Here is a 288,358-nt window from a genome sequence, read left to right on the forward strand (position 1 = left end):
GAAAGATAGCTTACAGGATCATGGCATAATGAGGGTCTGGAGGATGGGGATTTTCTACCCAAGGTGTTGCTTCATAAATTTGGTAAACAAGGATGATTTTAACTAATTTATTGACATTGCGGGTTGAACAACCTTCATACCCCTTTCTCTCTTATCACATTTATGATAGCTTTTTTTGCCTAAAATACATTATTCTACCCAATAAGTGCCCCTACCCCTTATTGAGGCTTCTAATGAAATGCAGAACAAAAATATTATTCTCACATAGCTAGCCATGTAAGATAGAGCTGTCCCATGAAAGACAGCTATGTAAGATAAATGTATCTTACATAGCTGTGACGTCACAATTGCCGAACAATCAGATGACGTCATATCAGCCAAAGTTGACGTCATTTTTCTTCTATTTCGATTGATTTGCCGGGATTTATTTACCATTTCATTTTTTTAATTTGCATTTAAAACCGTTTTACCTAAGATTTCTTGTTTATATTTATTAATATAAACCAAACTTTAATGAGCTCTTTGGCGTTATTTTTAAAATCGATCAATTATTAAGAAGTTAAGATTTTGTCACAAAATGGCTGCCTCACCTTTCGTGCAAGTAACTCGACAAGCAATGTGAGAAAATAACTCTTTCATATGTAAATTATGTAGGATAGAACTTTTCCACCCGCGGGTACAGAATTTTGGGTCAGAAACCTCGGCAAGCCTCGGTTCTGACCCGAAATTCTGTACCCTCGGGTGGAGTAGTTCTATCCTACATATGTACATATGAAAAAGTTATATAATATCTTTATAGTTTCTTTGATTTCCTTTTGCCAATTTATTTATTGCTTATTACGTGCAATTATTTTACAAAGGTTTGGTCAAAATTTGGTTCCATTAAGCACCCAATTTTATTATTATATTTGTTTTTCAATTTATTTTAAAGAGCTTATTGGGTCTTCTGCTCCTATGTTAGGCCTTTTCGTCAGCCATATATAATGATGTCGCGATAGACCAAAATTTTCTGTAATCATTACAACCTCATAAGGCTTTCACATCCAGACATTTTACTTTGTACATATTTATTACACTCGCCATGGCCAGTCAAATCTGTCAGAGAAATAAACATGTATGAAAATTTGTTCAAATGACATTTGACCTTAAATATGGAACAAATTCCTCTGCTTCCTGGATGCATGTTATTGATATGTATTATCGGGCCATTTGCATCAGTATTTTCCTGCAGTTTCTCCAGTAACCCAGAGGCTAGTAGCTATAGTATGATAGGGAAAATGGCTACAGGATTTGCTCAAATATCCAGGTGACAAACTGCATGGAAGTCGGTATTCCGTAATTGCTATTACAGAGTCGACTCCCTAATGAATAGGTATCGTTTGTGACGTCAATATTTTATGAGCGCAATTCATGTTGTTTTCTCCGAAAAGTAAGACGTTACACTCACAAAAGCATGATGTCACTATGAATACCTACCAGCAAGGGCAGATAACTCTGTAATATGCAAATACAGAATATTTTAGAGGAGTGAAGATGTTTCAATCAAAGTTTGTTTGAAGTTGATGACTTCCCCCTTTATGAAATACTGGTGTTTGTCAAACACTGTATAACTGGCTATTTTTAGATCGAAATTATTCATGGTTTGAACTAAAACGAATTTTTTTAAGATGCGTTTGAAATTTATCCACCGCCGATAGAGCATAAATGATATTCATCATTTGAACAATACTTGGTGTTAAATCGTGAATATATATGCCTAATTAACACAAAAATAATATAAAATAATTTATTTTGCCTTTGGTGCATGTGCAATCAGTACATCATTCTATATAGGATATAGTGCCACGGAATTTTTTCGGGATGCAATTAATTATTTTTGATATTTTTAACTTGAAGTAAAATTAGAAGCTCAAACTTTTCCATGGTTCTAATGGTGTAAAGTAAGTAACTTTTGTAACTGAAGAAAAATACTAAATCGTCTGCTCCTGTTTTTGATAGTGAAAAAATACCATTTGTCAGTGGTGGAGCATCTTTAAGGTCGCGTTTGAAATTGATGTCTGGTTTTTTAGGATTATATAATTCAACCATTTCTCAGTATTTTGTTGTTAAAATTTCCACGAGCATTGAAATGTTCCATGAAATCACAAAAAGTATCCCCTCAAAATAACTGGCTATATGGTAAGTAAAAAAATGAAAATAATTTTGTATCAAAAACTCAGAGATGTCAAGAAGAGCATTTGATTCATACGAAATGGGTCCACTGCATTTTATTAGACATTTGCAGTAAGACTTGTGAACAAATGTAGCCTTCATCCCATAACTAAGGCATCTACCTCCAATTTTGCAAGCCTGATTAGCATCACAAACTCCCTAGGACTATAATCAGCCAATCTGATTAAAATACAAATCCTTATAACCACTCCGTTCAATATAGGATCTGACAATATATCATATGGGGTCACGTTCGGATGACCTTTTACCACGTGTACTCCAGATCAAACACATTTTCTACACATTTCTACGTCAATTGATAACACTATTTCGTCCCAGGAAGCATATACATTTAGCATTGTTATGCACTTTGGGCGAGATGACTACGTGCACGAAAATAATTCGGACAGCTTTTTCAAACTAGTTCGTCCCCAGTCAAGATTCTGGCAGACTGGCAGTGCCAATTTGATTGGCCATTTCCAAAGGTCATCCTGACGTGACCCCTAATGGGATGTTGTCAGATCCTCATATCAAACATAGTGATAATAAGGATCTGTATTTTAATCAGATTGATAATCAGCAGTAAATTGATAAAGTCACATTACCGTACAGCTGATTATTTTCGTGGACCAAATCTTTCACGGTTTGATATATAATCAAGACAATGCCATTTTAATGGCTTCAAATTTTTGTGATATTGATCTAAGATACCATATATTTGTATATTATTCAACCATTTTTCAAAATTTTACATATAAAATTTTCTTGATCATAACATGTCCCATGAAATCGCGAAAAAACTAATACCCACTTCCATATCCGGCTATACGGTATTATAAATCATATTGGTCAGATAGTAACTCATTGTGAGGATCAACAACAAAAACAGATGTGAAGTCTGCCAGTGGCTTGTATTAAGATAATTATAATCCACAATATGCATGCATTCAGGTTCAGTTTTTCTCAGTCTTTAGACAAATATGGGTTGATTTCGGACAAGATTTCCAATACAATAACAGATACATAAATGTACATTGCAGTTCTGTTTTATAAAAAGCTGTGTAATAAAATGTTAACTCAGTCTCAACTTCAAATTAAAGAGTGCTAGTTGACAATTCAGTCATTGTGACACCAGCACAAAATAAGGTACCATATTACTGTAACGATAAGAAATAATTAAGCTACTCTTTGTTTTAGTTAATCTGTCATTAGTAAGTTTTCAATATTTCTTGATGTTAAGGAATTCCTTAACTAAAATTCTTAATAGGAAAGCATTACATAAGTTATGTAAATATCTGAAATAAGAATTTTAATGTAAGGAATGTTAACGATGGATCTTAGACTTATCTTAGACTTAGTTTGAGTATAGCCAATATATTCCATGTATATAATGTGTCACATTTGTAAATAAAGTTCAGTTGCCATGGTCCCAAGAACAGCCAGGTGCATCATGGTTAAAATTTCACCAATATTGGTTAATGGCCCACTACCTTTCCGGAGCAAAATTTAAAGCTGTCTTAAAAACATTAATAACATCAGAAAATACATGCCGGTGGCCTAAGATAAGGTCACAACACTAAACATATGCAAGATTTCCTGCGTAATATATGAAAACAGTGGAGAGTCAATTTGCTGTTTTGCCGTCTGGCGTAGTGATAGTCAACTACCGCGCGGTATTTAGGACGATGGCAGGAACATAAGACGACATGCGTTATGGAAATTAACATTTTATTTATTTAATTAAACTGTTCAGGAGGTGATGATAAATGTAGTATTAACGGTAAGTTAATAACTTTTGCAACTCTACAAAATTATCAATATCGTTTTACTTTCCCATTTTAAAAATTAAAAGCCGTTTCGGGAAGGTAGTGGGCCTTTAACTGTACATATATCAAACCATTGCCTTACTAAAGTGAGGATGAGGCACATATTAATGACTAAACTCCCTTAATCATTCTTAGACACAAAAGGCTATTGTTTTAGTAAATTGTACCCACATGTTAGCTGATTCACAAATCCATGGGGAAATAACTTAAGGCCTTCCAATATTATATTGTTCTGTTTAATTTCGTCAGTTTTAGATTTTAAATTTTTTGAATGACAACTTGATTATCTCCCCTGGACTGATATGGTAGATAATTTGCTTAATGCATCCTAACATACTCATTCACCCCTGAAATAGTATAATGGACTGGTCTAGTCTTTGATTTAGAAAAGTCTAATGTGTCTTCAGGGGTGAAACATAAATAGGAGAAATTCTAAAATGCTTTTTGAATACTTAAATATCTGGATTAACATTTTTATCGTCAGACTAATTTTACTACTAAATTGCACATGTCCATATCAATAATTGCAAACAGAGATAATACATGTAAAGAATAAATTTAAGAATGAATTGAAGCATAAGCAATAAATAACTTTATCAGGTTACACGGTGAATATTTTAATACATACAATCTATAATCATGTTCATATATAATCTAAAGTTGGTTTTGAATAATACTTAGTCATATTTTATTTGTTCTATATCAGCGAGACAATATATGAATTATCAGCTATGATAGAAAATACAGGTAGTGAAAACAAACATGGCAGATAATCGTTTAGCCATATAAAACAACTTCCCAATGCTCCTTATAAATGCAGGAAAGTAATGCACTAAACTCAATGAAAATGCACTTAATACATAAATTGAAGGGTTCAATGTCAAAAAGCAATGTTAATACGAAACATGTATTTATGGAAAGTATACAGCATATAAGCTCAGCAATTAAATCAGATCAATTCCAAACTATGTTTAGATTTCTATCTCTTGTGTTTATAAGGGAAATCTGAAATCTGTTCGCTTCTCATGAAGTATTATAGAAGTGTAAATAAGCATAGAAAAGAAAGGAAAGAGCTGCATTACATATAAAGATATAAATTAGATTTCTTGTTCTTACTGTGTTCATTAAGCCTTTTCATTTACTCATTTTTTTATTTTTTTTTTAATGTACAAAGATTACAATGCTATAGACAATACAATGAGGACCATGTTCACTATGTGAGGAGAGTTACATCCCTTTATTTAAAGTGTACCAGTAGCAATAATATTGACCATTTTTGCATTATTTTAGGCATGCTTGATTTTAAGATCTTGCAACTGATTCACTGAACACTATATTAAGTGTTGATATAGGTTCTTTCAGTATTCATTTGCATATTTGCAGAGTTATCTCCCTTGCAAGTATTCACATGTATATATTTCTAAAGTATATGACGTTACATTCACAAACTCATAACGTCGCAATGAATACCTTATTGCAGGTTGATAACTGTTTAATATGAAAATAAAGAATAGTATATTTTATTGGTTGATGTTCAGATCAATCTGAAACTTCACACCTTTAAAGTAGGGTAAGCAGCAATTTCTTTTTCACACTCGCAGAAAGAATTCTCATTAGAATATGAAAATTTAATTAAGTAACTTTGATTTGTAACAAAACAGCAAAATGTAAACCTGCTAAACAAATATAAATATATTTACCATAATCTACAAGTGGCACATTGTTCTGATTTTGTGTCATTAAAACAAAACAAAAATCTAAAGTAAAAAACCAACTTATACAAATATATTCTCTAATACAGGGGAAAACACAACATACTTGGCATAATTGTTTTTATAATAATTCAAATGTTCCTAAAAGGGGCATATACTACAAGTAAGTTTATTAATAAAATTTGACAGATTTTTTTAAACCAAAAGTCTCAGAGGACCTGTATTTCACACCTAAACATATTCCATCACAAAAGGAAAAGAAATATTGGTAAACAATCCTTTCACTTTTGTTCTGGACATAGAAACTGTTAATGTATATAATGCATATGTAATGTTTAAAATTCTGATTTGTTCAGTAATGAAAAGCCACATTTCATCAGCTAAACATCTGTTTTACAAGAAGTAATAGACTTTATGCTATAGTAGGCCATAACATTAAGTGTTTACCACCAGGTAATATATCTTACATTTAACTGAATTATTTGGTTTAGTGGTCATTAAAGAATTCATCTATTTTGAAGTATTCCAAATTTTAAACTGGAATAGTCCATTATAAAATTCTGAGTGTAAAGCCAGAAGCAAGGCTACTGGATTGTAAAATAAGGGACACATACCCGGTATGTGTTTTTCCATTAGGGTCATGTCTCAGGAATAGAAATGCATTCTGACCATCACCTCTTAAAACTACATAACTAGATTCAGTTGTCCTTGTCCCATTCACAAATGCATGAGCACTTTGCTTTTGAATTTTGATGAAATTCATGCATAGAATTAGTCTTTTCTCCATAGCTGAAGGAAAGAATTTCAGTAAAAGCATAAATACAGATGACAGGTCAGTCTGCAACATCTATAAATGGTTTTATATATTCCAGCGCATATGGGATACATAAATATACATGTACATTGATTATTGTAATTATAAAATCAAGCAAAATCAGTACAATTTTCAAGGCATAAAGTTTTTTTTCCTGTTGGTTTTATCTTAATTTGTGAAACATTGATCATGAGCATAGTTGTCTTAAAACAGACTTTATATCATATTGCTTTAAGTTGCATAAAAAATTATGAAATAATTTCACACATGCATAAGAGAATTGAATTCAGGAATTAATTGAACAAAAAGTTTGACAAACTATGCTTATTCTTTTCTAACCCATTCTTCCATGATCACATAATTTTAGTCTAGAACGGTTCATGGAATTTTGAGGTTGACCGAGTCTAAAGGATGTTTTGAGAATAAAAAAGTAAATGAATAGTTCCTTAATTATTAAATTCAAACAGTTGGAAAATATATATATTCATCTAACAGCTTTTTTTCTTTTCTTTTTTTCCCAATATACTAAGTACTGCAAAGTCAATGGTATGATTTTAGAAATTTTCATTAAATTCATCAAAGCATTATAGGCCATGACCCAAGCCTTTTTATAGATTCATCAACATGTAATTTTATTATAAATGCATCTGTAATCTTTGAAAAAAATTGAATCACTTTCAATTTCCCTATATGTCCATTCAAGCTACAAAACCCATTCATTTGTTATGATAAGAAAGTATACTATATTTATAGTATAACAAAAATGGCCAGGATATATACAGATGCCAGCCAACCATATATATATATAGTGACAATAACATTGTATTTATGTTCCATACTTTCAGACAGAAGACATAAAAACTATACACAAACAATTAGTTTACATCTATGAAAACATTATAGTGAAAATAACAAAAACAAAGAGACCCAACTTAGGCATCTATCATTAGTCTCGCCGGTAGTTCGATATTGGAAGACATAACATTTTATCAAAGTGATCTATTCCCCATGATGCTTAAGGCTTAAGATTTCAGGTTACGATAAATCTGACCCCTATGACCTTGAAGTTAAAGATTATTTATATATGTCTTAGCAAAATCAGAAGCCTGTCAGCAAGGTATACAGATATTCCATACCAACACTAATCTTTTGGTTTTGAAAAAAGTTGTAGGATGACAGACACTGTTAGCAAAAACTTACTTGGCATTGGTGCATGTACAGCATGTTAAAAGGATTAACGTGTAGCCGGTTATTTCCATAGGGCAACATTTTCGAAACGAGAAAATAAAAATTAAAGATGCTTCCCCGCCGACAGAGCATAAATGATACCCATCATTTGAGTAATAATTGGTGTTTAATTGTGTATATATATGTCTTATCAACACAAAAAGTAATTTAGAATAATTCATTTTGCATTCGATGCATGCGCAATCAGTACTGCATTCCATATAGGACATAGTACTACAGAATTTTTTCGGGATGCAATTAATTATTTTTTATATTTTTATCTTGAAGTCAAATTAGAAGCTCAAACTTTTCAAAAGTGGTAATGGTGTAAAGTAAGTAACTTTTGTAACTGACGAAAAATACTAAATCGTCTGCTCCTGTTTTTGATAGAGAAAAATTACCATTTGTCAGCGGTGGAACATCTTTAAGCAGTTCTAAAATTTTGCCATTTGGCTATATATAAAGGTAGACACAATGTTGATAAATTTTTCAATATTTGACAGATCAAAATTATCAAGACCATAATTATGTCATGCAAAATCAAGAAACGATCTTCCGCTGAAAATAATTCACTATACGATATAATGAACACATCAAATGAATACTGTAATAAAAGAAGGGAAATAACTCCCACTGGTGACAAAGGGAGATAATTCCCCAAAGCAAAATAAGGAAAAAAAAAAAATATTAAAATCTTCAAGCACTAAATTGGTGTTTATAACTTCCATGCCTGGAATGGTTGGATATTATTTGCAATTCATACACAAACCTATGAAATATGAAATTGTATACAAATGAACTTGGTATGTAGTTGCAGACTATGTTTTGTAAAATAGTGATGTTTCTACAATGTTTTCTACGACATGATATCTCTTCGCGGTGATCAAGTTATCATAAATTTCCTTCGTCCATCATTTTTCGTAAATTCACTACAATACTCTTCATATAATCATGGAATTTTCCTTCTGGCGCGAAAATCACATCCATCAACTTCTCATCACAAAACGACTGGAATACATGATCAACACGTCCCTTGGTCTTGTCAGTCGAGTGACGGTCTATCAGCGTCTGCAGAAGTTGTCGACACTCTTCAATACTCGACTTAAGAAATCCAGCATCGTATGTAAACTCTACTTCATGAAAACTTATAACTGTCATCGCTAATGAATGGAACTTTTTCTTGAACGATTCGGCCATAGCTAATTCGTCAGCATTGAATTGGTCATTTCTGTACAATATTCCAACTTTGACAACGATTTTGATCACACATTTCATCATTTTCTCTGCATCTTTTTTGCCAGAATATTCTTTGATGATTTTGTATGTGGCATCAAGCACTTTACCAGTGGTGTCGTCTATAAAGTGTTTTGCGATAGATTTACTCGACATTTTCCCGAGGAGTTTTTTCTGAATCTTGAGCCCCATCCCTCGGGAATCAAACCCTGCCCCAGGCTCCGCCACTGTAAAACACAAACAACATCATCATTATCAAGCTTTCAAACTTCAGCAATACAAAGTTAATTAAGTGAACTAATATCAATATTTCATTTTGTCAACTTTTCAGTACAATAATTTGATATTGAAGTAATAAACCAGTAAACGACAACAAAAAGAACCTATAAAAACATATGTCACAGTGACCTAGTTTTGGTAAATCTCGAAATATCTACATCATTTATGATTATACCTTAAAAACTTATGTAAGACTGGAAAAATTGTACAATGCTGTTGTACATCTAAATTTATGATGGATACAATAGTTAAGACATCAACTCATTAGTTATTTTAATAAATCTCTTGGTACATATTACATTGTTTTCTAATCCAGGGTCTTTTGTTATGTTAACATTCCTGGGAAACAATAATTAAAAATTTCCACAAAGTAAACATTCCATGTTACTCAGTATTACATGTACCAATAATTATCCTTCTATTACGAGAGTACCACAGGAAATGTAAGGATTTCATTAGCTTTAAGCCAGTAAATCACAAAATCAAGTATTTATGTCCGTAATGGACATAACGATGATAATTATCTGAGGATAAATATAGATTGATGAGGGGATGATGGGAGTTAAAGCGATATTCAGTCTAGTAGTGTAGTGAGCTGACTGGAGGGCATGTACTGTGAAATGGATGGGGGCCTTTCATGATAATGGCTCTAGAATGTGGTAATGCTAAATACCTGCTAAAATAGGCTTAATTCACAGACACAAAATCTTTCATATGTGAGGGGAAAATAACGAAATCTGATTGTAATTATAATAACATGATCTAAATTCAAAGTTCATTGGGTTTAATAATTTGACATCACAAAGCAAAATACCTGTACATTAATTAGGATTTGTAAACAAAATTATAATCCGATAACCTACTTTCATGCACATTAATAAACTTAGTAAAACTCGCTTCAACTTCAAATTCTTCTTATAAAAGCATACTGGTAACCGAAGTTAAGAAAAAAAATCTTATGTTAAAGAACATTTCTGAACTTTGGTAATGATTTAAACAGAGAATTAAGTTATGAAATTTCCATGAATCTTGACCAAGTGTTTCAGAACAATAAATGTTCCTTTGGCAAAACATGTCTAATAAAAATTTTGGTCAAAATATTTCCATGCAACTGAGAATTAAGTTTTAAAAATGAAACCATAAAGCAGTTTACATAATCAAAGAGCAATTACACTATATAACATAAACATAATTTTCTAAGTGTCCCGTTCTACACATTACACTATTATATACTGGAGTTACTTCCCTAGAAAATGTTTAATAAATGTTTTCCATATACTAGATAAATTATCAAAGTTTAATCATAATTTATTTAATCAAATAGGAACAAATTAATCAATAAACATGTAAAAAAGACTCAAAGATAAAACTAGTCATTTTCTTAAATCCAAGTATAGAAACTTCTCTCAACAGACATGAACAACATCCATGGCTATGTACACATGTATGAAAAGTACTACATGATATGGCAAAACAAAATATCTAAAAAAAAAAAAAAATTAAAAAAAGTTACTATCAACTTGACCAGAGTCACTCTGAGGCAATGTTTAACCAACTGTGATGTTGACATAAATGTCAATTTCAAATAACATACATCTGCCATTTTTTCAGTTTCAAAATATAGTATAAACAGTAAAGCTTGTACCTGTAGTGGAGATTTCAAATTGGATAAAATTGGCCTCAATGTCACCTTGACCTTTGTAACAAGATGAGAGTAAAACAAAACTAAAATGCTAATGAAAACAATATAAATTCAGTAGAAATCCATAATATGTCATTTTCACAGAATTACCATCAAATTCGTCTAGAGGAGTTGATCATCTTTTTAACTTTTTAAAGATGCTCCACCGCCGACAGAGCATAAATGATATACTTCATTTGAACAATAGTTGGTGTTTAATCTTGTATACATATGTCTAATTAACACAAAAAATAATATAAGATAATTTCTTTTGCCTTTGGTGCAAGCGCATTCAATACTTCATTCCATATAGGATATAGTGCCACGGAATTTTTTCGGGATGCAAATAATTATTTTTTATATTTTTAACTTGAAGTATATTTAGAACTTCAAACTTTTCAATGGTGGTATTGGTGTGAAGTAAGTAACTTTTGTAACTGAAGAAAAATATCAAATCTTCTGATCCCGTTTTTGATAGTGAAAAAAACAACATTTGTCAGCGGTGGAGCATCTTTAATTAAATGTTGGTATCAAAAAAGATGAAAAACAACAGTTAATTAAGGAAAAAAATAGATAAACATTAAAATTAGAATAAAAAAAATTGGTAAGTCTTATTGAAGTTTGTGTTAAAATGGCATGAAGTAAGGGCATTGGAAAACTATTGAAACTAGGAGTCTATGTTAACAATTGATCCATCGCTAAAAGAAATTATATTGTAAGAAATTAGCATTAATTTAAAAGAATGGATTGGAAACTTAAAAAGAAAATATAACAGCCAATTAAAAACAGCTATCACATAACTCTGACAGGGAAAAATTGACCTACAGAATACAATGATAACTGCAAGTTAATTGTCAAAAGAATACTTCGCACATGGTGACTATTTCATACCATTGTTTAAGAAATCTTTTCAAAGACAAACATGTCTGCAAGTGAAATGATTTCAGTAAAATCTTTATTTGTGCGAAATAACCCTTTGAGTGAGTTTTTAAGCCAAACCATATCACATACAGCTATCACAATCTATTGATATATATATACAAATAATAATGATAAATATGCATAAAATCTATTGGTTAAAGATGCTTCACCGCCGACATAGCATAAATGATATTCATCATTTGAACAATAATTGGTGTTTAATTGTGTATATATATGTCTAATTAACACAAAAAATAATATGAAATAATTTATTTTGCCTTTGGTGCATGCGCAATCAGTACTTCATTACATATAGGATATAGTGACACAGAATTTTTTCGGGATGCAATTAATTATTTTTCATATTTTTAACTTGAAGTAAAATTAGAAGCTGAAACTTTTTAATGGTGGTAATGGTGTAAAATAAGTAACTTTTGTAACTGAAGAAAAATACTAAATCGTCTGCTCCTGTTTTTGATAGTGAAAAAATAACATTTGTCAGCGGTGGAGCATCTTTAAATGTTACTAGCTACAAATGCATAATAATAAAATCAACGAGTACAACACATAAATAAAACAATACTGTTGTTTATGTGAGTATATGATATATAGAAAGTGAATACGTGGCTATATATGAGTAGCTGGCATAATGACACAAAAACACTAGCCCACCCTTAGTATTATCATCGAAATCGTCGTCACTAGGCAAAGGCATATTGCTACAAAAAAACAAAATCAAATGACATGTCAAAAATGTCAAAAGTTCACCTTATTCCTGAAAAAAATACCAAATACAAGGAAAAAGTACAAATATTTTTTCCAACCCTAGTGAAGAAAAAATGTATTTTAATTCCTTGCAAAGTAAAATGGGACTTATTCATGTACCACTTGATATCCCATGACTTTTGTGCGGTACTAATATCTCGAGTGGTGATGGATTATGTAAACCGCTGAAATGCCGTCAGCACAGGACATCCTCTTTTAGCATCATTCCATCACCAATAGAAACAATAATCCTGCACAAATGTTAACGGGTATATATCACATACAATTACGGTTACAACGGTTATATAAGATCCCCACATGAAGCTCTGAAAATATATTCAGTATATAATGGAAGGAATAAATTTCATAATCAGAATTATGATTCTATCAACAATACTATATTTACAATTACCTTAAGAATTGAAGTTACTTTAAGAATATTTTATTTTAAAACATAATGTCAAGACTTTTTAAGTTGAACTTCACAATAAATCTATTCAAGGTCAAAGAATAAACGTCACAAAAAAGAATTGGAAAGTCTTGTACAGAAAAATCAAATACTCTAACTCTAAGAAAGTATTTTTGCTGAATTACAATTATCGTAACTATTATATATATAAACGTATATAGATAGTCTGAAGAGCTCCTTTGAATGGGACGAAAGCGCTCTCTAGTTAGTCGTTATGGCTTTTATTTCTTATAGATTTCGTCCATAAGGATTTTTCTTTAAATTTATCATATATATATATAAATGTATATAATTCTAAATAAGGCAGGAACTAGCTGGTAAATATCATGGTCATATATATTTTACACATATAGTCTTTTGATAGGTTTAGCATGTTGTAAAGCAATATATATTTAGTTATACTGTACATATATACCATATTCACTGCTATTGTGCTCCTTTCAACTCCCGTATAAACATCCAAAGTCCTAATTCTACAGAAATCTTGGAATATCACTGAACTCTTATTCTACACTAGCTACATAATTCACTGATTCATGAATCATGAATATCAATATTCACAGGCAATATTCACAGGCAAGTGTTCTTGTGGAAATTTGAGGATCTTTAAATATGAATGCAAAAATAGCTAAATTATTCTGCCTTAAAAATCAATAACTTTGACACCTAGTGAACCATTTACAATGAGTATGGTATATCTGTAAATATTATACACACAATTTTTATTTCATCTTGAAATATGAATCATGTTGAATTCTGTTTGAAAATTCCAAACCAACATTATATGAGGATAAGGAAAGCATGTTTTTAAAGCTTGCTAATGATACAGATTAAGATATGTTCTGACATTACTTACTTTTGTGTCTGGGTCACCAGACCGTTTGTAGGATTGCTATGTTAAACCTGTCTGTCCTGTCTGTCACTCTGATGTTACCGGACAATTACATCTAAAACAGAAATGGAGAAAAGGTCAAACACATGTATGACACATCAAAGTGTGTGAGTTCTACAGAACGTGAAAGCTCATTCACATCAAAAGACCCAAAGAGGCTTGATTCCTCCATAAAATCTACATTCAACCAGATTTCAGTTTAAAGATTTTACAATTAACCGATTGTACATGTCTATAAGAAGAAGACAATTATTCCTTTAATCTTATTCTTCTATTGACCTACTTTTACACACAAAACTTTGATGGAATCTTTCCTTATAAGGTGGTAGGTAGATTGATGTTATAAAGTTGTAAAGAGAGTTTTTTCTATTTGTATGTCAAAGGTCAAAGTTTGGGTCAAGGTTAGATTCACCTTTGTTATCTTGCCCACTGCTTTATCTAGGTGACCTATGACTCAATTATGAGTGTCCTTTATGGAGATCCAGATACAGTCTAAAAAATTATTTCCCTTGGTCAATGAGTGATCAGTGCTTTCAACACATGAAACAACACCAATAGCAGCCAAAACCTTAGGAGAGTCTCTGGTGTAGGTCAAAAGGTCAATATGAAGGTCAGTAGTTCAAACATAAAGTAATGCAAGAGAAAGAGTCCAAACAAACCTTATGCTGATGGATTAAGGTAAACAATTACATCTTTAAGTCCCTTGAACTCCACCCCTCATCCCCCACCATCCCACCTTACTCCTCCACCCCCAACCCCCCAAACCCTACACCCTCCTTCGCAAACTAAACTCCACCAGAATTGCAGAAAACCATTTGCACAAAACTTGCTTTTAGTAAACAGCCAGGGTCATTTTAAGGACATAAATGCCAGGTGTTTGTTGGTGGAGGAAAGCCAGAGTACCCAAAGTAATATCACCAAACAGTAGTCTGAGTACCTGGCAGCTGCCCCACATAGGATTCAAACTCGCAACCCAGAGGTGGAGGGCAAGTAGTAATATGTTTGTACATCTACTTGGCCATTTCAGCCCCCTTTGAACAAAACAGTATAGCAGTACAGGCACAACTCTGAAAGAGCGGGTTGGTATTTACAAAGTGTCAAAGGATTTAAATCCGATATGAAAGCATCATAATCCTACTTTACATCAAAATGAATGTTAAAAGTGCGAGATAAGACAAGTGTTCAACAAATTATTATCGTCTTCGAGATAATTCCATAGTAAAAGTATATAGATTGGTTGGGAATAGCCTTTAAATACCATTAAACAACTGATAAGTATATCAAATGGGACATTTAAAATCCAGGCCTACTATATATAATGTAAACATATTATAAAAATACGAACTTAGTCTGGATGTAAACTTTAAATACATGATATACACACTACAGTTATATAAAATGCTTTACACCAGATACATAACCACAATACTCAAATGCTGTAATTTATTTCAATTTACATTATACTGATCTTACCAAAAGCATTTATCAGTAAGTGTATCGTAGAGAAGTCTTGTTAATAGGCCACATAAAAGAATATGCTTTAGTTATAAGATAATCATTATAGTCTAAGGACATGCCGTCAGCTTTTGATGAGGAAAAGCTGTAGAATCAGAAAAACCATGGACCATCAAGGCAACTGATCCTACTGAACCATGGTACTCAACCAATGTGGCCCATAGGTGGAGGGATTTCTGGTATATTATATCATTATGTCAGACACCTTCACCATTTTAATCATACAGATTGCTAGCTTACACATTTACACGACGGAAAACACTTTTGTATATCTACTGGTCTTTTTGTATGTGTCTGGTTTTTATACTTTTTCTATTTTCCTAATTTTTCTTCTCTACTGTAATCTTGACCATTATTCAGTATTCATAAATAATTTGGCATATTTACTCATTCACCCCTGAAATTTAATAATGGACTGGTCTAGTCTTTGATTTAGAAGAGTCTAAATGTATCTAAACGTGTTAAAAGGGTGAATGAGGTAAGAGTTTTCCTGATTCAATTAACTTAAATTACTCCACATTCAAAAAGTCAAAGCATCAATACCAGTTATTTTCACAAGAGCCAGTCAAGCTCAACATGGTCAGATTTTGTTTTTATTTTATGATTCATAAGAAACCAAATAAGGTCCAGGGTGCTAAAGAATCATGAAAGTGATATGGTATTAATGGGACCTTATTTAGATTAAATGCATAAAGTATACACAAATCAATTTGCAAAATAGATATAATAAAGAAACAATATCATATTCACTACATTTTGTTTTTACCTGGTTTGTATGCCAGTCATGTTATGAATACAGGTTCATTGTTTCTTTTCTGAAGGAATTTGAATATTTACCTCTAATTCCCCTATTGGGCCCCATCCCTCCTACCCCCAGGGGGTCAGAGCCAAAATTTACACAAGTTGTGTTCCCCTCCCCCCAAGGTTGTTTGTGGCCAAATTTGGTCACAATCCATGCAGAACTGTAAGACAAGTAGCGATTTATAGGATTTACCTCTATTTCCCCTATTGGGCCCCGCCCCTCCTGCCCCCGGGGGGGTGTCAGAGTCAAAATTTATACAAGTTCTTTCCCCTTCACCCAAGAATGTTTGTGGTCGAATTTGGTTACAATCCATGCGGAACTCTATGACTAGTTGCAATTTAAAGGAAATGTTGACGGATGGACGACAGACACCGTGCCATGACATAAGCTCACTGGCCCTTCGCTCCAGGTGAGCTTAAAATTTGAGGCTTTCAAAAAGGAACGGGCACTTATTGTTTCAAATTGATAGTCTTTCAGAAAGACTGCTAAAGATGTTAAATTTCTAATGAGTTGAATCACAAGGATGTTGACTGAGGGTCATATGATTCATCCTTTGAGTTGAGTAACAGTTTTTCGAGTCATGGTATCAAAGTTCTAATTTGACAGATTTATTGCTGTGTATATTAGATAAGCATCAATAGACTTTTACACCATGTTAAACCCCATCCCCTCTTTACAGTTTATAACCAAAAACCAGATCACAATGTTTGACAAATAACTCCTAAGTACATCATGTCGTTATAAATTTCTAATAGATAGTACATCAAAGATTAATTACCACTGTACTCATGATTTTTTTAAACTATTTTTGTCAATTAAGTAAGATTCTAAATTGATGGTCTCCTTTGAAAAAATATTAACGCGTCATCTTCAATCTTCATGAAATAAATAATTAAAAGATAAAGTAGAGGTGACTCATTAAATGGAGAATTTGTTTGTTGGATAGATGTCACTAAGCTCTGTGTTTGAAGTTTAACTTAATTTCACTTTTATAACTTAATTCACAGGGCAAAGCTCATTCACCCCTATAGACACATTTCGACTCTTCTAAATTACAGACTAGACCAGTCTATTACGAATTTTCAGGGGTGAATGAGTTCAACTTTTAAAAGATGAAGGGAAATTAATGACTTCCTTTGAGTATATAACGACAGATTTTCGAGATATTTTCCGAGTTACTTTTCCCTATAACGCACCAAAATGGCTAAATTGTGAATATAATGTAATACAAAATCAAATTCAAAACTCCTGGACATGCTATAACTTCATTGATTCAAACAAACCTAGCAAAAGACCATTTCATTATCATGTCACAAAAACTACTGCCGTCTTATAAATCAGTAAACAAAAACAATCGTGGAAGGAAACAAAAAGGCCCGTTTTTATGCTGCAGCTTATCAGTTGTATTGATTCTGTACGAATTCACTCTTTCATCTACTCCATAATCTCCCCAGATCAGTTTCTCTATGACCAAACTGGGGGAGCTATGCTCAACTATAAACTGTAGTTTTTTTTTACAACAATTGCAAAATAGATGATCAACTACTATCAATCTCTAGCTTTTACTGTCCCAGATGGTAGTATAACATTTGAGATCCGTTAATGGACAGAAAATGTTAAGTAATAACTAAATGAGAAATCCAAGTTTTTCCCCATTGCCTTATCAGTATCACACAAAACAATTATTATGATATATTTACACTTGCTAGGCTTGGTCACTATACGCTAATACTAGCCGATTTTGTTTACCATAACTGCATGGTAACATTGAACTTTGAACTTGCGTAAGGAAATGTGCGGTGCAACGTAAAAGGACTACTTTTTTTTAAAAAGAAACACATGGCTTTGTTTACATTTTGACGCAACATTACGTGTATATTGTTGTTTTTCATAGAATTTTGGAAAAATGTAAACAATATATACATGTTTTATATTTATATATGATTCAAACAATTTTTAAATTAACAATTGCATAAAGAAACGGAAAAATATCCCGACCGGGGGCGACGTGCTTTCATTTTTGTTAAAAATGATGGGTGTCAAATGTAAACATTACCTCTGTGCCTATGTTCGTCCTACGATCGAGCCTTTGGGGTGGACGGGTGTGTGAGACCCTCTGATAGAGGTCAGTTATAAACATATCCTCTTGTCTTTGTTCTTTGAGTATTTAATCATGTGTATTATAAAACATGCACCGCTAATAATCCACGTGTTGACAGTTCCGCGTCACCACAAATACATTGTATCCATCGAACACAAGTGAATTTGTTTCATCTATCGATGGCGATATGGATCTAAGCGTAGATTATATAATCACATGGCTCCCAATGATGTAATACCGTCAAGTCAGACGACATCTCAAACACATTGAGCTACTTGAAAATCGGTGTTTTGCCAACTTCGGCAAACTTAAGTGTGTAAGCGTGCGTCAGCTTCGCCTCGCTGCACAATAACGGTCACCGAGTTCACACATGTGGCCGTGTACAAATTCTTTATGTTATTACGCTATATATTAACTTTTAGCAAAATTGAATATATATTTAAAGTTCTGATCTGATTAAATAAAATTATCTCTGAAATTTACTTTGTTTGTCATGTTTATTTTACACTAAATTATTGAACTTTTTTGTCGTGGCGGATGAATAATTCTACCTTACGTGAAGCGTCACCATTCGCTGTTCAAATGAGTAAGCTCCTCCCACTTTTGACCGACTTTTATTGAATAATTACGTCACTTTCAAATGACGATTTTATTGCATAAAATATAAATAAAAAGTCGTGTGAGTGTAAATATAGGGATTGGATTTCGTTTTTATGTTAACCATGCTTGTATGGAGCAATTGCTCCATACAAGCATGGTTAACATAAAAACGAAATCCAATCCCTATGTATTATGATGGTCTGACTGTTACTGTATATATTATGATGTATTATGATGGTCTGACTGTTTTTGTATATAGTGCACAACATTGCTTCCTGAACCGCATACATAGAGTATATAGTTAGTATTGTATAATACATTAAAGGTTTCTTTTGGTGTGAGGCTTAGGAAAAGATGATGAGGAAATTAATTACCGGTAATAACAGTTGGTTTACTGTATTACATAGGCCTCAGAATTGTGAAACAGTCTTTAGTCAAAAATTCTCTAAAGTTTAGACTTAAGTCTCAGACTAAGACTCATTCTAAGTCGCGATGACGTTACATAAAGTTAGGTCAGTATATGTAATGATAGGCTTAGTCTAAGTCTAAGATTCCTTCATGATCTTTGAGATCTCTTTATAGGATACAGATCCTTTTGCAACAATAACTATAGTAAATCAAACTATACCTTTCACAGGCAGGAAGAACATTACAGTATAGTTGAACTCAAAATTAAAAATTTTCAGACTGCCTTACCTTTCAGTTATAAACGACAGTGACCAGCTAAGGAAATTAAATAATACCTTACTGTACTGAGAATTATAACGGAAATTTTACATTAATTCTTCTATTTAAACCTTTCAAATAAAGTAATTAATCACATCAGCATTAAAGCATATCAAAATGACCGTGACGTTTTTGTTGTTTTGTCATGGAGCAAAGTTGTATTGAATTAATTTTCTCTTTGATCTGTATATTAAAATCAATACTCTAGAAAAGAACAGTGGAGATCACGTTTTTCATTATAGGCCAAATTTCAACAATTTTTTTTATGAACCATATGTTTCCCCAATTTAATGCTAACAAAATTAAAGAAGTTATGTTCTATTTCAAACTGCGCCCACAACTTTCCACGTAATCAAATAAAATTCACATTTTTCTCATTCATGTTTATTACAACAGATGTTCAGCAAGAGGCCCATTGGACATGTATAGACCTTCTTAATCTTAGATCTCACAAAAATTGATCAGTTTATAGTGAAATCCACGAGCAGTATTCTGAAAGATTAAGAAATTCAAACTGCCCTTGGAAAGAGCATATTTATGAGAAAGATTTTTTAAAATGATAACTGGGTACAAATATGTCATTGAATTATGGATTAGGGTTTGAATTTGCAGACAGAGAATATAGGGTATTCAACAAAATAACCACCCAGGTTGTATAAAAATTGAAGCAAATAAGGGAGTGCTTAACCCTTTTACCACTGTGGGCCATAATGGAATCATCCAGATCAATTGATGGTAGAGTCTACTAAAGTTACATAGGGGTGAAAGATTTAATGGAAACAAATTTGAACAAGTATTTCATAAATTATTCTACAAATTAGTATGCCATAAATCAATTTGCAAAAGAAATCAGTAAGGAAAACAACACGGTTTTCTTATTTTCAGTTTGAATTTACTTCAAAGTAAGTGAAATTGAAGCCTAAGAAAAGGGGAGGGGCGCTTATAGGAATGAGAGCACTTATTTGGTCGAATACGGTAGATGTGGAACCAAGCTTGTTGGACCCTAGCTTGTATTTAATCACATAATACAAGAGGCCCAGAGGGCCTGTATCGCTCACCTGTTGTTTTTTTTTTAGTAATTATCACAAGACTCTGACAATTAGAAAAATAAGCAAAATTGACTTCCAAAGTTAAATTTTAAATCACAACCATACAATGATGCTATTGATACCATACAAATATGCTATCCAATACATAGGTTCAGAGACAAAGTAATTTATATGAAAGTAGTAGCCTAATTGACCTTTTTGACCTCGCATCTACATGTATTGCCGTCTAAGGCCCCGGGGTCAGCCCTATCATTTGTACAATTTCAAATCCCAACCCTATAAGGATGCTACCATTGCATTATAAGTGCTCTTCCATTCTTAGTTGCAGAGAAGAAGTCGTTTATATGGAAATAGCTAAATTAACCCCTTTTGACCCCACCCTTCAGGCCCCGGGGGGGGGGGGGGGGGGGGGGGGTCAGCCCAATCATTTGCAAAATTTTGAATCCAAACCCTATAAGGATGTAACCATTGCATTATGAGCGTAATCCCATGTTAAGTTGCAGAGAAAAAGTCATTTATATGGAAATTGACCCCTTTTGACCCCGCCCCTCAGGCCCCCGGGGTCAGCCCTATCATTTGCACAATTTGGAATCCCCAACCTATAAGAATGCTACCATTGCATTATGGGTGCTATACCATGCTTAGTTGCAGAGAAGAAGTCATTTATATGGAAATAGCCAAATTGACCCCTTTTGACCCCGCCCCTCAGGCCCCCAGGGGGTCAGCCCTATCATTTGCACAATTTGGAATCCGCACACTATATAAGGATGCTACCATTGTATTATGGGTGCTATACCATGCTTAGTTTCAGAGAAGAAGTCGTTTATATGGAAATAGCCTAATTGGCCCCTTTTGACCCCGACCCTCAAGCCCCCGGGGGGGGTCAGCCCTATCATTTGCACAAATTTGAATCCCCACCCTATCAGGATGCTACCATTGCATTATGGGTGCTATACCATGCTTAGTTTCAGAGAAGAAGTTGTTTATATGGAAATAGCCGAATTGGCCCCTTTTGACCCCGCCCCTCAGGCCCCCGGGAGGTCAGCCCCATCATTTGTACAATTTTGAATCCCCACCCTATAAGGATGCTACCATTGCATTATGGGTGCTATCCCATGCTTGGTTTCAGAGAAGAAGTCGTTTATATGGAAATAGCCAAATTGACCCCTTTTGACCCCGCCCCTCAGGCCCCCTGGGGGTCAGCCCCATCATTTGTACAATTTTGAATCCCAACCCTATAACGATACTACCATTGCATTATGAGTGCTATCTCTTGTAATGAGATAGCACTTTTCGGACCAGGTGAGCTAATAATTCATGAACTACCATATTTGACCCAATAAGTGCCCATGTCCCTATAAGCGCCCCTCCCCCTTTATGAGGCCTCAATTTCAATTGCCCATGCATAAATAAGGACCAAAATGACATTAAACGGTACAGATTTGCAATAATTTCGACTTATTAGCACCTTTTCATTTTTATCAATTTTTTTAAGCCCCCTAGGCCCTTATTGGGTCGAATACGGTATTATAGAAGCGTCTTCAATAATTTTTAAGCTTATGTGTATATATATTACACACCCAGCACTTGCAGTTGTTTTATTTTTCCTTCTCAGAGGACAGGAAACTTCTACTTGATTACAGAGAAAACTTATTTCTCAGACAAAACCCTTACAAATCTACTTCTCTCTAAACAGGATGCCACGTCTATACACTAATTTATCCGTTAAATACTGAAAAAATACCACAGTAGTGTCATATTGTGATATCATGTTCGTTAGAAAAGATTAATGAACCCATTCATGTTTTAGCCATTCTAATTGTTAAAACTTATCTGTACCTTAAGGAGCCTGTTTGGAAGTATTTTGTTGAAAATGCCAAAACTTTCCACTCAACAGTCGAATAATGATTTTGATTTTTGATTATGCTTTCGCTATAACAGCATTCTTTATAATCACATTGTTTGTTGCAATTTATTTTTATAAAAGATGTTTCTTCAATCCTCAGCAACTCTTGGAATGGCCAACAGAAACTCCACTTGTTGTACAGTTACATAACATTGGAGGTGAAATTGTCTAGCCAAAGAAATGACGCGATGTTACTCGACAGTTCCTGATCACGGGTGTCGTACCAGTTATTAAAGCCATGTACATGTTGCACTCGGGAGGTCTTCAATCCGAGTAGTGGACAACCAATACATTACAGCCACTCACACAGATGGATACAACGTTCTGAGGTAAAAAATAATCCTCTTCCAAATAGCAACGTCTGGTCATCCAATTCAGAAATTATGGATTCAGAAAATACTTTATATCCTTTCTCATACCGGCCTGTTTAGTCGTACCATACACTGGGGCAGTAGCAGTAGATGAGATCGGATGAGTGTCGAGGACACCAATTTATCATACAAAAGAAAGTGTACTGAGAATGTTCCGGTTAATGTAACAACTTCTATTGCAGACAGATAAACGTATTGTCTGCATTATTACACAAGATAAGGACTGGTAAATCTGGTATTGATTACAATTAATCTCCTGTGGCTCTTGTTAATAAACTCCAGGGATTATATTAGAATGACCAGTCTATAAATAGCTCTAGAGCTGTACAGGGTGACAATAGTGCTGTGACATCATGCACACCACCAAGTTAACATTGTATGTTTGTTCGTTTGATTTAGTTTTACAGCCCAAGGATAGCTAAAGTTCATTTAGGATCAAACTATTACCCCCTAGTTGACATGGGTAAAGTCCCATCTGATGTCACCATGGACAAAGTCCAACCTTATGTCACTATAGAAAAAGTCCCACCTCATGTCACCATAGATAAAATTACAGATGATGTCACCTGCATGGACAAAATCCAAAATCATGTCACCATGGACAAAGTAGTCCCACCTGATGTCACCATCGACAAAGTCCCAGATGATGTCATCATAGTCATCATAGACAAAGTAGTCCTAAATGATGTCATCATGGACATTGTCCAAAATCATGTCACCATGGACAAAGTCCAAAATCATGTCACCATGGACAAAGTAGTCCCACCTGATGTCACCATAGACAAAGTCCCATCTGATGTCACCATGGGTAAAGTCACAGTTGATGTCATCACAGACACAGTCACAGACGATGTCACCATGGAAAAAGTCACAGATGATGTCACAATGGACAAAGTCCAAAATCATGTCACCATGGACAAAGTCCAAAATCATGTCACCATGGACAAAGTAGTCCCACCTGATGTCACCATAGACAAAGTCCCATCTGATGTCACCATGGACAAAGTCACAGTTGATGTCATCACAGACACAGTCACAAACGATGTCACCATGGACAAAGTCACAGATGATATGTCACAATGGACACAGTCACAAACGATGTCACCATGGACAAAGTCACAGATGATATGTCACAATGGACAAAGTCCCACCTGATGTCACCTTGGACAAAGTCCAAAATGATGTCACCATCGACAAAGTCTTGACAACAAAGGTCAAGGTCATATTAAAAAGTTTGCTTAGATTTATTAAGTCACTTATGATATTTGCCCATTAATATTGAATTGATACAAAACATTATATCAAGCCTTAATCTACACATCCATGATCATTCCTAACTCCAACCCATCCCAAATATTTATGAAATTACGCAAATACAAATTTCCCATGGAAGCAACACATGTGTTTTGATGTAAAAATGCTGCAACAGTAATTCTTACTTTTGTGTCAAAAAGAGCCTTAAGAGTACAAAATAATGTAAAGAGTACCCTCATCAACAATAACCCATGCAGCTCCTTCAGTACAAGGGCCTATAACAGTGAGGCCTAATGTTGATCAGGGGATATACCCACATAATAAAAATACAATAGCAAATACTATGAAATCTAGAAATATATAATTCAAAACCAATTTTTACAAGATTAAATAACACTATTGAATTTTTTAAAATAGATTTGTGAGCTATGATCAATTAAAATTCCAAGCAATAGAATTATATCCCCTAACACTATTGAATTTTTTAAAATAGATTTGTGAGCTATGATCAATTAAAATTCCAAGCAATAGAATTATATCCCCTACCCCCTTCTGAATTTTTTAAAATAGATTTGTGAGCTATGATCAATTAAAATTCCAAGCAATAGAATTATATCCCCTAACACTATTGAATTTTTTAAAATAGATTTGTGAGCTATGATCAATTAAAACTCCAAGCAATAGAATTATATCCCCTAACACTATTGAATTTTTTAAAATAGATTTGTGAGCTATGATAAATTAAAATTCCAAGCAATAGAATTATATCCCCTACCCCCTTCTCCCCCCCCCCACCTTCCTCCCAAACAGTTAACATATTAATTTGGTCATCGGTATATAGATCCTATACCAATGAGCCCAAGCATTTTAAGTGATATCAAAAATGTTCTGGAAATAATCATAAATGTAATCAAAGCAGCTAACAATAATTATATATCAAACCTGTAACTTTATTCCATGTATATATATTATTTTATAATTAAAGTGTTTTAATTATTTGTGTCCACCGACAAAGTTTATACAAATTTTAAAACAACACTTACCGTGGCCAACATGCTTCATCCATCAACTTGTTAAATATCCTGCTTCAAGTACGAATAGGACAAATCTACTTTAAACCAATATTCTGTGTAAAATACTGTACTCCCTCAGTATACCAATTGTTCAATAATCAGCGAACATGTGAATTATCATCCAATTTTCCATTTACAATACTTTTATACCAATTATCCAGTGAAAATGTGCCTATAACATTGAGATAGACCCGTTATGTACCGCACCAGTCATCGCCTTCAGTCATCACTCCTACATTGGCTTATTTTCCCGCCACCACTACCATTAGTAACAGTAACATGGGTTTTCACAATCCATTATGTATTTACAGATGTCGACTATAGTCAAATGTAGTCTGAGCCATAATGATATCACCCTGCTACAGTATCTGTCACTACCATTGGATGGTTGGGTGGTGTAGTGGTTAAGCCACTCGCCTTTCACTTGCCGGCCGGGGTTCGATCGGCACGGACGTGAAAAGTTAGGGGTCACCTGCCCAATCACGTGGGTTTTCTCCGGGCACTCCAGTTTGCTCCCACACTAAGATCCCTCGCGCCCTTACATCTGGGCCATCGTGAGTGATTTACATAAGTTGTATAACTTGTTTCGTAATCGATGTAAAATAGATAAAGTTTATATTTTTACCATACATTACTTCTCACATAGAAGTTCAACAAGTCATTAAAATGGTCCACTCGACCTTCCTTTCTGGTATTTCAAAATTTATCTTTGTCACAACTGTGTCAGTCACTGAAGACCATTCGACAAGTCACCGTCCACCACTGAACTGATCCACCTAAATTGTTTTGTCTTCGATATTGCATCATCAAGTCTAACAAACAGTGTCAAAAAGTATCAGGGATCAACCTAGCTGTGATTTATTACTGTTTATGGCTAAATTTCCCCTCAAGGAATGAATTCCCCTCTGGCCTAAAATTCTCCTGAAGATTTAAAAATTCCCCATTTGAAGCTAAAAATGACCGTTTTTGTAACACAATTTCCCCCTGTGACTTTTTTTTCATTCATTTTAGACTTTTGTTTGCAAATTTCTTCATATTTATCATACAGCTACTGCATATTTTATGATTAACTAAAAATTTTCATTATTAAGCTTAAAATTTTGCTTTACTAAATCTAAAAATAAAATTAGTTGTTTTACAGTACTTTTTCGTCAAAATGAATATAATTTTGGACCAAAATAAGAAGATTCAAATTCCTCTATATTTCGCCAAACTTTTCCCTTATTTTGAAAAAGGGTAGTTTCCCCCAAAACCTAGATTGATCCCTGAGTATGTAAATATTACCAAAGATCTCATCTAGTTATAACATGCTTTACAGGATAATAATATAAAGTGGATAATGTATTTTTGTATTTACAGCATTTTTCCAAGATTTTATGGGTAATTGGCCTGCTTTCCCTTTAAAGAATCCTTATTATTACATATATGGACTGCAGACTTGGTAGAGATAAGGTTTTACTGACCTGCTCAGCTAGCATACAAATCATGAGTTAATATAGCCAATAATTCCCCTACAACTCTCGCCTTTTAAGATAAGCCATACCCATAAACAAACCTGCTTCCTTTTAATGAATGGCGGTTAAACTTGATGTATCTGTCTCTCATCTGGCCTAGAATATCATGTTTATTACAAACGTGTAAGTTTCCATCAAGTAAACCTATGATGTCAATATGTACGATTGGTTGATAGAATATCTTCTAGCAGAGTTTCATAAATCAGAGTTGTCTATCCTTGAAATTTATTTTAAGCTATTCGTAAATGTTTATTTGTTACAATTAAATGTATTTGATTTGAAAGAAATTAACCTATTTTTCTCATAATATATAATGGCACTTCTATGATAACAGAAGTAGACAACCCCATGGAAATAGCAAATTATTGTTTTTAAAAATCTGTAACATTCTTCTGTATGATTGTAAACAAAGTAAATTAATTACACAATCTCCCATATATTGAGGCAACATGATTACAACTTCATTTAAAATTAAATCCCTGTCAAAAATTCCAGATCCATAATACATCCTATCAGGAAGTTATGACATTCATCATTTTCATTTTTGTTGTGTGCCGTACTCACATGACCATCGCTGTTGATAGGACGTTAAAATAATCAAACAAAATATCGTTGTGTGCATTGAAATACAATTTCATGTATCGATTATTACAGCTCTTTTCACCGCATATTTTAATGAATGCATAACAGATGAGAAATCACAATATACCAGTAAAACACAATGTGTGTCACATTTTTTCATTTTTATATTATTTATGAAAAATTTCCATGTGTATTGCAAACATGGTCTAACAAAAATTATCCAGGTTCGTACCTTGTAATTATTCATAAACAGCTTTACAAATTGTGTAAACAGCAGTCACTACTATACATTTTCACCTCTAGATCTATAAGGCTTCTCTCCAATCAATTAATCATTGTTAATTTTAGCTGCGAAGTATATGATAAACAATTTTTAGAATTAGGCAATACAACAAAACATCACAGCCAGTCTGGTAATCAGAAATATTTTCAAAATCCTTGATTGTGTCTTTTCAATATTTTCATTCATCAATCAATTATTGACATTAAAGATGCTCCACCGCTGACAACTGGTATTTTTTCACTATCAAAAACAGAAGCAGACGATTTGGTATTTTTCTTCAGTTACAAAAGTTACTTACTTTACACCATTTCCACCATTAAAAAGTTTGAGCTTCTAATTTTGCTTAAAGTTTAAAATATCAAAAATAATTAATTGCATCCCGAAAAAATTCCCTGACACTATATCCTATATGGAATGAAGTACTGATTGAGCATGCACCAAAATCAAAACAAATTATTATATATTATTTTTTGTGTTAATTAGACATACATATTCACAATTAAACCCCAATTATTGTTCAAATGATGAGTATCATTTATGCTCTGTCGGCGGTGGAGCATCTTTAAGTTTGATTTCTTTCAGTCCTGATTATCTATGTCTGTCATTGCAATCATTATCATTATCATCGTCATCATTAATTTCCTATCTTCATCATCATCAAAAATATAAGCAATAAATCAATTCAAGGTCAATTTAATATATAGATGATCAAAAGACAATATCTTAGTTAGAGATTTGAGTAATTTCTGAGAAATAACTTGTCCTGTTTGCTGCTAACTCAGAGAATTACAATAAGGCAAGAATTTATGTAACTTTCGCAGCTTTACCAATGCCAAAAGATACGGTAGAATCAACAGCAGATTTTCACTTCAAAGAAACAGGCAGTAGATTGGTCTTAGACATGGTAGACTTCCATATTAACATGCAGGACACTATATACATTCCTTTCACCCTTTCATTTACAGTGGATCGAGTCATAAAAATCAACAACGCAAAAACTGAGAACATGTCCACACTTTGTACAGAGATTCATGATCTGGTTACAGGTACCCTCAAGGGTGATTTTCATCCCGAAAGAATGAATCCAGTCCTACAATAAGATCTATATTTGAAAATGATTTTTTTCCCCTCATGACTAGATGCAGTTTTATCACATCAAACATTTTATGCATGATAGCTAGACACCAATGCTATGTACTTACCATAAACGCCATGCTAGCCACCTAGAAAATGCACTTTCCAACACTTGCACTACTGTTTGCGAGCTGGGACATAACCATTCAGGCAGAAATACAGATAATTTTCACATTTGTTGCCATTAACGCACAAAACAACCAATCTTAAAGGGTGACAATTACTTAAAATCATTGACGCATTTGCGATATTAAACGTGGAGCGCCATTTGTAAGGTACAGATTGCGGTTTGATGTTCTACAGCGATTACATCCAGCTGGTACATACCTAGAACACTGGTAAGGATAGAATTAGTGGTGTATCCACATGTTACGTACATCAAGTGCCAGGTGTGACATGTACTTAGTATTAAATTATGTCTAAGTGTAATCTGAATAGCATTAACTGTACAGTTGTAAAATGAACCAAAGGTGAGAGACATTCCAAGGTATTAAAGGACAAGATTAATTACTCAAGGTAGTGGTTCACAATGTCACCTAAGAATCTGTCCTCATTGGCCCCCTCATCTCTGTTCAGAATAACAAAGCCCTCTTTAAACATCTCAATAACCCTGCTCTCAAATCATAACTCATAATCAATTCATCCTAGACCACCTATTGCTAATCAGGAAAACAAAGAAAATCCTCGGAAATTTTCCAATATCCTATCAATCAATTCTAACAATGACTGAGACTTTCTTGTCCAGTGCATGTATATGGGTCTCAAAAGGAGACAACAGGTAAAAAGGTAAGTGGTACAATGTCACAAATGGACATGTAATATAAATGTATCCAAAGAAAAAAGTCAGAGGAGTAGGGACCCAGTTTCACAAACTCTTCTTAACTTTAAGGAATTCCTTAACTTAAAATTCTCCACAGGTACCACATAAACTGCATTTAAGACAATAATTTACTGAAAAAGAAAAAGTCAGAAAAATTATTTCTTAAAAAGATCATTAACATTTGATTTCAAACAATATTGATTTAATTTGATAAATGTTTGCTAATTTTAACGATGAATCCAATTGTCAAATGCTCTGAACTTTATGAAGTGTTCCAAATCACATTGGTAAAATGATTTATTTCACTCTTAAGGGTTTAGACAATGGGCTAAAGACCTTGGACTGTAAAGTACATCTAAATACCAGCAGAATCTAACTGTTTTATAGCTTTCTTGTGATTAGTAACTTCAGGCAGAGTATTTAACCAATTTAGGTATGTCTTCATTGGTTATACTTTAAGTCGTATGTGCATGATCAAATTGTGCATTTTTTCCATTGCTATCATGATGACTTATTCCGAATTTGCATATTACAGAGTTATCTGCACGTGCAGGTAGGTATTGATTGTTACGTCATGTGTTTGCGAGCGTAATGTCATATGTTTCGGAGAAAACAACGTGAATTGCGCTCACAAAATAATGACGTAACAATCGATACCTACTCGCAAGGGAGCTAACTCTGTAATATGCAAAGACAGAATAAGCATATTAATTGTAGTAAAACCAGCATGTAACATCTAATATCACATAACTGGCCTATACAGCCATGTCATACGGCCATGTCATAAATAGCGTAAGACACATGTGTAATAACGCTATTATGACGTCACATGCAGTTTTTACGCCATAATCTACACATGAAGTCGCGTGATTGTCTCAGAAGACGTTACACATCCAAGCTGAGCCAGAAATCTACTGTTTTATATTGAGACGAAATTAACAGTTTCAATTATAATTGATTAATAAAAGTTATGAGATAAATAGAATCTTACACTCTTAACTATGTGACAAGAAATTTATCAAACTTGTAAAATACTTAAAGGCCCGTGGCATATCAAATTATTGAACTCGTTTCATAAATTTCATATGACATAGCCACTCCTGTAAGATCTTCTATATATCAAACCTTTTATCATCAAAAAGTCTTAATCATTTTAAAAGCATTTAGTAAGTGGTAATGCATGTGTTTTTCAATTTGCTCTGTTCCCCATGATTAGTGGTTTGTCCTTTTATTTGGAAAGTTCAAAATCATTTCTTTGTGCCCTTTTATAATAAGTAATTACCCCTTCACATTTTGGCTCCAGCAATTTGGACTGACAGAATATAGGGAGAGAATGGCTTTGGTAATGATTGAAGCCTGTATTATGTAATCCCATTTATTACATCTATGATTCATGAAATACTTTACAGAACAGGCACCTCTTCACAAGTCCCTACCCATTATGGGAAAACGGTGACCTCTGTTTTTACGTTTTTAATTCTTTCTGTAAAACAACTGTTCCATAATGATAGTTTTATGGTGTTCCTACCATTAGAATTCTAAAAGCACCAATTCATTCTTGCTCCAGTATGTCTGGATATGATTCTGCTCTTACACAAGACTTATTACAATAATATCACTAAATAAAACAATTGTTTTTGAAAGTCATGGGCACCTTCCCCATCCTAATCCCCTCATCCCTGTTCACAATAACAAACATTCAAAATTTTCATCCTCAGCCGCCTTCATTCCTATTCAGAATTACAAACATCCACAACGTTCATCCCTTACCCCTTCAACCCTATTAAGAATTACAAACATCCAAAATTTTCACCCTCAGCCCCTTCATCCCTATTCAGTTTTACAAACATCCAAAATTTTCACCCTCAGCCCCTTCATCCATGTTCAGAATTACAAACATCCAAAAATTTCATCCCCAATCCTTTCATCTGTGTTCAGAATAACAAACATCCCGAACTTTCACCCCCCAACTCCCTCATCCATGTTAAGAATAACACACATCTAAAATTCTCATCCCTAGCCCCCTCATCCCTTAAAAATTCAAAAATTTGTTTTTGGAAGTCATGGCCAAAGACGAAAGAAGTGTTGTAATCCAGGAAACCTAGCCGAACGAGAAAAGCAATATAGACAGGGAACTATAATGACAATAAACTAAATGTTTTTGAAAAAATCATGAAAGACTACTGCAGCCTGCTTATTCAAAACATTCTTGTAGTCATTCAAATATGCTTCATCATATCACTTGAATTCAACTAATTTATTGTATGCATAATTTTGGTAAAACATAAACTGGACATCCACCATTGACTGGCATCTACCGTAACTAAGCTATTTAAGAACATCAATAAGAATTTCTACAAAAGGGGATAACTTAGTATATCAATATTATGCTGATATTTACTGAATTTCATGAATTAAAATATACATCACATGCAACAGACATGTAAATTGTTTTTGGATGGCTACTATTTATAGACAGTAAATATGATAATGACAGGGATGAGCAGGTCCCTGTCATCACCCATTACCAGGAATGTTAAGGCACATGGGCTGATCATAGCCCTCGTGATAAACGTCATGTTGATTGGTAAATAACAAGTCGTTGATAGCTTAAGTATGTGCTAAATGGACAGTTGGCTCTCATGGTAAGGCACTGAACTAGTTAATGATGTAGTGCCTAAACGGGATACACATTAGGGTCAGAGGTCAAATAATCCTTATTTAGAGGTAAAAGAAACCCTGTCTTGTCGATGAACATTACCTAGCTACTACATATGGTGTAAGGAAGTAATCCCAACTGTGACTACACAAATAGATTGTCAAGTCATTAAGGCTGTCTGCCGATTTATAAAGACACACAAAAAACACATCTATTACAAAGGGAAATGCATAGTAGCACTATATAAAAGGACATATTTGCACTTCCATAAGTTTGAAACTGTCATATCTGTCAACTGAATTTATTTCTTGTCATAAAATCACTTATATCAAACAATCGGTCTTGCATGATGATCTCTGGTCCCCAATAGCTAATCTAATAAGGTCATCCTGATCTTTCTAGAGTTTCCAATATTGACCTTCTACGCTCAATTTGGTCCTTTGTGAGGTTCTTATACTGGTCCACCTAAATTGGTCCTTTGTGAGGTTCTTATACTGGTCCACCTGAATTGGTCCTTTGTGAGGTTCTTATACTGGTCCACCTAAATTGGTCCTTTGTGAGGTTCTTATACTGGTCCATCTAAATTGGTCCTTTGTGAGGTTCTTATACTGGTCCATCTAAATTGGTCCTTTGTAAGGCTCTTACATTGGATTGGTCCTTAATTTCCTTAGTGAGGTTCTTATACTGGTCCACCTGAATTGGTCCTTTGTGAGGTTCTTATACTGGTCCACCTAAATTGGTCCTTTGTGAGGTTCTTATACTGGTCCACCTAAATTGGTCCTGAGTGAGGTTCTTATACTGGTCCACCTAAATTGGTCCTGAGTGAGGTTCTTATACTGGTCCACCTAAATTGGTCCTGAGTGAGGTTCTTATACTGGTCCACCTAAATTGGTCTTTGTGAGGTTCTTATACTGGTCCACCTAAATTGGTCCTGAGTGAGGTTCTTATACTGGTCCACCTAAATTGGTCCTTTGTGAGGTTCTTATACTGGTCCACCTAAATTGGTCCTTTGTGAGGTTCTTATACTGGTCCACCTAAATTGGTCCTTTGTGAGGTTCTTATACTGGTCCACCTAAATTGGTCCTTTGTGAGGTTCTTATACTGGTGAGGTGTCTTATGCCAGGGTCCACCTAAATTGGTCCTTTGTGAGGTTCTTATACTGGTCCATCTAAATTGGTCCTTTTAAGCTTCTTTCTTTGGATTGGTCCTTAATTTCCTTAGTGAGGTTCTTATACTGGTCCACCTAAATTGGTCATTTGTGAGGTTCTTATACTGGTCCACCTAAATTGGTCCTTTGTGAGGTTCTTATACTGGTCCACCTAAATTGGTCCTTTGTGAGGTTCTTATACTGGTCCACCTGAATTGGTCCTTTGTGAGGTTCTTATACTGGTCCACCTAAATTGGTCCTTTGTAAGGCTTTACATTGGATTGGTCCTTAATTTCCTTAGTGAGGTTCTTATACTGGTCACCTAAATTGGTCCTAGTGAGGTTCTTATACTGGTCCACCTAAATGGTCCTGAGTGAGGTTCTTATTGGTCACTAAATTGGTCCTGAGTGAGGTTCTTATACTGGTCCACTAAATTGGTCCTGAGTGAGGTTCTTATACTGGTCCACCTAAATTGGTCCTGAGTGAGGTTCTTATACTGGTCCACCTAAATTGGTTCTGAGTGAGGTTCTTATACTGGTCCACCTAAATTGGTCCTGAGTGAGGTTCTTATACTGGTCCACCTAAATTGGTCCTGAGTGAGGTTCTTATACTGGTCCACCTAAATTGGTCCTGAGTGAGGTTCTTATACTGGTCCACCTAAATTGGTCCTGAGTGAGGTTCTTATACTGGTAAAATGTTCTGAACTTTGAAAGTTTGAATGATAATCCTTCTATGAACATGCATCTTTTATTGACTTTGAGACATTTGTTTAAAAGCTCTGCCATGAGGCTCAACCAATGGTCCTGTAAAGGTCTAATATTAAAATGACCTTTAGAAAGCTCAATTAAATATTAGGTCCTTTAAGAGAGGTTCTGATATAGCTTCTCAAGGTGCTAACATTTATTTCTTTGATAGCCAGATTGGTACTTGACAACAGATTCTTAAGGCTCCCCAGAGAAGAGCAAATTTTGAGCTTCGATCTGAAGGTTTCTACAAGGCTCTATAAAACGACGTTTGTTCACTGAGAAGTTTGTAAAACCTCTCACAAGAAACTCAATTACTGAGAGAATTCTATGAAGTCAATTTTCGGAAATTATGTTCAGGTCAATAACGTATGTTGTCTATTAAGACCAATGGTAACATCAAAATTTCAGAACATTTACCGTAATGCAATGAACAGGAGTTTGATCATATCTATGAGTTTGATCATATCTATCATACATGTCATTTGGCTATTACTGATCAGTAACCTCAAATTAAAGACATTTATTTATGACGACTAGAATTTAAGGACATTAACCACAATTGTGATGGGTAACCAATAGATTTGCCTATTAACAGACAGTATAGGGTCAAATCAATGTTACATAACCCCTGTTACAACCTGTTTCTCTCCCAGTCTACAGGATTCTATATCAATACAAGGATTTACTATAGACACAATCTATATATACACTAAACTGCTGCAAGATTTCAAGAAAGGGACAGTTATTTAAGAATTCTGAATCAATTATTTAGAAATAGAGAGTTGTAGAACTATAAAAGACAAAATAGAGATAGATGAAGGAAGGAAGATCGAGAGAAGAATGATGGGGATAAAAGAATAAGTAACTCGGCAATTATTCAGAGTAAAATATCAGAAGATATTTTAGACATTCTGGGTGCTAATCACAATAAATATGGTACCCCGAGTACACTAGTGAACCCCTGGCCTATGTAAACATCTTCGTCAGAAATACGCACAACTTTCAGAGAAAACAACTTTAACATTATCTACAAGAGCTATAGGGAATTCAACAGCACATACACTACTTAAACACTACAATGTCAACATACGTTATCCCCATTTTAGCCCATTACATTAAAGTCAATGAGATCAGAATTATTGACTCAGTCTTCTGATTCACTTGTAACTCGAGCCAAAACAACATCTCCATTTCAAAAAACTTTTAATCAAACAAGATTCTGCCTCAGGATCAATAACCTAATGTTAGGTTTCTGTCCCTCACCGTAATAGACACTCAAATATCCGCAGCTCTCGGTGAAACCTTACAACATCGTAAAACAGTCACGGTTTTTATCGTTACTGCACTTTAATCATTTTTTACTATCATCTTTGCTCTATATTTAAACTTCGCATTGATTTTAAACTCTAAAATCACATTTCACCAAAGAGTGTTGGCTTTCATCTTAATAAAAAAATATAATTTTTCAATCAGAGATCGATATTTTATCTGATATTGCCTATTTGCTATTTAATATTATCATTTATCTGTCTCATCAAGTATTTGTGTTTCATTTCATACACAGAAAATGAAATTTTCAAACTAGCTCATACTATTGAAATGATCAAGTATATTATACTTAAGATGACTATACTTCAGCTGTGTTTGCAATATTGTAAATATATATACATATATACAATACCCAGAAATCATTTCTAAATACATTTTATGTTTTATTCATAGCTATAGCTATTACACATTGTGTAAGATAAGAGAGAATGCCTTGTTGTTTTTCTATGTAGTTTCCTTTTCTTACAATGCGATGAAAAATTGTTTAGAATAAATACATAAATAATGGGTTTTTTTATGGATGTCAATGATGCATTGTGGTGAGCGAGAGCCTAATCTACATGCTGACATAACAACCCTGAAAACTACAGCATTTCTTTCCAGTTATCGTACAGAATGATGTAAATAAATCCTGATAAAGCTTAGTTGTTGATATTGAGACCATTGGTCAATATGTCCTGTAACTCGATTTTGCTTGGAGAATTTGAGCCATGTGGAGCTCCTGTAATTGTATCTTCTTGTGGCAATTTGATGAAATATGAATTACCATGTTCGACCGAATAAGCACCCATGTCCCTATAAGCGCCCTCCCCCTTTTTGAGGCCTCGATTTCAATTGTCAACGCATCAATAAAGACCAAAACTACAAAAAACTGTCTTGATTTGCAATAATTTCGTCTTATTAGCACCTTTTCATTTTTTCATTTTTTTAAACGCCATGGCGGTTATTGGGTCCAATAGGGTATTGTACAAACTAGGATACTGTGGTGACTTTTGATTGATTTCTTTTATTACTTATTCTTTTTTTCTTCTTTTATATTTCCTATATCTAGGGCTTTACAAAACTGAGCTATAGAATCGGTAACATCCTTTATACATTAAAATCATTAGATGTTACCAAGAAAACAATTACGATTCCTTTATATTGATATGTAGCCGTCTATTTTCACGAAGATAATTTTTTTTTTAATTTGTAATTACTATGTCGACAAATTTTATCAGTGAAATATTGAGAAACGGTTGAATCATTTATACCCTGAAAGTCTATATCCTTGAAAATTCAAATTCACCAAAATTTACGTTTTCTTGTTTTCAATTGCAATTGCGAAAGCTTTTGACTTGCGTAAAGAACCAGCTATTACAGTATTGAAACTTTGCCACCAGTTTTTTTCCCAGCTTTTTTCCTACAAACACACTTTCATATTTAAGTGCAACCCCTTGGTGCTGTACTTATGGTTCTAGCTTGATTCAGCAGAAATCAAATATTCACATATCTGCTGTAAATTTAATATATTTTATCATTTTGAACACTGATAAAACATTAAGAATTCCGTCAGTAAAAGTGTGAATAGAATATTCTTTATCAAAAGAATTCATTGCCTGTTTGTTACAGCCACAGCCTATCAGGGATAAAACGCCTATTATGATGATATCCGATGATAACATATTCTATCGTGATGATGTAAATGTTTACTTCACCATCCATCATTGCGCTGCACCGTGATTCCCCATGCCACTGAGATACCCCGTACCGCCCATGTTGTGTAACATCTCGTGTTTGTACTCCTAAGTTATCACTATCACCTGAAGAAATTATCAGATAAATCATGTTGCAGTTCCATGGACTTGACAGTCAGCCAACTGCATACCATAGCATATTTCTCACAGACTAATGCATCACCTGTGTTTACAAGTGAGAAACTCACCTGTATCAACAGGTAAAAACCATCATAATACTTCACTATCTAAATTCATAAACGATAAATCACCAATAAAGTTGATCCATTAGTACTTTGAAAATATAATATATAAACAAAACTTCAAACTATATATAAATAAATATACGTATTCGCTGTAATTAGTGCCATGGGCATTAAAATAATTGTTATAAAGGAGGCAGTTACTAATGAACCAAAATGTAAGTTGTTGACGAAAAAAGTCAGCCGTATTTAAATATTTCTGTACTCATGGTACATTACTCTGTTACAGTACACATGCCTTTTATCCTTTGGGATGAAGTATTATGTTGTGATTCACATGTAAAAGACTCCCAAGTTCATGTAATATGGGATGCAACACTGATTTTAGAGGCATCATATGTTGTAAATCCATGGAAAAGGAGTGCTTATATAACTTCATCTCTTCTCCAGAGAAGAGGAGGGCGCATGTAGGGGGAGGGACGCTAATTATGGCGTATAAGGTATGTAAAGTTTGCTTATGAATGGAAAGGTTACAAAATATCAAAACAACTAAAAACCATTTGTACAAAATAAATGTTCCTGTCTCCATATCAAATTGAAATAGGGTATGATGCAAATTTATGCAAATAACCTACCCAGCATACATATTAACAAATATTACCTACCTGTATGTAAAGTCCAGATATTGGAATCTGAACGCCAATTGAAGTAAAGATCAGTAAAGTCGAATTTCCTGGTAAAGTCTTCTTGGAATATCTACCAACCTTTTACCACTGACCAGGACACCCTCTGGTTAGACATTAACAGAGTATTGTTTCCACTACCTGTATATGTGTTGATTATGTTAACGAGGTAAATCACTTAACGAAGTACAGGTAGACCTACCTTAACTTCCTTCGTAAATACCACTTTGACAGACTGTTGGAGAAACAGGTGTCTAGTCGGAGCACCACAGTGTTAATATGCCCTGCCAGGTATCGCCCTAATCATCCCTGCGTTAAGCATATCTTTACACTAAACTTTTCTGTGCGATCGCTCAGGTAAGACGTCACCTTTTGTTAGTAAGCTATAGGTACATACAAACTGTTACAGAGCGTTTGAATCAGGGGTATATTCTTATTTACCTATCTATTGTAGATGGACAGTAACATATATACCACTTATAGTATAATGAAATACACGGGATGTGTATCACCCTTACAACAGTTGGCCCAGGTACAATAAACCGGTCCTACTATACCTATTATACACAAGCCTTAACACTTACATCATTAAATGCCTACTTTCTTGGCAAGGATTACTCTATATGGATCTTCATCCTCTAGCAGATGCACATGTATTGATAATACCTGTAAATTTCTGGCTCTTTATTTACGTCCAACTTTTAAAATTCCTATCATCCTTTTCCACTTTTAATCAAGATTTTGAGTGTTATTGTTTGTTTTTTTTGGCATTTTTCATGTGGGTGTTCCTTACAAATTGTTCTATCTGGTGGCTTACACTTTCAATTAAAACAATTAAAGTCTCCTATCAATGAACACAGCACAGACACAATAGTACAGACCAGTGCATTTCTCAGTTGAAGGGCGCAGAACTATATAAATACAAGGAGTAAATATCACCAAGAAAAATTTGATAATACATAAGTCTAATTGTAACAAATTACAAATTTTGGACAAATGAAATTCTGAGTTTCCTTCTACTCTAGGTATCACCACACCTATATATGCATCAGCTTCAATTTAAGATTATAACGAAGATATTCGAAGTGATCAGTTCTAAAAGATGATATTGATTATAAGAAACATGATGACTTCCTGGTAATTCTGTGTCTATAAAACATCACATGCACCAACTTCCTCATTAGCTACTCTAATCTATTTCTGTCCAGTGTAACAATTTCAACTTTGAGTGCAGGTTAATATGCGTGTAGCAAAACTCTGCTTATATATGACCTGGTCACTTCTCCCTAAGTTTATTACATTATGATAGGCATTATTTTCTGTAACAATTAATCCTCTTGTTTCTAACTTGGTACAGAGTAAATCTGATCACTGAACACTACTAAGTCATTAGCTGTTATAGTACTATTATCTCATCCATACCTCATGGTACATAGCTTCTAACTACTTATGTCAATAAAATAAAGGAAAGTAACATATTGTATACTCCCTTAATATGCAAACACTTCATTGTCTTTTTTCTCCTACTTAATTTTTCAAAGTTTGAATTCAATGATTAATCTTAATTGATTTAAATAATCTCTTTAATTCATCAATATTCCACCAGTCTTGGTGGATTAAATTCTCCTTCAGACATTCCAAATAATATTGAATTACCGTATCACATCCAATAAGCACTCTACCATTCCTCTAAGCGCCCCTCTTCTCCTTATTGGGGCCTAAATTTTACAGACCTCGAATCACATTCTGACTGAATTGATGAAAACCTTAATAATTTTATGAAAAGCTAATCCAAATTTACATTCTGACTGAATTGATGAAAACCTTAATAATTTTATGAAAAGCTAATCCAAATTTGGTTCTATTAAGCATTCCCTTTTTTTTCATTTTTATAAGCGTCAGGGTGCTTATTAACTGGAATAAATACGGTAAATCATGGTAAGGGGGAGGGGGTAGTTAAGTATTTTAGAATTCAGCTTGGGAAAGTTAAGGCAGGTTTCACACCCAAAAATCATTTACTAGAGATATATAAGTTTGTGGTATAACCTGATCCCCTTTATCGGAGACCCCACAACTTTTCAGCCAGTGGTATCAGTTACCATTTCACACTGGCACAAGCCTTCTAGATAATCTTGTCAGAGACCCAGCAATTCAAATAGTTTATTACTCAATAGACCCCTAATGTTGTTAAATCTGAAATTGGAGGAACTTCCTGTAATTCACTCCCACCATCGCCAGCACCAATCAACCAATGGTTGAAGGTCAAAACTATAAATATTTGTTTTAATCATGCAGTGTTTTTTAAGTTTCCCAAGATGATAGAATTTGATTTTTTAAAGTTTTTACATGGACCACATCTTAAACACTCAACACCAGTATCAAAACGTTTTATGATCAAGGTTTATTTTGCAGCAGTTATGATTTTCTGATCCTAAATATATAGGTATTTTCTGTGATTTGTTTATACATTTTCTAACTTTATACCTATCATCAAACCCTGTGGACAAGGCTATGGTATTACTTAACCATAAAAAATTATGGTTACCCATGGCACACCACCTCATGAGATCACGGTCAACAATGGTAAACCATGTTGTGTTACAGGAGGCTAACATGGTTTTTATCAAACCAATTGGTCAAACTTGGGCTAAAGTCATGGTCAGCCATGTTATGGTCAGTCATGGTCAACAGTCATAGTCAGCCATGTTATGGTCAGTCATGGTCAACAGTCATAGTCAGCCATGTTATTGTCAGTCATGGTCAACAGTCATATAGCCATGTTATGGTTAGTCATGGTCAATAGTCATAGTCAGCCATGTTATGGTCAGTCATGGTCAACAGTCATAGTCAGCCATGTTATGGTCAGTCATGGTCAACAGTCATAGTCAGCCATGTTATGGTCAGTCATGGTCAACAGTCATAGTCAGCCATGTTATGGTCAGTCATGGTCAACAGTCATATCAGCCATGTTATGGTTAGTCATGGTCAATAGTCATAGTCAGCCAGGTTATGGTCAGTCATGATCAATAGTCATTGTCAGCCATGTTATGGTCAGTCATGATCAAAAGTCATTGTCAGCCATGTTATCGTCAGTCATGGTCAACAGTCATAGTCAGCCATGTTATTGTCAGTCATGGTCAACAGTCAAAGTCAGCCATGTTATGGTCAGTCATGATCAACAGTCATTGTCAGCCATATAATGGTCAGTCATGATCAACAGTCATTGTCAGCCAGGTTATGGTCAATCATGATCAACAGTCATTGTCAGTCATGTTATGGTCAGATATGATCAATATACTATGGTTAATAAACATCATATCTACATTTTCTAAAATTGTCCATTATTGCCCCATAATGATACAAGCTGGTATATGTTTAGCCATGCTACTGTTTACGTATACAGCAGCAAATTCTGCAATATTTCATTTCATTTCAGAACATAAACAATGCAAAATACAAATTTAAAGTCCTTTTCTGTATGACAATGTCCTCTCTCGTTTGATTGACAGCTGGTGTACTGTTAAAAACATGTAATTAATAAAACAAATCTATATCTCATTTACAACCATATTAGGAATTTTCAAATTATTTGAAACATGCTTTTAAATATTTCATATTTCGAATATTGAAATTTTCATTAGTTTTTACATTTCGATATATTGATTAGCACAGACGGATATTAATTTATGATAACAATACTATGTATCAATCTTTTAATCTGTACACCTGTCAGTTTCACCTGTTGTAGCCCACGGTGACAGCTGGATGTTTACCCCAGTGCTGCCGACCACGACCGACAACCATACTACAAATGTAGATACCACCAGTTAATTTCCTATCCTTACCATACTGAAGAACTGTAAAATCATCCTGAATCTTCCTGTTAACTGTTTTCTATAGCTCAAAGCTTCCAAATTAATGACCCTCCACAGCCTGAGATATAGAGCAGAGGTAATTAATTAAAAATACTGTGTACGGCATGCCTATCTGAAATTTCCTTAAATTCCACAGCACTTGATTTGTGCATTCTTCCTCATTTATGTTTAATAAGGATATGGGGACAGCGTAAATGTATATACACTGCAACAGGTAGGACACGTGCCATCCAGAAAAATAAGAATAGTTCTTTGCTCGTTGATACAACATTAACAGAAAAGTCCAGACCATTTCTCAAAGATAGAAACACTCAAAACATTTGAGCTATTAGAACTTATTTTGTACTGAAATAGCTGAATACAAAGCTAAAATATTGCTGCATGGCGATAGCTACAACATTAATTGTCATCACAGATTTTGATATTTGACTAGAAGCCCACAGCGGTGATTAAAGGCTGATAATTATATCATTTACATTCCATTCACACACAATTGGAACTATACCTAACATTTTACTGATAAACTCTATTCCTGATAGCATTCCATTAACGTATCTTGTTTACATTTTATTTCTTCATGAACCAATCTAGTGAGCACATTCAGAAAATTCATAAAAAAAAAAAAATATTCATAATCATTCATTCAAGAAAGGAGAATTCAATTAAAGAGGCAATTAAGTGAACTATTTATGTTGAGAGAAAGCAAAGGTCATTTCACTAAATACTGGTGCACTTTCAGTTAATAATGAAAGATACCTTGTGTGTTTCAGATACAATATGCTATATAAAACATTGGATGATAGCCACTGGATGCCACGTTATGGATCATAATCTTACCTTAGTTGTTTGGACTAGATGAGTAAAAAATGTGGGAATATTATAACATTGTAGTTCCCATTTCAGTCCAGCACTAAACCTATGTCATTTTTCATATCCTGAATATTATAACATTGTAGTTCCCATTTCAGTCCAGCACTAAACCTATGTCATTTTTTATATCCTGAATATATAACATTGTAGTTCCCATTTCAGCCCAGCACTAAACCTATGTCATTTTTATATCCTCAGGTCCAGCACTAAACCTATGTCATTTTTTATATCCTGAATATTATAACATTGTAGTTCCCATTTCAGTCCAGCACTAAACCTATGTCATTTTTTATATCCTGAATATTATAACATTGTAGTTCCCATTTCAGACCAGCACTAAAGCTATGTCATTTTTTATCCCTGAATATTATATACATTGTAGTGCCCATTTCAGACCAGCACTAAACCTATGTCATTTTTTATATCCTGAATATTATAACATTGTAGTTCCCATTTCAGACCAGCACTAAACCTATGTCATTTTTTATATCCTGAATAATATAACATTGTAGTGCCCATTTCAGACCAGCACTAAACCTATGTCATTTTTTATATCCTGAATATTATAACATTGTAGTTCCCATTTCAGACCCAGCACTAAAACCTATGTCATTTTTTTATATCCTGAATATCATAACATGTGTTCCCATTTCAGACCAGCACTAAACCTATTCATTTTTTATATCCTGAATTATAACATTGTAGTGCCCATTTCAGACCCAGCACTAAACCTATGTCATTTTTTATATCCTGACATATTATAAGCACATTGTAATTCCCATTTCATTTCAGACCAGCACTAAACCTATGTCATTTTTATATCCTGAATATTATAACATTGTAATTCCCATTTCAGTCCAGCACTAAACCTATGTCATTTTTTATATCCTGAATATTATAACATTGTAGTTCCCATTTCAGTCCAGCACTAAACCTATGTCATTTTTTTATATCCTGAATATTATAACATTGTAGTGCCCATTTCAGACCAGCACTAAACCTATGTCATTTTTTATATCCTGAATATTATAACATTGTAGTTCCCATTTCAGTCCAGCACTAAACCTATGTCATTTTTTATATCCTGAATATTATAACATTGTAGTTCCCATTTCAGCCCAGCACTAAACCTATGTCATTTTTATATCCTGTTATTCGATATATATCAGCCTTGATATTGATTATATAATAGTGTATAACAGTTAGTTTGATATCACAATACCTTGGAAACCAAATAATATGTTAAGATCAGACCGTTATCCAGACAAAAGTACAATTATCTCACCATAACCTAGATATACTGAGTCAAACTATCATACACCATAAATAGTCTATGTTGGAAATATAAGGTCACATTTGGAGATATTTATAATCGTGAAAGGTGTGCTAATTACAGATTTTTTTTTTTAAATACTTGTTATCATATTACAACTGATGAGTTGTCACCAACTTTAGACCTGGTTGTTCTAAAGAAATAGATTGTTACAGTCATTGATTTTCTATGGTAGATGTTGACAAACTAGTATAGCAACACGACTTCATGTACATTGTTGTAAAAATGTAGTCCTTTACAGAAAAAATTTAAACTATGAAACTTCCTTGTATTGATATTGTAGATGATTTTGTTCTACAGTAATATTTCCCGTTCTTCACACAAGATCATCTAGATGCTGTACTTCCTAATTTTACAGCAGTTCTAAGACAAGGAGATCCTTTGTTCCATTCATTATATATATATATATCAACCGAGTCAAATTTAGTTTTCAAGCATTCTATCACCTTAAACTCTACATCAGGGCCCAGTTGTTCAAAAGGTGATTAAGCTAATTACAATTTAACAACAATTTTTAAGTCAAGATTTATGGTTTCTGGTTTTTTCTCAGATACTTCAACTTTTAACTTATAACTAAAAGCTGCCAAATTCGTAGCTGACCTTAACTGTTGATGAGAACAATAAACAAAATATATTACAATAAAGCATTCAAGATTTTAAAACTCGGAAACACAAGCGTTCACAAAAAATTTTCCATGGATAAAATTCACTCCCAAAGGAACATACGTACCGTTTCTATCATGCTTACCTGTAAGAAACCTATGTTAATGTTATCCATAGATATAAGCTTTGCAATCAAAGAATACATTCCCAATTCCAAGAACTAAATATCACAAGCGAGTACCCCAGACCTATCCCTCAAGGTTGTTTTAGCTGTACATCAATGCAAGAAAACTTCAATGTATTCCATTGCCAAAGTTTTCTGTGATTAAGGTTAATAGAAATCAGATCTTCGAAGTTTTATCTGTTGACAGCTAGATTATTGCAGTGAAAACATATTGCAGTTAGCATTCATTCACAGCATTAGATGTGTGGATTGGCACGTTTTCCCAAATATTGGTAGGTCTGCTGAAAACATTCATTTGCTTCCAGACAAAGCACTTTTATATGATTTTTATACATCAACGTCATTCTCACATTCTCTAATCTAGCTTCAATCTTTTAGGAAGCAAAAAATTGAGCCAATTTCAGTACAGAACTTATACGTGTTGACATAAATTGTAGCGTTGCTGTCAACACTTGTGAAAATCGTCTGTAACCCATCCACACATATCCAGGGTGACTTGTTTGAGTTGCTCGTTATTTTGTCACTAACATACATATGTCACAGGCAGACTTATAAACAGCACTTCAAGTGCAGCACAGACTGGGAGGTGTCTGTGGAAAAACCAGGCACAGATGTTACAAATGTAAAATGACCTTGAACTTAACTAGTCTATCTACTCCCAAACAGTCTTTCATATCGGTTTCTGAAATTTGTCTGATTTAAGGTATCTTGACAATTTATTACATGGTTTATTGTTGTTAATCTTCCAATTAACTGCCAAGGTCATTTAAAGACACACCAAGTTCAAATTCGGAGGTGTGGGAAAGTTGGCCAGAGTACCAGGAGAAAAACCAATGACATGTAGTATTTCTATCCAGTATATATAGTAACTAGCTGTCTCACATAGTTTTGACCTCACCACCCTGATGTGAAGGTCACTGGTAATATATATATATACCTGGACATCTAATTATAACTATTTGTACCCACATGGTTGCTCCTTTGATGGTTAAGTCTGATTTCAATCATAACAATATTGATTCTTTATTTCTACATTATTCCGATACCATAATTTGATTAGGAATATTTCTTAAAATTTGCATCTTTCAAAATTATCCAAAAACATACTGAAAGGTTAAATTTTGTTTTTGTCTATCATAGGTGAAAAGGTAGCTCATAGAGTGTGCATTCTGTCGTGATTAAGCTCTGAAAGTCGGACCTTTATCTTTATGAATATGCATAAAACTGCCATAAGCAATCCACAACTAGCCTAAAGAGGATACAAATTGCAGATTTACTCAACAGTTCCAGAGTTCAAACTGCCACTTTTGTTGAGATATTTTTGCTATTGTGAGAGATTTACAAGTACTTGTACATCCTTTGACAGGAAGTGACACACAGGAAGTACATATTACCATGACGATACAATGTCGTCAGTATATCTAAACAACTTTATAACTATCTCACTCTATCAACAGGTGTTTTATAATTTTCTGACATGTCATTTGTTGAATTTAAAAAATATTCATATTAATTTATTGATTATATTCAGTAATCATGACAGTAGTTGGCAACATCAAAATCCAGCATGTCTCAAAATCGTAAAAGATGATGTGGGAAGCTGTTTAAAATTTAGCCATACAATTTTGGGTCTAAAATTTCTGAATCATTTACAATTAAAATATATTTCATGAACATTAGTGTATAGAGTTTTAAACTGAGTCATTGGAAGATTTCTTTGTGAAAATGTTTTCTTCTCATGATCATACAAGGGTTTTAAAACAAGAATTGCTAGCACTGATTGACTAGTGTATCTGATGGATATGTACTACACACAGCAGGAAATTTAACCCTACAGTAAACCTGGAATGTTTCATTTCTTGTGTAACTCATCATAAGTTCACCATAACCATGACTATACTTACTGTGGATGGTGACCAATATGGAACAGGGTGAGTGGGGCAGCTAGGGTAGCATCATGTGTCACAGGATTGCCCATAATGGAGTAGGGCAATGAGGGTGGCATCATAAGAGTGACATAGAGTGATTCTAGGTGGTACAGATTGGTACAGAGTGGAGTAGGGTGGTGAAACTGCATGGGCATCATGGGTGATTAAGAGTGGCTCAGGGTGGTACACTGTGGTAGAATTTCTGTTCAGGTTAGTGAATGTAGCATAGGGTAATGAATGGGATGGTGCAGGGTGGCATAGTCAGTGGCAATGGGTGGCGAGGGGTGACGAGGGGTGGCGAGAGGTGGCGAGGCGAGAGGTGGCGAGGGGTGGCGCAAGGGCTGGCAATGGGGAGGTTGCCATGGGTGATGACAGGTGGTGGCAGATGGTAAGGAGTGGCACGAGGAATAGGTGGCCATTGGTGATGACGGGTGGTGGGTGGTGAGCGAGAGGTGGTGAGAAGTGGCGCGAGGAATAGGTGGCCATGGGTGATGACGGGTGATGACGGGTGGTGGGTGGTGAGCGAGAGGTGGTGAGAAGTGGCACGAGGAATAGATGGCCATGGGCGATTAGGACTGGAGGGCTAGTTACCAATGAGAGAATGTCAGACATCTTAACTACTTAGCTAATAGCCAATATGGAATACATGAAAACAACGAATCATATTTTGTCGAGTCATCATTCCATTCAATATAATTGTGAACTACTACCAATTATCTGCAAACCTACACTTTCACTTCTATAACAGCCATACTATAGTAAAATATCCAAACCCAAGGTAATCTACAGCTAATATATTACAAGAACAAACAAAAATAAGAAAATTGTATCCAACATATTGACTGTATGAGTCTGTCATTATTCATTGATGAATTGGCTTGTATGTATAATGTGACAATACAAGGACATCAATAACAAAGGCTAATCCAGCCTCTTTGTTACTATACAGAGAGAAAAAGACAGTGAATTTATCATAAATCTATGGGACACTAAAAAAAACCTTGTATAAATTGATATTACCCATTGATCTGTATAGAATAAATAAGGCTTGAGGTCTTATGTGTTTCTCTGGTCCATTAAATATACAAATAGATAGTCCTATACAAAGCCATTTAAAATCCACACTAGGCTTCACATGTATAGCTTTAATAGAAGGACAGGCAATATTGAAGAAATAAAAATATTACTGACAATAAAATAACACGATGTCTATCAGAAACCGACAAATCTGAGCAGACGTCACAAAATTTATTATGGGAACATTGCAGTTTTCACAACTATAGCTCAATTAATCTATGTAATACAATTACAGAAAATTTACTACATGTATTTGATGCAGTGTGTATATGAATTTTATCTAATTACCTAAAGGCCATGAGAATACTCTACATATCATCGCATGTACAGAAGTGAGAGAAAAGTTTATATCAACGACACCCATTGCATGTTATAATCAAAGTTTATTATATACAAACATTGAAATAATTGTATTAAATGAATGGAACATTATACATCTCCCTCACACATCTACCTGATACATTGGCAATTTTTGTTCTAGGTGCAGTCCATGGCTTCATGTGAGCTACAACTACTTCCCAGATGATTCGCTAACAACTTTATCATGTCCAATCACACAAAAAAATCAATCTTGATGAGCAAGAAACAAAATATCCAGGGTTTAAATGCTGATCTCAGACTACAACAAAAAGCTAAGATTTTGATTGGTTTATCGTCCTAGTAATTATGGGAGATAACTCTGTACTATGAAAAGACGAAATAGTCACTGTTAAGTACAAGAAACTCCTGTAAGTTTCCGAAACATTTTATGACTTAGACTTTAAAATTAGCTTAAGATCATTACATAAACAAAATTAACTTAAGATCATTATTACTTAAACAAAATTAGCTTAAGATCATTACTTAAACAAAATTAACTTAAGATCATTACTTAAACAAAATTAGCTTAAGATCATTACTTAAACAAAATTTAACAAAATAAGCTAAATCATTACATAAACTAAACTTAAGATCATTACATAAACAAAACTAGCGTAAGATCATTACATAAACAAAATTAGCTTAAGATCATTACATACACAAAATTAACTTAAGATCATTACATAAACAAAATTAACTTAAGATCATTACTTAAACAAAATTAACTTAAGATCATTACTTAAACAAAATAAGCTTAAGATCATTACTTAAACAAAATTAACTTAAGATCATTACTTAAACAAAATTAGCTTAAGATCATCTATTTGTATAATTAATAAATTACAATTAACTGTTTATCTGGCATTTGTTATATTACTGAGTGGTACTAAAACAATTACAAATCCTTGAGGGCCTTGTGACCAAAGGCTGAATAAATAATACCAGTCCAGTCACTGACCAGTGGTCTGTTACCAAGACCAGATATCTCACTTGGTGAAGCATAACGACAGATGAAACATGATGACTATATGTCATCCTGCACACTTCATGTCAGATGAACTAAAACCCCTGATCTATAGTTCAATAACCAAGCATCAGCTCAATTTATGTATTTCAAATTAATATTTAAGGAGGTCTGCCGGCGAGTCTGTAAAAGGACTTGATGTTTAACATCAATGTATCTTAAAAGCTGACTAAAGATTTACATAGATGTTTACAGTATAATTGATTAATTATATATGGTTCAGTGATCAATCATAAAACATATCAAAATTGTTTTGCTTGAACGATTTTGATTTAAAATAGACACATGGAACTTACCCACAAAAAGTGAAGTGTTATCATTCTAGGGTGTCGTTAAACTTGTACCTCACAATTTAGTTTCTTCATTTTGATATATGCATATATTGTACAATGATTGTACTCAGAATTTAACTTTGATCCAGACAGACAACCAATGATAGTGACAGGCATTTCTGTAGTAGTATATTAAGGGATGATATGAGAGCACTCCCCCAACATTGGACATGTGATAAACATTCACACCTGATTATATATATTGACACTGAGGTAGAGGATCACCCTGACTCACAGTAAACACTTACCTGTCAGTAACGTTCAATCATTAAAACCTCAATGTCGGTCTCATATCTGACCAAAACTTACACTAAAGGACCCTCGATTACACTCCACACAAATCATCTAGGAGGTCCACAATTTTATGTATATATGTTTTCACAATGCAAAAACCTTAATATGCGAGTATAAATGCAGCTCCATTTTCTTAATTCTATTAACATAAACCAATTTAAACATGACCTACTCAATAAACCACCATGGCATTGATTGTCAAAGGTTTCTTTCAATGGTAGAGCGATAAATTTGTGTCAAGTCTTGTGATTGTTTAGCTGCTGTATATCCAACAACTCTACTCATATGGAATTTCCTTTTTGTCTAAGTGTCTATAAATAGTATAAGGACTGGTTTGCCCTTGACTGTATAATGTGACTGAGACAGGGGTGTCCTGCTCGGTATCTTTGTTGGTGTACTTCGCTGAGATAGCACTACAAAGTTCACCTATCACAAGGAGACACAACAAGAAATATTCTACAATTTCAAAATAATAATCATAACATGATTGCACATATGGGAGGCTGTCCTGACATATTTATAGCTGTTCACAATACAAAACTGGCAAATTAAACAAGATAACTTATCAGCTGGCTTCCTCTTCATTATTCAGTTTTGTCTACCTCCTGTCTGGCAAATCAGTGATATGAACACTGCAGTGGCAAAAAAATTGAACTTACACTCAATTTTTTTTTTACATTTTATTGAAAGGTATAGTTCCAATATGTAAGTTCCAATACGTAATCTCAGTTTCCTAATAAAAGGCAACATGATACCCAGTACCTGGGGTGATTTATGTTCTTTGGAAAAAAACCAGAAAGCAGATTTCTCAACAAAAACTAAATATAATCAGATGTTACTGTGTTTCTTGACTTTTTACACTGTGTTAATCAGGAGGGTTCAGAACTCACAGCATTATATATAAACTGAGCGATGTCATCACTGGAAACACATGGCCCTGAACAGTTTGGTGAAGTACATTAAGAGGAAAAACTTCATGGATTTTGAATGACTCTCTAAGCATGATATGCTAAATACACATTCCCTAACATGTGGCGTCCATATGGAAGTGTGAAGTATTGCTCTTAATTCACTGATCAAATTTCTCCGTCGTAGAATTTAATACCGTCCACCATACCTTCAATATTACCAACACTCCTCAGAAAAGACGAAGTAAATTTTTCGCAATAAAATACATGGATTATAAACTCATTCACCCTTGGATATGCATTTGAACTCTACTAATTCAAAGTCAGGAACATTTCATTATATATTTCCAGGGGTGAATGATGTAAAGAGGTAGTAGGGGCAGGAGTGGGTGAGCACATTGTATGGGTTACCGATGCTCGTTCCATATATCCTAATGTTCCCTTCAGATTCTATATGGAGACAGCGACGCTTCTGGGTTGTGTTTTGGATTTGATATTTTTTAATGGAAGTTATAATCTATACATATTTAGATCTCAGAAATTTCAGTCATAATAATTTACAGAACTTGTTCTTATAAAAAACACCAAATTGGTTAAACACTAAATGACATAACACCGTTCGTTAAATTATCATCTAGATTTTAACCATCTCAAATCGTCAACTCTACCAAATGAATTAAATAAGACTCAATTCCTATGTTTAAACATTTGGTGTCACATTTTATTTGTTATATAAATGTTAGTAGAACTACCAGAAGTGTACTATTAGACTAATCCCTTTCGCCAGCCTACCAACCCCAGATAATTGGACCCACTTAAACCTGTTTAGTCATCTGGTTAGGGCCTGATATACATGTTAATACAACCCAGCCTGATGCGATGATGAGAGTCTATCCCCTAAAGCAACATGTATAAACTGAAACAGTATTGTTGTAAGCTACATCTTTCTTCTAAACATTCCTTTAAGTTTTCCTGGGGGAAATTTCTTCATTTTGACCATGAAGTTATAGATTTTTTTGTTGATAACTTTCCCCCACAGACTCTCTAGAGCTCCCTGGACTCTCTCCTATGTTTGTATTGAAAGATATCAATGTAAACTAAGTAAACATTTCTAAATCTCTTGTAGAAATGTAAACATACTGATGGTTAAATCTGATTATAACTCTTCATATTTTTTCACACACAAAATCTTTCAGAAGCTGAAAACTTCAAACTGAAAACAGATATTGTAGATACTACAAGCTATATATATTACTACACACTAATAGTGTTGGGATTTGCTATAAGTCTCCGATGGGCGTTTCAGTTTCCCACCGGAAACATTACATCCGACCTTGAAATGGAAATAAAAACAAAAAATATCACTTACCTATTAATGTTGGTCACATTCTACCACCTAAACAGCAAGAGGATTGAATCTCTGTGACTCTGGCAGTTAAATATATGTCCGTATGTACGTACACTATCGTATCCCACTTTCTCCAATATGAAGTCTTCCTTAAAGTATCCGTCGCTCCTTATATCTGGAAAGGAAGTAAAGTTCTATATCCAAACAGAAATCAAATCTCTGTCCTTTGTATTCATTAAATAAGGCTTAAATGTACGAGTGAGGACTGGGGCTTGTAGTATCGTGGCGGATCAAGTGTTACAGACTTCCTCTAGGATTGTATAGGAGACTGTTACCGGATATATGTATACATGTATACACAAATACTGGGGGAAAAAAGTGTACGATATACATATACTGTCTTATGTATATAGGGCAATGAAAACTGCCAACTGCAGCATTTTTAAATTTTTTAATTACGAAAAGTTTTAAATACAAAATACCTTGGAAAAGGTATTTATTTTATTTTCACTTTCAAAGCATACCAGTAACAAAGATAACACTGATATTCATATTACATAATGGCTTTTATTCCACTTCAATTTCAATTGGTTTCATGAGGCAAAGTCTACTTAAAGACACAGCTTTAGTTTTAAAGGGTGAGCTGTCGAAAAAGATTCCTGGTGGCTTTGGATCATTAACACCTACCAACACATTTGAACTCTTCTAAAACTAAAGCTGGAGGAGCTCATTATAAAATTTCAGGGGTGAAATTTAGTTAGGAGACAAGCCAACATACTGATAACTTCAACATTTCAATGTCAAAGGTCAAATCAATGGAAGATGTTTCAGTGACGTAGTTATGTAGGTTGGTGCTTTTTTCTCTGGGTACTCGAGCTTTATGCCAACATGTCATAGTGTTGAAAACTTGACAATAGGGTGGCAATTTAAGACTGAAGAAATTTAATTGGTCTTAAAAACTTGTGACTATAACAGTTTACATAGATACGAGTGGTGACACCTATGCTTACATTTTACACGTGGCATATCCTTACATAGGAGCAGACAGGCGGGGTTATTGACATGTCGAGTGTCACTTCAATGATGACACACAACTTTGAATGTTTAGAACAACATATTATCAAGGTCAATTATCAAAAATTTATGTAGTAGTTTAAAAAGGCTTGTAAAAGTAAATTTCATGATTATTGCTCTAAAAGTTACTCATAGTTATAAGTATATATAATAACGTTGATTAATTCTATATTTGTGTTAAATTATACAAATGTATTTTTCTAATAACTTAAATTTGACAGTTTCAGAATGCAATACATATTAAAAGGGGGAGGGGGTGTGTTGTGTTGTAGTTCTCTTAACTTCTGAAACCCTGGGTGTAAATAGAATGTACAACAAAACAAAACCAAAATTTGAATATCAATTTTAACAGAATTTCAAAGTCAATTTATTGCTCAAATGCTTTGAACTGATGTATTTTCATAATTAATCAAATTTCATAGAATATGAAGTAAATGTTTTAATAGTTTTTTTTGTTTTTTTTTGTATTTTAGATATTTTTACCAGACAATGCAGACCATCTCAAACACATGTTATACACATGATGTACTGTGAGTGAGTTAGATTTGAGACTCTGATGATGTTTATATCAATGACAGATTAAGTGAATGATGCTTTAATTAGGCTTCTTTATTTCATATAGTAAAAGGTTTTAATGAATTACATGTACTTTAATTAACTGACAATTAGTAACATGCACAGAATAAAGAAACCAAGTTTAAATATTATACACATCAGTTTCGATTTAAAAACAAATTTGAGCGAAGTGTACACGTTTTAAATCTTCCTTGGGTTAAAACACTAAGTCAGTTTTCCATGTATATGAGTCAGGATTAAACTCTCTCCTGCATTTGGTGCACCTCAGAAACATGTGGTTAGCCCATGCTTACAGTAATGTTGAATTTTCTCCAAGACTTGTAATAAAAAACAGGTGAAATTTATCATTAAGTTACAAATGTGAATATACTTTCTAAAATCAACTGTAATTCCTTCCACACCAAGTAAAAGTATTAAAGTATCAGTAATTAAATTAAGCTATATTTTTGTCTTGTGATAAACTTGCACATGTACCAGCCTATATCCTTGTGTGCCTAAGTAATATTTTTCAAATATTTTTTTTTCACTCTATACTTGTGTCCTGGACTTATTGTGGTTATAAATAATCATCTGATACATTGCTATATATATATTTAAACTTCCTTGATTTCTATCTTGCATCCTTGCCTACCAATGATATCCTTGCCTGTATCCTTGCATACCAACTTGGTAATAAAGAAAATTTGCCCTTTTAGGGCCCCATCTGTCAGCCCCTAGGGGTCGAGCCAGGCTCATTCATATAAGAAATGATTGTCTTTCCACAACGAAGTTTCATACCAAATATGGATGAAATCCATCCAAGGATGAAGGAGGAGTGGGATTTTAAAGCTAAAATTAAGAAAATATGCCCTTTTGGGGCCCCATCCCTCAGCCCCTAGAGGTCGGACCAGGCTCATTTATATATGTCCTTCCCCAATGATGTTTCACACCAGATATGGATGAAATCCATCCAAGGATGAAGAAGGAGTAGGATTTTAAAGCTGAAATTCAGAAAATTTTTCCTTTTGGGACCCCACCCCTCACCCTATAGGAGTCAGACCAGGCTCATTTATATAGAAAATAATTGTCTTTCCCCAATAATGTTTCATACCAGATATGGATGAAATCTATCCAAGGATGAAAGAGGAGTAGGATTTTAAAGCTAAAATTAAGAAAATTTGCCCTTTTGGGGCCCCGCCCCTCTACCCCTAGGGGTCTGACCTATCTCATTTATATAAAATATTATTGTCCTTCCCCAATGATGTTTCACACCAAATATGGATGTAATCCAATCAAGGGTTAAGGAGGAGTAGGCTTTTGTATAAATAGTCTTACACACGACGCATGGCGCACGGTGAGTCGGCAGACGGCGCACGATGACGGACAAAACATGATGACAAGATGACCTAAAAATCTTGCAAAATATTACTTACACCTTGGTATGCATTTTATTAGGCCAGTTTTATATCTCTTAACTACTAGGCACAGTATTAAAGATTAAATTCACAGCCAGATATTATTTGAAATACAAACAAATATTCTCAATGATGTTTCATACCAGATATGGATGAAATCCATCCAAGGATGAAGAAGGAGTAGGATTTTAAAGCTGAAATTCAGAAAATTTTTCCTTTTGGGACCCCACCCCTCACCCTATAGGAGTCAGACCAGGCTCATTTATATAGAAAATAATTGTCTTTCCCCAGTAATGTTTCATACCAGATATGGATGAAATCTATCCAAGGATGAAAGAGGAGTAGGATTTTAAAGCTAAAATTAAGAAAATTTGCCCTTTTGGGGCCCCGCCCCTCTACCCCTAGGGGTCTGACCTATCTCATTTATATAAAATATTATTGTCCTTCCCCAATGATGTTTCACACCAAATATGGATGTAATCCAATCAAGGGTTAAGGAGGAGTAGGCTTTTGTATAAATAGTCTTACACACGACGCATGGCGCACGGTGAGTCGGCAGACGGCGCACGATGACGGACAAAACATGATGACAAGATGACCTAAAAATCTTGCAAAATATTACTTACACCTTGGTATGCATTTTATTAGGCCAGTTTTATATCTCTTAACTACTAGGCACAGTATTAAAGATTAAATTCACAGCCAGATATTATTTGAAATACAAACAAATATTCTGTTTTTTTCAAAGGAAAATTGTACAGCAGTCCTACAGATTGTGAATTTGACGTCTTGTGAGCGGTAAAGTAGATATCATATGATTGTTATGTTTGTTCTGAGTAAAAATATACATGTACATGTATCTATAAGTATGCAATAATTGGAAACCTAAAAGCATAGACAATTTTGCCAAAGGGATTCACTGTCAGACATTTCACCACTAGTACAGAGATACAGACCATTTTGTACCTGGCCGTAAGCATGGTAGGCCCAGATATATTTCATTCTACATTGCTCAGAATATACACCAAAGAACTGTCACCACCAAAATCTATCTTTCAGTTGTGGTTGCACATTTCAGATTTCTTACTTTTCTTTTTCACAACCCTGAGATAATGTAGACTTACTATCTTCTGTTGTTACTAAATTTGTGTTTAGTTTTTCAAAACAAAATCACAAAGAATAACATTAGCGGATTTAAAAATTGAATTGAAATTCCTATCAATATAGATGATGTAGATATCAATTTGTTAAGATGAACTTTGGTGAATTTGCTTGGATCACGAAATTGACGAAAATAAATCAAACACACAATAAAGTTGGCTTCAAGTTGTGATGAAATTTTGTGTTTTAGGGAGCAAAATGATGCAGAGCAACTTCTGCAAAAATGAAAACAAATCGTATTCGACCCAATAAGCGCCCATGTCTCTATAAGCACCCCTCCGCCTTTTGATTCCTCAATTTCAATTGCCTGGGCGTAAATAAGACAAAAACTATAGAAACTATATAAGTTTGTACTTTGCTTTGCAATAATTTCATCTTACTAAGCATCTTTTCAATTTTTCAATATTTCAAATGCCCTGGGCGCTAATTGGGTCGAATACAGTAACACAGATATACAGTCATTTCTTTGGTAGCTGTCTGATGTTGATACAGAGCTTTGAACCAATCACACAATCTAAAGAATCAATTCATTTATAAAACTAGAAGACCTTTACCGTATTTCTTTTCCTTTAGCATAGTCTTAAATTGATTTTAAACTGCACAACCTAAAACTCCTCTTTTGGCACATTAATAGCTTTGGTAACCCAAACCATTAAGATGTGTTATTGCACTGCTTTCGCCCCCAGAGAAAACATCTGTTAATCCTAACCAACAAATACCCAAATATTTACGAGCAATGCACAATACACAACTACATCTGAAGTTTGATAAATGCAAAGACTTGTAATCACTAAAATCATTTTGCATCTGAAGAGAGAAATATCTGTTACTGCGTCTTGTGGTTTCCATGGTACTAGATTCCATTTCAAGTAGAACATTTTCAAGACATAGCCTCATTAAACAATCAAAAATAATATCTTTAATTCTATAGAATAATGCTATTAAATAGTTTGAACATTTTATGACGCAATAAATTATTATTGGCTGCCTCATTCAAGATGCTTGTCTTATATTGTCAGTCTCGTAATGACAAAGTTGTCTAATATTGTGCCAACATGACATGAAATGTTCCTAGAAAATCTGATTTTAAGAAGTGGCCCAGAGGACCTGTATCGCACACCTGGTTTTTTGTTAGTAATTATCACAAGACTCTGACAATTAAAAAAATAAGCAAAATTGACTTCCAAAGTTTAATTTTGAATCACAACCATACAATGATGCTATTGATACCATACAAATATGCTATCCAATAAATAGGTTCAGAGACAAAGTAATTTATATGAAAATAGTAGCCTAATTGACCTTTCTGACTTCGCATCTATTGCCGTCTAAGGCCCCGCGGGTCAGCCCTATCATTTGTACAATTTCAAATCCCAACCCTATAAGGATCCCAACCCTATAAGGATGCTACCATTGCATTATAAGTGCTCTTCCATTCTTAGTTGCAGAGAAGAAGTCGTTTATATAGAAATAGCTAAATTGACCCCTTTTGACCCCACCCTTCAGGCCCCCTGGAGGTCAGCCCCATCATTTGCAAAATTTTGAATCAAAACCCTATAAGAATGTAACCATTGCATTATGAGCGTAATCCAATGTTAAGTTGCAGAGAAAAAGTCATTTATATGGAAACTGACCACTTTTGACCCCGCCCCTCAGGCCCCCAGGGGTCAGCCCTATCATTTTCACAATTTGGAATCCCCACCCTATAAGGATGCTACCATTGCATTATGGGTGCTATACCATGCTTAGTTGCAGAGAAGAAGTCATTTATATGGAAATTGCCAAATTGACCTCTTTTGACCCCACCCCTCAGGCCCCCGGGGGGTCAGCCCTATCATTTGCACAATTTTGAATCCCCACCCTATAAGGATGCTACCATTGCATTATGGGTGCTATACCATGCTTAGTTTCAAAGAAGAAGACGTTTATATGGAAATAGCCAAATTGACCCTTTTGACCCCGTCCCTCAGGCCCCCAGGGGGTCAGCCCCATCATTTGTACAATTTTGAATCCCCACCCTATAACGATACTACCATTGCATTATGAGTGCTATCTCATGCTTAGTTTCAGAGAAGAAGTCGTTTATATGGAAATAGCCAAATTGACCCCTTTTGGCCCCGCCCCTCAGGCCCCCGGGGGGTCAGCCCCATCATTTGTACAATATTCAGTTAGTAGCCCATAAGCATGCTACCAGTCAAATTTTGTTGAAATCCGACCAGCGGTTATGGAGAAGAAGTCGACGGAACGCCAAGTGTAAATACCCAGAGGTATCATACCAGGCAGAACTAACCTTCATCCTAGAGGTTCTACCTCATTTACCCCTGAAATTTCATAATGGACTGTTCTAGTCCTTGATGTGGAAGAGTCTAAATGTGTCTTCAGGGGTAAATGGGTTAACCACATACCTATACCTCTACAACAAAGTGTTTCAATTAACTCAATATACACAATTTATTAATTTCATTCATCTATAATCAAAGACAGGTTATCCCCATAATTATAGAACAGTTATCTGCCCTTTGATGCCGTCATTATTAACAATGAAATGTTATCCTCCTCTTGAAGAGTGCTATAGGGGGAATGTTTTTTTGTATAAATTGTCCTGATGAAGAGACCCTGCCATAGGGTCAATCTGCTACACTAAATGGTAGCACTTGAGTATGTTGTGGTTATTGTTCCCAGTCCATCTTAACAACAAATTACAATTTTTGAAAATAAGGATTAGCAATGCAGGTATTTATTAAGGCAGAGGAAAATCAAGTTCACAAAGGAAAACATCATCATCCTTATGGTTTAGTACCTGGCAACCTGATGGATCCCTTGTATATTGAATTCTGATTATTTTACCATCAGGATTTATTTTACCATACAACATTGTAGTCAATTTATATAAATATAAAGAAAGTTTTAAAACCTAAATAATGTATTCCATGACACAGATAACGTGTGAAATGCACAAATTTGTCATCTCCTATAAGTACTGAGAACTTGTTTCCTTATAAACAAATACATCTGAGCATACACAGAAGTTTTCTTTCAGCACAAAAGATGATCATCACTTGAATATTGTATTTTGTTTTTAGCCGATAGAGCATGTATTTATTAATGACATGGTTCTATATAGAATACCACTGTAATGATATCTTCTACACCTGTACGTGATCAATGTACGTATTTAACAGAATTCAAATATAAAAATACATATACATTTACAAAAAGATATATACACCGATATCCATCGATAAAATTCCCCAGGGTTCTTTTGATGATGTATAATTAACTGTCGAGTTGGTGATGTTTAGGGCATACACATACCTAAAGGTAATATACCACTCAAAACAAAAGGATCATGAATTGATACCTCGCTCAGGTACCCCGAAACCATGACTACTTGACCACAATTTGAAATGGTTAATAAATAATTGACGTGTGAAACAAAGCCCTTGATTAATCTGAATGAGTTGGCTAACAGTAATTCCCAGGGTAATCAATAACACCAGACTGACCAAACGAGGTCAATATTGCCAATCTAACCTGAGGCTAAGGAGGTCAATACAAGTTTATTAACTTTTCATGACAACCAGAATTTCGGCACTTATATAATATGTAGGCTTCGTAGGAAAATTAAGTATACAGCTATTGTGTAACAAAGAAATCGATATGAATAATTTAACTTCATCAATTTGTTTCTAAAATTAGTTTATCTACATGAAATCCTGGTCAATTTTAGCAGCAATATGCCTCTCGGCTAACGAGGACTTAACATTAACTCAATCGGTTGTGTGTCAGACTAGTAATCCACAGGTCCCTTCTGTAATCGATCAACATATTTTCCGTTCCACAATATATATATATGGAGGAAAAGGTAGCAGCCAGACTAGGATTCAAACCCAGGACTCTCCAAACAGTAACCAAATGCTATACTGAATGAGCTACCTGATCACCGATGATTGACCAGTCCAATCCCACTGCACTCCTCCCTCCTTTTCAAACAAATGAGATCCTTATACCACAACATTGTGTATTTTAATTGGGCACCAATATTTTGTAACCCGAAAGGAGAAAATGTAGCAGCCAGACCAGGATTCAAACCTGATACTTCCAAACATTAGCCAAATGCTCTAACGACTGAGCTGTCTGGTAATCGATAATCAACCAACTAGTCCAATTCGCTACACTTATATTGCATATTGGTGTGTCACTTGGTAACTTATCATACGCTTGGGGAATTTTCCATGACTAGCATATATAAAATTAAAATATATTGTCTAAGAAACAATCATGTTTTAGAGGATCTTGCCTTATCTACAAACATCATTCTACCCAGATTCAGTACTTTCTTAAAACTTAATCAGGAGATTCAAGTAAATTTGTAAACAAATGGAGCGAAATTGAGATTATTGATCAAGTTGATCTGAGACACGATGTATGTAAGATTACTTTACATGTGTAATAGGATAAAACGTGCTAGAATCGTGTTTTTTAGGTCCAAAATTTAGGATCCCAGCGGAGCAGAGCCTAATCAGTTGTATCCAACATTGAAGGAAGCCTCTTGTAATTGTAAAATCGGGCAGACAATCTTTTAACTTTGTGTCGTACTTTAATCTCGACTTACACTATACGAAGTGTTAAGCGTTGTCTGCACAGTACAGAAAATTTTATTTAATCTCGAAAATTGAATGTCTCCGAAATCTAACTTAAACAAATCTCACACATCATGACAACATCGACTGCTGATTAGAAGTCATCAATTTGAATTCATTGTGTTAAAAGAAACTTCAATTAATTGGAATCAAATCATTTCAGTCTAATACCCAGTAATTAAATCTGTGGAAATTGTTTAAGGATATCTTGCTGATGAATTCAGTTTAAGTTTCCAAATGATTAATATTGTTTACATGTGGAAACATCAGAACACACAGGAAACATCAGAACACAAGCACGCCCCATACTCGCACACATATCTAACACATGGGGTTTATATCTTACTCAAGGTCAGCTAGCTAGAGCACACAAAATACAAAATGTCAATGTAGTATACATTTATTAGGGGAGTTTGATTGGCATATGGCTAAAGTCAATTCAAAACAGGAGAATTTTTTATATTTTGGACACCTTAACCACTCAGCCACCATAGCCCAGAGACATTTTAACTCATACACCCCTGAAATTTCATAATGAACTCTTCCAACCTTAGAAGTAAAAGAGTTCATTGTATATACAAGGGTGAAAGAGTTAAGGGCAAGTGATAATAAGTCATGTAGGGAGGGATTTTAAATTCCTCACAATAACCAAGGTTATATAAATCCTATTAATATAAGCTAATACTGGGGTGGTACATACATGTCAAATAACAATTAAGTCTAGAGAATAATACGCCAACTTAATTGGATAGTAGTAATCGCTGTGATATTTCTGTCCGTATTGGGTAATAGATTAAACCAAAAAACATTTCTTCTGGTACATTCAGGTACATTTCCACTGCGGGAGTAAAACTCTAGCTCCTCTAATCCTTTAAACCTCTTTTCCTGGAACTAAACGTACGGTATAATAACATCTTTTAAGAAGTCCCATTTGTCCATTAAAATACTAATCAACTCTATAGCTCAGCTGAGCATTTGGCTCACAGAGGCAAAAAAGAATTCCATAATGGTGTTTTACCAGATGGCTGCAGACCATAATCAGATGATTTGTGATCGGACTAACTAGGCCTCAATGGTTACGAAGTTCACCCACGAGGTGAACATTGTCCTAAGTATTAGGAACTAACGTTCAGGGTCCTAATTAGATCTTACTTTGTACATAGAGCTCACAAAAGCTCTCAGGGGGACACTAAAACAATGTGTTAAAGATTCCTTAGAGGTCAATTAATGCCAAAACATGGAAAGGACAACTAATCCTGTGGAATACATCTTTCTGTGTCTGTGTTTTTGTTTAAACAATACACATTTGTTATGGAGGGTGGTGTATTTATTGACCAAAACACATTTTTTTTGGGTGGAGGAGGGATGTCAGATGATATTATTCGATGCAAACAGAATACATGTAAATCAATTAATTGTGTAATATCAATTGATCAAGCTATGAAAATTGTAACAGATTGTTTTGTTCTCTATCAATTTTTTCTTAATTAAAGTTTGCAGTTAAAAATATAAATGTGTCTTAAACTAGATGTTTATGTTAAAATAAACACTGTTAACTTTTATTGCTTTTGTAAGTTACATAATTTCCAAAATATCTTCTTTTCATTTCTGATCATATTGCTTTATTCTCTTATTGGGTTCTCTCCCTTTTTCCATAATTAATCAATTCTGATTTAAACTCATTAGGATCATTAAGTTTTGATGACTGGATGCAAAATCAATTTCGAGGACTTAACGGCATCAGATAAATACGTATTGATTTCAGTTAACTTAACAAAACCTTCAATCATCATATCCTATTAACTTTTGTACATTTCAAAGAGACTTCGATTTATTGGACATTAATTTATACAAATGTTCTTTTTATGGTGCAAGCTCTATGGATCATCTGTTATTAAAGATCGTGTATTAACAAAGTCATTGGAGATTTGTTTCTTTTACTGTAATAAAAATAACAGCATGCTAATAACTATTAAGGAAGGAAATGAAAAGAAGGACATTAACGAGGGAAAACATTTCAAGGTCAGGCATTTCTATTGTCATGTTATTTCAATTACACAGTATAAGTTACAGATCCACAGAAATGAAAGGCCTTGAAAAGTGATTTTTTTTTTTTGTTAAAAAAAACAACAGAAGACAGTCACTTTTACCTCAATGTAATTTGCATAACCCTCCCCTCATAGAATCTATTTCTGAACATAAAACATCTTTTGTGGTCCTTTAACTCATGAATAAGAACCTCTGTTAACAAATGTTAACATAAAAAAATGAGAATCCTGAAAATACTTTCCTGCTCTCATCAACCATCATGAATTGAACAGAAGGAATTACAGAAATTAAAAGAATTTACTTGTGTAAAGTTTGGAGAACGCGTATTTCAAGGGTGAATAGAAATCGTAAGAATCAATCACAGCAAAAATATCTCAAGAACAGGTGCAGTAGAACAGTAAGGCTCTAAGATGTAAAATCACAATGATAAGTCACAAATAGAGGAAACAAAATAAGCATGAAAATAAGTTGTTTTTATTGGTTAAACATCCTCTTATATTAACTGCAAGGGTTATTTAAGGACGTGCCAGGTTTGTTAATGGAGCAAAGCCAGAGCACCTGGAGAAAACCACTGCCCAGTGTTCAGTATCTGGCAACTGCCCCACATGGGATTCAAACTTGCGACCCCATTGGTAGAAATCCTGTTGTTATATGTCAGGACATACAAGTTTGTTGTTATATATCGGAACATCTTCACCACTTCGTCTTGTCTATTGGCCATTATTTCCGCACAACAGTTTTTTCTTTATTTTGATTAAGATCAAGAAAATTAAATTTCAATAGATTCACCAATATGCATGAGCTGGCTATTATATTTTTTGAGATTGTACATGGTTTGCCAAAATTTACAATGTAGGTCACTGTGACTTCCATTTGTTAACATATCATGTTAACTTTGATCTTCATTGCGATGATAAAAAATTGACAAAATACCAATAAGATGAAACATAGATTACTTTTAAAAAAAAAAAAATATGTGCTAGTCATGAATTTTTGTGATGTGGCATTAATTTAATGCTAATGTTCATCTGATGATAAATCTTAATACCAAATTGAATCCTGAGGGCTTGAGCTCATATATAAGTATATGTAATAGAAAAACAGCTATCATATTGGTGGACTTATCGACCAAGCATTACTAACGAAGCCAATTTGGCAGCGTCCTTGCTATAAATGTCAACAACACAGAGTAAGTGTTGAAATCCAGCCAATATTTCTCATCTAATAACATATTTTTTTGTAATTTCCCATTCCTAATATTATTTAGTATATCTAGCAAAAGTTCATAACTTGGGTGTAAAATGTCTCAAAGTTTTACTATACAACAACACACCCGTTTTTAAACAGAAAGTAAATGAGAAATCCAAACTCATTAAAGTAGTTAAGTTTATCTCAATCATCCCTGAAAATACATTTAGACTTGCCTAAATCAAAGACTAGAGCGGTCCATTATGCAATTTCAGGGGGTGAATGAGTTGAGGGGTGGCAGAGAACAGGAGTTCATGGAGAAAACTCAAAATTGATGACGTCATCTACAATGCGCGCTGCAGTTACGCCGCATGTATTGATGATGTCACGTTATTGTCTAGTGCGTGTGAGCTGTCTTACACCCCCCTGTGTAAGATAGAGATATCTTTTCCCTAGCAACCGCGGGATATCCCTGTGGCAGAGAACAGGAGTTCATGGAGAAAACAAATCAACCTACAGTCAATACCTGGTATAACTGCATGACCAGTTTGTGTTTCACATTTCTGAGTTGGTTAAAGGCACCTTTCACCACGACTCGACCACCATAATCCATAATGGCTTTTACCATGTATAGAATTCATGTAGCGATAGCCGTATCGGATAATTACTTCCCAGAAGATTTATCTTGATTTTTTTGAATCACCTAAAACAAAAGTATCCCCTAGGCAGCATTTAAATGGCGAATGATTATGGTGCATGGGTAGATGTGTAAATAGGTGTAAAATCAAATTAATCACTTCGTTGTTGACGTTAAAGACTATTTATTTAAGCCTGAGTACATGTTATTACCCTGGTAATTTCTAATATAGCGTATTATTTGGCACAAGGACATAGATGTTCGACTGATAATTGGTTAAAATAAGATATCTGAAGTTTAACCTCTAGCATTCCACCTACAAGACAAATTGTCAAGTTTTCCAACATTCTATCTCTGTAGTGCTCCATATTTGGGCCATAAAAGTCAAATGGTTAGATGTCAAATGTTCTATCAAAAGATCTCAATCTCTGGGTCATTACATAGTGGCTTAGTGGTTAACGTGTCTACCATTCTATCATTAATCCTATATCTCTGGGCCTTAGTGGACCCCTCTAACCTTGAAAGTAGGTCAAGGTCATTCATACACGGAGTATCAATTATAGGGTTGTAGTATGTAAACTGTACTTACATAAGATTCCATTTTGAATCTGTCTTGAACTTTGTCTTTTATTCTTGGTAAGGATCGAACTATCATGAACTGGAGAATTGGCTTAATAAAGATAGATGACAATTATTGATAAAAAAGTTCACATGCATCTTCTTGCATATACCCTGTAGTCATATTTCAATCACTTTTGAATCTGTCTTCAATTTTGTCTTTTATTCTTGGAACTATCAGGAACTGGAGAATTGGTTTACATGAAGGTAGTAGACAAAGCCATAAATGGCAGATACAGACTTAAGTAGGTAGCGCCCTGATTCATCACGGAGATGCACTGTTCAATGATTTATAAGCTCTACCCTACTTAGCAATTATGTTGTACTGTTTACCAGACAGCTGCTTTCCAAGCCTGGAGGCAAAAACAAATTATTCGACTAATAAAGCTATACCTCATTCCAAACAGGTAAATACTGCCTCCTGTATCGGTCTACCAATGTTCATGATTAATTAAGAAATGCTAATTTTCCGCCGACATTCTGGCAGGAAGAAAGTACGTTTCAGAGTTTTGGAACAATCTACCATGCCATTTCCCAGCTAATTTGATCAATAAATATTTAAGCACGGGACCTTTACCATATACACTGAATAGCGAAGTACACCTATCTTTCTTGTTACTTTCGGCTAATTGCGGGCAGGTACAAGGAGTCGTGAGTTTTACTGATCTCTGACATGTAAGACTTCATTAGCGGCATCGTCTGAACCTGATTATACATAAGATTTATTGCAATGGTATTGCGACTGGTAAATCTCCGGTAATTGTGAAAGATATAGAGAAAATCTAGGATCTATCACTGACCTCTCCTTGCGAAGCAATGAATTAAGTGTCTGAATTGCAGAGGTTGCTAATGCAGACTTGTCATGCAATCAAGGAAATGGTCTAGTGTCTAAACACTAACTGAATTGGCTGGTGTACATATAAAAGGATTTATAGGAATGGACACCTCTCACTTTTCTAAACCAATGTAATCACATGGTTTCTTCAACTCAAAAATATACATGTAATTTGTATCCTTGATTAACTTACCCAATTTTCATTTCAACATGTTCACTATAAAACAAGTTGATAAACATCGTCTGATAAACACAACGTTATACATTTATTTACGTACACCATTTTTAATCTCACAGCTCGATTTTAAAAAATAATATAAAATAATATGGCAAATGATTCATTCACATTTTAAAATACTATAAGATATTATGTATATTTTTTTTATTTATTTTTTCCTCTGGATTTACTTAAGTGACTTGACCATTTGCCTTTCACTTAGCTGGCCAGGGCTCAATGACATGGTAAGGTGAGGACTCTCTTGTCTGATCATGTGTTTTCTCTATTTTACATCCCTCTTTCATGATTTTAGTGACTAACTGCTAGCCTTACACCAGCACATTGACTGTTGGATAATAATGATCCAATATGTTCTCTTTTATTGCTATACACTAGATGTACAGTAAATGATAAGATAGGATGTATTCCTCTATTGAACCCCACACACCCTTCGACTTCTTTGGGAGGAGGGGAAGGAACCAAATTCATGCTTTATTTAAGATAGATTCTTCTTCACCTAAGGATGATTCAGACTGATATGAAACAAATCATATTGTTCAAATTTTAGTGAAATAAATTTAAAGAATTTTTCAAATTTCCTCAACAGGCCTTACAGACTGTAAATAAGCTACAGACTAGAGCAGTAAAAGTTTTTATGACAAGTGAAGTTTAAATGATGGGAAAGTTGACAGATTGACAGATGTGCAGAAAGCTCAGATGAGAGATATACTCCTCAAACCAAGTCAATGGGTACTGGTGTACTTCTATCTCACTCTTATTGGTCATTGACACTCCACAGGGAAGTAAGTCGCTAAAATTAAGTTAAACTACTCTAAACCATATCCCTGAATCTACGAGTACTGCCTTAAATAACCTTGTCATCTTTGGTCTTTGCATTGTTTGCTTGTGAGCTTTTGCTTTTGTCTTAAAGGGACAATTCAGTCTAAGAGTACATAAAAATTTGCACATATTTCGGAAACAAACCAGTTCTAATGGAAATTAATTTAGTTGGTTTTACTGTAATATGCCAGAAAAGCCAACAGTAGTGAAATGTATGTGAAATGTTCAAACTCGCTTACTGTCCGCCATAACACATAGTAGTCGGATGTCTTGTATGCCGAACCCTGGCCCTTGCTAGTGTAGTAAAGAATTTTTGTCTAGAACTACTCAAATCGCTCTTACAGTAGTGTGTTTATCCTATAAGAAGCATATTCTTGTCTAAAAATAATTTCATCAACTCCTCAGTGGTTATGAATTGCATTTGTTTGACATATTTGTCTGACTTTTGATCGGGTAAGGGTACAGCGTACATGTTGTACCTGCTTAATCGTATTGATCAACGATTTGGAATTTCAACGGTATCAATCAAAATACTTAACAATTTTGTGGGATTTGTCAATATTTCTTGTTATATGTTTCATAAGGAATGTAGAACAATACATTTATGTCATATTTTGCTTCGTGGTTATGTAACAGAATTAGCCTCACTGAATTGTTTGGTCCTTCCTCTGTTTTCCCCTCTGGTCTTGCCATATATGGTACCTTTTGTGTCTGTTTATATGTGACCTTTGGCCCTTGCCCTATAACCTTTATCCCTGTATGACTTTGACCTTATGCTCTATGATCTTTGCATGGTCCCTTTGATCTTAAACCTAATTCTAAACTTTATTTTTATCATCCTGACAAATTGTCAGTGTGAAATCTACGAAGCACAGCAGAGTTAAAATTTCATCAAACATTCCTGATTAAAATATCAGTCTATCCGCAGCTATGTAAATAAGTAAACCTGTACAGACATTTTTTTACTTATACAATGTAATTTATTTTAGTATGTATGTGCAGCTGTGTGGTACAATATGTACATCCTGTTACAAGCAGTCAACACAGAATCTATTAAGTCCTTCCTGTTAAAATATTTCCGTAGTATTGTTTTAACACTCACACAAAAATCCACCATAAGTAAGTTAAAGTTTAATTGTTCTCCTGCTTTGAATCTATTTATATTTGAAAAAGCATTTGACATGAAATCATATCACAAACTTTAAATTTAAAAGTTAATCTACGTGTGGATTAAAGAATTTAAGTCAAAGGTTTTTACAAAGGAAATAACTAATTCTTAACTTAATAGCCTTGAATGTTTTGTCATGCAAATCCATTCAAAATCATAGCTACTGAATCAGATACTATACTTGACTATGACCATAGCTATACACACTTTATACTACAATATACTTTCTAGTAAATGCCGTGCTGTCATACAAATATCTGTATACAACATCTATAAGAAATGTCTATAGCATATAAATTTCCCCTCCTCCATGCAAAATCAGTAAGGGGATGTGCAACAGGACTAGACAACCCAGTGAGATACAACAGGACTAGACAACACCGTGAGATACAACAGGACTAGACAACACAGTGAGATACAACAGGACTAGACAACACAGTGAGATACAACAGGACTAGACAACACAGTGAGATACAACAGGACTAGACAACACAGTGAGATACAACAGGACTAGACAACACAGTGAGATACAACAGGACTAGACAACACAGTGAGATACAACAGGACAACAACACAGTGAGATACAACAGGACTACAACAGGACTAGACAACACAGTGAGATACTACAACAGGACAAAGGACAACAACAGTGAGATACAACAGGACTAGACAACACAGTGAGATACAACAGGACTAGACAACACAGTGAGATACAACAGGACTAGACAACACAGTGAGATACAACAGGACTAGACAACACAGTGAGATACAACAGGACTAGACAACACAGTGAGATACAACAGGACTAGACAACACAGTGAGATACAACAGGACTAGACAACACAGTGAGATACAACAGGACTAGACAACACAGTGAGATACAACAGGACTAGACAACACAGTGAGATACAACAGGACTAGACAACACAGTGAGATACAACAGGACTAGACAACACAGTGAGATACAACAGGACTAGACAACACAGTGAGATACAACAGGACTAGACAACACAGTGAGAACAGACAGACAACACGTGAGATACAACAGGACTAGACAACACAGTGAGATACAACAGGACTAGACAACACAGTGAGATACAACAGGACTAGACAACACAGTGAGATACAACAGGACTAGACAACACAGTGAGATACAACAGGACTAGACAACACAGTGAGATACAACAGGACTAGACAACACAGTGAGATACAACAGGACTAGACAACACAGTGAGATACAACAGGACTAGACAACACAGTGAGATACAACAGGACTAGAAATAGAACACAGACAACACAGTGAGATACAACAGGACTAGACAACACAGTGAGATACAACAGGACTAGACAACACAGTGAGATACAACAGGACTAGACAACACAGTGAGATACAACAGGACTAGACAACACAGTGAGATACAACAGGACTAGACAACACAGTGAGATACAACAGGACTAGACAACACAGTGAGATACAACAGGACTAGACAACACAGTGAGATACAACAGGACTAGACAACACAGTGAGATACAACAGGACTAGACAACACAGTGAGATACAACAGGACTAGACAACACAGTGAGATACAACAGGACTAGACAACACAGTGAGATACAACAGGACTAGACAACACAGTGAGATACAACAGGACTAGACAACACAGTGAGATACAACAGGACTAGACAACACAGTGAGATACAACAGGACTAGACAACAGTGAGTGAGATACAAACAGGACTAGACAACACAGTGAGATACAACAGGACTAGACAACACAGTGAGATACAACAGGACTAGACAACACAGTGAGATACAACAGGACTAGACAACACAGTGAGATACAACAGGACTAGACAACACAGTGAGATACAACAGGACTAGACAACACAGTGAGATACAACAGGACTAGACAACACACAGTGAGATACAACAGGACTAGACAACACAGTGAGATACAACAGGACTAGACAACACAGTGAGATACAACAGGACTAGACAACACAGTGAGATACAACAGGACTAGACAACACAGTGAGATACAACAGGACTAGACAACAGTGAGATACAACAGGACTAGACAACACAGTGAGATACAACAGGACTAGACAACACAGTGAGATACAACAGGACTAGAAACAAGTCAACAACACAGTGAGATACAACAGGACTAGACAACACAGTGAGATACAACAGGACTAGACAACACAGTGAGATACAACAGGACTAGACAACACAGTGAGATACAACAGGACTAGACAACACAGTGAGATACAACAGGACTAGACAACACAGTGAGATACAACAGGACTAGACAACACAGTGAGATACAACAGGACTAGACAACACAGTGAGATACAACAGGACTAGACAACACAGTGAGATACAACAGGACTAGACAACACAGTGAGATACAACAGGACTAGACAACACAGTGAGATACAACAGGACTAGACAACACAGTGAGATACAACAGGACTAGACAACACAGTGAGATACAACAGGACTAAGACAAAAGAAGGATACAACAGGACTAGACAACACAGTGAGATACAACAGGACTAGACAACACAGTGAGATACAACAGGACTAGACAACACAGTGAGATACAACAGGACTAGACAACACAGTGAGATACAACAGGACTAGACAACACAGTGAGATACAACAGGACTAGACAACACAGTGAGATACAACAGGACTAGACAACACAGTGAGATACAACAGGACTAGACAACACAGTGAGATACACAGACTAGACAACACAGTGAGATACAACAGGACTAGACAACACAGTGAGATACAACAGGACTAGACAACACAGTGAGATACAACAGGACTAGACAACACAGTGAGATACAACAGGACTAGACAACACAGTGAGATACAACAGGACTAGACAACACAGTGAGATACAACAGGACTAGACAACACAGTGAGATACAACAGGACTAGACAACACAGTGAGATACAACAGGACTAGACAACACAGTGAGATACAACAGGACTAGACAACACAGTGAGATACAACAGGACTAGACAACACAGTGAGATACAACAGGACTAGACAACACAGTGAGATACAACAGGACTAGACAACACAGTGAGATACAACAGAGGACGTGAGATACACAGACAACACAGTGAGATACAACAGGACTAGACAAGACGTGAACACAGTGACTATACAACACATGAGACAACAGACAACACAGTGAGATACAACAGGACTAGACAACACAGTGAGATACAACAGGACTAGACAACACAGTGAGATACAACAGGACTAGACAACACGTGAGTGAGAGTGAGATACAACAGGACTAGACAACACAGTGAGATACAACAGGACTAGACAACACAGTGAGATACAACAGGACAAGTAGATACAACACAACACAGTGAGATACAACAGGACTAGACAACACAGTGAGATACAACAGGACTAGACAACACAGTGAGATACAACAGGACTAGACAACACAGTGAGATACAACAGGACTAGACAACACAGTGAGATACAACAGGACTAGACAACACAGTGAGATACAACAGGACTAGACAACACAGTGAGATACAACAGGACTAGACAACACAGTGAGATACAACAGGACTAGACAACACAGTGAGATACAACAGGACTAGACAACACAGTGAGATACAACAGGACTAGACAACACAGTGAGATACAACAGGACTAGACAACACAGTGAGATACAACAGGACTAGACAACACAGTGAGATACAACAGGACTAGACAACACAGTGAGATACAACAGGGACTAGACAACACGTGAGATACAACAGGACTAGACAACACAGTGAGATACAACAGGACTAGACAACACGTGAGATACAACAGGACTAAGACAAAGAAGGATACAAAAGAAGAGAAGGACAGGAACGATGCAAAGACAAGATAATACATCCTCGGAAGTAGATGCCATCTTGCAGATGCGTTGCTTATTGAATTCAGTTTATACAGTAAAACACTTGATATTCAAACAACACAAATATCTCTCCTTTAACAAATATTCAACCACTTGGCCACCCTCAGGAAACATAAACCAGCTATGTAAAATTCATCTTAATATTCCGTTCTGAGATTTATTATATAGTATATTGTACTACCAAATTAAATATTAAGCGTAGGAATCTTTTCTATTTTTGAACTATAACAGGTAAATCTCCGATAGAGACCGGGGCTATAATTAAAAGGCGGACTATCTACTTGTTAATTGTAACTATAAACCTAACGATATTCACTGTATAGACGTATACTTGATATAAGATATATTGAACAGGCGTCACATAAATATAAGGTTCTATATACTTACTGTCCAATATATGTCTTGTGTCTGCGACAGGTAAAGATGTATATATACCTGTATAGACCAAATGTGTGTACCTATATATACACATATTAACTTACACACACCTATGGTACATATATACTCAGGTATTAGGCATGTCTATCCGCTTGATCCGCTATCATTCATACACAGGTAAACACAAACATATTTATGTTCTAACATATATACCTGCACGAGTAAAAATATCAACTGAGTTTTTGAAAGTGAAATCGTCTGCACTAAGACCTACTTACCTGTCTAATCTAAGGCTATGTTGTGTTCCTGTTCCCACATTTGATGCCTGAAAAAGTTTGAATAACGCTCAAAAGTCTATTGCACAATAGCACCAGTGTATTCAGTAAGAAACTGTATATCAAAACAGATGCCTGGTTTAACAAAAGTGGAAAACAATATTCTCCATTTAAAACATCGTTTGTCAACATATATATCAATGAAGTCAAATGAAGTACAAAAGTTGTAATAGGAACAAATATATCCAGCCGAGCGAGGTCTGTTGGCGGTGTCACTAAATATTGAACTAAACATTCAATGTTAAAGAGCAATTTGCTGAGGCACCCATACAGATCAATGAAGCACCTTCCCCTTACAGGAAGGACAGTAGCTAAGGAAGCTAGATCAGCTCAGCTCTTATACTGTTATATGGACAGCGACTTAAATAGTACATGCACAGTGTTCTACATGACCTTTTGTAGCAAGACGGTGAAACTTCCTTCGCACCTTTCAACATGCTTTATATACCTGTAGCATCAATGCCAAAGCACTTAGATAATAAAAGAATATATTTTCTTCATGTATACAATATTTAGCCTTATAAGTGCCCCAACACAGGTACTTTAATAACATAAAGAACATGGGGCGAGTACCTGGACACTATGACATAAAGAGTATTTCTGTCACTATGACATTAAGAGTATTTCTATTACTATGACATAAAGAGTATTTATTTCTATTACTATGACATAAAGAGTATTTTGGTTACTATGACTTAAAGGGTACTTCTATCACTATGACATAAAGGGTACTTCTATCACTATGACATAAAGGGTATTTTGGTTACTATGACTTAAAGGGTACTTCTATCACTATGACATAAAGGGTACTTCTATCACTATGACATAAAGGGTACTTCTATCACTATGACATAAAGGGTACTTCTATCACTATGACAAAAAGGGTACTTCTATCACTATGACATAAAGGGTACTTCTATCACTATGACATAAAGGGTACTTCTATCACTATGACATAAAGGGTACTTCTATCACTATGACATAAAGGGTACTTCTATCACTATGACATAAAGGGTACTTCTATCACTATGACATAAAGGGTACTTCTATCACTATGACAAAAGGGTACTTCTATCACTATGACATAAAGGGTACTTCTATCACTATGACATAAAGGGTACTTCTATCACTATGACATAAAGGGTACTTCTATCACTATGACATAAAGGGTACTTCTATCACTATGACATAAAGGGTACTTCTATCACTATGACATAAAGGGTACTTCTATCACTATGACATAAAGGGTACTTCTATCACTATGACATAAAGGGTACTTCTATCACTATGACATAAAGGGTACTTCTATCACTATGACATAAAGGGTACTTCTATCACTATGACATAAAGGGTACTTCTATCACTATGACATAAAGGGTACTTCTATCACTATGACATAAAGGGTACTTCTATCACTATGACATAAAGGGTACTTCTATCACTATGACATAAAGGGTACTTCTATCACTATGACATAAAGGGTACTTCTATCACTATGACATAAAGGTACTTCTATCACTATGACATAAAGGTACTTCTATCACTATGACATAAAGGGTACTTCTATCACTATGACATAAAGGGTACTTCTATCACTATGACATAAAGGGTACTTCTATCACTATGACATAAAGGGTACTTCTATCACTATGACATAAAGGGTACTTCTATCACTATGACATAAAGGGTACTTCTATCACTATGACATAAAGGGTACTTCTATCACTATGACATAAAGGGTACTTCTATCACTATGAAATATAAGGGTACTTCTATCACTATGACATAAAGGGTACTTCTATCACTATGACATAAAGGGTACTTCCACTATGACATAAAGGGTACTTCTATCACTATGACATAAAGGGTACTTCTATCACTATGACATAAAGGGTACTTCTATCACTATGACATAAAGGTACTTCTATCACTATGACATAAAGGGTACTTCTATCACTATGACATAAAGGGTACTTCTATCACTATGACATAAAGGGTACTTCTATCACTATGACAATACAAGTATTTCTATCACTATGACATAAAGGGTACTTCTATCATGACATGTATTCTATCACTATGACATAAAGTACTTCTATCACTATGACATAAGGTACTTCTATCACTATGACATAAAGGGTACTTCTATCACTATGACATATAGTGTACTTCTGTCACTATGACATAAAGGGTATCTTCTATGCACTATGTGACATCACTATGACATAAAGGGTACTTCTATCACTATGACATAAAGGGTACTTCTATCACTATGACATAAAGGGTACTTCTATCACTATAACATAAAGGGTACTTCTATCACTATGACATAAAGGGTACTTCTATCACTATGACATAAAGGATACTTCTATCACTATGACATAAAGGGTACTTCTATCACTATGACATAAAGGGTACTTCTATCACTATGACATAAAGGGTACTTCTATCACTATGACATAAAGGGTACTTCTATCACTATGACATAAAGGGTACTTCTATCACTATGACATATAGTGTACTTCTGTCACTATGACAATACAAGTATTTCTGTCACTATGACATAAAGAGTACTTGAAATCTAAAACTGGAAAAAGGAAAGGTGGGGAAACACATTGGTATTGATAATTATATTCAATTGAATTGAATTTATAATTATACATGTAAATAGTTTAATGAAATGAGATAGGACACAATGGGACATAAATGGGACAAAACAGAGCAGATCTCCCTTATAGCTCCAAGTCGTTTGACTACATGGACAACTTCCACTTTCACATAGTCTCTTTTAGTTCAATGTATTGTAATTAAAAAGAACAGCATTTATATTTTTAATCGTATTACAGCAACAAACATCCTTGACAATGTTTATTATCCTGTCTCAGACAAGAATCTTGTATTCCTATTGGTTAAAATGACGTCACGTGATATCCAATATATAGTCGTATCAGGTTGGTAGAAATCGTATCAGGTTTGGACGATAGAGTTATCGTTCTTTGCCCCATTAGCAACAAGATGGCAGTCAAGTAACGCTTTGCGATGACAGCAATCAAAAGAGATGGAAACAAAATGTTTGAATATTAGCGCTGATGACCACTTTCAAAGCAAACTAAAATTGGCAACACTTATTTAGGATCATTTAACAGAAATGGACCATGACAAAGCATTCTAGTCTTCAATGAGAGGAAAATTGTTGAAGTTTGAGTCGTTTAATAAACAACTATCCCTGACAATGTTTAACATCTAAAATCCATAAATAGAAGGGGAGATAATTACAACAAATATGGAACCTGTGAAAGTCAACAAAATATTCCATTCACCTTATTCAGAAATTCTATTTTCAACACTCAAATATTGATGTTACAATACCAGGGGAATTTCAATTTTGTATCACAGTTTGATCTATAAAATGAAACATAATATTTTTTAATTTAAATTGCAGATTCGGTGATGGCATCTGTGGCATATTTTATCAAATAAATTCCATTAAAACCTAATGCTACATCACATCAAGGCTGAGTCTTTTATAACATATAATCAATATAATGGTACAGACTTGTATGTCCCTTTATAGTAAAATCTTTCCTCAGAATCTCTTTTTAGTACACTTATCAACAAAATATTAAGACATTTAACATTACATTATGAATGAATATTATTATTAGTGTATCTCCCCAACCTATCATAGTAGAAAAATATAAAAAAAATCTTTTAGTTTCAGATATATATTCTGATATGCATTGCAATAAATATGTATTTTTTTCTTCATCACAATTGTCACAGCCATTCAGTAAAGTTTTTGTGTTAAAATGCGAGTGGGGAATATTAGAGTTATTAGAGTTAGTCTAATTCTTAATGAAACATTTTCTCAAAAACCACATCAACTTCTGATATTGAAACATGGACAAGAATCCTAAAGATCAACATCACACCTAGGTACCATGAGATATATCTAACCTAGTTTTGATTTTAATCAAACTTGAAACATTTGATCAAAATCACGAAAGTAAAAAATGTATGTAGAGTACATTCAAACCTGCCTAAGTGACCAACTCCATATAAAGACCACCTGCTTAATAAATCTGCTTTCTCAGGTTCCTAAATAGCTGTGTAATAAAAAAACTTGAAAAAACAGTTAAACAAACATAATCACCTTATTATAAGCATAGCTCATCATACATGTTGAAATCTTAGAAGATACATGTACATCTTATAATATGATTTAACTTCATTTGTAGGTTTACAGATCAGAAGAATGTATTCATCTAAATGACTTCAAGGATCAATGAACAAAACTTAAACCTTTGAAGACCAAAACTTCAACCATAAATGGTGCGATAATGTGGATTTGACATGGCTCACTACAATCCTATAATACATCCAGACTCTCTACACACCTCTAACATGTTTTCAACAGAGTTCTACAGCAGTAATGATTTTACAGACCTTATCTAATGATTTCGTTTTATTGTTTCGCCATGATGTCTGCTTCCATTTTATTGGGCCCACAAGATATCTTTGCCTGCATGTAACTAGCAACCATGCTGTCCCATCAGGTTCATCCTTTCGTTTTGCTAACAACTTAAAACACTACACTGCAGTGATCTATAACACAAGGCTGCCCTTACGTGGAGGCTCTCAGAAAATACATTTCATCTCATCCTGTGCTGTTACAATAGTGTAGATACAGATAAGATGTAGGAAATAAACAAAATAACAAAGGGCACAACACTATCTGTAGATGACCTGACAGGAAAATGTACAACACACCAATTTTTCTACTATCAACAAAATTTCCAAAAGATGTGTTAATATTATATTGTCCATTGTTGAACATCCAGTTTTGGTCATTTTAGGTCAATTTTGGTCATTTTAGGTCCTTCTGTTTAATAAAACATCTCGTCAATAGTCAGGTTTGGGTTAAGGATAGTCTCTGCTGTATATCCAATCAACGGCTATGTCCTGTATCCTACCTGGACTGACCATAGCTTTGGGTTAAGGGTAGTCTCCACTGTACATCCAATTAACGACTATGTCTTGTATCCTACCTGGACTGAAGTCCTTTTAGGGAATCCCGTAAAATGTCCAACAGACAGATCTTTGTATATTATAGAGTTATCTCCCTTGCGGATAGGTATCCATAAAACTTTGATTATTTTCTCTAAAAAAATATGAAGTTACGCTCGCAATCACATGACATCATATTCAATACCTACCCGCAAGGGCAGATAACTTTGTACTTATTAAATTCATAATAGTCCTGTAAAACCCCCTTTCCATTATATTTACATAATTATCATTTATTAAGCCATTCCTCCACTGTATAATATTTTTATTATAAAAGTCAGCATCTTTTTATCTTGAACTGGTTGACCTTTGTGGTAACTGGAGATGGACAAGAACAGTATAAATGAAACTAATAAAACACCACATAGTTTTGGGAGAAATGTATTTCTAATTCTTGAATCAAGAAAGTAGATCTCTCTATTTTACAATTAGCTTCACCTGTATCTTACAAATCCATCTCTACTGGAAGTAAAAACAAATTGTAGCTGAAGTCTGCTGTGAATTAAGTATACAGGAAGAATGTTTCAATAAACGTAATACTTCTCACTCAAGAATGCCCGTTGAAAGTTTCCATCATGATAAAAGGTACATGCACTCACGTTATATGTTGATTACTTTCGCTACATTCCTATTTAGAGATTTTTAAAAATCTGTGTAATAATGCCAAAATTTCCAGATTCAATTAACTTAATTTAAATATATAGTCAAAGACTTATTTGGTTGTATATATTTTTGATAAAAATTCTATTTGATGACAGATTAATCGAGTAATTATCAATCATTTTTGTTTGAAGTTTGATCAAAATCCATCACAAAATGAAAAGGTGTGCTGAGTGCAAATACATGAAATGTATATGGCAGATAGTACAATACCATCTGCAATCCATTTGAACCTGCTTGACTAATATGAATTGGGTTCTTTTATTAGTAGAAATATATTCTCAAAGTCAACAACAGAAATATAATTCTGTGTAGTGTACATTTGTTACGAGTTGGAAATAGCTTATCATGAAGAGCATCGGGTATAAGCTATTGTACAAGGAGCATGGTCCTTCAGATATGAAAGGGAGATAATTACAATTTAATTCATTCTGACAACTAACTGATACTGAAAGTCTAACTATATTGCATTGTTAATGCTTTTTTGGCTTGTTTCTCTGTAATCTTTTAGATTTAGGTGTATGCCCTGGTGCATGTGCACTTTTTTTACATATTTTGAGAGATGAATGTTACAAAGAACATACTGGTAGCTCTACATTATAGCCAACAACACGATCTGGCTCAGTGCTATATGCTTCTCATTTTGGAGATTTGATGAAATTGGCTTTGACATAACTTATGTGTAATTGTTGGGTTTTTTTGGGTCAGTTTATTTTGTGATTCTGATCCAAAACAACAAGAGCTGTTGGAGAACAACAAAGCTCGCCTATTACCCCCTAAAGGGCCCCAAATTGGTTGTATTATCACGTTCAGCATCCATACACATTAGGAAAATAAAATCATAAACATTTATGATGATTTAAGCTTAAACAATTGACAAAACAGAAACTTGCTCAAAAACTTTAATGTGAAATGGGACGCCAACGCTGACACTGACGCCGAGGTGACAAAATTTATAATTAGCTCTCTCTATTCTTCGAATAGGCGAGCTAAAAATTGAATTTCAGTCATAATAATCTTAAAATTTTGTGTTCTGGGTATAAGTTAATGATATACATGTATATATCATGATTCAACCATTTTTCATTGTTTAGAGTATCTCATTAATGCAATCATAGCAACGTCCTGCAAAATTGTGAAAATATTTTCCTTACTTTCAAAACTAAGTAGCTATATGTTACGTGTTGAGGCTTTTTGCAACATTTTTGGTTTACTTTCTCACACGTTTGTCACCTTGCCTCTTTATAACTAATTTCATAGAAATTTCTGGTTAATCTTTGACTTATTTGGCTCAATAAAGGTCAAGGTCAACCATCTGACCTGTGCACAGTCTTTGTAACCCTTCACCATGCACACACTGCTGTATACAGTTTCAAAAGCCAAATACAAGGGAGGGGTCTGCTTTTAAAAATCAAATAATCTACAGTCATCTAAAGATGGACTTAGAAAAATTATCCCTGTGACCTTGGATATAAAGGTCATGATAATCCATTTGATTAAACTAAAGATTCTGAACTTGGGATCAGCATTTAACACATGCGTCGAACAATATGATATAGCAAAATTCATTGATAATTATCCAACCATTATGATTTTTAAAAGAAATGATTTAAAGAGATGTACAACTTGCTGGATGGCCACCATGCAGACAGATGCAGGTTGGATCATACATAATCTGATAATTCATTGGTTAGAAGATAAGAGACTTGCAGGTACAGGCTTTTTTATTGGTCAGAAAGGATTCAGATTTTTATGATCGCAAATTTTGATGTGGGAGTAAGTTAATTACTCCTCCCTGACAGGAGAGTTCCAATTAACTGTCACATGAATCAGAGAGATCATTTATTAGGCTCAGTTGTTTCTTGATATTGACAAGATTAAAATCTCATTTCCTGATACAAGTGTATTCTACACATCCAGGGGGCAATTAATAACAGAAATTGTTGCCATGGGAATAAAGGTACAAAATCTACACAAGATTAAATTTGACTGTGAGGCAGTAGGTACTGGTATATAAGTAACTATTACCAGTACCAATTAAATGAACCAAAAGAAAAAAGTTGGGGCCACACTGACCAAATGGTTTCGACTTCATATATTCACAAATCTTCAACCTCTATATCACGAGTTTGAATCCCTTGCGGGGCAGACACCAGCAGGTACTGGCCATAGACCAGTGTTTTTTCCAGGTACTCTATCTTTCCTCTACCCTTATAACCTTGCATGTACTTACTGGTAAATGACTTGCTGTTAGAGGATACAATAACAATGAAGCCAAAACAAATCCTTAATGTCTTAAATACAAGATTGTAAGAATTTGACCGATTTCATATGTGTGCCAAGGGGTTACAAACTTGGGTAAAAGAAGAGAATTAATGTCAGCAAACTCTAATTAGAAAGAGCTACTGTTAGTCTGAGCTAATAAAAGGAGATCTGTAATAAAATTGTCATCAACAAGCAATGAAACAGCTGTGCCAGTCTGATAAATGTCATGGTCATCTAAACTCTTACAGTTAAGTCTGTAAACATAGGAAGTAATAAAGAACTTTTGTGATGAGAACTCTGTAAAAGCCACATCCTAGCTTGTTAATCTAATTTGGTTTTAGCAAATTTTTGAGTTAACGTTATTGAGGGAAATTAAGCAAGCATTATCAATCTAAATTATGACAGCTAGGTCAGTGCTACAACTGTGTTTCTTGTCTAAACCGGATGAGAACGGAATCAGTCTTTTTGTTCGGTTGTACAGGTGTCCGGTTCATAGAGGATATAGAACCTCGTCACAATATGTTCACATGAAAATCATCAGAAGAGAAAGTTCTCAGCGAATTGACAACGATCAAAGTCTATGTAAGATTGATCTCGTAACCTATAAATCACACTTATTTTTTGAAATAGTCAGTCTTCTTTTTTTGAGTGTGTTTGGATTGCTCCTCAACTAAGATTTGCTCTATCTAAGTCCTTAATCTTACTATGGGCTGCAGATATTGCTCGTCAGTATGAGCAGCAAAGGCAAATAGTGTCTGTAAGTAACTATGTACTACCCGGTAAGTCATTTCATCTTTTTTTCTTTAAAATGTCCGACACGGTTGATACTCCTATGCAAAAAAGATTGGCTAATTCCCTTTGTGTAGGTTTTGGAAATGTCTCTGATCGCTTAATCCCGGCATATATAAGAAATATGCCGGGACCCGGCATATATTAGAAATATGCCGGGACCAAACAAATTAATAGACAAGTTTCCGCTTTATACAGGGTCCAGTTTAGACAAGTTATACTGTAATAGAAGTTAATAATCTTGATAATCTGCCCAATGGCAGCTAAGCTTATTTTCACCTCTGTAAATAGGAACCTTGTTAGTTTGACCAATGTCAGCTAAGCCTATTTTCACCTCTGTAAATGGGAACCCTGTTAATCTGACCAATGGCAGCTACGCCTATTTTCACCTCTGTATATAGGAACCTTATATGAATTTGCTAAGACAGTTTATTTTTTTCTTAGACATTACCTTGTATAACAAAAACCTTGTTTATCTGAACTTTTGAAATTAACACTTGTAATAACCAAGCTTTGCAAAAAGGAACATTGTTTGAACCACGAGATTAAATTTGTAGTAAAATCATTAAAAAACCCTTTTTTAATCTCAAATGAAATGGTTTTACAGCACATTTAAAGAACCTTTGTAAATCTGAAATTTCATTGGTAAGGTTGCTGTGAGGTTGTGTAGAGAAGATCTCCAATTACCTTGTAGAAGTGAAGAGGCTACAGTTACTTTACAAACTCAAACTATTTTTGTCACTGCTTTCTATTAAAGACTCTGTGTCGGTGAAAATGCAATCAATGCGGAAGTTACAAGGAGATAGCGACTGCATGGCTTCCTTGTGGTAAAAAGAATCTAAATCTGTTCTACATGTAGACATCGATTTTGTGAAGAAATATATTTATTATGTATATAATTCATTGTTCCTATTTTTAAATCATATATCTTGGAAGATTCCACTTAAAACTGTCTTGTTGATTTCTGCCCAAGTTTGTATGAAATAATATTCAATCTTCTTTTCACTTGAAAACATGTATTCATTTGTTTCAGTGGAAACTAAATATATACTGATTATCCAAAATCATTACACTTGCAGTCTGTTAAAATCAAGATTGATGTTCATTTAACTCATCGTCCCATGAAATTTCATGATGGAACTAATGGTAAAGTCTTTGATTTAGAAAGGTTCTAACTGCGTCTTCAGGGGTGAATATGAATTCAACATATTTTATTTGAAAATATTCTAAAGAAATTGGACACAAGTTATAGAAGTTAGTTAACCCTTTCAAGTCATTTAAAGACCATTTCAACAATGACTAAAAGAGATGAGCTAGAGATACGATATATGGTACACATGTACCCAGGGACTCCAACAGGTGCTCATGTAAAATCAGTTAAATTATAGCAGCATATGGCTTACAGCAATTCTTGGAAAGGAATGGATGACAGGAGAGCATTAATGATATCCTTTAATTTGTCCCTACAGATTACGGAACAGAATTGATGTCTGTCTTCGTAATTACAGTGGATATTAATCTATATTATAAATCTATGTGGACGGACTGTCCAGCTGCGTCCCCATGTCACCCTATATACCAGGCATGTGACTCTTTCATAAATAGGTACGAAGGATAAAGATATTCTACCAGAGGGTTAAAAAAAAAAGGTAAAACCTGAGGCTTGCCACAAGTTTTATCACATCTCATGACCTGCTGAACATGACCCTATACCTTATAGGTAACAGTGGTGTTTCCAAAATTGGATCTACTGGAGATTTTGCAATTTTAAAAAATTAAAATTATTCGCTTTTTATGGTTTACATTAGCAATGTGACATTTTTCCTTTATATTCAAACCAGCCTGATTTTTTTTTTTATTTTGACAGAAAGATGTTGACCAGTTTTTTGTTGATGCAATGGTGTAACATTCACTACATGCATTTTAATTTCACAATTTTGAGTCAACACATGCTTTGACTGTATCTGTGCATGCATGCTCAGTGCATTTTGGCATGTTTCTGATCCATTATCCTCAAAGTACCTGAAATTTAATGGCACATGAAAATAAGATGGTTTACAGTAATACAAATTGTCTATGGTCATCTAGCTAGATCTCCGTGACGATGATCAAGCAATACTCTGTGGGCAAAGAAGTCTCAATTTCATACAGCTATGATGTGTACGTGGAATCTGTCAAGGTATGATAAGTGCCTCAATTTGGTTGCTGCATAATTATTAAGTTGCAGAGTAATAGGCGAGTTGCTTAGATATATTTGACAAATATGTCCAGATTTTAACTTATCAGATCAATTTCATGATCTTCAAATAATTATCATTTTGACAATGTATATGTACCCGTCTTAACAGGTCTCAACATTCTACACTGACTCAATCATAATTAAACAATTATTTTATTAAATATCCTGCATTCCAATCAGAGTTTATGTCAAAGAATTTCTGACATTTAAAAAAGCCGTTTCATCTTATTTGACTTACAATTTTACTCATACAAAATGCAAGTATCACATATCTTATTTACTTGAACAAGATTGGTTAAAATTACATATACTAAATTAAACCAACACATTTTAAATAGTAATATCAGTAATTTTTACCATCCTTAAGAAATTAACATATGAGGCTTAGATAAGAGCCAAATATTTAATTCAAGCGATTAAACACCTACAATTACATTCAGTAATATTATACCCCTACCTAATTTATGTTTTCCTTTTCATATGCGTTCTATATCTATTTTCCAAATTTTCTATGGTAAAAAAAAAGTATCTTCAATACAAATTTAGAGAGAAGACTTGTGAAATAAAGTAGTTTATTTATATACTTATCTATTATTAACATGTCAGTTCAGGCCATAACTTTCTTTAAATCACTATAATGACAGTATTTAACATTGTCAATACCTATTTAGACTTGAACAATGCTGTAACTACCATAATGTAGGAATCTGCTGCTTTGAATACAAGATTTGATGGCCCATTAGGCAGGATGATTGATCAAATTTTAAAATACAATAAATCAGACTTTGATGAAAAATATGATCATGATAAGGTTTTTACGATCCATGTGTTATCTATCTCGACCTGTTACTGTTCATGAAAAAGTTAAAATTTATTCACCTGTCCCCTGAAGACACCATTGAACTCTTCTGATGCAAGGTTTGGAACAGTCCATTATGATTTTTAGGAGTAAATTAATTAAGCGCAATGAGTTACTGGATGTTGCATTTTTATGAAAAATAAATGTATTGATAGATTTCATTCTGATGACATCTTCATAATCTTCCGAAGGTTAGGGTGGTTAGGTCACACAGTGATAATTAATGCATTTGTCTTAAACCTACACAACTAGTTTTTCCAACCTGTTGGTATATCCCTGCTGGATGTTCTGATTTCCACACACATTCAGACTCCTCACATGCTTTCATTTGTATCCACAATAGTAATGAAATAAGCTAATATAGCTTATTTCACAAAGCCAGAGTATCCAGAGAAAAAACATTGACGTGCAGTAATAGACCATTAGTATCTGACAACTGCCCTATGTGGCCCACTGGGATTTTAACCCAAAACTCCAAGGTAGAAAGCCAGCGTAATATATGTCAAAACAACTAAGCACGTGCAAATACATGAACCAACTTTCAAGATGTTTGAGAAGGAAAGCAAAGTATGTAATAGCTAATCTTAGTAAACTAAACTTAAATATTTTATCTATCTACCTACCTGACATCATATAGTTAATCGATACAGTGGAAACAAATACATTATCGAAGGTTGTGTAATAACAGACCATAACAAAATTTCCTAATTAGCAACTCACTTAGCCTATTAACATACAAAAAAGAGGGGGTAAGGGGGATAATTTGACACTGAAATTGTACACTTGAGTATTAGTAATTACATTATATTTTGCTAAATACCATAAAAAATATTTATGGCAGTTGGCATGTTGACAACAAATCCTGTGAAACAACCCAGTACATTACAAATGTGTATTGGAGAAATATATTTTGACTGCAGTTGAAGTTTTTGCCCCAAACACAGTTTCATGGTTAAAGTTGGTGTGAAAAGGGAAGGAAATGAAAGTTGATATGCAGTATTTATACATAATATAATGTCAAATCAGTCATCTTTCCTTTAATCCTAGACTGGCCACTAGTTTTATAAGATTTTCTTAGCGGGATTCTAATACTGTACAGTGCTAGGTTATCTCCCCCTCATTTGAAATCTAGATTCAGGAATCGAACCCAGGTCTCCGGTGTGAAAAACTACGGCTCTACAAACTGACACCAAAGAAATATGCTCGCTATCAGTTGAGTAACAGAGACCATATCTATAACACTTATATATACATGTACTAAACAAACCACAGTCCAATCCGCTCCTTTTACACTACTCCTCATGTTTTTCTTGAGATTTCCTAAACCTCAGCACGAACCTCTCTTACCATCTTCTATGGGTTATCTAGTTGGGAACCAATGTAGAAAATAGGGAAAATACACAATGATTCCTGTCCCTACTTAGGAATCAAACTTGGGTCTCTGTATATGGACAAAAAACATACACTGACTCGCTCCTTTTACAGACTTATATACTTATATTTATTATGTATGTATCTGAATAAAGGAAACAATGTGAAAGCTTATGTAAATAGGACAACCAGCTGCAGTGTATTGAATACTCTAATTTCATTAATAAACTTACCTGCATATGGTGTTAATTAACCTAATTACAATTTGTGCATATTTTAAATCAAAAGGTTTAGTCAAATTTAAATTTTTATGTAGACTAGTAACTTTCATTTAGATTACACTTGTTCATTTAACATGACACCTACGTTCGTAACTTAACCCACGGTTAAATTGTTTTACTAAAATCTCGTGCGTGAAGGGGCACCTGTCGTTCGCCTGTCGACATGTGTTGGGAATGTTGTCATACACGTTTTGTGACTGTCATTCTGAAATATAAGTGTAAATTGACCAAAAATACTTACCAGACAAAAACGTGTGTCCGGTTGTCTTCTTCGTATCGACCTCGTGTATAATATGTGTCAAACAATGATATTTCTCCCCACTTGAAACTCTTAGCAACTTGCTGAAGTTTGTTCGAAGTTTGTGACTTGTGACGTCACGAAAGCGGAAGAGGTGACACGGTTCGGAAGTAACCATGAAAAGGGGGCGTGGTCTATGACAAAATTTAAAGGGACAAACTTTTGACACGACTTTGCATATCAAATTAATGATTGCAAACTAGGTTTTTTAAATACACCGCTCGTGAAAACACCACATCCTCGACATCCTCGTGCACAAGTATGAAAAAAGTTTGGTGGATACATAATTTTACTGAACTCCAGTCTTCAAATGATATATGTTTCTGATATTATTTATCTTCATTTACGAAATAGATTTAGATAGTATACATGTAGTTCAGTAACAGTTGCATGTTGTATTTTAAATACGGCTGTATATGGTAATAAATTTGATTTATACAATCAGAATACATTTATTTATTGACTACTTGTACAATGTATTGCATCTATATACATGAAATATACCTTATAAGTTACATGTACATGTAGACATGTATGAGACATGTTTCTTTCGTTTGATCTATAATGGCAACTTTTGACTATCAATTGATGAAAAGAAAAGAGATTTGTTAGTGCTGTGCAGCATCAATATTTTCTATTTGAAACTAAATAAAGATATTGTATTGGAATTATCCATATGCGCAACGCACAATGAATACCGCAGTATTGGAATTATCCATATGCGCAACGCACAATGAATACCGCAAAAGTATATTTTTGGCGGGAAAATTGAAAACAATAGTTTTTAATCTATTTGAAGACCGATAAGAAAAAAGACATATTATTTGATGACACAAATTACTTTCATTAATTACAAAGTAAGTTTTTAATGGCAACTCATTATTATGGTTTGTAATTATTATTCGTCGATGCAGCTTTTATAGGTTATTAAACTACACACGTTTCTGTTTAATGTATTAATCTAGAATACTTGGTATTGATTTCACATTCAGCTATTCAAAATGGTTTGACGAATGTATGTGTACATAGCGTACGTGTAGCGTTGGTTCACTTCAAGCACATAAAATAAGATAGAAGTTGCGTGTGTTCAGTAATTCCAAGATGGCGACTTCCATGTCCACGTGTTGATGAAAAGGAAAGAAGTAAAATAAGTGAAATTCCATATCTTACATGCAGTATATACCTTTTCTAGCGTAACCATGAAGAGGAAACAAAAGAGCCAAGATGTTGTTCACAACAATGTAAGTTAAGTTATCATGATTAATTAGTTACGCACGACTTCGACAGAGTAATTTTTGTTGTTGTCATTTCTGTGGCCTTACAGTAGATTTTATGAAAGCAATCTAATCAAAACGGTTAGGAATGTGAATGTATGATTGATTTGTGTTTTTGTCACAAATGTTTATGACTTAATTATATATGGAAAGTATATATTTGTATGTATGGACATTTTAGATATAAACAGATTATGCCATTAAATTTGGAGGAGAAGGGGGTACAAGAGCGCCAGTTAAGATGTTGTATCATGTCACCAGTGTTGGTGACATGATACAACATCTAAACTGGCGCTCTCTAGAACAACGTAGGAAAGACATGTGTCTAACCATGCTTCATAAAATAACACATAATATAATTTTAGGCAAAGCCTATCTGAGAGCGCAGCAGTTAATCCATTCTTTCGTTTGACATGTAAATAAAGGATTTCCAACGGCGAAAGAGTAGTCTCCCCTGACCCATCAGTCTTATCGATGTTGACATGTGTTTTGTTTTTATAGCTTATTGGGTGCGCTGAATAACTGTACTGCTAGAAACCATTTATAGAATTATTAATTATTGGAATAATAGTTTTGTTGAATTACTGGCATTGAGTTTATAACAAGAAAAACAATATTGAACATAGATTACTTCTACTTTCACTTTCTGCAAAAATACGTGACTGCGGCTACAAATTATATCTCAACGTCATTCTCCGTTGCCAGGCGGAAAATTCCGAAGCAACTGCTCACGTAAAACGGCTTTTAAGTTAAGACTCAGGACAAAATGTAATTATTAGATTCAGGTAAGAATAAATTGGAAGGTTTATCTTTCACTAATGTTTTCATTTTTATTTTTCCAAGCGTTACTTGTTTGTAATCACGCGAGAGTGTGATTTTGTAATCACGCGAGAGTGTGACTTTAGATACTGTCTTGCGCGATGCTGGATCTTGTGTTGACTTCCTGTTTCCGGTTGGTGAGAAAGTTTTCCAACTCTTCATATATTGGATGATTTACATAGAATAACGTTAGGGAGACACCTCTATCACAAGAGTTCGCTTCGCGAACGGGCCTTCGGCCCGTTCGCTGCGCTCTCTAATGAAATAAACATTAGAAAGGACCTACTTGTCACTCCAGTACGTAACACAAGACATGCACATTGGAATTCCTTACAACTACTAATTCTCTTAAACCCTTCAACTACAGCCTTCAAATCAGCAATGCTTTCTGCCTATTACACTTTAACTTCTTCTTTTTTTTAATAACACTCACTCCAATTGACATAAACTTCAGCTTGATGAATGTGGTCAGGACAATAGATAGGTGTAGATAGATGAAGATGTGCTGTTGAAGTTATACCTTTATGCACTTCTTTCAAAGTGAACATACTTTACAATTTATATTGCATTAATTTAATGGTAAAGGCTTTGACACAGTATATTAAACATAATTTTGAAAGGAAAATCTGTGATTATACCAACACAGGATTCTGAATAACTAAAATACAATGTCTTAACTACTAGCTGCTACTAATCAGACAGAATTGTGATTATTTTATTCTGATGTGATTGAATGGCAACTAACAATCGATTACTCATTATATTATAATAATCAAGTTATTTTATGAAAATAGAACAAGCAACAGAAAATGGATGAGATTGAAAGTGAAGATAGTGAAGAGGAAGTAGATGATTTTGAGGCCGATGAAGACAGCTCACCATCTGATGAAGTCGATGAAAGTGAAGATGACTTTGAAGACGATGTTGATACAGATTCAAGAATGCACTCATCTGATGCTGTTGACAGTACAACATCATCAACAAAAATCAACAAAAAAACCTTATTCAAGCCTCCTTCAAACGACGAGTTGAATCAACTGAAGGAAACTGAGAACCTTTATCACTCAAGTTTGTTTCGTATGCAGGTAAGACCATTTCCTCGGGAATATTCTTCTTTGCATGTACAATTCCACTAGCCCGACGTCCGGGGCTAGTGAATTTCAGGTCAGGGCTAGTGGCTTCACGATCATTACTAGCCCGTGGGCTAGTGAAAATTTCTGTTAAAATCCTATATTTACATTGAAATTTCAGTTGTAAATCAACAGTTTAGCCTTTTATTGCCATTCAGAATTCTACTAGCAGTAAATGTGTCGTCAAAACTGAAGCAAACGATATCAATGCATACCACAGGCACAGGTGGTTCCCAAACGTAAATAACATTCTTCATCTAGGTGCATCAAACGTTTTGTTATGTAATTGATGAAAGTTAAGCGCTTGAGTGACCCAGATGGCCATGTGTTTGCCGAGGTTGCTGACAGACATGGAACGGAAAAATCTAGATTTCTTGACTCTAGATAAGAATCAATTATGAAGTGACAGTTTTATTATCTAGCATCATTATCATTTTAGTGTTATAAATTTGAGAATATGGGGGTTGGATTCAAAAAGTACTACTGCTGTGAGATGGATAGCGGATCATTTTGAAGTGATTAAAATACACGGTAGAATGTTGTCATGTACACTTGCAGATACATAGGTATACTTAGTTAACACAGCTGACACAAATAAACCCACTGAATGTTTTTTCAAAATAACTTAAATAGAGGTTTCATAATTATAGGTACAATATTTTTGCATATTTTTCATCTTATCTTTCGTATATTTTTATGATATATTGAAAACTTGTAAATGGAAATCAGCAGTGCTAATTAATTATCATTTACAAAATATTGCATAATAAATTGTAAAATTGATTTTGTGTAGTTCTTGGAATAAATCTATATGAAATTGGCATCATTTGATTCAAATACGAATGTATCATTGCAAATGTTACTAGATAAAGTTTTTTTTCAATGCTCAGAAAATTAGGGAAAATAAGTAAGTGTTCAGTAAAACAGTAATTTCAATTAAAGATTTTTTTACAGAATTTTCATGAACTGTACTATTTACTAAATTCATCATACCTATACAATGAAAACAGCAGGTAATAAATACTGATTGTTCACTTTACATTTTCCTGCTAAGCTTTTAATATCAAAGTTAAACTTTAATAGATATATACTGATTATGTTTTCTTTCTACGGATAGTTTTAAAGGAAATATCTGAGTGAAATAAGAACCATAATTTTAAATCTAAAGTATTTTGCATGTGATGGCTGCTTGTTGCATTGTCAATATTGACTCAAGAATGTTTTTACTAAATGAATACCTGGTACCTGTGAAACAATCTGTGCGATATTTTTATTAGCAGAATGGTATTTAACACACTGTTAGACATGTACTTGTTCTGTACAGGTTTGTAAAAAAAATCCAGATCGAGTAAAATGCACATATAAAAACGAACGAAAAATAGGGCTAGTAGACTTCTGATCAGGGCTAGTGAAAAATTGATGCTACTAGCCCTTGGGCTAGTGCAAAATTTTCAGAATTGTACACCCCTGTTCCTTTGGAATATTCTTCTTTGCATATTACAGAGTAACTTCCCTTGCAGGTAGGTATCGATTGTGATGTCATTTCTAAAAATCTTTTTGAGTAAAAATGTGTTGTTTTCTCCAAAACGTAACATGTTACTCTCATAAAAACATGTTATAACAATCAATACCTACCAGCAAGGGCAGATAACTCTGTAATATGCTATTTCAGGATAGGAGTTTCAAAATAGTAAAACAATATCATTTGAATATGTTTAGTCCCATCTTCTAGTGATTCGACATTTCGTCTCACTATGCTTTCCAACCATGATATGATGATGTCAAAATCACTGGAATCGTACACAAACAACACAATTTTTCTATCTCTTCTTCTTTCAGCTGTACAAACGACAGATTTGAGTACACTTGTCTTTGTATCTCGATATGGACATATATTGAATGAACAGTATCAAAATAAGTGAATACAGACTGCAGATGGACAGATATTTTTAATAAATGATTATTTGTTTGTTTTTTAAAGATTACAGAGCTCCTTTCTGAAGTATCACTGAAAGCTAAACGACAGAGGCAACTTGAAAATGTCTTTACCACTGTCAAGGACATTCTTTTGGATCTCCCCAAAGGGAAAGCTCATGAGGTATTTTATACATGTCTCATTATACCTAAGTAATTGTAGGGGTTTGCTCTAACCAGGAATGAATTTCTTCTGTTTATCTTGAGTACTAAATATGATCTAATTTAGGTTAGATATCAAAAAAGTGAAAATCAATTTGATCAGTAATAGAAACATTATTAAAAAAAAATCTTAAGTCATTCTGAGGTGAATGCCATTCAATAACAAGATCACCAGATGAAAAGGAAAATATGTAAGATTATTCACCATTTCCATATTCATTGAATTTTGTCCTGTGTATGGCTGTGTATATAGTCCTGAATGTTTTATTTTAAAAAATATTTGTTGCTGATTCTCACTTAAATATTACTTTTATGCCTGTCAATTATACTTGAATTAAAATTAAAGTTTTTATCAAAATAATGATCTTCATTGCACTTATATCATATGAGTCATTGAAAAGCTTTATTTTACCTCTTTTTACAGCTGATGGAACAAGACTGGTTACCAAAGAAAATTGTCAAGGTACCGATATACCAGTCCCCAGAGTCTGTGAAAGGAAGGTTTCAGTTTTTTCCTCCAACTGAAGTAAAGATAGTTGGGAGTTTTTTATCAAGAACCTGTGTGAAACCAGGTGTAAATTTGGACATTGCAGTTACAATGCCAGTTGTGAGTATTCCATTGATGTTTTCCTTTGAGCAACATTAAAAGAGGTGTGTGGGGGAGGGGGACATATATATTGTTGCCAATGTCCGGGACAGAGACAGAAACAATTATGTCTTACAGGCTTTTTAGTCAAAACAAGATTTACATAGATCATTGAACTTTGCTAAATTGAAGTTGTTGGAACTGTCGTAAAACTTCCATTGCCTAATATGTAACTCAAGTGAATTTGAAGAAATAGTGTAGAGTAGCGTAGAGTTAGGCTTTGTCATGACTTTTTCTGTATGCCTGAATTGATTTATGACATTAAAATCATCTTTGAAATATATATTTTGGAATTTGGAGTGCAATGATCAATATAATCACGCAAGAAAATATAGAAAAAAAATTGAGAGCAGAAAACTCGAATTTCAGAAAATTAAAAGCCCGCTCATACAGAGATTTATCTGAATAAACAAAGTTAAATAAAAATTAAACATTATACCTATAAAGCAGTATGTATATGTATTGTATGAAGATAAATTTGTATTATTATAGGAATGTCTGCAGAGCAAAGACAACTTGAACCAGCGATATCTGAGAAAGAGGGCTCTGTATTTAGCTGTTCTAGCTAAACACCTGAAGAAGAAAGAAGAGGTGGAGGATTTAAAGTTTACTTACCATCATGGCAGTCACTACAAACCTATCCTAGTTCTACAAGTGAAAGGTAAGGATGTAACGAGGGAGGTATGGTGGTTGAGTTGTCGCTAGATCACTGTTGATGACCAAAGGGTTTGCTAGTTGGAACTCAGTGAGGACACAGCCACTCTATATGATTGTGTTAATTCCTTTTAGTCCTGTTGTAAATGACTTTATATGTGTTATAGTATCATGTAAGGATGGTTGTTGAAGTGATCAGGAATTGGACCGAGTTAATTGCCAGTGACAGGGTGATTCATAGGAGGGTTTTTTGAGATCCCAAAAAGTCCCAGTAAAGTGTGATTTACCATTGATTAGCCCCACCTTCCGTTAATAATTGTGCCATCATCTTTTGATGTGAATTTTGTGATTTCATAATCTTAAATCACCAGAAAGTTGGATCTCGAAACCCCCGTATTGGTAGATCATCAATCTGTCTAGTGCTTGTTGGACCATGGTTAGATATGTGGCCCAGCTAGGCATTTTCTTGCTCAAACTACAATTCTTCGCTTAACAGTGCCAAAATGTTAATTAGCTTCAACTGTTTCCCAAAGGGTTCAGAAAACAAACAGCATCTGGCTGTGAAAACCCAATGTATACAGATAAATATGTGTTGACCACATACAGACAGCCACCTGGTATTTTATTATATATAGCAATATATGATGATAAACCTTATAGTGTAACTACAAGTATATAACCATATAGCTAGCCATACCATGTGATACCCAATAAAGTTTTTGCGGGACTTGTACCTCCAATGGTGATGAACGTAATTCTTTGTAATCTTCCCGCTGAAATGACATTTGCGCCGGATCAATTATCATTGTACGTCATTTCATCACCAATAGAAAAAATAGTCCTGCACAAATGTTATCGGGTATCATGTGGTACGCGAATTATTCCAATGTTTGGCTAAAATAAGCAACCATCTGTACCAGATTAATAATTCTATTGTGGCTGAATATCTTTTTACTTCTCTTTTACACAGGAGACACAGGAAAACCTATTACTGTACATTTACATGTGGTAGCGGAGGAAGGAATGTTCAAGCTGCATCGTTTCCATGTCAACAAAAACAACATTAGGAATCAGTGGTACCATGGTCAGACGCAGGAAGTGGAAGAAGGTGAGTACTGTTAATTAAAGCGAAAAGGAAATCATGAAATTGTATCCCCACAAAATTAATTAACTATACTGTAAGTGGTAGAGTGTAGAAATTGTTATTGCGTTGTAAGTTTTCATTATGCTTTATGTTTAACAGATGATCAACCTACTACACCTGTGTACAACATGGCCATCCTTAGCGACCTGACCTTGACCCAGAACACTGACCACTTGACCAGTATACTCGGGAATAGCCAGGGAATCAGAGAGGGAATTCACTTACTGAAAGTCTGGCTTCATCAACGGGAACTCAATATGGTACATGTCCACTGTAATAGTTGTAAAGATGAAGGATTGGTCAACAATTCATGTCAATTATTATTTAATGGTGTTACAGTAAAACATGTTTACAATGGACATGCTTTTAACAAATTCATGGTTATGACGGAATATTTTTCATTCCCTGATATGGTTCCTATAAGATGTTTGTAATATGTATATTAATATATTATGCTTATTATGAAGTAATTCTGTTTGTCCCGGAAGTTCATTATATAACCATGCATGTTTTACTATATTAGACAAAATGAGTGGCCGATGGTTAAATTTTATCGGAATGAAACTTCAGCATTACCGTATTCGACCCAATAAGCGCCCATGTCCCTATTAGCGCCCCTCCCCCTTTTTGAGGCCTAAATTTCAATTGCCCAGACATAAATAAGGACCAAAACTACATAAAACGGTATAAATTTGCAATAATTTTGACTTATTTTCATTTTTATCAATTTTTTAAGCGCCCTGGGCGCTAATTGGGTCGAATACGGTAAGTCTGTTATTGTCAAAACGAAAAGTCACTCTTAGTTTAAATGCAAAATGAAGTAGTTTTTCATCTGCATTACTGCCTATCATAAATCCTAAATCATAAACCACATGATTATTAAGTGGTCCATCGTCCGTTCATATGTCGTCCTTCCGTCCAATAACAATTCTTGTTACCGCTATTTCTCAGATAGTACAGTCAGCAGGAATCTTTCTCAAATTTCATATGTATAGGCTTCACATGGGCCCTAGTTGTACATATTGCCTTTTGGGACCGATCCAAGATGGCTGTCAGGCAGTCGTATTGGATTTTGAAACTTGAAGTTTGAAAAGCAGAGAAAAGCTCCCTTTTCCATTGTCAGACATACCTAGATCATTTTTTGGTGAGTACTAAGATCCCTCTGAGATCTCGTGTCCCGTAATAAAACTGTTACAGTCCTGTAACACTTATATTTAATTCTACGTTACAGGGTTATGGCGGTTTCTCTGGTTACATCCTGTCAATGTACGTCGCATATTTGTTGTCCAAGCGACGTCTTAACTACATGATGAGTAGCTACCAGGTCTTCAGAAACACACTTTTAAACCTTTGTAAGTATCACTTTCCATAACATTTACTCTCCTGTTAATGAAAATCATAAGTTCATCATTACTGAATATAAACGAATCTTTCTTATCTATGTATATACAACAGGAGGAGAGAATGTAGGGGCTAGACTTGAGTTTGAATCTAGGACCTTCAAACACTAGCCAGATGCTCTACCGATCAATTGAGCTACCTGGTAACTGATTTTTGACTAAGTCCAACATACTACATGTACAGGGCATCCTATTGATCCTTGACTTATAGCAGTTTCAGAAAACAAATACCATTTCTTAAAAATCTGAAGAGTCAAAACATTTGACAAATAGACATGTACTTCAAAATCAAGACATGATCATGACAGGAGATTAGACATGTACTTCAAAATCATAGAAAAGATTAATTGTTGATTGCAAAATGTTGAGTTGCCAAACTGATCAGCAATACAGTAAGTTTCCTTCGAGTTAATTCTGTTTTCTCACTGATTTTTGTAGCTAAATCTGATTGGACAACACAAGGAATCACCTTTTGTGATGATAACATGGATTCACAGCGCCCTCTGTTGTCAGACTTCCTCGAAACCTTTGATGTTGTATTTGTGGATGTGACGGGCTACTACAATATCTGTGCTTCTATGAACAAGTCATGTTACAATCGGGTAAGACTTTATGTTATTATTATATGATATTATTAGTCCTCTAACGGTAAAACTGGAAGGGACTATTGTTGTCAATTCTGTCAGTCCATCTGTCCTTCCTCACTTCCATCTCTCTCATGAAGTTTGTCAGCACTCACAGCTTCATTTCTTAATGAATGTGTATAGATAATTAAAATACCATGGATAGGTTGATATTTCATGGTAATTGGGTCAAGGTCACTTACTTTTTTTAGAAGAAAAACCGTTGTCAGCAGCATTAATTGCTTTGTTTCCTTAACGGTGAAAAATTGTGGGACCATCAGGGACATATATTGCTTCAGCACTGTTCAAATATCTTGTTAGTTTTAAAAATTAAAACGTTTGTTCTTTTTGTTAATTTGCCCTTGCTTTTAAATCTTACTGACCCACTATATACAGTCGTACAGGAGATCAGTAACTTACTCAAGTAGTAGCATTAAACACAAGTACCTATACAACATAATTATTGGTCCAGAAGATCGATCGATATCTGCTGGACATAACAAAATCCTCCTATACGGATCTTATAATTCCACACGTTACAGGTTCGTTACGAGGCTGGACAGGCCATGCTGATGCTTGACGACCATTCTCTAGACAGCTTCTCCTTGTTTTTCATGACACCTCTTCCTTTCCTCCGGACATTTGACAATGTATTTCAGTAAGTCTACTGTTACATGTACTTCACTCAAACTTTGTTATACATCCTTGTATTGAAAGACAATTAGGAGAAAACTTTATTTTCAAATCATATTTTAAAATAGCACTCTTTAACTAATTGTAGTTCATTTGGTTCAAAGGACCAATGTGTCCTATGAGTTGATGATATTAGGTTGCTAAAATGGTTAGACTGACCCCCTAAGGGCATAACAGGCAGGTCAAAAGGGGTCTATGTATTCATATTAACAACTACCTCTCTGAAACTAAGCAATGGATATCACTCGATACTTAACTCAAACTGTAAGCCTGAGGTTTTGTTTTATGTACTAATTAACCTGAGGAGCATCAATTATGTTTTCTCTGCCTCTTGCAGCTCACAATTTGGATTGTTGTTAAAATTATTTTCTTTCAAATGCTATTTTTTCAGCATCCGAAACTTATCTTGTCTTGAGGCTGCGGTAACAAAGTTTGACCTGACTGATAGAGTTATGGACCTTGGCGGTGATATGGTTGCCACGGTAACTCCTAGTCTGATAACAGTACTACAGCGTTCACTGGATAGGAGAATTAAACTGTTACAGGTCAAACAGGAGTCTACACCACAGGTCAGTACTCATGTAACGTCACTGAAATACAGAGTATCATTAAACTTTGTATGATTTTGGAATTTAAAAAACACTTATACTTTAAATTTAGTTATCCATCACCTTCACTTATTCATCTTTTCGAGAACATGCACACTACAAAATATCATCTGTAAGTCAAATAACTTTCAGTAAACAAAAACCGCTTCATCTCACTGAAGCATACTGCTGAAGTTGAAATTGTATGCTGAAGTTTATCTACTGTTATGATATTTAAAGGTATTGATTGATTTTATTAGAATGTTTGATATTACTACTCCCATATTCAAATGGTGTAACAATCATTACCTATTTTCAGGGGGGAAAACTTTCAATACAAAGAGCAGATAACTCTTTTTCATTTCAAGCTATCTTTAACTGACTATATTATCTTTTATGTGTATTGTAGTGGAACATCAAAGAAGATCCTCCTAAACCCGGTTGTCAGGGGCAGATAACTGTTGGAGTTTTACTCAACCCAGACACATGCACTAGTATATTAGACAAAGGACCACCGGCAGACTCTCCCGAGGTGAGTTTAAGTTTGTGTTTCCATAGATCACCTGTTTAGATAGCACATCATACCATCATTTACTGCAAGTACAGAACTACTATCATGAAATTAGTAAGCATTCAGTTTTACCTACATTTGTATGTAATGTCCTATCATAACTCTCTTTGATATGGAAGTAGAGTGACGCATTTGTCTTAAAGGTAGGTTTCGCCCAATGAAATATAAAGACTACGAAATTGAAATTTATCCTATACATAGATATAATCTTCAGATCCTTTTCAATGCATACAGCGAACAATATGGGTGGTCAGTTGCCTAGCTTGACCAGGAAAATACTCCTCTAAAAATAGAGCGAAGTCAAGCTTTACATAGAACATGACGCATTTTTTTCCAAAACAAGGCCGCAGCAACAAACGGAAGCGTACAACAAAATGTCAGATAGAAGTGACCGTCTTGACACGGCATGTTTAGTTAAAAAACAACAACAACAAATCGAAGTGCGAGGGACTGTTTATACATATCATATAACACTTCATGTTACTTACATACGCTCGCTAACTTTGTACACCAAATATACATGTAGTTAGTCTGCGGCTGTTTGTGCGCTGGCATATGTGTTGAAATTTAACTCACCACGTGCAATGTCGTTACACGAGTCCCAACAGATCCCGGCAAGTTCCGCTTGAGATGTGGCTTCTGTTTCTTCTATGCTACATGCCATCTCTGAATTTAATTCCCTATAGATATCCTAGGGTGCTACCGAATCCATCATAATTTCCTCCACTTTGTTGCCGATTCAGATATATTTTTTTCATTGCACACACTTTCGTTCAACCATTTTGTTTACTTTTAGTGCGTGACAATGCGCATGCGCCAAACTTCGACAACACAATCCATCGCAGCTTCATTTGCATATTATTTTGTCTGACGGACACCGTAATAAATCAAGGATTTCCTTCAATTTTGTATTCAAGACACATTTGTTCAATCTCAAACACATAAGGAAATTACATTGAGATAATTTAATATGTTTTTTTCATCTTTTCTTCCGCTTATCGCATTTCACAAAAAAATATTTATTTGGTTGGGCGAAACCTACCTTTAAAGATATTTTGGTTTATCTTAAATAAGACAACATGTGGATTCTACTTGTTGAAAATGAAAAGTGTATCAATCATAAAGTAAAGCGTATAAATTTTTATTAATAATCATAAAAGATTTTTATTTTGTAGGCAGAGGATTTTCGTGACTTTTGGGGTGAGAAATCAGAACTCCGGAGATTTAAAGATGGCAGCATATGTGAAGCTGTTGTATGGATGGAGGCAAACTCTGAAATATCGAAGAAGAGGACTGTTTGTTCTGTAGCTGTCAAACACATCCTAAAGAGGTTTGTGATGCTTTTACTGTCAGGTGCCATGTACAAAATATATCTGTTACTTTTATTTTACATCAGAGTTCAAAGTTTTTAAACAACAATCTGGTTTGGTATATTTTAGGCTTAATGTCCTATAAACAGCCAGGGTCATTGACGGATGGTAAATTGACAATTTAGGCTATCAATAGACTGTTTGTAGTGAAGTTGACAGTTCTACTGAGCCTAATTAATTTAGACCTTCTTCTAGAATATAACCACTGATCATTTGATGTGTACCCGATCAGCTTCTTACAGCAAGGGACTTCTGCCTTTCTGTCTTGGAGGTGGACAATTTTTGGAAATGAAGGCTTCCCTCCTGAGAAGAGCCTAAATCAAGTTGGCCTCAGGGTCACAAGTTTGTTTGATGTTGAGCCAGGAACAAAACCAAAGTGAAAATAGTCATTACATCAAAACTGAGGCCTTCAACAATTAGGAGACCTTTATTTGGTCCCAAAAATAAATAATACAACAACAATCTGAGGTTTCATTCAGTTTCGACTACTATACAGACGGTTATTTACATGGGTCAAAATTTAACTAATAATGATGAAATTAAATCTTAAAAGGTTGAAATTTTCACAATGTGATTTTCAGAGTATGTATGATTCAATTATTTCTCAATATTATGCGGATCCAATTTTTGCAATTATAATGACCATGTCACATAAAATTACAAAAATATCATCCCATCGAAAATAACCTGTTACAAGTGTGATGTGATTTGTTTATTGCAGACAAGCTGGGATACCGCCAGAGTCCTTATGTTTCATCGGCCCACAACTTGATCCACTGCTGTACCTCCCTGTTAAAACGAAGAAAGGAATGAAAAGTTACGGTACAGGAGAGGAGGAGAGTACGGCCATAATGCACACCTATGACTCGCTGTGTAAAATACTACGGAATCTCAAGGACATGCCTCTCACGATAAACTCCACACAAGGGACGTCGCCAGTGTTTAGGTTTACGGAGGTAAGTCTAAGTTTGTTTTAACTCCTTGCTTCTGATCTCTTGTTGATTACAATTGGAAGTTTGACATCAATGATTTGGAGATAAAACATATAAATTTTTTTTCAAAAGTGAGTCGTTTATGCACTGTTGATAAAAAGAACATTAAATTCTGTGTACTGAGACATGTTATTTTCATGTACAGTGGACCCGCGATAATCCGGACGCCGGTAGTCCGGAAAACTCACAATCCGAACGGAAATGTCAGGGAACGGATTTCCGTAACGTTATTTATACTCACTAGTCCGGAAATTCGTATTCCGAATCCGGAACTCCATTTTGGGAACGGAATGTCATTTTCGTTAATAAATTCCCGCAATAATCCGGACAATTTGTTGTCGCCACGTGCCGAGAAAATCCAAGGCCAGCTACAGTCATGTGTACAATACACACAATCACTTGACACTGAGTGTGTTGTCATAACGACGGCTGCCAGGTCATAGCCACGGGCGTTTACCTGAACACCTTTCAGACGGGTACATGCAGTCATGTAACGGTTCATTGGTTTTCTATAGGAGATCAAACTTCAGTGTTGTTATTGAGATACGCAATATATGTTTAGCCACACACTTTTAAACATGCAGTTTGAGCTTGGGTACGGGTACGTATGCTGTAGATACCTTACTTGTTTCGCATGCAGAATATATCGCTATGAGTATCGAATGCAATAAAGTGAGATAATACTCACAAAATTAATAAGAATTTTAAATGTATGTGAATCTATTCGAATTCATCGTCTGTGGTATAAGATATAAAGGCTACGGCATATGCCATTTACACGTGTGTGACATTGTGCACGAAGTTAGACGTGAACGGGCGCGTGGTTGTTACAAACGTCTGTAAGTCAGAAAGCAAAGATTTGTAGAAATGGTCATTAAAAACACACATTATACAAAATAACAATTATATGAGTTTATAAAATGTTCACAACTATTTGTTATCATAGTTTTTTTTATGCCAAGAACGTAGATGATATTGATCCTTTGTTAGGCAATTTGCCGTACGATAGATCAAGAGTGGGATACGTAGCTATATGCATATACATAGTACACAATTAACAATGGCTTTAGGTTTCGTATTTTGAAGAAGAAATACGTTTATTCAATATTTTTTTAATATAATGATATAAAAATACCTATAAATCATAACAAACGAAGTATTAATTATGATACACGTATATTACATAAAAGCCTATCATCGATTACAAGGTCAAGGGGAGTAACTCGTACGTGCCAATTTAATTGACTAAGAACACGGAATTCGGCAGTCCGGAAAACTCGTAATCCGGACGGTTTAGGCTGGGAACGAAGGTGTCCGGATTATCGAGGGTCCACTGTATAAAATATTTTTTTTTTTTTCAACATACCGTATATATTTTGCAAATTCATGATCATGGGCTCTTACTTATGATCATGTATTTATATATATACATTTTGTAAAATTATTTGAAAACAATTGAATTCTTGTTTGAGCTCTGTCATAAAATCATACGAAAAATTTTGTATCTCATGAAAATAAAGTGAAAAGTTTGATTACCAGTAAGTGAGTTAAAATGGTATACTAAAATTACATACAGCACCTGTGTTTGTATTTAAAGGTGTTTCACGCCACAGCAGTTGTAACTTACATTAGACTGTGTTTGTATTTAAAGGTGTTTCACGCCACAGCAGTTGTAACTTACATTAGACTGTCTTTGTATTTAAAGGTGTTTCCAGCCCTAGAAGCCACATCACCACAACAGTTAGCAGGAGAAGCTGGCAGTATTCAGTGTCCTAAACCCAACAAACCACTTCCCCCATATACACCAGTACACAAGAGTAGGTCATTCTTGGCCATAGCAAAATTTCTTGGCCATAGCGAAATTTCTACAATGTTTCTATGTTAGGCTACTATATTGTATATCATTACATGTCATGGAAATAATTTGATTTCCTCTCTTTCTCATGGATCAATTTGAGGAGCCTGATAAGATAGACTAAGCAGAATGTTAAATGTTACATGTATGACAGGATAAATATAAAATGCATTAAGAAAATAAGATTATATTAAAACTGCCTAACATTTTAATCCCAATCTTCAACTGTTACTTTGTCAATTTTAATTTTCTTCTTTTTTTTTTTAATATATTCAGGCATGGTAGTGATAAATCTTGAGTTCAATTGTTGAAAATGTGCTGTCTTGTGCCATGACAAATGTTCTTTGATCCAGCCAAAACATATATTTTGTAAACAGACTATATGTTTTGTATTTATAGTCACCTGCCTGATGGAAGGAAGTGGTAAATGGCCAGACGAAATTGAACCATTCCGACGTCTAAAAGCAGCTTTTCATATCGCATTGGGAAAGACCTTATCTAGTGAGCATAGCCTGGTCGTCAGGACAACCCCAGGATACGTAGATGTGAAGAAGGTGAGTCTGATACATTAAACGAAAAAACACTGGTTTAAATGCTTTCTATAGATATCTGCAATGTTAGAAACTATGTCCTGTGGAACATTTTACCAGTATTTATCCTGAAAGTAACCAATGGGGTCCAATTAAATTTCATATATACAGGAAGGTCATTTAGTAAGCCAATTTGGCGATACCAAAACAATTTCCAAGAAGTATGATTTATCGTCGATTACTAAGCCCACCTTTTGGTTATTGTGATGTCATATTTGGATATGATATCCCAATCACTAGAAGTTTCGTCTAATCGATAGTAAATTGTATTATCCACATAAAATTTACTTTATATTTAAACTTATTAATTACAGTCAAACCTTTCAACAAGTTTATGGTAAATTTACAAGTTTACATGATTCAGCTATAATGTTTTCGCGCACATTTGATATTTCGAGAAATTTCTAGTCGGAAGTTAATGAAAGATGATTTAGTTTGACTGTATTTTACATTCTTGCAAATGTGCATTAAGAGATTCTGTTGTAATTTTCAGAACAACTACATATTCCGAGTAGAGTTATCCTACCTTCGTGAGATAGCCTTGGCCAAGTCACATCGTACTCCCGAGGGGATGATGAAGATGCGAGACACACCTGAATCTTTAGAATTAGAAAAACAGATGGTAGCTTTGCCGAAACTTACCAGTACATTACATGGGTAAGTGTACTGTTTACTCAAAAACTTACCAGTACATTACATGGGTAAGTGTACTGTTTACTCAAAAACTTACCAGTACATTACATGGGTAAGTGTACTGTTTACTCAAAAACTTACCAGTACATTACATGGGTAAGTGTACTGTTAACTCAAAAACTTACCAGTACATTACATGGGCAAGTGTACTGTTTAACTCAAAGCATACTCTTTATGAAAAAAATCTTTGAGGTATTTTTCAGCTGCATTGTATACTGTTAAACTTTGCTATCTCCATTCTTGATGTTCCAGGGGTTACTGTCACTGTCGTTATATTAACCCTTAGACTATGTCATAGCAAAACTGAAGGCATTTCAGGAGTTAGAAATTCACCACCAAACACAGGCCTACAGAGACGTCCTTTAAACATTAGAGAGAGCAACCGCCAAGCTTCAGAGCCATACAGTGTACTGTTAGTTAATTCTTTTGATGTACATTGAAGGCCCCACGTTACCTGTCTGATCTGTTATTGCACACACATGTAGAGCCTTCAGTTTTGCTATGACATAATCAAGGAGTGGATATTACAACACTGATTGAGACCCTGGCAGTTTAATTAGAATAAATATTGTTTTGTTTGTCAAAGCATCACAGCAAAACTTTGAGATAAGAATTGGAACTTGCGTGATAATTTGAATAATGGATAGCTAAATTGGAACTTGCGTGATAATTTGAATAATGGATAGCTAAAATTTTTACCACTTAATCAGTCTCAATTTAGGTTCAGCTCTTATGTTATTTCAGATATAATGACTGTTCTTTTTATGAAACAATTACGTAATTACCACAATATGAAGTTTGATTATTATCAAAATATTCAAGTCAAGCTGTTTAACCAATTATATGGTAAAAGTTTTGCATGAAATTTTACCTGTGATTCAAACTCCAATGATTAAAGTTGGTCTTCAAACAATGACAGCAAAAATAAATTCTGTTTTGCTTCCTGTTTTAACAGACTGCAACAACAACACAACACATTTAGCGGGGCTGTACGCCTGGCCAAACGCTGGGTGTCATCACAACTTCTGTGTGACCACATACGGGACGAGGCGATTGAGCTGATGGTGGCCCAAATCTACATCTCTCCTAATCCTTTCAGTGTACCAAAGTAAGTGAAGAAGTTTTAGATAAGGCTTGTAATCCATTCAGGATTTTAATTAGGCTTAAAGTCCGATCACTTACCAACGTAAGTAAGGAAGTTTTAGATAAGGCTTGTAATCCATTCAGGATTTTAATTAGGCTTTAAGTCTGATCACTTACCAACGTAAGTAAGGAAGTTTTAGATAAGGCTTGTAATACATTCAGGATTTTAATTAGGCTTTAAGTCCTATCACTTACCAACGTAAGTAAGGAAGTTTTATATAAGGCTTGTAATACATTCAGGATTTTAATTAGGCTTCAAGTCCAATCACTTACCAAAGTAAGTGAAGAAAATTATTCTAAATGAGGCTTGTAATCCATTTGAGGCTCTGAGTTAGGCATCTAGTTCACTCTGTATACAAAAGTAATTACATATAGACTCTTGAGGTCAATGTAATTCAAATGTAAATCTATTAGGAGAAAACTGAATGTTTTTAGGTCTTAATTTATTTAAAGTAATGGAATAACTTGCAAAATAAGTGTAACCCTTGTCAGTATACCTCTCAAATAGTGTTAATTTCTCTTTAGCTCGATTGGTTGACTGAGTGTTGATCACTGGCAGAGGCAGTGATTAAATTTGTATAAAATACTCTGTAACATAAGTTTTGTCAAATAATGGAAGTTGAATGGAGAAATCAAAGAACTTGTAGAAAAGTCATACGTTGACCTCATAGGTTTTCATCTTCAATCACAGATATATATTACACAAGTTTTGATAACTTCAACTGGTCTGCATGGTATTACGTCTTTTCTTTTCTAGCTCACCACATGTTATTGTTGAGACCCACACTGTTATCTTGTTAACACTTTAATATTAATCTTGTCTTCTGTCTTTTCCAGCTCACCCCTTGTCGGATTTTTGAGGTTCCTCCATCTTTTGTCACATCATGACTGGAGTAGAACACCTCTACTGGTGAACCTCAACCAAGAGTTTACAGGTATTTGTAATTCTGGTCTTTCTCTGATTTGTAAATGAAAATGATTACTCAGAAATGAATAATAATACATAGGCGCCTCACAGTGAGGAAGGGTGTGAGGGTGTGTGTATGCATATGTGTCCCATGAAAATCACTTAACAGAAGTGCAATCATTAAAGCAGTATCAAGAACATTTCATATATTAATATCAAACTAATTCTTGATCAGATGGCACAATTGTAAGAGCCAAACTTGCACAAGACTTTGTGTTCATAATGGTGTTGATTTTTTGTGACAATACATTCTTAAGTTTGGTGACATTACATTATTTTCAATATCATGTGGTGAAGGTTTGCTTAATTATTAAAATTACTTGTAATGAAATATGTTCTCTAATTATATTTTGTTTAATAATGAAGTTATATTTGACTTCAGTATCCTGTTTTAGAATTTACACCTCACTGTCTCAGACTTATAAAATGTGGCACCTGTTTTATGCACAAAACTTTTATATGTTTAATTCCTATAGCTGGTGACTATGCGGAGATTTCATCAAAGTTTTCCAAAGACAGGAAAACCCTGCCTCTGATGTTTATTGCCACTCCTGGAGACAAGCTGAGTTCTCATTGGACGACGGGGTTGCCAACGGCGCCAATACTCCAGCGTCTCCTCCTATTGGCCAAGGAATCTCTGAATGTTCTGGAAAGTCAACTTCACTCCAGTCAGCTGGTAGATACAACAGACTTTAAAGTAAGTATTTACAACCTAACTGTTATGTTAAATGTATGTCAAAATCAGAATTCAAGTGTATATATCAATATCAGTTTAGAAAATCATTTATATATATAAACTGTTACAAACCACTGTTGATTAGCAGCTATAGACATTTAAGAACAACTTTAAGACAAAGCGTGCAACTGTAGACTGACTCGAAAATATCTTAGATAATAAATATTGAGCCTGATGCATACTAGGATGAAAGGTTACAATGAATGAGATTGGGTGCGCTGTTTATATACATTGCTGAAAGACATGGTGTTAAATATCATAAAATATCAAGATAAATTTATGACAAAATATATACATTGCTGAAAGACATGGTGTTAAAATATCAAGATAAATTTAGGACAAAATATATACATTTCTGAAATACATGGTGTTAAGATATCAAGATATATTTAGGACAAAATATACTAGAAAATGAATATTTAACTGAACACCCATCAAATTCAATACAGCTGTCGCTTTCTGCTTTGACAGACATGATTCTAGAGCAACATAGGATGTAAACTGTGATCTCACATTACACGTAGTTCTGCTATCTTAGCTACTACCTTTCAAAAGTACCACCCTGATGTTTGATTCATTTTTCACCTTGGTACTATGATCTTTAATACATGTAGTAACATTCTATTACGTTATTACCAGCAAATCTTTCGGCCTCCAATGGAAATCTACGATGTTGTTGTACACCTGAGGCAGAAAATGTTGCCACGTCAGAACCAGGCGGTGGACATCACAGACGAGACGAACATCCCACTACATGTCTATAACATGTCATGTGAGGCAATGCCAGTCTACGAGTTTGACCCGGTACAGATGTATCTGTCTGAATTAAGAGTAGGTATCACAAACATTTACTGTTAAATGTTCTATGGAACAATAACCCATGGAATAGTTATTTAAAGGATCAGGCCCCGAAAAAAACCATTAAGTCAACCTTGTTTCCAAAAATTGCAGCCGTCTTCATGTGAATTAAATCCATCAGTTATCTTCAGCTCACCTGTCTTTCATCTGTCTGTCTGTCTGACTGTCATCTATCAACATTGCCTTTAAATCACTTCTAATCATGTACAACTGAGCTACTGATACGTTAACAATACAGTAAAACCTGCTATAGCAGCCACCCTGTATAAAGACCACTTGTGTAATAAAACCTGCTATAGCAGCCACCCTGTATAAAGACCACTTGTGTAACACTTTTGACACTTCTTATATAACTCTCTTTAATTTTGGTTTTCAGGCAGCTTATGGTGAATATGCCCTGTTCTTCCACGATCGATATGGAGGAAACCTGATTGGCGTTATATGGAAACCTCAGGCATTCAACAAGACTGCATTTTCGGTATGTTGAATCTATGACAGTTCAGATGTACATTTAAATTCAAAGTGTCACAAGTCCTCCCTGTCAGAGTCATGATTGAGGGGCCAACAATTGACTATAGGTATTATGCTTTGTATATGGCAGGACCACAGTTGGCAAGTAATTTTAAAAGATGTCTCGATATATTACCACAAGCCCTCCACCTCTGGGCCGCTAGTTCGAATCCCATATGGGGCAGTTGCAAGATACTGACTGCTGGCCGGTGGTTTTTATCCAGGTACTCTGGCTTTCCTCCGCCAACAAACCTGGCATGTGCTTACATGACCCTGGCTGTCAATAGGACGTTTAACTAATAAAATCCAAACCCTTTGTTTGGAGTTCATATATGTGAGGGGAATAAGTTATGGCATGTATAGTGGGGGACTTAAAGTCATCAAATTAGCTTGTTCTGTGTGTTTTAGGAAAATGTAGTTATTGTGTTGTGTCTCCTTGTAAAAGTGAAACTCTTGTCCTGTTTATAGTCCTATCCGACTGAAGCATGCAGCAGAAGACAAAAAAAAGCACACCCCACCCGATCATATTATATATATAAATGCTGACAATGGGCAATTGCTTACCGTAACTTAAGGAGGAGCAGGAACTGCAGGTGTTAACTAGCATTTCGTGATTAAGATAAAACATCGATAATTTTGTACTTATATTTGTTTTAGGTGAACCGCATAGCAGGAAAGATGCCAACATCACAGAACACAGACAAACACACAGAAGTTCAAATCGTCGGAAATGTTGAGGCCATTTTGGAAGATTTTCAAGTCCTTGGTGGAGGTCTTGTATCCAGAGTAGAGATAAAGAAATGGAACTTTGAGTCAGACCAATGAACTATGTCTGTAGGGACAGACTGAACAGTCAGACATATCTTCTCTGTCATGAAATGTTTCTTTTGATACGGGAATATCAGACATGACCTATGATGTCTTTCTTAATTGGTCAAAAGACCACATAACAGAAACTGTGTATAAGATTTTGAGATAAATAAAAAATGTACTCTAATTTGGAGTCCTTTATTTATTCTGTTCATTTTCCTAATTTCATTGGCAATCACATTTGAAGACAATTTCATATTCAGTAAGTCTTTTACACTGGCAACAGTTTTCACTATCTTCCACAGTGGTCAAGTGTTTAAGGTATCCCGACATATCACCACAAGCCCTCCACCTCTGAAAATCCCATGTGGGACAGTTGCCAGTTACTAACCACTGGTCGGTGGTTTTTGTCCAGATACTATGGTTTTTTGCTCTACCAACAAACCTGGCATGTCCCTAAATAACTCTGGCTGTACGTACAGGACGGTAACAGTCTGCAAAACTTTCTGTATATGTAAGGCCAGTCATTGCTGGAAACCTACGGGTCACTGCTCTACTTTTAGAGCGGCGACTCGTGGGTTTCCAACAATGAAGGCCAGTGTGCTAGTTCTGTATTTTCCTATTTTTGATTTTTTCCTGTTACCATGGGAAACCTAGTTAAAATCTCCTTAAAACATGCAATGGGGATATAGCCACATTTTGCTGGTCCTTATTTGTCCTATTAACAGCCAGGGTCACTCAGCGACTTGCCAGGTTTAGGTGTGCCGGAGAAATATGCTAACCTACGGACGTCCCATGTAGGTTTTGATCACACAGCCCAGAGGTAGAGGGCTGTTACATGTAATAATGAATATGTGTGGACACCTTAATCAATCGGACACTGAGGCTCATCGTTGTGAGGTGATTTGATGAGACAAGTAAGACCCTCAATGGAGTTATGACAACCACTCAATTACAGATATAATTTGCTTACTGAAGCGTTGTAAAAAACAAATTAACACAATATTTCCACAAATTCAAGATTTATTGTTCAACAACTGGTTTTTATATCAACAAAATGTCCTCAAAATAAGAAAACTGATAGTACAAAAGATTTCCATCATATAACAATATTACATTGTGATTTAACAAATTACCAATCACACTTAACCAAGCAAGTACATGTATTCTCACGTCCATTCAACACTCATACCTAGGTAAGATGAAACATGTGCAAGAATGATCATATGATACAATGTTCACGTTCTCTATACAGAGGGTGATCAATGAAAGGTAGTTTGCTCATTCACCCCTGAAATTCCATAATGGACTGGTCAAGTCTTTGATATAGAAGAGTCTAAATGTGTCTTCAAGGGGTATGTGAATGAATTAAAATATAATAATATCGCTTTATGTTTAGCTGTCACATAAATATTTAGTTTTTCACAGCAGAAACGGCTCAAGATGTAGAAACAGTCAAAAGTTACACACAATAAATTTGTATACTAATTGGAGAAGTTACATCAAATACATACCGTATTCGACCAAATAAGCGCCCAGGGTGCTTAAAAAAATGATAAAAATGAAAAGGTGCTAATAAGTCAAAATTATTGCAAATTTATACCGTTTTATGTAGTTTTGGTCCTTATTTATGCCTGGGCAATTGAAATTGAGGCCTCAAAAAGGGGGAGGGGCACTTATAGGGACATGGGCGCTTATTGGGTCGAATACCGTACTACATTGTACCAGAATGGTAACAAGTAGCTTTGTATCATTGTCGAGTAGTAAGCTTAGTCATTAGAAATGTTCAAGAAAATGTTTCTCTAGTAATACTTGTTAATGATTATATCATTGCGAAAACTAAAACAAGGATTCCTAATGCACAGGCGTTTGTAACAATGAACTAAGGATAATACATGTGCAGGTTAAAAATTTGCTACCAAACCCTGTGTCCTAGCTTCAGGATAATGAAAGAATCTGAGACTGATGTCTTAACTTAGCCAATCAAAAATGGTGTAACGCTGCAAGACGTCATTTGTGATTGGTTAAGTCAAAACCTAAGATTGTTTTGGTCTCAAGATTATTTCAGGATTTCAGAGCTTGATCACAAGTCTAGTTTGTCAGATTACAAATTTTTTACTGTAGAATTTATGTGTCATAATTATTCTTTAAATGAAAACATTTAGTTATTCTACATCTCTCATAGCCATTCCAGGGAAAAAAAGATTTGTTATACAAATTTTGTTCCACCTGAATATTTTCTTTTTGGTACCAGGGAATTTACATATTTAAATGTCACAATACAAAACATAAGTAACTCAATACAATGCATGCAATAAAATTATTACCAAAGGATCACAGGGATATGGCTTGAATTTCCAACCAACAGTTTTTCTATTCATGTTTTATCAATAGCATCTCATGATACAAATAGACCATTGGTTGTAAATTCCCTGTGCTAATGATTAAATTTAGAGTTATCTGCCCAGTGTACTGACAACAATACACAATGATGCAGAAAACATTTACAAAAATTGTGCAAATAAAAAAAATAATAATAAATTCACAAAATAAATGTACACCACACATTAATCCATTATCAAAATAAATGTACACCACACATTAATCCATAATCAAAATGAATGTAAAATACAGGACAGTCAAATTCATGATCATGTGGATCAGAGCAAAATAAGTTATCAGTATTATTTCATTGTACTTTACACAACAGCAGGATAAAGGCTTACAAAATAGAAACCACCAAGATAGAGACTGATAAACTGTTAAACAAAATACCAAAGCTGCTATTGTGTATGGCAAGTCTTAATAAATTTATAATGTGAATCAATAAGAGACATTTCTCCAAAGGTATCAATACATTTTGTAAGAGCAAAACATAACTCCCAAAATTAAATTCAAATTAGGTGCGAGTAATCCTGCCCAATGAACGTGTATTCCTAAATATGAGTTAGGCAGCTGTATTTGTTGTGATAGTAATAGATTTCGTGCGATAACCAATACTGTAATATGTATATACCCAGCAAACCTGTCTTAGCTGCATAATCATAACTAGTTCTGCCCATTTACATACACTTCAAAACTAATGTACCACATACAAAATATACAATACCAAAGAGCAAATATACAGGTACACTAATTACAAACTTGTTAATGCTTCACCAACAATAGGACATTTTGTTATTCCGATTACATTTGCACAAGCAATTATGTGAAGTATTCATGGCACTTTATTGGGTAAATTAACTGTAGAGTAAATTTAAGCATTTTTGATGTAAGAAATTGTTGCAATTTGTACAGTTAAATCTTGGTAACTCAGGTCGACGGAAATGTGATTACACTTCAAGTTGTCCGAATATTTATACCTAATCTTATATAATATTCATGTAGTGAAAATGATCGTATAATATTCATGTAGTGACATTATAGTCTGGACCAAAATATATCTCCAGTAATTCTAATTAAACAGGTTTGAGTTAACGAGGTTCCATACTCTTAAAGACATATTAAGACACTTTCCCTGATTAAAACAATAATTGAGGCAATTTAAATACACCAGCTCTCTCGTTGGTACAACATTTAATACATCCACACAGAGACATGTCATTGATATAAATAGGATTTCCTTTGGCTATATATCGTAGCACTATCTGCATACAGTAACTGATTTCTGGTACCAATTTTCACAAAGTGGTGCTGGCACGTGTAAAACAGATGGTCAGACGAATGTTTAAAACAGAAGGTAAAGGACATGTACGAGACGATGGGATAGGTAAATGTATATATAGCAAACATTTCCTTTTTTTTCCTTTTTTGTATTTTCATTTAAACTTCACGAAGTTTCCCCATATTCAAATTCTTTATTTTTGTAATTATATTTAATGAATCTTCTTTTGTGTACCAGCACAAAAAAGGAGATATTTTAATTTTTAATGAAAGAATTTTCAACAAAAAAATCCTTTTATCTTAAAGCTACGAACTATTGAGTGCCATCAAGCTATTTCTATACAGTTTCATTCAATTACTTGCTTTATCTTCTCAGTACATCACTATCAGTCAGATCAAGCTTTCACCACTGGGAAAAGATTCCTCCATTTTCCTGCTATAATTACAAATCTAGAGAGAAATCCTTTTGTAGCAATTTTTAATCAAATGAAGAAAAAATGAAAAAATGAGAATAAGTTAATCTGTGTTTCACACATACCACTTCTTTTCACAGTAATAAATCAACATGTATCTTCACACAACACAAGTCTATCATACATAATCACACAGGGTTTACTTTCATAACAATCTAAAATCTCACATTTCATCATTAACTGTGTGTGATCCTTTGAATTTCAACTGTGTGTCATTTTTCTCTGTTAATTTGCTCGCAACTGTTTCACTGTCTGTGTCAGCCATATTGCTATTGTCCATGATCTGTTCTGATTGGTCAATTTCATATTCTATAGAAGTATGGCCACTTGATGGAATTTTCACAGCTGGTGTTTTGGGCGGTATTTCCCAGGGAGGTCCTGGTTTCACAGACACTTTTATGCCGTAAGGGTCATCAAGGTCAGCCTCCATTTCATACCCAGTTTCCAGGAGACTCCTCGACTTTCCAGCCATAGGAATGTTCCTAGTTTCAAGTCCGTCTTTCCTTCCCAAGGGACTGAAGTTAGGTACGATGATGAAAGCAAAGGACAACACCAACACCTGATAAAGAAAGAAGATTGATTAGTAATTTTGTAATATAATTATGTCTTAAAATGTAAAATATGTACACACAAAAAACATACTCATGATTTTCAGGGAAAAAAGTCACAACTTATACTCTGGAAAATACGTATAATGTGTATAATGAAAAAAATATTGAAGTTTTCTGTCATACTTTAAATTGTGTTTTAATTAGTAAGTACAGATTTTGAAGGCAATTATTAATTCAAAAGACAGGCAGCTAATAAAGTTTAACGTAAGTTTAGTAATTGATATCTTTAGAAATTAGGAAAAATGCTATATAAAATAAACAACAGATGAGAAATGTTTTGTTTTCCTACATCTATAAGACTTACCATAATACATGTTGATGTCTGTGGCTTGTTTGCCTTTGATAAAATGTATGATTGTAGTTTCTTTAGCTGCTGTGTGAGTGATCTGGAAAATAAATATTAAGTAAATCAAATATTGATTGCGAAAGCTATTGGTATATGCTCTAGTACCTAATTTAACAATCTATGAAAGAACAAAGAATAAATGGAAAAGTTTTACACAGATTTTATTAGCATCAATAATGAAACATATTTGTTGAATCCTGCAGTTAAATTATTTCCAACATTTTTTTCATGTTTAAAGTAGAATAAACTTGCCGACCATGTCTAAACAAATTACATTTGGTGCATACTATCCAAGACATTAGATATACATACAGGTTATGCTTTTCCAGGCTATCAACTTTCTTTTTGAGTTGTTGGTTTTCTGTCGTAGACATTTTTACCCTCTTTTCTAGTCCCTCAACATAGCCTTGCTTCCTCTTTCTGCTCTCCTTGGCAGACACCTGCAGGACGAAAATAGATTTCACTGACATTTGATCTATTCACAAATTAATTTATTTAAGAAGATAACGCTGCATAACCTTTCCAACTGACAAGATATCTGATCTATGTAATCATTGTTATTTCAACCAACTCCAGGAAAAGAATATTTCCTTAAAGAGATAAAGAGAGCTATTGCTTATTTAATATTGTCCTCGTAATTTATTCAGTTAAAGTCAATAATTAACGTTTTATATGTCTGCATGATAAAGATGTCATTAAATAAATTCATATTGCCATCAGAAATTCCTGTTTCTCTGTGACTAAAACTTTGGGTGTCATATTACACTTCTAATAAGTAACTGGATGAGCCCTTACTTTATTCCTGATTTTCCTGCGGACGGCCTTGAGGATTTTTTCCTCCTCTTTAGTGAGAGGCATATCTGTTGGTAGCTGAACCCCTTCCCTGGCCAGGAGTTCTCTCTCCTCGTCAGATAGTTTTAGCTCGGGAAACTACAAACATAGAAAACATCTCTTATAATTACTCTCTACCAGACTTCAAAAGTAGGAAACTTTGAACACACTTCTGTAGAATTTCTCGTTTCCCTGTTTTATGCATTTTATTTACATAATTACTTCAATTAGTTCATTAGATACACCGGCATCAAACCTCTTAAACAAACAGGAAATAGGACCTCAGTTACACTCTGAATAGTCCAAATAGTCCAAATATTTGAGTTAAGTGGCACACACTTACCTTTGAGGATTTTGTGTTAATGTCCTTCATGGTAAATGGAAGGCCATCTGTATGGTTGGTGGTAAGTTTGATGATACGGACAGTACTCGTGTTGGCACTACTGGTCATCCCTGAGCTATTCAGGTCGTCTACAATAAAGAAATCGGTATTGGTCATAAAATAATACAAGTAGAAAGCCCTTGATTTATAAATACTGTACCGTTTTAATTCAAAGTACTTTTCATACTATCAAGTGATTATCATATGACAATCACAACTTAGTATATCTTTATAAATACAAAGATATGCAATTTTTATAATTCACTAGTTTTAGTCAATGTACTAGCAATCAATGATCATACATTTCACAGGATGATTTTCAGTACATGAACATGATAATGAAATCATAGGATCCAGTGAAATTCTATTTATTTAATAAAAATTATATATTTGTCAACTGACATCACACATACCCACAGGAATATCTAATTACAAGCATTTTTCGACATTACCCTTCCGTGAAGACATTTCTTTGTATATGGACTTAACTACATTGAAAGGAAGCAGTACTTTTGAGATCCATCAGCCTTTCAATAGATTACATACCTTAACTAATATATCATGTTTCTGACTTTCTGTTATATTGTATGATGCTGGTTAATTTTGAACGTGATACCCATAATTCATGCATACACATTATATATTTCTTTTTATGTTTTTTTTTTTTTTTTACATTTCTCTTTTATTTCACACCTACCTAAACTAATGGTGACAGCTTCATTATCTTTCCCTTGTGTACTATCAATACAAGTAAGAAAGTCTTGTTCTGAGAGGAGACCTGATGCATCCAAGTCATCAACACCTGCGATGTTAAAGTCTTTCATGTTGACATCCTCCATAGCTAGAGGACTGTGTTCTAATTTATCCATGAAGTCTGTTGTCATGCGTGTTGATGAATCTGACAGATAATATTCCTTAGGACTGTTTTGTAATTGTTCGTCGCCGCAGCTTTGTGGCGAGTATGCACTTGATTCTAGTGACACCCCGCTGTCACTGTTTGTTGGGGATCTCTGAGCATAATAATCATGGTCGGTGTGAGAAGAGAAACTTTTTTGCCGAGGCTGGTCAATGTCTATATCTAGCTCTGTGTCCAAATCACCTAGATTTGCTTCTTTAAGTACACTCTCCAGCAAGTCGCCATCTCCCTCAGAGAAAAGTCCAAGTTCTGACTGTAAACAAAAAATTTCTAAATCAGCCCATGCATGTTTGTTTTCACCATCACTTAGATGTACAGAATCTTTTTTTTCCCCAAATCAACTTAAAATTCATATTTATTAGGGTATTAATTTGGAAATTTAACTTCCAAAATGAAATCATACATTCAGAAAATATTTCAAATTGATTACAAATAGTCAAATATGTATAAATAGTTTGGCTTCTGTAAAATTTTACTTAAACCTGAAAGTGAATAATTTAAAGATGCATAATTTTCTTGGTAACATTATATTAAATAATAAAGTACCAAAGTAAGATATCGGTAATTTTAATAAGATATTTTATATGGTTGGGAACAACAATAGAGTTATTACCAAAACTTGATGCGTAAACAAATTCCAGTTTCCATCTGTCCTAGAAGAAAATGATTGTTCACTGTCTGAATCGGATACATTTGCATCATAAAAACTCAAGATATCACATTCATCTCCACTCAGTTGGAAAGGCATCAACACATCATCAGTCAGACATTGATAATCCAATTTACAAGTATCCAAAGCCATGATAGAAGCTGGTGGTATCACAATGCAAGTTGTGCTTCAATTTTTTTTCATTGGGTATGAGCAACAAAATTTTGCAAAGACCTTTACTAAATTACTTTGATGTTGGGTTGCATCATAAAGAGCTACTTCTGCAGAGTGTGTACACATGTAGTGGCACCAATATAAATATACATGCTTGAGCACCGGATTCCTTCTGGTGAATGATGATGTGTAACAAACCCATTGGTTTTTGTGTGATGAAATGTCACAGTGGAAGTCCCTGACTACACATGATCCTCATGTAGATGAGTCATACTAGACTGGATTTATAAACAGTTTTATGACAGAATTTATTTTATACAGCAGTTTACAGCTGTCATTTAAGCTATAAAATAGTATACATGTAACAGCTGCAGGCTTGCATTGATTTCTAATTTGTACACTGAATATGATATTAGCTGATAATGCATGTAGACACAGCTTTACTGTGAATATAAAACATGTACAGTCCAACACAACTCGCCATACATGTGAATAGCTTTGTTACATTTTATTTTAGGTTTCATGGGTTTAAAATATATACTTACAAAATCCACGGTCTGAATCCCTGGCACCTCAGATTTTAGCAGACCATCGTCGTCATTAAAGAGCAAGTCTAGGACCTGATTTGGGTCAGACGTGACCGCCATCTTTCTTGTTTACGGCGTTACTGTAGTGCGTAAATTTTGTCCATGCAATATTCGCTGCTGTGGATTACCTTTCGTCACAAGAGAACACGTCACTCACCAAAACAGAAATGTTTCCCTCGTCAAAACCTCCACGTGTATTGGTGTATATAAAGCCTTAACTGGAAAAGCCCTGTCAGTCCTCTTGTGCAATACACACGGGAAGTTATCAACCAGGAACCGAGATTTCGGTGTTTACGTTGTTGCCAATGTCAGTTAGCAAAACAGAATTCTTCTTAAGTGTTCAGATACGTAACATATCATCAGCCATTACATAACTAATAAGCAAAGCTTGGAATTTCAATATCAAAGTTCCATTCCTTGTTACAATAACCTATTTCGTCAAGGATGTTGTTTCTAAATTTAGCGACAGTGTCATCATCCCCGACACACCGCTGGAATGACGTGGAGGCGGAAGTAAACAATGGACTTTCGGAAATTATTTTACCGTAAAACCACAAGTAAACTCTAAGGGTGTTCCGAAATAAACGATGACCCTCAAACAAAAGTTGCATAAAATAGCACGATATTCAATAGCTTGATTTGTTTACTTTTTATATCTAAATCATACTTGTGAAAGCATTTGAAAAGTAATCGAATATAATTTTCTAAAGTATATCATGTAAGTAATACACTTTAAGTGTTATTATATTCTTTTGGAGATCATCAATCATACTATTTTACGCGGGAAAATATAAGTTGTAGTCTACACCACGTGTCAATTTTCCCTCAAAAAGAAAACCATGAGCGTAGTTAGGGTTCAAACAATGTAGATGCAATGTCATTTCCTACCGAATCCCCTACAATGCTTTTAGTATTTTATTGTGTGTACAGTTATTGAACTAGTACAATATCCTACAACAGCATGATAAATGATAAAGTTATATAGCATACGTCTCTCACCCTCTCTAGTGCCCATTCCATACCATCAACCCCCTACCCCTCCCACCACACCCACTTAGCCATAGCATATAAGGAACCGCCGATCCACCCACTAACGAAGGAAACAGACGGGAGATCAATCAGGGTTTAGCGGAGCTTTGATTACACTTTGGTGCATTATGCACCTGTGTTTGAAAAAAGAAATATTGAACTTCATGGCCTATATATAGCAACTAAAATCGATCCGGATAAAATATACATGATGCATAGCTGACGCCACGGATAAACTACGATGCGTCCCGAGAAGAGAGCATTTATATAGCCAGTGCACAGGTTTACGACGCGCGCGCAAAAAAAAATACTGAAAAATCAGTATTTTTTTTTAGTTATTTGGGTTTTTTTTGCGCGCGCGTCGTAAACCTGTGGCCAGTGAGATTGCAACATAGGCCTAGCTCATGCATATTTTATCCGGATCGGCCACAGTAAATATTAATAAGCTGCCGTTCAAGGTGTTTGTCATAATTGGGCTTATATCGTCTTAATGACGGCACTTTGTATAGATGTGTAGGATGATTTCGAAAGGAAAATAATCGCTCTTTCCAACGGTAGTACTGTTTTTACGACGATGTACTAGAAATGTGTTTTTATAGCCGCTAAAGGTAGACGGGTTAGATATTTGAGTCTAAAAGCTTGCCACCCTTCTCGTATATAGTACCATGTAGAGTAAGAACGAATATATGTACCCGGCCTACTATACCTTTCGGCCGGGTACGAATTGGTCCCTATGTGTCGTAGTGGAGCACTGCCTCCGAAAATCACTTGGGCATAGTTTTCTATACTTTTTTGTAGGTTTCCAATTATTTTATGCGTATACATGCATATTTTTTTTGTCCAAAACAAACATAACTACCGTTCTTAATATCTACCGTACCGCTCACACAACGTCAAATTCACAATTTGTGGGCTTGCTGTATAAATTCTCTTCAGAAAGACCTTCATATGTATTATGTAAATAAAATAATGCCTCGATGAGAATTTGATAATTTATGTGGTTCAGTTTTATTGCCTAGTAGGTAAGCGATATCAAACAAGTACGATAAAAACGCAAACAGACGTTTGAATGGTTTGCATAATCATTACTTTGCTCCATTAGCAATAATAGGCAGCAATTGTAGCTCTAGAGACGTCACCATTATCTGTCTAAAAGTCTTTTGAACTACAATATTGCAGCTACATGTAGAGTATGATTTTTATCGTTTATTTATCTAAAGCTCTAAAACGTCTAAAAATGGTCTTAGGACACTCTGGTGGGTCGTCCATGATTATATAATCTGTAACTAATCCTCAGATCCCTGTGTATGGCACGTGTACTAGAACCCTTGAATCCAGTCCCTTACTTTAAACTTACTTTAAAAAAAGTATACATAGCTATAACACTAATAGTAAAAGTTTGTGAAAGCTTATACTTACTTAATCATCGTGAATACAGTGTGTGTTTTTTTTAATGAATATCTCTATTGTCTATCAAATCACTAGCTTTGGTAGTATTTGTACATGTATTGCAATATCATGGATGGATCATGGTTAATGCATGTACATGTATGTTTTAACCAATCCAACTCAGATCGATTTAAAAAGCTACTTGTCATAGAGTTCTGCATGAATTGTAACCAAATTTGGACAGAAACATCCTTGGGGGAAGGGGGGAATAGTTTGTATGAATTTGGCTCTGACCCTCCGGGACAGGTGGGGCGGGGCCAAATGGAGGAAATAGAGGTTAATCCTTTAAATCTCTACTAGTCGTAGAGTTCTGCATGGAATGTAACAAAATTGGGCCAGGAATATCATTGGAGGAAGGGAAACAGAGTTTGTATACATTTTGGCTCCGACTCCCTCTGGGAAGGAGGGGCTGGGCCCTATAGGGGATATAGGGTAAATCCTTTAAATAGCTACTCGTCAGAGTTCTGCATGGAATGTAACCAAATTTGGTCAGGAATGTCATTGGAGGAAGGGAAACAGAGTTTGTATAAATTTTGGCTCCAGCCCCCCGGGAGCAGGAGGGACAGGGTCCAATAGAGGAATAGAGGTAAATCTTTAAATCGCTACTAGTCATAAAGTTCTGCATGGAGTGTAACAAAATTTGGCCAGGAAAATCATTGGAGGAAGAGGAATAGAGTTTGTATAAATTTTGGCTTCAAAGAGTTCTGGATACAAAGGACTGTAATCAAACTTGGCCAGAACCTTTAATACCTTCAGAAAAGAAACAATGATCTTTTATTTAGAACATTACTTGTCATTACAACCACATGAGTGATACTGGCCCTCTGGGCCTCTTGTTTCTTTTCCAATCTTTTGTGAAATATCACTGACTAGGTAAAATTGTACAGTCTACACTGTTTTATGATCATGCAGCATTTTGTTTATTATACAGCATATCCTAATGAACAAACCAAGGAGTGAGTAGCCCGAAATGTACATTATCAACTGATATACATGTTATATGGTCTATAACTTTGAAACAGTACATCAGTATTGCTTGGTTTATAAGATTAGGTGCTGTTGACATCCGGGTCATTTAAGGACGACCTTCTGTGTGTGCAGTGTATTGCAATATGTGGATGTCTGTATGTTTTGGGGGACTGTGGTATATTTGATTTGTATAGATTGTATATATATAGGCAATTTTTGTTATCCATGCATTATATATATATATTATCAAATAAATATGTTGACATCTGCATTACTAAATATCAGTTCCAATAAGAAAACATCTTCCCACCATCCATACAAATTACTTTGTAGAAATGCAAAAATTTAAAGTATATTTTGATACACATTGATAAAAGACAGACTTTATAACTATAAGTATGATACAGATATTTATTGTAAATTCAAGATCTGTATACATCTGCAATCTGTTATATCAATAAACAATGGGATAAACGAAATACCGTATACAATAATACTTAAATAGTTATTAAAATGTCTCCATTAATTAAAAAGGTATTCATATTACAATATAATGTTTTTTAATCAAAATTCTGTAGTGCATGATAAAAATTAATATTTTGTTTATCATTCAAATCCTTTACGATATATTTCTTTGATTTTATCATCCACATTTACATAATATGTCATTTTAATCACATGCTCTCTAGCCAGTAAAATGTTCTTGTCTTTAAAAGCATTTGATATTTCCATAAAGCAGTCATCAATTCGTTCATTATTTTCATTCTGTATTGCCTGTATAGATTCTGGACTATCAGCATCAGCCAGTTCTTCATTTATTTCCATGATTTCCATGAGAAAGTCTGGGTCCACATCACTGTTAGCCTCCTCTACGGGAAGCTTGTTGAGCTCCAGGAGATAAAGAGCTCGTGACAGGGGCTTAGTCAGGGTTGTGTAGGCCTTGTTAACCATGGATGACTGTATTTCAGCCAGCTCCCTTTCTTTCTGTAAAAAATATCACACATTTCCAAAGTTAAAATTGTGCAGTTTTAACAATAACTCAAAGTTTACAGTTACATGTGCAATAATTTCATACGCGTACGAGTCACACATCAAAAAATTTTTTTTAATAATATTATGATATTCGACACCAAAAGTTAGCAGCATTTTGATAATAACAAAAATAAAAAAAATCGTATAAAAGGCCTTTGCGGCTTATACACAGGTGGGACTTATTGTCCGGAAAATACAATACCTACAATGAATATGTTTTCTAATTTTACAAATACAAATAACAGCCTTTGAAGCCCCCACTCACAAGTAAACACTTCATTTTTGTCCTGTTTTTACCCTTTAGGCCAAAACAAATATGTCTGTTTAGGGTTATATTGGCAAAACAAATAGGTTCCCTAGGTCAGGAGGATTTTTAAAAACTTTTTAGTGTCTTTCACTCAAAAGAATGGCCAGAACCGGAGTCTGAGATCGAAATCCTGACTTTTTTTTTGTTGTAGAAAAGTGGGGAAAAAAATAGGGTCGGGAATAAAAAATTAGGGTCGGTCAGGTAACCCTGAACAGACATATTAATTTTTTTGGCCTTAATTTATTTTTGTCTGTTTCAGCACAAGTAACTAAAAAATGCACTGTAAATAATCCCCCTCCCAATGCCGCTGTACTTTCAATATGCCAATAATCTTCATCATTGAAGCAGAGACCTAGATATAATAGGGACAAGTAGCATCCTATATTATATCTAGGTCTCTGATTGAAGGACAGCATCAACACTAAGAAGAAGAGTCAAGGAAGAGTTATTATAAAATAATTCATAAAAAACAGCACACAAAATTTAAGTTCATGCAGTAGACATCCAATGCATCTTTACAACTAAAAATGAATCTCACCTGAGTTTTCTGACTGTACTTGTCTGGATGCAGAACTTTCTGGAGTTCTTTGTAAGTAATTGCCAAGGTCTTCAAGTCAACATCAAATGTTTCCTCCGAATCTAAAATTTGAAAATATGTCAAATCTGACACCTGTTGGACAACACCACATTCACAAATAAACATTTCAGATCTGCCATCCTTTGTCTTTCCGCATTTCCAACAAGTTCTCCCACACAAAGTTGAAGATAACCTGCCCCAAACATGTGTGTTTTTCGACAAAGTGAAAGTAGGACTGTCCATCGCTCGACCTTCGTGAAGCTGGCTTGCTGCAATCTTGTTTAGCCTTATGGCAGCTATTCCACTACAACGTCTTGTGCGTACGTATCCATTTGGTATTTCTGAATGTAGTCTTTTGTTTTTATTTAACATTACAGGTGTTTTACCGATAGTATTCAGTTGTTCTATGAGGCATCGGCGTAGCATGATTCCCATGGACGCAGACATCTTGATTCTTACGAGATCCAGTCACGTGACCGCTCTTTGCGGCTAGTTCAAGAAGCCGTAAATCTCGCGATATTTCATATTATTTTTCGTGCAGCTCTCGATTTGCAGTAAGTATATGTAATGCTTTTGAACAAAAATACTTGCAAAACACACGTAAGGAGAGAGTGATTTGACAACTATCATGTACAACACAGTTAAAAGAATGGATAACAGACACAGGGATTAAAACTGGCTCTTTAAAAAACTAAATTCATTATATTTGCAGGTTCTATTGTCATATAACAGGTATTAACCATCTTGATATTTGCATTGCTTAGCTAGCTCAGCCTAGCTGATGGGAGCTGTTTTTCATGTGTTATCAGTTCATTAGAAATCAATATTGTCTACAATCACATAACAAGTTCGGTTATAATGTGTGCCATAAAATATACATTTGTAGTAGTTATAATTGTTTGTTTGATAACATTAATTATTAGGGCCGTTCAGGAAAAGTTATTATCATATCCTTTGACTATATAAATGTGTACATATACACCACACTATCTCACAAGGGTGAACACTCAACAGAAGTCCAAAAAAAGTGAAAGGAGATGTACACGTTAGAAAGAAGAAAGTTAGCTATATATAGTCAAGCAGAAGAGAAAAGATAAGATCTTAAACTTAGTCACCTTTAATATTTATGATCGTGTAAAAGGGGCAGCAAGTTCTAATTGTACGTATTGACCAGCTACATGTACATATGGTTATAATCTCTTACATCTATACTGTTTCTTTTCTTTCAGAAATGAGTAGGAAACAGACACCCAGTGAATTTTTGAAACAAATTATTGGTCGACCTGTTGTAGTAAAGTTGAACTCTGGTGTGGATTACAGAGGTAAAGTTTACATCTCTTCACTTCAAATATGGCCTGCAGCCTGAAAATTAATGTATGTATAGTATACATATATATATACTACAATATTAGCTGATTGACAAATATATACCAATGAATAAAGTATTTATTTACAGATGTGATAAATACAAAATGTGATATGCAATTATACAAATATTGTTGTTAGGATTGCATTATTTTATGGTTTAATCATGAATTTTTAGGTGTACTGGCCTGTTTGGATGGTTACATGAACATTGCCTTAGAGCAGACAGAGGAATATGTAAATGGCCAACTAAAGAACAAATATGGTGATGCCTTCATCAGGGGAAACAATGGTAAGCATCAACTTGACTGCTAGGGTGTGCAAAATCTGTAGCTGCATGGACAGATATGGTAGAAGAAAAAAAAATGAAAAAGTGTAGAGATGATGGGAAAAAATGCTCTGTGTTCCTGGGGTGGATTGAATGCTATGGGACAGCCATAAACAATTTCCTTAATATTCATCAATACATTTAATAAATACACATTGACAGTATTGAATAACACTCTTAATCTACATTTACAGATTACATATTAGGGAAAAGAAAGAAAAAGTAAAAGAAAGAAAGAAAAAAATGAAAATTGAGTTTATATATAGGAATACCCAAAACTTTTATAATTAAATAAATTTCATAATTCATACATTATATACACGTGGAGTGGTCATAATGGTTATAAATAACATGATTTTAATATTAATTATTATTTTCATCTATAATTTCAGTCCTATACATCAGTACACAGAAGAGGAGAGTATGAAAGTATGTCTGGGTGTGCAAGGTCATGGGAGTTTGTGTGGCGTCCAGGAGCGAGTGTGTGCAGATTTGAGGAATGTGTGTGCACATCTATGAATGAATGTGTGAAGGGCTGGAAAAATCACAAGGGAGGGAGGCAACTGTGACATGGAAAAGTGCTTGCTGTCACCATAGAAATCTCAGAATTGGTGAACATGTGTTTAACAAACTGCCATAAGCTTGATTTCATAGTCAAAAGGCTAAATCCTCTGAAGTAATGCATCTCAAAAAAAAGATTTGCAGACCATAATTTATTCAATAACTTTTTGAACTGTTTCTGTGATCAAATTGATCAACTGTGTTTTGATGATATTTTCCTTCTGCACAAATACTTGACAATACAATGCTTCTGGCATTTAGTGAAAAAAACTCTTTATTTGAGTAAAGATCTTGTTCAGGTTTAAGTATACATAGTGAATCTTTCATATCTTCTCATATGTACAAAAGCCTCTCTTTAGTAGCCAATATTGTTCAAATGTATACACAAATTTTCATTAATTATCGTGGCATTTCATGGTTTCACATGTCAATTTTATCATTTTATATGAAGTAATAAAACAGTTGTTTTGGTATGTGAATTTATTGTCTTCATTTGAATAAATCATCATATAATAACTTTGTTGGGAGTTATGGGAGACTCAATCAAATTTAATGAATTTAATGTGTGTGACACAATCAAATTTAATCTGGTGACAGGGGGGGGGGGATGGTGCTATAGATACATTACTCAAAGGTCATGATGACCTATAGTCAGGTCAGTTGAAGCCAGCCAGCTTTCATGTGTTAAAAGTCCATAAAGCTCCTTTCTGATGTGTTTAAGTTACTTCCCTTTGTTTCCCACCATAAGATACTAGAGCTGATCTTTGATGAAGTTTTTTTGGTGAAAATTTGCTTAAATATTTCAGAGACCAAATTTCATCACCACAGGGAGAAAATCTTAACAAGTAAGGCAGGGCAATATCCCCCATGCCTTGCAGTAGTACTATATATATTTTCTGTAGAACCTGCATGTATTTCATGGTTGTCTCTCTAGATAGCAATCTGTGACTAATGCAACATCAGATTTGAATGTTTCTTTAATAAAGAGAAACTATATCACAAATTGGAAGTCCTCAATTCTAAAGGCACAAGGGTGCTATAGTCTGAGACACAGGGACCTGGCACGAACATTTTTAACCAACAGTTACATATATATATATTATAGTATACTATAATATATATATGTATACTGGGTTTTTTTTAATTTTCGTGCCAGGTCCCTGTGGCCTGAGATACAATTTAATGAAGCTTACCAATACTTGAACGGTTGTGGAGTTATATTGTACAGGGATTACCCCAAAACAAAAGGAAAAAGTGATTTAGTGTCTAACTTTAATTTCCATGGTAAAAGAAAAATATTGAAAATGGCAAATGGCATAAATAGAGCACAAGCCTGATATACATGTATATATATATATATATATATATATATATACAGAAAGTTTTAATGAGTGAATCGATCTTGGAGTTAGAGCCCAGAAAAGCATCTCTGACGAACAGAGCACCAATTTAATATCTCGCGTTTCGTGAGGGATAAGAAGAGAAAACACTCCCCCTAGTGTCCATGACAGTTAATCCGAGGTCTCAAGTTGCCAAATATATTCAAATTCAAACAAAAGCTTTCCATCATTATCGATACTCGCTGCCTGTACAGTGAAACACATCTAAAACGAACACGCTTACAACAAATTCATGGTTATAAAGTAGTAAATCTCAATCCCCATCATGGTTCCTATACCGGTAAGATGTCTGTTATATGTGTACATGTATTATGAACTATGCTGTTGACGAAGTGACTTTGTTGGTCCCCAGAGATTTGTTATAACCGTGTTTTACTGTACAGTTCAACTTTTCTCTTACCCCTGACAGGGATATCCACAGCTTTACCGTTGTGAGATTTTTCTATCTCACCTTAGGGTAAAGACATGCTACACAAGAACTTTGCACATGATCACATGGGTAAGAGAAAAAGAATTGCTCACCTTCCTTGGGGTGAGAAAGAAGATTTCAACCCCGGGATAAGATTCTTAATATAAACTGTCAAACACTCGGAAAGCTTTGTGTTTGACAACTTAAGAATCGTACACCTCGGGTTGAGATTCTCCTGTCTCACCCCAAAGGGGGTGAAAGAATCTATTAGTCTACATTGGATGTCACCAGGACCAGCATATTTGGCCGATATTGCCAGATTTATGAATTATACAAGTTTTAGTTACAAAATGTACTATACATTAGGAAGGAAAGTGTCAATTATGACAGAAAACACAAAAATCCAGATTAAACAAGGACTGGTTTTGACATGTTATACTGTATATATTATACGCTTACACATAATATTGACAGGGAGTTTTCTTTAGAAACAACAAAAGCAGAAATAACTACTGAAGGATTTTATTCATGAGGAGATCTAATAAACATGTTCAACTTATAAAATATTGCAAAATAACTTTACAATAACAGTTACACAGTAAAATATCTAACATTAAAACTCTCCCATGTTTATAACAGTTGATAAACAGAACAATATGGTTCGCTACATCTACATGACCAGCCTTCCAGTATTATCTTGTCTAGGGCAGTTAGGTATTCTACAACATTGCAGGATAATGAAACGTGGCAAAATTGTAAATGACCTGTTCAATACAGTGATATAATTGCGTTTATTTGGAAGTTCCATTGTAATTGTGCATACATGTGCAATCCATATACATTATTTTTACATATTATATAAAGATATTCTGTTTTATCTTTTTAATTGAGTATTAAAAGTGCACAAGTTGTACACGGGTAAACATTAACATATGAACACATCCTTTAGAACTATAGATGTATACCACCTAACCGGGTACTTCTTTTTCTTTTATATATGTTTAACATATTATGGCAAACAGATTTGGTATTTCTACAAGTAATGTCAGACTACATCTAAATAAAGAGAGGATTGCTCCACATGTAAATAATATGCCTTAACAAAAATTCAACAAATTTCTATTTTCATATCCCAGACTTTTTCTGTTGAAATTTATTTTTTGGAGTACATCTAGCAGTTGCCTTTTAAGACTTTCTGTTGTGATTTCACACTATTCTCACATTGTTTGTGCAACAGGATGAAGCAATATATTATGCATGATGTGATTTAACAACATCAATATAAGAGCAAATTGAAGATAGGCCCAGCACTCCAATAGATTACTTGTTTGTTTGTTAAAATATCTCCTTCCGTTCATGATCAATGCAATACATTATGTGGATGGTATTTGTTACTCTGTATTCTTGTTGTGAATTAAAATATTCCTGCAGTGAAATAGATGCTATGGGACAGCCATAAGAGATTTCCTTATTATTCATCAATACATTTATTAATTTACATACAATAAATTCACATTGACAGCAAATAAATAATAATCTACATTGACAGGGCACATATAAAGAGAGAAATGTATCAAATAGTTATCTCAGATCTAGGATAAAGCATGGGTAATATATACTTTTAAGATACACGAACTTTTAAAACAAATGTACATTATAACAATATTGGACATTTATTTAATGTAGATATTCAAAATTTGTGTAGGTGTTAATTAGTTAATTAAGACTTCATTGATAAATATTCAATGAGAAATGGTGCTAAATGTATAGCAAATTTTCTACATGGCAAATGTGTATAGGAAAATTAAATGAAAGCAAGGATATCAATACAAAAATCATTACTAATCTGGTACATTTGTGCCTAAAAACTGCTTCGTAAATGCCAAATCACCAATGTAAGAGCATGTAGAATATCTTAATATCATACAGTACTTATATGTGGTTTAGAAAGATTCTGATCCTTAGTATGAACTGTTATATTATGTATTCCTAAAGTGAAATCAGATGAAAAAGTTCATCGGGTGGTCACCTTCAAGGGGCCATAACTCACCAAAAAATGCTTCATCGTAGAATTAAAAAAGAAATCACAGGTATATGAAACAACAAAAAGCACTTTATAACAAAATAATAATTTACTACATTTTATAATAATACATACCAGGACTCATAAATAACATTCTATAGGCTTCTATTGATAATGTTTGGGCAGTGAATTTTACCCATTTTTTTATCAATAATTTTTTTTTATAAGAAAATAATTGTTACTACATATATTTGTGTTTTTAACAAGATATATGTATCACAAAAGATAAAAGTCATAATAATTGATGGTTGAATTTATAGTTCTGATTCCGGAAAGATTAGGACGAAGCAATGTTGTAAACCCTGTAAACAGTATTATATAAATATATTGTTGTGTTGCAGTGTTTAACCAGAGGCACACACTTTCTCACATATGGCCTCTGTCAGCTCCGAGCAGGTCGAAGATCCTCCCAAATCGCCAGTTAGAGCCTGCAACAAAATTGTTATCATCATTACCAGTTAATACAAGTTACCCATGCTAAAATTTCCAAACCCTAGCTAACGGTATTCGGACCTCATTTACCTTTTTAACAATTTAATTTTGCGGGAGTTGGCAAACGAAAATTACAGAACAGTAATTAAATCTTACAGTACAATATCCAAGAGTGGTAATACTACTTTGTAAACTCTATATAAGCTAGCTTCAGTTATTTTATATAATGTTAATTACTTCTATACTAATTCTATGGCTCAACTGCCTTCCTCTTTTACTTTTAAAAATTAATGGTAAATCATCTCTACATGTATATAGACTCTGATTAACAAATTAAAAGAATGCCTATGGAGAACTGAAGCAGATAGATTTCCTTGGAATAATCCAAACAACCAAAATGGTACATACAACAATAATACAATAATCACATTATTTCTTCCCTAGAACATATAAATCTAAATACATATATAATTTCCAAGGTGTTATCTTCAATGCAGCAAGTTGATATTACCATAATTCATTAACTACAGAAGTCCAATATTATATGCTTTATAGACACACGTACAATACATCTTCTTTTGATTGTTCCAGTTTTACAAGCAAGTCTTAGAACATTCTCATACAACAAATGTTTTAAAACCTTTTATCAGATCAGAACTACAGTGGACGACTAACACACCTGATGCACAAATTTAGTAATAACCCCATTAATAGGAGACATTGCCAAACCCTATATAGTTTACTCAACTCCTTTATGTCAAGGTTCTGTGTACCAAATTTTATCAAAAACTGTTCAGAAATTTAAGAGGAGTTCGCCAGACAAAGTTGTCTACAGACAGACAGACGGGCGACCCAATTCCAGTCCCTCCCCCCTCCCTAACTTTGTTGCGGGTGAATAAAAATGTTAACATCCTGAACTAAGGACTGTATTACTGACCTTGCCCTCCCTGATTACATCAAAGGCAGCCGTTTCTATCCTGTCGCCGTAAGATGACAGTCCCATATACCGAAGCATCATAACCGAGCTGAGGAGAAGTGCTGTAGGGTTGGCTTTGTTCTGGCCGGCAATATCAGGAGCTGTACCATGGACCTACATCGTATACGAATAGTGTCATCAAATAAATCTCAAAAATAATGATTATTTCTTAAATATCATTATCTTCTATACTTATCCTGAATACATACCATATATGAATATGGACAAAGTTGTTTTAAAGCAACTCTTTTGAGTTGTGACAAATTATATAAGTTATAGTAATTCTACACTGAAACTTGATTCATTTCTCCCTTTTCCAGAGAATATGTTCCTTATATCAAAAACTTTTATTTCGAATTTGATGAAGCAACTTTTCAAAATAGTTTAATTAAATAAATCAATCAAGTTGAATTGAACTTTTTTAACTCAATTTCATTTAACTCCATTACCTCATTTCATAATTTGAAGTTAACGTGTCTCAAAATTATATTGATATATTCAATAACAGTTTTAACTCATATAACACAAAATATTTGAGGTTTTACTATTGTTCTGCACAATACATGTATTAAATTTAGATTTATTGTAATTCAAAGAATTCCATGCAGTGGATTGCGACCCTCAATAATCGAAACACTTGTGTGTATGTCCTCAGCCTGAATTTTCTGAAATGTATGATTTTGTTTACTCAGTTATCAAATCCGTCCCCTTACATTTCTGTTTTACATTGTGAGGTTTCTTTACTATTGGCGTCCGGAATGTTGTCAAATATTATTTGAACTTCTTTAACCTCCATACATGAGCTAAATAGCATGTTACTTACAGACTCAAAGATGGCACCATTTTCTCCAATGTTACCACTGGGTGTCACCCCTAGTCCTCCAATCAGGCCAGCACACAGATCACTGTAATGTATAGGATAATCGGTCATTTCTTTAAATCTTTTTTCAACATTGGTATGAAAATATAGGCCTACAGAGAAATCAATCCATAATGTTACCCCTATTTATCTAATTCCTTATAGTTGTTAAATTTTGATTTAATTTGTTGAAAAGGGTTCTGACAGAGTAAATCAATCTTGTTTACATTAAATATTATTAGTTTCTCTTGTATGATCAAAGATGTGAAAATTTATTCAATGATCTGCATAAGATAATTATTTAAAATTGTATTTAAAAAAAAAATCACAATTTTCTATTTCACCCTTGAAATTTCATATTGAACTGGTTATGTCTTTGAATCAGAAGAGTCTAAATGTGTTTTCATGGGTGAAGGTGTTAAAATTACTGGGAAAGATGATTATATTTACCTGAGAATATCACCATACAAGTTTGGCATCACCAGTACATCAAATTGTGTTGGGTCTTGGACCATCTGTAATGGAAGATCAAAATCACATTCACATTCTTTATAAAAACACCTTGAGTAAATTTTTCAGAAGAACCATCTGCAAGTGAACTTAATTACCTTACATAGAAGAGACAAAATTCCTGTGCGAGTTATTCTGCTTGTAGTCATGAACATGATTTGTACGCATATTGGTCAATGGAAAGTGTGATTTATGAATGGGATTAGTTTACTACGCCTGGCAACCTGAAGTAATTTCAGGGGGCAGTGTCTTTAATTTCCCCTGTGAACCACAATTTTGATTATGTAATTTGTTAATGAAATCCACCATGTATTGATAAATTATGAACATTTTCAGATTTCGGGAACAGTACATGCCTCCCTTTTTATGCTGGGGTCATACCAATCTTAAATTTCCTAAAGAAGAAATTATGTTCAATTTATTAAAGGAAATCTACTCACATTTAAGCATACAGTGTCGAGATACATCTCCCTAAATCGGATATCCTTGTTGTCCTCGGCAACCTGTCGACAGCATTTCAGGAATAAACCATCTGACATTCTCCTGAGAATGAAAGTTAGATTTTGTTACATCTGGTGAATAACTTAGATACATTTTTTTTTCAATTCTATATATCTTTGTTAGAAATTTCTTAAAAGAATACATGTAAAACAAAAATATCACAAAAGTTTCTATGAAAACTGATATTCATACATTTTGAATGAGCAATGATTAAATTAAGAAAGGGTAAGAAACTTTTGAACTAGTGCATTAATTGGGGAACCATAAACAAATTAAACATTTGATAATAAATCTGTGGATTGTCATGTTATAGGGTGAATATTTAAAGACTTACATGATATTAGCTTTATGGACCGCTGTGACAGTGTCTCTGTTGTTGTCGCGAGCGTATTTAAACGCATACTCCGCCACACGTCTAGAGGCATCCTCTGTGATCAATTTTATACTCTGTACCACACCGTCCACAACCTAGGGGAGTAGGGATGGGCTCTCAAATGTCAAGAAGAAAATTTCTATCATAAACCAAATTCAACTTTTTAAACTCTGTACCACACACCGTCCACAACCTAGGGGAGTAATTTATGTGAACATGAATCAATAAATCAGGTCATGTGTCAATGTTTTGAATCATTATGTGCAGTATGTCATTACACGACCAGTCAGTTTTATTGAGACAATAATTACATTGTACATGTAGTAGCTGGTGCCTACCTAAATAAATAATATCACATTTGGACCAGAGATATGACAATAAGGACCTGGTTGTTCAAAGCATGATTAGCTTAATCACATAATTAGTAAAATTTTCATTTCTCGTTAATGTACTGCAAAATTTGTGATCATATCTTCTCTAAACTCAGCAAGTAAGTAAAGAATAGAGTTCTTAAGATTTTTGTAAAATTTTGTAAAATTTGTATACCGTAACTAGAAAATATTTTATCTTGATTTGAAAATTGTCGTTAAACTGTAATTAGTCTAATCACTTTTTGAACAACTGGGCCTTGAATGATGGTATTTAACTCATATTGCCAAAACTATCTTGATTAGTATTAAATTTTAAAGACATTTCAAACCTTTTAATTGCAAGTATTATAAAGAAATATTGATTGTATCTATGTATTATCAACTCACCTCGTGTTCAATACCGCTGTATTCTCCTTCGGTGTTCTCCCTAATGGTGACCAAATTTACATCTGTATAGGGTGTCTGGTATCCTTCTATAGACTTACACGGACGAACATTGGCATATAATTTAAAAGCTCTGAAAAAAACAAACATATTTGTTCATTTGTACCATATATGTTATAGAAAAGACAGCTGTATTACCATATATAATGTACATTTTGTATAAATATTATATATACAGTATAACTTGTCAAAACCAGCTTTGTCTAATCATGATCCTTGTCTATTTCAGCTTCAATTATGGCGTTTTCCTTCTTAATGTACACTATATTTGACCCGATAAGCTCTCATCGGGTAGAACACGGTAATAGTAATTAAAACATGTACCGTCCTTTAACCTGTCTATACCGACCAAATATACTGGTCAGTGTGACATCCGGTTTAGACAAGTTTATGTATTCCATAAATATTCTAAATATGCTTTATCAAGTTTACATTGATTGATTTTTTTTTATATTTTTTTCTTCAAATGAAAAAGACCTACTGTCCATAACATTATAGACCAGTAATTATATAAGAAAACACTTTGTATAGACTTACTTCCTTAAGGCCAGGTTGAGAGACTGGTGGCCTTTTCCTACAGGTGTAGCAAGTGGACCTTTGAGGCCAACTTTGGTTTTTTCCATGGACTCAAAAATTTTCTGAGGTAGACGGAAATTGCCATCAGGGCCTTTCACTGGTGTAACATCAACATCTTCCCAGTGAATAGGAGCCTGCAAGGGAATTAATGGTGAATTGTTAAGGATCTTCTCCATCTAGGATATTGGTGACCGCCTGACTGGTGACGTGACTGTCTTAATGGTAATGAATTCCTACATCCTTTCCAAAGGATCAACTTTTATAAATTATAAAGTTATAGATATTAGAAACTAGCAGATTTAAAATAAAATAAATTAGAAATAAATTGGGAAAAAATAGGTCAATATAATTTTACATGATAGACTGTATATCTCTGAGCAAAAAAAAAAGAAAAAAAAATTATCAACAGTCGGTGCACCAGATAATTTTTGGAGAAGTGGATAATTGCACTTTTGGAAAAAGGAAGGGGTACAACTCTGACTTCTATTTGAACACAAAAGTTAACAGAGACTTCTTCAAAAAACATTTGTGGTTTACAGTACAGTGTTCATATAAATTTTAAAGGTTGAATGTTCAAAAGAAGAATCACAATACCTCATAAAACAATTTAAAAAAAATCAAAACCAGTACGATATGCCGCTGGTTCTGGAATTAAGTTTCCTTACATGCGGCATGGGCTTATGTAAAGTTTTATGCCGGTATAGAACTTACATGACTAACTAGGAAAGGGGCTTATTGCCAAAAAGGAAAATTATCATTTTTGAAAAACAGGAAAATTATCATTTTATCATGACAACTGACAACTAAATTTACTCCATTAATGCTATATGTTTAATGGAAAAGTCGTTTCAAGGGTATATCCTTCTACTTACTCCAGCAGCGCTGAATATTTGTTTGACAGAATCAGATATCTCCGGTCCAATTCCATCTCCAGGAATCATAGTCACCAGACGGCTCTGCAAAGTAAAGGTTCCGTATTATAGGCAAAAACTCAATGTAGACTATATTGACGATCTTTACACAAGCGAATTTATTACACAAGTTCAATAATTTGATATGCCATAAGTCTTTGGGCAAGTCATTACTAGTGGCATGTGTGAAATTATTTAATAAGTTTGATAATTTTTTCATTTCATAAGATTAAGACATGACTAATATTTATGATGATATAGACAAAAGTGAATTTTCTTCCCATACATCTATATAAGGCAAAAAAAAAAAATCTGTTTTGGGTTACATTGGCAAATAAATAGGGTCTGTAGGTTGGGAGGATTTTCTTTTTTTTAGTGTGTCTTTCACTCTAAATTCTGAGATCAAAATTCCAACTTCTTATTTTTATTTTTTTTCGTAGAAAAGTTGGAAATAAAATTAGGAACGTGGGTAAAAAATTAGGGTCGGTCGGGTAACCCCAACAGACATATTTTTTTTTTTTGCCTAAGAGTAGTGAAATAAGGCTCTGATAAGATGTTCAATCTGTCTACTTTACAAGCATGCAGCATTTTTTTATCATATTTTGATTATAACCTCGTTATTACAAGACACAAAAGTGTTACTAATATTACAAGCATGTTCTACTGAATTTATGAAAATACTGTACATGATTAAATAACTCCTGAAATTTCAAAATGGACTAGTCTAGTCTTTGATTTACTGTAGGGGAGCCTAAATGTGTCCTTATAATTAGGGGTAAATTAGTTAAGATCTAGATTTAGTTGTCGATAAATGAGAGTTGAGACTTACCTCTGATGAAAATGCCCTGGATAGAATTGCTTTATCATTCTGCTGCTATTTTAAAATGAAAAGATGGAAAGTGAAAGTTTAACAACAGAACAAACATGTAAGTTCAAGATCTATCTCGGTCCATAAAGTATTTGATAATAAAAGAACTTGAGTATTCATCTGAATAAAATCAAAATCACATGAATTATTAAAAAATCAAAAAAGCTTTATTGTAAGTTTCTGAGAAGCATATGTATATTATAGGCTTACAGTACGCATACCGTTACTTAGATGCAATATTGTAGCTCAAAAGACTTTTAGACAGATAATGGTGACGTCTTTAGAGCTACAATGATTGGCGCCTATTACTGCTAATGGAGCAAAGCAATGATTATGCAAACCATTATTAAAACTTGTGTAAGCATTTAATTATATTTGTTTTTTATCTCTTTCCTACTAGACAATGAAACTGAACCGTATGACATATCAAATTCTCAGTGAGACATTATTTTTTTACATATACATAAGAAGGTCTTTCTGAAGGGAATTTATATACCAAATCTACAAATTGTGATTTTCGAGTCTTTTGAGCATGACGGTAGATATTTAGAATGGTAGTTATGTTTGTTTGGACAAAAATAATATATAAATGCAGGTATATATATAAGCAATAAAATAATTGGTAAACTACAAAAAAGTATTGAAAATTGTGCCTGAGTGATTTTCCGAGGCTCTGCTCCACTAGGACACATAGGCACCATTTCGTACCCTGCCGAAAGGTGTAGTAGGCCGGGTACGTATATATTCGTTCTAACCGTTACTCACATTCATAACTCAATGTGTAATTTGGTTTTTTTCACCTTCAAATCAATAATGAGACAATTCTAAACACAATTTTTACTTGATACTATAGTGTGTCTATATGGTTTTTAGGGATAGGTTTCTTTACTTTTACCACTTAAGAATTCACCTTGAAATCCATTCACATATATATATACATTTTGTATTAGGAAATCTTTTGTAACCTGCTGATGGGATTGGCCGGTCGGTTGATGACAAAGTCAATGAAACACAGTCAATACAAAACGTACAAAGCATACGATACTAAGACTAAACATCAGAGAAACGAAATATTAATGCAAATGCTATAAAATTTCTCAAAGTATCTTTATCTGGCCATCTATGTCTTAAACTTCATTATGACATTTTGACACGAAAAAAGTCGTCTGCAACACACGTGGGATTATCGTGATACTTTTTCTATCGCTTTATATCAAAACCTCCCGTTTTAAATCAGTTCAAAGCATAAAATAAGCTTAACAATGCATTCGTATTACTGATATGGCAATCAAAACTATCAAAATTATTACCCGAGACGGTAGATCGACAATTAATTTCCTCAGCAACCGACGAGCCATTGTTGACCTTCACGAAGATGGCGCTGTGTCGTTTCCTGAATCGGGATCAGAATGGCGTTTGTAAAGTTGATTATAATATAAAAATACGAAGCGGTGAAAGAAGAAAGATTTTCCGGAATCCGGCGTCATTTTTACCATTTCGGTTCCAGATGAAGCCAGCGTAAAGTTTTTAACATAAAAAGACTCTGTATTTGATGTGAAATTTTAAGAAACCGTTCAAACAATTGAAAATTTTAGGAAGAAACCGTTCAAACGATTGAATCTTTTACAAAAGTAATTCCCCATTTGTATATATACAGTACTACGGTGGCTGGGAGCGGACATGAAATAAATAAAATTATTGCGTGGGAACGAAATGGTATTGCGTGCGAATGAAATATTATTGCGTTCGAACGAAATATTATTTATTTCATGTCCGCACCAAGCCACCGTATGTATTAAATCCTTGGATCGAAACGGATATTATGGAAGTGACACTGATAGAACGAGCGAGGGCACAATAGCGCCCCCCCCCCCCCCCCCAGGACAGGGGGGGGGACATGTCTTTTATAGGCGGATAATGGTTATAAGGATCTGTGTTTTAATCAGATTGAGTACATTTATACGTAAATGTACATGAAAAGACGACGCTGATGAAAATCGCTTAGATAATGATCATATTACAATGGTTGGTTAGTTGATTGATTAGGATTAATGTATTGGTCATTTCATAATGATATATCACTAAATCACGCTGCTCAAGACACCGAACAGCACACCCCGCACGGTCACTTATATACTGATTTATCTAGACCTACATTTAGCCTGTTACACATGTAAAATGTAATTTTTGTATTATATATATATAATAATTATGTATTTGGTATCGTCTATTATATATTCTCAGCAGTCCACTGAAACTTCATAATGTGACAAGGAATTCAGCGAACTAATGCGGGAGTCGAAAACAAATACATGTGTAATTGTGACATTTTACTAGGCGTTCTGGCTACGTGTATGACTACACATGCATCTCATTTGTGTCTTAAAAATAATTTTAAAATATCACAAACATACAAACATAAGAAAACAGGATTTCGCGTGCGTGAAAATGTTAATATTAAATTTGCACATAGTAAATACACATCTCGGCTATATGCTCTTTTTCAACGTATATTTGGCAATTTATTGTGACGACCTGACGTTAACAATTCGGTGAATCCTAGCATATTGCAACGAAAAAAAGTTATATGACTTTTCCGGATTCTGACTCGGCATAGGAAATCGTTTATTAGTATCGCCATCTCTATCAATTTGACGCTTGATTGGTGTCAACATGGAAAAGAATGCATAGACGATTCTTGCAACTATAAAAGAGTTCCTTTGAAGAAGCTGGCATTGGGAAAAGTCCTGCACTTCATAGGTGTTAGTATTTTGAAACAAATTTGATATTTATTTTTTGTTTGTAATTATTTGATAGATACTGGAATGCATTAGGCTTACTGTGCAATGGTTGACAATGATCAGCTGATCGCAAACTTAAAAAGTCACTACGATGTTACTTATATCACTCATTTGTAACATGATGTGTTATATCACCTGTATTTGACTTAATATTTCTATTATTAATCTGATCTGTCCCGAAGACTGTTTGTGATCAATATAAAATGATGGTATATTCTTTTCTTTGTCTTACTGACTTGCACATAAGTTCTATTAAAGGTCCACTACCTTTCCGAAACAGCTTTTAATTTTTAAAATGGGAATGGAAAACGAGGTCGATAATTTTGAAGAGTCGCAAAAGTTATTAACTTACCGTTAATACTACACTCATCATCATCGTAGGAAAAAAATAATTAAAATAAATAAAATGTTAATTTCATAACGCGGGTCGTCTTATGTTTCCCGCCGTCGTCCTAAATACCGCGCGGTAGTTGATTATTACTGCGCCAGACGGCAAAACAGCGAAGTGGATCTCGACATTTATCACATATTACGCAGGAAATCTTGCATTTGTTTGGTGTTGTTACCTCATCTTAGGCCATCGATATGTATATTCTTATGTTATTAATGTTTTTAAGAAACCTTTAAATATTGCTCCGGAAAGGTAGTGGGCCTTTAAATAAGAAGTTAATTCAAGTTTAAAACATATTGTTTCTACATCTTACCATGGTGTAATATGACATTTCAAGCATGAAAATATAAGTATTTTTACCTTGATTTTTCTTCCGAAAATCCAGAAAATAGCCATGTACTGAAATTTTAATATAATTTTAGGCAAAGCCTCTCTGAGAGCGCAGCAGTTAATCCATTCTTCCGTTTTTTTGTTTTTTTTTTAAAATGAGTAACTAAATAGAAATAAAGGATTTCCAACGGGGAAAGAGTAATCTCCCCTGACCCATCAGTCTTATCGATATTGACATGTGTTTTGTTTTTATAGCTTAATGGGAGCGCTGAATATTTGTACTGCTAGAAACCATTTATAGAATTATTAATTATTAGATTCATAGCTTTGCTGAATTACTGGCATTGAGTTTATAACAAGGAAAACAATATTGAACACTGGATACTTCTACTTTCACTTTCTGCAAAAATACGTGTCTGCGGCTACAAATTATATCTTATGTCATTCTCCATTGCCAGGCGGGAAATTCCGAAGCAACTGCTTACGTAAAACGGCTTTTAAGTTAAGATTCAGGACAAAATGTAGTTTTTAGATTCAGGTAAGAATGAATTGGAAGGTTTATCGTTCAATAATGTTTTTATTTTGAATTTTTCCAAGCGTTACTTGTTTGTTACTTTGGACACTGTCTTGCGCAATGCTGGATTTTGTGTTGACTTCCTGTTTCCGGTTTTTAAGAAAGTTTTTTTTAACTCTACATATATTGGATGATTTACATAGAATAACGTTACTGAGACACCTCTATCACAAGAGTTCGCTGTGCTCTCTAGTAGATATCAAATTATCCTCCTGTATTTTACTATCTTAGTATCGAGTAATACTGTATATCTAAAAACCCTTAGGCATTAAAGAGGTTAGCCTAGTACATCCAAAATGAAAGAAATAGTATATATTTGCCAATCTCTCTAATTAAAGATGCTCCACTGCTGACAAATGGTATTTTTCACTATCAAAAACAGGAGCAGACGATTCAGTATTTTTCTTCAGTTATAAAAGTTACTAACTTTACATCATTACCACCATTGAAAAGTTTGAGCTTCTAATTTTACTTCAAGTTAAAAATATGAAAAATAATTAATTGCATCCCGAAAAAAATACGTGGCACTATATATCCTATATGGAATGAAGTAATGATTGTGCATGCACCAAGGGCGAAATAAATTATCTTATGTTATTTTCTGTGTTAATTAGGCATATATATACACAATTAAACACCAATTATTGTTCAAATGATGAATATCATTTATGTTCTGTCGGCGGTGGAGCATCTTTGATAACTGTTTCTGTATACACAATACACATATAATAAAATTTAATTGTTAAAAATCAAAATGTCATCATCAGAAACATATGCCTCTCTGCAAACCTTAATCTGACATTAAGCTCCAACACTTAATTGTCAGTCTATTTCTTATTAGACATTATTTTGCTGAAGTATTACATATATAGTATTGTGCATACGAAGTATATAATCATTACTGCATATACACAAAATCCGAAAACACTTCCATATGATATATGAAAATCAATTTTACCTACACTGTGCTAATTTCTTTTAAATCAAAAATTTAAAATCAGTACTTAGTTGTGCATTATCATTCATTAATATCATTATAAATTTTAAAACAACTTCTTTCTTTTTTGGTACTAAAGTAAAACATGGATATAATGAAACTCTGGGGACCAACATAATTACTTCATTTTAAGCATAGTTTGTTATTCACATGTTACGGACATCTTATAATTATGCCGGGGACTGGAAAATAATATGTTATATTAACCATGAATTTGCTGTAAACATGTTTGTAACAACATGCTTCACTGGATATGTAATTTATTGAACTTTTCCATATCAAACTTATTATTATAATTCGAGTAGATAATAAAATCATGAGGTATAATACAAGTGTCGATGTGGATCAGCTGTTGTAATCAGAGACAATGAATTGATGAGTGCAGATCCGGATTGCCATTTGACTCTGTGTTTCTAATCTCCCTTTCAAGTTTTCAATTTTTTCTGATCATTGGTTCCATCAGAAATAACATATATTGTATGTAAAACAAAGAACATGATTTTACACGAACATTATCACTATCTATGCTAGGGATCAAACTTAGAACCACTGGCCAATACCCATATGGGTAAATATAATTACAAGTCTGACACCCGACTGATCAAGCAAAATTGTAGTTCTTTTAGCTGAGGGGTATATTGTGGATATATATAGTATTCACCAGGGTTACAAACAATTTTAATATTTAACTTAATCTAAAGTATTTCTTATTTTAGGCAACTATGGCGGACCGATTTCCTTCTCAGCATGTCTCAGAAGACGCAGAGTTCCGAGTAGATCCACGTTTTACTGATCTAAAGCGAATCGGTTATGGTGGAAATGGCATCATATATTCAGCCACAGACAGTGATTGTGATAAATCAGTAGCCATTAAGAAGCTGTGCTTTGTGGACAAGAAAAGCTGCAAATATGTATTACGAGAAATTCGGATAATGCGACGTCTTCAACATGAAAATATAGTTACAGTATACGAAATTTTGGGCCCAAATGGTTTTGCAATGGGGCGTCATGGCAATATCAATATTAATGAAATGAAGAATATATACATTATCCAAGAGCTTCTCGATATTGACCTCTACCAGCTTGTCCAGCAGGGTCAACTGACCGAGGAACATACTCGTCTATTTCTGTATCAGTTAATGCGAGGTCTCAAGTACATACATTCAGCCAACGTTGTCCATCGGGATCTCAAGCCTGCCAACCTCCTTATAAACGTAGATGATATGGTACTGAAGATAGCAGACTTTGGACTGGCCAGAGTTGTGGATACAGAATATTCACACAAGGTACAAGTCAATTATAAAATCTAGATTAACACTACTATAACCCAACTTTTATTCGCGTGCGATTTACTTTCGCTATCGACTAAAATTCGCAAAAGTTTATCTCCGTGAATTATGATAGATATGACTTAGTATGGTAGTGTATCATACTATGTAGTGTGTTCCGCGAAAATTCATCTCTGCGAATTTGTTTTGAACCAGAATTCATGAAATTTATAAGCTGCGATTAAAAGTTGGTTAACAGTATTCTGTAAATGTAGATATTTTAAGCATTTAAGCATTAATCAAATACAAATTTCATTTTCACACTTTTAGCACCAAAAAAATTTATTTTGATTGTTGCATTTTCTGTATTACATTTATATAGAAATAATGTGATTAATGTAATTAATTATTTATGCAGTTGCATATAATTCATTCTTGTCCAAATTTTTATGGTACATATATAAATATTTGTATTTCGGACAATAATCCATACATTATTTGGAAAGCGTGTACTGTCTCACCCAGGCCACTCGGTATCAATATTAATTATGTCCGTTTAAAGGGACAATTCAGTCTAAGAGAACATTGAAATTTGTACATATATCGGAAAAAACCAGTTCTAATGGGAATTAGATCAGTTGGTTTTACTGTGATATGACAGAAAAACCCATGGTGGTGAAATGTATGTGAAATGTTTTAACTCGCTCGCTGTCCGCCATTACACATTGTGGTCGAACATCTTGTATGCCGAACCCTGTCCCTTGCTCGTAGAGTATAATGCTAATTTTGTTTAGAACTGCTCAAATCGCTCTGACAGTAGTGTATTTATCTTATAAGGTGAATTGTCTTGCCTAAAAATTCATTTCATTACCTCTTCAGTGGTTATGTAGTTCATTTGTTTAACGTGCGTGACTTTGGCTCGGAATTTGTTACAGCGTACATATATTGTCCCTGCTTAATTGTATTGATCAACAATTTGTTATTACAACGGTATCAATCAAAATACTAAACAATGACGTGGAATTTGTCAATATTTTATGTAACCCGGTATATGTTTCATAAGAAATGTAGAACAATACATTTATGCCATATTTTGCTTTTAGGTTATGTAAAAGAATTAGCCTGAACGAATTATCCCTTTAAGCTAACCTTCCCACTCATCCACATACGTCTTGCACCATCACCCTATTCCACTCATATCTTTTTGACAATACCTCCCATTTAATCTTAGGTCTCTTTGATTCTTACACCTCAAATCTTTCCTCTGTATTTTTAAACCTTTCATTTACAGGTACAATCTTAAATGCAGGAGAAGTGTAAATTAACAAAGTTAAGAGTGTAAATCGTTAATCTGTGGTAATTGGTATAATTCAGGGTTTCCTGACGGACGGTGTGGGTACCTGCTGGTACCGATCCCCGGAGCTAATCGTCTCCCCCAGAGACTATACTAAGGCTATCGATATCTGGGGAGTTGGATGTATCTTCGCCGAGATGCTGACCTGTAAGCCGCTGTTTCCTGGCGCTAACGAGATGGACCAGATGGGTCAGATCATCGACGCTCTGTCTCTCAACGACAACGAGTGGAATATTCTTACACAGGTCTTACCGGGATCAGTTCTCCGACAAAGGTCGAAAGCTCCCAAACTCTCGCTTAGATCTAACTTCAAAGATTTCAGCGCTGATGGTGAGTGGTCATGATTTTATTAACAGGGGCTTCTGAACAAAACCAAATTCTTATAATTGTATTGATTAAATGAATTGATTTTATAAAATTTTATTATTAAAGGGTTTCATGTTGGTATTTGTTTTCCAAATTATTGAATTCATCAGTATATGTCCATGTATAGGATAATTTGTGATTTTATACACATGATCAATGCCAATAATGAAGATGTCAAATCACCCTCAGACAAAATATTTACAAACTTCCTTGTTTAGGCTCTAGCTCCTACTCCGTCTTTGTATATTAGAGTTACCTCCCTTGTATCTAGGTATTCATTGTGACATCATTATTTTGTAAGCAAAATCCACGTCATTTTCTTTAAAAAGTATGATGTTATGCTAGCACACATCTGACATCACAATCAATATATACCCTCAAGAGAAGATAATTATATATAATTATAACTTTTTAATAGGCAAAGGTGTAATGGGTCATGTGCCAAAAGTATAAAGGTCACTGTGACACCAATTTGATTTTTGGCTTCAATCAAAAATAGCTTTTTTCTGTTTGCATGCCTTTTTAAAACTATTAAAACTAGGGGACTAATTTGCAGATTTGTTTTTAAATTTTAAACTTAGATAAAATTTATTTCTATAGCTATTTGTTGATGATATTGAAGTCCTTTATTGTCATAAGTACATCATCATAAGGTTTTATTTTGGCTGTAGCTGTTGATCTGTTGGAGAAACTGTTGGTGTTCTGTCCTGGTCAGAGATTGACTGCTGAGGAAGCTCTCGCCCATCCCTATCTCCAAAAGTACAGCTGTCCAGAAGATGAACCAATCGTTATCAAATCCTTCCATATTGAACATGAGGTAATTATATAGATATTAGTATATACAAATTTCTGCTACTGTTGAATTCAGTATCTTAATTGACACCTTTTCGTTGGAAAACTAAAAAATATTTCATTTTGAATAGGTATGGTTTAAATATTTGACTAGAGTTACTGCCCTTGGATTGAAGGTGTGTGTTGATCATTGATCAATAATCATGATCAATGATGATAATAACAAGGCGTGTTTATATTTTGATGTAGAACCTATGTATGGTTTACTGTTGCCTAACTTATATCTAGACAGATATTATCAGGTTTGACTAGTATTATAGTGATAGAGAGATTATCAGAAATGGGAGGTCACCGATATTGAAATACACATCTATGACAATCAGCCTGATAATTTGCTAATCTAATTATATATGATTGGATTTTGAATTAAATATCCCCTGCAAACGCATTTTCCTAGGGGGGTGATAAAAGTTCTATTCCATAAGACTTTTGTTTCAAGTGTTTTGCATTGTCCTTTGTTTCTTGTATTAAAATGTTTTCTAGTAATAAACAGTTTTTCAACAATTTTGTACTTTAATATTTCTGAAATAGCAAATTTACTATACTTCAAATTCACTTGTACAGCAGTTTCAGAAATAAAGTATAAAACTATTAAAGGCCCATTACCTTTCCGGAGCAAAATATAAAGGTTTCTTAAAAAAATTAATAACATCAGAAAATGCATATCGATGACCTAAAATAAGGTTACGACACCAAACATATGCAAGATTTCCTGCGTAATATATGAAAACAGAGGAGAGTCAATTCGCTGTTTTGCCGTCTGGTGCAGTGATAGTCAACTACCGCGGGGTATTTAGGACGACGGCGGGAAACATAATACGACCCGCGTTATGGAAATAAACATTTTATTTATTTTAATCAAATCGTTCAGAAGGTAATGATAAATGTAGTATTAACGGTAAGTTAATGATTTTTAAGACTCTACAAAAATATCGATCTTGTTTTAAATTCCCATCTTAAAAATTGAAAGCCGTTTCGGAGAGGTAGTGGGCCTTTAAAATACCCAAAGTTGGTCGCTAAGCTGCTGATTTATCACAATTTTTGTTTTTATTTCTTCTTTAGATTGATGATTTGTCTCCAAAAATTTTGAGAAAAATGATCAACCAGGAATCAGTTGAAAAACCAAATCATTGTGGCAGCCATATTGAAGTTACCAGGGTAGCAGAAATCAAGGATTCCTTGGTGGAAAAACAGGATTTCTGTAATAAACAGGAGAGTGAGAATTTAATATCTTCGTCACAAGCAGCTTCCTCTTTGTCATCTTCGAAGTCAGTGTTAAAAAACTCAGGGATATCTAATGATAATCAGGAAAGTATTGATGACTCTCTCAACAGCAGCACCAACTCATTAACTGAAATTGAAATAGTCCCATCAGACGAATCATGTGAAGAAATTATACTCATAGAGGAAAATTATCAAAAGGGAATGCAGTTGAGTGTAGTGGTGAATTTACCTGATGAGGAAAACAGGAAAGAACAACTGTCTCCCAAGGAGGAGAAGTCTCAGGAGGAGAAGGAGACTGAAATTAAGGGAGATAAAAACACACAGGATGTAAAATATCTGTCTTCTCCAAGATCTCAGGGAAATAAGGGGTTAAAGAATTTCACATGTCCAAAAGTGAAAGATCGTCTCAACGAGGAAAAACGAGCAGAATCACCAAGGGATGACAAACCTAATAAACTGAAGGGGAAAATTGACCTTGAGGGTGTAAGGAGTAAAGGTCGCAGCAAAGACAAAACCAAGGGGGATAACTCTAAACACGAAAAAATGAAAAACAACAAAAACAATAAATACAGTGTTGAAACAAACCCAGATTTTGATTCAATGTATCGCTTACCAACAGAGCATTTGATGTCTCAAAGACGTAACAGCCGACGGGACCAACGAATTCCACAACCAACCAGAGTAGAGGACCAGTTAAAATTACACGAAAAGTTAAATGAAAAGTTGCGACTTGCTGAGCTAGAACGTGACTCTTGTAGGTGCTCAGGTGCCAGTGGTGGAAATGTGACATCTCCACAGTCAGAGTTTAGGGACGAAATATTTGAAGAGCACGTCCGTAGTCGTACAGGAAGTGGAAGTTCTGGATCAAATGCCTCTCGTGAGGACAGTCCAAGCTGTGAATTACCTCAGAGAAGGTTTGAACATTAATGTTGGCTTAAATTAGAAACAGCTTATTCTGATTTAGTATTATATCATTCACCATTCAGTATTTATAATTGAGTGCAATGGAAGTGTATTTTTTTTTGTGATGCATTAGATAGCATTTTTTTTATTAAAACATTAAAATTGACTATTATTCTATTATGGCCCTTTCCAAAGGGAACTGTTCTCCTATAGTGTTGTCTGTGAGGTATAGTCCCTGAGTCGAAGACGAGGGGACTACACCTCGCCAGGCCACACTATAGGAGAACTGTTCCCGAGGGAAAGGGCCATAATAGATTTAGTACGTCACATGACATTCATTATGACGTCATATATTTGGTCGCATGCTCATTCCCGGGGGACTATACTTTAGTATAGTTCCCGTAGTCAGGTATAGTCTCCCGTAGTCAAGAAGGACAGAGAACTGTCGCAAAATAGATCATGGCTGTTATCCAATCGCATTCCTAGTAATTTTCATGTGATGTACTAAATTCAGTCAATCATATCAGGTATTTTTCTACTAGGTTACTTGTTGTCATTAAACAATCTTAATATCAAATTATGTATTAAATATTGATAAATTTCAGAATTAGTGTTTTATAAATTTTTATTTAGATTATTTAGATTTTTCTGAATATCAATTTTTATTTCACTTTTCCAATATTTAAGAAAGCCATATTTTACTTGGTTATAGCTATAGGAATAACATGTTTTTGAAATCTTAACATTTGACAATTATGATTGAAACTTTAGTGGAAAAAAATTATAATGTAGATTTCATCTAATGATTATAAACTTTGTTAAAAAAAATCACCGCTGTGTGGTTTTTATGAATAGGATATCATTAGTTTTACTTTGTATTCGTACTAAATCTAACTAAATCTGATTGGCAATTTTTTTTCTTACAATATATCGTACCTCGTAAGAAAGGGCTGTTATCATGATCATGATTACAGTCACAGGTTGGAAAAAGATTTTTTTTTTTTGAAAAGCAGCAACAAAATTTAACTATGATTATGTAAAAGCATTTCCTGTCACAGTTATGTTTTTGAATTCATCATGTTATGAAACAAAAATTTTGCAACATTTTATGAAAATCGCAATGTGGATTCACAAAGTTTGGTTCCTTTTTATACTACACTGAACTTAAAACAAAATGGTGACATTAATGCTTAAATTGGGCATGTAAGAGAAGGCATTTCAAAGTTTGCAGAGCTTGAACAGTAGATTTTGTGTTCAAGACATCAAATTTGAATATGACATCAAATCTAGATTTTGAAACACAGTGGCGTCGCTAGCAGCAATTTAATGTGCACGCGAAGTGGAGTCCGAGCGCCGAAGGGGCGAGAAAATCGTTGTTTGGGGGTCAGTGGGGAGGCCCCTCCCCCTAGAAAACCCCTCGATTTAGAATGACAGAGATGAGTTTTACGATATATATTTTTATGATTTTAAATCGTTCTTAACGAAGGCTAGTAATTTTGAGAAGAAAAAATAACACTGAAACGAACTAATTCATATTGCAGATTGAAAATTATCTATATTAAGAAATCATTATTGTAAATGTCGCCGAAGGCGCGAGAATTTTTGTGTTTTGGGGGTCCCAAGTCAAATAATTTATTTTTTGTAGAATTGATTAATGTGTACGCAGTTGCGTTTTTGCGTCAATGGTAGCTACGCCACTGAAACATAAACATGAACAGATTTTGGCTATTATGTAGCTTTTTATTTCCTTTCAAGGACATTGAAATATAAGCTAGGACCCTATCGGAAACCTATGATAATACTGAAGTTAAAATGCAACAACACTTTTAGGTTTTTTCCCCCTCTTGAAGAGAGAGGAGCCTTTTATGTAATCACTCTGGCATGGTATAATCCAGGTTAAGGTTCAAGTGATGATATGCTCACTGCTATCTGAAACATTGATTTCTAAATTATGCGTGTTGTAATGAGTATGAGAACTATCATAATACAGAAGAAAATGCTGGATTTGAAAATTTCAAGATGCTCAATGGGCCTTGAATCTTTTAATTAAGGTTTTGGTCCAAGATGTGAAATGCTGTTATCTCTAACAACTACCATTGATTTCAGCATAGATATTGGATTATAAGTCTTGCTCTTGGCATGGACAAATATTTCAAGGATGGAAAATTAGAATTTTGAGAATTTCAAGATGCCCATGAAGACAATTTGTACTTTGCATAGGGCTTAGTTTTACATATGTTGTTATAGATATGGGAAATTATTTTAGGGGTAAAGCGCAGGATTTTGAAAATTTCAACAGACTTATTTGACTAAAAATGTACAAGCATGATAATTTTTCGTGTCTTTAATGGTTGCTGGTGGTGAACTTTATTGTTCTCAAACAGCTCTTTGATAAAGGACTGAATGTTCCAAGATGTTGTCTTTATTCTATTTTCAAATTGTCAGAGAATCATGATCAATGATACATGTAAAACACTGCATCTAGATATTGCCGCCTAATTGAACTTAAATGCTGTGTGAAAATATCAATTTTGAAATTTCATTGAAATTCAACACAGGGATATGAATTTATATATAGTATTGATTCAGTTAAGATTTAAGCTTCTGTACTTTATCTTCATTTCAATAGAGTAGTTTTAAAAACAGCAGTAACAGATATCAAATGTTGGAATCCTAGTACCGTTTCAATCTTAGCCAAATAATACTGTCAAGGATTTATAAGTGAGAAGGATTCGTGTCTGTCTCTTTACACTACTAAACACCACCCGAGACGCCTATGAACCGAGAATAAAAACAGTTTATCTCAACAAATACTTGCCTTATCGAGTCAAACGAAACACCAATGTAAAGTTTGTTAAATTTCACAACGTTTATTACTTGCTTTAAGAACGGAAGTTTTAGAAGACATGTTTTAAATTTTTGTTCAAAAATATGTTCATGAAATGTCGGCCCCGCTTCAAAAAGTAAGACAGTCACCCTCGCACCCACAAACTGCATCAAAGGCTGCGCTGGCGGATATCAAAGGAAAATCAGTCGTCGCCCAATGTCACGGTCAGTGCACAAACACAAAAGCTCCTGGGTTGTTCTTCCCAAAAGTCCAGTTTGACTTATCCTTCTCATATACATCCTTGAATACTGTTAATTGATATTCTTGCCTTGTTTATTAATTATGATTAATATTGATTTGTAAGTATATTTATCAAATGATGTGAATGAAATTATTGAATAAAATACAAATTAAAAAGACCTCTTTCTGTTGTGTTCAGTTCACCATTGTTCTGATCACCTTTCGTCCTTGGTCCGTCCTTTTGTCAGTGGTCTGTCCTTTCGTCCATCCTAAGCAATTAGTGTGACCATTGTTTCTCAGAAAGTAGAGTATGGATCTTTCTTGAATTTCATATACATGTAAAGCTAGATTCCCCTAGGACTGTTTTAAATTTCTAGTTGTGCATATTGCATTTTGGGCTTCATCAGTCATCAAGATAGGCAATGGAACCATCTTTGATTTAGAGAGTTTCCAATTTCATTTGTTAACGACATCATTGTTATAAAACGTAGATATTATATCTTAATATGATGAATATATACGTAATTCAAAATTAAAAGTTATTAATTACAATATGCGATATAATATAACAAAGTATTCAACATGCGTCATCAGAAATATGCAATGCATCATTATATAACAAAGACAAAGATATTCTTAACATGAAAGTTACAACGAGAATCTAGAGGCAAAAAAATGATTAACTCGATAGAACTATTCTTAAACTCAGAAGGAAAGTCACGTGTTTAGATGACTCGGAATTTGACCCTCATGCACCAATGCCTGGACACCCACAACAAAGTCATGGTGTAACACGATTCTCGAATTCCTACCCGACACCTCGCACTCTATCCACGAACCAAGGACTGATGTCGACGCTCTAACAAAAGGTATCGGAGAAAAAGTGACACTTTTCATTTTAAACAAAGTTGACGAACAAATGTCGCATTTAGTGGATGCAGATGAACACCGTGTTTACAGCTCAAATAACGTAAAAACGAACAGCCGTGCAACCTATGACCCGTGCACCGTACAACAGTAACGGGAACTACTACCCTACCTTTGATCCGCTCAACCGTGACCCTAACAGTGTCGCCAACCTTCTACGCAGCATCTAACAAATACCAATATCCCGCAGTGCAGTGCAAAGCTTGGATCTGGTCAACAGTCTAACGGTACTACCAACATTCCCTATATCCAACTTCTAACCCGGTATCAACGAATCGCGACAACCGAATATATACGCCATATTCTACAACACCAACGGATCCCGGAACGCACTGCCAGTGGCTCTCCACTGTACTATCGGCCCGTCTAGGTACCCACCAGTGTCTCGGTTAATTTTTGTGGAACAACCAGACCCCACAGCTGAAAAGGTAGAAAAGTCGGTCACAGGTCCCCATTCAGTAAACAAGTACATTCAGATAACCTCACATAACTGTAAAAAACATCAATACCAGTGAACTTGCTATCTGGGAACTAGCACAGATATCTGATATTATACTCTTACAGGAGCATTGGATGTTTGATTGTCAATTATCTACCCTAAATAATGTGCATCAGGACCGCTTCGGTAAAGGGAAAGCGTTCGGTACCCATGATCCAATACTGCCTATGCAAAAGCCCCGTGGATACGGAGGTATAGGGATTCTATAGAACAAGAATGTAGACCAATACTGTCGGATTCTCGGCGAAGGAGGAAACCGTATACAAGGCATTGAGCTTCACGAGGATAAAGGCCCTTTCATAGTGTTATCTGTATACATGTCGTGTAAAGGTAGAGGTTCACATACGGATGAATGTCATAAATGCCTAAGTCGAATTCGTGAAATACAAGCCAAATTTGCCTCAACCCATCAAATTGTGATCGGCGGTGATTTCAAGGAAAACCCGAATGGCTCCAACATCTGTGCAAAAGAAATACGTCTTCTCATGGATGAGTGTGATGAGTGCAGAAACTTCGTCATCACTTCTTCTTGACCAGTGATCATTATTCCTACGATCGGCAATGTACTGCGATCGGATGTATGCTAGCATCAACAAAAAACAAAGAAGACACTGAATACCAAATGAGAAAAGTTTGAACACTCGATGACGTAAAAATGCCTATTTGTTAATAGTACTACCCATATCGTTGTATCAGGATTTGGCAAGAAATCCGAAACGGCGTTAGGTCGATCTGGATATAATGTTAGTACACAAACATGTAATCATCGTTCAACCACAAGAATAAATTCCGGATGGAGAAACAATGACATTAGTCATGGACAACACTGACTGTAGACCCGGCTTCACAATGCTCAAGCTTCTTCAGTGGGGTAGAACACATCCCCCTTCTATTTATGATGCGCTTACACACTACCATCGATCATTGTACTTGTCCAGTGTAGTATACACTACCTTCATGGACCCTGCACCACATCTGTATGTCCACATCAACGTGAAAGAGATTACACCTTTTCCGTTGTCGTTCGTGGCCAGATTGTCTGACTGACCTCCGGCACCGTACCAGACATTTTGTTTGGCCCCCGAGACACTTAGTCGATCGCATCGTCCGATACGGTTGTCATGTTGTTGCCATTGGTGATAAGCATTTAGATCTGCTTGGATTACAGTTGCGGATTTCTTTGGCAAAGGCTGAAAAATATCTTGTAACATCTTTTAACCAAGTAACCACGTACAGTTGAAAACGAACGCCATAATGAAAATGTTCCTGAAAGAGTGCATTGAACGTGACCAGAACGTGAGAGGGCTACTCTGCTCTTATTTCATAAAGACAGTAGTATTCAATGCGATAGAACATTCTAAACGTTCTTTGCGGGTAGTTGGAAATATAATGCAGTGTTTTGGACATTGTTACAACATGCTTCTGGAGTTCGTGCAAACGGGGTACTGCCCTAATTATTTTATTCTCTTTCACAACCTATTCCGTACGAAGGTCACTGGAGAAAGCAAGAGAATTATCACCAGTATGATTATGAAGTACAGAGATACGAATTTATCGTGGTATTGTGAATGTTTAAGTCTAGATCCTCTTAGTTTGATATCAAGTCCAAATTTACTGCTTGTAGAAGAATTGCGTCAGGTTTACTATCTACATTCGAACTACGATTACATTCGTCGTACCGACACTGGTTTCGTCTTAAATTGGCGACCAAATTATTTCTAGAATCATCCAGCGACACTTATCTTGATGTCGCATCAATTTTCCTCATGCATTCTATAGCAGATGCCGTTAGGTTGAATCTTGGACAAATACTAAGAAGAAAAACTTCTAATAAAGATACCTATTACCAGACCAGAAAAAACAAACGCTTGCTTGAATTGACGGCAACTGCAACTGTAAGTCGAGGAATTTTATCACTAGCCACCTTCTATTACAATGTAGGTTGTTACAGCAAAGCTTGCGAAGAAGCAACTTGCTTATTAATCGCATGCCAAAAACGTACATCACTATCATGATTTTGTACCCAGGATATATACCGAAAAACAGTTATAGGAAAAGGATTCACACATCTTCAGAAATCACAGCAGTTTTATGTGCTCGACTACCAAATTCGTGAACTAATGACCTTTATCCAGAGGAATTGCGTTTAGAAGTAATCTACAAACATATGCTTGATGATATATTCCTCCCCCAGTTCCATATGGGATATTTTTGCTGCTCCTTTCCACTGCCAGGCTCGGAAATATAGACATGTCTTGGATTTTAATGATCGACCTATTACAAATAGGAACCAGTAAAATCTATGGGATGTCGCATTATCCAATCATACAAAATCTGGTAGGAAATATGTCACCAACTTCTTGGTGACATAGAACTAGCTATCAGAGCCTTTAAAGAGTCATGCCTGGAATTCAAAGACAACCGTGCTGCTGCAAAAAGGTTGCAGAACTTAGTGAAAAGCAGAGTGGACGGCTTTACGTTCAGGGTACAGTAGACGGACTGGGCTGTAACAATATACCATGCCATAGCCACGTGACAAATGATACTGACAAGGAGTCCATGAATGGTGGTGATATCGATTATATTCATTTAACCAAATCTATGTACAACGTAGATCCAGTCAGTTGTGATTTTGAAATAAAAACGCTGTGAATATGCATTCACGTGCTATTTAAGACAGAACTGTGAAGGTAGTACAGTTGTGTTCAATGGAGTGAGACGACAGGTTTGCCCGTTGTCAGTATAATGTGACCGGATAAGGTGTGGTAGTCTTCAGCAGCAAGCTTCAGTGATATGGCACTATAAAAAGCGCATCAGTTCCACTATACAAGAAGATACAACATGAACATTCCGCAGTCTCCCAAAACACGCACCTCGCACTTCACACACGCTACATACTGCATATATGGGAGGTCGTCCTTACACGATCCTGGCTGTTAATAGGACTTTAAAATGATCAAATAAACAAATAAACAATTGAACAATTGTGGTCAATGGAAAACAGGCAAGAGACTAAAGGGCCTAACAGTCGACTTGGTTCTGATTCAGAATACCACAGGGATAAGTCAAATTTGGATCCATGCATTCAGACTCTTGATGTCAGTGAGGGCAAATGTGTACATGTTGAGTGAAGATTTACGTCAAAATTTGATTGAAAAAGACGAAACTAAACCTTTTAATTTATAAAGATGAATCTGATTACTGTAAACCATATATGTTCGCAAATACATATTTTCCATCTTCGTTACTTTCAACTTATTCGTAAATACATTTGATCTGCAAGAAGGTTGAGATAAAATATCATGATATAAAAGCAATGCACGTAGCGATAGATCATTTCAGTTACTTTATATGTGACTGTTATCCGTACGTGTGTAACCGATATCACTTTCAAAGTGTACAGCTTAAACAGGTTATGTTGCTTTTGATGAATCATATTTACTTTCTGAATATCAAGATACTACATTTCGGTAAATTGGATAGCTCAGTGTCGGTAATAAAATGAGAGGAGATTTTACTGTTTGCGACAATTTTTGTGACGAGATGTTTACATTTTTGGAGTTTTTGATGTAGTGAACGTTGAGAACAAACATACTACATCTGTGACGTATTATAGGCTCGCTCATTCTCCGGATCCAAATCCGATAGAGCACGTGTGGGTCATGCTACAGGAATCCATTTCTTCCCGCGTTTACCAGCCAAGGTCATCGCAAGAACTTGGAACGGCTCTGCGAGAGGAATGGGCATCCATCCAGCAAAACCGGAAACGGGACTTAATTAAGAGCATGCGTCGGCGATGTCGCAGTGTTGTTGAAGCTAGGGGACGTCACACAATGTGCTGAAATGAAAATTACACGAGAAAACTGTTTTAACGCGAATTTCATTTTCGCTCCCATTGCCGTGTTTTTGTGATTTTGGGGGGTAGCTCTGTTTCACAAGTAATGTATCGAGCACTCGTTTAAAATCCATAGTTTTTCTGTTGGAGCCTGTGTTTAGACATCTTAAAGACATCATTAAATCATTTTTATGAATATTGTACAATTACATGAATTTGATATACTGAAATATAAAAGTGATCCTTAGCAAATTTTGAGTAGTATATATTGATGATATAGCCAGGTTTCAGCAGATCGGGTTTCTTTCATTGTTTTTATGTCCGATATTCCTTCCTTTCACATATGTTGTCTTCATTGTTGTGAATAATAAAATATAAATCAGTATACATTGACACTTGTATTTTATTAGAGAAATACACGACCGTATATATAATGAGGACTTACAATGTAGGCAATGGACACTGTGCACACACTGGTGACCGTAATATATGACAGTGAATGGAGGTGTTTCTATATCTTGCTGAGAACATTGTGTTAAGAAAGGCTATGATAAGCGATTGGATAAGTTATCTTTCTGTTATCTCAAGGCTTGTTTCCTTGAAGAACATCACAAAATTCACTTTTTTAGTCTAACACAGAACTACAACATTAGCATTCGTGTGCTAAACTCTTATCGCACGCAAATAAATTAACGACCGACTGAATTCACTGACGAATAGTGTGGATGCGAACAGCGATCCTTGAAGAATGCCGAAAGCAAGGTTTTCTGAGGAAAAATTGGCGAATTTGAGATTGTAGTTCATTGCTAAAATTCTTCGCTGATGTCGTGAATTTTAATGAGTTATCCTATAATGTTTTAGGACCAAAACTATTACAAAAATATACTTAAAGATGCTCCACCGCTGACAAATGGTATTTTTTCACTATCAAAAACAGGAGCAGACGATTTAGTATTTTTATTCAGTTACAAAAGTTACTTACTTTACACCATTACCACCATTGGAAAGTTTAAGCTTCTAATTTTACTTCAAGTTAAAATTACAAAAAATAATTAATTGCATCCCGAAAAAATTCCGTGGCACTATATCCTATATGGAATGAAGTACTGATTTGGCATGATGCACCAAAGGCAAAATAAATTATTTTATGTAATTTTTTGTGTTAATTAGACATACACATATACGATTAAACACCAATTATTGTCTGTCGGCGGTGGAGCATCTTTAACTAGGATCTGATTTTTTTTCTTTCTAGAACCTTCTCTAATTTGAAAAAAAAATTCTCTGGTGAGGTTTTAGTTTTTTTTTTTTTTTTTTTTTTTTTTGTGAGCTTCAAAAATAATTGTCAATTGGTAACTGTAATTACCACCTCATACGGCTGATGAGAAAGCTCTAGGATGATAAAGATGATGTTTTTGCTACTTGTTCCAAGAGTAGCTGCCACCTCATACGGCAGGTGATAAAGCTCTAGGATGATAAAGATGATGTTTTAATTATTGTTCCACAAGTAGATACTACCTCACACGGCAGATGAGGAAGTTCTAGGATGATAAAGATGATGTTTTTGCTACTTGTTCCAAGAGTAGCTGCCACCTCATACGGCAGGTGATAAAGCTCCAAGATGATAAAGATGATGTTTTAATTATTGTTCCACAAGTAGATACTACCTCGTATGGCAGATGAGGAAGCTCTAGGATGATAACAACGATGTTTCAGCTACTTGTTCCAAGAGCAACAGCTCCAGGATGATAAAGATGATGTTTTAACTATTGTTCCACAAGTAGATACTACCTCGTACGGCAGATGAGGAAGCTCTAGGATGATAACAACGATGTTTTAGCTACTTGTTCCAAGAGTAACAGCTCCAGGATGATAAAGATGATGTTTTTGTTCCAAGAGTAGCTGCCACCTCATTCGGCTGATACAGATGATCCCTGAACTACTGTTCCATTAGTAGCTGCCACCTCACACGGCTGATGAGAAAGCTCTAGAAAGTTTTATGATGATACAGATGATCCCTGAACTACTGTTCCATTAGTAGCTGCCACCTCACACGGCAGATGAGAAAGCTCTAGAAAGTTCTATGATGATAAAGATTATGTTTTAATTATTGTTCCACAAGTAGATACTACCTCGTACGGCAGATGAGGAAGCTCTAGGATGATAACAACGATGTTTTAGCTACTTGTTCCAAGAGTAACAGCTCCAGGATGATAAAGATGATGTTTTTGTTCCAAGAGTAGCTGCCACCTCATTCGGCTGATAGGAAAGCTTTAAAAAGTTTTATGATGATACAGACGATCCCTGAACTACTGTTCCATTAGTAGCTGCCACCTCACACGGCAGATGAGAAAGCTCTAGAAAGTTCTATGATGATAAAGATGATCCCTGAACTATTGTTCCGAGAGTAGCTGCCACCTCACACGGCAGATGAGAAAGCTCTAGAAAGTTCTATGATGATAAAGATGATCCCTGGACTATTGTTCCGAGAGTAGCTGCCACCTCACACGGCTGATGACAGTATTTTATCCCGTACCGACACCACGTAGCAAAATGTTCACAGTTATATCTACCAAGATCGTAGACATGGTCTTCTGGAATTTCCAACAATGCCCTCCGAACGATCTCTTTCTCGGAATAATGCCTGTAAAATAACCAATAATCATTTCATTTGAACTTTTAAGAAAAGGATAGGTCTTTACAATCCGTACATCTACAGTTACTTGTTCACAAAAATACATATGAGTGTAAGTAAAGTTCATTTGCATTATGCAAGTCGTACAATTAAGGTTAAGATTATAAGACTCCTTCATATGTAGATATGAAGGATAGGGATAATCTATCCGAGGGTCACAAGTTGTTGTAAAACCCGAGGCTTGCCGAGGGTTTTATAACATTTTGTGATCCCGAGGGTAGAATATCCCTATCCTCCATATCAACGTATAAAAGAGTATTTTTCTCTCATATCTCGACGCTTTATTGCAATTTTACTAAAAATATTTCGACATTTTGAAAGAAATTCGAAATAAAATCGCGACTGAAAGTCAATTCTCCATACATGAAAATATGAGTGTTATTTTCAAGGCAAATCCCATTGTTTGTATCTTTAAAGAAAGTCCAGCCTACTTTCGGAAAATGTTGTTAAAATTGCACCAAGAAAATAGCAATTTTGTTGACGCTGTGACGTCACGAGGCTTTATTGCATGGGTAGACATGCAATACAGAGACTCAGGCGACATGACTGTATTGCCTTGGAACAGCCAGTATTACACGTATAAGTACGAGAGAAATATAGGATCTTAAATGAGTGCTAAAGGGAACCTTTTTGGCATAGAATAGAATTTTGTTTTAAATTTAGAATATGAAATAGTTATTTCCTTGTTATCTTATAACAAGTTCAGTTGTATTATGCATTAATTCGATTATGATACAGTAAAGGTTAGATAAAAGGATTACCAATCTATTACTCTACCTGACTTCAATATTACTTAGCAGTCATCCTGGATGTTAAAAAAAAGAGGATAAAATAAGATTTACATAAAAATCACTGCTTTAATTCTTGCGATCGAATGTGACACCCCAGTTAAGTCATTTAGCGGGGCCCTTCCCGACTTTTCAGTATTCTATGTATTTCCTTCTAACCAAGTTACAATGTAAATACTCACTTGTGTTCATTGTCCAAATAGTTGTCGATTGCACATTCACTTTTACCGACAGTTTCATATAGATCACGTTCACTAACTTCACCACCATTATCAGCCACGAAATCAACTACTTTGTCTTTGCCTGTTGGTGTAATATTAATGATGTACAGGAACATGGAAATGTAAAATAATGAAAATGTAACTTTAAATTCTGTATGGATTTAACGGCGGCATAAAAAGGTGGCACACGCTTTTATGTACGACGAAAAACGGTTTCGTGAAGGATGATTTTATTTCTTTACTTGCATGGTCACCTACACATATACACATTTTGTTTAGCATGAAAACTATTCTTTACTAAGTAGGGTAGTTTTTATTTATTTAGGGAAATTACTTTTTTATGTAGAGTATTTCCTTTACGTGCTCGCGTTATATTGATTATCGCTATCAATTCGCAGGGTTATTATTACGCGATTTCATTTACCCTAGTCCGCTAAACCTGCCTATATTATTAGGCTTTTTAATTTTTAATTTTTTTTTGCCCAATATATATTAGGCAAATTTAAAAAAAAAAAAAAAATAGCCTAATAATATAGGCAGGTTTAGCGGACTAAATTTACACGCGATACAGTAACTCAGCAGCAAGTCATTCGACAGCCATCTTTATTTCAATTTGCAAAGATGAAACAGTTGGGGGGGAAACTGATTAAATTGAAGTCACTTTGACTAAATATATTGTATTGATTTTACATCGCTTCCGAAATAAGTGCTGCAACTTATACAAAGCACTTTCGATGACCGTGATGTAAGTGCTCGAATAACTTTACCACTACACCGCCCTACTATCCTTATTAGTTTGTTCGACTCTTGAGGGGTCAGACCGGTCATATTTGTTATGATAGATAATGACAATATCGTAATGGTAATTCTAATAACGTTATGCTGATATATTTACAGTTTGCACTGACATAAACTAAATAACCATTCTTTCTAGTATTATCATTATCAGTGTATATTGTTATACCCCTATACAATTGTTTCTATATAAACTCTATTGACAAAAATGCCAATAAATAAACTGTTCCGTCGAGCGGTGCAAAGAACTGTTAAAATCGACTGTTAAAATGTGCTGTTGGACCGGAGTGACGTCACAATGGGGTATATAACAACACGCGTTGCGATTCTATTGTTACGTGAACAGTCGACGGCGTAGCAACGTGGGGTCATGACCCCACTTTTGGCGGGAACATTTAAATGTCTCGATTCCAATCAGCTGTTCAATCGAATTCGTTGACGATGACGGGAGAGAAAAAATATGAATATCTTAATAAAAAATATGCAACTGCCGCGGGTAAATATTATGTAACCCGGCTTCGCCGGGGTTACATAATTTACACGTGCTCCATTATCATTATACCCTCATAACCTCAACAAAATAAACAACTATTCCTTAAATGAACAGCCATTCTTCCTGACAAAATATTATAGTAAAATAATCTCCCCAACCTAGATAAATCCCCCAGATAAACATAGACCCGAGGGCCACGAAATTTACTTCTGTGTTGAAACCCTTAAGACCATATTATGAAACGAAAATTTTTTCCATCGTTTATAGGAATGGAGAAGAAACTCGTTAAAACGTTTAGTCAAAATTAGACTAGTTACATTAGACTATTCTTTCTGCCCAGTGTCCTTCTCTTTATGATATTTCTTACTCATTTTCATTTATTTCTTATAGGGCTTCAATAAACCATTGCTATAAACATGTTATTTTTTTCTCTACACTAGTGTAAATTTAGACTTTTGGACCCCTTGGCGACACCTAGGGGCTGGGAAGAATGACCAACCCCCATTAATGTTATACTTTTGTTGAGGGGTTAGGGAGGAGGCAACAATATAAATGATTCGGTGACCGACGGATAATGCAAGATGTCGAGAAAAAATCTTCATTTTATAGCTTTGTGCAATAGATTCAATTAAAAACTCTGAAATTAATTAATTGTATTAAAAAGGGAATCTAAATTCGACAATAAATGAATGAATAGAAATTACGTAATTATCAACTTCTCTGTATTTACAACTTACCTATATAGATGGCATAGTGTAGAAAGCCTGTCCTTTCTATCTTGATCATATCACCTTGTCTCCTTTTATTTAAAGACTTATTTATCCTTGACTTCTGACCACCAGATCTAAAAGACATGGAACTTCCGGTACTTGAAGCAGAAGAACAATCGAAACTCCCCTTGATTTTATGACTTGATCCGTTCAGAGATGAAAAAGACATTATGCTGACGCTGAAAGAAATAATAAATGATGTATTTCTACACTTTTTCGTCAGATTACTTAAAGCATTAGAGGAATATATCTTTAGGAACGTCGCAATCACGATGATAATATCATTTGCATGTAAAAGGTGCGTTTTTCCTCAATGTAATTAGTTAAATGATCCTTTTTATCCGGTTTAGTTGTTTGAGAATAGAAAAATAACTAAAGCTTACCTTCACATGGACGAGCGATAACAAAGATTGTTGTTTTATAGATATTCCAAAATCTCTTTTTATTACTAAACGTTAAACTTTCCATTATTTAAAGGCACAAATGTTTTTTGAAGTTTTTATTGTAGATCAGAAACCTGGCCCCGATATCTCGAAACAAAAGTGCAAACTTAAGTCGAAACTAAAGTTTTTCTCTTTATGTAACTTGGTAATTTATGAATCTAGTCAGTTTTTAACTCAGGTATGTTTCGGGAAATCGGGGCCTGATTATTCGAACTAAAATATACAATTTGAACGCCAAGTCAACCTGTGTTTTCATAGCATTTATATACATTGTAAAAGATGTTCATTTCATCCAAAATATATATAGTTCAAAATTTATGTTTTGCAGAAAAAGTTATATAACCCATATTTACCTTTAGTTGTGAATGCCTCCCTTAAATTACACACAGTACCTGGATGTGCAAGTGAAAATCCCCTTTATAAACATGTAGCCTATGAAAAAGACATCCCGATTGAGCCAAAAATAGATTTCCTTGTGATTGCGATCTTCTCGGAAGAATAAAATGAAATAAACTGGCGAATATTAAGTAGGTTTCTTAATTAGTGAAAAAAGTTCTATTCATAATAGTCACCTAATGCTTACGTATACACACTTTATTTATACCTAACTATAAAGCCGGTTGTCCTATCTCTAGCTCTGATAGATGTTTCCCTGGTTATAAGGGTGTCATTAGACTGGCTACCAGTCTCTAGAATATTAAAACAAATCACTAAAAAATTGGCTTGATTATTTTTTGTCTCTACTACATGCCTGATTATAGAGGCTAAACTGAGCTCTCAAAAACTGAGCTCTCACTTTCACTTCACCCCTAGACTGGCCACCAGTCTCTAGAATATTAAAAAAATCACTAAAATTTGGCTTGATTATTTTTGTCTCTACTACATGCCTGATTCTAAGTTTTAAACTAGGGGGAGATAATCTAGTAAAGAACTCTGCTGAGAAAGTCATTTCAGCAACTTAGGGTCTGGTGGCCAGTCTAGGGTGTCATCAAGCCTATGTGTATATAGACTCAAAGTAGCTTATATATATATATATATAGTGTTGGCTGCTTTAGGAGTTATATGTTTATGTAAAACTAACATACTTCGATCGTTACGGTGTTCATGGTGTACCGCTTACACACCTGATAAGAATGAATATATATCTAATTGGATAAAGAACAGCTGGGTGACCTTGAGATACGTAGCGATGAATCCATATCAGCCGAACATTTTTCATCTCTAAAAGTGAATGTGTAAGATTTAAACATAAACTCTTGTACTGAACTGTCTACACTACAAACATGACATGTGTAGAACTGTTCATGTAAACAAAAGCCAGTTTAACTCTAGACAGTTTACACTCCAAGTTTACATGTGTAGAATGTTCATGTACAAAATCCCAGTTTACTAAGCAGTGTGACATGTCTCAATTGTTCTTCTTTACTTTGGGAATTCTATTATCGTCAGGGTGGCTGTTTCGCTTGTTAGAATATTTTTTGGTAATACTTCCAAATAATTGTTGAGCCACACCGGGCACATAATGACATCGGTGGTTTGAGACTGAAAATTTCCTTATTTGTTACATGAGATTTTTCACAAACGCTTTCAACATAATAGTCATGGAAAAGTGACAGATTAAATCAGTACGTATTGACACATGATATTCTGAGGGCAAAACGGTAATACTAACGAGTTTTTCTCCTCACGCGGCGAGTTTGCCAAAATACGCAAGTGTGGTCCCAAACTCGGGGTTCCCGATATTTTGTCGAGATTTTCTACCCAACATTATTACTCATTATGATATAACGTTTAATATTACTACAATATGGCATCACAACATAAACTTTTACGATAGATAATGATGTTTGCTAATCTTGGGCGCAACAATATACCCTAAATGATGAGTTTACATTCGTTTGTAAGAAGTATAATTATCCATTCAAAGAATTATAGTTCAGGTATAAGTTTAAAAGTTATTATAAACCCTCATTTACCATGAAGCTTGTGCATTTGCTCCTCAATTTCACGCAGTCTTGGAAGCGAAAAGAGATATGAAAAGTGGAAAAATTCTTTTTCTACAATATATCTTATCGAAAGAAATCCCACTTTGCATACTTATATATAGATAAAAAGGAAAATCCTATTGAGACAATCAGAATAGATTTTTCTCTTTGTAATCGCGATCATGTAGGGTAAAGTTAATGTATACAAAATTCGGCGAGTATCAAGTAGGAATTTCTAAAATTTGTGCAAAAAAGTTAGTAATACATAAAAGTCACCTAATTGCTAAGATCAGACACTCGTTTATATCATAGTCTGCTTTGTAGAGGATTATAATGGTTTGCAGAATTCTATGAATTGAGTCAGATGAACGTAACATTGCCGAGGTCATTGCGTATCAGGCAATTCATTTATAATATTAAAAACACACTAGTACTGGGTATCATTGAGATAGATGGCTAGTATATAGCAACAGAAGTCATATATCTTTCCCTATGTTTTATTACATTAATGCAGTGACCAGTGTACGCATGTTGTAATCCTATTGTATCTAAATGATTTTGTCTGCATGAGGTTTAATGTGTTTCGTTTAGGTGAATGGTTGGATGTGGATCGTTTGTATGTGGTTAGAGTGTGCATAAATGGTGGGCAGGGGTGGATCTATCATTGCTCATGTAGGAGCAATGCCACATAAGTTCACACTCTTAATTAATAACTGAACTATAGCATGTTGTTGACATTGTTAAGTCTTTAATCAAACCGCAAAGTTGCCGCGGTCCATATATGGTTTTGGGACTTAGACAAACATGAAAGGAAGGTTGGTGGCGCAGTTGAATTGCATGAATGTTTCGTTTCATATCAATAAATGTTCCCTCCAAGTTAAAACATATAAGTGAACACAGTCATTGAAATGGGCGCTGTCATAGGAGACATTGATTTATATTGGGACGGAGAAATTAAAAACCATGTTAAAATGTATAACCAAATAACATCATTTTTTACTAAAAGAATATTTGGATTATTTTTTTTCTAAATTTATTACCATCTGTTAGTGGTGTAGAAAAGCTACTATGAAATTTTATCGTGTGTCAGTAGTGTGATGAGTGGAGAGACATTTAAGGTGAATAGATAGTATAATAAAATGGTTTTTTGAATCTTGTTTTGTAAAGTTGTATTATTTAGCTGTTGTATAGGTGGCCATCAGGTATATGTAGTCTTCGTTTGTTGGGTCCGTATAACTTCTTGTGCGTTGAGAATTGTCGTTGAAATGATGATTGACTCTGATGTTTTTGTCGACATTTTATTCTTTAGTACTTCATACGTTACATAGAGTCATTGTTGATATATGTGGCCCAAAATGGGACCACACACAAGGTGTGTGCTCCTCTATGTTTCTCCCTCTCTCTTCTACAATAAGTGGTCAGCTCTATTTATACATAACAACGAGAGCATAAGAATCAGTATTTGGCCATGGTATCCAACATCTGAAACATCTGATACATGGATAGCTACTGTATAACATAAGTAACACGCTGAACCAATTAATACTGACCAGTTTCATAATTAGCATTACATATAAGATGTTCAGACACCACATACCATTACACAACAACGAGAAACCTATACCTATAACCCAGGACTATTATGTACAAACCTGGCCAGCTATCGCATGGCACTGATAACTGATAGTATATATACGTTTAGACCTGGGACACACACGAATAGCTGTAAGTCTATATCAGTATCTTATGAAATAAAAACTAATTATATTATAATAGTAAAATATTAAATCAATGTAAAATTAACAAAATTTGTTTCACATAGTGGCATGTATTCAGTATTACGGATAAATTACAATAACACCACAACATCAAAAGGAATCGTTTATTCTCACTAAAAATATATTTGGAAACAGCATTTTTTTTTAGATTTATTACAATTATCCCTAGTTGGGTTGTAGAATAGCTGTCATAAATGAATCGCGTGTCAGTAGTGTAATGAGAGAAAACTCATGTATGGGGAGTGCACCTAATGTTTACATGTTCTTTGGTTGTTTTGTGTGTGTGTTTGATGGTGTGTATATATGTATGTTTGTGTGTGTGTTTTGATGGTGTGTATATATGTATGTTTGTGTGTGTGTGTGTTTGATGGTGTGTATATATGTATGTTTGTGTGTGTGTGTTTGATGGTGTGTATATATGTATGTTTGTGTGTGTGTTCGATGGTGTGTATGTATGTACGTTTGGGTGTGTGTGTGTTCGATGGGTGTGTATGTATGTATGTTTGGGTGTGTGTGTTCGATGTGGTGTGTGTATGTATGTATGTTTGGGTGTGTGTTCGATGGTGGTGTGTGTATGTATGTATGTTTGGGTGTGTGTTCGATGGTTTATGTATGTATGTATGTTTTTGTGTGTGTTCGATGGTGTGTATGTATGTATGTTTTTTGTGTGTGTTCGATGGTGTGTATGTATGTATGTTTTTGTGTGTGTTCGATGGTGTGTATATATGTATGTTTTTGTGTGTGTTCGATGGGTGTATGTGTATGTATGTATGTGTTTTTGTGTGTGTTTCGATGGTGTGTTCTGATGTGTGTATGTATTACGTTGTGTGTGTTCGATGGTGTGTATGTAATGTACGTTTGGGTGTGTGTGTTCGATGGTGTGTATGTATGTATGTTTGGTGTGTGTGTTCGATGGTGTGTATGTATGTACGTTTGTGGTGTGTGTTCGATGGTGGTGTATGTATGTATGGTTTGGGTGGTGTGTTCGATGGGTGTGTATGTATGTATGTTTTTGTGTGTGTTCGATGGTGTGTATATATGTATGTTTGTGTGTGTGTTCGATGGTGTGTGTATGTATGTACGTTTGGGTGTGTGTGTTCGATGGTGTGTATGTATGTATGTTTGGGGTGTGTGTTCGATGGTGTGTATATATGTATGTTTTTGTGTGTGTTCGATGGTGTGTATGTATGTATGTTTGTGTGTGTGTTCGATGGTGTGTATGTATGTACGTTTTGGGTGTGTGTGTTCGATGGTGTGTATGTATGTATGTTTGGGTGTGTGTTCGATGGTGTTTATGTATGTACGTTTGGGTGTGTGTGTTCGATGGTGTGTATATATGTATGTTTGTGTGTGTGTGTTCGATGGTGTGTATGTATGTATGTATGTTGTGTTCGATGTGTTTATGGTATGAGTATGTTTGGGTGTGTGTTCGATGGGTGTATATATGTACGTTTTGGGTGTGTGTGTGTTCGATGGTGTGTATATATGTATGTTTTTGTGTGTGTTCGATGGTGTGTATGTACGTTTGGGTGTGTGTTCGATGGTGTGTATGTATGTACGTTTGGGTGTGTGTGTTCGATGGTGTGTATATATGTATGTTTTTGTGTGTGTGTTCGATGGTGTGTATATATGTATGTTTGTGTGTGTGTTCGATGGTGTGTATGTATGTATGTTTGTTGTGTGTGTTCGATGGTGTGTATATATGTATATGTTTGTGTGTGTGTGTTCGATGGTGTGTATGTATGTATGTTTGGGTGTGTGTGTTCGATGGTGTGTATATATGTATGTTTGTGTGTGTGTTCGATGGTGTGTATATATGTATGTTTTTTGTGTGTGTTCGATGGTGTGTATGTATGTATGTTTGGGTGTGTGTGTTCGATGGTGTGTATATATGTATGTTTGGGTGTGTTCGTTGGTGGTGTATAGTATGTATGTTTGGGTGTGTGTGTTCGATGAGTGTGTATGTATGTATGTTTGGGTGTGTGTGTTCGATGGTGTGTATGTATGTATGTTTGTGTGTGTTCGATGGTGTGTATATATGTACGTTTGGGGTGTGTGTTCGATGGTGTGTTACGTTTGGGATGGTGTTCGATGGTGTGTATGATATGTATGTTTGGTGTGTGTGTTCGATGGTGTGTATGTATGTATGTTTGGGTGTGTGTGTTCGATGGTGTGTATGTATGTATGTTTGCGGTGTGTGTTTCGATGGTGTGTGTGTGTGTGTCGATGGATGGTGTGTATGTATGTATGTTTGGGTGTGTGTGTTCGATGGTGTGTATATATGTATGTTTGGGTGTGTGTGTTTCGATGGTGTGTATATATGTATGTTTGTGTGTTTGTGTGTTCGATGGTGTGTATATATGTATGTTTGTTTGTGTGTGTTCGATGGTGTGTATGTATGTATGTTTGGGTGTGTGTTCGATGGTGTGTATGTATGTATGTTTGGGTGTGTGTTCGATGGTGTGTATGTATGTATGTTTGGGTGTGTGTGTTCGATGGTGTGTATATATGTATGTTTGTGTGTGTGTTCGGATGGTGTGTATATATGTATGTTTGTGTGTGTGTTCGATGGTGTGTATGTATGTATGTTTGGGTGTGTGTGTTCGATGTGTGTATGTCGTATATGTATGTTTGGTGTGTGTGTGTTCGATGTGTGTGTATATATGTATGTTTGTGTGTGTGTGTTCGATGGTGTGTATATGTATGTTTGTGTTGTTGTGTGTGTTCGATGGTGTGTATGTATATGTTTGTTTGTGTGTGTTCGATGGTGTGTATGTATGTACGTATGTGTGTTGTGTGATGTGTGTGGGTGTGTGTTCGATGGTGTGTATATATGTATGTTTGTGTGTTCGATGGTGTGTATGTATGTATGTTTGGGTGTGTGTGTTCGATGGTGTGTATGTATGTATGTTTTGTGTGTGTGTTCGATGGTGTGTATATATGTATGTATGTTTGGGTGTGTGTTCGATGGTGTGTATGTATGTATGTTTGGGTGTGTGTGTTCGATGGTGGTGTGTATATATGTATGTTTTTGGTGTGTGTGTTCGATGGTGTGTATGTATGTATGTTTGGGGTGTGTGTTCGATGGTGTGTATATATGTATGTTTTTGTGTGTGTGTGTTCGATGTGTGTGTATGTATGTATGTTTGGGTGTGTGTGTTCGATGGTGTGTATATATGTATGTTTGGTGTGTGTGTTCGATGGTGTGTATATATGTATGTTTGTGTGTGTGTTCGATGGTGTGTATGTATGTATGTTTTGGGTGTGTGTGTTCGATGGTGTGTGTATATATGTATGTTTGTTTTGTGTGTGTTCGATGGTGTGTATATATGTATGTTTGTGTGTGTGTGTTCGATGGTGTGTATATATGTATGTTTGGGGTGTGTGTTCGATGTGTATGTTTGGGTGTGTGTCGATGGTGTGTATATATGTATGTTTTGTAGTGTGTTCGATGGGTGTGTATATATGTATGTTTGGGTGTGTGTTCGATGGTGTGTATGTATGTTTGTGTGTGTGTTCGATGGTGTGTATGTATGTACGTTTGGGTGATGTGTGTGTGTGTTCGATGGTGTGTATGTATGTATGTTTGGGTGTGTGTTCGATGGTGTGTATGTATGTATGTTTGGGTGTGTGTTCGATGGTGTGTATGTATGTATGTTTGGGTGTGTTTGATGGTGTGTATTATGTATGTTTGGTGTGTGTTCGATGGTGTGTATGTATGTACGTTTGGGTGTGTGTGTTCGATGGTGTGTGTATGTATGTATGTTTGGTGTGTGTGTGTTCGATGGTGTGATGTATGTACGTTTTTGTGTGTGTTCGATGGTGTGTATGTATGTATGTTTGGGGTGTGTGTGTTCGATGGTGTGTATATATGTATGTTTGGTGTGTGTGTTCGATGGTGTGTATATATGTATGTTTGTGTGTGTGTTCGATGGTGTGTATGTATGTACGTTTGGGTGTGTGTGTTCGATGGTGTGTATATATGTATGTTTGTGTGTGTGTTCGATGGTGTGTATGTATGTACGTTTGGGTGTGTGTGTTCGATGGTGTGTATATATGTATGTTTGTGTGTGTGTTCGATGGTGTGTATGTATGTATGTTTGGGTGTGTGTGTTCGATGGTGGTGTGTATATATGTATGTTTGTGTGTGTGTGTTTGATGGTGTGTATATATGTATGTTTGTGTGTGTGTGTTTGATGGTGTGTATATATGTATGTTTGTGTGTGTGTTCGATGGTGTGTATGTATGTATGTTTGTGTGTGTTCGATGGTGTGTATGTATGTATGTATGTTTGTGTGTGGTGTGTGTTCGATGGTGTGTATATATGTATGTTTGTGTGTGTGTTCGATGGTGTGTATATATGTATGTTTGGGTGTGTGTTCGATGGTGTGTATATATGTATGTTTGTGTGTGTTCGATGGTGTGTATATATGTATGTTTGTGTGTGTGTGTGTTCGATGGTGTGTATATATGTATGTTTGTGTGTGTGTGTTTGATGGTGTGTATATATGTATGTTTTTGTGTGTGTTCGATGGTGTGTGTATATATGTACGTTTGGGTATGTGTGGTCGATGGTGTGTATATATGTATGTTTGTGTGTGTGTTCGATGGTGTGTATATATGTATGTTTGTGTGTGTGTGTTTGATGGTGTGTATATATGTATGTTTGTGTGTGTGTTCGATGGTGTGTATGTATGTATGTTTGGGTGTGTGTTCGATGGTGTGTATGTATGTATGTATGTTTGAGTGTGTGTGTTCGATGGTGTGTATGTATGTATATTTGGGTATGTGTGTTCGATGGTGTGTATGTATGTATGTTCGGGTGTGTGTTCGATGGTTTATGTATGTATGTATGTTTGGGTGTGTGTGTTCGATGGTGTGTATGTATGTTTGGATGTGTGTGTTGAAAACAATTGAGGGTAGATTCACATGTTTCATTCTTGTTTTGATTTCAATATAGTGACGAAACACCCATAATGTAAATAGACCTTAATATTTTATTATAAAGAGTAAGTAAAAATAAACGATTAACCAACCCCAATGTATGATAACTGGCTAACAAGTAAGCTTTCAATAAAGCATAAGCCGATGGCGACGCGGGTGTATTGTAAACTTTCCTTTTCCTATCAATGTTTTTACATCTACTGTTTTTAATTTTGTCTTATTAATTTTGAGTTACGTATGTTTTATTTTAATCTGCGTGACATCAGGATATCAGGATACAACAATTAATCATGTACACAATTCCACGCATCCACACATTTGGTTTGTTTACGAACGCTTTTGGATTCCTAACTCGCTAATCAGAGATGGCAGGTAACTATGATGTGTCATAACACCTATAGTCCATTTATGGTTTTGATAGCATAGGTAAACGTTCTTTAAACTACACACTACTATTTCTTATGATGTTGTTTTTACTTACATGCGTATTAGCAAAGATATCTGAGGTAAAAGGAAATACAAACTACAATGTAGTTCTCTCACGCGCGCGCGGTTAGCCAACTACTGTAACGTATCGGGGGTCCGATCTCAATTTGTCACACCAAAGATCCCAACAGTTATAAGTATTCATCAACTAACAAACAAGGAGCCGCAAAGCTTGGCATTATCCCCCGCGCCCAGTTGTGTATGAAAGCTCAAACATAAAATAAATGAAGCTCATTGTAACTAAGAGTTTAAATTTTGATATTGTCATCCATGTAGGTTTAACTATTTGAACAGAGCTTAGTATTGTCCTTGAATAAATTCATACAACAATATATCCGCTCTCCAGTAACATGACATTTAAAAGTAACAGAAAAAGTATCGAAAATGAAAGGTTCCCATTAGCAAAAGGCACAACTAGAGCACTAGCCTAACATGTACAGAAAGTTGAATGGTTTCGATTATAGCCCGGAATAGAAAGGAAACTTTAATAATATGGTATTTTTTAATAAATTTCCATGGTAACAGAAAAAGTAACTAAAATGGAAGGTTCCCATTAGAAAAAGGCACAAAACTAGAGCACTAGCCTAACATGTACAGAAAGTTTCGTGTAGCAAAGTTGAACGGTTTTCGAGTTATAGCCCGGAATAGAAAGGAAACTTTAATAATATAGTATTTTTGAAATAAGTTTCCATGGAAACAGAAAAAGTATCGAAAATGAAAGGTTCCCATTAGCAAAAGGCACAACTAGAGCACTAGCCTAACATGTACAGAAAGTTTCGTGTAGCCAAGTTGAACGGTTTTCGAGTTATAGCCCGGAATAGAAAGGGAAACTTTAATAATATGGTAATTTTTTAATAAGTTTCCATGGTAACAGAAAAAGTATTGAAAATGGAAGGTTCCCATTAGAAAAAGGCACAACTAGAGCACTAGCCTAACATGTACAGAAAGTTTCGTGTAGCCAAGTTGAACGGTTTTCGAGTTATAGCCCGGAATAGAAAGGAAACTTTAATAATATGGTATTTTTGAATAAGTTTCCATGGTAACAGAAAAAGTATTGAAAATGAAACTAAAAAGAGCCCGTTTGCCAATATATACGGACGGACGCAGGGCCTACCTAAATGTACAGAGTTTGAATATTTACAGGACAGGGACATGCTGCTTACATGAAATACTATTATACTTGTTCTACACACTAAAATGGTTCCCTTAAGCTATATACTCTAACTAACAAACATTTTGTACTACAACCTAATCTAAGACAATAGAAAGTATATATTTACAGGTATGGACAATGTACGTCCTTTGCTCGGCCTCCCTATATACCATCTACAAGTATCTCACCTAAAGATTAAAATGAGCTCTCAAATAGCTGCAGTGCTGTTCTAAATACCCGTGGTACTTTACCACACCACAACGGACACTAAGTACTTAAACCCAGTCCTATAGCTACCGCTCCCCACAGTGTTAAACCACACTGCTATACCCTAGCCAGCCTCTGTCCTCTGTGTATAAGCCCAAATACACACACTGACCCCGGCTGCACGGCTGCACCGCTGACCACTACAGGCCAAAATGAGGTCTCAAAACTCCATACAGTGACTACATGCAATAGTACTGTAGCCAGCACTGTGTCCTCTGTGTATAAACCCTACACACACTGACCCGGGCTGCACTGCAGCTATCATATGTATGATATGAATACTGAATAAACAAAATATCAATAGAGTACATGCATGCAATTATCAAAAAATATAAAAAGTTAAATGTATATGTAAAATATATATATATATATACTTAAACTTTTAAAAGACGTTGTGCATCAGTAGATATTAAGAAAAAAATATATCAACACGGCATTTCTTTTCGCTAACGTTTTCAGGCCTTTCAGGCCATCTTCAGGCGATTGTTTATTTACTTTAGCTTAGATACAAGATGACGTCATAGTAAAATGATGACGTCATAATAGACAATACTCGCAGGGGAGCTAATGGTATTTAGATACAAGATGACGTCATAGTAAATGATGACGTCATAATAGACAATACTCGCAGGGGAGGTAACGGTATATATATACTTTAACAACATGTTTAATAACACAACTCGACAAAAAAATGCATTAAAAGTAAAGTATGTGTATCAAAAGTTGACTAGCTATGATAACATTTTATATAAAAAATAACAACATAACAAAGAAGCACCGATCTTCAATATTGCAATGACTACAACCTACAATCTGTGTGCAGTAACTATATCCATTTTTAGATGAATGTCTCCTCAAATTCAATGATCTCATGATCTTGACCATTCTCAGAGTACCTGGTGGTCTTAGTCACTGTTTTCCTGGACCTTGACTCAGTCTGAGTTCCTACATGAGAAACCTTGGTCAATCTGACCTTCTTTGCACCTATCCTTCGGGTCCATGTTAGCTGGATCCTTTGGATGTAGACATGTCTGTGACCGCTTCTTTCCGGCGAACACAGGGGCCGGTTCTGTCCTTTTCCTTTTAGTCCGACCAATATTGCTACTGTCCTCAATGTCGGAATCTTCGGACGCTGACAATTCAAGGTCACCTATCAGTGTTCCTGGGTCCTCCTCAAACCAGCTTACCTCATCATCAGATATATCCCCAGTTTTGGGACAAGCAGATGAATCATCTGCGCTGGTTTTAACGCTGCTGCTTTCCCCAGTTTCATGCCGCTTCTTATGTCGGCGCAAATTTGCTGCTTTGTAAGTGGTGTATGCACAACTACCACATTTAAGTACGTTGTTGACGGTCTTCATCCCATATTCCATAAGATGAAGCTTTATTGCCTCCATAGTCGATATTTTCGTCGACCAGTTGGGGCACGTGTGTCGTTTTAGTTTCACTGGAGTTGTCTTGGTTTTGGCCATTTTCCTGGAAAGAGAGAAGAGAGACATGGCATATAGTGATTTGCTTTGGACAAGGTGTACCGGAGTAAAATCAGAATGCCATTTGGGAGGACGCCGTTGTCTCCTGGAGCCTCTTTCCCCATTCTGAAAATCATTCTCAGGAAACCAATCCCCTCCCTCCATTGTCTCACTTTGCTGACTACTTTCTAACTGAAAACTGGTCTCATTTACCTGCACCCGAACATCTCTCAGTCCTGACACTTCACCTTTCTGCTCACCACGCAACACCTGTTATTTTATTCCTCTTATTCTATCCGCATGCACTACCTGCATTCTGCCTTTATGACCACCTCTGATCTTGTAAGTTACCTCCCCTACCCTGGAAATTACTTTGAACGGCCCTTACCATCATTCAGAAAGTTTGTGAGATTTCCCCGGGCGCACGTTTGGGAAACCCGTAAACGTAAACCCGATCACCTGGTTTAAAACATTGCCTTGACACCTTCTGATCGTAATATTTCTTCTGCCTATTCATCGCTCCCTTTGCATGTTGCCTGACATGCTTGTGCGAATCCACCATTTGCTCTTTCAATTTCCACACCCATTCATTCATAGGAATAGATTTAAGGTGCTGGGGCATTTGAAACTGGAGGTCTGGTGGAGTAGTTACTTCGCGACCTAGCATCATTAGGTTAGGAGAGTTGCGGGTTGTTTCATACTCTGTGGAACGGTACGCCATAAGAACATACGGAAGATATTCATCCCAGTCAGTTTGATGACTGTTAACAAATGCACTTAACATTGTAACCAGTGTTTTGTTAAAGCGCTCTACCATTCCATCTGACTGAGGGTGGTAGGGTGTAGTGCGTGTTTTGGTAATACGAAGGAGCTCGCACATTTCCTTAAACAACTCGCTCTCAAACTGAGTACCTTGGTCTGAATGGATTGAGTGTGGTACACCGAATCTGCACACCACTTCCTCCACAACTATCTTTGCCACAGTGGCCGCCTCCATATTGGACATAGCAAAGCATTCTGTCCATTTGGTATAATAATCGGAAATAACCAATATATGACGGTTACCGCCCTTGGTAAGAGGCAGCTCACATAGAATATCTAGAGCTATCCTCTCCATTGGAAATCCCGACTCCACCATTTGCATTGGCGCTCTCTTGCTCGGTAAAGGTGCTTTCCGCTTGTTGCAATGTGGGCATCCAGCAATATAACTCTTAACATCCATTTGTAGTCCTGGCCAATAGTATCCTTGTCTGATACGAGCAAGCGTTTTCTTGACTCCAAGATGACCAGCTGTTCGGTTGTCATGACAAAATCCTAGTACAGTCCGACGCAACGATGCCGGTATCACTGCTTGCACCGACTGCAGCAGCGAATTCTTCCCACACTTGCACAACCAGCGACTCGAATTTTGACCAGAGTGCCTTAACAACTATATTCCTGCCAGCAATTTCCTGATACTTCGTTTTGCTACCTTTCATTACCCATTTCTTTACCTGTGATATATCATCATCAACAATGTGAATCCTGGAGGTTGTGATGGATATTGTGTTCTTTTGCTTTACTATCCGTCTGTGCCGAGTTAACCATTGGTGTAGGTTCCTCTTGTGGATCGATGTTGTTCTCCCATGTGGGATGAAACCCACATTGTTTGCAAGGAATGCGACTGAGACCATCCGCGTTCCTGTGCTGAACACCTTGGCGGTGTTTGATTTCCATGTCATAGCTATTAAGGACTTGTAACCAACGAGCCATTTGTCCTTCCGGCTCCTTGAAGTTCAATAGCCAACGTAGGGAACTGTGGTCTGTTCGCACAGTGAACTTTTTGCCATAGAGATAATGTTTAAAGTATTTGGTAAAATGTACCACAGCAAGTAGTTCCTTCCTTGTCACACAATATTTCCGCTCCGACTTCATAAGAGTTCGTCCTGCATAAGCGATTGGCCTTTCAGTGCCATCTATTACCTGCGATAATACAGCTCCTATAGCCTCATTGCTAGCATCAGTATCCAGCAAAAATGGTTGGGTGAAATCTGGGTGGATCAGTATTGGACTGTTAGTGAGCCGATATTTAAGCATATCAAAAGCTTCTTGACATTCTTTTGACCATTCAAACTGTTTCCCTTTCTACGTGAGTTTGTGAAGGCATTTTGCAATACCAGAGATGTTTTTAACAAACCTCCGGTAATAACTGCAAAATCCAAGGAAAGATCGTAGCTTCTTGACATTTGTAGGTAAGGGCCACTGTTGGATGATTTCAATCTTATCTGGGTCCGTGGCTATCCCTGTTTCTGAAACAATGTGTCCCAGATACTGGACTTGTTTCCTGAAGAGTTGACACTTCTTTGCCTTCAATTTCACTCCTGCACCTAGCAGTCGGTCAAACACAGTCTTTAAGTTTGCCATCATTTCCTTAAATGTTCTGCCTACAACTATGATATCATCCAAATATATTAGACAGATTTGCCACTGAAGACCAGCCATAACCGTTTCCATTACTCTTTCAAACGTCGCAGGCGCTGAAGTTAAACCAAATGGCATAAACAGGAATTCGTATAACCCTGTTCGAGTACTGAAAGCCGTCTTTGGACGATCTCCTTCTTCTCACTCAACCTGCCAATACCCGGAATTCAAATCAAGTGTAAATAACCATGAACAACAAAAGCGCATTGTCCCATCCTTCTTTTTCACCAAAACAATACCGGAAGACCAAGGACTGATTGACTTCCTTATAACATTCCTATCTAACATATCCTGAACCTGCTTGTCTACCTCATCGCGTAACTGAGCGGGGACCCTCCGTAAGGGTTGTTTAATAGGTTTTGCTGAACCTGTCTCTATGCGATGTTTCACAAGACTTGTCCGGCCCAGATCTGCGTCATTCTCTGCAAAGACATGACGGTATTGCCTCAATATGTCTTCAACTTCCTTGTACTGCTTTTCATCTAGACTAGCCATGGATCGCTCTAGTAGCTGATTTAGGTCGGTTCTTAATGAATCCGTTTCTCCGACAGGGAGATCACCTTGACAAACTACAACAACAAGACTGGCGGTGGCTATAGTTGTGCCCGTGTATATCACTTGGAGCTTGTCCTGTACATTCATTAATCTAAGTGGAACTACACTAGCAGCAGTCACCAATGATCTGGCTACCAGTGCTTTTTCTTCTTTCACAAAACTTACTGATCCTTCTACCAGCAGAGAGTCACCCGTTAGTGTTTCTCCTGCATGAGTATGCAATTTTCCCGGTATGATCACCTCGCTATTGGGAGGAATTATTCTCTGCTCAGTTGCAAATACTCTGAAGCATCCAAGAGTTCCTTCAAATTTCATGTCCATTGGAGTATCATCCAGAGTCAATTTACCCATTCTGAGGTATAGCACTCCATTTTTCTTAGCCATGAAATCAAGTCCAAGTAAGCCATCTGTGCTAATCTCGGCCACTACCGCTTCAGTGTACATATCATTACAACCCTCCAGCTTGAGCAAGAATTTCCCTTTCCCGAGTACTTCTAGTTCAGCTCCGTTTGCTGCAACAATATCCTTTGTTACTTCCTGTAATTTAGGGCAATCTCCTCCGGGATGCTCTCATATACTGCTTTCGACAAAATAGTCACTGTAGCTCAAGTATCTACCAAGAGCCTAACCTTTACATGCTGTACTTCAGCAATTAAATAGAGCCCAGCCTCCAAAGCTGCAGAGGAGACTCCAAGCTCTGTCTTCTTATTCATTCCCTTTATTCTGGTGCTTACTGGCTTGGCAGTATTATGTGGATTATTTTTGAGCGTTCGCTCTTTACTCAACTGAGGACAATCCCGTTTAAAATGTCCAGTCTCCCCGCACTTGTAGCACGTCTTGGTAGTTTCAGTTTGATCTTTCCAATAACTATTCGTTGACTGATCTTGTTGCTTTTTAACTCTTTTGAGGGAATATAGTTCCTTTTGTAATTCCTCAAGCTTTTTCTGTATTTGACCAAGCATATCTTTGGTCATTGATGTGCTTTTATTTCCTCTCTCCGTTTCCGACTCATTTTCTACTACGGTCCCTCTAACATGTGCATATCCGTCCCGTTTATGTTTTTCTGCGCGGTTATACGCCTCTAGCTCCACCGCAAGTCTTATTGCGTCATTCAGGTCCTGGGGTCTCCCCTGTTTTATCCTAATACGCATATCCGATTCTACAAGAGCCTCGATAAACTGATGCTTAGCTAGCGTTTCTCCTACATCACTAGGGACTGTTCGGTAAGCCAAGTTTATCAGTCGCCGGATTGCCTGGCCTAACTCTGGTAACGATTATGTTGCTTTCTGTCTTCTCTCCAGTAGTTGTATTCTGTACAACTCATCTTGGTTTGGAGGAGCAAAGCGATCCTCCAAAGTTTTCACCAACGAGGAGTAATGTTCCTGTCTTCCCTTGGGGAAGTCTCCGAGGATTCCTTGTGCATGTCCTCGTAGGCTTACAGCAAGGTAGAGACCTTTTTCTGTGTCAGACTATCTATTGATCCTAGCACATGCCTCAAAATGTGACAGATAGTCCTTCCAAGGTGTTGAGCCATCATAAGTCGCAGCCCTGACAGATATTGTCTTTGGTCTCACTAAGAGTGGGCCCAGCTCATCATCGGCCTCGCTATCGTCTGGTTGCAAGCCCAAGGAATCAAAACCTAATTTAGGAGCCTTCCTCTTGGTTAAATGCTCTCCTTTTATCACCTTAGGAACATAGGAATAACAAGCCTGACACTCAATGTAGTCAGCTATTCGAATGTACTTCTTTATAACCCAGCTACCACTATAAGCAACACCCCATACGGGAACAAATCCTACTTCTATGGTCATAATACTAAAGCAAAATAAAAATAAAACTGCATGCACAAATCTTACTATAACCTATTGGAATCCCACCGCTGCCACCAAATTGTGTAACGTATCGGGGGTCCGATCTCAGTCTGTCACACCAAAGATCCAAACCGTTATAAGTATTCATCAACTAACAAACTAACAAAGAGCCCGTTTGCCAATATATACACTAAAATGGTTTCCTTAAGCTATATACTCTAACTAACAAACATTTTGTACTACAACATAACCTAAGACAATAGAAAGTATATATTTACAGGTATGGACAAGTACGTCCTTTGCTCGGCCCTCCCTATACCATCTACAAATATCTCACCTAAATATTAAAATGAGCTCTTAAATAGCTGCAGTGCTGTTCTAAATACCCGTGGTGCTTTACCACACCACAACGGACCACTAAGTACTTAACACCCAGTACTATAGCTACCGCTCCCCACAGTGTTAAACCACACTGCTGTACCCTACATTCACAATGTACACTCTGTGTATTAGCCCCTCATTATTACACACTCTGACCCTGGCTGCACCGCTGACCACTACAGGCCAAAATGAGCTCTCAAATCTCCTTACTGTCACTACATGCAATAGTACTGTAGCCAGCGCCGTGTCCTCTGTGTATAAACCCTACACACACTGACCCGGGCTGCACTGCAGGCCACTACAGGCTAAACTGAGCACTCACTTTCATCCCTAGACTGGCCACCAGTCTCTAGAATATTAAAAAAATCACTAAAATTTTGCTTGATTATTTTTGTCTCTACTACATGCCTGATTCTAAGTTTTTAACTAGGGGGAGATAATCTAGTAAAGAACTCTGCTGAGAAAGTCTTATCAACAACTAAGGGTCTGGTGGCCAGTCTATTTCACCCCGTGCATACACACGTTCCCCCCCCCCGTTACAGCTCTATAATGTACCCCAGCCTACAAACTCAGGCCCAAGGAGACACTGGCGACAACTAACTACAAGTAAGCATGCAAGGTGTATACAGAGGAAAGGGGAAGCCTTGTTCAGGCAGGTCTCTATACTCTATAACATACCCGCTGTGCCTTTCCTTGTATAGTTCCAGTATTACTGTAATGTATCAACCAGGTGAAAACAAATCAAAGCTGTGACAAAAAACTGCTTCTGCCCTATATAATCATTGGTGAGTCCAAGGTGAGAGGGAGGAAATGTTATTGGGCGAGTCCAAGTGTTCGGCCATCTCCGTCATTGTCCGGAGAGATAATGCCTATGGATTCCATACACTTATTTATAGAATTCAGTACCAGGTCAGCAGCCTGCTCTAATGACCCCGATAAGATACTGGACTTCCCCATGACCATGTCAATGTTTACGCCCAATTAGGGTTTGTGTATTGCCATATTCATCACACTACGCAATGTGTGGTACAAGCTCGGGTTTCCCGATATTTGAGAGGTACTTCCCAACATTATTACAAAACTGGATCTTTACTACTCATGATCTACGTTATCATGTCATAGAAAGTATAGTTGGCAAATTCTTAGCAACATTTTTATTATCTTCAATGTAAATAAATCAACAAAAAGTTTTGAAAACTCAAGTATTTTAGAAATACATAAAAGTACACTACCTTAGAAATATCTACACTGCCCTCCAAAAGTTCTGTTACAGATGTTAAAATTTGCTGGCAATATATCTCTGAGAAAACTCTCGAAAAAGCAATTAATGAGTTAAAAGTGATAAATAATTGATATAAATAATATATTTTGATGTCTGTATGAAAAAAGTTTACACAAAACTGCATTTGTAACGGGACTTTTGGAGGGCAGTATATATGAATTAATTTTAACACTTGAAATCGACAACCGTCCAAACAACGATAGTGACGAATAAGTTTGTCATCTTTTGAGGTAATCCGTCTTTTATCAAGATACGGAGAGCGCAAATATGGTATGAAATACGTGAAACACAATAGGTAGTAAATAAGTTAACATATAATAGGGCACAAAAAGAATAACGTAGTTTGCTAATCTTTCGGCGAAACAATATAAAAAATAAAAAATTTCATTTAAAGATTACAGAGAGAACGACGCTTAATTTCAAAGCCGCCACAGTGGTATTTTGATGTGTATCAAATTACCAAATTACCTGTTCTGCTGTCTCCACTTTTACTATGAGATAGTCCAGGTGTGTAGAGATCGTAAGTGATTGGAACCTATTGAGTATCGAGGATGAAGACTTGCAAAAACCCACCTCTCCTCATCCTGTGTGGCTTTGAAGTTGGGCGTCGCTCTCTCTAGTGTTCAAAGAAAATTTATGAAGGCCTGTGATTGGTTCAGATTTGTTCCCCTGAGCTGCCTTCGGTTTTATTATGGGATAGTCCAGGGGTGTGGAGATAGTAAATGATCGGAACCTATGGAGTATTAAGGAGGTTGTGAGGTAGGCTCTGGGTACTGTCCCCTGGCTGAGACACACCAAAGTCTACGAAAGAGGTAGTTTCTGCTCGTGCTAAGCGTTCAGCATAAAGGGTTCGCCCTGTTCGCCCGTTGTCAGTATATTGTGACCGGGTCGGGCGTGTTGTTTTTTCTCTTCGGCAACATGCTTCAGTGATACAACACTACCAAAAGGGCAAGAGTTCCACTATACAAGAAGACACAACACGAATATACCACAGTCTCCCAAAACACGCACCTGGCACACATACACGCAGCACACCGCATGGGAGGCCGTCCTTACATGGCCCTGGCTGTTAATAGGACGCTAATTAATCAAACAAACAATACAAGAAGACACAACACGAATATACCACTTAGTCACCTGCTTACTATGAAGCTGCTGCTTAAAACATGAGCCATCAATAAAACAAATTAATACACTAACGCGCCCTATAATTATTGAATTTATTCTTAGAGGAATTGCTCCATACAAGCATGGTTAACATAAAAGCGAAAACATATACCTATGTAATGATATGTTTTGGTACTTTCGATGGTTTTTATAGACATATTGACTTTTTGATAAATAACGTCATAGCGTTCCCACAGACATAACGATGAAAGACGAAACAAAATGACGTCAGAGAAGCAGTCTTGCTCAAAGATGAATACTAGGGATAGTTTTGTGATCGACTACAATATATGTGATATGTCTTTAAGGATTTTTGGGAGTGTCGTAAGCGCGCAAAAAAAACCCAATGACTCTCCGAGAGCACATTGAGCAAGTGTACAAATTTAGATCTATTTTTCAATACAATTGTTTCTTAATCTAGGCGAGGTTTACTTAGTAGTCTATCTATAATGGAGTTTGAAATAGAGCTATCGAATGTTATAGGCAAATACAATGAAACCAAAAGGCGACATCCAGAACCTAACAATTTACCTGGACAAAAGAATAAAGGGGACAATTTATTAATATGTTACGTAAATACCGCATCGTCATGAGCGTGTGTACCCGTTGTATAAACAGCATCCATGAGTAGCAGTGTATTGTAACAATTGAAGTATTTCAACGTGCAATCTTAAACGCTATGATAACGATAGTAGACTCAATAGAAAAACGACCTGACATCTATATATATATAGCTAGTGTCTGACCCAGCACGTAGCTCCCTAAAGTCCCTAGTGGGTCCCTACGATGGAAGTAGAAGCTGCAGAAGATGGGGATCACGGAGCGACGAATGATCAACTGCAACAGGTATGTTGGTGTTGACACGTCTGAACCTAGTCCACTAACCCTGCATAAATTTTTTAGTTGTTTTTTTTAGTTTTTTTTTGCCTGATGTATATTGGGCGATAAAAATAATAAAAAAAAGCCTAATAATATAGGCAGGTTTATCGGACTAATTTAAACAGGTTCAATCAACTATTTTATTTTCAGTGCAAAGGATTTAACATTTAAGTTTATGTTGAGTGAGGTGTGTAGCGAGGGACAACCGATAAACTCCGATGTAAGTTTAGCCTTGTTATCAATTAGAAGTATCGCAGCATCATATAGATAAATCATTATTATGTACATAATTAACTTGCATCTGCGTCAGCAGAAACGGTGCCTTATGTGCATATAGTGCATTATGTATTATCCATTCAATAATTGTCACATATTTCTAACGTCAGTCACATTAAACATGTAATTACAAGATATTTTATTTACTTCCTTCTCAAACTCGTGTATACGCTTTTAAAACACGTTTACAGTGAGTCTTCATAAAGACGTAAACCAATTCGTCCGTTATTGCGGAATTAATGGTGTGTTAAACACCGGAAGTTAAGGCGTTCATACATCATGTATGTCCTGATTATTTTTAACGAAATACTTAATATTCCGGTTTTATATCTATAAATAGTTACACGAACCTATGAAATATCAGTCTATATAGATAAAACAAAGATGCGTCCCGATATCAGGTCCAATCGTCTATGCAATTACGAGTATAAGATAACTTGTTTGAGTAGAGAAGGCGTACAGTTTGTAATAAGCTGCACCCGTAGAGGCTATAGTCTACCGCTTTAGTTAGGCATGTTTAATATAACTTTTTGAAAAGTGCTGTTGATATAACGTCTGTTATGATTGGATATTTTCATGATCTAATTCCCGTCGGATTCATAAAATCAATCATGTTGATTTGGCGACGATGAAAACGATAAGCAGTTACACAGCTTTCATATTAACAAATGACGGGTTTCTCGTTTACAAAAAACAAACAATCAAACCCAGCCGAACTCGTCGATCACGAACGTAAAAAATACACTGAACAACACTCTCGATAACATCCTAGTCAACTTACGGGGCTACTTAAAGAACGACGAGATAATGTCCAAGTAACATATACATGTCCAGCAATATATTGATTCTAGGGCACTGGGAGAGGCAAGAAAGAAAGCTAGGGAAGTTGCGTAAAGAATTGTAGGAACTTCAGAAGCATGTAATGCAGGTGTCGAAGAATATTGAGTTCATATGAATATCACGTATGTTTAGTTCGCCCTAATCTCGATCCCACAGTATATGTACACCGGACAATTACGTAAAGAAGTCACACATGTTTATTACAATATATATGCACAAATCAACCTGTCAGTTGTCCACACCTGGCACATTTTCACTAAATATACTCTTTTGCAAATCTGGAAATATCCATTGAAAAACACCACAAACCTCAACTTTGATATAGGCCAATCGCTCGTAGAGCAAACTTAACTTTACAGCGTTTTGTCAATGCTCGAGAAAATTATTATCAGATTTATAACAGACAGACGTATTGAATAATCAAATCGATAATTCTGACAGAAAATACACAAATTGCTGCACTTTTTACTCCACATATAACATCACAGGATCAACAATGCGATCAGATCAGATTGGACAATTTAAAGGGGGTGGAGCTTTCCGATATCATACTGTTAGGATCGATACTATGGTTGGCTACTGGGAAAGAAATGAGGCGATCTCGAATTTCATCTATATATGGCGATTATTAAAGGCCCACTACCTTTCCGAAACGGTTTTTGATTTTTAAAATGAGAATGTAAAACGAGATTAATAATTTAGTCGAGTGGCAAAAGTTATTAACTTAACGTTAATACTACACTTATTATCACCTCCTAAACAATTTAATTAAAATAAATAAAATGTTAATTTTCATAACGCGGGTCGTCTTATGATTTCCCCCGTCGTCCTAAATACCGCGCGGTAGTTGACTATCACTGCGGCAGACGGTAAAACAGCGAAATGACTCTCCATTGTTATCATACATTACGCATGAAATCTTGCATATGTTTGGTGTTGTAACCTCATCTTAGGCCATCGGTATATATATTTTCTGAGGTAATTAATGTTTTTAAAAAATCTTTATATTTTGCTCCGGAAAGGTAATGGGCCTTTAAGGGGAAATGCCACATAAATGCAACACTGCATCATAAATGATTTTAAGAAAGGGGGTGGGTGGGGGTAAGAATGTAACTTTTAAGGAATCTACAGGAGATTAAATTTTGCCGTTTTGCTAATTTATGATAACATCTCCAGAATTTGGAGAACCATCAAACAAATTTAATACTGCTGTAGTTGATTACGAGTTCCTAGTTCCGGAATTCTGTATTACATATGTAATTAAACATGCTACATGTATTAGAGTTAGGAAATATAATAAACGGAACTCCGCTCGTTGGAATAATTGCAAGCGTTGGGTTTAACGGAACTCGGGTCTGGTTCCTAGTTTGTTTACGTTAAACGGAACTAGGAACTAGGAATTCGTAGTCAATACTTACCCTTTAATATATCAGCCCGTCAATACTTATCCTTTAATATATAACCATATTGGGTTGTTCCTTTGATATCTTAGACCAAACGTCTGCAAGAGCTGTTGAAGGGGAGATTCACGAGGGAGGAGGCTTTACGAATATTGGAGTACCATGAATGGGACCTTATGCTGTCCGCTTCGTGTTTGAAAGTAAATATGGAACTGTTATTGCGTTATGTAGGTTTTTACACAACATGGAAGTCAGGATTTACAGTAAACTTTTTAAAATATTAATACACAAAAACATAAAGACGTATTGTTTGATCGATTTCAAATAATCTGAGTCCATCGATCCAATTTATTGATTTCCTAATTAAAAAAACAAACAAAAACATAACAAATGGTCAAGTACCTTTATTGAAACACAAAAACAATCTGGCTTTGACTTGGTTTCCATTTTGTATTTCAGGTGAACCCCGACAAGTGAGGGAGATTTCTGGGTCAGGTGACGGAGTGTGTATCCAACACGTTATACAATTTATGCACTCAGTGCCGTAATGTGTTTCAGATTAAACTTGGTATAAGTAGATTTGTAATGCTGTTGTTGCTTTTCAGAATTTGTTTATTCATGTATTGAACAACATACATCATAACATAACATAGGTTATATTTCCATAATAATTCTGACTTGCACTTGTTTAAAACAGCATGTTCATTAACAATCAATAATAGCGTAAATCGCATATGACCTTTTATATTGTGGATTTCAATGAAGTATCGAATAATGAAACAAAAATCATCAACAAATGTGTTTTAATCCTAACCAACTGGAGGACAATTCGATCATAATAATGTGCAATACATTAAGAAGACACTACGTGTCACATGGGTGTCATCATGTTTCATGTTCATACAAGAACCATGCACAACAAAAATATCTATACCGTTTAAATATGATTTTAAAACGTTAGTGTTCGATTAGATTTCTTGAAGTGAATAATGACAAAATTGCGAAACTAGGTCACTGTTACATACATTTTAAATTTTGTATGTATTGCGTAAAGGCAAAACTGCAAACTATAATTTTCTTTATTCTGTTTTAAAGATGCTCCACCGCCGAAAGAGCATAAACAATAATTTGTACAATAACTGATATCTAATCGTATAAATATATGTCTAATTAACACACAAAAAACAAATAGATAATGTGTTTGCTTTTGTTGTCTGCGCAATCAGTACTTTATTTCATTTAGGGCATAGTGTCATGAATTCTTTTTCGAGATGCAATTTATTATTCCCAATATATATATTGAAATATAGTAAGACGCACCGACATTTCAATGATGGTTATATTGTACATTAGGTAACTTTTGCTACTGTAGAAAAAAAGAAGATTTATCTGCTACTATTATAATAGTTAAAATTACCATTTGCGGCGATGTAGCATCATTAAACAATTTACGACCATTTACAAATACTGTACATAATTTGTTGTAGAAAACTCCAGAGTAATTGTCACTTATTTACTAAGATAATAATAGTCACATAACTAGAAACAATGAAATAAGTTCTTTCTGTTTGATCAAAGTGGATTGAAATTCGAGCTGACCATTATGTACGGAATCTCGCCTACCAAAACCACGTTCCCTTCCAAGTACGACAATTTGCGTGTGAGGAGAATGATAATGTGTGGTGGCGGAAAGTGCCTACTCGGAAAATGGTAATGACCTCCAATATTTTGTATCTCGTATATTGTTCTCATTCATGGTTTTGTTTGTAGATTTGGTCCATATTCGCGATTCTTATTGTTGTCAGTTTTCTTATGTTGAATCTGGTCATAAAAGGAAACAGATAAATAAGATAAAGCATGTTGTAGTGTACAGATGTATACAGGGATGGACACGCCAGGCTATATTTAAGTATATATTTGACGGAACAATGTTATCACCAAAAAGGTTATTTTTACATACTAGGTTTCCAAATGTAAGAAATGTCAGAAGCGATTCGAAGCTGTACCGAAGGAAGAAGAGTGGGGATTGGCCAACTTTGTTTGTGAAAATTGTGGAAAGAAATTTAAGTAAGTTTAACAACTCATTACAATATTTATTATTAACACTTAGTGCTGATGTGCTGTAATGAAAATGATTTTCGTTATCTGTCTGATAATTTGCAAACAACCTTATTACTTAATGATTTAAATAAACATACGTAGTGATTTGTAGATATTTGATTTGATTATTGCTTTAAAAACTTCATATGATGATATGAAAACGCTATAAACATTAGACATTGTACATAGTGTTTGCTATAAAAAATGTTAATTTGTTGAAACATTCTACATTTTAAATGAGAATTATGAAAAATAAATTGTTTATGATAAATATTGATATCGTTATAGACTCTATCCTTATTTGTTACAGTGGATTTGGTCAGATGAACAGCACAACATCTCCCTGCAATAAATGCGGTACAATGTGTCAAGTAAAAAAAGTTATCCCTCCATACCGTCGCGATAGGAATGGACGAAGATCAAGTCGTGCTACACACACGTGTACAGCCCCTAACTGCTACAATCGATCACCAGGTCATTTATGGTTTCTCTTGTCTTAATGTACTTTGAACATGGATAATTTCGTGTGATTTTATTGCTTTGTTGGCTTTCGAACTGTTCGTAGTGTGCAATTTTTCTCTACGCATCTATATTATAAATTTTCACCTGCAAAATGTACTTGTCTAGTTGATATATTCACACTAGGATATGCTAAGCGAAAGTATCTCCAGCGCGGTGTTGATTTCCCATATCTACAAACGATACGAAATTTGATTTATGGAAACAATTTTGAGATGTAAAAATACCGTTTCTCACCCAGTGGTTCAATGTTTGTAAAAAAAAACCAAAAACCGTTTTATAAATAAACTAACTTTAGTATAAAAATGTTATCGATACTTAAGAAATTGAGTAAGAAAACATGCATACAAATTAATAGACAAAAAGAAAATAACCCATATATCACACTTTTGCAGGTGCACCTTTCTGCACTACCGACGTAAAGTGTGTCCATCCACGATCTCTGAGACGACAGGTGGTCTACCCCAGTCGACAGCATCACAGCACAGGTTCTACTGTAGCTACATTCCTCAGTCAGGGTGACCTTGATATGTTTCAGAACTACCCCGGACCACGCAATATGGCGGATGTTTTTGAGGCCGGAAGTGGCGTATCTGATGACAACTAGATCTAACCCTATACATGTAATATCCATTTTTTCCTATTTTTTTCTCTTATCTCGCTGAGTCTAAAACAATGTATTTGCATTATCATTCAATAACGATTGAAATACGTGTATTCAGACTTTAAAATGTTACGGATTATAAAAACCAAAATCGACAGATATAACGATTTAGCATTTAATCATATGTGGGGAACCTTGATATGATAGTAAAACACGCAATGTCTCTCTACTACTATGCTGTAGGTTACATAAATATAGCATAACCTACTTTATGTTTGTCAGAGTTAACATCTTGGTTTTTTTCTTAGAAGATCAAAGGAAACACATTCATCAACATATTGTCAATATGGATGAGGGAGGCCGAAATATATATATTAGTGATGTGGAGTTAATGAGCATAGTGTTCAAATGTGTATTGATGTATTCACCTTGTAAAACGGATGCACTTTTATTCAATTATGTATAAATGCGACTTTGAACATCAAAAGCAAACTAAAACAATGTCTTTTGTTTTCTTTTTGCATTTGAACCCTCAAGTGTGAAATGCAACAGACATACCGATATGACCGATATGAAACTGTTTTAATTGATAAATAAGTAATATAAGTGATATAAGTTGTAATTGGACAAGACTTGAACTTAGATACGGCTCTCATTTAATCTAAGGTTCTGCTATGCGGCTAGTCCATGCTTACTATGTTCCACCTGGAAAACAACGCATGATTAGTCACATATAGTCCATTCGTTTGAAACTGAAGCTATCAATGGTTGAACAATGGATAGCGTGTCCGTCATCCTGTTTATACCTCGTGGAGGCTGTCTTCTAAGAAATATTATTTCGAAATATCTCGTTGACCAGGAGGTTTACTTGATCTTCATATTGCATTGATCGACTGGGACATTCTACAGAACAAATAACTAAATAATTTTACAGTGTTAAAATTTGTTAAAGTTTTGTAATGTATTATAAAAACAGATGAATATTGATTAGCTATTGTGTTCTATAATTAAAGTCTTGGTTCTCATATAACACTAGACAGAAAATTTTTTTTTTTGGTCCTTCAGCTCAACCAGGGTATATATATACGTAGCCATTTTTGAAATCAGGCGCATTTTGCACTAAAATATCCCGAAATTCTAATGATTTTACCAATTCATTATCAAAATTGATATTTTGAACCTAAATCTCAACCTGAATTTCCAAATTCATATCAAAGTTATCTAGGAATAATTACCTGTCAGAAAACATTTTTACTTTTGAAATTCATAATAAGCTAGCCAATCAGTGGCCGTGTCAAAACTTTATCCTGGACTCAATCTTGTATACACAGGGGCCATTTCAAAGGTCTTTTTCATTTAGTTGGTTATTCCCTATTCTATCTATTCACGTCGTAGTGAGTTAGTTTCTCCATTATGACGTTTACATCATCGACAGTGTTCTCGTGATATCCTTGGTGTTGGATAATGATTGATTGTGGTGCAGATATGGGACTAAATAGAGAACTGAAGCTTTCAATGAAATTTTCAATTCCCTGTTGTGAAGCAGATGGGCTGTCATTGTTTTCAGTTCCAAAGATCTCACCGTTTTGTGCCCGTTCTAAATATGTCAGTCTAATAAGAGAAAGAGAGTCTGTCAAACCAGCAAGGGATCGAGGGCACATGGATATTCGAATTTTAGGTAAACATTGTTTTAAAGAAGAAAGTTCGTTTTTTATATGACTGTGAGTTTTGCCATTTTCTGATTGGTTTAGACCGCCCAAACAGTTCTTGACAAAATGCAATGTCAACCTGAGACCGATGAACACCTGTTCAGAGGTCGACATTGCAAATCCGGTAACCTGGCTATAAATAGACACAGGGAATTCCCGGTCTCTTCTACATTTTTGACCAATCAAAAAGTACATGTATTTCTTCTTCATGATATCAAGCAGTCCCCCTCCCCAATACTCAATATCAACCTGGGATGACGTCACAATGCATAGTTTGGAATTTTCTGGTGGATATCATGTTGTATCGTGGCGGGAAAGTGTAGTTTCAGCCAATCAGGAGCGAGCACAACACACAGCCATATAATAATGCATTTTGTCAAGAATTTAGGTGTGAAAACCATTCAAATCGTTAGACAAACATATGCAGAAATAAGCAGTTCTTTTCGAACATTCCTCGTATTTTGATAAGTCTGTTATCCTATTTCACAGAAAGCTGTTGAGATTTGTTTCTTTCATATGTACATTGTATAAGGCTCCCATGGGTTCTAGACATATTGCAAGGTAGTTACAGTGTGTTACCGCACTGTATAAGCTCCCAAGTTCTGTATATTGCATTTTGGGCCCGATCTATCACAAAGATGACTGACAGGCTATAGTGGTGCATATTTGAAGTTTGAAACACTAAAAAAAATGGCTGACAGGTGGCCAGTTTGGATTTGGATAGCTGAAGTTTATCTCTGCTCTATTTTTGGGCTGATAGGACAAAATGACGGACAGACAGCTAACTTGGATTTTGATAATTTAACTTTTGTTGCTGTTATTTGTTAAGAAAGCACTAAAGAGATCTGTCTGGTATTTTGTATGCATGGTTCCTTTGGGCCATTGTATTGTTGGTTCTCTTTCGACGCCTTGTGGTGTAAATTGGAAGTTTGGAACACAAAGACAAAAAGATGACTGACATCTGAAAGTGCTAAGGAATATCTGTCTGTTGGTTCTTCTTTGTCCATATAGATTATCTTTTTTATTTTGTGAATGAAAAGTACCGATAATTAAACAGCCATCTTGAAGCACAACATGACCGATATTGGGCATATTAAATTTGACAATTGAAGTGTGTTTTTTCTAAGCAGTCTTCACTGTGAAGTTTTTCTGGGTGTTTTTGATTTATTTCAGAGGAAGAAGAAAGGAAACAGATGAGAAGGTCACTTTATCCATTGTCTTACCAAATATAGTAGGGGAAGACTATTATATGTTGTCCAAAACCAGAAGCAAGCGCATGTTAACCGGTTCCTGCAACATAAGTAAGATAGGTAAAGAAACACCATACAATACCACGGCTTGACCTGTGCACGGCAGCCATCGTTACAGAGCTTTGTAGAACAATTAACAACAAGACACGCCGCTTTCACAATTAGGTGTTCAACAAAGTCGGACCAGTGGAGGTACGTTGATGCTAAGTCTAATCCGGCAGATCTTGGTAGTCGAGGTAGTTCTTTGGATCATCTTAAATCAGCAATGTAGAAGATGGTCCAATCCTTTGCCCTCTTAGATAATCCAAAGTGATGCTTCAAATATGTTACACATCAGACGAGTATGGGAAAAAATGATATGTTTAGTGTGTAAGATATCACATGCCATGTTATTTGAGAATGGTGTGAAAACCTTGACCAATGAGGTCATTGTGACCTTGATGGCAGAGATATTCGCTATAATGAACGCAAGACCAGTAGCCTCAGTCTCCAGTCACCTCACTGCTACGCAATTCTTAAGCCATCAACGCTACTCAATCAGAAACTAGAAAATGAGTGTGTGGCCAGCTACAACTGAAACGTACATATTTCGCAAGCAGTGGAAAAGAGTTCATGTTCTAGCAAACTTACTCCGAAAGCGTTGGAGGGAATGATGTTTGTAGACGTTACATATAAGATGTAGAACTGATCAGCTCTGTATCAAGAATGGTTATGTCGTACTTCTAAGGGACAAAGACCTTCCTAGAAATGAGTGGCTAATGACAATAGTTTCCAATGCCATAATGCTGTGTAAACAAGGATGGAAAGCGTATCACTTACACCAGACCCATCACAGATATGATGTTATTGGTAGACTGAACTTTTAATTAATTTTGTGCCCTGAACAGTTTTTTGTATTGCATATTGTGAATGATATGTGATATCACATAGATGTCTTACAGGGAGTATACCGGAACGATGAGTTATGTTATTTTAGTGTTCTTTGATCTTCAGTCTACTGTTTTTGATTTCATAGTCATCTCCTCTACTACTTTGCATTCGCCACCATTAATTTTGAAGAACACCTCAATAGAAATATTGCCAATAATGCAAATTCAAAGTATTATATTCTTTATAATTATCTTAAAACAGTGTATTCCTAGTAAATAAGGGGAATATAATATAGAGTGCCTGGATAGTTAAGGTCTATTTACCAAGAAGACTCTAGATGTCCTTTCCAAATTAGGGCACGCTTCACCAGTGAGATGTATAAAGGGAGACGACTCCAACTATTATGCATACTATATTGGCGATATATTACAGTATTTGTGATATTGAATAATTGTTCTAAAATACTTTATATATAATACTTTCTTACTCTTTAAAAATACTCACTTTTTAAGAAATTGTATGCCATGTATCAGATCATTTGTATTAATTTAAAAGTTAACATTTACACTATGCCATTGAAAAGGGAATGCAATTACTTGCAGTATTACCACAATAAAATATATTTTCTGAGACCTAGTGTAGCATGACGTAAGTTTTTCACGTTTTTTTTAAAATATATTATAGTCTATAGCAATATCTTATTGTGTCATGTAGTGGATTGATATAGTGAACGGGTTTCATAATTAGCTGTACTTTACTTAGTTCTGAGCTGTTTGAGTTTGAAGCGAGAACTTAAATTTAATTAATCTTACAAACCTTACCATATAATGCTGTGTTTATAACTTTATATGAAGTACCATGGTACATTTAATATAGTGTAAAATTATGCATCTTTATGTTTCTATCATTAAAATATTTTGAGGTGCAAAGACAACAAGCAAACTTATGATTCTGTAGTCATAGAAAACTTCAATGTTTATACTTGTGCGTACATTGTTTCCATTCTCCGGCCAGTTTACGAACATTTACGAGACATTCCATGATATTCAGAAATCCATGTCAATTAATGCTTGGTTCGGTTAATTAGGTTTAACTTCCTGTTAACAGCCAAGGGCGGTCTCCCAGGGAGGCTGCGGTGTATTCGTTTTGTGTCTCCTTGAAATAGAGGCATTCATGTCGTCTTTTATAGTGCTATCTCACTGAAGCATGCCGCCAGAGACATTGAAAAAGCACAGCTCACTCGGTCACATAATATTGACAACGGGCAAACCAGTCGCCCAACTCCTTGTATACTGAGCGCTAAGTAGGAGCAGAAACTACAAATGTTATAGACTATGGCGTGTCTTGGCAAGGGGTCAAAATCATTTTTTTTGTTCACAAGACCCGAAAATGTTTTCCTATTTTGTGACAAATTAGAGACATTTTGACACTTGAACTCTTTGATTAAACTAACGTCCTATAAGAGCTAAGGTCATGTATGGACGGCCTCCCATGCAGTCGGTGTTCTGGGTGTATGAAATGCGTGGTACGTGACTGCGTGAATTGGGAGACTGCAGTATATTCGTGTTGTGTCTTCTTGTATAGTGAAGCTCTTGCCATTTTTATTGCGCTACATATATATCACTAAAACATGCTGCCGAAGACACCAAGCAACACACCCCACTCGGTGACATCATACTGACAACGGACGAACCAGTCGTCCCACTTCCGGTATGATGAGCGCAAAGAACAAGTAGAAACTACCAGTTTTATAGACTATTGTGTGTATCGGCCAGGGTACATATCCCAGATCCTTCCTTAGAAAGGTGAGCGCTCAACCGGAGACCAAACGTGAGGTGGTCAAGGGAGACGTTAGAAAGAAAAAAATCAAACACCGGGACTTTTCGATTTTAAAACGTCTTTTCGATTTTAAATTGTGCAGTTTTAACAGAGGATTTATCCCTGACATTATCCAAATTTTGAAAAAATATGATTTGTATTTTGTACTGGATGGATTTTTAAAAAATGGAAACATTTAGTAAATACCAATGTTAAAAATATGAACAGTTTCAACTTTGTGAAAGGATGAAAGCTGATAAAGATTTTTCTCGTTTTTCTCTTTTACATGAAAGAATAGAACCATATGCAATATGGAAACTTGCTTTACGTTTTCCACAGTATAGTTCATGCATTAAACGAATTGTTAAAATATGCGTAGAAATGCGCGATAATGAAAATTTATATTTGTGTCATTTTTGTGGTCTAATGTATAATGATCTCATATTGCACAGTGTACTTGAATGTAGCCACACTGAGAACTTGCGAGACCAACTGTGGTGTATTATCAGTACTGTGAAAGATATAGATTTTGTTTTTTATCTCAATTCAATGTCAAAATATCATCTACTGCATGTTCTTCTTGGTGGACTATTTAAATACCATTTGTCTCAAAATGAAATGGAAGACTTTAGACTAAATTCAATTATTATTGTTAACAAAATGTTCGTACAAAGTGGTATCCATAACTGACCTTTTTTTTTCTTTTCTTTCTTTTTTTAGGCAAATATTTGATTGTATTACCTTCAACTGAAGTTATATGTATGCTTAATCTTGTGAACTCCAGAGTATTTGTATTATGTATGTTTTTGTGCTAGCCTTATATATAGACTTTCGATACGTATATATCTGTTATTACAAACTGTATGTATCATTTGTGATGTCTCGTCTACATATGTTTGTAGCTAATTATTATAAGCATTCTCCGCTATTAGATAATGGCGAAATGTAGTCGAATATCTAATAGTATTGTCTTGTATTGATAGATATGTATATATGTGTGTAACGTGTGTATGTTAGAATGTTTCTTTCTTTATTTATGTATTATTTTCTGTAAACTCTTCAATATTGGAGGAAATAAAGGAAATAATAATTATACAAAGCGGGCTACTCTATTTACGCTCCGCGAGCGTAAATAGCGTAGCCTGGTTTGTACGATTATTAGCACTGCTGGAAAAATATATTATATTTTTTAATTCGAAATTTGATAACCTTACCTGGTCCGATCGATTTGGGTGAACTTATGTCATAACGTCGCGTTCATCAACAGTTGGCTATCTCGATTTCTACAGTCAAATTTTATTGGCAGTGTTCCTATTAGATCAAGGGGCCGATTCCATGAACGCAATGAACATTGAGGATAAAAGGGTTATATTGGCTATTCTCATTTATAATTCATATTTAATTGGGAGTATATATTTCTGGGTCTCTTGTATTGATCCATGCCTCATCAATAGATAATGAAGTTACACATGAAACGTCCTTTTAACTATGTAGTATCGCCTTAGCCGTGATGAATGGATTATTCAAGCAAAACTAACGATACACTACCCAGCATGGAGCAATTGGGGCCTTAGAATTTTACCTGCTACCCCTATTGCATGATCGTAAAAGGCGACTAAATTTAGGATATGATCTTTTCTCTTCTTCCTACTAACATATCCCTTGAAATCGCTCACTTTTGGCCTTCTGTGGTAGTTTCTTCTCCTGCTTATATGACTCTTAAACTCTTAAATTGAGGTTGTATTTTATAAATGCTACACAGGAAAAGTTGAAAAGACATAACTTCAGCAACTGCTAATTGAACATACACCGCCTTGCGGTTGATATAAAATAGCATAACTGTTTTTAAAAATATTCAAAAAGATGCTCCAAGTTTTTATTTCATCCAAATGCATAACAATTATATAGAGAACAGTACAGTCATTTTCCTTATTAATATGACATGGAGAACAATATGTCAGCCAATATACTAATGCGTTACAAATGTAGATATTCCCCCGAGGGAAATACGGCGTTTTATTTCCCTGTCATGTGATGTGTTTCAACTATATTCGATAACTTGGTTTTTTATCATTAATAGTCGTTTATGTATGAATCATAAATAAATGAAATTCATAAAAGGTAAATGACAGTCGCAGATACCTATATATGTGGCCCCTATGTGTGCAGTCGCAGATACCTATATATGTGGCCCCTATGTGTGCATTAATAGTTGTTCGGTTCTAATATCAAAATAGAGAAATATGTTATGTAGGTTATAGTTAATCTTTTAACATACGGAACTTCCGTACGTTTTGTTAAGTTGAAACGATGACGTAAGAGAATGTTGAAGTTAAACTTTAAAATTTATTAACGGTAGCTTTGACTTGACGGAGGGCTATTCTGGAGCGTCCAGAATATAGCCGTTGCGTTCCATACAAAGTCGGGGACCTAACTGACTTACAAATAAAATATCTCATGCTTAAATAATGTACATACAATAAAATTACAGAATTATGATTGACAGATATCGCTCATTGGCAGATTAATCAACCGTGGTCAGTGTCCTTTAGGCAATTAGATAGGCCATGACATTAATCCGGTTACGTAATAGAATGGAACATAAAATCTTTTAGAAAAGGGATCGAAGTAAATTGCAAGAGGATATACACAGTAATCACACATACGGGTTTTTATCTCAAATGTCACAAACGATATATGTAGAGTAAATATGATCAAGAATATAACCTTAGCAATGTCAAATTACACACAATAGTATTAACTGATAACTGATGTTAAAATTTAGCAACTATTAACACAAGTCCAAAGCACTTTAAAATTTATCACAAAATTCTTTGTGATACTTTACCCAGATAACTAATATGTCCAACTAGTTTTTATATAAATCAAAAAGTGAATATATCAAGTTCCTTACACAATGGGGTGGATGGCATTCCTTATTTGAAAAGGGAGAACAATCTTAAATCCCTTGTGTTGCACATGTTGCATAATGCTTGTTACTTCATCTATACATGTATGTTGAATAATTTTATATTTAGGGATTTCCATCAGGATGGAAATCCCTATTGTTATTGTTCTGTTTTTTCTTATTATTCTTATTATTTCCACGAAACCTTCTTAACACTTTTTCTCACGAACGGAACAAGGTACGACGCTCAAATTTGGACACGTTATGTAGGTACACGAGTGGTTGAAACGTACGTTCGATTTTGCATGATAAAGGTCAAGGTCAAGGTCTAAGACGTAAAAAACTACTTTTTTCGAACGAACTTTAAACGCTCATAACTTCATAACTATACGCTGTACATCGATCATGTTTAGTTATTCAGGTAGATCGCGATATTGAACGTTTTTTTCTCATTACATGTTATCAGAGATTATGTCTAGGTCATGAGTTCGCTAGAGGGTTAAAGATGCTTCACCGCCGACAGAGCATAAATAATATTCATCATTTGAACAATAATTCGTGTTTAATCGTGTATATATATGTCTAATTAACACAAGAAATAATATAAAATAATTTATTTCGCTTTTGGTGCATGCGCAATCAGTACTTCATTCCATATAGGATATAGTGACACGGATTTTTTTCGGGATGCAATTAATTGTTTTTCATATTTTTAACTTGAAGTAAAATTAGAAGCTCAAACTTTTCAATGATGGTAATGGTGTAAAGTAAGTAACTTTTTAACTGAAGAAAAATAATAAATCGTCTGCTCCTTTTTTTGATAGTGAAAAAATACCATTTGTCAGCGGTGGAGCATCAATTATGAACTTTACCATAGAAATGTTTCGAAGGGCGCATATGAAACAGCATGTTCTCAGGTACATAAAATGGCCAATTTCAAAGTCATATGATTCAAAATGGCGGAGATATTGGACATCAAAAATCGAATTTTTAGTTTATATTTGTCCCTGCGCGAGACGTTTCAGCGCCTTTAAAGCTGTATGTACAGTCTTGATTTTTCGTACCTGTGTTGTAGGAACTTTTGTTCTCAAAAGTTATGAATTTTAAGGGGTTATATAGAAAATTGGCGGAAATATAGCTCTCCAAATATGGCAATTTGTTTCAGTTTCTTATTTTTTTTCCGTAATTTGTGAGCTCGTAGGGCCTTTATCATTTCATGTAGGATTTAGTTTTTTTGTAATTGTAGACTTGGGCCTATTGCCTGTACAAGTGTTTAATTTCGAAAACATAAATTTGAAAATGGCGGAAATATAGCCCTCCGAATATGGCGTTTCGTTTATTTTTATCGTACATTTTACCGTAATTCATGAAAATTTAAAGAGAAATGCTTTGAAATGAGCATATGACAGATCATGCTCTCAGGAATATAAAATGACTAATTTCAAGGTCATATGATTCAAAATGGCGGAGATATTGGACATCAAAAATAGAATTTTTAGTTTAGATTTGTCCCTGCGCGAGACGTTTCGGCGACTTTAAACCTGTATGTACAGTCTTCATTTTTCGTACTTGTGTCGTAAGAACTTTTGTCTTCAAAAGTTATGAATTTCAAGGGGTTATTAAGAAAAATGGCGAAAATATAGCTCTCCAATTATGTCAATTTGTTCCATTTCCTTATTTTCCCCCGTTATTTGTGAGCTCGTAGGGCATTTATCATTTAATGTAGGGTGTTGATTTTTTGTAAACTTAGACATTAGCATATTGTCTGGACAGGGTTTTAATTTCGAAATCAGGAATTGGAAAATGGCAGAAATACAGCCCTCCGAATATGGCGTTTCGTTCACTTTTTTAACGTAAATTTTACCGTAATTGATGAAATTTCAAAGAGAAATGTTTTGAATTGGATGTGAAAGAGCATGCTCTCAGACACATAAAATGACTAATTTCAAGGTCATATGATTCAAAATGGCGGAGATATAGGACATCAAAATCGAAATTTTAGTTCATATTTGTCCTTGCGGCACGCGTTTCAGCGCCTTTAAACCTGTATGTACAAGGTTGAATTTTTATACCTATGTTGTATAAACTTTTGTCTTCACAAGTTATGAAATTTAAAGGGGTTATATAGACAAATGGCGGAAATATAGCTCTCCAAATATGTCAATTTGTTTCATTTCCTTATTTTTTCCCGTAATTTGTGAGCTCGTAGGGCCTTTAACATTTAATTTAGGGTGTTGATTTTATGTAAATGTAGACATTGATATATTGTCTGTACAGGGTTATAATTTCGAAATCAGGAATTAGAAAATGGCGGATATACAGCCCTCCGAATATGGCGTTTCGTTCACTTTTTTAACGTAAATTTTACCGTAATTTAAGAAATTTCCGAGAGAAAGGTTTTGAATCAAATGTGAAAGGGCACGCTCTCAGACACATATATTGACCAATTTCAATGTCATATGATTCAAAATGGCGGAGGTATAGAACATCAATTGTCCTTTCAGCGATTTTGTAGTTGAGATCACATGATATGGCCTCTGGCCAAAGGGAGGTAATCCGTATCTAATACTAAAACTCTAATTGTACGAGTTATTCCGCATTGGTCCATGATCTTCAAAAAAAGAAGAATTTTTGCACTTTTAAAAAACCTGAAATTCTAATGTTTTTACCTATTCATTATCAAAATTGATATTTTGAACCTAAATTTCAATCTGAATTTCCAAATTCATATCATGGTTATCAAGGAATAATTACCTGTCAGAAAACATTTTTACTTTTGAAATTCAAGATTAGCCAGCCAATCAGTGGCCAGGTTAACATTTTATCCTGGGCTCAATCTCCTATCCACAGGGGTCGTTTCGAAGGTCTTTTTTCATTTAGTTTTGAATACTTTTCGGGATGTTTTAAGTTCTACATGTACACGTATATATGAACAATGTACACATGTTTGCGTAAATACACGTACATGTGTAGCTACACCGCATACATGGGAGGCCGTCCTTACATGACCATAGTTGTTAATAGGACGTACATTTGAACAAACAAACAACAAAACTAGATTTAATCGCGATCAAAACACGGGATTTCAATGCAGCAAAAGTATCATGTTATCAATCAGACGATCACTTTCATACGTTTTCTCTTCGCATCTATTCGAAATATCTGTACAGACTTGTGATCCCCTAGATGAGCATTCATAAAAGTATATTTACATTTTGAGTGGTTCGTCTCTTTATGAATCAACTAACTGACGAAAACAAACATTTGCCTATGAAAACACTATGAATACAATGAATACAACGATTCTCGTGCATCGATCAGCTGATTTCAAACAATGCGCCAATTTTATATAAATAAAAAAATAGTCCCCTACAGTATTTTAATGCAAAATATCATAGGTGTTGTTTCTTGATATAGAATCAACTAAGGTTTACTGTAATAAATCAATCAAATCTTATTTTAACTAAATTTCTTGTTTATCGTCATTTGCAAACCAAGGTCGACCGGAAGGCTAACGCGCTCCACGGGATTTGTAGATAGCTTAGAACTGCTATTCATAGCCGATATGAAAATTAGAAAAAATACATCCAATCCCTATATAGGCCTATATACATGCGTCCATTTGAACTCTTTTATTCAAGACTCCAATAATATATAAAACAAATTCAAATTCCGGAACCCCGGTAAATTCGTATAAACTAAAATTAGAACCAGTATGCGGAAAGTGGTAAACGTGAATTATCTCCCTTTTGACTATACACTCTGTGGAAAGTAGGAAATGTAAATTATCTCCCCTTTGACCATACACTCTGTATCCCTGTAACTATCATAAAAAGTGTACATGTTCACCACAGACTGAAGGAACGGTCGAAAGAACGAACGAACGCACGCCCGAAAGAAAAAAAAGAAATGATAAATACCGAACGAAAAGAGCACACGAACAAAAAATAAAAATAGAACGAACGAAAAAAAAAAATTATATACGCAATGTATCGAGTTGTATACGGGTTTCAACGTGCCCTTCCTTCCATCCGTCTTTATATCTGTCTATACACACGTCCTTACAGACAGAACACACTGCTTCCAGATATGATTGTATTAACTCAGACAGACAGACAAACAAACAAACACACGAACAAATGACAGACGGACAGGTGGGTGGAAACGCACGATATGATGATCACAATTTGCACACATTGACGAACAAACAGCGCTGAAAAAAGTTGAAAGTGAAAGAACGGATAACGATGAAATCAATGCAATATGCACATAAATAACACATAAATAAAATGGCATATTTTTTGTTTTGCCTGCTGTATAAAGTACATTAAAGTCTGAAGTAGTCGAAGTTGGAGGGACTATCTTAAAAAGTTCTACTCATCTGGACTTCGACGCATAAACTGTAGACAATGACCGACAAACTTTCTGTCGATTTAGCTACCTACTGGGTCTAGACAGTGACCATACTTGTGGTTTAGATGATGTTGTCACTTAATTTGTTTTAGTTTAAAAAGATTGTTCAAATTACATTTTAATTAAACTGATGCAATAAAATCAACTAAATGTATCACTACCTGCCGTGTCTCTTGACTTTCAAACTCTATCATTAGTCTGTTTACAAAATACACTGAGTAGAAAAACATATTTACAACATTCAACAAATGCAAGATAGATGGAGGACAAATTATATAACTTTTTTTGTGGAACATACATGTGCATTGAACGGATCACTGCCTAAGATGGGATATCAAAATATACTATATCTATAAATGAAACCTCAACATTTTGTGTGGTTTATGTGAAATGAAGTTCTGTATATTTTATATGTGGTTATTAACGCGTGACACTGCGCGCCCAAGTGGCGGCCAGGTCTAACAGCATTCATAGAACGATGTATAGCACGTCTTAATTCAATTTTTTGTCCTCTTGCAGTCTCGTAAATGCATTCTACTATAGTATATCTGTGGTTTCTTAACTAGTAAGTGAGTTAAATCATGGTCAAAAGGACGCAATTCGAGATGATCTCGCCGACCGGTCGCGATCGTTATTTATCTTTGATGATCAAATTGCCAATTTCATGAGCCAATATCTCTGCTATTTTGTATTATATGACCTTCAAACTCAAAACTTGTTATATACATCATTCCATAGTATATACCTACATGAATATGCGAAAAATGGTCATTAAACTTCGGTGGGATCCCGTGAAAATCATTCAAAGGCATGTACAAACATGTATGAAGCTTTATAGGCTTCCACACCCGTGATAACACAGCATTTATGCACCATATTAGTTCTGGTCTTTATAATTTATGTATGTGTTTAGATGAGAGCTTATATGAAAAAGGTGTGAAATGACCGACAAAATTGTCGATTTAGCTACCTACTGGGTCTAGACAGTACCCATACTTATGGTTTAGTTGATGTTGTCACTTAAAGATTTTTAAATTGACAAAGATTGTTTAAATTGTATTTTAATAGAACTGATAAAAATAAAATCAATTGAATGGATCACTACCTGTCTTGTCTCTGGACTTTCAAACTTCTAACTTTATTACTAGTCTCTTTACAAAATACACCGTGTAGAGAAACATATTAATTAACAACATTCAACAAAATTAATGCAACATAGATGGAAGCAAATTATATATCTTTTTGTGAAATATACATGTGCATTGAACGGATCACTGCCTACGATGGGATATTAAGATATACTTTATCTATAAATGAAATCTCAAATTTTGTGCGATTTGTTTAATTTTTGTCTATACACAATACATATACCTATATTCATATATCTGTAACAAGCTTTCTGCTCTTGTGATTTATATTTTATACTGGATTTACCTTATGTTGTAATCAGGGCATCAATTGCAGACACATAGGGAAGAGGAGGGGGGGTGTCAGGGAATAGAGTTGGATGAGGGAGTCAGATAAGGCCTTTGTTTATTCATGGGAGTTTGGCAGGCCATTTCAATTGAGGTCAAGCAGTCAGGACTATTGTCATTATTTTGTTCTGAATATCTAAGGGAGGGTGTTTATGCATAGGGATGTTATTCAGCCTTCGGCTGTGATTAATTGCTTTAGAGTCTGGATAAGGAAGGGCAGTGATGTCAGAAAGGGAGTGGGGTCTTACAGGTGGTGTGGGTGTGTGTACATAATTTAGGGTATTATAGTTTAGGGGATCTAGCCTTTAACCAATCAGCAGAGGACACTTGTTTCGACAGCGTCCTAGTTAGTCTTGGGCTGATTAGTCACATGACTAAGACAGTCAATTATGATTGGGCAAATCTTATGTGACAGGAATATTAGGTACTAGATAGCTGGGCTCTGGTCAATTTCATAATTCTTGGAACAGAGTCATTTGCTTGTTATTGTCCCAGATACTCCTAAAGTTTATGTTGTTTTGTTAATTACATAACTTTAATTATATTTTATTGTAATATGCTTTCTAAAGATACTTATCAACATATGTTAATATGTTTTGGAGTTACTCAACAAATTACAAACAACTGTTTGCAAACAACAATTTTTACCCCCAATTCAGATAATTGATAGATCAATTAAAATAATTTTCTGAAATGAATAGGTACGCAGAGGATTAAAACTTGATACCGGTTGAGGTTGTAACCCTGGTAAATAAGGTTGTCCCTGAAATAAAATTTATACCTATATATAAGATCTATCAATTGAACCAGAGGATTTAACTTGATACCGGCTGAGGTGCTATTCCTGGTAAATTAAGTTGTCCCTAGAAGAAAAAAATGCTTAACCTGATACCGGTGGGGACGCCCCCGGTAAATAAGGTCCCCGGTAGGAAAATTGACTTCAAACCAGATGGGTCCGCCCCTGGTAAATAAGGTCACCCCTAAATGCATGGTAGAAGTCTACCTGCAATATTTCTAAAGTATAACCTGATACCAGATGGGTAATTCCTGGTAAAATTAAGGGTAGATGTCTACCTATATAACAAGTATATTTGTAGTCAACTCCCAAGAAGCCACATGTTAGGTTATTTAGTCAAAGTTTAGGTTTTATTTGTAAATTTCATAGTAGGTTTTAATTGCTTTTGAATAAGATAGATGTATCAGTAATAAAACAATTGGATTATAATCTTGCCTCATTGTATTGTGTGTAAAGTGAAATAGAGTCACCGCTTTTGTATAAACAAGTTCTGTATACTTATATATAGTATACAGTATATTTAGTGATTAACGCGTAACACTGTGCGCCTCAGTGGCGGCCTAATCTAACAGTATCCAAAGGACGATTATATATTAATATTTTCAAAACGTGAAAACACATCTTTATTCAATTTTTTTCCTTATGCAGTCTTGTAAATGCATTCTATACCTTTAGTTTCATGACCAAAAGGACGCAATTCGAGTTGTCTTCGTGACCGGGCGCGATCATATATATATTTAACTTTGATAACAGTATTTTGATGGCAATATTTCTGCCATTTGTATGATATGACCTTGAAACTCAAAATTATTTTAGACAACGTTCCATAGTATATACCTACATGATTACTTTGATGACAGTATTTTGATGGCAATATTTCTGCCATTTTGTATGATATGACCTTGAAACTCAAAACTGTTATAGACATCGTTCCATAGTATATACCTACATGAATGTGTGACAATTGGCCATTAAACACCAAATTGTAAATTCGCTGAGATCCCGTGAAAATCATCCAAATGTATGTACCATATTATTTCTTGTCTTTACGCTTTATGTATGTTAAGATGAGAGCTTTTGTGAAAAATGTGTAAAATGACCGACAAACTTGTCGATTTAGCTACTTACTGGGTCTAGACAGTGCCCATAATTGTGGTTTAGTTGATGTTGTCTGTTAAAGGTTTCTAAGTTTTAAAAGATTCTTTAAATTGCACTTTAATGGAACTGTTGCAATAAAATCAACTGAATGGATCACTACCTGTCGTGTCTCTGGACTTTCAAACTTTAAACTTTATTATAAGTCAATTTTCAAAAAAAATAAACCTGTGTACAGAAACATATTTACAACATTCAACAAATGCAACATAGATAGAGGACAAATTGCAATGTACATGTATATAACTTTTTGTGAATCATACATGTGCATTGAACGGATCACTGCCTAAGATGGGGTAATAAGATATACTATATCTTTAAATGAAACCTCAACATTTTATGTGATTTATGTGAAATGAAGCCGCCACTTTTGTATAAACAAGTTCTGAATGTATTTTATATGTGGTTATTAACACGTAACACTGCGCGTCTCAGTAGCGGCCAGATCTAACAGCATTCAAACAACGATGTACATGTATATGTTAATATTATGAAAATTTTTGTCCTTATAATTGTATTTCTGGTAATTTTCACTGTAACGATACATTGCTTAAACATTTGATATTTGAACATGCACATGTAACTTATTGATTAAGCTCCCCAAAAGAATATGTCGGCCTATAAGAGCGCCGAAATTTAGGGATCATATATTCCTGGTTTTGAATACAGCGCCTTCAATCACCGCCATGTTCAGTACCTTCGGCTTTTGTCGGCATTTTGAATCGTACCACGTGACTTATGTCTACACGTCCTGCACGTGGTGATCCAGGTAACTAGCGTAAGCGCTCATGTGTTTGTTTACGTTTTCCTTCTGGCTAATATGAGCAAATCGTGCTGGTATATGTCCACAGAGCGAGTATTTGAAACACCTAATTCACTCATTGCCGTAATTCAATATTGTGTGTATCAAATATTGTAATGTGCAAGCATTATTTTTTTTTGTAGATCCAGTCTGCTGAGGTCGACCACATGTTTTGTTTATGAAAAAAATTGTTGACATTTGGTTTCACAACTCTCGTGTTACTTCGAGATTGTCGCGACGATGTTCGGAAGAGTTCGGAATGATTCAGCATCTTTCGAGTTTATTTTTGACGTGTACACGTTAAAAAGATTTTTTACTTCTATAATTAAAAATACTTCCAGTGCTGCAACTTTATAAAAGTGGTAAAAGTAGAAAGTTTAAACCTCGGACAGACGGGGGAAAATGTGTGTAACACTTAAACAGTTTTCACTATGACAAAAAGAGCGAAAGTGATAGACCATACAACTTTAAGCAATTCTATACCTTTGGTTTCAGTAACTAGTAAATAAGTTAAATGATGGTCAAAAAGGCGCAACTCGAGATGATCTTGGCGAACGGTCGCAATCGTATTTAACTTTGATGATCAAATTGCCAATTTCATGAGCCAATATCTCTGCCAATTTGTATGATATGACATTGAAACAAAAATGTTCTAAACATCGTTCCATAGTATATACCTACATGTATGTGCAAAAAATGACCATCATACACCAAATTGTAAATGCGCTGAGATCCCGTGAAAATCATGAAGCTTTATAGGCACTCGTTACAACACAGCATTTATGCACCATTAGTTCTTGTCTTTATGCTTTATGTATCTTTAGATAAGAGTATACGTGAAAAGGTCACTTTATAATTACTGATACCATTGTAAAAATGTAAAATAAAATAGCAGACCACAACTTAGCTTCATGGTCGGACCGTGTGTATTTATTCTTCTGCACTGAAGTGGAAAATATCATCACTTGTAGGCAGTAAATATACCGCAAAAATAAATTTTGAACACTTATTTGACTTTGTAAAATTACTCTATGCATTGTAAATATTGCAAATATCAAAATGTTGGTAACTATTGGCGGTGAATAACATATTAAAAGCTCTTCTTGTTTCATGAGTATGAAACTTACGACACATATAACTTGAACTATGTTGTGCTCTTGGGGCAAGATTTGACCATTGTGACCTTGAATTCATGTCAACGTAATTCGATCGTAAGCGTATACATTTATACCATACATGAGCTCAGCTGATGTTTCAAAGGAATTGTGTTAATGTAAAATGATATTTCAGCATATAATTCAACATTTTACTACCGTGACCTTCAAGAGTGATTTACGTCATACAATAAAAACTTATTTTGACATGCGGCAATCGGTCTTTGATGTAAAGATGTTCTACAACAATTGTACTGATGTAGCATATGTGACTTGTATGACCTTGACTATAATTTCAATTTTAATCTTAATTCATGCAGGCACACATGTATGCCATAGGTGTTTGAAATATGAAATCTGTAGAATCGAGTTTGATGACGTAACAGAGTCACAGAGTTTTGGCGTAAAACTGTTGTAGATATCTGTCCATGCTATGTCTATGCAAAATTCAAGCATGTATGTTAAGTATTAAAGGCGCTGAAATCTTGTGCATTTTTGGCGGGAAAATGGCAAAATCGCAGTTTTCCAAGGTCTATATCTCCGCCATTTTGGTTCCGATGAACTTGAAACTTTTCATTATATATTTCTGAGAGCATGCCCTTTCAAATCTATCTTTCAAAACTTTTCTGTGGCAATTTTCGCTTTTGGAATTTGTTTGACCCCGTAGCGAGCTCTTGACCTTGACATAATCTCTGATAACATGTGATGAACAAAAATCGCGCTTTGTCACGATCTACCTTAATGCCAAAACGGGGACAACGTACAGCGTACGGTTATGAAGTAAGGAACGTTTAAAATTTGGTCGAAAAAAGTAGTTTTTTACGTCTGTGGCCTTGACCTTGAACATTTTTTTTGTAAAAAATCGAACGTACGTTTCAAGATCTCATGTACCTACATAATGTGTCAAAAGTTGAGCGTCGTACTGTGTTTCGTTCGTGAGACATCCTGCTAACAAGATTTGTGGAAATAAGAAAAAAAAGGAATAATAACTCGATTTGATCGCGATCAAAACACGGGATTTCCACCTATGTAATGATATAAGTAATGTTAGCGAACAGACGATTGCTTTAATACTCTTTTCCTTCGCTTCAAGTCGAATGAATGAACGAACGGACGATCTCACTCAATATTAATCAGAAAGCGTTTCTTACGAAAGTAGGCTGGTCCAACCGTAAACAGATTTAGGGGCAGAAGATTTCATAGAGAGGTGAATATATCGGAGCCTGCTGATTGGATATATTAAGGGTATATCAGTTAATGGTTAATGTGCGGGTCGGGCAATACATGTAGATGTAAAATTTGTAAAGAATTTTGACGTGAATTTGTTTCAAAACTACCGGGTATTTTCCCCAACATAGCACCGGTTTTGCTTAAACATACGGTGTCACATGTGACAGCTCTGCCACATACATAAAAGGTTTTAAACCTGTCAGTTATTGGGTTTGTGAATTATCTTTTTTGTTTGTTTATTTGTTTGATTAAATGTACGTCCTATTAATAGCTAGGTTCACGTAAGGAAGGCCTCCCATGTAGCTACACATGTACATGTACGTGTATTAACGCAAACATGGCGATTTTGTACATTGTGCATGTAGAACATAAAAATCATGACAACATGTCAATGTCTACATTTACAAAAAAATCAACACCCTTCACTAAATGATAAAGGCCTTACGAGCTCACTAAGTACGGAAAAAAATAAGGAAATGGGACAAATTGCCATATTTGGAGAGCTATATTTCCGCCATTTTGCTATATAACCCCTTTAAAATCCATAAATTTCGAAGACAAAAGTTCATACAACATAGGTATGAAAAATCAACACTGTACATACAGGTTTAAAGGCGCTGAAACGCCTGCCGCAAAGACCAATATAAATTAAATTTCGATTTTTGATGTCCTTGATCTCCGCCATTTTGAATAATATGACCTTGAAATTGGTAATTTTATGTGTCTGAGAGCATGCTTTCTCACATCCAATTCAAAACATTTCGCTTGGAAATTTCATAAATTACGGTAAAATTTAGGTTAAAAAAATGAACGAAACGCCATATTTGCAAGGCTATATTTCCGTCATTTTTAAAGCTTTGTCTTTGAAATTAAAACCCTTTACAGAATACAATGTATATGCGAAGGTCTACTTTTACAAAAAGTCAAAGATAAAAAAATAAAAATTTAGATTTTTGATGTCCAATATCTCCGCCATTTTGAATAATATGGCCTTGAAATTGGTCATTTTATGTGCTTAAGAGCATGTTCTTTCAAAACATTTCTATGGTAAAGTTCATTTTTGACCTTTGTTTGACCTCATTTGACCCTCTAGCGAACTCTTGACCTAGACATAATCTCTGATAACATGTAGTAAGAAAAAAACGTTCAACATCGCAATCAACCTAAATAATGAAACGCACAACCTGAACAGCGTACGGTTATGAAGTTATGAACGTTTAGGGTTTGTTCGAAAAAAGTAGTTTTTTTACGTCTGTGACCTTGACCTTCAACATTTTTGTAAAAAATCGAACGTACATTTCAAGATCTTATGTACATTCATAACATGTCCGAAGTTTAGCGTCGTACCTTATTCCGTTCGTGAGATATATGATTTGTGGAAATAAGAAAAAAAAATAATACGAATAACTAGATTTGATCGCGATCAAAACACGGGATTTCCACCTATGTAATGATATATGTAATGTTAGCGAACAGACGATTGCTTGAACGAACGGACGATCTCACTCAATATTAATCAGAAAGCGTTTCTTACGAAAGTAGTCTGGTCCAACTGAAAAACAGATTTAATTAATTCGACTTAAAGATCGTCTGTTCACTAGCATTACTTATATCATTACATAGGTGGAAATCCCATGTTTTGATCGCGATCAAATCTAGTTGTAGTTGAGTTAGTCATCTTGATTCAAGGGTAATTCTATACATTACAATATGGTCAAAAGTGATGCATGTCCAATCAGTATAAAATATAGTGTCTGTATGGTAGTGTGAGATTTAGTTTGTCCAATTTAATTATTCCAATGTAATTATACTGTATATGTTATGACATTCAATAAAAAAAATGAAATCTTAATAAAAACCAAAAAAAAAAAACCCAAAAAACCTGACACATCATTTTCATTTCCACACTTTGTCACCTAGGATGAGACAATCTTACCTGTATCCAATGTCGTGATTCTAGCTTAAAATTCTATCTTAACATTGTTTAAACCTTTCTGTGTATGGTTCACTTTCTCATGTGATTTTATGTAATATTTGATGTTCACGTTTTATGCTTTTCGGTGTAATTTTATATGTTTTAACTAATATGTTTTAACATTGTTTATGTATTTTGAGTTTGATATGTTTTACCTGTTTCCGTTTGATCTTTGAGTTTTAGACGTTTCAATTTTCTGTATGCAAGTTTTTTTCCGTATGTTTTAAAAGTAAAATCTATTTCATATGGTGTCATTTCATTACTAAGTAAAAGAGAGAGAGAGAGAGAGAGAGAGAGAGAGAGAGAGAGAGAGAGAGAGAGAGAGAGAGTTTTAATATATGACCAATTCAAGTATGTAGTATGTCTATTGGCAGATGACAATCGATATTCTTCGTTAACAATGGGCACAAGATAGTATCGATGGCAGTTAAGCATGGACGATCAGAATAGGTTGGTCAGTGGAATTTTGTATTTGTATGGTGTTTTTCATAAGATAATCGCGGGGTTTACGTTGAAAGCACATGGTAGGTAAGAGGATTTAACGTAAAGAATATATCCCTTTAAGCAGAAAGGGAAACCTGTGTGTCTATATAGCACGCTCATAACAGTGGTCTGAGTAGTATCCTTATAGTGTCGAAGAGACATGAAGGGGATCGAACGCAATACACAGGTAAGTGAAATATCTTGTACTTCTGTTAACGTGTAATCGTAATTGGAAGGGAACATACTTATATATCGTATATTAATTTCCTAACAAGTAGTACGTAAAGAAATCGTTAAATGATTACATTGAAAAATAGCATTATATAAACAATAATATAATAATAATAAATATTTTATTAAAGATGCTCCACCGCTGACAAATTGTATTTTTTCACTATCAAAAACTGGAGCAGGCGATTTCGTATTTTTCTTCAGTTACAAAATTAACTTACTTTACACCATTACCACCATTGAAAAGTTTGAGCTTCTAATTTTACTTCAAGTTAAAAATATGAAAAATAATTAATTGCATCCCGAAAAAATTCAATGACACTATATCCTATATGGAATGAAGTTCTGATTGTGCATGCACCATACGGCGAAATATATTATTTTATATTATTTTTTGTATTAATTAGCCATATATATACACGATTAAACACCTATAATTGTTCAAATGATTACTATCATTTAAATGCTCTGTCGGCGGTGGAGCATCTTTAAAGTGTCGCACATTTTAAAAACATATGTATATATTAAGCAATGCATGATTTATATATAGTTCGTACAGACGTAAACAGACTCCAAATTTGACCACTAGGTTCGTGGGCCTTTATCTACTCAAGGTATGACTGGCTGCTTAACCAAAGTTGTATATGAACTCAAGTATATGATAGTTGAGTAAAATGTAACAGCCACATAAATGATATTCCATGATAACGTAACCTATCTGTCTTTGGTTACTTACATTAGTTTTTGTCTGTGTTTTCGTCATTTCCATAACTTCCTAAATCAGATATCTGGAAAAAATTCCTAAGTATTATTTATGTCCAATGATAACTATTACAGATGTTTTTGTGTAAATTACCGTTGCTAGTAAAATGATTTAGCAATATTTTGTTCTTAGATCATATAACTTTAAACGTTCTATTCTGGCATAATTTAGCACTATATAAAATTAAATCATCTAACAGTATGAAGAGAAAGATTCCTTGCTATTTGCGTTTTAAAGTTAACATAGTTTTTGTTTGTTTTACTCCTGATATGACCATTTTCGTAGAAACTTGTTTAGTAGTTTTATAATCAATTCAGAGCACATTGCAGTTCCATTTCAAAGATGAGTTTCACTGATAGTCATACTGACATGGTACAATACCTAAATCGAAACGGCTTAAAATGGGAATTTAAAACGAGCTTGATAATTTTTTAAGGTCACAAAAGTTATCAGCTTACCGTAAATACCAGACTTATCAAAACCTCCTGAACATTTTAATCGAAAGACATTTTATTTAATTTAATTAAAACTAATTTAATTTAATTTAATTCAAAACACTCCATCGCCGACAGAGCATAAACTGATGTTTAATCACAGGGTGTCCCAAAAACATGTCCCGAATTTGACGCTTTATAAAAAATGTTTTGATAGACGGAGGAATTTGTGATAGGTGACTAGCACTGCGGCTTGTTTGTTTGTTTGTTTGATTAAATTAATGAATCTTCAGTGTTAACAAAGAACAGCTGTAGGATACTGACTACTTTTTTATTGTGTGTTTTTTTGTGTATTTTTTTGTGTGAAAAACATTTAATGCTATGGTATCTTATATTTCAGAACGTTCATTTGTCTCGCTTGTTACGCATAACAGTATTGGCTTTATGCTTTGGAATGTTGTTTACAATATGGAGGATGGATTTTACTTCCAAAATGGATCCAGTTATTATCCCACCTAAAGTGATCACTTTGCAACGCAAGGAGCCGCAGCAAAGAAGTATACAACCAATCATACCCATATTGTCCCAAACGGTTAGTCGTACAAAAGGGTACTTGGTGTATGACTGCAGCTACAAATGGCCGGGATCATGTGGTGGCTGGTCGGATAGAATCTCTGGAATTTTATCTACTTCCATTTTAGCAATATTATCCAATCGGAAGTTTCTGATCAATTTTGATAATCCTTGTCCACTCGAAAATTTCTTCGAACCAAAATCGTATGATTGGAGGTATAACAGCAAACTGCTAAAAAATAAAACTTCACATAGATACCACCTGAAGGATTACAGTGGGAAAAAGATTATGAAAGTATTAACTACAGCGAATTCTACAAAGCAAATAAAGGATTTCTTCAACCTCACATCTGAGGTTATTTTTGTGCGTATCAACTGGGACATGACACCTGAATTCCGGAAATTCCTACATGTGGAGAAATATGTACCTTGGATAACACAGTTGCACTACGCCGATATTTATCGATACATATTTGACCTTTTTTTCCAGCCAAAACCATACCTGATCATTGCAATTAATAATGTTCTGAAAAACAAACAAACAAAGACATCATTTTGTGCTCACGTCAGAATTGGAAGAAGTTCTACATTACCTAAAGATAATGTACGAACAAAAGCAGAAAACGTCCATGTTATTTTAGACTTCATAAAATCAATCGATAAGAGTAAACATGATTTATTTTTAGCTACTGATTCCGACGACTTACAGCGCCAATTCATGGCTAATTATTCTAAAAATTTCATTCTCAAAGTGCCGGGAAGGATTACTCACATAGACCAAACAAGGACAGGAAATATATGTGATGGTTTCCAGAAACAACTTTTGGATTTTTTGTTACTTACTCGATGTGATAAATTAGTTGTCTGTGAGAGTGGGTTTAGTATGATGGCGGCTTACTGGCGTGCTAACAGTAATGGTCTCTATTGTTGGACTCACAAGGGAGTTGTTCCCTGCTCCAGGTATACGGTCAATGATTTTTTCCCTAGGCCACTAATTGGTCCTCCACGATAATCAACAATAAAAATTATCCATTTTGTAAATCTGCCAAACGCAAACTTGGAAAATCAAAAATAACGTTGAGCAAAACATTGCTTAGTAACTCAAAACGTAATACATATTATTTATATATAATTCTACAGGGGTGAAATTTTCAAGATTTCACGGAACATTGGATTTTTGCTGCTAAATGATAAGCAATATATGTCAATTATATGCCTTTTCTTATGGTCATGTCACGGAATTTTAATTCTCTTAGATTTAATTTTTCCGTTTCAAGATTTAAGTTTTGACCCATGAAGATTACCGGTTTTTGAAGGATTAAACTGCCTGCATCACATTTAGGGATACGTGTAATACGAATTAAATGGTTATATTGTACATATGATCAAGATAAAAGGTCAAGCAGTGGCCTACAATCTGACATTAAGTTGGATATTTTAGACACCTCTTAGACCTTAGACGTGTTTCGATTCTTAACGTCTACATAAAAATATATAAATACACGTTAAAGCATACAAAAAAGTATATATGTGCCGTTATGTGTTCCTTATAAAGTTGGTAATTATAATTATGTTAGGAGAGGACTTCATATAGGTTGTACAACCTCATTGTATATAAAATATTACGATAATATGGTTAAATCAATAGCGAGTCCGATAATTACGATTTTTGAACTCAATTGTGATTTTACTAGGCTGTATAAAGCTTCATAAAGCTCAGTAAATATTAACTGTATTGTCTTTTTTATATTTTACCCAGGTGTCTTAGTTGTGTTAGACAGTGATGAATCCTTAATTGGAATATCAGCGTTACATCCGCAGGTATGAGAGAAATAAGCTTAAACCGACTAAATATAATGTCTGCTATTGGTGACAGAAAGGGAGACAATACACTTCATATGATAAAGTTTAGGTTGGATACAATGGAAATGAAAATATCATTACAATAGCTTCACATGTAGGTTATAATGGTTGCTTAGACTGTTTATAGAGGGCTTTAACGATCGTGTTTAACAATAAGTGTCTGATGGAACTCGTAATACCGGTTTGAGAGAGATTAGAAACTCATTCAAACACTGAAAATGATAAGGACCTCGAGCTGTCTCGTATAATCTGCTTTCATTTATTGCTGTCAGTGGCATACTCTATGCGGACGATTTAACGATTGGGATGAACTGTTACATAAACATTATATGTTGACACAACTTTAATCCTGATCATGCGTAACATTGTCATGCTTGGTTAGTATTTTATAATACAAGGTTTATTTTAGTGAGAGACTTTAGAATGTATGAAACAAACAAGTAAGGGCGAGACTTGGCCAAAACATCTCGGCTTTCTGTGTCCAGGGTAAAGTTCGCGGTGAATTTAGATAAAGGTTCCGTCAAATGTGGAACAAATTTACGTGGATTCTGTTGAAGGATAAAACATAGGTTTATCTGGCAGTAATTATCGGTCACAATGTGCGGAAGTTGGAGGATAAATGTAGATGTATATGCGTGTGTTCATTGTTACTACCTTGGCCTATTTATATTTCTGTTAATACAACTATCCAATTTCATTTTTTAACAATGATTTATATATGAAATGAGAGACGTAAGGTGTGATAACAGAGTTATCGTTCCTTCGGAACGAATGTTAACACGACAACTTTTACCTACCAACTCGCTTATAACCGCAAGTTGAGTAATAAGGAAACTAACAGATACTTTTTAACGACCTTTTAAAGTTAAATAAATCCTGGCGTTATCTATCGACTGAGATAGATATTGACTGTACGAAAATTCATTTGAGTGAGAAATCTTCGGTCAAACTAGCAAAAATCGACATTTTCATCGCCAGTTTCTGTTTAATTCGACCTAGCGAACGAACGCTAAAAGTTGACAAACTGAGATTCTACACATTAAAACTTTCAGTAATTTTGCTATTCTGACCGATTGGATCGACGAGTGAACTATTCACAAATTGATCGTATTTATGCAAATTCTGTTTATCTTTTTTTTTTTTTATAAAATTACTTTAATCTATAAATTGTTTTATAAGTCTTGTATTGATATCCAAACATTTGTTGGGAATGGCATGTATTTTGGAAATGGGTGTTGTTTGGGGCGATCAACCACACAAAGAAATGCCATACGACTAGCGCCACCTTGTAGGAGGAATTAATGTGTTGTGTCACTTGAGAATCCGGTTTGAACCAGTTTGCGTTGATGTTGAAAGCCGCCTCGCTTTTCAATTGAATGTTCGTCAGCATTGCTGTAATGCTATTGTTATTACTCAAACCAATCATACGCCAACAACAAACTACTAGTAAAATGAAAAACAAAAACATTTCTCGTATTGGTTTGAATGTTTGATTAAAGATGCTCCATCGCCGACAGAGCATAAACAATATTAATTAACTTACATTATATATAATAATAATAATAATAATACTGTAAGAGGTATCTTCATAATTCCAATTGTTCTGAAATCAGAACGATTTTTTAAGTGTTCCAGCAAAATTAATGTAGTGTAACTTACTTACTTTTGGAGAAAATCGTCTTTTTGTGTCCCTATTTCCCTGATGCAAATTTTCACTTGGAAGGTCTTTATCACTACGGTGTTTATTCACGTTGAAAACAAGCGTTCTGACGCCCTTCGCGGGTTAAGTTCATTTTACGAATTAAAAGTCAACAGAAGAAGCGGAATAATATCAAGAAACAATGCATTTTCAGCTCTGATATCGACATTAGTCGGGCACAAAACCCAATATCGGATAATAAGAATTTCCTGTAATAGTAGCAATAGAAAATATTACGATGTCAGTAAATAGATGTTTAATTTCTTTCGTTTGATTCAATTTCTAAATTTGTTGACTTGATCACCAACATTCCAGTGACGTCACTTTTACATATAGTAGGAGTGAATGAAACGGCAGTCAATCCCGCCAAACAGTGACGTCACAATCACCGGAATGAACATTCTGTGTAAATAACAGGCAATTTGCTTTCGTTTTGATTACCATCTTCTGTATGTATAATGAAAAAGTTGCAGGATAAACAGAATACCCGGTCGCTATCTTACAATACAAGTTTTATTTTGGTGTCGACAGGGAAAACAGAGATGACTCTGCAAAACCTCCTCATCTCATCTCATCTCATCGCACAAACGATAGCAGCAGCGATATTAATTATAGCAAAATAAAAATGTCCAACGTTGGAAATATTGCAAGTACATTCATTATTTACATAAACCAATAATTAGAATAATCATTTATTTCATCTAGACTAAATAATTTGCGAGTCCCGTACACCGCCTGCAAGGAGACGACCTTGGCATATCGCTACCCACGATGCTCTCGATCGTGGTCTTATATTATGTAACTTTTCCTGGGATATTAATTCTAGATATATCTGTTTTCGACAGTTAAATTTCTTTGAACATGTGTAAAACAAGCAGTCGCAACTGCTATTCCGAGACCGTAAAATTCAATCTTGATCACCTCAGCCAAGACACAAGGGCACGCAAATTATGACAGAAACGTTTACTAGTAATTTGATACCTATGTCATTTGAAAGTATTGGAGACCTTTTGATATGCACGTGTATATCATGATGTTTCAAGTGGATGCCCGTATGAAAAATTAATTATATATATTATATACATGTTATAAAATTCGGTTAGCTTTTTTATTGTCATTATTGTTATATACACTGAATATGATATTTAAACGAAAACACATATTTTACCTAAGAAGCCGATCACATATATAATGTAAGTATCGGTTAGCTTGTAATTTAAATAGTAATTTTAAATAAATCGTATATCTAGTTAACACAAATTAACACAAAAAATAATATAGAATGATTTATTTTGCTTTTGATGTATGCGCAATCAGTACTTCATTCCATATAGGATATAGTGCCACGGATTTTTTTTGGGATGCAATTAATTATTTTCAATATTTTTATCTTGAAGTAAAATTAGAAGCTTATAAGTTTCAATGGTGGTAATAGTGTAAATTAAGTAACTTTTGTAACGGAAGAAAAATACTAATTCGTCTGCTCCTGTTTTTGACGGAGAAAAATCACTGATGTCATCGATGTAGCATCTTTAATGATTTCTCCAATACTCACTGCCATTTTAGTAATTTAATTTTTACAATCATTTTATCACTAGATCCGGAGTATTCCAGGTATTTTTTTCAGGATGTCATAAATTAGTCTTAATATTTCTATAAGTAAAATTAAAAGCTCAATTTTTTTCAATTGTGGTCATGGTGTAAAGTAAGTAACATTTGTATTTGAAGAAAAATCATAAATCGTCAGCTCCTGTTTTTGATAGAGTAAAAATACCATTTGTCAGTGGTGGAGCATTTTTAAATTAACGTCCTATTAACAGTCAGGGTCATGTAAGGACGACCTCCCATGTATAAAGTTTGTATGAAGTGCTTGTTTTAGGAGACTGTGGTATATCCATGTGTTATTGTATAGTGGAACTCTTGCCTGTTTATAGTGCTATATTACTGAATCATGTCGTATTAGGTCCCTGGTACATAATGACAATCACAAGAACGGTTCATAGAGCAAAATAAACTATGTAGTCTCCTCGAGTGGTTTTATTACATTTCGATCTCCCAGATAAACCCACTTTCTTACAAACACATGCAATCATCAGTTCTTTATTATAAATGTTAAATTATTCATAAAAAAGTATTTTAAATTCGCGTATCAATAAGTTCAGTCATGAACGGCTACATTTAATTTTAGCACTTGCCATAAATATGCCCAGCCCGTTATCAGACTGTCTGATACAAAGACACATTATAAATGTGCTATACAAACTTTTCAGTGTGTATAGTTATCTTTAACCGAATAATAGCGACAATTTGCCGAATAAGTGACCGCTGATAATTTTGAGAAGGAGTTCATTGTAAATGTACATAAATTTTCAGATTCACGTACAGTTATTCTTGCCGCTAAAGTAACTATTTGCTCTAGGGCGATTTCTTGGACATGTGCTATTATTTTGTATTGATAAATCAATTTCTCCATTTTATTTTCTATTATATACTAATTGTATGTTGGGTGTATTCCTTTTAACTCTTGTTTCACATTTAAATGTCTGAGAGCGATAAAAAAAATCTGGAATCTGTAAATGTTCATGTCTTGATGTTGGTTAATTTGTTTGACTAAATTAGCGCCCTATCAACAGCCAGGGTTTTGTAGGGACTGTACTTCATGTTTGTCTTGTTTGCGATGGGTTGCGTTGTGCGTATTTTGGGAGACTGAGGGATATTCGTGTTGTGTTTTCTTAACTTATATAGTAGAACTTTTGCCCGTATCATCGAAGCATGCCACCGAAGTCACCAAGCAACAAATCACATCCGGTACCATTATACTGATAACGGGCGAACCAGTTGCTCCACTTCCGATATGCTGAGCGCTAGAAAAGAACTGTCATTTTTATAGAATACATGTATATATGGTGTGTTTCGGCCTGGGGGCATAACGTAGACCCTATCCTACAGGGTCGAGCGCTCAAAAAAAGTAAAAGTGAGATGGTGTCAAGAGAGACGTCACGAAGACAAAAGAAGAGAAAAAAATAAGATCTGTAAATAAGTCGCCTCAATAATAGGACGTTATACATTTGTATGTGTAATCCCTTTGAATTCTGGCGCATTTGGATGGCATTTCATTGCATAATATTTTTAGTTATTACAGTACCTTAACCGTTTAACGTTCCCAAATTTGCGTTTCGTTTGCGTTATTTCCGTTAGCAATCGTTAGCGTTAGCAATCGTTGATCGTTATCGTTTGCAATCGTTAATTGTTAGTTGCGTTTATAATCATTTGCGTTAGAAATCGTTTACGTTAATCGTTAGCAGGATCCACTTCCGCTAACGTTAACCACTAAAAATATAACCAAATGCCGGTGAGACGCTTTGACGATCCGGATTTAATGTTCGTTACTTTTCACCTAAGATATTACGTTTACCGCTTCGTGTAGAAGCGATCATTATAACATTTCTGAAATAAAAAAAAAATGAATAAAGTCTATTGTATTGCATTTTATATCTCTTTTGGTTGTATATATATTTGTTTGATGTGGTTGAAATAAATAATATGTACAGTAACAAGATCGCATACATGACGCTCCGATCTGTGAAAACGTTCTGAAATACTTCGTATTTAAATGACATTTCATTCAGTCAATAAATGCATTAATTATCAAAACTACAAAACTGAATGTGATTTTCACTTTTTTATTATTATCAGAAACATATATCATATATGTACATTTGTAAATATGTTTCTGTTATTATTATTTCTGTGAAAGCAATTCAAATATTAACGAAACTGTCTTACAGAACATTTATGTCAAAAACGTTATTTTAGAAAAAAATCCACGACAACTGAATGATTACACAAGAAAATAGCTAAAACAAATAATAAAAATATAAAACGATATTATAGACACGCTGCATAATATTGTTCTTGTTATGTTAATTATTATCAATGTACGAAGAACGCAACTCGGGAGATTTGTAAATAAATTCGCGAAGTTTAAAAGTCATTAACATGACGAGTTTGAACACGGGGTATAGGTGAGATTTGGCATCTACATGTACATATTTTTAACCGCAATTGATAAGTACTTGTATTTATATGAAAATGCAAAAGGGAATAAAAAGATGTAAACGTTTGCATTTCTTCACATACAAGAATGTCCGTATTGTACGAGCATACCTACATCCACATGTAGCACACCTGTACAGAATTCGAACTGAGCAGGTACGTTACATTGTAAGCCTTCACACGTACTGTACGCGTGTCAAATCAGACACGGATATACGTTTCTGCTCATATCAATAAAGACTGGACAATCAACTTCTCACACGTGTTCGTTGTTATTTGTACCTGGAATCTCTTCAATTCCCATCGTGACGCGCACGGGTATTTTACCCGTACAGGTATAAAGGTCACGACAGGTGTTACTTTGTGTCGACCCCCTGTCGCTGGCCACGAGCGGAGTTCACTTGTAATTAACACCTTCTTGGGAGGGAGATGAACTCTATATCCAACTTACCTGTGCCCCGTACAATGTGTAAATATCTTTATTATATGCATGAGCTATATAATGAGAGAACTGCAAATGACGAAACACGAATTCAAATGTTCAATCGTTATTACTGTAGCTGTGGCGTATGTAGATCTAGAACGTACATTTGTAAATGTACATGTGCGACCCTTAAAATCGATGCCTATAGTCAATTGTAAGCAATGAACTTTTATGTACACATACACTGTATATATATGATCATGAATGCACGCCCTAGTAATATAATCCGTTATGAAGATTACGTTTTCCATGGTAAGCGGAAGAGCCTTTCGACAATCTGAAAAAGAAAATAAACTTAAACTTGTGATTGATGCGGAAAACACTATCAAATGTTACGTATTACAATTGTTGAGTTATGAAATATCGATAATAGAAATCAAGCATATAGATAGAAATTTGATGTAATGCATTTTAAATGTGTTTGTATGAAAATCTTTTATTCGCCATTTCAATACCATGACACCATTTAAAGTACCTGTATACCCCTGATCGATTCACTAAAATTATGACATTGTGACGGTAATATTATCAATAAGTGTTGTTGTAACAATTTGTTTGTACAATTATTTGTATGTTATTTCTGAAAATATCGGATAAATATGACACTTACAATAATACAATTCTCTCTATACACACGGCTGTACGCTTAGTTTGTAAACGTATGTGTAAAGTGGAAACGGAAGGGTAAATGAGACACTTTAGAATAATACCATTCTTACTTATATATACAGTTGCACATGTAATTCATTTTGTGAACGTACATTTTGTACCTGTAAAGTGGAAACTTTGTATTGAGTACTGTCGTCTTTGACCTCATCGTGTCTATATAGTTTTCATAGGCAAATGTTTATATGGTATACAGAAAATTAGATCCTAATACTTCCATACTTCCGTTTTTCTTATACTTTCGTTTGTATTTCAGAACGTCAAGATCCGTAATTTATTTACCGTCAAGCCATTTCCGTGATTATAACAATGGTATTTCCGGTTTATGCTTGCCGATCGTTTTGCGTTAATCGTTAGCCGGTATTGCGTTAATCGTTGATCGTTAATCGTTAGCGTTAGCAATCGTTAGCGTTAGCTAACGGACTGATCTTTTGCGTTGCGTTTGCGTTAGGTTGGGAACGTTAAACGTTTCAGATACTGTAAAACCTGTGATAATCCGATAACCCGCCTATATTATTCAAATGCGCTGGTACCGGTGATATACGGTTTCGACAGTTTACAATGTATAATCGTGACGTAGCCTTTGATGGGCCGACGATCACGGAAGATACCTGTTGATCGTTCTACCATATCATGTATGATAATGTTTATTAACTATAAAACAAATATTTGGACAATTTGTCTTCATAATCTTGAAACAAAATTGCTATCAAATATATAAATAGCCATTGAACTGTATTCAGACATTCATTTGAAACAATGGTAAAATTTCACTTGAATTATTCTATCTAACGGGATCCACAATGCGGCATGTATACCAAATTATGTATTTGTTTACTGTTTCAAGCTTATTATTTCCCTGCAAAGCATACTGGTTTCGATGCAACATTTGTGATAATTAATTGATATACTTTTAATTTTTTTCTACTATTCTTTTCCTAACGCGGAGACGCGGACGTATGGTCTACAATTGCGTGAAGACTATGCGATATATCACAAGCATTGACCCACACCAGTAGGGTCGATGCAATCATAACAGATAATTCACAATCTAGACGTTCGTATACCTTTCACGTAATTAAATTAATAATTAATTAAGACTGTTCAACGTGTCACGACACACACATACATAACTTGCTTTAAAGTTAAAGATGCTACACCTCTGACGAATCATATTTTCTCCCTCTAACAAAAACAAGAGCAGACCACCATTGCCACCACTGAAGGTTTTATCAACTTATTTCACTTCAAGATAAAAATATCTCAAATAATTGATTGCGTCCTGATTTTTTTTTTGCTTTATAAGAAATGAAGTACTTATTGCGCATCAACCAAACGTAAAATAATGCATTTTATATCATTAATTTTCATATGATGAGAATCTTTTATAATGTGTCGTCGGTCGAACACCTTTAAAAAATAGCAAAATTTCGATTTGAAAATTTATCATATCAAATCAATGATTTTAATCATTTTAGAATCCAAACGTTAACCTTTACCTTTTGTGTTACAAATACAAATAACCGCTGTTTTATACTTGTTCTAATGTCGGTGTTAACGATCCGTGAAATTGTTCAAGAAAATATGGAAACCACTGTGCCACATAGCCAAATAAAACCTATGGGTTCATAATTAACTTTGAAACAACGCATGTTGCATTTGTAACGATTTGTAGGTATAATCAGTATCTCAATAGCTCCTGAAACATTGGAGTTATGACGATTTGTTCATTACCGACACGTTATTGGCGTAGTTTTGCGTATCTGGGAGTTAAGGGGTTAATAGAAAATGTGAATAGCTGCCCGAAATTGAAAGCCAATCGGAATAAATAAGTTTTAGAGTTGACCTATCAGAGGCGCCGTAGGTGCCTGTTGTCAGTATAATGTGACCGGTTGGGGTGTGTTGCTTTGCGTCTTCGGCGGCAGGCCTCAGTGATATAGCACTATAGAAAAGGCAACAGTTCAACTATTCAAGAAGACACAACACTTGTTTGTTTGATTAATTAACGTCCTACTAACAACTATGGTCATGTAAGGACGGCCTCCCATGTATGCGATGTGTTGCGTGTAGGTTGTGCTGGGTGCATGTTTTGGGAGACTGCAGTATACTAATGTTGTGTCTTCTCGTATAGTGGAACTGTTGCCCTTTTTTATAGTGCTATATCACTGAAACATGCCACCGAAGACACCAAGCAACACACCCCACCCGGTCACATTATACTGAAAACGGGCTAACCAGGCGTCCCACTCCCTGTATGCTGAGCGCTAAGCAGGAGAAGAAACAACTCTTTTATAGACTTTGGTGTGTCTCGGCCAGGGGACAGAACCCAGAGCACAGGGGCGAACGCTCAACTCAAGGTCAAAAGTGAGGCGGTGCCAAGGGAGGCAATATGAAAGATAAAGTCAAATAGCAAGAAGAGAAAAGATAAGATCCTAAATTTAGTCGCCTTTTACGATCATGCAATAGGGGCAGCAGGTACCATTCTAACGCCCTACCTGCAGGGCCAAGACACGAACATACCGCAGTTCCCCCAAAACATGCACCTCGCAATTCACACTCGCTACACACTGTATACATGGGAGGCCATCCTTACATGACCCTGGCTGTTAATAGGACGTTAAAATAATCAAACAAACAAACAAAAGTGTTTACACACTGGAGAAATAACCAACTGCTATGTAATTTATTACGTTTTTTTCATTGTTAAATACATGCATAGTTATGGAATAAATTTTATTCAGGCATCCAAATCTGAAAAGAGAACACAATATTACTAGTATGTTTTTACCAGTTGGTTCAACTCTGATATTTTGAATTAAACAGATAATTTAAACGAAATCATTCCCTCCAATAATATAGTATCTTGTCCTTAAAAGGAGGTGAAATGTTAAAATGTTCAGATTTTATCTTCAAACAGAAACACATTTGTTCCAAGGGCCCAGATGGAAAGTGCCTCCAAAACGCCTGCAAGATCCCCTTTTACAATACATTTAAAAGGTCTTGCATTACCTTAACATTCTCTTTTGGATGTTTCTTCAGTATTTGATAAATTTCCAGTGCTCAACCTGCAAAGCATGAAAGAACATACTATTGCAATTTACTCAATATGATAACAAAAATGAATAAATGGAAGTGAAATAGACATATTATTGGCATGATGAACAGATGAAGTACATAATGGAATTCAAAGTCTTAACATGTATAGCAAATAAGTTATTACTTGAAGACATACGTCGCTTTATTGGAAATTCATATTTTAACGTCGCTTTATTGGAAATTCATATTTTAATTTATATTTTATATGCAACTTTAAGCCAGGATGGGATATAATAAAAACATTTTTATATCATATCAACTGGAATGAGATTAAAGTTGAGCATGACTATTGACAGTAACCAGTACATTCTATAGCATTCTTACATGTAAATTGTAAACAAAAGCTATTCTTATAATTTCTTAATTGTTATTAATAGTTGATGATAGCAGTGACCAGTGCAATAATTGCGCACGGACGTTTGGTCCAAGCGTTCCAGTGACTATATAAGTTTAAATATTTATATATTATTATAATGAAACTTTTGTTGTACATGTTGGTGTGAATGCAGTGTGTATCAGGTGTGTGAGGTACTGTATTCCCATACGAGTTATGTTCCCTTACCCGTATTACAAATATTTTGCATTATTTTTCATTTCATATTTATGTATAATTTGTCTCATTGGTTTCTCTCTCTCTCTCTCACTTTTGCCACTATTGGAGAGGTCTTGTATAGGCTTTGCCTGTTATTCAATACAGTTGGCATACAAAATCACAGAAATCACAAATTTGACAAAATGGAAACAGCAAGCCACACATTCGACTTATCTTTGACTTATTTTATATTCTAATTGAAGAGTGATCATTTGAGGAGATATTTGTGTGTGTGGAATTCAAATTAACTCGTGGATAGTAGGAAGGGAGGCAACAGGCTTGCTGTCAACATATATTGAAAGAAATACAAGCGATGGATGACAAAAACACAACTAATATAACTAATATATGTATAATAGGACTAAATGTGCAGCAGTATTACAGATATCTATAATCCAGTTTACTGCTGATATACTTTCAATATTTCACAAATCAACATAAACACTAAAACGGTTGTTTTCTCTTACAACAGCTGGCAACATTGTATTTGATCAGCACACTCTGTCAAGCGTATACTATAAACATGCTCTCCATGTTGTCCTGTAAAAATGTTGAAACTTACTGGAAAAAACCCCGACAAAAGTGTCACTCACCTTATCAATCAGTGCGGGAAGGCTTTGTTTAATAATATCATATTCAAATAGCATTTATTTGTTTCATTAATTAACTCCTATTAACAGCTATGGTTATGTAAGGACGGCCTCCCATGTATGCTGTGTGTTGCTCGAGTGCTAGTGAGTGATTTGTGCATGAATGACAGGAAAGTAGGATTCTATACTGGTATTCCCAGTAAGATGTTGTTTGATGGATTGTTTGATATAATCGAACCTTATCTTAAAGATCTTAGGTACTGGAAAGGTCCATCATACCATTGTTCTACTTTGCGTTACAAGAAATTCCTAGAAAAAGAACAATTAAAAAATTGACAGCTCAAGAGGAAATGTTGAATCAAGATATTGCGGATATGTCTGGAGTGTCAGCATCCGACGTTTTTTCACTACCTGGATTAAGATCTTAAATACATGTGTACTCTTATAATTAATCATAGTAAAGAAGGGGTTCGAGAGAACCTTCTCCCTTCCTTCAGAAGTGGTAAGTATGCTGAAGTTAGACACATCATTGATTGCTCAGAAGTATTCATTGAAAAAACCCACAGTATTGTAGTATAAACATCATTACACCGCTAAACATCTGGTAAGTATCACTCCATCTGGCACAATTAACTTCCTTTCAGAATGTGGAGGCGGAAGAGTAAGTGATAAACACATCACCCTAAACAGTGGTTTCATGGCTTTAGTAGAACCATATGATGTTGTCATTGCTGACACATGTTCAGTAATTTACAGGCATAATTCACCTTGAACAAGGGAAGCACGGAGTGAGTCAGATGCCAGCAAGGGATGTGCTCAAAACAAAACACATAACAAACAGGCGCATTTTTGTAGACTATCCGTCGCATAAAATCATTTATAATTTTACAGTTCGAGGTTTCATTAACACTTTGTCAGCATCTAGATGACATTATTATAATCATTGGAGGGATTTGCAATATGTACCCTCCAATACGAAAGTACTTAATATAGTCACATTTAAATGTATTTTGTTGAAACAAACAATAAACAGATATGCAAACTAGATTTGATCGCGATCAAATCACGGGATTTCCACCCAGATATTGATATAAGTAATAATAAGATCTTGAGAAGATTGTTCTCAGGCATCTTTTGATCTTCTATACAAAGGTATTCCGAAGAAACTATCTTGTAGTACTTGAAGCCTTTTACCAAATTACAGTTGTGTCATGGACGTGAGGATAGGTTGGGGAACTTGCTCTACATGTAGTGGTTCTTCACAACACAAAAACACATTTGTTTGGTTTCAAGTCCACGTTCATTATCCTTTTCTTATGAAGATCTTCGATCAATTGGGAATAACTCGTACAAAACTGCGATTTATTGGAAGTGGCCAAAACGAGAACCACATCATATCACCCCGCATGCAACGGGCAAGTTGAGATGTACAATCGTACAATTCTACAGGCAATTCAGTGTTTCATAAAGAATAAACAAAACACCTGGGATGTCCACTTGGAACAACTGGCAGGAACGACCGTGCTACTCAACACCGACAGACGGTTTTCATCCCAAATCGGATGATGTTAGGTAATCAGCCAGTCGATTTAAATTTAATCCAAATGTTTATGTTTTATGATTTCTATTAACGTAAAGTAATAAATGTTGAATATTACAAAGGAATCTTGAAAACCCAACGTCAAAGCCAGTATTGCCTGTACCGAAAACGTTCCATGACACCTGTTCCAGAGGATATAAGTGCCAGATCTACTGAAAGTGATCATAAAGGTATGTTTCATTTGTAAATCAAAAGAATTTCATCCTCTGTCTATCAGATTATCTATTAAAAAAATCAAGTTTAATTTAAAGTGAATAGTTGGGCAAAGGAAGGCTAAAGTCGGTAAAAATGGTGCTGATATATTCAGTATAATTAGTTATGAAATAAAGAAAAAAAAACTGGCCCAACTATTCATGCCGCCGAAGAAACCAAGCAACACACCCCATCCGGTCACATTATACTGACGACGGGCGAACCAGTCGTCCCACTCCTTGTATGCTGAGCGCTAAGCAGGAGCAGAAACTACCACTTTTATAGACTTTGGTGTGTCTTGGCCAGGGGACAGAACCCAGAGCCTTCCTCACAGCGAACGCTCAACTCAAGGCCAAAAGTGAGGCGGTGCCAAGGGAGGCATTATGTAGATAAAGTCTGTTAGGAAGAAGAGAAAAGATAAATTGAGTCGCCTTTTACGATCATGCAGTAGATGCAGCAGGTACAATTCTAACGCCCTACCTGCAGGGCATTATCTGTATAGTATTGTCTCATGATGGGATAGTTTGTTTGATTAATTAACGTCCTATTAACAGCTAAGGTCATGTAAGGACGGCCTCCCATGTATGCGGTGTGTTGTGCTAGGTGCGTGTTTTGGGAGACTGCGGTATATTCATGTCGTGTCTTCTTGTATAGTGGAACTGTTGCCCTTTTTATAGTGCTATATCACTGAAGAATGCTGCCGAAGACACCAAGCAACACACCACACCCGGTCACATTATACTGACAACGGGCGAACCAGTCGTCCCACTCCCCGTTTGCTGAGCGCTAAGCAGGAGCAGAAACTACCACTATTATAGACTTTGGTGTGTCTCGGCCAGGGGACAGAACCCAGAGCCTTCCTCACAGGGGCGAACGCTCAACTCGTAGATGATGGGATAATGAAATAGTGCCCGAGCCACAGGCGTGATGGGATAGTGCTCGCGCCTGTGGCTCGGGCACTATTTCATCCCTCGACAATACTATGAGGCAATAGTGCCCTCTCAACCAGACCATAATAGATGAATAGGTCTAATTCTTGTATAGTAGAATTGCTGCCCTATTTATAGTGCTATGTCACTCAAACATGTTGATGAAGACCAACCAACACACCTCACTCGGTTACATATTAATGACAACGGGCAAACTAGTTCTTTACTGAGCGCTCACCAGGAGCAAAATCTACAACTTTTTATCGACTTTGTTGTGTCTTGGAGAGAACTCTGAGCCTACCTCAAAGGGGCGAGCACTCAACTGAAGTCTAAGAAGATAAGATCCTAAATTAAGTCGCCTTTTACGATCATGCAACAGGGACAGCAGGTAAACAATACGCGGGTTTCGAGATCCTAAAACGACGTGGGTAAAGTACAAATTACCGTCGATTAGTCCCACCTTCCGGTGATTATGACGTCATCATTTGACGTGAGTTTCGTGACATCATAATCACCGATGGTGGGACTAATCGACGGTAAATTGCACTTTACCCGCGTCGTTTTGGGATTTCGAAAACCCCGTATTCTACCGCCAGGATTTGACAAATACTTTCCAATACAATTATAAATCAGTATTGGACTTGTAATTTCAGCTGTTTTATTTAACTTATTTCATACACACTGTATATTCTAAATTACCCACGTAGAACATAGTTTTTTTGTCCGTGTCCCTTATAACTCTCCGATGTATGCTTGTAAATGTTCGACAGGAAAATCCTTCATAGAGCATAATCCTATCACACGCTTTGTTTTACATTATACTAACACAGCACATATTGTGATATCTTCTGAAAGCTAGGATCGGTGGCTGCTTAAAGATAGCTAGCATTTTCGGATATATATGCAATGTACCGTGGTGTTCCTTTAGAACGTGTAGTCTTTCCTGATTTCTTGCGATCTGCAAGAAGATCCTACCTCTGCACAACACCTAACATTTTGTAGTTGATTTTTCACAAGTTTACTGTATCCTCTCTGTCTGAGTTGGTTTAAAGCGTTGTTTTGTGTTTTGCTTAATCCGTTTTATTTAGTATATATTTTCTCTTGATCAATAACCAAAGTCCATATGCTAGTGCTTTTTGTGCGAGTTGGATGATATGATTGAACTTTGTTGTAGATAGAGCTTTTTATCCGTCAGATTGACAGAGATAGGTCAACTTCCTACCATCTTCTATTTTGACCATCGTGTGTACTCTAGCGCTTCACTTTCTTTGCTTCAACGAAGTTCAGCTTCCTGCCCCGATGAATGAAATAAGCGTGGTCTGTGAATTCTTGTAGAGCAAACAAACTGCCAGTCCATATGCCAAAGCCATCATCAATGAAACTTATAAAAATACGGCTTGGTTGGGTAGGAGAGTAAATTCTCATTCCAATTTGGTATGTACGCACAAGCAGAATTACTACCAAGACGGGGCAGCAGTTACAATTCTAACGCCTTACCTGAAGGGCACACACAACGCCAGACAATATATCCGCAACACAAACACTTTAACCTCTGTATTAGAGCCAGCGCACACCTGAGGGACTAACGTTAACCTACCCCATTTGGTACAAAATATGAATAAATGGCTCCAAAACATTCGTGCTTAGATTACATCAAAAATGCTTTTGTGACGTCATAATGTAAACACAAACGGTCGTTTCAACGTCAATTTTGCGGTATGCAGCTATCCAGATTACCTTAGACAAGGCACTGAAATGGGTAAGTATGCGTAAAATGTTGTGTGCCTTTTCCCATTCGACGACTATTATGCAATGGCTTTTTATTTGTTTCGAAACACATTTAACATTTCACATGATACTTTGTATTCCTAAAATTCTTTCCTGATCGTTATAAGCCTATATGTCTTCTAAAATTATCACACGAGCCTTTTGAATGTGCTCCGTCTACAAATTGAACTTTTCGATTTGAACGTTTCGCCATTGCCTAATGCTAGGTTTACACTATGTTCCCGGCGACCACGGCAGCCCCGTTTGCTCGAAACGTGGTGCGCCGTGGAATTTTGGCTATTTTTGTATCTGTATTCAAGTTGAGCTAGGTCTTATGAAGTTTTGCTACGGTCTTTTACGGATTACGTGGTGGACCGTGGATAAAGGGGAAAGTGCTGTTCCCGGAGGTTAAATGTACACTACGGCTTTAGCAAGGTCTATCAAGGATACCACTACGTTCTCTCCTGACCTGTTACAATCTGTTTGTTTGTTTGATTAATTAACGTCCTATTAACAGCTATGATCATGTAAGGACGGCCTCCCATGCATGCGGTGTGTTGCGTGTATGTTGTGCGAGGTGCGTGTTTTGGGATACTGCGGTATATTTATGTTGTGTCTTCTTGTATAGTGGAACTGTTGCCCTTTTTATCGTGCTATATCACTGAAGCATGCCGCCGTAGACACCAAGCAACACACTCCACCCGGTCACATTATACTGACAACGGGCGAACCAGTCGTCCCACTCCCTGTGTGCTGAGCGCTAAGCAGGAGCAGAAACAACCACTTTTATAGACTTTGGTGTGTCTCGGCCAGGGGACAGCACCCAGTGCCTTCCTCACAGAGGCGAACGCTCAACTCAAGGCCAAAAGTGAGGCGGTGCCAAGGGAGGCATTAGGAATGATAAAGTCAGTTAGAAAGAAAAGATAAGATCCTAAATTTAGTCGCCTTTTACGATCATGCAATAGGGACAGCAGGTACAATTCTAACGCCCTACCTGCAGGGCCGTATTACGATCTGATGAGGTCTGCTACGTTTTACACGTTTTGATCGAACTCCGATACGTTTTGCACGGTCCGCCAAGGCTTACTAGGATAAAAGTCTGATATCGGGCTTTTTGGAGCAACTGAACCAATATTTATTGCCGAAAATGTACTTTCAAACAGTTTTAATTACAAAATTTGTTAAAAACATATTTGGTATAAATATATATTTATTATAGCCAAGTATTTCTACGCAAACATTTTTTTTCTGTACTCATTTAATCTGCCTTTTGCAATAATAGCTTTGGTATAATTTGAGGGTTTAAATATGTTTGATAATGACTATTTCTATTTATTAATACAAAAAATTCAATTAAGTAGCAAATATGTTCCAGGCCAGGCAATGATACTCCATCATATTTTGCTTGCAACGTAACACCGTAATTAGACGTATCAAGCCGTATCACGTCGGACTTTCAACCGCTACAAGTCGTGAGATGCCTTGACAGAACGCATCAAAACGGTTTTCATCCACCTTGGCTTGCCGTAAAAACCTTGACAAACCTGGACAAAACGTCACAAAACGTTCAGCCAATCTGCATCAACCGTGATAAAACGTGGAAAAAACGCAACAGAACGTCACAAAACTTGAAATCACCGTGAGATTCCGGGGAACGTGCTTGCTGCCCGTTCCACCACGGACCGCCTTGAAGTTCTGTTACGGCCTCGTACGCACTGTTACGTTTTGTTACGTCAATCCCGTTTTATTACGTCCTGTGGCGTTCACCATCTGTACCGTGACTGCCGTGGCAAATTTTTGACAGTTTAAAAATCTGGCACGGCATCCACGGTAATCAAGGCCGCTCACGTTTGTCTATCACGTCCTTCTGCGTTGTCTCACGTTGTCTCGCGGTCACCACGTTTTGTCCACGGTAGCCTGAAACGGGGCTGCCGTGGCCGCCGGGAACATAGTGTAAACCTAGCAATAGAACTTGATGTGCGCATTTCGGAAGTTGTTCTCTAATATACAAGAACATGCAGGTGCTTGACCAATAAATCCGGCTTTCAGATGATGTTATAAGAGTTATTTCCCTTCTACTATGATTTAAACTTAAGGGAGAATGCGATAGGTTAATCTACAAAACTCCGAATTTCAAAAATCATCGACGAATAGATAATTTCTCAAATAATTTACTATACAATTTAGTGGATTTTAATCCGATATACTGAAATTGAGCAAAATGCCGGATCCAAAATATTGTTTCTGTTTTTATTATATGTTTAATACACACTGTGTATCCATATACAAGGAATGAAAAAAAAGTACTGGGACATCTCATATCTTTATTGGCTGAAAGTGTAGACAATGCTCTAAAAATATGTTTAATTTGGCTGAAACTTGTCTTTATACGAGATCCAGAAAATCCAAAGAAAAAAATAAAAATGCACTAAATATAGATAGTAAAAATATGAGGTGTCCATATACTGCTGTCCATTCTCTGTAGTTCACAAGAATAAACTGAATACTTAAAATAAATGGCGACCACCAGACTGACTTTCATTTTCAATATAAGGAGTATTTACATGTACATGTGAGCCATAGACTAATAAATGCAACGCATAACCTAACAAGGCTCTAAGAGGAACATAGCTATAAAATAGGATAAACAGTCATAGGTCGGTAGTTTTTCCCAGGTACTCCCAGTTTCCCTCCACCGCCTGGTACATCTTTAAATGACATGTGTTGTTAATGAGAAGAAAAGCAAAATAAATGCTGACTGAAACATTGAATACTTTCATTTACAGCTAAATACAGATAATATGACACGACCAATTTCAAAAATGCTTTAAATGATATGAAAAGAGGTGTTCCCATACGCCGTGCAGCTGTTAAATATAATGTCCCTCATATGACTTTAAAGAGGCATGCCCATGGATTGAATAAAAGAGGACAGCCCGTTTGTGTTCTGTCAAAAGACGAAGAATATCTCATCACTTACATAAAGTACAGCCAAGAAAGGTCACTCCCATTGACGAGAAAAATGATAAAGTTATTTGTTTGTTTGTTTATTTGTTTGATTAATTAACGTCCTATTAACAGCTATGGTTTGTTTGTTTGTTTGATTTATTAACGTCCTATCAACAGCTATGGTCATGTAAGGACGGCCTCCCATGTATGCGGTGTGTTGCGTGTATGTTGTGCGAGGTGCGTGTTTCGGGAGACTGTGGTATATTCATGTTGTGTCTTCTTGTATAGTGGAACTGTTGCCCTTTTTATAGTGCTATATGACTGAAGCATGCCGCTGAAGACACCAAGCACACGACCCACCCGGTCACATTATACTGACAACGGGTGAACCAGTCGTCCCACTCCCTTTTTGCTGAGCGCTAAGCAGGAGCAGAAACTACCACTTTTACAGACTTTGGTGTGTCTCGGCCAGGGGACAGAACCCAGAGCCTTCCTCACAGGGGCGAACGCTCAACTCAAGGCCAAAAGTGAGGCGGTGCCAAGGGAGGCATTAGGAAGGATAAAGTCAGTTAGGAAGAAGAGAAAAGATAAGATCCTAAATTTAGTCGCCTTTTACGATCATGCAATAGGGGCAGCAGGTACAATTCTAACGCCCTACCTGCAGGGTCAAATATAAAGTTATTTGCATCTCAGCTTGTAAAAAGATCAGGGAGGGAAAGTCCTATTGGGCCTAATGGTCCTTCCGACAAATTGGTCAAGGAATTTCTAGGAAGGCACCCAGAGCTTCACATGAGGAAGCCTCAGACAATAGATGGGGGCCGCATCAGGATGGCAAATCCTACAGTCATGTCCCAATACTTTTTCCTCCTAAAGCAGTCAGTCGATAAATTAGGTGAGACCTCATATCTTCTTTCCTGTTTGAAAATCAAACAAAAAATAAATTCATTAAAAATTATAATAATTAAATATCACCAGTTTGATGCTTAAAAATCACCTAATAAAATTATAAAAATGAATAATCACTTAAAGGGAAGGGAGATAATTATTGAATTACCTCCCTTTAATTCCACATTTCAAAAGAGCAGATAAATAGATCTGCATACTTTATTATTAACATTTTTGACAGTATGAAAGATTTGAAAAATCTGATTTCATAATATAACTTCTTTGTAATTTCAATCTACAATTCAGGACTCGAGGACAAACCAAACCTAATTTATAATATGGATGAGACTGGTTTTGGTAAAGGAGTTGTTGCCAAAGTATGCGTCACCAATGGAGGAGCCTATACAAGACAGGTTTCAACAGCGACCCATACAACAGCTGTTCCTAATGCCTCCCTTGGCACCGCCTCACTTTTGGCCTTGAGTTGAGCGTTCGCCCTTGTGAGGAAGGCTCTGGGTTGTCCCCTGGCCGAGACACACCAAAGTCTATAAAAGTGGTAGTTTCTGCTCCTGCTTAGCGCTCAGTACACAGGGAGTGGGACGACTGGTTCGCCCGTTGTCAGTATAATGTGACCGGGTGGAGTGTGTTGCTTGGTGTCTTCGGCGGCATGCTTCAGTCATATAGCACTATAAAAAGGGCAACAGTTCCACTATACAAGAAGACACAACATAAATACACCGCAGTCTCCCAAAACACGCACCTCGCACAACATACACGCAGCGCGCCGCGTGCATGGGAGGCCGTCCTTACATGACCATAGCTGTTAATAGGACGTTAATTAATCAAACAAACAAAAATTGTGATGGGAAGGTGCTTCCGTCCATGGTCATTTTTGAAAAATCATTTCCTGGCGGATCCTACAGAGATGGTAAGTAATTAAAAAAATGGAAATCAGAATATATACATATATACAATTTCTTTAATTCTTACTGAATATCTTCTCATAATCATTGCACACAATAAATATTCAGCAAGAAATTTGAATAGTTCAAATCTTTGAGTCATACTCACCAATTATGTTAAAAATAACTGAATAATACAGTGTAACGTACAACATTTTGTTACTGATACTTACTTTTTTGAGTTGAAAATGCAAATTACTTTTTTAATTTGTAATTACATGTATACCCGAGGCATAGTTTTCGGAATCGCGCCTAATGGCTATATGGATGGCGAGCGATTTATAAAATGGCTGGACCATATGTTTTTGCCACATGCTACCAAGCAGAGGTCTATCCTCCTTATCATGGATAACATGAGTCCCATCTTTCACTAGAAGCAATAGAAAAGGCCAGAGCAAACAGGGTTGAGCTCCTGTCTTTGCCCCCACACACAACATATCTGTTGCAGCCCCTTCATGTTACGTGTCAGATTTGTCCACAACATTGGGTTATGCAAATCCAAACTTGATTATCGGAAAGGGCCGGTGAGCAGAAAAATTGTATTTTAAAGCTAAAAATAAAAAAACATTTCCTTTAATAATAGAAATATAAAAAATACATTTACAGTAAAAGAAAGCCACAAGTTACAACCTTACAAACTTAAATCTAGATTGACTCCTTCTGATAGTGATTATGCCTATCCAAGGCCTGGGCCGGGGGAGACAATCTGGATTTATCTCCATTATGCGATTCATATGAGCAATTCTTCATGGCCATCCACTAGTAACACAGGGACTTTTCCCAAAGGAATTGACAGACATATTTGTTCCCATCATTGGTCCTGTAAATAAATTAAAAAACACAAGGATTATAACAAAATCAAGAGTTTCAACAGGTAGTTTACAATGTCTCCAAGTGTAATCCTAGAAAAATGATAGCAAATTTTATCAACGTTTTTTTTATATGCAAAACAACCTTCATATAAATTTCAATTGTTAATGTCACATTTTTCTTGTTTCTGTGACATAGGCAGATGAGAGCAGTCTTGTACAAATTGCACACCAAGGAAGTCAGTTTTCGAACTTTTTTATTTGCCAAGTCTGTATGGCTCACGAAACTGCTTCACCAATTGAACTTGAGTTGTACTGGGCAATTTGTGATTATTGCCAAAAATCATACCATTCTGTTTGTCTTCCTCCCAGGCGCTATCGTTCATATGAAATGAAAATGGCAACCAGATCAGCATGGTGTTGTGAGATGTGTCCTGCACAGTAAATATTGTAAATGTGTTCCTATTTACTGAATGATGCTTACCAGATACAGAAAACAGACAAAACATGTGTTAAAAATTCAATCCACAATACATTGTCATGAGTTTGACAGATTACTTGTCTAAATATAGTCTTCTAGTTGACCAATCTCACACTGAGAATCTTTTTTTCTTTAAAATTTATACTTCTCTTTGTTCAAATCAATCACTTGATAATTTTATAATGTTTACACAACTTGTTATCACTTGTTCATGACAATTACAATTGACAGTATCTAATGGTAGTTTTTTCTTCTATGTTGAGTCTAACCACATTCTATGTATAATATATGCAGGTATATTATAATATTAATAAATAACCTCTACACATGTATATATGCACTGTATATCTGAATAACTACTCATGTAAGATCCTCTATTTATCTTATTGCTTGAACGTAAAACTCCTGTGGTGTAACCTACAAGCACTCTATGATACGCTTCAAGAAGTAAAAACAGGTGCTTGCTTTAATTTACTCGAGGCAATTACCTACGTACAATTAAAATTAAATTAATGCGGACTATTAAATTAACTATTATAGCTTCGTCAAATGGTTTAATCGTTTATTTTAGAAAATTCGCACTACTTTTCGGAAAGTAACTCACCGTCATATTGAAATTATTACAGTGCTATCTGTGCAAACCTATGAGAAAGGATCCGCACATGGTGAGACTGAGAGGGAAAACGTTGCGAGAAGTTTGTATTTCACTTTGAGTTTAAACAAATAACATACAAAATATGTATATAACACTTCTACTTGTTAGCATACTAACTGCATATTTCATATCTAGAAGTATTTTGAGCAAACAAACCGGGAAATTACCAAAATTCGTTGTTTTACCGCTGTGTACCTAATGGGGTCAGTTCGCCATGCTCTAAACCGGATATGACGTAGTACGGTACCAAATAAACCGGTCCTATAAATAGGCTCAACGTACGATTTTTCCTTACTAATTGAATTGAATTACAAGAGGCAGTCCTTGTTGAAAACAAAATTCAAATTCTGTGATGCATATTGATACAATTAAGTAAAATGTGTCATTTTTGTACCAAATTGGGTAGGTTAACGTAAGTACTTTTCTGAATACAAACTTTATATCGGATCTTGTATGGCCCTGCATATACTGGCAAGCGAGAAGTTTTCGTTGGGTACCAATTCCCGCCATCGCATACATGTGTACTTGTATGATCACGCACGATTTTCAGTCCATCTTTTGTGGAAATCAGCATGGTAGTGTCTTCAACCAGAAGATGGCTTTAGTGACTAAATACATATCTATACGATGGCGAGAACTGGTCACCTGCCAGTAGGGTTTTGGAATTGTACCTGCTGTCCCTATGCTCACGACCGTAAAAGGCGACTAAATTCTAGATCTTAACACTTTTCTCTTCTTCCTTTCTAACGTCAAGGGTGACACCGCCTCAGTTTTGGCCTTCTGTTGAGCGCTCGTCCCTGTGAGGTAGGCTCTGGATTCTGTCCCCTGACCGCGGCATATCAAATTATATAAGTGTTTTTTTATTAATTAAACGTCCTATTAAAGAGGCTCCATCGCCAACAAATGGTATTTTTTCACTATCAAAAATAGGAGTAGACGATTTAGTATTTTTCTACAGTTACAAAAGTTACGTACTTTACACCATTACCACCATTACTTGAAAGGTAAAAATATGAAAAATAATTAATTGCATCCCGAAAAAATTCCGTGACACTATATCCTATAAGCCATAATGGAATGAAGTACTGATTGCGCATGCACCAAAGGCAAAATAAATTATTTTATATTACTTTGTGTGTTAATTAGACATATATATACACGATTAAACATTTTAAACTTTTACATTCCTGTTAATGAAACCTAATTGAGTCCCGCTAAAATGACGTCACATTCATCGGGATGACGTCATTTTTACGATATCGAAAATCATGTATGGTGGTGTTATCTTTTTCAGTTTTTCTTGGCTTATTTAAAGTGAATAGTCGGGCAAAGAAAACCAGTCTAAATGCGTTCATTGGCCTTCCAAAAGTTCTCACATATTAATACGACGGTCAAGTTCTGCTTAGTTTCCCAGTTCTGACCATTAAAGTAAAGAAAAGTTGAAAGCATTGAAAGCGAGGCTGCGTGGAAATGTAACCACGGACATAGTGAGCCGGGAGGACGTTTTAGAATTCCCGTACTTTAAATCAATTTCTTCGTACGCAGACAGATTTTGACGAGAGATTTTATTTTTCCATTTCATAAGAAATTATACTGGATACATTCACACCATTTTTACCGACTTTAGCCATCCTTGCCCGACTGTTCACTTTAAGGTATGTTTTGTAATTATTTGAAGGGTAATTATTGGTTTTTTTTTCCATATTGTTTCAGCGATATGACACACTCAATAGAATTACTGATACTGTTTGCCAATTCGAATATATTTCCCATTGAAGTAAAAAAATGAGTTTACTCTTAGTCGGTTTAGTTTAATGAATCTATTCCAACAACCAAAGAACGGTCTCGCTTCGAGCAACGCAAAGTAAATAACTTGCTTTCGTTTTGAATGTCATAATAGTTGCAGGATAAGCAGAATACTCGGTTAGTGTCTTACACGGACACACAGAAAGTGAGATGACTTGGCAAAGCTTCGTCATTTTGGCTTTCCTAAGTTTCGCACTAATGTAAACCTTATATTGTAAGATTCTAACCGTGTATTTTCTTATTGAGGCTGTGAAATACCCGATTGCAATTAAATCAATGCTTAATTCCGGTTTTGCATATTACAGAGTTATCTGTCCTTGCGGGTAGGTATTGATTGTGACGTCATGTGTTTGCGAGCGTGACGTCATGTGTTTACGAGCGTAACGTCATACTTTTCGAAGAAAACGGCGTGAATTGCGCTCTCAAAATAATGACGTAACAATCGATACCTACCCGCAAGGGAGCTTACTCTGTAATATGCAAAGACGGGATAGCACATTTAACAGTTCCAGATTCCATTCTTATTTTGAAATAAATACAAACTTACCATTATGTTTTAGGCCTAAATTATATGCATTTTTTGTAAAAGTGAATAAGGGGGTTAACTCCCCAGATAGCGAACCCATGTTGGCCAAACGTTGGTTGTTGGTCGTTTAGTTGGCGCTGCGTCGGGGTTGGCTTGATAGCGTTGGCCGAATGTTGGCTTTGAATTGTAAACCCAACCATTAACACAGTGTTGGGCCACCGTTGGCCGTATGAATTAAACTAACAATTAATTTACATGTGCAGACCAAACGATGGTTCAATGTCATATTTTCTATGTTCAAAATTAGTCCATGAATAATAATTTTCACTCGCCTGACTCGGCCAGTATAAAAAATAATTAACTGATATTATTTACACAATATTTAATAACTCAGATAAAAGTGTTTATTTTCACTTTTTATCCAAACAGCGAAATAACAATATATGGAACGCTATCATTAGTATCATTAAAATTATTTATCAATTTTCTAATTTTCAAAAAATAAGAATAGAATATAATGGTAGTGCATTGTACGTATAGAATGTTTAAATAGTTTCTATTAACAGTATTTGGAATAAAATTTACGCATAGTTTTCATCCTGAGAACGATTCACGAAGATTGGTTAATCAGACATTACGATATACACTTAACTCACAAAGGTCAGATCTGCATACGTAATAAGCATGAGGGGGGAGGGGGCAACTATGATTATGCGATAATTCTGTATGTTGACAGCAATCATGTTACCTTCATCCTCAAATCATAATGCCACATAAATTCAATCTTAATTTCACATATGTATACTTATTTGTTGTTATTAAAGTATTCCAGGAGCTGTACGGAGAAACCGTCTCACGGCAAAAGTCAATGGCAGTGAAGTAAACAACATAGTTAAAGATTGGCTGAGATACGCAGGCGACAGAGAAGGGAGCAGAAAGAAAAGGAGGAAAGGAAGAGGCAAAAAGAGGCCGTGAATGCTTCAGTGGTAACATATTTGGAATAAATAAAATCGAGGAATGCGATTTGATTTGCTTCAATTTTTAGCTCACCTGGCATGAAGGGCCGGTGAGCTTATGTCATGGCGCGGCGTCCGTCGTCCATCCGTCCGTCAACATTTCCTTTAAATCGCTACGTGTCAGAGTTCTACATGGATTGTAACCAAATTTGGCCACAAACATCAATTGGGGAAGGGGAACAGAATTTGTATAAAGTTTGGCTCTGACACTCCGGGGGAAGGAGGGGCCGGGCTCAATAGGGGAAATAGAGGTAAATCCTATAAATCGCTACTTGTCCTAGAGTTCTGCATGGATTGTAACCAAATTTGGCCACAAACATTCTTGGGGGAAAGGGAACAGAACCTGTATAAATTTTGACTCTGGGTCTGTACATCCAGTTGGAAATCGCGTTTACATGATGAAAAAGCCTGCAGAGCATTGGTAAGTTCATTGTTTCAGTATTGCCAGTTGGATTGTACCTGCTGCTCCTATTGCATGATCGTAAAAGGCGACTTAATTTTCAAGCATTTCGTGCTATTTTAGTGATAAAGTCGATTGAACGTTTTATGTTTGAATGACCGGCCCATTGGTTGGATATTCATATATGTCAAAATGAGATGCATGTGAGTTAGACTATTATGTTTTTATTGCTAATGTTATTGTTGATATTGTCAATGCCATGTGTAAAGCAATTATCTTTGTATTTCAGCGGTCTAAGCTTGCCTACCACTGTTGACTCGGTACACACGGCATCTATATGGTTGAAGGGAGGCCTGGATTCATTTGGCTCAGGTAGTGACGGCGGATGCTCTAGGGATAGCTCCCTTGCCCGTTTTCTGTTTGGCTTGACCAGTGTTATTAGTTCCCTTCTCATTCTTCTGGAACCCCAGTGTTTTCTTCTGGCCAATTTATGATATCTTCGGTTATTTTGATAATATTGTAATTAGTGGTTAGTTACTGTGTGTATTATGACGTTATCAATACTCTATTGATGTCATCCAATTTGTGATGTTTTTAGCGCTAAGCATAAATTGTGCCCTGTAGGTAGGGCCTTTGAATTGTACCTGCTGCCCCTATTGCATGATCGTAAAAGGCGACTAAATTTAGGATTTTATCTTTTCTTTCTCCCTAAATTACTTTGTTCTTCCTAGAGTCTCACTTTACAACACCTCACTTTTGGCCTATGGTTGAGCGCTCGCCCCTGTGAGGAAGGCTCAGGGTTCTGTCCCCTGGCCGAGACACACCAAAGTCTATAAAAGTGGTAGTTTCTGCTCCTGCTTAGCGCTCAGCATAACGGGAGTGGGACGACTGGTTTGCCCGTTGTCAGTATAATGTGACCGGGTGGGGTGTGTTGCCTGGTGTCTTCGGCGGCATGCTTCAGTGATATAGCACTATAAAAAGGGCAACAGTTCCACTATACAAGAAGACACAACACGAATATACCGCAGTCTCCCAAAACACGCACCTCGCGCAACATACACGCAACACACTGCATACATGGGAGGCCGTCCTTACATGACCATAGCTGTTAATAGGACGTTAATTAATCAAACAAACAATTTTTTCCCCTTCCGGTTCCTTCCGTTAACATATCCTCAACATACTCAACAATACAAAATTTCTGTTTTCTTTTTGTTTCCGGGCTATAACTTCAAAACGGTTTAACAGAGCTCGATTAAACTTTTTGTATATATCAGGTTACTGTTTATTTTTGTTACCTACTGTTATTTTATTATTTTTGTTGAGTTTTACTTTTTATATCAACTGCGGGGCGTGGGGATAATGCCACGTTTTGCAGCTCATTTTTGTGTCGCCTGCAACGCAAGGGCGACACTTAGGTATCACTATGTCGGCGTCGGTGTCGGCGGCGTCCGGAAAAAGGTTTCCGTGCGATAACTTAATTATTTAATGTCCGATTTCAACCAAATTTGGTGTATTGCTTTATTTCAATGAGACTTTAGATGGGTTCGATACTGGTCAAAATCCATCAATATTTGCAAGAGTAACGGGACTTGATAACTTCACCTAATTATTAACAATATTTTCAACCGTAATTAACTATTTTTTGTGATGCTGTGCAGGCGACATATCCACTTCCGTGGAATTCTTGTTTTGTCGGTTTTAACTTAACTATCAACGCGAAGAACTCCCATTTTCCATTTTCCTGGTATTCTTTAAGAGTAATGCCTGTTTGACCCATTTGGACAATAATGTCTTCTATCAAACTCGACCAGATTCCTATTTCAATGTCACAAATTTGCTCGTCAAAAGGGAAATAAGTGATATCGATACTACACTTTGTTTCAAATACTTCTGATGGAAACCATTGCACGGCACCATCATTTTTAATATACGTCAAAATCGCATTATCTCCTAACTCTTTCAATTTACTGTGTCCATTTAACAAAGCAATATCAGGTTTCCAGATTTCACTCTGAGGAATGTAAAGATGGTCAATACCGTTATAATCGTCAGGGTTCCAGGTAAGGTAGTAATCTGTCCAGAACACATGTAGATAAACAGCTGATATCATCTTCTCCTTGACCTCATCAATATCGGTTACACTGACCAGGAACATATTAACCCACATAGACATGGGAAGCGACTGGTTGGAACTAGGACGAACGATTTTGTTGTATCCGTCGGTAGTAAACAATTGCGTCACTAATTTTTTGACGTCGGCAAGAGACGTTTTGACAAAAACATGACAAAGCTAAAATCAACACCAGTAAATTCCTATACGCCATTATCCTTTTGTAGCTTGACGAAGAGTGAGTGGACGCTTTAGTCGTGGTGTACTGTTGTGTCAGCAGTCGTATCCAGTAGACCTTATATCCGCTGGGCTCAGCTGCTCAAAAGGTGATTAGACTTATCGCAGTTTACAATCCGATTGAAATACAGATCCTTATTATCACTACCGTTTGATATGGGGATCTGACAATATCCCATTAGGGGTCACGTCAGGATGACCTTTGGAAATGGCCAATAAAATTGGCACTGCCAGTCTGCCAGAATCTTGACTGGGGAAGAACTATTTTGAAAAAGTTGTCCGAATTATTTTCGTGTATGTAGTCATCTCGCCCAAAGTGCACAACAATGCTCAATGTATATGCTTACTGGGACGAAATGGCGTTAACAACTGACGTAGAAATGTGTAGAACATGAATTTGATCTGGTGTACACGTGGTAAAAGGTTATCCGATCTGTATTTCAAACAGATTGCGCAGTTTAACGACAATTGTCAAATGAAAATAAAATGGTTTCTAGTAAAACGATTTTCAAAACATATAAGATTTTTAGGTGACCTATTGTCATCGTGTTTTGTCCGTCGTCGTGCGCCGTCCGCCGTGCGTCAGACTATTTATACAAAAGCCTACTCCTCCTTAACCCTTGAGCGGATTGCATCCATATTTGGTGTGAAACATCATTGGGGGAGGACAATCATATTTTATTTAAATGAGCCTGGTCCGACCCCTAGGGGTTAAGGGGTGGGGCCCCAAAAGGGCAAATTTTCTTAATTTAAGCTTTAAAATCCTACTCCTCTTTCATCCTTGGTTTGTTTGATTAATTAACGTCCTATTAACAGCTATAACATGTAAGGACGGCCTCCCATGTATGCGGTGTGTTGCGTGTATGTTGTGCGAGGTGCGTGTTTCGGGAGACTGCGGTATATTCATGTTGTGTCTTCTTGTATAGTGGAACTTTTGCCCTTTTTTATAGTGCCATATCACTGAAGCGTGCCGCCGAAGACACCAAGCAACACACCCCACCCGGTCACATTATACTGACAACGGGCGAACCAGTCATCCCACTCCCTTTTTGCTGAGCGCTAAGCAGGAGCAGAAACTACCACTTTTACAGACTTTGGTGTGTCTCGGCCAGGGGACAGAACCCAGAGCCTTCCTCACAGGGGCGAACGCTCAACTCAAGGCCAAAAGTGAGGCGGTGCCAAGGGAGGCATTAGGAAAGATAAAGTCAGTTAGGAAGAAGAGAAAAGATAAGATCCTAAATTTAGTCGCCTTTTACGATCATGCAATAGGGGCAGCAGGTACAATTCTAACGCCCTACCTTGGATGGATTTCATCCATATTTGGTGTGAAATATCATTGAGGAAGGACAATCATATTTTATATAAATGAGCCTGGTCCGACCCCTAGGGGCTGAGGGGTGGGGCCCCAAAAGTGCAAATTTTCTTAATTTAAGCTTTAAAATCCTACTCCTCTTTCATCCTTGGATGGATTTCATCTATATTTGGTGTAAAATATCATTTGGGAAGGACAATCATATTTTATATAAATGAGCCTGGTCCGACCCCTAGGGGCTGAGGGGTGGGGCCCCAAATGGGCAAATTTTCTTAATTTTAGCTTTAAAATCCTACTCCTCCTTCATCCTTGAATGGATTTCATCCATATTTGGTGTGAAACATCATTGGGGAAGGACAATCATATTTTATATCATTGAGATTGGTCCGACCCCTAGAGGCAGAGGGGCGGGGTCCCAAAAAGGGAAATTTTCTTAATCTAAGCTTTAAAATCCTACTCCTCCTTCATCCTTGGATGAATTTCATCCATATTTGGTGTGAAACATCATTGGGGAAGGACAATCATATTTTATATAAATGAGCCTGGTCCGACCCCTAGGGGCTGAGGGGTGGGGCCCCAAAAGTGCAAATTTTCTTAATTTAAGCTTTAAAATCCTACTCCTCTTTCATCCTTGGATGGATTTCATCTATATTTGGTGTAAAATATCATTTGGGAAGGACAATCATATTTTATATAAATGAGCCTGGTCCGACCCCTAGGGGCTGAGGGGTGGGGCCCCAAATGGGGAAATTTTCTTAATTTTAGCTTTAAAATCCTACTCCTCCTTCATCCTTGGATGGATTTCATCCATATTTGGTGTGAAACATCATTGGGGAAGGACAATCATATTTTATATAAATGAGATAGGTCCGACCCCTAGGGGCAGAGGGGCGGGGCCCCAAAAGGGCAAATTTTCTTAATTTAAGCTTTAAATCCTACTCCTTCTTCATCCTTGGATGAATTTCATCCATATTTGGTGTGAAACATCATTGGGGATGGACAATCATATTTTATATCATTGAGATTGGTCCGACCCCTAGAGGCAGAGGGGCGGGGTCCCAAAAAGGGAAATTTTCTTAATCTAAGCTTTTAAATCCTACTCCTTCTTCATCCTGAGATGAATTTCATCCATATTTGGTGTGAAACATCATTGGGGAAGGACAATCATATTTTATATAAATGAGTCTGGTCCGACCCCTAGGGGCTGAGGGGTGGGGCCCCAAAAGTGCAAATTTTCTTAATTTAAGCTTTAAAATCCTACTCCTCTTTCATCCTTGGATGGATTTCATCTATATTTGGTATAAAATATCATTTGGGAAGGACAATCATATTTTATATAAATGAGCCTGGTCCGACCCCTAGGGGCTGAGGGGTGGGGCCCCAAATGGGGAAATTTTCTTAATTTTAGCTTTAAAATCCTACTCCTCCTTCATCCTTGAATGGATTTCATCCATATTTGGTGTGAAACATCATTGGGGATGGACAATCATATTTTATATCATTGAGATTGGTCCGACCCCTAGAGGCAGAGGGGCGGGGCCCCAAAAAGGGAAATTTTCTTATTTTAAGCTTTTAAATCCTACTCCTTCTTCATCCTTGGATGAATTTCATCCATATTTGGTATGAAACATCATTGGGGAAGGACAATCATATTTTATATAAATGAGTCTGGTCCGACCCCTAGGGGCTGAGGGGTGGGGTTCCAAAAAGGCAAATTTTCTTAATTTAAGCTTTTAAATCCTACTCCTCCTTCATCCTTGAATGGATTTCATCCATATTTGGTGTGAAACATCATTGGGGATGGACAATCATATTTTATATCATTGAGATTGGTCCGACCCCTAGAGGCAGAGGGGCGGGGTCCCAAAAAGGGAAATTTTCTTAATCTAAGCTTTTAAATCCTACTCCTTCTTCATCCTGAGATGAATTTCATCCATATTTGGTGTGAAACATCATTGGGGAAGGACAATCATATTTTATATAAATGAGTCTGGTCCGACCCCTAGGGGCTGAGGGGTGGGGCCCCAAAAGTGCAAATTTTCTTAATTTAAGCTTTAAAATCCTATTCCTCTTTCATCCTTGGATGGATTTCATCTATATTTGGTGTAAAATATCATTTTGGAAGGACAATCATATTTTATATAAATGAGCTTGGTCCGACCCCTAGGGGCTGAGGGGTGGGGCCCCAAAAGTGCAAATTTTCTTAATTTTAGCTTTAAAATCCTACTCCTCCTTTATCCTTGAATGGATTTCATCCATATTTGGTGTGAAACATCATTGGGGATGGACAATCATATTTTATATCATTGAGATTGGTCCGACCCCTAGAGGCAGAGGGGCGGGGCCCCAAAAAGGGAAATTTTCTTAATTTAAGCTTTTAAATCCTACTCCTTCTTCATCCTTGGATGAATTTCATCCATATTTGGTGTGAAACATCATTGGGGATGGACAATCATATTTTATATCATTGAGATTGGTCCGACCCCTAGAGGCAGAGGGGCGGGGTCCCAAAAAGGGAAATTTTCTTAATCTAAGCTTTTAAATCCTACTCCTCCTTCATCCTTGGATGGATTTCATCCATATTTGGTGTGAAACATCATTGGGGAAGGACAATCATATTTTATATAAATGAGCCTGGTCCGACCCCTAGGGGCTGAGGGGTGGGGCCCCAAAAGTGCAAATTTTCTTAATTTAAGCTTTAAAATCCTACTCCTCTTTCATCCTTGGATGGATTTCATCTATATTTGGTGTAAAATATCATTTGGGAAGGACAATCATATTTTATATAAATGAGCCTGGTCCGACCCCTAGGGGCTGAGGGGTGGGGCCCCAAATGGGGAAATTTTCTTAATTTTAGCTTTAAAATCCTACTCCTCCTTCATCCTTGAATGGATTTCATCCATATTTGGTGTGAAACATCATTGGGGATGGACAATCATATTTTATATCATTGAGATTGGTCCGACCCCTAGAGGCAGAGGGGCGGGGCCCCAAAAGGGGAAATTTTCTTAATTTAAGCTTTTAAATCCTACTCCTCCTTCATCCTTGGATGGATTTCATCCATATTTGGTGTGAAACATCATTGGGGAAGGACAATCATATTTTATATAAATGAGTCTGGTCCGACCCCTAGGGGCTGAGGGGTGGGGCCCCAAAAGGGCAAATTTTCTTAATTTTAGCTGGCCGACTTCCTATTTTCAGGTTTCGGTCTCTGTTCTCAATGAAAATTAGTCTATAGGGGGGGGTGTAAATTGATGCCGAACAACATGCAAACGTTTTCGTGAAGATTTTAGTATTCCAAGATACCCACTTCCTGTTTTCAGGTTTCAGTCTCCGATCTCAAGGAAAATTGGTCTATATGGGTTTTAATTGATTCAGAAGGGGGAACTTCAGGTGAGGACAATCATATTTTATAAAGGACCGAGCTAAGACCCATGGGGATAGTACGGCGGATGTCCAAATTGGAAGCTTTGCTGAAATTTGGCTTTAAAAATCTGACTCCTCCTTATATTAATCCATGAATGGGTTACAACCATATATGGATGAAGGGCTACCAAGTTTGTTCAACAAATGACATTTACCTATTTCAGAAACTTACATATTCAACTAAGGAGTTCCTCGTATTGTTTATATTAATCTTTAACCAATACTTTATACTGTGACTTTGTTGTTTTGTGCAATGAGTCAGATGACCGTTAAGGCCCATGGGTCTCTTGTTAAGAACTCCACTCCTTCCCTCGAGCTCCTGACCTATTTTACTGAGGATATACATTGTACTCACAAATTGCAGTAAATGAGAAATCAAAATTTCACTAATCATTTGATTAAGCTTAACATCCTTTAAGCAACCAGTCCCAGATATAAAAATGTCTTTTTAACACACAAACATTTGAAATTTTAATAAAGGAATTATATAAACAACATTTGATTGAACAATGACGGCCGATGATTGTATTGATTTCTTGCCATGGTTGAATATTTACTGTTCTAGTATGATATTTAATTCAGTTGGCGACTATACAATACAAAAGGATGTTTTCGCTGTATTTTGGAATTTTCATTTGACTGGATATTATTGTATGGTTACTGTTTTGATATGCATAATTAATGGGATTAATAATTACATGTACTTTGTTATCCACCACCATAAACCATTGTTCGATTCTATTATACAAGCCATTCCAACTGATACCTACCCTCCTCGATCGCCCCACTGCTTCATTAAGGTGTGTTGTAATGTCTAATGAATAATTCGCCCAGTATTCGCTTACATTAATAATAAGGTGACATCCATGGTAGATAACACTACCTTATGACGATGTATTTTAGTTTGTTTTTTTAACAATTCGATATTATACTCCGACGCATACTGTGATAGTTACAAAGCTCACATTGGTCGTATCATTTATAAGTAATTGGTAAATTATTAGTAGTTATTGGTAAACATGTTTACATTTGTGCAATTCAAGTTTAGCTTCAAAATAATTTTGAACAAGTTATCGCAATGTTAAATTCGCGCATTCTCAATAATTGCGTTGTCGAAGACTTGCAGAAAATGCATTTTGCGTAAGCATGTTTAAACAGAAACTTTCTATTGCAAACAATGCGTAAAACTTTAATAACCACTGAACTATGAACGCTTACAGTGTGTCTAATGTTAACTAAAATGGCAGAGAGATGAATATTTCATTACACTCATAATAACTTTAATACTTTAAGCAGAAATTCAAACATATCAAATATATGTGTTCCCACGTAAAGCCGACTGTTGCTTGGTGTTTCCGGCGGCATGCTTCAGTGATATAGCACTATAAAAAGGGCGACAGTTCCACTATACAAGAAGACACAACATGAATATACCGCAGTCTCCCAAAACACGCACCTTGCATAACATACTCGCAAAAAAACGCATAGATGGGAGTCCATCTTTACATGACCATACCTGTTAATAGGACGTTAATAATCAAACAAACTGTAAATTTCTTGTTATGCCTTTTGTATGTTTAGATGGAAACACACCTGCAGAAATCACTTGATAATTACAAATAACACTGTAGAAATGTAAAATGAAATTGTAGATGACAGCTTGGCTTGATGATCTGACAGTATGTAAATATAATGATTTTTGGTAATTTTAGCTGTTATTGGTACTTGTATAATTAAAATCTATGCATTATGTCCTACATAAGAAATTAAAGAAAGTCCCTGCAGTACTTTCTGAGAAATAGCGGCAACAAGAATTATTAACGGACAGACCATGGACGAAAGGCGATTTGACTTGCCTGGGCTGAAAAACTCTTCTTGATTCGTGGGTATGAAAATTACAACACGTGTAGCTTTACATCATTTATAGATATGGAAGAGAATTATTTATACAGCAATGTCTTTGATATTCATTGACAGCGATTACATATATCTAAACACAATCATGCTCATGAAGATGTTACAATACAATAATTCAATTTTGCTTGTACGAGGATTTTCATTGGCTTAAAAATTTACTTTATCAGCCCATAAAGGAAAAAATGGCGTCGCCGTTTGTAACGTCGCTTCTGATTGGCTGAAATGACGGCGTAATAATTTCATAGTCAAAAGAGTCCCAAAATGAATTTTAAATGTTGAAGAGATTATCTTTAGTAAATTGAATTATAAGGATTAATTTGAATAGATTTTTTATGTTATGGAGATATAACACAAAAATCTGAGTGTACTCTCATCATAAACCGCTTCGCGGTTTATTTAGAGTACACTCAGATTTTTGTGTTATATCTCCATAACATAAAAAATCTATTCAAGTTAATCCTTAAATAATTCTCGAATATTTTGAAAACGGTTTGAAGCACTCGAGAAATTATGTGGAAATTTGTTCCAACCTTTAGTTTATACCCCATGCTTCTCTGTTTAAAATATTGATTAATATATTGACACAGCGATATAAATATCTAGGAGACAGCGCACAAGCTTAGTGCTCGATATCAGCCGTGGTTCACTGTATAAATGTCATAAGAGACAACGGCACCAAATAGAATCTCACCGTAAGTATGATTAATATCTTGCTACATGTAATTTGACCTCATTAGTTGATATGGATGTGTAAGTATTGTCATTATTAATTTCTTAAATTTTAAATATGTGGTAATTTCCATTCTCGCTATTTCAAGAAGAACTTTAAATATTTAATAACAATTAAGAGCTGAACATGATTTTGACAGAATTATTAACGATTATGAAGACATGACTTGTAGTTGAGAGAATGTAATACATTTTAACATATCTTAGCGGCGTCTAAAATGTTAAATAAAGATTTGAACTGCTCGATCAGAAACTGAATATACATTAAAATTATACATTGTATGTGGCGTAATTTTCATACTCACGAATCGAGAAGAGATTTTAATATTTTATTCACCATTAAGAATTACCACTATATTGAGAAATGAACAGCACAGGTTATAATTTTACACGTACAAATAAGAGCTATAATTATTTCTGGCAGTATCGCCTTTCATTATATTTACATCTACAGCGCAGTGAAATGAGTACCTATAGTCAGATATAAAGCCAAGATGTGTTCTATAATTTCATGTCACATTTTTTACATCGTTTATTAGTAAAGTTATTTCTGTATGTGTATTTGTATATAAAATGTCATACTTGTGTGTCATATGTGTTTTCACATAGTGGCGAGTATATTGAGGACGCTTAGAATTGATTATTTCACACCAACGTTGTGCAATATACACCACTTACAAAATACATAAACGATAATGTTCCAGTAATCTTTTTTCGCTACATATTGTAATGGAATTGAGGTAAATGATAGTATACAGTAAGACATTGTCATAACAAGGTAGGTTGTCTTTAATTGACACAACCGGATAAGTTCTAGGATATTCATTTCTAACTTTTACAGATGGAACCACGCCATTTGATCGGCCTACTAGAGGCCTTGGTTTACTTTATGTTGGCGGACATAGTGGTTACACAAAATGGTAAGTGTTTGATATTCATATACGAATAGGTCAAAGTTTTGTTAAGTCGATTAAATTGAATTATGTTTACGACATCAATGACAAGATAATATTATACTATACTTATGTACCGATGTTTTTTACACCCTTTTTGCTTATGATTTTACTTGTCATCACAAAAGAAATGTGGTTACGTATATGGCTTTAGAAGCGCTGTTGCAATTTAAATACCACTTTAAAAAATGTTTACATAATTTGAACTTTTTCATAGGTTTGCAATTGCACTGCCAATGATTGACCGCCATTTTCAAAAAAAAAAAAAAAAAAAAAAAAATCGAATAAAACACGACTGCAAGTGAATTCTTCATTCATGAAAATTGCGTGATATTTTCAATGCAAATTCCGTTGTTTGTATTTTAAAGATGCTCCAACGCCGACAGAGCATAAACGATACTCATAATTTTAACAATAATTGATGTCTAATCATGTTTATATAAATATGTCTAATCAACACAAAAAATAACAAAATTATTTATTTTGCTTTTAGTGCATGCGCTATTATATATTAATTAGTACTTAATTCTATAAAGGACAGTGCCAGGGATTTTTCCGGGATGCAATTTAATATTTTTAATATTATTATCGTTTTGTAAAATTAGAAGTTCAAATTTTTCAATGGTGGTAATGGTGTAAAGTAAGTTAATTTTATAACTGAAGAAAATTACGAAATTGTCTGCTGCTGTTTTGATAGAGAAAAAAATACAATTTGTCAGCGGTGGAGCATCTTTTAAGTGAATCCAGCAAGTATTAAACGTGTAGGTATGAGGTAAAAAATTAATGTGTCGATGTCAGGCAATATCAGCTATGAAGAGCAGTATCCCATGACATACACCACCCATTTTAATCATACAGCACACCTCATGCATGGAAATGATCCTGGTTCTGGTATTAAGGTATTAATTTAATTAAAAAAACAATCAGCATGATGAAACGTGTCATTTTGTTAATATAGAAATAATCAAATGTTCAGTCCTTATTAAGTATTCTGTTTGTTGAATAACTAATTATGAAAAATCGAACACACCATAAAATAGTTTTGTTTGATTTATTAACGTCCTATTAACAGCTATGGTCATGTAAGGACGGCCTCCCGTGTATGCGGTGTGTTGCGTGTATGTTGTGCGAGGTGAGTGTACTGGGAGACTGCGGTATGTTCGTGTTGTGTCTTCTTGTATAGTGGAACTGTTGCCCTAAATAGTTCAACAATATTTGATATTAATCAAATACTGTAATTTTTCAGGTGAGCATAACAATAAGCACATGTACTCTATGTACTCTCTACTGTTTTTGTTTGTTATTTGATCAAAAAAAAAAAAAAAAAACAGCGACAAAGACGGTTTTATACTGTGGCCCGATTCCTGTATATATTGATGCGTTTCTGAAACTAACATGTCTACCACTTCCTTGGTGATGGTCACTACGGGGGGGTTGGGGGAGGGGGAGAGACGTGTCAATTAGATATCTTATTCCACTCATATTTGAGTGATGTTGGGAAGACAGATGTTCATTTTGCATCAATACCTGTGCAAGTGAAATCACAACATACTGTTACTATACGACATAAATCGATCACATCTTTATCTTATTATTTTAAATTCTATTTCCTAGATATTTTTCCTCGAACGCAAAATAAAATTATTTGCGAATAATTATATAAAAAGCATTTATGTCAATAAGCCATTCATCTTGAATTATTTAAAGGAACGAGAACCCGAAATGGTGTGTACCGTGTATACTAATTTAAAGTGATTTATAGTCATACATCGAAACTAAACAAATTGATGATATAAGATACGTCATCTTGGTTGCTGATTGACAATGCTTATTTTAATTTAAACACTTCCATAACACCTACTTATGTCGTTAGTACTATTTACAGAAAAGGGTTGTATATTGATCACTCATTGACCACTGATTAATTGATAAGTAAAGCATTCTATGCAAACATGATTTACTGAATTTGTGAGCGAAAAGTCAGTATTGGTTCTGAAAGACTGAAACAGTCTTATGTTGTCTTATCCTTCCTTTGAAAGAATTTTTTAAAATTACGTCTTCACGATACTCAAAAGCGTTCGCCCATGTGAGGTTGGCTCTGGGTTCTGTGCCCTTGCCGAGACACACCAAAGTATATAATAGTGATAGTTTCTGCTCCTGCTTAGCGCTCAGCATACAGGGAGTAGGACGACTGGTTCGCCCGTTTTCAGTATAATGTGACCGGATGGGGCATGTTGCCTGGTGTCTTCGGCGGCATGGTTCAGTAATATAGCACTTTAAAAGGGCAACAGTTCCACTATAAAAAGGGACATATGACACCGCGCACTTCATACACGTTACACATTGTATACATGTGAGGCCGTCCTTACATGACCTTGGCTGTTAAGAGGACGTTAAAACAATCGAACAAACTCCAGTCGATACTCTTTGAAAACTAAAACAAACAAAGAAGTAAAAGAAAAGTAAAGGTTTTAACAATAAGAAAGCTAGTAGGCTAGTCAAAAGGTGATCACCAATTTTACGTTAAATGGTATGTAATTTAGAACCTACGTAAATGATAGAGACTGTCGGCATTTGGATTTGTTTATAAACAGTACTTTGTTTTTACAGTTTTTTTTTATTTTCGTGAGACTAAATTTTATAATCGTATTCTCATTTATCTGAAAGAAATTGGGATTTTTAACAAAATATGAACGTTTTCACATCTGATCATCCCATCAACTGTACATTTTATCGTTTCATCAACATTATGAATTAATTTTCTTGTGTTTTAGCCAACGCTACAAAACTTTTTCACTTCAAACAATCTTTGTGTAAAATAAAAATTTACAAACTGTTTTAGTTCTTATTACTTGCCATTGTTTTATCCCGATCTTTTAAATGTAATCATAATGTATATTCTATTTGGATCTTATATATAATGCTTAACTTGTAATTTGGCCCTAAATGACCTATGCTGTCAATGGGCCGTTAAAATTCTTACAACCTATTTCATCATGGCAAAAACAGTCGAATAGTCGGTGAAAGTAGTTTTGTTTTAAAAAAAGGACTGTTTGCTTTTTTCATTAGTTTTTTTTATAACCGAAATCTTGCCCAAGATGACAAAACTGGCAAGCGAGCAATAATGATTTGACATGGATAACAATTTCCTTAATATTTTATGATGCTGATGTTTATTAAAAATGATATCGATCGGGAAAAAGTTGGGAGAGTAATAATAAATAAACTCTTAATGATATATTATTTCCCCAGATTTCATTGTTAATGATTCGTGTTCCATAACCAAAATAATTGGTTATTGTATTTTCAAGCAGAATATAAAATCAATTTTTAGCTCACCTGGCCCGAAGGGCCGGTGAGCTTATGTCATGGCGCGGCGTCCGTCGTCCGTCGTCCGTCGTCCGTCCGTCCGTCCGTCCGTCCGTCCGTCAACATTTCCTATAAATCGCTACTTGTCCTAGAGTTCTGCATGGATTGTAACCAAATTTGGCCACAAACATCCTTGGGGGAGGGGGAACAGAACTTGTATAAATTTTGGCTCTGACCCCCCGGGGGCAGGAGGGGCGGGGCCCAATAGGGGAAATAGAGGTAAATCCTTTAAATCGCTACTTGTCCTAGAGTTCTGCATGGATTTGTAACCAAATTTGGCCACAAACATCCTTGGGGGAGGGGGAACAGAACTTGTATAAATTTTGGCTCTGACCCCCTGGGGGCAGGAGGGGCGGGGCCCAATAGGGGAAATAGAGGTAAATCCTTTAAATCGCTACTTGTCCTAGAGTTTGGCATGGATTGTAACCAAATTTGGCCACAAACATCCTTGGGGGAAGGGGAACAGAACTTGTATAAATTTTGGCTCTGGCCCCCCAGGGGCAGGAGGGGCGGGGCCCAATAGGGAAAATAGAGGTAAATCCTTTAAATCGCTACTTGTCATAGAGTTCTGAATGGAATGTAACCAAATTTGGCCACAAACATCCTTGGGGGAAGGGGAACAGAACTTGTATAAATTTTGGCTCTGATCCCCCGGGGGCAGGAGGGGCGGGGCCCAATAGGGGAAATAGAGGTAAATCCTTTAAATCGCTACTAGTCATAGAGTTGTGAATGGAATGTACCCAAATTTGGCCACAAACATCCTTGGGGGAAGGGGAACAGAACTTGTATAAATTTTGGCTCTGGCCCCCCCGGGGGCAGGAGGGGCGGGGCCCAATAGGGGAAATAGAGGTAAATCCTTTAAATCGCTACTTGTCCTAGAGTTTGGCATGGAATGTAACCAAAATCAGCCACAAACATCCTTGGGGGAAGGGGAAGAGTACTTGTATAAATTTTGGCTCTGATCACCCAGGGGCAGGAGGGGCGGGGCCCAATAGGGGAAATAGAGGTAAATCCTTTAAATCGCTACTAGTCATAGAGTTGTGAATGGAATGTACCCAAATTTGGCCACAAACATCCTTGGGGGAGGGGGAACAGAACTTGTATAAATTTTGGCTCTGGCCCCCCCGGGGGCAGGAGGGGCGGGGCCCAATAGGGGAAATAGAGGTAAATCCTTTAAATCGCTACTAGTCATAGAGTTGTGAATGAAATGTAACCAAATTTGGCCACAAACATCCTTGGGGGAAGGGGAACAGAACTTGTATAAATTTTGGCTCTCGCCCCCCGGGGGCAGGAGGGGCGGGGCCCAATAGGGGAAATAGAGGTAAATCCTTTAAATCGCTACTAGTCATAGAGTTCTGCAGGGATTGGAACCAAATTTGGCCACAAACATCCTTGGGGGAAGGGGAACAGAACTTGTATAAATTTTGGCTCTGGCCCCCCCAGGGGCTGGAGGGGCGGAGCCTAATAGGGGAAATAGAGGTAAATCCTTTAAATCGCTACTAGTCACAGAGTTCCGCATGGAATGTAACCAAATTTGGCCAGAAATATCCTTGGGAGAATAAGAACTGAGTTTGTATAAATTTTGGCTCTGGTCCCGGGGGCAGGAGGGGCGGGGCCCAATAGGGGAAATAGAGGTAAATCCTTTAAATCGCTACTAGTCATAGAGTTCTGTATGGATTGTAACCAAATTTGGCCACAAACATCCTTGGGGGAAGGGGAACAGAACTTGTATAAATTTTGGCTCTGGCCCCCAGGGGCAGGACGGGTGGGGCCCAATAGGGGAAATAGAGGTAAATCCTATAAATTGCTACTTGTCCTAGAGTTTTGCTTGGATTGTGACCAAATTTGGCCACAAACATCCTTGGGGGAAGGGGAACAGAACTTGTATAAATTTTGGCTCTGACCCCCTGGGGGCAGGAGGGGTGGGGCCTAATAGGGGATTTAGAGGTTAATATTAAAATTCCTTCAGAAAAGAAACAATGAACCTGTATTCAGAACATTACTTGGCATTACAAACCAGGTGAGCGATACAGGCCCTCTGGGCCTCTTGTTTGAATGACATATGCAATATGGCAGCATTCATTTTTTATTTTTTATTTTGTACAACTGATCAATATTAAATGCCAGACGATCCTGTGACTACAAAAAAGTACGGTATTACATACAAATAACTATTGTTAAGAATTTTTGTCTCACAAGTCAATATTTTTGTTTTTGGGATTCCCCAAAAATACACATATCAATTTAGTCAAAATTTCGTTCAACTATATTTACTAATTTATCATATCACACTTATGGACATTGCACAATTTCGAGCATAAACGATACTGAACAATAATTGGTGAATGTACAGGTATGTTAACACACAAAATAATATGAAATAATTTTCTTAATTTTTAGCTCACCTGGCCCGAAGGGCCGTGAGCTTATGTCATGGCGCGGCGTCCGTCGTCCGTCCGTCTGTCTGTCTGTCCGTCAACATTTCCTTTAAATCGCTACTAGTCATAGAGTTCTGCATGGATTGTAACCAAATTTGGCCACAAACATCCTTGGGGGGAGGGGGAACAGAACTTGTATAAATTTTGGCTCTGACCCCCCGGGGGCAGGAGGGGCGGGGCCCAATATGGGAAATAGAGGTAAATCCTATAAATCGCTACTTGTCCTAGAGTTCTGCATGGAATGTAACTAAATTTGGCCACAGACATCCTTGGGGGAAGGGGAACAGAACTTGTATAAAATTTGGCTCTGGTCCCTCGGGGGCAGGAGGGGCGGGGCCCAATAGGGGAAATAGAGGTAAATCCTTTAAATCGCTACTAGTCATAGAGTTTTGCTTGGATTGTGACGAAATTTAGCCATAAACATCCTTTGGGGAAGGGGAACAGAACTTGTATGAATTTTGGCTCTGGTCCCCGGGGGCAGGAGGGGCGGGGCCCAATAGGGGAAATAGAGGTAAATTCTTTAAATCGCTACTAGTCATAGAGTTCTGAATGGAATGTAACCAAATTTGGCCACAAACATCCTTGGGGGAAGGGGAACATAACTTGTATAAATTTTGGCTCTGGTCCCCCGGGGGCAGGAGGGGCGGGGCCCAATAGGGGGAAATAGAGGTAAATCCTTTAAATCGCTACCAGTCATAGAGTTCTGTATGGAATGTAACCAAATTTGGCTACAAACATCCTTGGGGGAAGAGGAACAGACCCTGTATAAATTTTGGCTCTGGTCCCCCGGGGGCAGGAGGGGCGGGGCCCAATAGGGGAAATAGAGGCAAATCCTTTAAATCGCTTCTAGTCATAGAGTTTTGCTTGGATCGTGACGAAATTTAGCCATAAACATCCTTGGAGGAAGGGGAACAGAACTTGTATGAATTTTGGCTCTGGTCCTCCGGGGGCAGGAGGGCCGGGGCCCAATAGGGGAAATAGAGGTAAATTCTTTTAAATCGCTACTAGTCATAGAGTCCTGAAAGGAATGTAACCAAATTATGCCACAAACATCCTTGGGGAAGGGGAACAGAACTTGTATAAATTTTGGCTCTGGTCCCCCGGGGGCAGGAGGGGCGGGGCCCAATAGGGGAAATAGAGTTAAATCCTTTAAATCGCTACTAGTCATAGAGTTCTGAATGGAATGTAACCAAATTTGGCCACAAACATCCTTGGGGGAAGGGGAACAGAATTTGTTATGAATTTTGGCTCTGGACCCCCGAGGGCAGGAGGGGCAGAGCCCAATAGGGGAAATAGAGGTAAATCCTTTAAATCGCTACTAGTCATAGAGTTCTACATGGATTGTAACCAAATTTGGCCACAAACATCCTTTGGGGGAAGAGGTACAGAACTTATATAAATTTTGGCTCTGGCCCCCCGGGGGCTGGAGGGGTTGGGCCCAATAGAGGAAGTAGAGGCAAATCCTTTAAATCGCTACTAGTCATAGAGTTTTGCTTGGATTGTTAGCCATAAACATCCTTGGGGGAAGGGGAAACAGAACTTGTGTAAATTTTGGCTCTGACCCCCTTGGGGCAGGAGGGGTGGGGCCCAATAGGGGATTTAGAGGTTAATATTATAATTCCTTCAGAAAAGAAACAATGAACCTGTATTCAGAATATTACTTGGCATTACAAACCAGGTGAGCGATACAGGCCCTCTGGGCCTCTTGTTGTGCATGCGCAATCAGTTTTTCATTTCATATAGTACATTGTGCCACGGAATTTTAACTTTTCGTAATTATTTATTTATAAAATATTTATATTGAAGTAAAATTAGAAGCCCAAGTCTTCCAATGGTGTTGGTGATGTAAATAAAATAGCTTTTATAACTGAAGAATACTGATTCGTCTGCTCCTTTGTTTGTTTGTTTGATTAATTAACGTCATATTAACAGCTATGGTCATGTAAGGACGGCCTCCCATGTATGCGGTGTGTTTGTGTGTATGTTGTGCTAGGTGCGTGTTTCGGGAGACTGCGGTATATTCATGTTGTGTCTTCTTGTATAATCGCCAAAGACACCAAGCAACAATTACTAGCCTTCCTGCAGCATAGAAAAGATAAGATTCCTAAATTTAGTCGCCTTTTTTCATGCAATAGGGGCAGCAGGTACAATTCTAACGCCCTACCTGCAGGGCCATCGTCTGCTCCTATTTTTAATTGAGAAAAAAAACTACATAGGAGCATCTTTTATAATACTTATAGCTTTTGCACTTATCAAAATTGTGTCATGAGTTAGTCGATCCCAACGGGCGACACTTTTCGGGAACGTTTTAAGCAGCATTGCGCGTCTTTATCACTTTTTTTCCCCCAAGTTTCTCACAGCTGCAGATAAACTTGGTAACGACCCAAACTTTCAACAACCATTACAGACGAATAAGAGCCTTCATATCCATTATTATTCTTAGTTGAATTAAGAGGCGTATTCTAATATAGACCAAAAAGTCCTCTACTAAAAGGAAATAAATGAAAGTTCCAATCAAACAAATGTCCACAAGGAAGGCCGTCCGTTACAGTACTATATCACTGAAGCATACAGCCGAAGATACCAAATAACACACCCTACCCGGTCAAATTATACTGACAACGGGCTGCCATTCGTCCCATTCCTTAAATGCTGAGCGCTACGCAGGAGCAGAAACTATCACTTTTTGTGTCGCCTGCCACCCAAGGGCGACACTTAGGCATCACTTTGTTGGCGTCCTGGAAATGATTTCCGTGCGATAACTTTAGTATGTATTGTCCGATTTCAACCAAACTTGGTATATTGCTTTATATTGATGTGATCTCAAAGGATTTAGATAATAGTCAAAATCCGTCAATATTTGCAAGAGTTAAGGGACTTTGAAATTGTTGAAACAGATTAATCCATGGTTACTGCTAGATAACTTAAATATTTAACGTCTGATTTCAACCAAATTTTACATTTTAAATTATATTAGTGAGATCTTGGATGAGTTCAAAAATGGTCAAAATCCATCAATATTTGCAAGAGTGACGGGACTTTAAAATTGTCAAAACAGATAAACCTATTGATTCTGCTCGATAACGTTTAAAATATTTATTTTCTTATTTCAACCAAATTTGGTATGTTGTTTTATATCAATGAGATCTATAATGGATTAGTTCCTGGTAAAAATCCGTCATTATTTGCAAGAGTTTCAAGACTTTAAAATCGTCAAAACAGATAAATCTGTGGTTTACGCTCTGTAACTTTAGTATTTATTGTCCAATTTCAACCAAATTTGGCATATATTTTTTATATGAATGAGATCCCGGAGTGGTTTGATACTGGTCAAAATCCATCAATATTTGCAAGAGTTGCGGGACTTGATATCATTCTTAACCTAATTATTAACAATAGTTTCAAATGTAAATAACTATTTTTGTGGTACTATGCAGGCGACACATCCACTTTCGTGGAATTCTTGTATAGACTTTGTACGTCTCGGCCTAGGGACAGAACCCAGAGCCTACCTCACAGGGGCGAGCCCTCAACATCAGGCCAAAAGTGACGCGGTGTCATGGGAAACGTTAGGAAGAACAAAGTTGTTTAGGAAGAAGAGAAAATAAAATGTCCTAAATTTAGTCGCCTTTTACGATCAATTAAAGATGCTCCACCGCTGACTAATGTTATTTTTTCACTATAAAAAACAGGAACAGACGATTTTGTATTTTCCTTCAGTTACAAAAGTACTTATTTTATACCATTACCACCATTGAAAAGTTTGAGCTTCTAATTTTACTTCAAGTTAAAAATATGAAAAATAATCGAAAAAAATTACATGGCACAATATCTTATATAGAATGAAGTAATGATTGTGCATGCACCAAAGACGAAATAAATTATTTTATGTTATTTTTTGTGTTAATTGGGCATATATATATACGATTTAACACCAATTATTGTTCAAATAATGAATATCATTTATACTCTGTCGGCGGTGGAGCATCTTTAATAGGACATTAGACTTAAAAACCAAACCAACTACAATGAACAATCATGACCTGTAAACTATAGCCAGACCAATAACTTAAAAAAACTAAAAAAAACCAGATATTAACAAATTACCTAAACATAATGTTTTAGCCATCTGCAATTCAAGCCTGGTGACGGGTCCACATGGCGTAGGGGATCAGGACCTGACAACAGAACTTCCTTACTACTTTGATGACCGATGCCATCCTAAGTATGCCCGGCTGTCTTCTCCAATGTTTCACGCTTTCATTGGATCATATCTCCAGGTGAGTGGAAATAAATCGGTCACAAATGGTCCTAAAATTTAAATACAATATGATTCTAGTGACTCACAATAGGGTCCAGATGTATATACATAGCTGTTTGTCATGCTTCTCTTATTGCATGCCTTAAAAGGTGAATAACCGAGCGCTAAGCAGGAGCGGAGGCTACCACGAGCAGTTGCTATATAAATCTAGATTTAAAAAGCCGTTCAGTAAGAAGAAATGCATGAAGCAGTTGTTCATAATCAAAATGATTTGTTATTAATATATTCTTTATACAATTAAGATTTTTTTTGAATATTAATGATCGCCTATTTGCTTATAAACATTGATTTTTGGTTTTATATATTCATTATGTTTTCAAGGTGAAACTGAGAAAACAATCGGTAATTACTGGATTTGTGACCCAGGGGAGAATGGGAAATGGCCAGTACGTACAGACGTACAATGTTCAATACAGTGACAACAGTACAGTCTGGAGAAATATCGAAGACGACGTAGGCAACGTCAAGGTAAGGCGCAAAATAGTCAAGATAACTATCACAGTCAGTTACTAAGGTACAATCTGCATTTGTAGAGCTTTGAAAAGAACAAGAGGCCATTGGTCTTTAACGGTCTTCTGACTATTGGCACAATATAACACCTCAAAAAATATAGAAGTGGCAATATTAAGGCAATATTAAGGCAATACGATGAACTCTTTTAATAGGAGAAGTTCAGGTTCGGATATATTTGATGGATTAGACCATGAATGAAGATGTCTTGATCCCCACCATGCTACAAGTCCAATACCAGTCACTATGACTATTTACAAAAAGTTTAAAGATTTTAGCCAATTTGGTCCCTGTGACCTTGAATGAATACTGTTACATAACAATATTGGCATGCGCATAACTACCAAAAAGGCCCATCGTAGTATGTGTCACTTGTGTTAAGAGATAATCAGTAAATGGTACATGTCTATTGATGCAGCCAAAATGTTGTGAACCTTGATGACATCAAAAAGGTGACCGGAGACTGAAGAAAGGAACAAACAAATGGCTAATCTGAATACACTTCCGTGGCATTTGTGCTGATATTATGAAGTACAATGTATTGTGCCGTCAGTTCACCGATCCGAAACTGAAATTTGCAATTGCATTACTTGACAGCAAGAGATGACTACCACATGATGAATGCTTTCCAGTTTGTACACAGTATCATTCAGGATGCTTGTGGTGATATTAATACTTATCTGAATCCGGAAGTTGCAATATGTACATTGTAGTTAAATTACTTCAAAGTTAAACTACAGTTCCCGTATTCGTATGTAGCTCTAGATTCCAAGCCTGTGGTCACACGGTGTCCCAGGAACGGTTATACCTACATTACAACTATAAAGAGTATCATTCACTGGTGCTATCTTCCCTCGTCAATTTCGAATTCGAATTGTTTCATATTAGTTCCCAATATGGTACTATGACGAACAGATCGGTAACCAGAATGAATTGAAGAAGGAATTTGAAAATGGATTATTTGGCATGGTTATAACATCCAAAATGACCAATCACAAGCTGTATAAAATTGGCGACGACGTATTTGGTAGGCAATCTGGCTTCTAAATTCTTTCTCCAGACTGGTCTCGCTAACAACAATAGCTTTCCTATGATCAAGTAATTATGGAAATGTTTTATCATGTATGTAATAGCGGTTTCATTAATGTTTCTCTCAATCATCAACCAAAGCAATTAAACAAACTTGGTAGCCCTTCATCCTAGCATGTCACAGCCTCAATATCAGGTCTCTAGGCCTCTTGGTTATGCACAAGAAGTCATTTAAAGATTTAAACTATTTGACCCTCTATGGCCTTGAATGAAGATCAAGGTCACACATTTGAACAAACTTTGTAGCCCTTCAACCCAGCATGCCACAATATCAGATCTCTAGGAAACTTAGTTATTCACAAGAAGTTGTTTGAAGATTTTTGCCTATTTAACACCTGTGACCTTGAATGAACATCAAGGTCAGTGATTTGAACAAATATGGTAGTCCTTCATAACAACATGGCACAGGCACAATAGCAGGTCTCTAGGCCTCTTGGTTATTCACAAGAAGTTGTTTATAGATTTTAGCCTATTTGAGCCATGTGACTTTGAAAGAAGATAAATGTCATTTATTTGAACAAACTTGGTAGTCCTTCATCTCAGCATGTCACAGTCTCAATATCAGGTCTTTAGTCCTCTTAGTCGTTTAAAGATTTTAGCCTATTTTAACCATGTGACCGTTGAATAATTTGAACAGACATAGTTGCCCAGCATGACACAGCCTCAATATCAGGTCATTAGGGCCCTTGGTTATTCACAAGAAGCTGTTTAAAGATTTTAGCGTTTTTGATTCCTGTGACCTTGAATGAAGATCAAGGTCATTCATTTGAACAAAAGAAGTTGTTCAAAGATTTTAGCCTATTTGACCCCTGTGATCATGGATGAAGATCAGATAATTCATTAGAACAAACTGAGTAGCCCATCATCCCAGCATGCTACAGGCCCGATATTAGTATCCTGGGCCTTCTGGTTCTTGAGCAGAAGTTGTTAAAGATTTCAGCCTTTTTGACCCCTGTGATCTTGAATGAAGGTCAAAGTCATTTATTTCAACAAACGGGTCAGATGACCTAACAAGTAAGTCCCAATGTTACAGTAGATAATACAACTGCGCCGCCATACTCAGGTAATATGGAGATATGGATGATCATTCCATATGATAGTTTAGATATATAGTGATAATTTGTATAAAACAGACTACATAGGCTGGACTTTCTTCTTCCTAACGTTTCCTTTGCCACCACCTCACTTTTGGCCTTCTGTTGAGTGCTCGCCCTGTGAGGTAGGCTCTGGCCACTGGCTGAGACACACCAAAGTATAAAGAAGTGGTATTTTCTGCTTCTGCTTAGCGCTCAGTATTAAGGGAGTGGTTCGCCTGTTGTCATAATGTGACCGGGTGGGATTGTTGCTCGGTGTTTCAGTGGCATGCTTCAGTGATATAGCACTATAAAAAGGGTAAGAGTCTATACAAGAAGACACAACACGAATACATCACAGTCTCCAAAAACACGCACCACACTTCACACTACACACCGCATACATAGGAGGCCGTCCTTACATTACTTTGGCTGTTGATAGGACGTTAATTTAATCACTCAAACAAACAAACAAAATCTTAAGTTATGTAAGCGAAAGATTCTTAAGCGTAAACGCTAGGTTAATATTCGGAACAATCATGAGTATGCATTTTTGAAACTTCGTGCGTTCTGATTTGTAAAATCTTGACATGTATCCGCCGTTCATTTTAACTTCCAGACAGTGTCGAAAACGGCTATATATGAACATGGAATTAAGTGTAAAAGTAACGGAAGAAAGACCTCTTATCTGCCATATTTAAGCAGTATATCTAAGTAGGTTGTTCGTATGCATAGACAGGATATCCTCTATCACAAAAAGACCACATCAACATACTGCAAAAACACTTAGGTTTCACAGTACTAGTTACTTGGTTAATAAAATTCAGTCCATAGAAATTGTTTTATATGTCAGTAATTTGCGTTGTATCTTTTAAGGTCATCTGACCCATGTTTCGTCCGTCCGTCGTCGTGCGCCGTCCGCCGTGCGTAAACTTTTCACGTTTCGAACTTCTCCAGTTCTACTCGTGCTATTTAGTTGAAACTCGCTTAAAATTATCTTGACATAGTCCCGACAAAGAGTATTTATTTTTCGGGTAGCTCTGATATCCAAGATTGCCGCTACAACCGCCATCTTGAAAACACATTTTGAAATTTTCTCAAGTTCTACTAGTGAATTTGGCTAAAACTTGCATGAATTGATCCTGAAATGGTCCCGATAAAGTGTTGTGACATCTCCGGTTGATCCTAAATCGAAAATGGCTACCATGACACTATATCTAATTATTTTCCTATACGATTATTACCAAGGTAGCCAGATTACCGTTTAGGCCCTTGGGTCTCTTGTTATGATATATGGACTTCTGCAAACGTGTTATATATATTTACATATTGTCTGATAAGATATGGGCAGTGATACAACTTTTTTGAATTTCTATCAGGAATTTCCAGGCAATACAGATGACACCGGTGTCGCTTTCTCCATGCTTGATGCCCCTATTCTTGCGTCGTTTATCCGAGTGACTCCATTGACATGCATCAGTCATTGTGCTTTCCGTCTCGAAATTCTGGGATGTGCTGTTGCCCAACAAGGTTTGTAATTCTATCAAATAGGTATATCAAGGGATGCATAATTCTTTGTTCTATAATATAAATCAATATGGTATCACCTAGTTGAAGTGGTAAATCTAATTCAGATAATTTGTTGTTTTGACCCAGGAACCCAAACATGTTGGAAGGCATTCAACGTTACAGGAATATCAGCATTTGACGTTTTCAGTACAACAAAGACCAACCCGGGAGAGTGTGGAAAGGAGTGTCACAGATATGGAAACTGTTACGCTTTCGCCTTTAACTACGGCTCCGGTGTATGTCAAGGTCACAGTTACCTTAACTACCAGAGTGCCACCACATACAACGTGACAGGAGCTTTGAGCGCTAGTACCTCACTTGTCTATGTGCAACAGGAAGATGCCTGTCCGTAAAGTCCTAAAGTTTTACCCCATCATGAAATTGGGAGCGGGGAGAGCGTCGCACCTAACCTCCATTTGCCAGTTTGTTTTCGTATAGGAGTCGAGGACATCAATATATTTATGCTTTAATTATCATTTTCAGAGAAACGTTAATATGCGTACGGGGAATGTCTATCTTTTCCGTGGTATCGTTTTTGATCAGACGATTTGCGATTTTAACCGTGAATCATAACTATCAAACAAAGTCGGCAATATTTTTATTGATTTGTTAAAGAGTTGAGAATATTGTATATTTCGGCCGCGTAACCATAAATGTTATTTAATTAAACAAGATTGCTTTATGTCATCATAAGCTATTGGAAATTTTGGTCATGGTTTGATTAAGATACATGTAAATGACACAAGACGAACACCAAATTAAAAATGATTTTATTGGTCATCTGAGACAGTGTATAAAACTATTTACTTACAGCTTGAATTCCGACTTGACTACTTGTCTTTCAACTTTTTTCAGTTGTGTTATAATTCAGGCAATACAGTATACTATACTTCAAATAAAAGACGGTATTGGAACAAAGTAAGATTAAAATGAAATGAAATTGCCCTTTAGACAATATGAATGACATTCACTATTATTTCTCTTTCAACGACGTCCTAGCGACAGGACAAATATAGTACTTTTTAGTGCTTTACTGTTATAATATCACAAATAGACATGTTTTTCGTTATCAATGCATAGAATATTGTGCATCGTCCTATCACATGGCGTTCATTTTTTATGAAGTTGTTGATATCTGGATAGGTGTTATAGGCTGAGCGTCGCAATATTTGTTTGATTGCTTGATTGAATTAATTAATCGGAGTCTTAAAACATTCCTAACGATTCTGTAAAAAACTGACATCTAAAATACACCATATATACAGTAAGACATTGAAAAAAATCATTATTGATAATAGTCTTAAAAGTCTACATTGTTTCCGCTCAAGCTTATAAAAACCAGCTATAACCTTTACATCGATGATCAAGATAAAGTTTCAACAAAATAAATACCAGATGTGTTTATAGGGGAACAACCAACTACATGAACAAAGTCCTTCGATATGGTCCCTATGTATACTCCCTATGTATACAAGATAGAGCCCAGGATAGAATTTTAACCCGGCCGCTGATTGGCTGGCTAATTACGAATTTCAAAAATAAAAAAGTTTTCTGGCAGGTAATTATCCCTAGATAACCATAATATGAATTTGGAAATTCATATTGAGATTTAGGTTCAAAATATCAATTTTGATAATGAATAGATAAAAACATTAGAGTTTCAGGATTTTTTAGTGCAAAATGCGCCTGATTTCAATATAGCTACCCTGGTTGGAGTTTGAGCAGAAGGACCAAAATAAAACAAAACTTCACTAAGTTTACCACTATGGTCTATGTAAAATTATTTAGTTGGTTGTTCTCTATCAGTGTTAGCAATGACGGTTTATTTGTCGAGAGTGATAATCAGCAATGCGCTATAATTATATGTAGGACGGCCATGAGTAAGACAACTCGTGTTTTGGAAGTTTGCATTAGATTTATTGTATTGCCATTGTCCAGTAAGTGGTGATATTATATTACTAATTGTAAACTAATTATTTTTCCGAATCTATATAATTATCAATTTTACATTTGAATTTTACAACCTAAAAGCTGTTTTAGTATAGGTATAAACACTGTAAACATGTAAAGTTTTTTTCTTTCAATATTGCAGTAATTAACATCATCTTTTTAAAAATGTTAATCATAATGGTATATAATGTTTGTGAGAATATATTCATAACCATCACAATCGTCTCAAGTGTTCAACAGGGTTCAGGGGATCAACAAATGCCACAGAACTGATTGGTCATATGACTTATCATATATGAATACAGTAGCATACGTATTTAACAAAAAAAGAACTGTAAGGTCTGTTCAAAATAAAAGAGACGACATATTCTACACATTATGATTCCCAGCAAACAAATAGTCCTATCTCGTACTGTTACATGTACGTTTACTTAGTGTATCTTGGGTAATAGATCCTGTCCTATGTTTACATTGCTACTATAATCAGATGATGCACTCAATGCTTTAAAAGTTCGACTACCGTGTCTACTGAACTGCGTCACACGACGTATTTAATGTAGGACAAGATGTATAGACTATAGTTCCTCACTGATAATATTTGTAACGATCGAATCTTTCAACTCTAATCCAATGGTCTATTGGGGATTAAGCGTCGTATATATTTCATTATTCTTCCTATTATTTCACCTCTATGCAATTATGAGGGATATGTCGAAATTTTGGTTGCAATGTGTAGACGTGCATGCAGGTTTTCGATTGTCGAAATTTTGGTTGCCATGGTAACCAACAGCCGCGCCATTATACACAGGTTAATTTTGTCTTGACAGCTTCTCTTACGCTACTCTGTCATTTTCAATATTGGCAGTATTGTTTTGGACCATGTGTAGATGTGCAGGCAGGTTTTCGCTTGTCGAAATTTCAGTTGCCAATGGTAACCAAGTCACTATATACAGGTTTAAAAATTTGTCCATACAATTCCACCTTAACTACTGAATCAATATAAATGAAAATTGACAGTATTGTTTGGGATTTTGTGGGGGTGGGCATGTAGGTTTTTGTTAGCCAAAATTTGTAGTTGCCATGGTAAACAGGTCAAATATTACAGGTTAAGTTTGTCCGGACAACTTGTAAATTTTTATGTGTCGTTGATATTTTTTTCAAGAACAGGTCAGACACCTCTAATAAGAGGAGGGGGGGGAGGGAGGCGGTATTAGCCATTGGCTAACAGTCAGCATAAAGAGAGTGGGACGATGTTTATCTGTAGTCAGTATAATGTGACGAATGAAGTGTTTGTTCGGTGTTTTTGGGGTTGTTTCAGTGAGATGAAATGTGCATCCAAAGACACGATACGACTATACCGCAGCCTCCCAAAACATAGATATTCAACACCGTAACTCACTGCACGCATGGAGACCGTCCTTAAATGATCTGGCTGTTAATAGATAATCTGTTAATGTAATCAAACGAACCAAACCAGTGTTGTAGTAAGTAACATAGATATTATATCTAACCTGTATAAAATGGGTTGCATGTGTGAATGTCTTTCGCCGAAGGAATGTTAGTGGACGAGTATCGGTACTACTTGACCACCGACCAACCCACATTGAGTAATAGATAATCTAGTACACTGGCATATGTCCCCTTAAACCCTATCAATAGTATGTCCAGCAAAGGTGGAACCAATAATAAAGCTCGAATGCTTATTTTTCTGACACTTTCACTTCTTGACTATATCTTTATGTGCATTGATGCGTAAACCACGGTGTTTAAGGTGTGTGATCATCAACATGGACGTCCGGCAGGTGTGGTGTGTTTTTTTCTTCCTCGCTATAAGCACAGGTAAGAAGAGTTTAATTAGCGTGTGCATTAATATCCATGTACAGAATTGTGTAGCTTGTCTAATTTATGGACGCAGAAGCAAAAATAGCTCTAGAGAGATTGCAGTTCTATACCGTGTCGCAAGTATACAGTAAGAATGGGAGTTGTTTCACAAAGTCTTGTGAAAAAAATGTTGAAATCATTTTATATAGACCTCTCCGTCTTATTATGATTTTTTAGCGTTGTAGATACCGTAATGATATGATCGCCAATTACAATTATACATTGATTGTATTGTGTTCCAACACAAGGTATCACTACTAAATGTAACACAAGATTAAGTTCATAATTTTCTATGTTAATTCCCTTCTCATAGTAGAATACATATTTGGAAGTTTGTTTGTAAAATACAATGTATGATGTATGAGTTCTATACCAAAGGTTTATACAACAGACCTCCAGAAAAGCTTTATTGGTTCAAAATACCATACCTTTAGTCTTAGTCATTTTGTTTTCTTGCTTGTCATAGCAATTGTGTTGTCTAGGTAATTAAAATATACTCAACACTATCAGGCGTTCTATTGTGTAGAAAATTCAACAGCGGTCCCGCTTGTCGGGTTGTCTGACTAATATTTACACAGCATCGTATGGAGAACAGTAAAACACTTTCATTACAATGAAATGAGAGTAAATTTACGCTTTGCATATGTCAACATCGCACACAATCTCTTTACTTTATAAAATTATACAGAATTACTACATCGCGGTTTCGGTTTACTGCCGACAGAACATAAACTATATTTAGGCAATAATTGATGTTTAGTCGACCTGTAACCGGTACATCATTCAATAACGGATAGAGTAGTGCCATGGATATTTTTTATGGATGTAATTATATATACAATGTATATATATAAGTAATAGATTTAAATGTACCACCGCTGTAAGAACATAAACCAAACTCAACATTTGAACAATAATTTTTGCTTAATCATGTTTTTATATATATACACATATATCTAACTAACACAAAATAATGATATGAAATAATGAAATAATTCATTTTACCTTTGGTGCAAGCGCAATCAGTATTTCATTCCATATAGGACATAGTGCCATGGAATTTTGTCGGGACGCAATTAAATATTTATGATATTTTTATCTTGAGGTAAAATTAGATGCTCAAACTTTTCAATGGTGGTAATAGTGTAAAGTGTATACTTTTGTAACTGAAGAAAAATACCAGTTCGTCTATTCATGCATTTGAGAACAATTACCGTTCAATTATGGTAATTGTGTAAAGTAAGTTATTTCTGTTACTGAAGAAAACTACTATTTCGTCTGCTCCTGTTCAAATAGATAAAGTTACCATTTGTCGGCAGTGTAACATATTAAAGTGTTTCTTACATATATTTTGCAAAACCACTGTAGTAAGGTCACCTTTGAGCTTGTCTGATAACAAAGTGAAAAGTTCTGTTGTAGGACAATATCATGCACAGTGAGTGGTGTATCGTTGTTATTGAGAAAATACGTAAGCCTATACGTGTAATGTAGTTTTTTCTTTATACTTATAACGAGATAATTACCATCTGGTTATAACAAGATAGCTACACGTTGTATCTGGTTATAACACGATATCCATCTCGTTATAACAATATACTTTTCTCGTTTTAACTAGATAATCACCTCGTTAAAACAAGCAATCGAAGATAATTCTTTAAAAACAAAATAATGTTATAACGTAATAACAAGATGGTAATTATCTTGTTATATTCAGATAATATATCTTGTCTTATGATAACAAGATGATTATCTTGTTATAAGAGACGATCTTTTTATAAAATAACATTAAAAAAAACTTGACGACGCGTACAGGCTTCTAAACAACCATTTCCTTTTCTTTCAAATATTATGTTGCTGAAGTATATTAACAGAGGAAATGCACAAACCATTCAATACAGAGTCATACTATACCGACATACAACATGCAAACAGCAGTAGAAATGTAGGACACCGTTAGTACTGTGGGTGTCGACTCATTGCCCGACCCAATTGAACGAATCTTTGATAGTGTAATACAGTGATCTTATTATCCTGTCCCTCATAGAGAGCAACCAACTAAATAATTTTACATAGACCACAGTGTTAAACTTTTTTAAAGTTTTGTACTGTATCATTAAAACAATGGAATATTAGTTAGCTATTGTGTTCTATATTTAAAGTCTAGGTTCTCATATAACACTAGATAGAAAAAAAGTTTGGGTCCTTCTGCTCAAACTCTAACCAGGGTAGCTTTATTGAAATCAGGCGCATTTTGCACTAAAAGATCCTGAAATTCTAATGTTTTTACCTATTCAATATCAAAATTGATATTTTGAACCTAAATCTCAAAATGAATTTCCAAATTCACATCATGGTAATCTAGGAATAATTACCTGTCAGAAAACATCTTTACTTTTGAAATTCATAATTAGCCAGCCAATCAGCGGCCGGGTTAAAATTCTATCCTACGCTCAATCTTGTATACACAGGGGTAATTTCGAAGGTCTTTTTTATTTAGTTGGTTGTTCCCTATACACCAGACGGACACTGTTATCTTATCTTAGTAACTCGAACCCACAAAACGATCTGAATGATGCTATTTTTATGGTTCACATTTGTTCCTCATCCATTAACCAGAGAGAATGTTCGACGTGTTATTTTGAGGTGAATATGACGGATGTTCGACATTACTCCTCAAGGTTCCCACATCAACTTTCAACATACATTTTTAGAGTTACACATTGTTTAGAGTGCTCGACCTTTATATTTGAGTTACTTCTTTTCTGATGAAAAGAATATCGTAGTGGAATTAATTATTCTAGTTCATTCGACTTCTTCGTCGAGATGGCACTACGAATGCTTTAAATAGATATTCAACAAACACAACAAAATATAATTTATGCCCCGATACACATTCAGTTAGACGCACTGTATAAGTAGAAGTCACAGGCGTCGAACTGCAACTGTATGATTTTCGGGGATAGCGATCACCGAAATCGAGAGAGATTTCCAGGCACTGATATTTTATGTTACTTTTAATGATTATAAATCTACAAACTTGTGTAATTCATTCAAGTTTAAAAAATATACATTTTTAATAATAAAACCCAAATAGTTATGAAATTATCCATAACTGTTTATAAAATCGAACATATGGAAGAACAATCAAGCGTAATTGATGTGAACTTGAAAACCTGGATTGTGTCCAGTCATGACATTCCATCGAAGACTTCTGTATGATTTACTGCCGAAAATACTATCAACATACAGTGAATTTACTATAAACCATACAGTCTTTGAATACATTTTTGAATGAAGAAAAAAATTACTAAATTGAACATACATAAGATTATTTTACAATTATGGCGTACGGGTAAAGTATTGTATATAATTAGCGGGATAACCGAACTCGAGACTTTATAACTTCACTGATGAGATCCATTTAAATGTGTTTATTAGCGTTGTTGCTGGAATATTTGCGGTTTTTACGATATCTTTGTCTAAGGATACATGGATTATTTTACATCCATCTACGTAATAGATAACAATATGCCGCAATCAGCCTCTTTATCACACAAAGATAACTATCTTTAACAAAATCCCTGGCATCGACGGTCGCTATTTCCGGATTCAATACAGTGTAATTCGACCTCTGTGGAATTGTTTAGAGGTATTCTGCAATCAAGAAGGCCTATAGTCCTTACCTTACACCGCTGAAGTATTGAATTGTTTGCATATAGTGTTACACATGTTGACTTTTTGTCCCTTTGTGTAATGTTCAAATATCTTTTGTAGGCGAGGGCAATATGACTTGCAGACGTCTTCTAGCAACAAAATGTGGGTCGAGTTCATCGCATGCTATTGTCCCCGTATGTGATCATTATGTGTATAGATACGTAATATTTTTTGTAATGCACAAAGTACATTTATTCTGAATGTCATGCACTGATACACACCAAAAGATCAAGCCAAAACAAAAAAATCTTTCTCTCGTGTTTTGAATTTTTTTAATTGATGACCGTCTTTTGTGTAGTAAACCATGACCTCAAAAACTAATGTATAAGTGATAAAAAAAGGCTTGAAAACCTGCAACCATTTTTAAATGTTGTAATACGTGATCACGCAATTGAAAACCTTGACACGAAAATGTCACAATGGAGGATTTATTAAAAAATCAAAATAAATATTTAATCCGTGTATTGTTTTAAAGTTATCCACATTCATTTGTCCCAGTCTGTAACTATCATGTCAACAAAGGCAGTATGATTTGTTCGTGCATTCAGCATATTACCTTGCCTTTCGTACGCAACATACATTGAAGTCTTTAGAATGTTTTATGTGGCGTTTCGATGCAACCATCTATTGTGTTATGCTTTACATAAGTTTTATGGTCATCTCGTTATGTATCACATGCACGTTTAATAATGTTTATTATATGACTGGTGCTTTTGCTGTATTTTGATTGGCCAATACGTTTCTTAGAAGTATTCATCAACTGCGATATCAACCCCGAAATCGGCGGCAAAAAGCACGCGAGGTTACTGGACTCAGTCCAGATACCTCTCGCGAGTCCAGTAACCTGTGTCAAAAATAGATCGAGGAAAACTCCCTTGAAATGTGACGTCATAATCACTTTTGACGTCAAGTCGTACCCAGGAGTTTCCCTCATTCAATGACGTCGGGATAATCTATTGTGACGTCAATATTATAGTCGCCAATATATATGGCGAGAGGCAGCAAGTTTACTGCGGTCAACGGTGACAACTGCAAACTTAAATTTATGGAAAACGTTCAAGAATGCCAGACGGGCTGCAGTTGATACAATATTCCAGTTCTACCAGTCTAAACCGTTAGCAAGAAGCATTTGGATATTTACCATATACTACATGTAATTGCTTTTGTAAACAGAAAGTTTGCAAATATCATCTTTTTGTTTGTTTGTTTGTTTGTTTGTTCGATTTATTAACGTCCTATCAACAGCTATGGTCATGTAAGGACGGCCTCCCATGTATGCGGTGTGCTGCGTGTATGTTGTGTGAGGTGAGTGTACTGGGTGACTGCGGTATGTTCGTGTTGTGTCTTCTTGTATAGCGGAACTTTTGCCCTTTTTATAGTGCTATATCACTGAAGCATGCCGCCGAAGACACCAAGCAACACACCCCACCCGGTCACATTATACTGACAACGGGCGAACCAGTCGTCCCACTCCATGTATGCTGAACGCTTAGCAGGAACAGAAACTACCACTTTTATAGACTTTGGTGTGTCTCGGCCAGGGGACAGAACCCAGAGCCTTCCTCACAGGGGCGAACGCTCAACTCAAGGCCAAAAGTGAGGCGGTGCCAAGGGAGGCATTAGGAAAGATAAAGTCAGTTAGGAAGAAGAGAAAAGATAAGATCCTAAATTTAGTCGCCTTTTACGATCATGCAATAGGGGCAGCAGGTACAATTCTAACGCCCTACCAAATATCATCTTGTTTTTTTGTAGTTTTAAAGGTCTTTTTGAAGAGCCGGGTTAATATCATGTAAGTGTCATATAATAAAAAAGTTATCGACCTATTTTCAGGTGGATACGGTGAGTTATCAACCCTCGAAAATGATATAACCCTCGGCCTCCGGCCTCGGGATATATCACTTACTCGGGTTGATAACTCACCGTATCCACTTGAAAATAGGTCGATAAAAAAACACTATAAAAAGGGCCACAGTTCCACTATACAAGAAGACAACACGAACATACACCCTACATTCCACATACATTTGATGCCGTCCTTTCATGACCGTAGCTGTTAATAGAACGTTAATTAATAAAATAAACAAACGTAACTCATGGAATATATGTTGATCAACAGTGACGGATGTTTACATTTGGTAACGAAAGTTTTTAGTTTAAACTTTCTTTATTTAATTTCTTCATACAACAATATCATATACAATCAATATAAAGGAACATAGAAACAAGTGTCTAATGTTAATCTATGATGAACGGGAGTTTTTGTTAGCAACGCAAAATAGAAATGATTTCCTGAGGGAAATAGAAAGGTTACACATTTCTCATTTGTGATGTAAGGGAAATGAAAAACAATCCATTCTTACATGCACTTACTTATATTACGCTTTGGTTTTCTTTATAAGATTAGCGTACTTATTAATAGCCAAAGTGCGCATGCTAATTTTAATTTTGTATTGTATTAAGAATGGAACATTTGCTTATTTCATGGGTATACGTCGCTTTAGCATACTGAACACCAAACAGCACAATTAGCCCATTCATATCATACTGAAATCGATCACGATCACTTCATATATGTTATACAGAAGCAAAAACTACACACTTCATAATAAAAAAGAACAAGAAATCGATCTTGCAAATAAAGTTCGTGGGGAAATGTTTATCCGTATTGAACACGTAAGCATTATCGAAATTCGAATAGTAAACCATGAACAGGTAATTGGTATATGCATATCTTGTATAAGTGGAATACTATATGCCTTTTAATGACATTATGCAGTCTCCTGAAAAGATTGTTGGGGTTTGTCGTGTGGTGTGCTGGTAATACACCTTTCAGTAAGAATGTTGTGGTTGAATATCCTGATCCGGCATGAGAAGATACGGAGTTTACAGGTCATTTTATGCAAAACGACGAATAAAAGAGTTTACAATGAAACCGGTTATTGATCCTATATCTACCTTTAACGTGGTAGATCAAAATTAACAATACAAATCACATTTTCGTTACCGAACATTATTTAAGCATTGAAGTCACTATTTTTTAATTTATCCGGGGTATAAAAGAAATTTTGTTTGCAAACTGTGTGAATCCGCGTAGCGGATTCTCACAAAAGTTTGCAAACAGAATTTCTTTTATACCCCGATGAAATTAAAAAATAGTGACTTCAATGGCTATAATTAATTTTCCTGGCTACTTAAAAAATGAAATACGTTTACATGTACGATTCCATTGATTTCCCAAGGGATTATTTTTGCCAAATCAATACGCAACGTAAATTTTTCTATTGTGACGTCACGTTAACGTCGGATTTCCGCGCCATTTCCGGATGTTTTTCATTGTGGAATGAAAAAAAAAAAAAAAAAAAAAATAGGCCAATCAGAAAGTCAAAAACAAAGAAAAATTAATTATCTGTTTATGAAATATAGCTTTGTTTTATGCGTAAGTTTTATGCATAAGCGTAAGTTTTATGCCCCGAAATTTTGTTTTCAAACTGTGTGAATCCCGTAGCGGTTCTCAAAAAGTTTGCAAAACAGAATTTCTTTTATACCCGATGAAATTAAAAAAAAGTGACTTCACTTTTAATTTTCCTAGACGTACTTAAAAATGAAATGTGTTCGGCCATGTACGATTCCATTGATTTCCCAAGGATTATTTTTACCAAATCAATACGCAACGTAAATTTTTCTATTGTGACGTCACGTTAACGTCGGATTTCCGCGCCATTTCCGGATGTTTTTCATTGTGGAATGAAAAAAAAAAAAAAAAAAAAAAATAGGCCAATCAGAAAGTCAAAAACAAAGAAAAATTAATTATCTGTTTATGGAATATAGCTTTGTTTTATGCGTAAGTTTTATGCATAAGTACTAAGGCGAAATTATCCCCGTTAGGAATAGTTCACCCCTATATAACACTATATTGTGGTATTTCTTTGTTGACAAGACAGTGGTAACCAATCAATTTCACTTCTGAGATAGGATGCTGCACCATTCAATTGCCTGAGTCTGAGATGGTTTAACTTGAAGAAATAAACCTACGGGAAAAATGTCAATTTTAAGGTATTATATGTTAGCATTATTAATCAATACAGTTACTATAACCTAAACATTTCACATCATGTCATTTATATTGCTATTTAACTCTAAATCCTCAGTTTGATTTTGATCATTTTTGCACTTTCATATCAAAACTATATGCTACTAAATTGAGTTTAGCGACAACACCTCATTATCTTATCTTTGTTTTTGACTCAGAAATGAATTGGATTATCAGTTCACGAAACATGATTAAAAAACCAATCATTACGTTGACAACTGATTTCAATATTCAAATATATCGAACAAAAAGTTATATAATTCCGCGAACAATTCGGTTTTTGTACAAACTAATGATGATGCTATTTTTGTATATTTGTGATTTCCGCAACTGATTGGGAACAGATGGCACGAGACATACTCGCAAAGGAGTTGAAAGTTGAGCAAAACTTCAACTTGGCCAAAAACATTATCGTTTTCATTGGGGATGGTATGAGCATGCCTACAATCGCGGCAGCCAGGATCTTGAAGGGTCAGCGGAACAACCAATCAGGGGAGGAGACGGTACTGAAATGGGAAGAGTTTTCCTAATTTGACATTGTCAAAGGTAAAAGGGCCAGGCTGTCGAATCTATACTGGACCACTTCCAAGCTGACAGTAAGTATAGGAACGTCCAATGATTCATATTAAATGTTGAATCTATGAATCCTATTGCATTTACATGACTCTGGACATGACAGAGGGAAAAAGGGTGTCCCTAATAAGGTTAGGTTTTGGTGTGCTTTACTGATACAACACTTAGATCCGTTTCCTAGGACTAAAATTGCCCTGCAAGTAGGGCGTTAGAATTGTACCTGCTGCCCCTATTGCATGATCGTAAAAGGCGACTAAAGTTAGCATATTATCTTTTCTATTCTTCCTAAATGACTTTCTCTTTCCTAATGTCGCCCTTGGTACCGCTTCACTTTTGGCCTTGAGTTGAGCGTTCGCCCTTGTGAGGAAGGCTCTGAGTTCTGTCCCCTGGCCGAGACAGACCAAAGTCTATTAAAGTGGTAGTTTTTGCTCCTGCTAAGCGCTCAGCATACAGGGAGTGGGACGACAGGTTCGCCCGTTGTCAGTATAATGTGACCGGGTGGAGTGTGTTGCTTGGTGTCTTTGGCGGCATGCTTCAGTGATATAGCACTATAAAAAGGACAACAGTTCCACTATACAAGAAGACACAACATACCACAGTCTCCCAAAACACGCACCTCGCACAACATACATGCAACACACCGCATACATGGGAGGCCGTCCTTACATGACTATATATAATCGTGTGGCTCTTGCAGAGGGCCTCCACGTGGCAAGAGCTGGGCAACACGTGAAACTGCGGAGGCAGGTTCAGTGTTGGCAGACACCCTCTAATAAAATATATAAAATTCAATAAATAAAATGTACTTTTTATATTTACCACTTTTTGTTTGTAGTCTACCATGAATTTCATAAAAGAAAATAATTTTATGCATACACATATTAATTAACAAGACATAATGTAATATTATTACATAATATAAATTAATATGTTAATATATAAATCTAATACCATATATTTATATTGTTACGGGGCCGTTTTAAATGGGGCCGTTCTGACTGGGGCCGTTATTGCATTGGGGCCGTTCTGACTGGGGCCATTTTTACAGTGGGGCCGTTTTAACTGGAATTTGTTTGATGTCTTATAAATATTATATAATTAGTTACAACACAGAATTTATGCACCGCGAAACTTACAAAATGTAGTCTTGATTTTTATGCATTATATGTGTTTAGATGGAAATATATACATACTGCAGAAGTCACTTTAATGAAATGGAATTGTAAACCATTGCTTAGCTACGTGGTGTGACTCATCCTCGATATTCCAGGGGTTCCGATCACTTGCGATCTCTACACCCCTGGACTATTTCATAGTGAAATTGAAGACAGCTCAGCTGAAAATATTTGACCAATCACAGACCAGCAAAGATTTCCTTTGAAGACTACAGAGAGAGCGACGCCCAACTTCAAAGCCACATAGTCAACCACAGTGTACCGTTGTACGGCTCTTTTGATGTACATTAAATTACCTGTTCTGTTGCCTCCAGTTTTACGATAAGATAGTCCAGGGGTGTAGATATCGTAAGTGATCGGAACCCGGAGTATCGAGGATAGGTGTGACCATACACTGGGTGTTCATTTCAGTGCAATGAATGTAAATATAATGATTTTGTCAGTATTGCTGAAATAATTTTTAGCTCTTATTTGTGTTTGTAAAATGAAAAAAAACCTATGCATTGGAAATATTGTTATTAGATAGTAATTTGGTTTAATAAAATATAAATAAAAATGACGAGTACAAGTTGGACAAATTGTAGACATATTCGAATTGAATGGGTACGGGTTCTCCTCCTTACTAGTACTGTGTCATGTCCGGTTCTGTATTACCACGGCCCGATCCTATACTTAGTCAGGCCGGTACCCTTCAGAACTCTCTACTTCCGGAGGTACGAAAATACGAAACACTTTTCTGCAGTTTTCGTGAAAAATGTGATGATTTAGGTAAACTCTTACACGATGCATAGAATATAAGAAAACAAGCACTAGAATATCTAACATTTTTGAAAAGTCGATATTATTTTCTCAAACTTTTTCGATATTAAGCCACATGACAGACTTTTTGACAGACGTTAATTGATAGCCTAAAATCTAATCAGGTAACAGTAATTAGCCAGCCAGCAAGGAGCTAACGTTTTGTAGTTGTGATATTGGTAATCATATTGGATATTATTTTATGAAAAATATTGAGTTGTAAATATACAATATCAAATATTTAAGAATGTGTACGATTCTGAAGCAGATAGTATATACACAAGATATTCTAGATGTCTAAAAGCTGAATAAACGTTTCTACTAATTACTATTTTTAACCATTTGAGAATTTTGAGAATTGTTTAATCCGAGAAAGGTGATATCTCCCAGGGGTGTTTTGTTATATAAGCTGAAATTCACTACCAGTTGCCTTTTTTAATTAATTTTGAAGTTAAGACAATAACAAATCCGGAAATTCCCTTTGACCACTGAAAACTTTGAAATTCCCTGTTACTATTTATAGCCAAGCATTCGATTGTGATGCCAATTTCTGAACAGATATACATGACTCTCAGGTAAATTACATTGCATTTTGTCAATACCTGTATAAGTGGAATAAGAAAAATGCACAGCCATATTGCAAAATTATTTATCTTATGAGTACTGTACATCTGCATACAATTTATTTTATTAAAATCTTGATACCTTTGGTTATTGTGGCATTGAAGAAAATGATATTAATTTCTGGTTACATGTATTTGTAACTCTAGTGTTCATTGATAATTCTTAAGATGTTTTTTTGGTCAAATTTAAAGGGACATGAACCTAAAATAAGTTGTTCTGTATGCTTAGATATGGTTTTCAGATGTTTATTGAATATTTTATTACAATGATTGGTTATCTAATACAACAGGAAAACATTACCTATCCCAAAATTGATAAAAATAGACACGACAAGAAATATTAGTTTTCCACATTTAAAGATAATTTTTAATTTACGTTCGTTGACATATGAAATATGAGCCATAATATTTGTCAATATCCGAAATAAAACAATTTGTGTTTAGTGTAAGAATGATAAGTCAAAGGTCAAAAGAGACTTTTCATTCGACAGTGCACCGCGAAGGGAAGTTCTTGACCTAATTGCACATATGTACATTACGCAAGTATAAAGTGGGAAGTTGCTCCCGTCTCTTGCATTGCAGCGATCCATTTATATTCACCTACTTTCTCAATCGCGCATGTTACTGAATCTTGTTGTAATCCGTTTTCTATTGGAATTTGTTTATGTTCGCTCCACCCACGTTTTCGACCCACCATTTTGTTTACGCTCATTTAAATTGTGGGAGGTCACTAAAGTTCAACACTACTATTTTTATCACACAGCAGCCTGCAAAATTCGACCAGGTCGGTTCAAAATACAGAAAGATGGAATTTCCATGATATTTTTTTTATTTGACACATTTGCACAATAACTGATACATTTTACTTAGGAAGGTATCTGACACATCTTAAATATGTATTTTACGCAAATTTATATGTTTATTTAGGTTCATGTCCCTTTAAATTGATAAAAATTATATAAAAAAAATATAAATATATAGAATGTAATTCCTAAATGTAGGACCTGCTAAAATTTCTAATGATCATCAATATCGCCACTTGGTTAGGTGATACCCTTATATCCCTGCGGCCTAATAGTTCGAAGGCCAGTTAGTCCGAAGGTCCAATAGTTCGAAGGCCCAATAGTCCGAAGGCCAGTTAGGCCGAAAATTAGTAAATATTGCAAGTTATATAGTTGTTATAATAAACATACAGTTGTATTTTCATGAAAAAATTTTCTGCACTGCCTGATCTGACAATTTCTATGGACGGCAAGTTGTCAGTTCTTCATGGAGCATTGTAAGGTTAAAATTACATCAAAAGAAAATTAATAATAAAAAAATATATATGTTATATTTTATAAGACATCTTACAAGGATAGTTCTATGAATTATCTTACAAACATACAAGCTTTAAGATGTCCGATTGTAAGCCTTATGTACACTGTAAATTTGATTGCATTAGGATTAACGTTGCTTCATGAATAAATGATGTATATAATCAAATCTTACCGAAACATGACCTTGATTGTACCTGTAAATGTCGTTATATTGTACAATATGTACATGTATTTAACGACTTGTTTTTGAGATTCCTTCCCCTTTCTTTGACTTGTTTATTCTACCCTTAATGACGGAAGTGGTCCGCATAATATTTTGGGGGAAGATGTTAAACTGGATTGCATTGTCCATATAAAATGCATATACTCTTTTATATCAGATACGTTCATGTATTTGAAGATTATGCTCTTTTTTTTTAGATACGCAACATTTCATTGTTTATAATCATTTTTCATATCAAATATATAGTCACATACATGTAAGTATACCTAAACAAATTTACAACAAATCTTTTGAATCGAAAACTGAAATAAACGTTTGTTTCATTTCGAGAACTGTTCGCATCTAAATTCCAGTTATATTATCTGTTTTCGGACTATTGGGCCTTTGGACTAATTGGCCTTAGGACTAATGGGCTTCGGACTAAAGGGCCTTCAGACTAACGGGTCTTCGGACTATTGGGATGTAGGTATATAAGACGTTCAAGCTGGGATAGGTCCAGACAAAATCAAATGTTAACTACCAGGGGTATGTGTAATTTCCAGGTCCCAGTGACATACACATGTAAAGTTGCATTTGTTTGTCCATAGATCTACTAGTAATGTACATAATCATTGTGATGTTTCACTCATTTTATTATACACTTTATATAATTATTAACTTACAGTCGAAAAAAGATATGAACAGTTTGAGTTGACATCATTTTCCTCTACATCAATAGAGCTGTATAATATGACATTTGACCCCTCCCTCCTTATTATTTATAAAGATCTTTATTGATTCGCAATATTTTATTAATCTTTTTTGATTTTTTTTTTTTTCTGTAGGTCAACTGAGGTGTATGGAAGGTAAACTGATGTAAACCATCCTACATGTTATTAGTTTATAGTCCGGCTGACTGTCTATAGCAAAATGGAGATAGATGTTAAACAAAGATCAAAAGAATGGTTCCAAGAGAGAAAAAATGTGATCCTGACAGCATCCAGATTTGGGGAGGCATTGGGAGTGGGAAGAGGACGACCATTTGATTTCTTGAGTTATCTTCTAAGCTCCGAGTTAGAGGATGTTGAACCTGAAGAAGAGGAATCTGAACAAACAGCCAATCAAAAACATGGGATAGATACAGAGGCTGTTATATCTGAAGCCTACCATTTATTGATGGGAAATAACGAAGCCCACCAAATTCGAGAATCAGGTTTTTGGGTGCCGCGGGAGAATGACATGTTGAAAGGATTGTTAGGTGCTACACCTGATGCCGTCATAACTAACAAATCAGGCAAAGTTATTGGTGTTTGTGAGTTTAAAGCTCCAATACATAACTTATTTGGCTATGGTGACAAGTGGGGGAAAATTCCACGGTACTACATGGCACAGATACAAGGACAGATGTACATGGCAGGAGTTCCCTGGTGTGACTTCATGGCGGTGTGCACAAAAACTAAGGAGGTCCTTCTTAATCGAGTTTACTTCCAGCCCACATACTGGAAGTACATCTCCACCTGTCTAACTACATTCTGCCATGTACTTAAGGTAAATTATATGATCAGATTTAAGTACAGTTCAATTACATTTCTGTTTTTCTGCATGCTGTTTTCCCAAGTAAAAATCCAAATTTTGTACTAAAAAGTGTGGGAAAATGGAATATAAAGTACAAAGAAGGACCTTGCCGTATTCAACCAAATAAGTGTTCAAGGTGTTAATTTTTTTTTTTTTAGTTAAAAGGTGCTAATAAGACAAAGTTTTTGCAAATCTATACAGATATGTGTAGTTTGGGGCTTTATTTATGCCTGGGCAATTGAAATTGAGGCCTCAAAAAGGGGGAAGGGCGCTTATATTGACATGGGCGCTTATTGGGTCGAATATCGTATTGTGTATTGTCAAAGTACAAAGAATGTACTTACATTTAACTGATCCCTTGATATTTGCTTTATTGATATATAATTCAATATACAGACCTGTGAATGAGACTTAATTAATAATTAATCAATTTTCATATCCTTATGATTATTGTAATCAATTAATTGTTACATGTATCACCTTATGTTCAATCAATTAATTTACTTTGTGATCTATGGATATGAGGAGAAAATAATTGTATTTGATAAAACAGATTTAAGTGTTTTTCTTCAACCAAATGTGTTGGAAACCTTCTGAAAATATATGTTACTTGTACAAATCATATGAAATTTGCAGAAATAGAAATACATTCATTGCTATCATAATGAAAATATTTTTAGTCTTTATTTAAACTTGAAGACAAAATGAGTCAAAGACTAGTCTTACTTTTAGTCAAATTTAGAATACATAATACATGTACTGTATATCAACATTTTAATTCCAAATACATCCCATATAATTAATTTGTCACTAACCTGGAAGTCCTTGTCTAAACCCTGTACATAATTGGACGAGTTCCTTTCATAATTTGCACATGTAAGAAATAAATGCATTAACACTATTTAAAAAGTGTGTAAAAATGATGGAATTATGATTTTCACCTTATAATTATAATTTACTTTAATTTTTTTACTACAAAAATATTTAACTTTATTTCCAGGAGGCAAGACAAAGGAAGATGTTGAATAAACCTGTTTTTGACTTTGAAGCTGCCAGAGGCCTACGGACAATCCCAGTCCGAAGTAGTTTATTTCCCAGTGAAGGCCAGATTCGTGTTGTGAACCTTTTAAGACGTAATTCCAAAGGAGAGTATGGTGTGTCAGCCAACCCTAATAGTTGGTTTACATACGATTTTCTGATGGGTGTCCCTTATGTGGTTCCCCCTGTCCTCAAACATTACAGTGAGTCTCTTATTAGAGAGCATAGACAATGATATAGAGAAGAAGAAATTACGACTATCAGAAAATCAAAAGTCTGATGAATAGAGTTCTTCTTGACTGCAGTGGTGATATTTTCTGCTTTTAGCAATATTCAGTGGGATGTGTTGTCTATAGAACTATAGAACGTGCAAAACATATAAGCAGACTTTTTTTTTCCAGTAAAATCATAAACCAGTTTTAGACATAACGATTTTGAAATTATACATATATTATGAATATAAATTCTGTAAACCAAATCTTTCTTTTGCATGGAATTTGTTTTTTAAAATTTTGTTATCTCCGCAAATTGATATCAAAATAACAGTTCTTGCACAAACAAATTCAAAGGTGTTTCCATTCAATTTTAAATCCACAGATTTTAATCACCCCAAAATCACATCTATGTGACTTAAAGTGGTAGGTGACAAACGTTTTTTTCTTAGTTTTATTTTTTCTCTTTAATTTGTGGTGAATACTTCCGAAATTAACCTTTCTTATATTACAGAGTTACCGGTATCTGCTTTTGCAATAGGTATAAACAGTTATGTCACATTTTGTGATTATTTTATCATTTTTTTTATTCTACTTTATTATGTATTTTTTAATTATCATTTTTGCCAGTTCCGAATTTTAGCCAGTTCCAAATATATGATTACTCGTAATAAATTAAAACTGTATGATTTTCCATTGATACCTGGAACCTGTTATGTACCTTGACTTATTTTCTCAAAGTTCAAGTAATCTTTTTCTTTCTATGAATATTTTACACTGCAATAGAGGATATTTTTCCTTATGGCGTTTTGGACACCATTGTACTGTAAGTCGTGGTCTCTGAAACGTTTTCTACCAATATTGCCGAAGGTGTCGTCCGCTGAAAATGGTTTTGTTGAACAAATGTTGTGTCTGCTTTGTTTTTTTTGTAATATTCAACGTCCTTTTAACTTCTACAGTTATTTAAATATCATTTTTATGAATTATCTCACCTGGCCCGAAGGGCCGGTGAGCTTATGTCATGGCGCGTCGTCCGTCGTCCGTCGTCCGTCGTCCGTCCGTCCGTCCGTCCGTCCGTCCGTCCGTCGTCCGTCTGTCCGTCAACATTTCCTTTAAATCGCTACTAGTCATAGAGTTCTGCATGGATTGTAACTAAATTTGGCCACAAACATCCTTGGGGGAAGGGGAACAGAGCTTGTATAAATTTTGGCTCTGACCCCCCGGGGGCAGGAGGGGCGGGGCCCAATAGGGGAAATAGATGTAAATCCTATAAATCGCTACTTGTCCTAGAGTTCTGCATGGATTGTAACCAAATTTGGCCACAAAGATCCTTGGGGGAGGGGGAACAGAACTTGTATAAATTTTGGCTCTGATCCCCCGGGGGCAGGAGGGGCGGGGCCCAATAGGGGAAATAGAGGTAAATCCTATAAATCGCTACTTGTCCTAAAGTTCTGCATGGATTGTAACCAAATTTGGCCACAAACATCCTTGATGGAGGGGGAACAGAACTTGTATAAATTTTGGCTCTGACCCCCCGGGGGCAGGAGGGGCGGGGCGGGGCCCAATAGGGGAAATAGAGGTAAATTCTTTAAATCGCTACTAGTCATAGAGTTTTGAATGGAATGTAACCAAATTTGGCTACAAACATCCTTGGGGGAAGGGAAACAGAACTTCTATAAATTTTGGCTCTGGTCCCCGGGGGGCAGGAGGGGCGGGGCCCAATAGGGGAAATAGAGGTAAATCCTTTAAATCGCTACTTGTCATAGAGTTCTACACGAATTGTAACCAAATTTGGCCACAAACATCCTTGGGGGAGGGGAAACAGAACTTGTATAAATTTTGGCTCTGGCCCCGGGGGCTGGAGGGGCGGGGCCCAATAGGGATAATAGAGGTAAATTCTTTAAATCGCGCTACTAGTCATAGAGTTCTGAATGGAATGTAACCAAATTTGGCCACAAACATCCTTTGGGGAAGGGAAACAGAACTGTATAAATTTTGGCTCTGGCCCCCCGGGGGCTGGAGGGGCGGGGCCCAATAGGGGAAATAGAGGTAAATTCTTTAAATCGCTACTAGTCATAGAGTTTTGAATGGAATGTAACCAAATTTGGCCACAGTCATCCTTGGGGGAAGGGAAACAGAAATTGTATAAATTTTGACTCTGGTCCCCCGGGGGCAGGAGGGGTGGGGCCCAATAGGGGAAATAGAGGTTAATCCTTTAAATCGCTACTAGTCATAGAGTTCTACATGGATTGTAACCAAATTTGGCCACAAACATCCTTGGGTGAAGGGGAACAAAACTTGTATAAATTTTGGCTCTGAACCCCCGGGGGCAGGAGAGGCTTGGCCCAATAGGGGAAATAGAGGTAAATCCTTTAAATCGCTACTTGTCATAGAGTTCTTCATGGATTGTAACCAAAATTAGCCACAAACATCCTTGGGGGAATGGGAACAGAACTTGTATAAATTTTGGCTCTTGCCCCCCGGGGGCTGGAGGGGCAGGGCCAAATAGGGATAATAGAGGTAAATTCTTTAAATCGCTACTAGTCATAGAGTTCTGAATGGAATGTAACCAAATTTAGCCACAAACATCCTTAGGGGAAGGGGAACAGAACTTGTATAAATTTTGGCTCTGGCCCCACGGGGGCTGGAGGGGCGGGGCCAAATAGGGATAATAGAGCTAAATCCTTTAAATCGCTATTTGTCCTAGAGTTCTGCATGGATTGTAACCAAAATTAGCCACAGACATCCTTGGGGGAAGGGGAACAGAACTTGTATAAATTTTGGTTCTGGTCCCCCGGGGGCAGGAGGGGCGGGGCCCAATAAGGGAAATAGAGGTAAATCCTTTAAATTGCTACTAGTCATAGAGTTCTGAATGGAATGTAACCAAATGTAAACCACAAACATCCTTGGGGGAAGGGGAACAGAACTTGTATAAATTTTGGCTCTGGTCCCCCAGGGGCAGGAAGGGCGGGGCCTAATAGTAAAAATAGAGGTTATTCCTTTGAATCGCTACTAGTCATAGAGTTCTACATGAATTGTAACCAAATTTGGCCACAAACATCCTTTGGGGAAGGGAAACAGAACTTGTATAAATTTTGGCTCTGACCACCCGGGGGCAGGAGGGGCGGGGCCCAATAGGGGAAATCCTTTAAATCGCTACTTGTCATAGAGTTCTACATGGATTGTAACCAAATTTGGCCACAAACATCCTTGGGAGAAGGGGAACAGAACTTTATAAATTTTGGCTCTGACACCCCGGGGGCAGGACGGGTGGGGCCCAATACGGGAAATAGAGGTAAATCCTATAAATAGGGCCCAATAGGGAATTTAGAGGTTAATATTAAAATTCCTTCAGAAAAGAAACAATGAACCTGTATTCAGATCATTACTTGGCATAACAAACCAGGTGAGCGATACAGGCCCTCTGGGCCTCTTGTTATGAATTATGTGGCATAAACAAATAAGCATAGAAGAGTTATCCCCTTTTTCGGAACTCGTAAATCTCTTAAAAAATGGCAAAATAGCCCTAGCCTGTTGTCTTTGGCTGGATATATGGTGCAACTCCGGACATTGGAAAATAAATTTAATGTAATTACAGAGTTATGACGTATTTTTACTAAATCCATTCACATTTAGTCGATTTTAGTCTATGGGACAACTTCAAGCAACACCGACATGGAAACCTATTTGCAACTGGCTAAACAACTGTA

The 288,358-nt window shown here is 35.5% G+C and overlaps 15 protein-coding genes and 1 long non-coding RNA gene across 35 annotated transcripts in view; 9 read left to right on the forward strand and 7 right to left on the reverse strand.

Annotated features, from left to right (window-relative positions):
• Positions 1-4,286: 4,286 nt before the first annotated feature.
• LOC138333787 (tumor necrosis factor alpha-induced protein 8-like) lies at positions 4,287-87,367 on the reverse strand. Of its 15 annotated transcripts, XM_069282368.1 has the most exons (6): positions 87,212-87,363; positions 73,383-73,429; positions 52,400-52,553; positions 13,995-14,085; positions 12,577-12,623; positions 4,287-9,250 (listed from the first exon to the last, which is right to left on the reverse strand). In XM_069282368.1, the coding sequence occupies exons 5-6, from the start codon at positions 12,617-12,619 to the stop codon at positions 8,682-8,684; spliced, it is 612 nt and encodes a 203-aa protein (XP_069138469.1). In that variant the 5' UTR covers positions 12,620-12,623; positions 13,995-14,085; positions 52,400-52,553; positions 73,383-73,429; positions 87,212-87,363; the 3' UTR covers positions 4,287-8,681. The 15 variants fall into 15 exon arrangements, with proteins under 15 accessions (XP_069138469.1, XP_069138470.1, XP_069138479.1 ...); XM_069282369.1 differs by lacking the exon at positions 73,383-73,429 and having other exon boundaries at positions 87,212-87,367; XM_069282378.1 differs by lacking the exon at positions 12,577-12,623 and having other exon boundaries at positions 87,212-87,361.
• LOC138332685 (zinc finger X-chromosomal protein-like) lies at positions 23,560-24,255 on the forward strand. The gene has a single exon (XM_069280676.1). The coding sequence runs from the start codon at positions 23,560-23,562 to the stop codon at positions 24,253-24,255; it is 696 nt and encodes a 231-aa protein (XP_069136777.1).
• On the reverse strand, positions 47,242-47,598 carry LOC138332686 (uncharacterized). Its single transcript, XM_069280677.1, has one exon. The coding sequence runs from the start codon at positions 47,596-47,598 to the stop codon at positions 47,242-47,244; it is 357 nt and encodes a 118-aa protein (XP_069136778.1).
• Positions 87,368-88,349: 982 nt separating the features above from the next.
• Positions 88,350-109,672, forward strand: LOC138333788 (nucleolar protein 6-like). The gene is made up of 23 exons (XM_069282385.1): positions 88,350-88,509; positions 90,156-90,446; positions 92,473-92,589; positions 93,052-93,234; positions 93,766-93,934; positions 94,898-95,035; positions 95,171-95,331; positions 96,303-96,423; positions 96,910-97,073; positions 97,637-97,752; positions 98,179-98,356; positions 98,784-98,906; positions 100,121-100,275; positions 101,037-101,271; positions 103,013-103,124; positions 103,562-103,716; positions 104,246-104,409; positions 105,401-105,553; positions 106,426-106,523; positions 107,032-107,252; positions 107,931-108,122; positions 108,526-108,627; positions 109,317-109,672. The coding sequence occupies exons 1-23, from the start codon at positions 88,468-88,470 to the stop codon at positions 109,482-109,484; spliced, it is 3,558 nt and encodes a 1,185-aa protein (XP_069138486.1). The 5' UTR covers positions 88,350-88,467; the 3' UTR covers positions 109,485-109,672.
• An 802-nt stretch (positions 109,673-110,474) lies between these two features.
• On the reverse strand, positions 110,475-118,684 carry LOC138333789 (cyclic AMP-responsive element-binding protein 3-like protein 3). 2 transcript variants are annotated; one of them, XM_069282387.1, is made up of 7 exons: positions 118,060-118,684; positions 116,473-116,944; positions 115,737-115,864; positions 115,358-115,492; positions 114,875-115,002; positions 114,521-114,602; positions 110,475-114,164 (listed from the first exon to the last, which is right to left on the reverse strand). In XM_069282387.1, exons 1-7 carry the CDS (start codon positions 118,159-118,161, stop codon positions 113,769-113,771), a joined length of 1,443 nt encoding a protein of 480 aa, XP_069138488.1. In that variant the 5' UTR covers positions 118,162-118,684; the 3' UTR covers positions 110,475-113,768. The 2 variants fall into 2 exon arrangements, with proteins under 2 accessions (XP_069138488.1, XP_069138487.1); XM_069282386.1 differs by lacking the exon at positions 118,060-118,684 and adding an exon at positions 117,305-117,686.
• Positions 118,685-121,961: 3,277 nt separating this feature from the next.
• Positions 121,962-123,911, reverse strand: LOC138333790 (iron-sulfur cluster co-chaperone protein HscB-like). The gene is made up of 2 exons (XM_069282388.1): positions 123,426-123,911; positions 121,962-122,532 (listed from the first exon to the last, which is right to left on the reverse strand). The coding sequence occupies exons 1-2, from the start codon at positions 123,909-123,911 to the stop codon at positions 122,155-122,157; spliced, it is 864 nt and encodes a 287-aa protein (XP_069138489.1). The 3' UTR covers positions 121,962-122,154.
• On the forward strand, positions 123,906-126,189 carry LOC138333791 (U6 snRNA-associated Sm-like protein LSm6). Its single transcript, XM_069282389.1, has 4 exons — positions 123,906-124,018; positions 124,694-124,786; positions 125,008-125,121; positions 125,550-126,189. The coding sequence occupies exons 2-4, from the start codon at positions 124,696-124,698 to the stop codon at positions 125,582-125,584; spliced, it is 240 nt and encodes a 79-aa protein (XP_069138490.1). The 5' UTR covers positions 123,906-124,018; positions 124,694-124,695; the 3' UTR covers positions 125,585-126,189.
• Positions 126,190-128,033: 1,844 nt separating this feature from the next.
• Positions 128,034-137,854, reverse strand: LOC138333792 (isocitrate dehydrogenase [NAD] subunit alpha, mitochondrial-like). Of its 2 annotated transcripts, none has more exons than XM_069282390.1 (11): positions 137,742-137,854; positions 136,393-136,437; positions 135,525-135,608; positions 134,614-134,786; positions 134,020-134,149; positions 133,223-133,356; positions 132,828-132,930; positions 132,328-132,392; positions 131,842-131,923; positions 130,980-131,132; positions 128,034-130,038 (listed from the first exon to the last, which is right to left on the reverse strand). In XM_069282390.1, the coding sequence occupies exons 1-11, from the start codon at positions 137,787-137,789 to the stop codon at positions 129,955-129,957; spliced, it is 1,101 nt and encodes a 366-aa protein (XP_069138491.1). In that variant the 5' UTR covers positions 137,790-137,854; the 3' UTR covers positions 128,034-129,954. The 2 variants fall into 2 exon arrangements, with proteins under 2 accessions (XP_069138491.1, XP_069138492.1); XM_069282391.1 differs by having other exon boundaries at positions 136,393-136,434; positions 137,742-137,836.
• A 1,230-nt stretch (positions 137,855-139,084) lies between these two features.
• LOC138333794 (mitogen-activated protein kinase 6-like) lies at positions 139,085-150,744 on the forward strand. The gene is made up of 5 exons (XM_069282392.1): positions 139,085-139,193; positions 142,241-142,810; positions 144,167-144,476; positions 145,184-145,329; positions 146,427-150,744. The coding sequence occupies exons 2-5, from the start codon at positions 142,247-142,249 to the stop codon at positions 147,513-147,515; spliced, it is 2,109 nt and encodes a 702-aa protein (XP_069138493.1). The 5' UTR covers positions 139,085-139,193; positions 142,241-142,246; the 3' UTR covers positions 147,516-150,744.
• Positions 150,745-156,202: 5,458 nt separating this feature from the next.
• Positions 156,203-161,790, reverse strand: LOC138333795 (phospholipase A and acyltransferase 4-like). Its single transcript, XM_069282393.1, has 3 exons — positions 161,549-161,790; positions 159,485-159,605; positions 156,203-158,463 (listed from the first exon to the last, which is right to left on the reverse strand). The coding sequence occupies exons 1-3, from the start codon at positions 161,748-161,750 to the stop codon at positions 158,271-158,273; spliced, it is 516 nt and encodes a 171-aa protein (XP_069138494.1). The 5' UTR covers positions 161,751-161,790; the 3' UTR covers positions 156,203-158,270.
• Positions 161,791-182,459: 20,669 nt separating this feature from the next.
• Positions 182,460-188,867, forward strand: LOC138332687 (shiftless antiviral inhibitor of ribosomal frameshifting protein-like). The gene is made up of 6 exons (XM_069280678.1): positions 182,460-182,608; positions 185,250-185,357; positions 186,736-186,867; positions 187,121-187,224; positions 187,568-187,731; positions 188,172-188,867. Exons 1-6 carry the CDS (start codon positions 182,549-182,551, stop codon positions 188,381-188,383), a joined length of 780 nt encoding a protein of 259 aa, XP_069136779.1. The 5' UTR covers positions 182,460-182,548; the 3' UTR covers positions 188,384-188,867.
• A 21,680-nt stretch (positions 188,868-210,547) lies between these two features.
• On the forward strand, positions 210,548-214,149 carry LOC138333796 (uncharacterized). Its single transcript, XM_069282394.1, has 2 exons — positions 210,548-210,605; positions 212,247-214,149. The coding sequence occupies exons 1-2, from the start codon at positions 210,579-210,581 to the stop codon at positions 213,429-213,431; spliced, it is 1,212 nt and encodes a 403-aa protein (XP_069138495.1). The 5' UTR covers positions 210,548-210,578; the 3' UTR covers positions 213,432-214,149.
• Positions 214,150-240,730: 26,581 nt separating this feature from the next.
• On the forward strand, positions 240,731-268,722 carry LOC138333797 (EGF-like repeat and discoidin I-like domain-containing protein 3). 2 transcript variants are annotated; one of them, XM_069282397.1, is made up of 6 exons: positions 240,731-240,814; positions 251,018-251,096; positions 261,062-261,216; positions 261,579-261,725; positions 265,309-265,459; positions 265,586-268,722. In XM_069282397.1, exons 2-6 carry the CDS (start codon positions 251,018-251,020, stop codon positions 265,849-265,851), a joined length of 798 nt encoding a protein of 265 aa, XP_069138498.1. In that variant the 5' UTR covers positions 240,731-240,814; the 3' UTR covers positions 265,852-268,722. The 2 variants fall into 2 exon arrangements, with proteins under 2 accessions (XP_069138498.1, XP_069138497.1); XM_069282396.1 differs by lacking the exon at positions 240,731-240,814 and adding an exon at positions 250,078-250,139.
• LOC138332688 (neuronal acetylcholine receptor subunit alpha-3-like) lies at positions 242,067-242,600 on the reverse strand. Its single transcript, XM_069280679.1, has one exon. The coding sequence runs from the start codon at positions 242,598-242,600 to the stop codon at positions 242,067-242,069; it is 534 nt and encodes a 177-aa protein (XP_069136780.1).
• A 10,869-nt stretch (positions 268,723-279,591) lies between the features above and the next one.
• LOC138333799 (uncharacterized) lies at positions 279,592-284,789 on the forward strand. 3 transcript variants are annotated; one of them, XM_069282401.1, is made up of 4 exons: positions 279,622-279,649; positions 282,198-282,306; positions 282,669-283,371; positions 284,399-284,789. In XM_069282401.1, the coding sequence occupies exons 3-4, from the start codon at positions 282,754-282,756 to the stop codon at positions 284,669-284,671; spliced, it is 891 nt and encodes a 296-aa protein (XP_069138502.1). In that variant the 5' UTR covers positions 279,622-279,649; positions 282,198-282,306; positions 282,669-282,753; the 3' UTR covers positions 284,672-284,789. The 3 variants fall into 3 exon arrangements, with proteins under 3 accessions (XP_069138500.1, XP_069138502.1, XP_069138501.1); XM_069282399.1 differs by lacking the exon at positions 282,198-282,306 and having other exon boundaries at positions 279,592-279,649; XM_069282400.1 differs by lacking the exons at positions 279,622-279,649; positions 282,198-282,306 and adding an exon at positions 279,657-280,254.
• Positions 284,790-284,800: 11 nt separating this feature from the next.
• Positions 284,801-288,358, forward strand: part of LOC138333800 (uncharacterized) — a 4,187-nt gene continuing 629 nt past the window's right edge. The window contains exons 1-2 of the long non-coding RNA XR_011210031.1: positions 284,801-286,539; positions 287,326-288,358. The exon at positions 287,326-288,358 is cut by the window's right edge and continues 629 nt beyond it. This is a non-coding gene — a long non-coding RNA (uncharacterized lncRNA). The remainder of the gene's footprint in view (positions 286,540-287,325) is intronic.

The sequence above is a fragment of the Argopecten irradians genome, chromosome 10 (genome assembly GCF_041381155.1).
Source record: "Argopecten irradians isolate NY chromosome 10, Ai_NY, whole genome shotgun sequence".
NCBI lineage: Eukaryota > Metazoa > Mollusca > Bivalvia > Pectinida > Pectinidae > Argopecten > Argopecten irradians.

Bases quoted from the DNA above. Each gene is read 5' to 3' on its own strand.
- LOC138333788 (XM_069282385.1), top strand. From the start codon at position 88,468: ATGAAGAGGAAACAAAAGAGCCAAGATGTTGTTCACAACAAT. The intron at 100,276-101,036 runs GTTTGTGATGCT...TGTTTATTGCAG, and splicing joins GTCAAACACATCCTAAAGAG to ACAAGCTGGGATACCGCCAG. The intron at 108,123-108,525 runs GTAGGTATCACA...TTTGGTTTTCAG, and splicing joins TGTATCTGTCTGAATTAAGA to GCAGCTTATGGTGAATATGC.
- LOC138332687 (XM_069280678.1), top strand. From the start codon at position 182,549: ATGGAAGTAGAAGCTGCAGAAGATGGGGATCACGGAGCGACGAATGAT. The intron at 182,609-185,249 runs GTATGTTGGTGT...TTGATATCTTAG, and splicing joins CGAATGATCAACTGCAACAG to ACCAAACGTCTGCAAGAGCT. The intron at 186,868-187,120 runs GTAATGACCTCC...TTTACATACTAG, and splicing joins AAGTGCCTACTCGGAAAATG to GTTTCCAAATGTAAGAAATG.
- LOC138333787 (XM_069282369.1), bottom strand. From the start codon at position 12,619: ATGCCTTTGCCTAGTGACGACGATTTCGATGATAATACTAAGG. The intron at 9,251-12,576 runs GTGGGCTAGTGT...TGTGTTTTACAG, and splicing joins TTTCGATGATAATACTAAGG to TGGCGGAGCCTGGGGCAGGG.
- LOC138333799 (XM_069282399.1), top strand. From the start codon at position 282,754: ATGGAGATAGATGTTAAACAAAGATCAAAAGAATGGTTCCAAGAGAGA. The intron at 283,372-284,398 runs GTAAATTATATG...CTTTATTTCCAG, and splicing joins CATTCTGCCATGTACTTAAG to GAGGCAAGACAAAGGAAGAT.
- LOC138333790 (XM_069282388.1), bottom strand. From the start codon at position 123,911: ATGTCTGCGTCCATGGGAATCATGCTACGCCGATGCCTCATAGAACAA. The intron at 122,533-123,425 runs GTGAGATTCATT...TATTTTTTACAG, and splicing joins AGTACAGTCAGAAAACTCAG to AAAGAAAGGGAGCTGGCTGA.
- LOC138332685 (XM_069280676.1), top strand. From the start codon at position 23,560: ATGGGTAAAGTCCCATCTGATGTCACCATGGACAAAGTCCAACCTTAT.
- LOC138333796 (XM_069282394.1), top strand. From the start codon at position 210,579: ATGAAGGGGATCGAACGCAATACACAG. The intron at 210,606-212,246 runs GTAAGTGAAATA...CTTATATTTCAG, and splicing joins GGATCGAACGCAATACACAG to AACGTTCATTTGTCTCGCTT.
- LOC138333792 (XM_069282390.1), bottom strand. From the start codon at position 137,789: ATGGCTCGTCGGTTGCTGAGGAAATTAATTGTCGATCTACCGTCTCGG. The intron at 136,438-137,741 runs GTAATAATTTTG...ATTTTAAAATAG, and splicing joins TTGTCGATCTACCGTCTCGG to CAGCAGAATGATAAAGCAAT. The intron at 132,931-133,222 runs GTAAGTCTTTAA...TTTCATTCTCAG, and splicing joins GTCCATAAAGCTAATATCAT to GAGAATGTCAGATGGTTTAT.
- LOC138333797 (XM_069282397.1), top strand. From the start codon at position 251,018: ATGGAACCACGCCATTTGATCGGCCTACTAGAGGCCTTGGTTTACTTT. The intron at 251,097-261,061 runs GTAAGTGTTTGA...ATAATGTTTTAG, and splicing joins CATAGTGGTTACACAAAATG to CCATCTGCAATTCAAGCCTG. The intron at 265,460-265,585 runs GTTTGTAATTCT...GTTTTGACCCAG, and splicing joins ATGTGCTGTTGCCCAACAAG to GAACCCAAACATGTTGGAAG.
- LOC138332686 (XM_069280677.1), bottom strand. From the start codon at position 47,598: ATGGCCATCTATTCCTCGTGCCACTTCTCACCACCTCTCGCTCACCAC.
- LOC138333791 (XM_069282389.1), top strand. From the start codon at position 124,696: ATGAGTAGGAAACAGACACCCAGTGAATTTTTGAAACAAATTATTGGT. The intron at 124,787-125,007 runs GTAAAGTTTACA...ATGAATTTTTAG, and splicing joins CTCTGGTGTGGATTACAGAG to GTGTACTGGCCTGTTTGGAT. The intron at 125,122-125,549 runs GTAAGCATCAAC...CTATAATTTCAG, and splicing joins CTTCATCAGGGGAAACAATG to TCCTATACATCAGTACACAG.
- LOC138333795 (XM_069282393.1), bottom strand. From the start codon at position 161,750: ATGTCTTTTTCATCTCTGAACGGATCAAGTCATAAAATCAAGGGGAGT. The intron at 159,606-161,548 runs GTAAGTTGTAAA...TTACACCAACAG, and splicing joins ACACTATGCCATCTATATAG to GCAAAGACAAAGTAGTTGAT. The intron at 158,464-159,484 runs GTGAGTATTTAC...GTTATTTTACAG, and splicing joins TATTTGGACAATGAACACAA to GCATTATTCCGAGAAAGAGA.
- LOC138333789 (XM_069282386.1), bottom strand. From the start codon at position 117,493: ATGGCTTTGGATACTTGTAAATTGGATTATCAATGTCTGACTGATGAT. The intron at 114,603-114,874 runs GTATGTATATCT...TTTATTTTCCAG, and splicing joins AGCCTGGAAAAGCATAACCT to ATCACTCACACAGCAGCTAA. The intron at 114,165-114,520 runs GTAAGTCTTATA...TTTCTTTATCAG, and splicing joins AGACATCAACATGTATTATG to GTGTTGGTGTTGTCCTTTGC.
- LOC138333794 (XM_069282392.1), top strand. From the start codon at position 142,247: ATGGCGGACCGATTTCCTTCTCAGCATGTCTCAGAAGACGCAGAGTTC. The intron at 144,477-145,183 runs GTGAGTGGTCAT...TTTTGGCTGTAG, and splicing joins CAAAGATTTCAGCGCTGATG to CTGTTGATCTGTTGGAGAAA. The intron at 145,330-146,426 runs GTAATTATATAG...TTTCTTCTTTAG, and splicing joins CCTTCCATATTGAACATGAG to ATTGATGATTTGTCTCCAAA.
- LOC138332688 (XM_069280679.1), bottom strand. From the start codon at position 242,600: ATGTTCCTGGTCAGTGTAACCGATATTGATGAGGTCAAGGAGAAGATG.